The sequence below is a fragment of the Melopsittacus undulatus genome, chromosome 7, assembly GCF_012275295.1.
Source record: "Melopsittacus undulatus isolate bMelUnd1 chromosome 7, bMelUnd1.mat.Z, whole genome shotgun sequence".
NCBI lineage: Eukaryota > Metazoa > Chordata > Aves > Psittaciformes > Psittaculidae > Melopsittacus > Melopsittacus undulatus.
This window is the reverse complement of record NC_047533.1, coordinates 40,193,647-40,482,004: the sequence shown is the minus strand read 5'-3', so window position 1 is coordinate 40,482,004 and position 288,358 is coordinate 40,193,647. Positions and strand designations below refer to the sequence as shown.

The 288,358-nt window shown below is 37.9% G+C and overlaps 2 protein-coding genes across 3 annotated transcripts; both read left to right on the top strand.

Moving 5' to 3' along the window:
* The first annotated feature begins 70,605 nt into the window (after nucleotides 1–70,605).
* On the top strand, nucleotides 70,606–264,906 carry ANXA10 (annexin A10). The gene is made up of 12 exons (XM_034064426.1): nucleotides 70,606–70,725; nucleotides 249,541–249,625; nucleotides 252,272–252,366; nucleotides 256,363–256,476; nucleotides 257,778–257,868; nucleotides 258,472–258,551; nucleotides 259,990–260,043; nucleotides 260,152–260,245; nucleotides 261,542–261,637; nucleotides 262,338–262,396; nucleotides 263,780–263,902; nucleotides 264,810–264,906. The coding sequence occupies exons 1-12, from the start codon at nucleotides 70,606–70,608 to the stop codon at nucleotides 264,876–264,878; spliced, it is 1,080 nt and encodes a 359-aa protein (XP_033920317.1). The 3' UTR covers nucleotides 264,879–264,906.
* Nucleotides 264,907–267,379: 2,473 nt separating this feature from the next.
* Nucleotides 267,380–278,731, top strand: LOC101876823 (uncharacterized). 2 transcript variants are annotated; one of them, XM_031045789.2, is made up of 8 exons: nucleotides 267,380–268,169; nucleotides 269,570–269,656; nucleotides 269,881–270,114; nucleotides 271,808–271,830; nucleotides 272,651–272,796; nucleotides 273,704–273,804; nucleotides 273,990–274,091; nucleotides 275,005–278,731. In XM_031045789.2, the coding sequence occupies exons 1-8, from the start codon at nucleotides 267,633–267,635 to the stop codon at nucleotides 276,706–276,708; spliced, it is 2,934 nt and encodes a 977-aa protein (XP_030901649.1). In that variant the 5' UTR covers nucleotides 267,380–267,632; the 3' UTR covers nucleotides 276,709–278,731. The 2 variants fall into 2 exon arrangements, with proteins under 2 accessions (XP_030901649.1, XP_030901650.1); XM_031045790.2 differs by lacking the exon at nucleotides 273,990–274,091.
* Nucleotides 278,732–288,358: the final 9,627 nt, after the last annotated feature.

Sequence of the window (288,358 nt, the reverse complement as noted above, 5' to 3'; positions counted from 1 at the left end):
AAAAAGGAAAAAATGACAGCTTGCAAAATTATGTCAGCTCAGAGGCTCTGCTATTTCATTTTTCATGATTACTCATTTCATCTTTCATCATTCCCTCTCTCTTCTTTGCCATTGGCTTGCTTACTTTTTTTTCCTCTTAGAAACTCTCATTTGAAGATAAAAGAATTCCAATTCTGACCCCCCCCTTTCATAGATAGTCCCAATCATGTCATTGCTTGAGATAATGGAACCATCTGTAAGACGAGGACAATGCAAGTTATCTTCTTTAACAGACAGCTGAGCAGAGATGGAAGAAGGAAAATCTGAAAGTTGCCAGCAGAAATAAGGTATCTTATTCTTTCCTACTGTAACTAGGAAAAGTTTAACTTTGTCACATGGTGACAGAGATTGGAATAGTATTACACTCTACAATTACTATTATTTAAATTTAATGACAATTTTTATTATGTGGGGTTTTTTTTGTACAGTGGTTGGAAACACTTAAAGCTAGTATAAACATGGTCAACCAGATCAATTTCCTAGTTTGGTAAAATTTCCTTCTTCAGTATTTCAAAACATGGCATCTATATTAAAAGTATGAAAACTGACCGCATAATCAAAGCACAGTTTTAGAGGTTTCAAATTTGTTACTCTCTATGAAGTCAATAATGTACATACAGAATATGCATATTATTAAAAAGATGCTCAGACTTTCCAGATAAAAACAATGCTACTAAAATTCATGCTGCATACTTTCCCCTGTCAAAATAGACCTAAAAAATATAGTTTGAGCATAACATCAGTGGAATTTCAAAATACAGAAATTAGTCTTTTTTGTTTTTTTTCATAATACCATAACACTTCTTAATCTTTTTTAATCAAATACTTGCATCTCTGTTTCACAAAGAATTTTATCACATCAGGTAGAACTAAAAAAGGTCTAGCTTATGGTTGAGAACAAGGCATACATTTTCTTATTCACAAACTGATAAACACAATGTATGATAAAAGGTGGAAAATGTAATTATATGGTTTGGCCATTCATTCAACCTGTTGTATGATTAAAGGACACTTCATGAACTCTGCTAGATCAGTTGAACTCTTCAGGGTTTTTTGTTATTGTTCCAGTTGTAGTGAGATGTTTATGTATGGGAGCAGTTACTTTTATAAGTACAGCAGCTGGAAAGCTCAGAGTTCATTTCCATGGTAACAATCACCCTTCCCCTGGAAATGCCAGTTTGAGGAGTAACATATATCTGTTTTCTCCTTCAGTGATTTTCCACATACATGTAATTAAGATGGAGGTATGAAATCACATAGTGATTTATATAATTATTAGAGTGATATTACAGTGATATGGAATTAATGTACAACAATATTTTGAAAGACAATTAGTAGGCGAGAGTAGCAGTAATTTAAATCTAAATGCTATTACAAAGGCTATTTAATTTCTCACCAAGCTAATTATTACTAAAGGACACTTTCATGGCAATAGTTTTTTTGTGATTATTATTTCTTCTGTAAAGACTTGAACATTACTGTATTTAGTACTGGGAAAATTAATCAAATATTTCCCCAGTTAGTGGTCTATATTGATGGATAATTCATGTGCAAACTATCAAAATTATATATTTTATTTTCTTTTTAGTTTCTTTAGAATCTAGGATTTTAAATTAAAAATCCTTTATAAAATACTTCTAAAACCTATATTAATCTCTAAGTATGTGTTAACCCTCTTGCAAGGCTCATGTTTTTAATAGAACATTCTATATGTTTTTTCTTTTAAGCCAGATTATCTTATTAGCCACAGTATTTCACTTCCTTTATCCTTTTATTTGATGTTTTACAGAGGCAGAAGCTGTCAGTGGGCAACACAACATCTCTTCATGGACAGGTAGACCAAGGCAAACTAAGTATTGAGTTTCAGTACTCTATCCACTGCATGCACATCACCTCTCCTATTCAAATTATGAATAGGACTTTTTATTGTGACTTTAGTGGGCATCTTGGGAACTGATTAACTGCCAGTTAAAGGATATTCATTCAAGGCAGTTTTCTCAGCTGATACTTTAAACTACCTTAAATACATTTATTTTGCATTCTGTTATTTAAGTCTTTCAGTAATCTTACAATAGATTAAAGTCATCAAACAACCTCCTGCACTTAATGTACTTCATAAATCCTATACATTTTTAAAGTGCACCTGTGCAAAGCAAAATAGTTTTAATTTTCATTATGTCTTTTAGAGCACTTTTTTTGTAAAAACAGTTTAATGTTAACAAATCTAAATTTTTCCTTCAAAAGCTTGTAGAAAAAATATCTGTCTCTAAATGAAAGTCTTTTCCACTGACTTCAATCATCTCTGGCTATCACCTTGCATTCCTGAAACATATTTGTAAAACTACTTGAGTCAGTTCCAAAGTAAAATATTTGTTTAGCATTAATTTCACCTGTTCCTTTTAATACAATATATGTCTTCTGACACTCAGTGTTTATATACACTCCACTGGGACTTATAAAAAGCCTGTGAAAGCCAAAATAAGAATTATTCTAGGATCCTGTGTCAACTCAGAAGATATAATAAAGTAGAAAGGCAGGACATAATCCAGAGTTAAAACTTAGCCACTAAAATGACAGAAACCTAATTAGAATGACAAAAAACCCAACCACCACCACAAGACCAAGTGAAAGGATCCCAAGCAGTCACAAGAACTACAAAGAGAAATTGAGTACTTTAGTTTGTCAGTCTTAAAATATCATTTGTTAGCAAAAATGAATATATAAAATACTAGTGCAAGAAAATCACCAAAGAAGGAAATACGTCATTCATAAGTCAAAAAGAAATAAACAGAAGTTTAATCAATATTTTTTCCCCTGCAATAGACTCCTTGAAAAGTTTATTGCATGTTGAGAATTTGAAGAAACTAATAAAACGTTCAGAATGTGCACAACATCAAAGGAGGTAGCCTTCCCTATAACAAAACCAAACTGGAGAGAGAGGTGAAAGTATTTCTCTGTAAATGAGCAAACAAATACTGTTATCTGATGCAGAACTGGAAAACTGATTTCTAGAAAGCTCTTGGAATACCTAGTGAGTAGGTTATAGTCTCTGAAAGTCTGAAGGAGAAAGCATGTGGAATTTTTCATCAAGGCAAACAAACATTAAGTTCAGCCAAACAGAACAAACTAGCAGTTAGATCAGTAAATCATTCTGAATTGGTCTACTCAAGATGTGGAGGTAGGCTAGATCCAAAGCAATTTACTTTCCTTCCAGGAACTAGAAGTCAACTAGGGAAATAACTATGATTTGCAGAGTAAATAGTCCCATCTTTCACTATTCATAATATAATTTAAGCTAATAATTTGTTCCTAAAGGTTTTGTTTAAAAAATAGTTGTGGAATGATGTTCTATACAAGGATGTTTATAACAAGGTTTGAAAATGCAGTACTGAAAAGAAATATTGTGTGGCACTTTCCCATATGGACAGCTACCTGTTCATCTGCATCATCTCTTTATAAGCTATGATATTCTGACTTTATTTGCTCTCTCCTTTTGTACAGCTTCTTTGCTTTAGTTCCTTTCTCACAACAGACCAATGAAAAGACAATAGTGGTGTTTAATATGATTGTCTTTTATTTACTACTTCTCTTTTTCCTTTTCTTGGTCTACTTGTGCCTTCTCATTCACTTCAGTGGAAAAAAAAGAAACCTTCCCAAGAGTGCAAAAGGCAACACTTAACTCACAATTCTAATTTCCATACACTACTGTAAATCTAAGGAGAAGTGACTCCAAATGAATCAGTGCCTGAAATTAGCAAAACCATCTCTTAGTCCATGATCTAACAGCATCTAATGCATAGCACTGATGATGAAGTTCCATAATCATAGATTACCCATACACAATTAATATCCATGCTTTAAGCCAGTTAACCATCTTTTTGATACAAATCTTCAATGGAAGGCTACACTGATGGGGGGAAGGCTAGTTTCAGGAAGCAAAAAAAAAATCTATATTTAATATAGTGAAATTAAACTTCTAAATGACTGTTCATAAGCTCAAGGATGGCCAATTAGATACATCTGAAAATTTAATGTTCCTCCCTGACATAACAATTATCTATAAAAATGCTATAGCAGTGACCTTGTTTGTGAAAGATAATGTATTCTATATTTTTAAAAGTTCTTAAGACACTGATATTTTTTAAATTCACATGAGTTTTATCTGAAGTCCCTAACAGCTGTTCACTAACTTCATTAGATAGCTGTATACAAATGAAATTGTCCAGAATTTCATGTTACATACACATCACTGCGTCATGTCTGAAAGTGAAAATCCAAAATTTAGAGTGAAAAAATTACAATACTCGTTAGGCTTATGCATTTTGTTCTATCCTTTTGACTGGGACATTTGTTTCACATGCTTTGTCATTTAGTGTAATTTTGGGGGCATTTATTTTCCTCATGGTCTTTCCCTATTTTAAAAGAGTGTTCAAATTCCTCATTTAACAGTTGAAACCCTTTTTTCTTTTTTTCTTTTTTTTTTTTTCTCTTTTAATGACAAGCATCTCTAGAAGCAAGTATAAGTACAGGAACCGCAGGCAGAGCTGATGTATCAGCGAAAGCAGCACAGGCCCTTCAAACACCAGGAACTGTTCTTATGATGTGCTGATATTTCCCTTTTCTGGCATCTGATCTGACATGATTCTTTGGTTGGTTGTTTTTCTCCCCTCCTCTCATCATGGCAAAACTGGATTTTTCTCCTCTCTGGTGGTTTCTGTGACTAACTGCTGTTAACTGAGCCTTTGCACAGAAGGATGTGCATAAGACATCAATAACGCTGTTTAGTCTTCTGCTCCAAATGAATCAAATAATTTCTTGCTATTGTGTATGTTAGAAGGAGATAAGGGAGAGTCTTGGATGATCTGGAAACAAGATACAGAAGTTTTTACTGTTGCCAGATGTTTCTGGAGGTAGTGAGGAAATCCAAGAGAAGAGGAAGAGGTTTAAAGTAATCATGTATAAATGAATGATTCTAGAGTAAATGCCATACATTTTAATTAAGAGATAATTTAAAGGAGTGGGTGTGGAGTGTTTTACCCATTAGACTATGCCATGATTAGGAAAAGTACCTGATTTGAAATCTGAAGCCTGTGACCTCATGAGTGTCAGTCTCACTGTCAACATCAAAGGAAGCCTTTTCCTTTCTTCTTTTCATCTAGAAGAAACTGAAAAGAGCAAGAAGGATACATACGGACCTACATAAAATAACTGCTAGCTTAGATGTTATAGTGATGTTGGTATCTGGAGCACTGGCCCTTAGCACTGATCACTGTCAGAATAATGTCAAAATAATAGTCCTGATTATTTTGATTTCTTCTGTTGGAAAGGAAAACATCTAAGAAATTCATGTGTCACCAATAACAATGGGCAGCTTTCAAAATGAAAGGGTTTATGTATTCCCATTCAAATATCAGGCTGGAATGTGTATGTATATGTATGTAATCAATGCTAAAAGCACAAGTCTAGTGGTGCCATTTCAAAGGAGTATCTGATTCACAATAAATACTAACCAACTGCTGAAAAGACAAGTTATTAAAGCAAAAAAAAAGACGATCTGGAAGTCCATTCTGAAAATGTAATTCTAAAATTTAATCTGTGCATTTCTCAGGCATCACATGGTGGGAGAGTAATGCTGAAAAATTTTTACTTGCCTGCAAAAAAGTTTCAAAGCATCAGAGTTTGAGCACAGGAATACAGTTGACAGAGTAGAGCTCACTGTATTAGAATAGTTTGAGAAGTTTTTAGAGATATTAAATCCAGACCAACAGATCATCTGAAAGGTATCTTCCAAGTGGAAATTATCCTCAATGCTTCCTTGTATTTGAGACACTTCATCTTTTGTATTTGCTTTAGCAAGACTGTTGTGGAGCAAAGACACTGCAGATGAGGGAGAGAATGCCACACAACTGTAATGGGTTGGACTGTTTAGAGACAAATGAAATAAATCTATAAGCCTATGAGTTTTCCATTAATTTTAGAGAATTTCCTAGAAATGATACTGTAACTGTGCAATGAATGGAAACTGAAAAAAACAAAGCACGTTTAAGGAATGGGCAGGTAACACATTCCTATTCAAGTTCTTTGAAGAAGTAACTGTTACAGATAAGGGGAACTAAGAAAAATAGGTATTTGAAATATTCAGATAGCCTTTAACCATCTCATTCTACATCAAAAGGAAAAATAGTTGAAGTAGAGTCACTGTGACTAATATCTAACAGTCACTGGGATGAAAGATGAGCCGAAGTTGCAAAGGTGAATTTCTGGTAGTTTCACACTTACAGTTGAAACCTGACATATTTTTATGCTTATCCAAGCATCAAACTTTTTTTTTTTTTAATTCAGACATGTTAAGTCAGGATCAAAATATAACATTAAGTTTGTTAACCAGTTATTTCACTCAAAATAGTTGAACTGGTAGACAGCAATCTTGTTGCCCTGGGTCCCGGAAGATCTATGTAATTAGATTATATCCCATTAGGAAATGGCCTATGAGAATCATAGACTCTATGAATAGTTAGGGTTGGAAAGGACCTCAAGATCATCTAGCTCCAACACCCCTACCATGGGCAGGGACACCTCACACTAAACCATTTCACCCAAGGCTCTGTCCAACCTGGCCTTGAACACCGCCAGGGATGGGGCAACCACAGCTTCTCTGGGCAACCCATTCCAGTGCCTCACCACCCTAACAGTAAAGAATTTCTTCCTTATTTGTAAACTGAACTTCACCTGTTTCAGTTTAAACCTGTTACCCCTTATCCTATAGCTACAGACCCTAATGAACAGTCCCTCCCCAGCATCCCTATAGCCCCCTTCAGATACTGGAAGGCTGCTATGAGGTCTCCACGCAGCCTTCTCTTCTCCAGGCTGAACAGCCCCAACTTTCTCAGCCTGTCTTCATACAGTAGGTGCTCCAGTCCCCCGATCATCCTCGTGGCCCTCCTCTGGACTTGTTCCAACAGTTCCATGTCCTTTTTATGTTGAGGACACCAGAACTGCACACAATACTTCAAGTGAGGTCTCACGAGAGCAGAGTAGAGGGGCAGGATCACCTCCTTTGACCTGCTGGTCACGCTCCTTTTGATGCAGCCCAGGATATGGTTGGCTTTCTGGGCTGTGAGCACACACTGAAGCTGGCTCATGTTCATTTTCTCATTAACTTACACCCCCAAGTCCTTCTCCGCAGGACTACCATGAATTTCTTTTTTGCCCAACCTGTAGCTGTGCCTGGGATTGCTCCGACCCAGGTGCAGGGCCTTGCACTTCACCATGTTGACCTTCATATGGTTGATATTGGCCCACCTTTCAAGAATGAGGCAACTCACCATACTTGCGAGCAACACAGTGACTTCCTTGTCCTGCATCCATGCAAACCTGAGAGCTCCATATCCAAATCCAACTAATATTTCACATGATTCTGATACTGAAGTTTTTCATAGCCCTACTCAAAAGATCCTGATCAGAGTCAGTATCTGGTATTGCTAGCCACTCACCATCATAACATGGTAGTGTTGTAATACTGTGCACTATTTCTGTCACTCTGCTGAAGTGGCTTATCCTGCCATTTAAAACTTAGAAGACACTGATGCTTTTTTTTTTTTAGTTAAAACTGTATACAGCTCTCCATCTAGGTTTATATTATCTGCAGAGAATTTATTCCAGAAGTTACCATAAAATTTGTTTTATCTTGCTTGACATTTTCCGTCACTAAAAGGAAAGGTTCTGAAACATAAACCGGAAATATGAGCTTTCCCTCACTTCCTCAAGGATTTTGTTACTTAATTCTCCAATTATTTTAAATTTTATTTTAAAATTCTTCAACCATTTACCCAACAAGTGGTTGTTCTACCCAAATTATTCTTACTATTTTATTTTTACATAGTTAGAGAGTGACTTGTGTTTACTACATTAATTACTTAGGTTAAGAGATTGTACTCTTTTACCAATGATGATCAGGCATTCACAGGCAGGTAAAAGTCTTAACACTAGATTGGATTGCACTGGATTAGATTCAGTCTTGAATTTCTAAATTCTACAAGAATTTTTGGACCTCTGGTTTTATTCTAGATATTTGTTATATAAAGACATGAAAGATAACCTCTGGATATAGAGGCTATCAAGTTTCTTTCAGTAATATCCACACATCTCCCAAATGCTGAAGAATAAAATATGCTGGTGAGCGTACCCCTGTCTCTCTCATCTTCATGCATACTCACACACCAACTATTGACCTTGCTTACATATCTCTTATGCACTTAAAGTGCTCATCTAACTTTCTTCCCATACATTTTCTCTGAAGGGGCTTAATAGCTTTATTCCATGGAGGAAGGAGGGTCAGGGGGTGGGATGTAGGAATCTATTTTTATTTGTCAAAAGAGTTAAAGAAACTCCATTGACCCTCATACACAAAACCAACCAACTTCAAGTCTCCTCACTTTTCCAGCTTCCATATGCAAATCATTCATGTCAAGTACTATACTCCTCTTACCTACTGCAGTTCTTTGGGGAGTTGTTCATACATCATTCACTCCCATTTAGCAATATGCTATTCTCCAGAGAAAGATCCCTTCTCATTTAACCTATTCCACCTGCTGGAGAGGCTGGAAAACACTGTATAACCCCTATGAAGGTTATATGGTGGAAAGACCTACTGTTTAATGCAACATGGTTAAGTATCCTGAAGTACTAAAGCAACTAAAAGGTAATAGGAAGAAGGAATATAAATGAATGGAGAAGACATGAAGTTCTCCCCTATCCTGCAGGTGTTAGGAATGGAAAAAGATGGTCTTTCACTTTTTATGCTGAATTTGGAAGATGTGGTTCTAAAGGAGCTGTTCTTGCTCCCTGTTGCTTTACGTAATAATAGATGGGGAAATTATAATAGCTTTACTGATGATGTCCCAAATTCATTTAGTCTCCTAGTGATCCAGCTGAATATATTTCCAAACTGTCAAGATAGCTTAAAAATAAATTTTGATATCTCTCTAAGCTCTAGCAGTGTTTGATGAGCTCTTCTTTGCTCCCCCAAACCAGATGGAAAACAGGTAAGACAGCAACCTTTCTCCCATCTGGGTAGGCAAGGAGAAATTTCTAATCTAAATGCTTTCATTCGTGGAATTTTATCTTCTTTATTTCTTGTAGCATCTGGCTAGAATTAAGTGTCACCATTTAAAAAGTGCAGGGCACGGTTCAGAGAACAAATGATGCATTCGAAAATTGCATACATACTCTTCTTCTTTTTTCTTCAGAAATTGTTATTGCACCCTTGCCAACAGTGTGGCAGCATCACTTGCAGCTATTTCATGAGTCACCAACTCTAGTAAAATGATGAAGAAAAAAATAATAATCATGCTACCTATCAAACTTAAAGCAAAAGTTACTAGTACTTCAAATGTGGAATATAATTATGGAAAAAAAAAATCAGACTTTTTTTTCTTTTTTGTTTTTTTTTTAAATGGGGTCTTTAAGATAAAGCAAAAATGAATTTTCAAGAACCCAAAGCGTAATAAAATGGCAAAAGCTTAATCTTTCCACTTTCTTCTTATGCACTTTTGCAGGACCAAAGGAGGTTTCACTTTGCTTTCGCTTAAAACTAAAGGAAAACACAAATTCTGCTATGGATACTGGAACACTAGGAAATGTATTGGTGATCAAATTGCCTATAATGTACAGGAGATACTGTTCTCTAGGTGAAAGATTCTCAAATCCAATGGCAAACCCGGCTCTCTAAAATAATAATAATAAAAAAAAAATGAAAAGATATTTTGTCTTAGTCTAGATATTTCTAATCCCAAATCTGTACCTGACATTTTTACAAATCAACCTACTAATATGCCACAGAAAGCCACAGAGAGCAAAATTTCAGAGCTGTCAAACTCTTCTGACGATTAGTACCCTTACAGAGCTCTAAACTCTCTTAGATTACATCTCCAGAGGTCTTGCTACATGCAATTTTGGTATAAATGGCTGGTTTCTTCAAAATTATTTGCTGGATTATCTAGGCACATGTTATTATATAAGCTTTAAGTCACTTGAGACATTCTCTCTGAAGAAGGAAACTTACTTTGTTCTCATAAAAGTGCCCTTGAAATATAGACCAGGGTGGATTGCTATGGTCATGCTAATATTTAAATACTCCAGTCAGCAGAACTGTTTTCATGTATAACTTCTCACATTTCATATCTGGAAATCAAAATGGAACTGTATAAAAAGACCCCATCTGTGTTTTTATAGTGCTGAACAAAACCAAGAGTTTACGGCAAAGTTTGGTAAAACTTAACCCAGAAGCTATTTTCTTCCTTTACACTTCAAAAGGTATCTCCTTGCCATGATTGTTACACTGCACCATTGATAAGTTTCCTTGCTGAGCAAAGAAATCTTTATCAGGCTTGATGAAAAGTAACAGTTATTATTCTGAACTGCATTTATTGTCATATTCATTTTAAACTTCCTGGTTTTCTTTGTCATGGCCCATTTTCTTTAAAGCCTCCTGTTGCTGCGCATTTCCTCCCTTTGCTGCAGAACCCCATTTCTAGGCAGGGAACATTGCAGGTATAAAAACCTCAAGAGACTGTTGAACTGCTAAGCTTCCCCTTTTGCAGAGCAAAATCCTGAAATCACCATGCATAAAATAAAGCAGGCACTCTCCTCTTCGTTTCAGGCCACATGTACTACCTGTATTATGCACTGAGCAAATTCAATGAGATCATGCCAGGGAAAAACAACATATTAATTTTCTTTGTATATCCAAGAGGAACACTGAAAAACAACTTACTGACTCTTTTCCTATATTTAATTTGGATCCTACAGTGAGAGTATTGCTTTGCAGAACACTGAGAAAAAACAAACTAAACCAAAAAAGCAATAAACAAATAAAAAAACAATCCAAAAAGCAGAGTGCAAACCCTCATCCTGACTGTATTCTTGCGAAGGGTGGATATGTCCCTGAGTAATGAATTTGTACTTACATATTTTTCCTGCACTACAGATAGGTTTTAGACATATTTCAAGTGAATCAGTCATTAACCAAGATGCCTCGAGTAAACAAGGATACCACAAGGTATCAAGATACCACCAGAGGAGGATGGATCACAAAGATGCTCCCTGGTAGGAACTGGCATGCCAGTTAAAGCTCAGAGCTGACCCATTATCCAACCCTAGCCTGGACTCTAGCTAAGCTTTCTGTACAGTTTTCCTCCAGCCAGGCTCGCCCATCTGAAGTCTGTCTCTAAAGGTCTAGCTTTATACAATTTACTAGTTTCTCCAAGTAACATGATAAAGTCACATAATAAGAACACATCTTGGTTGCTATGAAAACACCAATTAAAAGTGTGAAAATGAAAAAAAATCTTGCATTAATAATTGTTGATGGTTGATTGTTTTGGTTCCATTTGTGATTTGCGAGGTTTTTTATGTTTATTTTTAGAACAATGGGTTGATATTGCTAAAAAGTAATTTGTTGTTGCTATTGTAAATCAGAATTTGAAATAATGATGGAGTTTCATATACAGACTTCACTTATATGACTATCAATATGAAAAAGCCCGATTTAATGAATTAGCCCAGAGTCTCACTAATTGCAGAACTGAACCTCACCCTCCACAGCTAAAAGGTTCTTTTATATGGTACATTGTACTTGCTTCCAGTAGTATTGTCGAATACATCTTAAAATAGTTCCTAAGGAAACTGAATTAAGTATATTATGCAACAATTAACTATAATCACTTTTTTTCCAACTTCTCATACAGTGTTTTTATTGTTGAAGTCTCAGGTACATATCCATCAACAGGAAACACCAAGATATTTTAAAAGCTTTGCATGTGATTGCCTTTCTATACCATTATGCACACTTTGCTTAAACAGTGTAATTCTTTTTTCCCTGATCTACTCTAAACACCATGAAATGAAAAAAAAAATTGTAAAACACAATTTCTCATATGAATTATCACATTTCTTGTGATTAAATTTTGGGTAGTTATATTGTTACCTGTTTCTTTTGACAAGTACAATTACTGTTGGCATGTGCACCTAAATTGTATTTCATTTTCTGAAGAAGCAGCTCATTACTATCAGTGTAGTTTCTAGTAAAAGGCGGGCATAGAAGTACTTTATAAATATTGACTCACTCTTAGTACCTGTCAGCAAACATACAAATGGCCACAAATCACAGCTGCAAAAGAAATACAATAAAGCCCAGAAACAGATACTATATACACTGGCAAAGTTAAAGTGATATCCAGACTCCCATATGTCTGAACTGGAAATACTTAGACTAAACAAAACAATGATGCTCCAGATGGAAATTTTGGCCTACGCTGATATAGATACATTATCTCTATATATGCATTCTGTATCATTATAGGATACAATATTTCTTCTTAATGTTGGTTATACAAGATGGCTCAAAACCAACACATGGTTCATAGTTGTCCTATTCTGTTCCTTGCCTGGCCTGGTATATTAGACTTAACATATTTGAACACGGTATCTATCTATATTGTCTTGTCAGTATCTATCTGTATTATCTACATACATCTCACTCCCTCAAATATATCAAAGTTTGACTGAAGGACAAACAACATATGAAACTAATACCAGAATGCACATTTTATCAAATCAATAGCAAAAAACAGTGCAAGAAGACGGCCAATGGTAACAGTAAGAAATACAGGTAAATTATCTAGGTGTTCATTTTCCCTGTTAGATACTTGAGTGGTCCAGGCTTTGATTGTCTTCAAATGATAAGGACTAACATCCACATTAACTTGCGTCCACATTACATATGGTCAGGAGTACACAATGACACCATAATTATCCTGTATCATTTTTTCCTTCAAAACATATATAGCTATGGCATGCAGTGTGTGCTATGCTCACATCCCTTCTGTCCTGGGCAACTAATACATAAGTTTTATTTATGTTGCCACACCATAAATAGGTCAGCCTTTTTAGATCCCTCATGACCAACGATGCACTTTGGTTTCTGGTCTAGAACACTCCTGCTGTTGCTGCTTGTCAAGAAGCAAGAACTGCAGCGATGATGCTGAGCAGTTGGTTAGCAAGTGGATCCTGCCTCTTGAAGAAACAATGTTCCTGGACCTTCAGAGGGCTGCATACCAAATGTCTTGTTTTCCTGAAGTCTTAGAAATGCACTAACTGTTCCAGCAAGAAGAGTGGTAATGAGGAATAGAATTTCTCTGTGGTTACTGTGGAAGCAAGTTCTTTTTAAATGGAAATTTGAGTTTATTTACCACTATACTATCCTTATGGTCACTACAAAAGACAGTTTGCCTACATATATGTAATACCCATTCACTGCTGCATTCCCTTCCTACAGAGTAAAACTATTTTTTTTAACACTTATTGTGATCTCAGTGCAACTAGTTGCAATATCTTAGTACAGTTTGTACTGATTTTTCCATTCAGCTCCATATGTAAACCCAGGATAATTAGGAATGGCTCCTGGCTCCTCAGGTGAAACCCTGGCTCTCTCCAAGTCAGTGAAAGTTTAGCACTTCACTAAGATCAGGTATTTTCTGCCCTTGTTAAGTCTCTATTTGATATGCTTTGGACTTGTGTAACTGATCAGCCAAAGCAAGCTGCAGGAAGACACATTCTGTACAACAGTGTTCTCTGGTATACATAATAGTAATTTCCATAGAAATCCCTGAGTTAATTTATGATTCAAGTCTCAAGATGGTTCATTGTTTTGTTTCTGTTATGTGGTTGTTGTTTGTTTGTTTTGCTTTTTCCTTGTTAGCTTTGTTTGGTGGTTGTTTTAAACCGACACTGATACAAAATTAAGTGGTTCACAGATGTGTCATGTAGAAAAGGAAAAGAATACAAAATACTACTTGATTGCTTTGCCTTCTGCCTCTAGAGCACAGGAGCCAACTTTGTATACATTACTGACACAAAACAATTATGGTTCATCATTGCAGAAGCATAGACATTAAAAACAGACCTCAGATATTATTTAGTGAAGTCATTTGTGCTTTCTCTACAGAGAATACAAGCCTTGATATTCAAGTGTTACACAGACAGCAAAGACTGTCTTGCCTTTTTACCTCAATGAAGACATTTAGAAAACACCAATCAAAAAAGAAAAAATTTCCATACACTTCACATATCTCACTCCCTCAAATATATCAAAGGTTGATTAAGAACAACATACATAGAACTAATACCAGCATGTACATTTTATCAAATCGATAGCAAAAAGCAGTGCATGAAGATGGCCAATGTAATGGTAAAGAATGGCAGATGGTAAGAAGTACAGGAAAGTTATCTAGGTGTTTATTTTCCCTGTTAGATGAATCATGTATGCTGCTTTAAATCTGTATAACAGCAGGGAAGGTTTCGTGAGACCTGTGAGAAATGCAGAGGTAATGTTTGTGAGAAGAACTGCAGCTCTGGAACATGGAATATCTACAAGAAGCTGATCCTCCTCCTAAATAAATCAGAAGGATTTCTACCATTGGCTTTAGAAGGAAGCTGACCGATCCTTTTGATTCCTGACAAGACAATGTGGGAAAAGACTATCCATGAACTTATATGCCAAATGAGAAAAAGTAAAGCCAGTGAATTTGATATTAGGGAACACTTACCTAAAGCATTCTCATTCAATGTAAACACCTAGGAGTGTAAGTACTGTCACAAGAAACAAAGCCATTTTCTTTTAATATAAGCAGCTTTGAAAGAATGAAAAATACTCTAAGGAAATGTAATCAAAATTCAACAGTGCTAAAGAAATCCAGTAAAGGAGAGCACAAAAGGAATAAGAGATAACTGAAATTCATCCAGGCTGAAGCTAAAAAGAAACAGGGTAGCAAAGACTAATTTTATCACACAGGACTGAGTAATCAAGAACAATAGAAGCAATGAGAATATTTTTTAAAATTGAATGGCCTGAAAAAATGCAAAGGAATTTGAGCTCCCTAGATGAATCACTATCAAATTAAAGAGTAGGAAAGGGGCTGTTCCTCTGTTATAGGCCAGGAGAAAAGGGAGATATACACACACAGCAATCTCTACTACACTAAATTCTTTGCTTACAGTTTGCATATCTAGTTCTCTAAAAAGAAATTAACTGGATGTGGCAATCCCACCTTTCAAGCAGAAATTCTGTCAAGAATCTGGATTAAGTGTTGTAAATACTTTTTTAAGACCTACAGTCTTAAGACCTGTATTTGCTCTGTACAGAATACAGTTCCGTCTCTTGCTGTGCTTGTTTGTCAACATTCAAATATTTTCTCAAAGATCCAAGGTAGCCCTCCCTTTGTATTAGACTACAAGCCACAGGAAGCTTGTTTTGTGTCATATACTTGCTATTTAGTCCATTTTATGTCTGATAAAGTTTACCCTTTGAGATTCCTTGAAGATTCTTTGAAGACTGGAGCTGTGTGTTGTACCATTGTGCTTATTTTCTCAAAATTGCTTATTCCTCTTGCTTTGGCACTCAGTTCAAAATAAATGAGGGACTTCATATCACTCCTGGATCTTGATGTAGGTTATAGTAGTAGCAAGCAGCAGAATATTTTGTCAGTTCTATGCAAGTCCTCTTGTGCTTTTAATACTTTCTGGGTATTTATTTAAGCTAAATAATTAAATATCAGGTATAAGTTTTCATTTATTTATGTTCATTAACTCCATATATTAACTTCAGGCAATCAATGGCTTGATTTGGTGGGCTTTCTAGTTTGCTTTTTTCTACTTATTGCTATGTATTTATTCTAGCAAAGGTATAGTTTAAGGAGAGGAGAAGCTCTCAAGGTTTGTGTTTATCCAAAGTCCCAGTTTCATCCATGGTCTCAAGCACAGCCTCAAGAGTTGTACTATTATTAGAAATGAGGTTTAATTCTATATGGGAAGGTGCATCATGCCAGTTTTCCAAAATTGGCTTTATGCAACGATTTCTTAAGATCTTTTACATATATGAGGACCCATGTTACGGAGTTCCCTCAAGATGAAGACATGGAGCTTGAATTTGCTTTGATATCCTTACATAAGCCTAGGGAGTAGGAGGGGTAGGATGGGTCAAATATGTTCACAAACAGCTGTTTTGCTGATGAGATATGCTTTAGGAGTCCACAGCAGTTCATGCTTCCTAAATGCTGAAAATGCTCACTATCAGATCTGAAGATCTGCTCAACAGGAACTCCAGTTCAGAAATTGCAAGAGGTACAGATAAGCAAGATCAGTAATAAATGCTTTCCAACAAATCCTCCCTATCACATAGCTCAGACAGCAAGTTCAGAAGGTAAACAACAGTAGAAAATTAAACTTCAGTTACATAATGAAGTATTCTCAAGCTACCTTTATGATCACAGAATAAGGTGTAAAACAGAAGTATAATTAACAAATGAGCTGAAAGTGGTTTTCCTTTGTTTTTTTTAGCTAGAGCTTCTAGATTTCTTCATGGCAAACAATTCTTGCTAATATACATAAATAACTGGAATCACTAATATTTTTAGTTACTTTCAGATCTGCTAACAGTCTACTACTATAGCAGAAAAGTAATGACAGGTGAACCTGAGGCAAATCAAGAAGACACTATTCATCCCAGGTGCCAAAGACAAGTTCTGCAAGGGTTAGAGCTATGCATGATGTTAACAATTCCATCAAGATTTAGTACCCATTATTAATAAAAAAATATTAATTCCCCATAGAATCCTATTGCTTTCTCTACTATAAAAGTTAGCTATCGTCCTATCTTGGTTAGATGACCAGCCAGCCCTAAAGATAAAACTACTAAAAATGCAAATGGGGAATTGGAGACTGAGATAAAGAAATGGCAGATTTATTAAGCAATTACTATATATTTTCTGTCTTTAGATGAAGAAAGAGGATTGATGGACTGCTGCATACCATATTCCATAGTATAATAGTTAGCAATTGTAGTGCACAGATAGCAATGGAAATGGGTTTGAAAAGATTAGTCATATATTAAAAAAGACAAAGTACTATGTCTAGTGATACATCGCTAAGAGACTGAAAGGAAATGAAGATGGAAAATTTTAGAACATTACAACTATTCAGAAAATAGCCATAGGAAAGACTCCACTCACTTTACCCAGTCTTACACAGAACTATCATGACACGATTCACAGCTAAGTAAAAGAAAAAAAATCTGGTTTTGAGAATAAGTCTCCTTGCACTGCCTGAAATAGGACAATGGATGTGCACTTGCAATATACCTGATAAAGGAGTGCAAAAATCAGAAGCTTCCTGTGTTACCATGGCATAGGCTAACATCCTGCTACTCAGCTAGGTTTTGGTGCATCCTCTGATGCATAGCCTACGGCAACAAAACTTGAAAGTCCTGTGAGTGTAGAGCAGACACAACCAAACCATAGCTTGGCTTAAAGCAAAAGCAGAACAAGGAAAACTCTGAAGTTAAGATTTTCTTTTGCCTTGAACCTTCAGTTCTCATTTCTCTGTGCTATTACTTTGACTGTGAGGTAAATGGAGGTTTGGGGTATTTAACAGCAGAAGCTCACATCATCTATGCTAAAATTTTCTTTTTGTGAAAAATAATGCCTCTTTCCTGTAAGTGGCAGAAGATGCAGTTTTAAGAAAGTGTTCTTAGAAGGACAATGTCATTTTCACCATACCCAAACAGGTCCAGTATTTATAAAACAGCGGAGCACTACTGAAGAAGGCTGGGCAGAGTTATGGACAAGTTAGTTAAATATCAGCTTTTCAGCATAGAAGATATCTGAAAAACATTTCACAGTAACCAAGGCTCATGGAAAATATTTGTTTTGACAGAGGCCCAACATAGAATTAAGAGATGAAAGTCATAAGTAGTTTGCTGGATATCTTTTAAGAACTTCCCACTGTGGCTGACATATGGAAATATTAAATACTTTGGTTTTTCAGAAGTAACAGATAACAGCATACCCTGAAGATCACCTAAACAGAACTTAAGGCAAGAATCAAGCATAACAACTGAGCCCAGCACAAGTACATACTTGCGGGGCAACAGCAGAAGCAAACTGAACCCAGTGACAGTTGTAGGCTGAGTTATATGTCCTTGTGTGGGATCAAAGATGGTCTGCTGATCTGAACTCTTCCATGTGGGGAATGCCAGATTTTCTGTACTCCAAGGAAAGGGCTTCTGCAACAGAGTATCACTTTTGCTCCCAGACAGGGAGGTGAAGGATGAGCTGACATGAAGAAGGTAGATGTAAGATACCCCATGAATAAGAAGGATAGAATTTACTTCCCCTCTGATGCTAAGCAATAACTGAGTTGTGACACAGAATCCCAGTCTGATCCCTGCTGTGCACCAGGGCTGCGCATTTTCCTCTCCTCCAATGAGTTGTCAGAGTTCTGAACAGAGTTGCACCAGAAATGCCCAAGATAGGTGTATATCAATAAATTTATTGAAGGATGGGGGGAACCAAACCCCAAACCAAGATAGAGCTTAATGCTTGTGCTATAATTGTTTAAAAAGTATGTTAAAATGGTTTTTAGAGTAAGGAAATCTGTATTTCAAAATGCATTGGAAAGGTCTAACCTTCTGTATCCTTTCAGAGAAACATTCGTGGATTTGGCAGTGGGGGTAACTGCTGGGCACGAGGCAGGACCACATAACGCATATACAGAGAAGACAATGTGAGCAAGATGACATTGTCACAGTAAGCAACAAAACTGATTTTGGCAGGAAGAGGATTAGAGTAAGGAATAAATCAGGCAAGGGGTATCAGAATTTGCCAGAAGCACATTTTCCTCTAGAAACCCCACTGAATAAAGTTAAGCTTTTCAAATCAAGAATCTTGCAGAAATGCATGAAAGTAAAATCCTCCAACACCTTAGTTTTCCCCACATGGTGTTAGATATTCAGTTGGACCTGTTGTCTATCATATATTGTTTCAGACCATATATTGTTTCAGGGGTTAGAATATGCACAGTGAATAAAGACAAGGGCTTTCACAAAGACAGAAGCTACTCCTATGAACAAGGGACTTAAACAGCGTCATGCAGAGCTGGCTTCTACTGCTGCATCTGATACTGTGCTGGATCCACTCAGGCTAAATAAAGCAGTTCCTTATTACCCAAAGTTGGAATGAAATAATGCAGATCTGCTGGTCTCAGTATTTAAGCAAGCAGAAGCAGAAGTGTAACTGTACAGCAAGACATTAATGTGAAATGTAATAGAATCATAGAATTGTTTATGTTGGAAAAAACCTTTAAGATCACCAACTTCAATGATTAACTTAGCACTGCCAAGTCCACCAATAAACCATGTCCCTAATTACCACATCTACACATCTGTTAAATATCTCCAAGGATAGTGACTCCACCACTTCCCTGGGGAGCCAGTTCCAGTGCTTTACAACCCTCTTGGTGAAGAAATTTTTCCTAATATCTAATTTTAACTTCCCCTGGCACAACTTGAGGCCATCTCCTCTTGCTCAGTCGCTTGCTACTTGGGAGAAGAGACCAACACCCACCTCACACCACCCACCTCCTTTCAGGTAGTTGTAGAGAGTGATAAGGTCTCCCCTCCACCTCCTTGTCTCCAGACTAAATGACCCCAGCTCCCTCAGCTGCTTCTCATAAGATTTGTACTCCAGACCCTTCACCAGCTTCTTTTGCTCTTCTTTGGACACACTCCAGTATCTCAATGTCTTTTTGTAGTGAGGGGCCCAGAACTGAACACAGTATTTGAGGTGCAGTACCAGTATCAAGTACAGGGGGGTGATCACTGCCCTAGTCCTTCTGATACATTCTGATGTGAATAGTCATTGAAATTAAACTCCACAGTTGATTACCAATATACATTATACTTGTAAACACTCGAGAGTATGGAATCTGAGTCAAAGAAGAGTCACGACTCTGTCTAAAGCTGACTAGAATCATGTTTTCAAAGCAAATTCGCAATGCTAGCTATTGCAAAGAAGAAAGACAGAAGCTGCTCCAGCATTAATGCTATTTAGTGTCCCAGGTCTTCTGTCTGGGAAATGGAGCTAATGGAAAAATATCCTTTTTTTCAGTCTCATAAAATTAGTTTAAGCACTTTAATAGGATAATAAAGATTTAAAGAAAAGCCAATGAGGAAAAAATATATTTTTAGTAGGGTTATAACAATGAACAGTAGATAAAGTTGAGCACCATATACTGAGAAATAAGATTAAAAGGTAGTAAATAATGGATGTGATTATGACACATTCTGCACACTGAATAAGCCAGGGGTCTGGCAGGGTAAGAGCAGTATGTGACCATGTTAAGATTGTTGCAACTCACATGCTCAAAATGGCAATACTGATATAATCCTAACATTAACCACTTTTGAGTATTAGACTCTGCATTTCTTATAATACTGATAAATTCTTTAAGAAGGCTCCAAGTTAGGCCTTAACTAGTGCAGAGAAACCTGTCTGCTTCTTTATACATTTTTATGATGTTCTTTTCCTCTTCTTCTGCCCTTGCATTTTCGCCAAAGGGCAGTGATTTCCCCTCAAGTCCAAAATATGCAAATAACCCAAATGCAACACTTGCACCTCCCAAACATACAAAGGTCTAAAAAAACATAAATGCATCACAGAGCCAGTGCAGTAGCAGATTTATGGCTAACAGGAAAGGAAAACAAGGCTTGTATCAGGGTAAGATAGATGCACAGATCTTATTTTAAGGTCTCTTTTTGCTTTGTCTCCATCCAACCCCAATGCAAAAAAAGGTGAATCTACTGCTGTTCATGGTGATAACAAAACATATCATTAGTACTCTGCTCCCTGTCCCCCACAACGCTGCCATGGGCTCCCCCTTCCAGTCAAAGCCATAAAGCAAAGAAAGAGGCTCTGATACTATGTCAGATCTGGCTTCCACATGAACTAGCCCTGAGGTGATTCTACTACAGCTGCTTGAAAAAACAGTCATAGTAGTACAAGCACAACTCGTGTATGCTTGGGAGCACATTAAAAAGACAAATCAATTTCTATCAAACTTTCAGTCCAATAGATTTTTATTATGAACAGATAATAATGCAATTATACCATGACAATCAGATGAGTTTATGACCATCACTCAACTGTAATGTCAGGCTAGCCTCACTCACTGACAGATGACACTGCTTTTACAATCAGATTAATCACAAGAAAATTATAATCTCATCACCCATCAGTTTCAATTGTGCATAATGTCAGATCAGTTTGAAAAAATAATTACTTTCTGTACTGGAATCCCCCAGGTAGAGCATATTATCACACATACACATATTTTTCATTTAAACACAAGCTATGTAAAACCACAAACATACGGGAGCAGAACTAAAGTGTCCAAAGATTCAGAAATAAGTGAGCAGCTTTATATACAGAGATTTATTTATATACCCTCCTGACAACCTGTCACAGAAAAAACACATTTCCTCCTCATTATTTCATAGGAATTTTACCAAAGAGCATTTAACACAAGCATTACTTTCATTTTTTTTTCAGGGGAAGCATCTGTATTATCTGCTAAAGTTTGTCTCAGGATATGTAATCTTCATAGATCTGTGTGTGGTTTGTGGGAACACAGATAAAGTTAGGCTCCTAGGCACACCTCCAGATGCACAGGGAAGCCATCTTTTAATGTTGCAAGATGTTGATGGTCTTCCCAGTCCTCCATTTAAAAGCTCAAAATGTTGCCTTGGCAAACAAATAGCTTTTCAGCACAATAACATACTGTTTTGTGTGCTTAAATGTAGGATTTAGATGTGCTGTTAATGAACCAATATTTATTCTTAAACACCTTCTATCTTATTGCAATCTTACAGATGAGGCATTTAAAACCACCTAAAAATCAAAGTTCAGGACCAAGTATTTTGCTGGTATAAATCAATAAGGCAGCGTAAATTAATTGATGTAAATTAATTTTTTCAGGTTTTTTTGGATGAAGGAATAGATTCCTGTATTGTGAACTAGCACCAAATAATAGGTTTTATTTACTGCATTTCTTTTTTTGGACCTTTTAGAAAGAGTTAAGGGAAATCTGAAGGGCCCATAGATGGCTGGTTGTAAGTCACTGTTGTAGCAACCCTCCCTTTGTTCTTTCTCTGTTACAAGCCAGAGGAGGTGTCTTGTACCCTGAGGTGCTTACTCCCAAAGGCAGCTCAGCTGTTTGAAAGCGAAAAAATCTGTTTTACCTCCTACATAAAAATGTTACTGTACTTAAAAAAGAATAAAAGTGCAAGGTTGTTATGCATAGCTAGTGTTTGAGTGAATGAAAGGGGAGACACGGCTTGGAGAGAGTCTCCAAGAGCACAGATACTCTGTGTAGAGGAGTATGTGGGCTCTACAGTTCAGCAGACTTTGGGAAAAAATAATAATCTACTTGCTGGAAAAAAGATCACAAGCTGTGCTAGAGAGGAAAAATGAGAGTTTGTCATTGGGCCGTCTGTAAAATTTTCAAACAATCCTTTCAAGTTGTAAATTCTAAATCCTATTTCCAGAAGAATTAAATCCAATACAGGTTTTCAGAAGGGTTCAACTTCTAAGTGAAGGGTCCCTAGATCAGAATCCAGATGGAGATATCCATCCAGATCTTCAAAGGAGTATCTTGTTATTTAGGTGACTGATGTAAATAGCAAGGAACACCACCATCTTTTCATCTGCATCCTATCATGAATGGAGAAGGGTCACCACAGTCAACATTTTGAGGGTCATCCCCAGAGCAGAAGTGCAGAAAGGGCCCTCTGAAGGGCTTCAACATGACTTGACCTAACTTCTAGACCTTTGCAGAGCTTAGGTAAGAGTCAGCCAGTCAGACTGGGGCAACTGTGTGGCTATATGGAGCAAAAACCTATGGAAATGCCAAATCAGGTAAGGAGGAAATACTGGTCAATTTAGGTAGTTTTAGAAGGTTACTGCTGAATGTGGCTTTTTGAACAGACTGATGGGCTTGAAGTGTGTTTAAATTACATTTTTATGTTCAATATCCTTCTGTATGACTTGCTAAGACTTTTAGACGCCCATGTATTATTGAAAGTCAATGAGAAGGAAGTCCTGAGTCACTAAAGTACTTTTTTCTTTATTGTTCTTTCCATTAGTCAGTGTGATGTAATTATTTATGTCAAATACCACAGAGAGATTTTTACAGCAGAGGGATCCAAGACTTTTATATTGATATTATGTGAGTAAAAATACACTGTTATGTGAGTTTAATAATTCTAGTAGAAAGAGTAGTTAAGTATTCTTCTGGACCCTTGCAGCCATCTAAGCTAAATGAGAATATTAAATTCAGTGATTAGTCTGCAGTGTCTCTTACTTTTTCTCTGTGTACATAATTATTTTCTGAAAGCAACAGAAGTGATTTTTTTAGATTATTTTTCACTATGCATCTTTCGTTCATTATTATTTGGCTGTACTTAGGAAAAAAGGATTTGTAAACCACAGTCATTCTTTGAAGTACATCCAAGTTAATTACACATGCAACAATATAAAAAAAACATAATTCAAGTGATTTTTAACACATTCATTAGTTTTCTCTTTATAGAAACTTTTATGGAAACTTTATTTGTATTCTAAGGACATAACAGCAGTCCCTTTTCTCCTACAGACCTTATCTTCAATGTAAGTGTTGGAAGTACATACTTTAGAATGCAAACCAAGATGTACACCTAGCAACTGACAGCACAGAGTGATTCCTGTTCTGTGCAATCTCCTCCACTGGTCAGAGATGCCACTAAGCACTCTAATTCTGTTGCTGCTAAATGCAGCAGTGCAGACCATTAAGCTTGGAGCCACTGCACTTCGATATTTATTTTTTAATCTTTTCTACCCTAGTTGTCTACTGGAGGAGAGCCACAGCTTTGAAATACTAATTCTAAGGCAGACGGAAAAAGTAAAACGCACATTGCAATAAGTATTACACATTTGTTAGTTTAGTGGCAGCCAGTGGAACTAAAGAAGAGTTTTCAGACCCTCTTCCTGAAACTGAACCTACAACAGAGGTAAACTATACCCTGCAATCGTCCACAGACTTTGAGAGTCAGCAAGCAAGAGGTTCATCTGCAGAATCAGGAAACACAAAGGACCTAGCACAGTGAGGTTTTGAGCATGGTACAGGAACAGAAGAAAAGGTCTGCTTCATGAAAAGCTATTAGATATGAGTGTATGGGCATAACAGAAAAGGAAGATAGACAACGTGCCCACATGAGTTAGCCAATTCAAATATCTCAATCTATTTCTCTGTGTGAACCCAGCCAGTGCACGTACGATTTACCACTTATTTTGCATTTCACATAGAAAACAGATACTCTGTTTTTCCACTACAAGTACTTCACAGCCCATAAGATCACTTGTATCAGGTGATGCCACCACCCTAATTTTCAAGAAGACACCCACTCAGAAGCCTTTTCCTTGGAGGTTGCTTTTCCCCAGCAGCAAATTTCTACCAAAACTACACGAGCCATATATCAGCTCATCAAGCACACTAGTCCAACACTCTGCGCTGCTTGTGCTTGCCAGCACAGTCTGCTACCTTGTTCTCATGTCCTGAAACCTGACCTCACATTAAAGCCTCCTACATCAGCATTCAGGTAACCTGACAAGTCTGCCAGGGACACATTTACTAAGAGCACTGTATTCAGCTCTCCAATGTACAGCAGAAATTAATGGATGAGTTACATGGTCACATTTGCAGCATGATCACCACTGCCTTAGACATCAACACATATGTTCTTTGCTAATTTTGTTGTAACTTGCATTGAGTAAACAGTACCATGTATCTCACTTTGTCCCTGTTACCAATCACAATAAGAAGTAATCACAAATTAATATACTTTCAGGAAGAGGTCATCAGGTACAGTGTATTTCTGCAGCACAAAAAAGGAGACAACAGCTGAGATTTGCAAAGTACAGCATACAAACATAGGGCTAGCTAGGAAATCAGGATGGCTTGGACATACAGAAAGATTTGGCAGAACCTTCACATATTAAAGCAGATCCCAGTGCTGACCTGCAGAAACGAAGCTATTGCTATTCTACTGCAACAGTGGGTATTGCAGAGATGACAACCTTTGCCAGTTTTCTGTGCGCTCTGCTTGTTACGCGGCTGTGGCTTCCCTAGCAGTGCGGAGGGAGCTTGACAGCATAATAGACAAGTCAAGCTGAGAGATGAAGAGCAGTACATCCTCCACTAATGCATTAAGTATATCCTAAGGCTTAATGCACTTAATTTAGAGACTCTACAGGTGCTCCAGCACCTACCACAGCTGCCAGGTGATGGCAGAAATTGCTGGGCAGTTCTTCTGCCCCAAGCATACTAGATGTCAAAGGTGGGGAACTTCCATTCTATGACTTCTTTAAGCAAAGTCCTTAGAAAGAAGGAAGCAAATTCACTTTCCAGTTGCAGGAAATTTTAAATGGGTGTCTACCACTGAGAATAAATTGTATTTAAAAGTGCCTGGAGGTCAATAGGTTTCTTCTGTTTATAATTGTTTATTTTTTGTTCTATATCACCCATTTTTAAGCTTCCGTTTAATTTATTCTCTTGAACAGATTTTTCTTAGCATCTGGCTTTGAATTTTTGCCACTATTGTCCTCATTACATAAACTATAGTCTTTGATAATTTAAAGAGCCTGAAACTAGAAAATAAAATACTTTGAAACAGAGCAGGTTACCTTTCAATACTGTGCATCATAGTCACACATACAAAGACTAGCATGTCCACTTAAGCATCTAATTATGTCGGTCAATGCCCTCGTCCATTTAAAGATATGTATCCAGCATGAGGTCTTTTATTAAGGTATGCAATTATCAACTATTTTTTCTTAAACCTTCATGACCATGAACTGCATGCAATATTTCTTTCCACTTTCCTATTTTCTTAACTACCTCTATTAATATTTCTGCTTTCCCAAGTATCAGGTATGGAGATCTCTTAAATGCAGAGAATAATTCAGTGATCACAATAACCCAGGCAAATATGCAGGTCCGGATATCTTTTTAATTTAATATTTCTAACTAACATGCATTATGTTTATAAATTGTTGGTCTGATAAGGAATTACTTTGCTGGTATACATCTACCTCTAATGCCATTTTTAGCTGGCTCTGAAGAAGAGATGGATGACTAAAGCATGACAAATTCCAGAATGCATAGCTGCATATAGATCAAGAAGAAAGCAAACCAACCACTGTTTCATCTTAATTTTGCAAAATGACAGGAAATTATGGCAAGTAAAATTTACATGGCCTGTATGTATGCTGAAGGTTTAGAGGCTTAAGATTTGGTTTTGTGGTTTGTTGGTTTTTTTTTTGTGGGTTTGTTTGGTGTTTTGTTGTGTGACTATTTTGGGTTTTTTTAGGCTGGTTTTTTTTGTTTGTTTTTATGTGATTTCACCTGACTCTATAGACACTTCTTATTTCAAGAAGTGATATTTGTTGGATAGAAACTTCAAAACAGATCTCTATTTTATTAATTTTAAAGTATAAAAATCTGCTAACCAACATTATTCCAAAATACTTTGACCTCCTGAAATAAGATATCTTACATATAGAGGATAACACCTGATTATATGAATCTGAATACACTTCACTTAACTACCTTTACTGCAGCTTAACAGTTTCAGAAGGGATCCATTCTATGTTTTACATGCAAAAATTAAATTTTACATCACTCAAGCCAAAATATATGGACAATCCACAGCACAGTTAATCTCAGCAGTTTTAGTGGTTCCTAAATATTTAAATAAAAGAAAACCAAGTATTGTGATAACCTCAAATATTGAGCTAGCAATATTAAATTACTGATCATAAACTGATCACAAGTCAGTCACTTAGGAAGTATTACCTACTACAAGCTTAAAATGAATTGTCACACAACAGACTTCAGGATTCTGTTTTAACCTGGTAAAACTCCATATTTTGTGAGAAGGTGTTTTACTACAGTCAACAGGTTCTATTGATGTATAAAAAATATCATTTCAAATCCTTGCTTGGCATAGCAATCCTCAGGAAAAATCCACATGATTAAATTCCTACAAGAACCATGTATACATACTCCAAAAGAAAGCAATATAGACATGTAGGATCCTAACTCTATGGAATACCGTATATATGCATTTAGATGACTCTATGCAAAAGGACAATACATGAGAAACAATGCTAGTCATTCATTTAAAAAGAAGTAGTTCAACACAGCCTTCTCTGAAGACACATTAAATATGATAGGCAGAAGTGGCAGGGTGCTAATTACTTAGTGATGTGATCCATTTTCTAAATAGTGAGAACATCAATAATTCATCAGAAGTGGCTCTTAAAAAATTTAATGTCTGACAATCCAAGCCTGGCAAATAGGAAGATAATCTTTTGTGTCTACTACTTGGCATTCAGAGGCTTTCTTTTCATTATAAAATATAAATGCATTGTTCCTACTTGAGGCGGTTTAGATTATGAAAGATGGCAAATGTATAATGTGCCTAGTTTTGATTGTTTCAGGTAGGAAGGCAGAAACCAGTAGAGAAATGCAGATGTCACATATTTAATGAAAATGAGTTTTACAAATACGTTTAATAAAGTCTGAATGGTTTCTGCTAATAGTAGCAGCCCAATTACATGGAATTGAGTATAGCTACATAAACATAAAAATATGGAGTAATCAGATGGTTCTGCTAGCTGAATATTGCAGTGTCAGTTAAGAAAGATCCTTTGCTTATTCAGAAGAGTTTAATTTGGCTGTTAATGTTGGAATCAACATTTCATGAAGAGAGCGTTAATGCCTACAAAGTCAAAGTACACTGCAGAAATGGACTGTACAAGTGTTATCTTTGTTTACTTGAATGTCTAGCTTTTGTATTTCTACAGCAATGTAGACGAAAATAACAAATAATAATAAAAGCTTTTCTGTTTAGCCCTGGCAGAGCATGATTTACAGATATGCATTGTTTGAATAGGAAAGGTGTAAAGGGTGTTGCTGTGTCTCCCAAAGAATTAGAACACAAGTACCTCTATAAACCATAGCTCCAAAGAAAAGCAGTACAGCTCAGCTATTCAGAGGTATTTGGGCACTTAACTCCCATTCTGGAGAGTACCTTTTCCCAAAATCGGTGACAATTAGGTGTTCAAATAAGAATTTAGTTCTCAAATGGCTTTGTAGATATAGGCACATGTCCCAGACTGAAACAGGTTAAAGCTTCAATTAGAATATAAGTGGCCCATAATCTAATAGTCCAATAACAAGAAAATGGGTTTAGCTATGCTATTTCTCTCCTTAACTTATCAAACAAATATTTAATGAAGGTCTTATAAAACAATCTCACCATACACAAACTGCTTAAACCCTCAAATCCTTGAATCATCAGTATTCCAGTCCTTAAGATTTTCCTCACCATAGACCAACAGAGAGAGCTTTATGCTGTTTCATAAGTCCCAGATGTAATCTTTCATTAAAATTTAGATTGATCCTCAAAGAAAACACTTCAGACTTTCTTGCCTCTGAAAACTGATAATTGAATTTTGTCAATTATAGGTGGTAGATGCTGAGAGTATGCTTGAACTACTTGCCACATAATGCAATGCATGCGGCATCTTCACTTGCTTTCTAGAATTTCTGTGACAGTTGCAACTCTTCATTTCTGCTATCTCAAGGTAATATATTTCATGTTAGCATCAGATGAATTCCTCTCACATCACAATGCAAGCTTCCCATAAGCAAAAAGCAGCATTAGCCCAGGACTAACTAGTACCTACAGATACTAGTGATCTTAAATGATTTTGGTTTAGGCTCTTGAAAGTAAACTTGTTTTCTCTTATTTACTTACCCAGACCACTTGCAGGGCAATTCAAGGTGAAATCCAAGATGTCACACAAGTAGTCACTTCTCAAAACTTTGGAAAAAAATGGAAATTATTTATTATTCTGAGAATGGGTCCAAGCAAATCCAAAAATATCTTCTCCAAACTTAGCTCAGAACATATTACGTGAAACAATGGGTGATCTTGTAACACAGATCCACTGCAGAGCCAGTTTTCTGAGCATCAGAACAATTGTATCGATGAACTCTGCTGGAAGAATGGCTCTCAAGGAACTGTAAACTGGCAGAAAATTATGCCAGCAGAACTGTAGAAAAGACCATTCCAGACTTAGCTTGTGTAAGCGATAGGAAAAACCCCACAAAACAACCTACAAAACCCAGTAAAATTAATCTACCTAAATCAGTCTAAGCAAACAATTCTTAAAATCTTACAGCAGATCTTATGTATTCAAAGAAATGTATACACACCATATGTGCAGAGATGACACTTTGCATGAACTCCTGCTGGAAATGACCACAGTTTAACTAAAGGCTGACATGAATGCTTTATATTCTGTCTAGAACATTCAAGGTTTATTAAATAGTGTGGTTAATAGTTAACCCACTTTTACAACTGCTTTTCTCCCCCCAAAAAAAAAATTTTTTTTTTCCCACTCACTAAATCAATGTCTGGGGAAAATAAAGATGCATTTTCATGACTTTATATTTATCATTTATTTTTATTCTTGATAGCCATGGGCATCCTCCCCACATACTGTTTTGCAAATGCCTCAGTTCCTAAGTATTAGAGAATACTTTGTGAAGGCCAAATCTTTATGCCTATATGGTAAAAAAAAAACAGGCACAGAAACTCTAGAGATTATTTTATAAAAGCAAAGACACAAAGAGATCCATTGAGACATGTGCTGTGACCCCACCACTGCTGACAGCATAAACAAAGTCATGAAAGGAGAGGTTGCCCAAAAACGCTGGTAGTTCAGCATGTGGTATCTTTTGAGACTTTATTTATGGCTCATCATTACAAAATTAATCAATGTCCCCAGATAGGGTTGAGAGAATTAATTTCTGGAGCTACAAACTTTTTCACGGAATAAAAACCCCCAAGTTCAGACTGCAGCTGGTTTAAGCACTGGATTTTTAGGAAGTCCAGTATTTCAGAAGAAAAGATGAAAAATAGCTAATAGTGTAATTCAGTAGAATTAACTTAAAATAGAATTAAATTTCATAACAAAGTGACAGATTTATGCTGCATGTTATGTGGATATATTATGTGGAATTATATTGATATGCCTGCACAATATTACCTATGCCTAAATAGAATTAGATTTTAGGAGACAATATAACATCCTTAAAATGAAATATTTTATCCCCTTGAAAAATGATACTGATATAGACTCAAAACTCAGTAATATTAAGAACAGAATATTAGGAATGCCAAACTCTATTCTGCACAGTATTTTATAGAAGACTCCTGTAAACATGGCTTCCCATTATGACTTAACCTGGAACAATTTTCATGAGGCATTTGCTAGCTTGCATTAGCCCAAAGCACCATCACCTAATGTGCTTCCAGCTGCTGTCCTGAGGCTACTCTAGCACAGATTCCTTTTGTCTATACTGCAGTCATTACTTTGCACCTCTTACCAAAGTCCTAGTAATTTTTTCTTTAATATATAGTAAAGTTACTTTAATGTTGTTCTTTTCTCATGTTGCAGATGAAAAGCTGTGTGTGCCTGTTCCAAACCCTGTATATCTGCTATTTCTGAGGTATTCCTTCCTGTTGTTACTACCTACTGCATACAAATATAAAATGTAACAAGTTAACTTTGAAGAAGTTCCTAGTGCCTATTGCACCAGTTGAAGCCATACCTAAAGCATTTTTAATTCTTTTTCCCTGCAGTAGTTAAAACATTTGCTGTGTAAATATCTGCCTTTTATTCCTCTGCAGGTGGTTAAAGCTTCACTTTTGTGATAACTCTAAAGGTCATCTTCATCAGGCAGCATTAAAGGCAATAATCTTTCACAGATGTTTGTTTCCTAGCAGACTACAGAGAAGCTATTAGAATGTTACTGTGATTTTGTTACCTTTGGGGAGCGTTTATTATTTAGCTGTCATCATTAAAAATTCAAAGCAGTGGATTGGCGAGGCAAGCTTCAACAGACTTTTACAGCTAAACAATTATGAGCAGAGGAATTTAAAATTAAAGAAATTAAGAGAGGGTAGGTTGCCCTTATAAACAGTAACTTCAGGCACTCTAACAGCAGCAAAACTTGATTAAAAAGGCCACAGATTACAGCAATTTTGTTCCCAGAAACTTTACCCAACATAAACCTAGGTAATTATAAGAAACATCGTAGTGATTTGAAGAGCATATCAATTTGAACAGCAGCACTGAGATTTGGGGATGACTAGGCCCTTCTGTTTTTTTATTTAAAAGTTATGTATCATGTACCATTAAGACACATCAAACTCTTTGCATTGGTGTTTCTCTTCTGTGTGGCATCAGGTAACATATTTGATATGACCAAACCTTTCATTTTGGCTATGTAATTTCCGTAGGAATAGGTTAGGGGTTTCAGAGTAATGTCATTGGCTTGGAAGTGAGACCATGTTCTGGATATACACAGAATATGACCTACTATATCTGTCCTTTTGTCAATATCCACAGCTGCTCAAGGAGGCTGAGAGGTGAGAGAACAAGGTGGCTGAGAACCATTGTTCCATCATTATCACATTACCAGAAGGGCCTCCACAGCCCTGCCCATGAGCTCCATGGAGGTCACTTTTAAAATTGTTTTTGATGTTGTTGTTGTTGGTTTTTGTTTGTTTTTTACTCAGAGCTGAATTTTATTTCCTATAGCCTACAAATTTTTAGTAAGAAATGGTGCAGTTCTAAAGTGGATAGTGAAATGTTAGAAAGAGGGATGTACCTGAAATCTTAACCTTTCTCTGGTTTAGACATTGATTTATAGGATTTAGAAAGGGCCCTTTTGTGAGATCAGGCCTGTCAGCACGCATCTTTCATTATGGTTTTGTAGCAGTATTCCTTATTAAGAAAAGTAAAATAATGCAAACAAGACAAAATATAAACCAATCAGCTCTGTTCACCTACCTGTTTTTCATTCAATGGTTAAAGAATTCACAGAGAAAGCAAGAAATCTAAATTGAGCAAAAAAAAAGACTGAAACCTGCTGCTGGGGGTCTTAGCCCAAACTATAAAGCATAGGGACATTCCTCCTACTGAACCCATAATACAGCACAAGAAACAGTTTAAGGTCTGTAAATTTAAATTAGTCATACCTAATAACCAATTAGCAACTAGTTATTAATTTCCAACCCACATCTAATTAAGTCTCTCAAGCTGAGTGTAGCCACCCAGGCTCCTTCTGTCATCAAAAGACCATAAATAGCACCTGCTACTACAGGAGTCACTCCCTGAGGGCCTCTCTCTGCATCATATTAAGGTGCTGCGGGAGCAGAGGACAAGTTCTCTCTCAACCTCTCTGTTAGATATATAAAGTTTGTATAGTTTGTATATGTGAAACTGAGCTACACGATTACTAGACATACAGAAAGACAAAGTTTTATCTGGTTGGCTGAGTCAAAACTACTATTTGTCTCATATTATCTAGAAATGTGCCAACACAGCAGGGTGTTACATCCCTTCCTAAGGAATTTGATGGTGTAGCTGAATTTCCCTGACAGAAAATTCAGGTATTCAAGCATCTAGTGAAAAGTAGTGAATGGCCTAATATATATGCGTATGACATAAATCTTTCATTGACTTATTGTTGTAATGCACTTGCCAGTCATGTACAGTATATTATAAACCCCAGACATCTCAAAAACATTCTTCATGTGAACAGGAAAGGACAGCACCACAATCTATATCTGTCTCAGAGCTTATCAACAAGCATGAAACCTATAAAAAATTCTTACCTAAATTTGAGGATAGAATCAATTCCCAGGTCATTGACAAAGAAATTATTCTGCATATTCAAAGGGGAAGTGTGATGTTTGAAGGCTTGAGATCTGTTTTTTTGCTTTTGTTCTGCTCTATATATAGTGTTAAAATCTTGGAGCTGCTAATTAGCAAATTCTATTTCAGAGCCAGGAAATGCTCCCTCTTAGACTGTGACAAAATAGAAGAGATGGAACCTTAATTTTTTCATTTCAAATGGATAACCGATGGTCAGCTTGACAGGTAGAAAATGGGGCCTCTTTTACAGACTGTATCATGTGCTTTATTTCTAAAGTCATTCCATTTTCCACACCATTATTGAACACCTTGATACATGCTTTTTCTCAGTTCAGCAGTCATGAGAGAAACACATTATTCTAACTAATACTGCTTTCCACCTCTGAAGTTTTGATCCCCCTTCCCCTTTAATTCTTCAGTCACGTCTGCTGAGGGCTTATGTTGAGATGTTGTGAAGTTAACCAGGTTTCATGCAGGTGTCCCAAAAGGCACCAATAATATGTTACTTACCATGTGAGCATGTTTATAGGCACATGAGGAAATGGTGTGGCAATGAAGCCTTACATATATATGCAAATGTAATGCCTCTCATTATAACAGAGGCTGTAATTTCTCCTTCCCACTTCTAGGCTCTTGACAACTTCACCTCAATTTGGAGACTGTTCATGACTCCAATCATCTGCCAAGAGAAAGGGAGGGAAAAAAGTGACACAGTTTGCCTAGGATCACAAATACCTTCTGAAGGTGTTTATTTTATCTCTCTTTTCTCTCTAGACACAGAGATTAGATCAACTCCTAATTTACGCAGCCCAGCCAAGTGCTTAACATTAACTCTGCAACAATAAGTCACATTAATTATCCTCATTGCTTTTCAAGTCATTATGAACTACAACCATATATATTTGCTGTGGGAGCAATGGTCACACCTCACAGATTGCCTCAAAACAAAAATGTCCAAAGTAATGGCTCTACAGAGCACTGCTATTTGAGCTAATTACACTGTTTTATTCCAGTAATGCCATTTTTAAACAAATACTGGAACATCAGTTTAAACATATCTGTATTTTTCTGTTCCTTCTTCTGGTTGCACATGTTGTCATCACTGTCTGGTAATATCTTCAGTAAACTACAGAGCACGGGAAGATTAACTATTATTGCCTGACAAGTTTTGATAAGGGAAAACTGAGCCTTTTATAGACACACACTTAAAATCTCTGACATTATGACCTTCCATGTGAAATATGTAGAAGAAAATAACACGGTTAAAAATTTAAATCCTCTTTTATTGCTAAACATACTCCCGGTAAGTACTTCCAAACACATGAAGCACAAGAAAGTGATTTGGAATAGTCAGCATAGATTCAAGAAAGGGAAATCATGCTTGACCAACCTTTGACAGTGTCTCTCATGTGACCAGGGCCACAAGGTCCTGTTGGAGGCAAGATATGAATGTTGTGTCCCCGGAATACTTTGATGATAACTTCCTTCTCCAAGTGTTAGAGGAGCCAGTGAGCAGAGGTGCCATGGAGGACCTTGTTCTCACTAATAAGGAGGGGCTGGTGAAGCTTGGAAGCCTTGTCTGCAGTGACTATGAAATGGAGGAGTTCAAGATCCTTATGGTGGCAAGAAGGGTGCACAGTAAACTCACTACCCCAGACTTTAGAAGAGCAGACTGGTCTCTTGACGGATCTGCTTGGTAGAGTACCATGGGATAAACCCTGAAGGGACGAGGGGTCCAAGAAAGCTGGTTAATGTTTAGGGATCACCTCCTTCAAGCTCAGGAATGATGCATCCCAACAAAGAGGAAGGTGGACACAAACACCAGGAAGCCCACATGGATGAACAAGCTGTTCTTGGACAAAGTCCCAGCATAAAAATGAAGCCTACAGAGGGTAGAAGCAAGGACAGGTAGCCCGGGAGGAATACAGAAACATTGCCTGAGCAGCCAGGGATCAGGTAAGGAAAGCTAAAGACCTGATAGAATTAAATCTGGCCAGGGACATAAAGAGCATTAAGAAAAGCTTCTTGGTATGTCAATAAGGTGTGATCAACACACTGGAGGAAAGGGATGCCCTCCAGAGGGACTTTGCCAGGCTGCCCCTCTGAACCTCAAGAAGTTTAACAAGGCCAAGTGCAAGGTCCTGCACCTGGGTCAGGGCAATCCCAAGCACAAATACAAAAGATGAATGACCAGCAAGTTGCAGGAGGTGTTTCTCCCCCTGTACTCAGCTCTCATGGGACCTCACCTGGAGTTACTACAGCTGAGCAAGTTGGAGTTGTTCAACCTGGAGAAAAAAAGGCCCTGGGGAGACCTTACAGCAGTCTACAAGAAATCTGGAGAGAGACATTTTACAAGGGCGTGTAGTGACAGGACAATTGGGAATGACTTTAAACTGAAAAGGGGAGATTTAGATTAGATTTTAGGAAGAAATTCTTTACTATGAGGGTGGTGAGACACTGGAACAGTGCCCAGAGAAGCTGTGGCTGCCCCATCCCTGGAAGTGCTCAAGGCCAGATTGGATGGGGCTTTAAGCAACATGGTCTAGTGGGAGGTGTCCCTGCCCATGGCAGACAGGTTGGAACCAGATGATTTTTGAAGGTCCCTTCCAACCCAAAGCATTCTATTATTCTATAATTCAAAATATATTAATAATAAATGCTTAACTATTTGTAATAATAAATGCTTAACTTATATGTAAGATTTTTTACCTAACAGAGTAAAACATGTATCTCCAGACAAAAATCAACAAGCAAAAATGAAGCACTCCCCAAGCAGGTGAGAACTGGGGCTTTTGCTAGTGTAGTTCAAAAGGGGAGAGACAAAACCAGCAGGAATATACAGCTGATAAATGGGATAAATTCCCTTAAGTCGGAATGAATCTTTTAAGCTATTTAGCAAAGCAGTTTCTTTCTCCAAATCTTGCATTAAAAATATGTAAGACCTATTGCCTCCAAGACACTCTTAAAAAATTCTTTACCTTATGTCCATCCCTGGCTGTGTTCAAGGCCAGGTTGGATGAAGCCTTGGGTGACATGGTTTAGTGTGAGGTGTCCCTGCCCATGGCAGGGGGGTTGGAACTAGATGATCTTAAGGTCCTTTCCAACCCTAACTATTCTGTGATTCTATGATTCTTATCCTTGTAAGAGTGTAGTTAATCCATTCCCACCAACTTCAGCATTGCATCTGTCCCCTTGTATGGGTCCTCATTTCTCTGCCTCAGCTTCTCATTTGTTCCGTGGGTAAAATCACATTTTCAAACTTGACAGGAATGTTGCTACTACAACATATTAAAGGTTGAAGCTTTTAAGTATTATACTGATGCAGACTGTAACTATGATAAGTACTTCTATCATCTGTATTTATAAACACAGTAATGGAAATAATCATACAATTATCTTAAAATTCCACTTTCAGAAAACTGTGGTGGTATCTGTAATTTGTTCACGTTATTCCCACAGGAAAAAAAATGGCATCTGTAGTGCAAAGTATAAGACAATAAGCTAAAATGTTAGCTTTCCTGTTGCTTTCTCATTTCTCTCCTGTCTGCTCATATGCTGTATCTTTAAAATCCATTCATCCCATTTGCATTCTTTCAAATTAATCTTCATCCTGCAAAGTTCTCCAGTTCCATGCTTTTGTTTTTAAATAAATACTGGAAAATGAGGGGTTTTGGGGTTGAGGGAACTGGAGGCTTCTTCCCTCTGGCTGATATCATAGCCCTGTATTAGCATGTGTTCTCAAAAATGTAGTAGCATGACTAAAAGACTCTAAATGTTCTCCTAAAAAAGATGCATCTAAAGCTGCAGCCATCTGGAGCAAGAGCAATGCCTGCCATGAACTTACATACCTCAAACTCTGAAAGGTTTTCAAGCTGAATGAATTCGCATCTGTCAGAGAAACCGGCACACTTTTATGCAATGGAATGCAACATGGCAATTAGATACAATTAAAATTACAATTATAGAGCCGTATCCAGTGTGCTCCCAATAATGTGGCATAATTCGTCTTCAGTACAGACAGAAACAAAGGCCCAGTCTAGAGCAGAGATTGATCTACTGTCTGCTGGTAGCTTCCCTTGGGTAACTTGTCCCTTCCCCAGGAACGGCTCTTCCGGCCTGGCACAACCCCAGGCATGGCCAGGTGCTGTTGTTCCCACAAAGCTATTTATGTTTTTGAAGCCCAAGAGCAATCATTTTGAGTTCTTGGCTATATATCTGTACCAAATAAGGTTACCTGCTTTCCTCTTAATATGCAGTTTATATAAAAGGCAAGATGCATACTGGTCATGAATGCTGATACCCATTGGAGACCCAAGTCAGCCATGTACTCCATGCCTGCTTGCTTTGATTGAGAGTATACGTGGATACCACAGGCAGTGTAACCAAAACTTCAGTCTAGGACTCTGAGCCGAGATCTCACAGGAGTGAGGCAAAACTACCCAGCGCGTGTCTATTCAGCATGCACACAGATTTATCAGGGGAGAGATGAGGAGAAAGCAGCATCAGTTGGCATGCTGATCTCTCACTAATGAGACAGGGGACTGCATGGCCATCACTGTTACAGGGGCTGCATACCCTGTATGCTGGCTCCATGCCCAAATATCCTCAGTGAAGAACTACATTGGGTTTAGTATATTTTACCATCTATTATAGTCTCTGCTGTCTCTTCCTCAGAATTGTGATTTGCTGCACTAAATCTGCAGATTTAACACATATATGAAAATGAATATGGTATAAAGTTCAAAGACTAAAAAGCAGCTGAAAAGGCGTATTTTATGTCTTTTCACAGTAAGGAAAATTATGTTTATTTATAACAATCTGAAAGAAAGTAACAGGGAAAGTATTCAACACTTTATGAGCTGTTAGAAGTCATAACAATTGTGTTTCTGGAGTTTAGATATTTAATTAAGGAGTCATTTAGTATTTCAAAAAACCTGATCAAATGTACCCACTTGCAAGAGACCTAATATTTTTATGAAAGCTTTGACTTTACAGATATGTATGACATTATAGAAGAGCATGGCACAGCCTTACTCATCTTGACAAGTTCAAGGCAATGATGGATGTTTTCTGAGAGAAAAATCTGTCACTGTGGTTTGTATAGTACTAAAGGGAAATGCCAGTAAATAAACCACTGAATAAGTGTTCAGAAACACAGGGGTATTGTTTGCATGTGTTCTATAAATTAATTTTTAATAACTGCTGTAGAAGAACTCTAAGCTCATCAGCTGTTGCAATAGAATGACTGTTACACACAAAGGTGTAGACTTTAAAGCCGAGATTTTAAAACTAGATATTAAAGCTGAGTCTTCAATAGCTGAAAAGACAGGAAATTAGAAGCAAAGATCTCTTGTGGATTCTCTTTTAGTTCCCAGGCAGACCCACATGAAATAATTGCATGACAATTCAGTCAGGATGCTACAGAACACCTCTAACAGTTTAGCAAGAAACCAATCCATTACCAGCATGTTTAAATGGATTTTTAAGTGTTACATGAAGATTTCTGTGACCTAGTATTTTAGTTATCTGACCAGGAAGACTGAGATTCTATTATGGAAGGCAAATATGAGGGAATAGAGTCCATACCAAAGGAATACTCTCTGAACATGTTTTTTTTTGTTAACAGAAAACTGCCAGAATGGTCCACTGGCTTGAATGACAAGTGCCCCCAAGCTGAGTGGGAATATTGGTGTATGTCTTCTGAGCTTCTCCCCTAGCCTCCAAACTGGGAAGTAAAATACAGTAGCTGAGACTTCCTTAGCTTGGATTTCAGATCTCTGGCTTCCCTCTGCAGTTGGGTTAGGCTATGAAGATCTGTTCCAGCTGTTTCTGTACCCTAGCTGACAGACAGGACCTTGTCAGACAGCAGTAACACACCTGAGATCTATCACAGGCTTGTACCCTGTGTCACACTCAGGTTTGCTTTTAGCTCGTGTATCATGTCTGCTGCAGTCAGAGAGCCCAAACTTCATGTGACATTGCACTCAATGGCAAGTGTAAATTAGCTGATGACAACTGTGTCCTTTAGCTGGGGTCACAGACAGCTACAGCTTACTTTGAAACCCATAATATTTTTCAGTTAAGGATGATCTTATACAATAGTGTCTGTGGTTTATTATTTTCAATGAACACAAGGCAAATTAAGAAGTTCAGAATGGTTATTGTTTTATGATAAATTTGCTTGAGTGAATAGCTGGTACACTACTGTCATCACGAAGAACAGCAGGATTTTCAAAAGCATCTTTGGCAGTGACTCCATTAAGAACATGTGATGCTTTCAATCCATTAGCTCCTTAATTCTAATATGAATTCCTGACTGCTTGAAGCTAGTGGCAGAAACTCCAAACACTTCACACAGGCCACAGTCTCGCTCTTGACATGAGAAAGCTTTTCCAGTTCTAATAACAATACAAACATTTACTACTTACATGCTGTATTTTTTCTGCATTTCTTTCCTTGTGTCATCACAAGAGTTTAAATCAGTTATTACACAGCAAATGTGGATTTTACATCTCTATTTCAGAAATACCATCTTTCAGCTGAGCATTCTGTCCATGGCAAAGAACCCAGTACCAATCTGAATTATGCATGCACAAGTGCAAAGACAATGATACCAGAGCCGAAAGAGATACTGAAAAGCTGAAAATGTATTGCAAAATAAATTGACTTAATGATAAACGTAATTCACCATAAATGGTGGTTTTTAAAAAGTCACAGATTGATTTACAAGATAGGCCTAATGATGAGACACCTCAAATCAAAGATAATTATCAGATCAAATTTAAAGTGGCTGTAAAGTGTATTTTAGAATGCAATGTCCAACTCACCATAATAAAGCCTCAAAATGGTTCTTTTCACTGATGTGCAGCTAAATCAGGATAAAATTCCAATTCTGCTTTGAGCAACTCTCTCCAGATGCATCAGAGAGATTGCACTAAAGCAGTTATGCCCAGTTACTGCTGGTTTTCAACATTACCATTTAAATAAGCCACAGTATATTGTGGTCTTGAAAAGTCACTTAAAAACTGTTTGAGTCCAGTTGCATACACCCTCTTCTTCAGAATACTACTCAGGTCATCTGTTACTCCTCTCCCAAAAACAATAGGTACTATTGCCATATTGTTTCACTATATTAAAAATTATATAAATGGGGGTGGATGGGGCATAGACATCTCAGGAGTCTGGAAGATAAATCTGGAAATGCACCTTTTGCATTGTTTTATTTAATATCACTGTATCACTGTGCTCTCTGATCCATGCTAATGGCCAAAATATCTCCCACAGACATGCTTGGAAAAAAACTGAACTATGACTCTGCTATCAGGAAAAAATTCACTAACAGACATATATGTGTTTTTATATCTAGTTCATACAAATTTAAAGACCAAAGCTTTTCTTCAGTGTAAGCAAGGGGATAATTTGGCCAAAGGCTATAAAACTCATGTATTAACAATAAAAATGTGACTGTCAGTATCACATCTTTGTTATGTTTCTGGAACATGGGGAAGGTTGTACCAGCTGAAAGAAAACAATCATCAAAAAGGTCAAAAAATGCATGGGAAAAAAAACTAATATTGCGGAAAAGGAACCTACATCTAAAAAGCTTTTAGAAAATACTATACAGATTTACTTTAAATGTATAATATATGTATTTGTCCATATAATAACCATATTCAAAATACAGGTATGGTGAATGGTGCACACATACTAAAATCAGGTACACAAGACATCTGCATTCATTGAAGTCCCATCTCAGTAAGCCCTTACTTCTTTCGTCTGCCAATGAGTCTGCATGGTTTACAGCAGCCACCAATAGATCCTTGACTTGTCAACTCCACACAAAGTGGCCTGTGAAACAAATCAGGGATGCAAGCTGAGAATCTACAGTCGAGTGCAGCAAGCCTTCCAAAATAGAGCTCAAAGTCTGCAACAACCAGTGAGATGAAATGCTTTAAAGACACGAGAGAGGTTATCTTACTCTGCTACCCCGAATCATTGGTTATGCACAAGAGTCTAAGGCAGGAGCAAAGAATGTTTGTATATTTTAAGTTATAAAAACTTACAAAGGCAGGTGTTTGAGATGAAAGAAGACCAGACTACATATTGCAGCACCGGCTCCAGGGATCTCCTTCTTCCCTTCTGTCTCAAGCTGACAAACTCCTTGGGATTCATGTTGTATAGGTAAAGCATTCGTCCCAAAGCACAGCCAGCTTTTTAAAAGTACATTTTATGGAAAGGAAATGTTAGGACCATGAAGTTCTTACAGTCAACTCTTCTAATTTTTTGCTCCTCTTCAGTCCAAATGTCATCAGGAAGAAATTAGACCTTTATTTTTACAAAATGATTGTGCAGTGCTTGGCTAAATCCTAAGGAGATTCTTAGCCCATTTAGAAGATGAACAGAATTTCTCACCTTCTACTAGACAGTAGTCTAGTCCTAAGAGGAAGCCTTCACATAACATGCTACCAGCTTTTTACTGAGCTCAGACATGATGGTAACTAGAAAATTGGAGATGATTATGGGCTCAAAAAACAAACAAACAAACCAAAATAGAACAGATGGCTAGTTAGAAAAGATCACCTTTTGAAATACTTGCTTCACTATCCAGCTAAGCTAGTTTTACTGATCCTTTTCCCTGCAATTTAAGAGGGTTGCAGTATTATCATTCCCCAGTGATTCCATTAAAATAGACAGATCTTGCCTTTCAGGTAAAAAAGGAGGCCCAACAGAATAAATAAAGCATGCAACTTCTTTTTTACCAACTTTCTCACAATAGTTCAGTACTGCCTTTAATCTTTTCTGTATGACCATGAAAGACAGAAGCATTGACAAGTTTTATGAAGCCCTATAGGTCAACATACCTTCAGAAAACAGCTCCATAACCCATGCTCAAAGTTACCCACACATTCCAGTGAGAGAATGTGATCTCTAAGCTTTAACCACAGTGTTACCAGTTAAAATCCTCTGAAGAAAAAAGAAACACAGTTAGAAATTACTCCTGTATCCATTTAAGTTGTCAGTGTTAACAGGCACCGCTCTTTGGACATCAGACACCTCATGGTCTGCTTGTTCATTTCCTAATGAAGCTGTCTGCAAGTGTCTGAAAAGTGATGTCCTTGAGAGTAGCAGCTGCAGTGTGAACAAATAAGTCTTACTGATTTTTTCACACTGCCATTGCAGTGGATTTTTTTTTGAAGGAACAGCACAGAATTACTGCATGACCTTTGCTAGTGCTTTGTAGACATCCTGGTGTGCATTTCCCATTTCCTCAAACTACAAACCTTTATTTCTACTTTGTAATGTGTGTCCCTATATCAAGATCAGGGTTATTTAGCTATTCAACAGCATTCTGAACATTTTCTATAGCCTTTGTATAAGCTTCTCAATATATCATGAGTAAATACAAAAGGATGCTTTATCATATGTTTGAGGATGCTATGTTATTATTTAGTGTTTTTTATTTTCTTTTTATAATAAAAATATTTTACAACAGTATTTCCATGGTTATTTTACTTCCCATGTTCCTAAGCTGCAATTCCATTTTACTGTAAAGTTGCTGTTGCCAGAAACCAGTTGAATAGTATTACTGTGAACTTCTTCAGTACAGGAAATTTGTTAAATTAAATGTTTGGAGGGAAACACTAAGAGCTTCTGCAACAAATAATAAATAATATTTTTACTGTTCCTATTGGTAGATTCCTATGGAGATTCTCAGAGGCTAAATAGGTCCTACTGCGTCAAGTGTTTTAGAAAAAGCACTTAGTAGGAAGCAGCTGTTGCAGTGCTAAGTTTAGTGAAATCACAAAATGGTTTGGAAGAGAAAAAAATAGATTCAGTAATTATCCTATGCATAAAGCATATTGTTGGGTACCATCAGAATAAAACACAGCTAAAATGTGAGGAAAACAGTATAACTAGAAGTAACACAATACTATCAGTACCAATAGAAAACGTTTCATGCACTAAGCAAGCTGAAGAGCTACCTCATAGTTTGTGTCAGCACCATGAAACATTGCTGGAGCAGCAGTTTCCTTGATACAGATGTCTTCCTTTGACCTTATTAATTTGTTTTTTGCGAAGACACAGCTGTCAAATTCACAGCAAAGTTGGGAAGAGTGTTGATCTATCGTATTATTCACTAGTGCAGGGTCTTCCTTTCTTACTTTTTGTCTATGTCAGCACTATCTTATATCGAATTAATCATTTGGTATGATTTGCAAAACAACAAAAGAGTTATTGCAGGGAGTAAAATCAATGCAATAATGTAACTTAACATGACGACTTGAAAAACTCTAGCCTTTAATTCAATATTGAACTATGCTGTTTTCCTCATTCCCACTTGTTTTACAATATTCCAGAATTATTTCACATGTATTTTTGTTTTATTTAGTTTTCAGTAATACAGTGTTCCAAACACCTTGTTTTTACCTGAACTTAACCAAAGGAACACTAACAATTGCTATTAATAGTAATTATGAAGTGAGTTGATCCACAGATAGATAAAAGAAATTTCTAAAAGGACTATTATGCTCTTGAAGAGAGACTCAAATTTGGCATGTAAGGACTGGGGGGGGAGTGCAGTGAGCCAGCATTCTCACATTTTGTTTTTTCATCTTCTTTAGCAAATTTTACATCTCTGTATTAGTATACTCACAGACTCTTTCCTAGTTATCACCAGCTATTGCTCTAAACAGATAACTTTTGAATCATTAACACTTCTTCAGGAATAAAGTTTTAATCATGTTGCTTGATGGTCTAAATTCACTTGTCCACATCCAGTGTAGACATTTTGATTAAGATTAAATTATTCAATCTTCTATGACACGTCCTCAGGAGACAATGACCCACATGGAGTTGGTGAACAGGGCAGAGGGGACCCACACTGTTCTGCAGTGGTGGCTGGAGGGCAGGCAGGATGCCTTTATATGTCTAAGTTGTCACCAGATGCCAATGCTTAGGGCAACCAAACTTCACCTTTAATAATGAAAGTAAAGATAGAAGAATAAAGGAACCTGACCTGCTCACTCACCTTTTAAAATGACCTTTTCTAAATGAGGTTAAGGAAGACAGAGTACCACGTCCCTACTATGACAAATAGAAACCTTTGCTGCACATCTCTGGCAATAGTTGATAATAAGCAAGAAATAGCCTGTGAGTATCTAGAGGCAGATGTGCATCAAGGACATGCATAAGACAGTGGTAAAAAAGAATTATTGTGATGCAGGCACTGTAATCAAATGCTATTAAGACAGGAGATAATTAGAAACTATATTAGAAATATCTTCCTGACATCTATATAAATCAAGTTGTCAAATAGCCTTTCAAAAGCTGTCTTTGATACCTACTGCTTGAGACTCTTGACTAGACAGAACATGGATTTTTAACAAATGTGTTATGGAGAACAAACCCTCTCTAGAAGAACAGAGATTTCCCTACTGGATAGACATTTTCCCATTTATACCCATTGTGTTACATACAAGAACATCCACAGTCATATTTTTTCCAACACTATACTTCATTAAAAATGTATTTCATGTCACCTTCTGTTTAAATTGTTTCATTCGTAGTTATTAAGACCAATGGGGTATACATAAGGAGATGCTACTTTTTGAGGAGAAAGACCCAGGGAGTGAAAGCAATGAAAGCACATTCCATTTGGAAGGGATTTTGTACATTCTTCAGTACTCATGCAAAAAGTTGGTGGGGAGAACAGTATCGCACAGGACTGTTAGTTAATCAGTATCTTCTTGACAGATAAACTGATTCATTAATGTACTCTGAACTTACTAAAATTGTAACACATATAGACAGGCCAAGCAGTGAATTCTGCTTCTCCCATTCACCTCAGCTTGTCATTCAGCAACCTGTACAAGCTGATATGGTTCAGCTCCTCATACAAGGCCAACCTGACTATAAATCAATAGATTTTAGTAAGACACTTACCTGCCTACAACAGTCTGATCCATAGACCATGCAGGAACCCTTGCACGCAAAAGTTGATGTGTGGATGGATGACCCCTTCTTCCAGTGCCTTGTGATGGCTCGTAACTCTTTCCGAATTCCTGTAGGAAGCATGGAGCTGCTGCCACTGATGTAAGTAATCATCCATCACATACTTGCCTCCAAAACCAGTGGCAACGTATGGCTCTAAAAATTACTATATTCATAACTATTAAACTACACCGTGTTGGAGCATATAGTGGCTGGTTATTTTGCTGGTTAATTGCTAACATGTTCCATCACACAGCTTGGCTTCTTCGGTGTAAAACTCATACCAGCAATGCTCACATGAGATAACAACGGCTTCCTCTTGGCAGAGTAGGCAAAAGCACCTTGCTTTGGAGGAAAGGCAGGTTCCCCATAAAGACGTAGGCCATGCTGTACTACTTCCCCTTAACTACTTCTATTAACTAATCCACATAACTGACAAGATTAAAAGGAGCTGAATACACATTAAAGTTGTGCATCAGTCTTCTGATGCTCAGTAGTGACACTTTGGTATCTTCCACTTGAAATACTCCTAGAGGATGGCAATTTATTCTGTCACTGTAAGTGATCTACAGGCTTAAAGCATGAAGATTTCATCCTGAGTAACAATAAACCTTGGGCTAACAAGGTTAAGATATTTAATTAGGGGAGAATTGTAATTTAGATATGCCAGAAGACTAAAACTGAAAAGCGGAAGCTTATCTCTAAAGCTAATAATTTAGTTATATTTTTTTCCTGCTGTGACCTTCCTATGAAATGCTTCCAGTAGATATTGTACCTTCACTATAAGAGCATGACAATCACCTGATAGAAACACTCTTCTCTAGCAGAATTGAAACAGGAATTAATTAGTATAAAAATCAATACATTAATCTTGCTTAATTATCATAAATAACCAGGGCAAGTCATGGATAGGGAAGGTCTCTTCCTATTTGGACATAGGTGAATCTTTCTTGATTTAACATAGATAAAAATCACTGGGGATTCATTTTTGTGTGTTTGTGTCACATTCTATTTGGCATAAAATTGGAAATTTCACAGTAGTGGCAAAATATATCAACACTTAAAAAATACTACTACTAAAAATGAAAAATTTCAGGGGAAAATTCTGAGAAAGAGGGGCAGAATGAGAAAAGAAAAAGAAAATTGCAGTAATAAATATCAAATATTTAGGAATGAGGAGAGACAAATGTAAATTCATGTAAGTTCACCGTTTTACATGACTCTTATGGCTGTTCACTCAACTCCTGCTCAAGTTTTGGCCTAAAACAATAGTCACGCTAAGGCATGACAGTTGTTGGGAGCAGCACCAGAAAAGGTTGATTCACTGAGTATGTTGAACTGTAAATTTGAGAAATCCAAATGATTAAATAGTCAAAGTGAGCAAGAAATGTGTATGAGCATGGTAGTTAAGAATAGATTGAAAAATGTGAACAACTAGTTCAAAGATGTAAGTATATCAGGTATTCATAATCCTCTATGGGTTATGTACCATAATCAGGTCTTCAAATCCTCAGTGTGTTGCAAATGAAAACTATTTATACTTCTGGGAATTATACCTATGTGCTTGGTCCATTTGAGATTTAAAACAGTCTGTGTTTGTGCTACCTACACTAAAGAAAACTTAACTCTGCCTGCAAGAACAAGAAAAAAAATGTTAAAATAACAGAAAATGTATTTTATTTAATCTATTTATATCTTTAATCTTAGACATTTATCTATTTAACCAAATATAAGTCAGAAAAAGATATCGTGCATCTAACTATATCCCACTTATGCATCTAAAGATTTGTGGCTATGTAATCTGTCTTATTTTGCCAGCTGTGAATTAGAAAGCCTTTTCCTAATTTTTAGAATTGAACAGATTTACTACCTATTTTTTCCCTTTCATGTAAATTCTCATAATGGTTAAAGAAATATTTGCACCACAAAAAAAAAAAATCCAGATATTTCAAGCATGTATCTTCTTTAATCTGGATATAATTTTGCCTAGAAGAACACTTAAGTCTTCTGGCAGGAAGAAAGTAGAACATGCTCAGGACTCCTTACAGAAAAGTCAGTAGGAGTTTGCTGCAATATTAGAAATGGTTCTTACCCAGTTTTGCACCTTCTCTTTTAACAGGAATTTGTATTAAAAAGTTTCATACCATAGCAATAACCCACTCTATTAGGAAAAAAAAAAGTGGCTGTACAAGTAGAAGGTTGCAGATATACAGACATTCCTAGGAAGGCTTTGAATCATATCATGTAAACAAAACCACCTCATTTCTATAAATAATAGTAGAAGTACTAATACAACACCATTTTCTTTCTCCCAGTTGTCTACTAACACCAGTTAAGGTGAAACATCTCACCTGTGAACTGAAGAAATGGACTGTCATGTTCTGGAGACAGAGTGATGGCTTGCAGACAGCTGTAAGCATAGTAAATAATGCAGTTTCCATGAATGATCTTTATTAAAGTTTGCAGGTTTGTGTCTGAGGTTTGAACCTGATCCCACCTCAGAGGGTATATGAACAGCTAGAGCCAAGTAAAGCTGAAATTAGAATCTGGCATTCCATCATTGGGATATTTTAACTTAGTGGCTTCATAGTAATTTTCATTGGACATTACAAAATTCTCAAAATGAATGCTAAACTTTGTAGAGCAGTACTGAATCTCATGCTCTGGAGTTTACTTTATTATAAACCCAGTATGGAAGGGTAATTAGCTTTGTGTACCAAGTCCTAATGCTTTTGTCTGAAGCATTGGTGCTGGCCTGGACAATTGATTGATTGTCTGTTTCCAATTTAAGTATTCGCTTTTCCAGAAGGACACTTCCCAAATTAAACTACTTGATACAATTTCAAGTGGAGTCCACTGTTCAGTATAACCATGATTTAAAACTGGAATTAATCTGAAACTATGATATGCCACTTCTGTAGCAGCCAGCCTTTAAATGATTCAATATAAAAGCACTTACTGTATAGCCAGGTAATTAACTGTATGAACAACAAAGCAATTTTCCAGTTATAGTTTAATTTGTGAAAACATTTTAATCACCTTTAAGTTGGTAGCCCCCATGCAAATATCATTTGTGTACTGTGAATTTTCAATTTCCTTTTCTTAATTTGCATCTTTTCTATTTGTCTCATCTTAATGCACGTATTCTCTTTCATTAAAAATGGCTTGAGTAATAATGTAGGAATTATATTCTTCAGGGTCTTTTTATTTTCAGTTCTAGTCACCTGTGAATTATATCTTCTTTAATACTTGAGTGAAGACCTGCCATTAGGAAGACCATAATAAATGTGACTCGTTATCAGAATACAAATGAAAAATAAACCTATACTTCAAAAATTACTAGACCTCTGGGAAGAGTTAGACCTTGATTTATATTAGGTCCCTGAAGACTAAGTCTGTGACACACAGTTCTCATTACCTATGCTCTGAATTTTATCTATCGCAGACTTCAGGCAGACATTTACAATATGCTTATTACAAAACAAGAAAAGTAGTTAAAATTCTAATAAATATTTACACAAACTTATCCATATTTGAGTAAGAGCTTGTATGGGCTGACTTTTTATAACAATTATCATGTTAATTTACAAAAGTGCTGATAGTATTTGATTGGAAGAATATCACTGCTGATATCCCTTAGGGCAAACAGGCTCTCTCCCAGGCACCTCCAATTTGGGATGAAGCTGAGTGAAATGACTGGGTCTTAGAATTTTCTCACCTGAAAATATAAATTTAACACAACTAGGGCTGTTTGCTGTATTTTGTCACAATCCCCAACTATTTAATCACTTTCTAAAAGCAAATGTTTTAGAAGCCAGGGAATCAAGAAGAGCAATACATGTGAAAAGCTGCTGTTAAAGGAAGACGGTGGTCAGGTACAGCGAGAATCACGAGCAGTGTTTCCAAAAGGCTGAGGAGAGCTGTCCTCCACTGAGGTTTCAGCAGCTCCAGCAGACAATGACTCGAATGAGAAAAGGAAACTGAATTAATAAGAAAAGACCTAACTGTGGGCTCATAGGAACATTTCATTCACTGCCTGAGACGCCCCATGTATTTTCCCTGTGTGGAAAGAACTTCAGAGCAGATCATCATTCACCCCCAAATCTCACCCTTTTCTGAAGCATTTTCCCAGACTGTGAGGAGGCAGAGTGGTTTGAAAAGGCTTGAATGTACTATGCTGTTTTAGGTAGACACTGTTTTCTCTGTCTCTACATCAGAAGAAGTTGTATCTTAGGGGGATTTTCCTGAGCTGTGCAATAAACTCCCATTGTGTTTCTCTTTTTTCTTTTATTCTCTGCTATTTTTTCTAATATTTTACTATCCAATACAGGATAAGAATAGTGGAAAGGTAGAACTGGAGGAAAATCCTGCCAATTCCAAATCCAGTAAGGTGCTGAGCAGTTAGTACAGCTGAGTGTGTCTTTGATTCAACACAAGGTGACAGTTGTTAATTTACTTAAATATCTCACAGAAAGAAATACTGAATCTCTGAGCAACACCCAAGTCATGTGAATTTCCATGAGTTCTGTATGCAGATCATACAGAATGTATTTCTACAGAAAGGGCAAGAAATTAAGAGCATTATCTTTTTCGTATGAGTGATGCACACTTTCATTTCTAATGAAAAAATACTCAAGCATTTTGTTATTATTCTTCCTTCCCTCTTTATCAGAATACTGCATGACAACCTGTCCAGAAAACACTTCTTAGTCTCAAAAATCAGTTTTTTTCCACTTACCTTTTCAATAGAAATCCATTCTCATGGGACCATTTTGCTCTTACTGAGCTACATCTCAATCAGTAGACAATTTACTGAGAAGACTTGGTTTGAATTCTTGCTTCATCTAGTCACACTCAATTGAACATAGATGCTGGTGATCATTACAGGCCATGACCTTCTTCTGGCAGTATTGTGGAAAACATCCAAAATACACACATTGTCTGAATTTCCTATTCCCCTGAAATTAGAAGCGCACACTGCATGGTGACATGACATCCTCCTATTGCTCTACCCCCAGTGCACTCACACTTTGACATTCTTATACTTACATCAGAAATAATCAGGACAATATGACCAGCATAATAAATGTAATAGCAAAAGTTGTAGCAACCACTGGATGCTCATATACAGTAGACGTAGACCATCTCCCTAGCTTGCCATGCTACAAAGATTGAAATGATGTAGACATCTGACAATTTCAGAACTATCTTTCCAAAATGATAACTTACTGAATCCATTAAATAAAGAACCACCTCTTACACAGCCCCTGTTTAGGACTCCTAAATGCTACAGATATATACAGGGGCAAATGTTTTGTGCCTGGAGGAAAGCAGAGAAGCTGCCTGTTGCTGCTGTTCTTTAGTATGGCTAGGAAGCCAGCCAAAGCCAATGAAACAACTTCTCTTCCAACTGGTTATGAAAAAGACCAAGCAATTCTTAAACAAACAAAAACAACCAAAGAAAGAAAGAAACAAAACACCAGCCCTCCTTGAGTAACTCCTCAAAAAATTCTCCAGCCTGTTTCCTAACTTACCCTTGTCTTACCACTGCAACTGGGAGAGAAAAAAACAAGGTCAATATAATGATTACATCTTTTCCTGCCAGCTGCTTGCAGCTGGTTCCTGTATATGCTGCACCTACGGCTTATGTCACACCTGGTGGCTGTGCCTGTACACTTGCACATACCTGCTGGCTTCATGTGAGCTGTGTAAACAGGGGGCTTGTTCTTACCATAGATTCCTTGATTTATGAACTGAGACCTACAGACTCTATATCCTGTCAGGGTACCTGTTACCTCACCTTCCTAGCAGCACAAGAGAGACACCACCAGGACTCACCAGGTCAGAGGCTGAAACGTCCAAAGTGGATGTAGGTGAATTTTCCCCTCAGTGAGTTTTCATCATAACTTTTAAAGATGGTCCATCCAGGATGAAAATTATGTATGCCTGCATGCCTGGGACCTATTAATATAAATGCTTCCTTTGTGTCTTGGTGCATTTTCAAAAGGCCTCAACCATTTCTCTCATCCATAACTTTAAACCAGCCTTAGAACATCTCCATCAATGCAAAGAAAAAAATTGCTTCGAATAGGTCAAAGTCATTACATAAAGCTCCAAGATATTGCACAATCTCATCTTTGAAATGGATATTACAAAAAGGCAGGAGAGCTCAAAACTATCATTTACATGTAAAAAATATTCAAACACTGTTTTCTGATCTCACTTTAGCAAAAATAATATTAATTTAATAATGGTACAACAGAAGAAAGTTCCAAATACTGTGGAAGTTAAGTAAAATAATTTCTGTAAGGGAATGGCAGAAGTATATTGGAGGTTGGTTGTCATGTTCACCTCAAAGAAAGAGCTAGAAATGTTTTATACAGAAAAATGGAAGCAGAATAATAAAGCAGTTATTTCTGTTCTTTCTAGTGATGCCAACAAAAGTAGTTCATAGACATTAAAAATAGAAAATATTCACTGGGTCATGTGTACCATCTCCTTACCAGGCCAAGATATTTTTACTTACCTGCAAGTCACTTGGAAAAAATCACATTTTTCATGCTTAATAGTATAACTTGTTTAAATAGCTTTCAAGTAAAAGCAGTGTTAAGACATATGGTAATAAAGCCCATACCTTCATTATTCTATTGTTCAGCTGATGGAGATTTTCCGCAAAGGCAGTTTATGTAGAAAGTGGTACATCTGCTCACGTTATGAATACTGGTTTTGCAATGCAGGAAGCCTGTTTATTTATTTATAAGTGACAGCCTGGATTCTAACAGCTGCAGTACTTTCAGGCAGTGACAACCAGCTGACAGAGACACTGGGGCCAAAGCTCGCCCTCGAAGAAAATCCTGCCTGCACAACCTATGGCCACGACAGAAATCAGGTTGAATCCAACCCTTACAGTAGCAGATGAGATTTTAACATGCACCTTTTTGGTAAAGCCTTCTTCCAGAATCACTGTTCTTAAAATACATCCACAGACAGTTTTCTTCCTTTTGGCATTAAAAGGATGGAGTGCTATGTTTATAGCATTTTGCTCTGGGTTTTTTTAATCTCTAAGGCTCTTACTGAGGATTTTACCCTCAGGCACTTGTTACCAATCTTTAATGTAAACAGCCAAGCCTGATAATAGGACTTACCCTAGTGTACAGTGAGATAATAAGATGTGAGTTCACAGTGCATTACACAGCAAAAAAGCCTGCCTACATTATGCTTGCCCTCCTCTCTGTTCCATAGTGGCTGTTGAGGGATGTAAAATCTCAACATCACAAATAAAACGTACACAAAACTGAAGCAATCAGATAAAGTATTCTGTGCACTTTCAGACTTCATAAACAACCATTACGGCAGACAGCATATTTTCATCCTTGTGGATATCAGCAGATATTTTAATTCATAAGAAACAGAACTAATTAGCGGCAACTTATGGAAGTAAACAAGTAGGTTATTAAATCTGCTTATGACAGTACCTAATAATCCTCATATAGGTAATGTATCCAAATAGCGTCTCTCAGCTTATAATTTGCTCTCCCATTTTTATTATGTACACTTAATAACGTTTACTTCCAGCAGAGCAAACAAACCTTCCACATCCCAAATCAACAACTATCATTCTGTGAACTAGGCAAAATAAAAAATGCATGAAGCCCTAGAATCATGGAATGAATTCTAATAAATAACATGTCAGTTTTGTTGTAGAATTATAGGACATGTGAAAAATATTTATTATCCTTTGTATAATGCTCAAATGGCGTAATCTGTATAGACTGAGACTGTGGAACTGTACAGAATATGCCATTTGTATCTGTAGCTATTCTATTCACAGAACAGTGTAATTTTTTTCACAGATTATTTATACAGTACACAGAGAAGAATTTGAAGTGATTGAAGAGGCTGCCAAACACCATACTCTGCCTTCAGGATACAGATGATACCTTTAAAATGGGTGAAAGGCTAATTAATCTTGAACTGTTCATGGATGATATATAAGATAATACACCTTTGCCTGACAGCATTTGGGGAAAGCAGACAATTCCAAATGAGCCCTGATTTTCTTGGCAAGACAGCACACACACAAAAATAAGACAAGAGATTTCCATATACAGGTGCATGAGAATTTAAATGCGTCTTGAAATACAACTTGAAACTCATTTGTCTCTGCAAACATTATATGTAGCTACAGGGTAGACAGGTTGAGTTTGACAGAATCCACAACTTCAGGCCCTTGAACAAATATTTTACTAGGGGAAAAGGGTCATATATGGTTTTATTGTAGTATCATTTTCTAGTAATGAATAATCTGCTACATTCTAACAGATGCAACTTTCATAGCAAATTATTATTATATTCTTCCATTTTCTCAAAGAGAGCCATCACGATGCATACAACCCATAATAGAACAACAGTATTTTTTTCTGTTTCATTTCATCCTTGTTCAATATATGTACACACCTATCATTATTTGTTTTTATTTCTTATAATGTCTAAAATTAGATGACAAAATTCCTAAACCAAAGGCTGTGTCAATCGCAGATAAGACCGTATCCAGAGTGAAACAGAGAATTTAAAGATCTCATGTTAGAGTAGTCCAAACTCAGAAGGAGGAGCATCCAGCCACAGAGCTCCAGCATGGAGCACAGTAAACACTAAATTACTCTGCTTCCCAGATGAATTTTGCAGTTTTCCCTGTACTTAATGGCTAGATTGCTTCCTGTACCTGAGCTAAGAGGTTTCAAGTGATTGACAATAATCAAGCATTTTTATTCTACAAAAGTATCTGGTAACTTTTGGACTTTCAGGAGCAAGAGATAGCAGTTACAATGGGTTAGATTTTGAGCTCTTATTATGCATACTGCTAGGTTCTTCAACCCTCTTTTAAGTACTGAACTCTAAGACATCTGCAAGACATAATGAATTAATGATGTAAGCATCTGACTTTTTCTAACTGCCTTGATAGAAGTGCATTGCATCTGAGTATATCAAAACTTGTCTGCTAGAAATTATAACATCTGTCCTGGAATGTGGGGGAGGGCAATACAGAGACAACAGGGTTTAACTACCCAAGACAGCAGGCTTGTTTAACTTACCACTACAAAGAATTCACCTCTTCAATTTTTTTTTTGTCACATTCCTCTGGCTTGTGCTATTTCATGCTGTAAGTGATACAACTTTAAGTGCAATCAAAAGCAAGGTTGTATTTGCATTGACATTTGGAAGAAGTATTTTCTCTTCTGCACATGATATTAAGAATGCTGCCCAGCTTCTAGTTAACCCACTGGAAATTTGATTACTTGCAACCATATGAATGGGTGGTTGCAGTTAGCAGACGCCTCATGTGGCTCACACATTTTTAGCATACATCCGTAAATGGAAGTCTTCACCCTTGCTTACATTACTAAAGGTATCTTTTTCAATTATTTGTTTAATTATAGCTTCTTTTGAAAACAACTAGCATAATGCTTACTTGCACACTAGAGAAAAGACCTACTCTCAACAAGTCGGTTTTGGTTTCAAATCTGTGCGTTTTGTTTTGTTGGGGTTTTTTTAATCCAAATTTATGGAAGTATGACATCATGTCCCTATCACATTTTCAGCTGCTCAGCATGACAGCAAGCAGCAAGGACACATGCTGCTAAGCCAGACAAAAACTTTTCATTTATCATTCACAAATCACCAGTTTCAGTACCACTCAAGTTAACATACTTCTCGTAGAGATTATTTCACACTTAAGTGTTCAAAGGACTTAAAATGAATGCAGACACCAGGTACTTCTCAAGGCAATTCACCACTGTTGAATAAATCACTGATTTCTGCAGTTCTTACTTGTACCATTTTTATACTTATTTATCTAGATTCTGGGATCTATATGACATGGTTTTACAACCAATATTTCTGGGGCACAAAACCAGAATTAAGCAAGGGTTTAATTCTCGAAATGCCCACCTAGGACAAATTAATACAGCTCATCCAATGATGCAAAGAGACACCAGATGCGACATCACTCTTCTATTACTCCCAGCTTTAAAAAAAATCTGGTTTAATTTCCTGACTTTTTCAGCCACATAGCTTATTCTAGGGATTGTAAATAACTCTAAAACTGAGATAAAGATATAAAGAGTGAACTCTACAAATTAAGCCTGTGGAAACCTCCCATTCCTGTAGAATGCAATAGCATTTCTCTAATATTTTGAAGCAAAGCCGTACCAAAGTTTTTTCACAGAACCTGACTGTGAATATACAATTGCATAAAATAGTACAATACATTAAAAATAGGACTATTTTGTTGCCTTCTAGTGAGTGGAAACAGAATTCTTCACTTGTAGAATTAGAGAAGGATTCTTTCTGCAGTTCTGTCATTGATTTGATAGGTACCTTAGTACGAGTTCAATAAGGCACTGAATTAGTGTGAGTTTAATTACTGCTGGTGGAATATTTAGCAGTTTCTGAGCAGAAAAGACTATATAATGTTCTAAGTGTTTGGGATTAATTCACCCTGGAATTGATATACAAATAGCACATAATCCCAAATTTAATCAAGGTGACCAGGTCCTGCTCTAATAGAAAAAGCTGACACTTTATAAATTCAGAAGAAAGTCTGTCAGTTTTAACACTTGAGGAAATTGAAATTTGGAAAAGGTACAACAAAAGAAGAAAACATACCCAAACTGATGTTTGGCAAAGAAGAAAAAGAGACCTTGTTGATCACAGATTCGTTAATCAGAAAAAGCAAAAAGATGAGAACTGGAAGGTCCCTCAAGAGTCATCAAACTCAGATTCCTGCCACCACAAACAATACAGATAATTAACTGCTTTTGTAAATGCAACAAAAGAGCAATTAGTTTGGGGGGCTTGCTTCTCCACCTCTCCAGTTTCAAGGCTGCTCCAGAATATAACTCCTACACTATTTATAGGGCTTTTTTCATCTTAGAATTGCCATTTAAATTTACCCAGGCCCATTACTATTATTTTTAAAAAAGTTTGCTTTACCTTTTACCTTATGCAGTTGTGGTTTAATGCCAGCTGGCAAGTAAGTACCTACCATGCAGCTGCTCATTCCCTCCTCCACTTAATAATGAAAAAGAAAGTAACTAAAAATAGAGAAAAATAAAAATAAAAAAAAAAACCAGCAAATAACAGTGATGCACAATACAACTGCTCACGACCTGCTGATTGATTCCCAGCCCAACCCAAGCAGCAATCGGTCCTTTTTTGGGGTAACACCCCCTAACTTATACACTGGGAATTACATGCCAAGGTGGATTCCATGAATTACGTGGAATAGCCCTTTGGCTAGTTTGGGTCAGCTGTCCTGTCTCTGCTCCCTCCCAGTTTCTTCTGCCTCTCCTCACTGGCAGAACATGAGAGACTGAAAAGTCCTTGATCAGGATAAGTGCTACTGAACAACAACTAAAACACCGGTGTGTTATCAGCATTGTTCTCAGACTAAAGCTAAAACGCAGCACTGCACCACCTGCCAGGAAGAAAATTAACTCTATTACAACCAAAACCAGGACAGTAGTAACTTTCTATGTCAAACTACTTACCCTACTAAAGACATCACTGGGATTTCTAGGGAAAGCAATCCTACCCTCCTGTGGACTCAAGTTCTGTAAGCTAAGCAGAATTCTTTCAAGTCTTCCACCATAAGATATGTCCTCTGTTATCCTGGTAATCCCATGACGTCTTTTGTATAACTGTTTCATTTTAAAAGCACACTTAAAAAAATCTATAGCCTGTGATTAATGTCAATTAGAAGCACATTTAAAAGAGCAAATTATATAAAATCAAAGATGGAACTGGATCAGGAGTATTTGTAGGTGTAAAGGGTCAGGGCTGTAAAAAACTTAGGGGAGAGAAGCACCTGCAGTAAAGAAAGAAGGATCTCAAGCCACCAGGCTGTTATTTAATGTCTTCTTTTGAGATCAGACATGTGGTTGATCATGCTTGTGAATTACAAGGAAGGGCTTTATTCTTGCTGGGCTTTGTATTTTTCTTAAACAAGATAATTCTCAAGTTCATGCCTGAAAGTATGCTTGTAGTTTTGGAATATGGGTGATATGGTTTAGTGTGGGGTGTCCCTACCCATGGCAGGGGGGTTGGAACCAGATGATCTTGAGGTCCTTTACAATCCTAACTATTCTATGATTCTATGATTACTTCACCAAGACCTTTTAGAAAGCAAAAAATATTTAAATATTATAGAAAGGCTTCTGTCTTTTTCAGAGCTGTATCACATAATTATTCTATGATTAACTGTGCCTCTGTCTTAATCACTCATGTTCAATTTGCAGTATACGACCTATTAGTACTTCTGAAGTACCTGACCTTGTACTAGAACATGTCACTCAAATTCTATTAATGCTGTTTTAAGGTCACCCTGATCTTCCTATGTAGTATTCTCATCTTCCTGTGAATTCTCTGTGTATCTCAACCTTGACTGATTAACAGATTTTTCTACCTGGCCCATGACATTTCAGTAGTATTTGATTATTTCACATTGTTTAGGATGATATAGACTACTGGGAAACAGTGAAAAGAATGGATGGATGCAGTATATGAAGCTGGTGAGAAACTCTGATTTCTCTTAGGCACAAAGAGAAGCAGATGGAGCACCACAGCTGTAGATGGCCTTCATATTCATATCCATATCACTTCATTTTCAACACTTGAAGGAAATCTGTTATTACTTCTTATACTATCCATGATTTTCAAATGATGCAACTTTCAAACATGATTCAGCCCACTGAAGATCTAAACCACTGTTAGAACACAACTTACTAATTTAGAATCCTAACAGAACTATGACAGCCAGGTTCCCACACTTAAATGGAATTATCCCAAACTTTCATGACTAGTTTCTAAATAATACAAGCAACTTCAGCCAAACTTTCCTCCACACAGCGTCATTTTAAAACATGAAAATGAAAAAGTAAGTTTGATATACTCATTGACACTTTGGAATTTTTTCTTTGGATTCTCCTATAGATTTCTTTCTAGCATATTTGGTACTTTGAATTTTTAAGTGAACATCCTTGAAACCTGTAATAAAATAATAAATTAGTGTGTATATGTAAATTAGTATGTCATGGGTGCATGACACTACATCAAGCAATACATACAAATGACATACATGTATTGTATATACACAAGCAATGGCGTTTGTTATCAAGGTACTTTACATACAAATCTGCTGTCAGTCACAGATTAGGACTCTTCTCTTTTGGTCTGGATTAATACTCTCTATATCAGTCTTAGTCACATTTTATCAACAATAACATATCTTCTGTCTTAAAAGAAACATTTTGGATCTAACTTTATTTATCCCTATTTCTGTTAAAAACATTTTTCATTAAAAATATCTTGTCAAGTTGCTCTGGGTCCAAACACATGTGTAATATTGTGTATAACTGCTGTTCTCCATTCTTCTTGTGGCAGAAAGAATCATATCATCTCAGGATCACAAGCCTTTCTGCTCCTCTAGCAGATCCTGGTTCCAAGCATCATCCTCATCTGTAAGTCACAACACTCTGCTCCCACATTGCAACTATCAGCTTGTAAAGGGGACATTCAGACTGTGGTAAAGAAAAAAAAAAAAAGGTTCATTTTATTAAACCACCCAAACAGATATCAGCAGGTACAATGTGGGATGTCACAATCAAAATTCTATTTCTGGTCTACATTCTACTTTAGGACCACAAACACTTTCAAAAGCTTTCAAAGATTAAGTAGGCTATTAAAGAATGAAAAGTGATGTGAGGCTGAGGCAGGAGCTAAGGGACAAAATGCACTCTTAAAAACTGTAGGGGTACAACACAGATACGCAGCATCTCACAGCTCCCAGTGACACCAGGAGATAACAGAAGCGTGTGTTGCAAGACAGCCAGGGAGAAGGGCAGTGGGAGCTGGGTACTGTTTGTATTGAGGGAGTCAGAGACAGACTAGTGGAACCTCCAAGATGAGAAATGCAGCATGCAACCACAGAAAGGAGAGGTCTTCCCTTCTGAGAAGCAGTCCTTCTTTCTGCAAACAGATAACACAGCTTGGAAGGTTATAAGCACTTTCTATGGAACCAGGCTCTCTGTTTCTCCATCCGTAGTTGTCAGATACCATTACTGTTTTCAAGGCCAATCCAACATTGCTCAACACAAATATATTTCCCTGTTATGCATCTCTCTGTGTAAAAGAGATGAACAACATCCTTCAAGAAAAAGCTTAAAGCAGAATCTCACAGGCAATAGACTTAAACAAGAAATATAGTATTTTCCTTCCATGAGAAAATGAAAGCAACCACTCTTCCATGGAACACCCACAGAATCAGCTGAACATTAATCAGCTGAACAAGCAAAAGGGAATATATACCAGATCCTTTGCCTGCTTTATTGGCTCTGCCTTCCCATGAATGGCACAAGATATAAATATTATTGTTAGCCTTAGGGCTCTCTTCAAAAATGCTTGTCTGTATGAACTCATATTGTGAAAAAGTGTCAGTAGCTGTGTTAAACCACTGCAGGCTGAAGCTGAAAAATGGCACAATAATTTTTCCAACCAGTGCATGCAAGATCAAAGCTTTTAAGAGGGGGTGACAGGTGGCATAAATGTCCCAAGGCCCTGACTCACTAGAGGCATAACAGCATCCACTATAACTCTAACAAAATAGTTCCAGTAAAAGTACCGTAAAACGCAGCAAGTAGCTTGTTAGATCTTTGACCTTGGGGTCACTCCACCAACAGATCATCTGGCAGCCCAGTAAGAAAAGTGCAACTGTATTTTATTTCCACACACGAGGCTAAAAGTGTCATATATTAAAATATCAGAAAGTGGTTTTAAAAGACATATTTTTATTGATTGCAACAATCAAATCAATGCCAAAGGACAATCTCTTTATAGATATTCATCTTCAAAGAAATTGCAGTTTTACGTGACTCTGGTTTTGTTCTGTAAACTAACGATTTTTTGTAATAATGTTCTGGTGCTCAGGCTTGTAGCTGTTACTTAAAAAAATAATTTCCTTTGGTTATAGTTAGTAGTTAATGAAGACTTTAATGCATAAGCTATTTGTGATGACTAATAATACTTCACAGGAGACAGTACAACATGTCAAAGCTATATTTAGTCTTTCATAAATGTTATGAAAATTAAATAAATATTGGGGGGGTTCCCCTATATTCTGTTATGGGGGGGTGTAATTTTTTTTTGTTTTGTTACACACCTACAACCATGTTTGAAAGAAACCCACCAAACCTAACAAGTTTTATACAGTTAGAACTCCTTGCTGCACCTTGAAATACATATCAAAGTAGATAGACCAGTGGTAGTCAGATGTCTACTTTGGAAAGAAATAGAAATGAGAGAAATTAAGAGAAGAAAGGATGTCATCAACAGCACTACGCAGACTAGATTTAGGTGTTAGTTCTTCAGGCTGGAGAAAAACAACTTGTCTTTTCCAACACAGTACATAAAATGTAGCAGCATTCACTGTGATAATAATCTGAAAGCCTTAAGAGGCACACAAAAAATGCAAAGTTCAGAAAGGAAAAAATAAGGCTAAAGCATTATTTATGGGGATGTGCTTGGGCCCTTAACCTGTAAATAAATCATACTGAGATTCTTCATGTGAAAAAAGCCTCAGATTCATTCCTCCAGAGAAAGACATGAAAGCCTGCAATATTTTGTGAAGTAGACCTGGTACAACAGTAGCTTAGAAGCTGAAGAGAATTTGAATGTTATTTAAGCACCAGCTCTGCAGAGTTTAAAGTGATCTCACATCAGCCTGCAGAGAGCTCCAAACTGCAGCCCAGATAAGCTTTGAGGAAAAGATGTAAGCAGAGCTGCAGGGGAAAGGGCTGTGCGCTGTAGGAAACAAGACCATGTGCTCCCAAACCAGGCTGTGAAATCCTAGTTGCTCATAACAGGAAGGTAAAATGGCCACTGATTAATGGGAATTTTCAGACATACAAAGTGTATAGTAAATGGTTGTGTGTTGTTTTAGATGTAGAACAGATTACTGCCCAAGTCACTGATACCACACAAGTTCAAGTAGTACTCATTGAGTACGACCAGTTGTGCACCTTGATTTGGATGAAGTTGTTTTGCACCACACAACAGCTCAGGTTTACCACTACACTTTGCTTATCGCAGTCAAGGAGACCCACTTCCAAGTCATGGTGAAGAGCCCATGCTGGGGCTGCTGGGTCACCTGTCTGCAAGGTCAGACACACAGCCAGGGCAAAGCCCCTCTCTGTCATCACCCAACCAACAAACTACCCAGACATCCTTCTTGCATGAATTTCATTGTGCTCAGCATAAGCACCTACTCTTGTGCTCTTTATGCTGTACTTAAATAGGCCAATTGGTTATATTATTTAAGAACACAACCATTTTATAAACTCAAAATCTTCAACTATTTCACATCATAACCCCGGATGGACACAATTGAGTCCTAAGTGAGAAAGGTAAAGATAATGTCTGCATGAGAAAAAAGAAAAAGTCCCCAGGCATTCCCCAGCCTAATCATAAAATATGTTTTGAAAATCCTAATGTCGTCTGAATAAAACAGCAAGCCTCAAATACGGCACAGACCAAACAAGCTTTAAGTCTCAGCATAAGAATGGTTACCACACTCAAGCTGAATTGACAAACACTTCCAGTGTCTTAAAATGGATGTCTCTGTCTTGTGCTGGTGAATGCTTCATAATCACAAGCAGCAAAAGAAAGGACAAGAAAAAAGCCAAAAAGTGATTTGATTTTTCAATGTCAGCTTACAGTGTTTATTTAATTGCCAGTTATACCCATTGTTTTTCTAGCAAACAAACAAACATGAGCATTTCCAATGCTCTTCCTTCTCTTTTCCTTTTATAGTTAAGTGATTATGAAGCTAAAAGATCAGACAAGGAGAAGGCAGCAAATCTACTTTCCTTAAATGAGCAGTCATTATGGACTGTCAGCATGGTAGTTCATGTAAAGCAAGAAGTACTTGCCCCCAAAATAATATGCTGGTAGAAAGACAGTGTGTCAGTACAGAAGCACACAGTACCTAATGTGAAGAAAATCATAAGTTTTAAAAATGAATCAGGAATGCCATGTGCTTTACAGGTGTAAAGATTGTGTAATCCCAATAAGCGGTGTCAGAACATGCCCTACCTGCTGCGTACAGTATGTGCTGATCAGGATTCTCAAGAGCAGATGTAACTTCAGTATTTGATTTCTAAGAATTCTCTATCACAGAGATTACTATAATTTTCTGTCTTTTGATAGATGTGATTATTTTCCTGCTTTCCACCCTTTTATGTAATACTGCTGTTTGTTCTGTACCAAATGCCTGCCTGAAAAGGTGAATGCTAATGTCAAATGATTTACAAAAAGAGAAAAACAAAGACTTTTTTTTTGTAATTGTTGGCATAGAGCAATTTGCTTTTTGAAGCAGTAAGATTCATTGGTGACAATATTGTTACAACATATTTAAATTAGTAAAGCATTGATCCTACAGAGGAGCATAATTAGCTCTGCAGAAATATATGGGGGGACTAAAAAACCTTGTTGTGACTTGAATTATAATTAAGTTGTATTGCTATTTTTGCTATAGAGCTATAGAATGCTATAGGCATTCAGCTAGATGGAATAAAGGAGAAGGGCATGAGCTACAAAGACTTCTTCCTTAATAAACAGTTTGTTTTACAGGTATTTCCTTTACTAATCTTCCGGGGGGGGCTTTAAAAAGAGTACTGAGGGATGCAGCCTTGCATGCTGGTTACATGCAGTGCAGCTCAGGAATCCCCCCTGCTATGTAGCCCTCAGTCTCATAGAGTAAAAGATTGAAGAGGACAGCACAGGAACTGCAGCATAAGGGGTGAATGAGCAGCTAAGCCGGGAAAGACTAGGGAGCAGCAGCTGTGATGCTGATGGAGGGAGGAGGAACAGGCTCATGTGATAGAGAGTGAGAAGGGAGTTGCTTGTATCCTTACTGCTGGCCATGGTATGAGTGTGTCAGGGAGGAGGAGAGGCTAACACTGTCCATGGAGAAAGTGTTCAAGCAGAGGCACAAAGAAGAAGGCAAGATCTAATTTTTTAATTTAAAAATCAGGACTTAAACCAGATGATGCAGTGCTTCTGTGACACTAATTACAGCTCAAATCAAAGGAGTCAGAAAACAGATGGGCTGTGGCTATGTTATAAAGTAACACTTGGAGCTCCTAAAGACAAGAGTCTTCGGGTTTGGAAAAGCATCCTGACAAGGCAATAAGGAGGGGTTCCCAAAGCACTCAGCACAGCCATGTGATAATAGAGCACAGGCTGGAAGAGCACTGGGGGATATGCACACAGATAGGGGCCCACAGAGTTTATACACGTCAGGGATGGCCCCACACACCATACAAGTGAGGTAAGATGGGATGCTAGCACTCTGGAGAGCTGCCAGGAGGTGACCAGAAGCTATTTCATCACCTAGAAAGGTTATGGGTTTCCCCAATTTGTGAGTGAGAATGGAAAACAGTGATAGAAAGTCAAGCTGTTTTGACAGCAAGCCTTTAAAGAAAACAAATGCTAGTACAGCTATGTTAATACTTTGACATTAATGACTCTGCCAATGCAAAATTGACATAAATGTTAATGAGTGACCTATGTAGATTTGGACATTCTAGTATGAAGGGCAGTGCTGATGGACAACATCTCAGCCTCCAAATCTCACATTAAAAGAATGCTTCCTCACGTCTGAGTTCCTGCTCATGTAAAACTGGGGCTCTGTGCATTAAAAGAACCCATGAGCAAACTAACATAATGTGTGTTGGATAAGTTCTGTACAATTTAATTCTACTCTGACAACTTAGACAGCTTTCTTGTTATGTATTAATGATTAATAGTTTATAATTAATTCATAATTAATTGTTCTAATACTTTCTTTAATTTTAAGCAATGACGGTGACAAAATTGCCTAATTGAAATCAGCAATACTGTCAGATTCAAGATTCTTAAGCAGAATGTTTGCATTAATATGAAAAACATTCTGAGTAGCCATACCTAAACATTAGGGAAAGCTGGTTAATTAACATATGTCACTATGACACAAGCTGAAGTATAAACTGAAGTGGACTGAATCCTATGATCATCGATATGGCCAGGAAGTCTGGTAACTAAGCTTGTCAGCTGTATAAATTATACTGTACAAGATCTCTAACCAGAGCTGGCAGCACATCAGAGAAGAGATGTAAGACTGAGTGAAAAGGAAAAAAAAAAAAAAAGAGTTGAAATATCTCATAGCTGTCATATCTGTTTCTCCAGACAGACATTTTTATCCCCAAATCTAACTAAAAATCCTGGGAAAGGAAAAGCATCACCACCACTACCACAGTCTCAGTGAAGTCAGTGAAGAGTTATGACCTACCAGCTCACACCAGTGTTTGTTTTGCTACTACAAACACTGGGACTGCCATAAGTGTAACTATTTTTGTTCTCTGTTATTCTGCTAAACTTCAAAACCTAGCCTTGTGCTACACAAATAATAGAGAAGAAGTTGTGGTCTGCCATGCCAATTTACAGTGGTGATAGCAGCAAATAACCCAAGGTAACAAAAGAAAGCAAGTTGGAGTTAAGGAGTTTGTCTCTTCACTGTTTGCCTAAGAGCACTCATACCAGTGAAGTGTTAGAGAAAGTGGATGGAAACACTTTTAAGAAGAAATCTGGGCATAAAGTGGGTGGCCATTGTTCTCAATTGGATTAAAATGACCATGAGGTATAGAAAGCATTATGGAAAGAAATGGAAGTCAGTATTAAGCCTTGAGATTCAGAAAAGTCAGAGAGTATTTCTGAGGTAAAATTGTCCATTAAATGGGCTTTGAGGCTGGGAAAAAAATTCTCCTTACCTTTGTGAATTAGGAACCTATTTGGAATGAATCAGGAAGGTAGTCATGATTCATTCCAAATGGGGTATTTTTGGACAAAGGGCTACCTTCGTCCTTACCTTTATTATTTCAAGTTTAAACAATCAATTTTTGCATTGTTTCTGCAGAGGTTCTTGAACCAAACTCAGACCTGCGAGCTGCCCTAAAGTCAATTAAACTAACCCCAACTCGCATGCTTGCAGCAAAAATAACCTGAAATTTAGCTGTGTACTGAACTGCTCTGATAGATTTGATTTTGTACAAACTGGGTGAGCTCATGCTAATGCAACACAATTCCTACAGCACCTACTTACAAAAAGCTTTTATTGAAATCTAAATGACAAGTCAGGTAAGTGCAGACCTTTTAAAGGAGGAGGAGAGTATCTTTAGGTCTGCAAATTTTTAATTATCCTCTTAAAAATAATCTGAAAGACACATTACAATACATTATTAAATGAGTGCGCGCTGCACAGATGAGAGAAACTTCTGTTCACACAAAGCTTTCAACTTTCATTTATTAACTTACTACACAGCACACATCAAACTTTAATACTGTCACATAGTCTCAGACCAAAGACTAATTTGTCTGGTTATTCATTCTTTACTAACTATCTGGATAAACAATTACTTCCTTCAGGCCTAATGCTGCTTCTTACAGCTCACAGTCACTATTGCTAAGGTTACCACAGTATCATCTGGAGATAAGAGAAAGTGCTTTCAGAGATCTCGAGCGATCCTCTTTCCTGCAAGCACTCAGGTTTTATCTTGGAGAACAGCAGCATCCCCTCCTTCCCTCCTCTCTCCCTCAAATTAGATCAGGTAGCTGGGACCAAAGATGAGACCTCCAATTTCCACAGAAGTGCCCTGTCAGTGTGGTGTAGGGCACTTCCTCCCTCCTCAGCTTCATTAAGGTTTCACTGAGATTGACAAAAAGCCACAGCACTGGAAAAATAACTGGTTTGCTCCATTTCCATTTAAAATGCAGACAAACCAGCTTGCCTGAAGTGAGAGGCTTTCACAGTTACCCGCTAGCTACCCATGGGAAATGCAGCATTGCTGGCACATTTATTGAGTGCTTTAAACTTACTTCTGCCTTTAAATTAAAGCTGCAGATAAATGTAATGTTTCACACATTGCTTGAGAGAGTAGTGTGGGAATTAGAGACTTAATGTCATTACAACACCAAGTGCCTTTCTCTGCCCCACTTGCAAATACAGATATATAGATGCATTTGACAGTTTATGAGGAGGCTGTGCAAAATTGATTCTGAGGAACTTCATCATGCACTGAATGCTGTTGCCTCTGGAGCTTTTTTATGTCAGTATCAGATGCTTTTCAAAACTTAATAGATTTAATATGGTCTCCCCTTCCCTGACCAATTTGCATCTTTGAAATTTTGTGTAATTAAATTTCACCTGACTTCTTACACTTCAATGATGATGAGTTATGAACTGCAGAATCCAGAGGCATGGATTAAAAAATAATAATAAATGCCTTGAGACCAGCATCAGTATCTGAATGAGAATACCTCTTAGATAGTTCCATCATTCCTCTCCTGATGGCAAGCAGAATTTTCAGAGAAAAATTGCTACTGGATAATAAATGTGATGCCTGATGGTCCTACAACACTACATTATAATACCAAGCTCAATTAAGGTCACCTTGATATAAAATTGATATCACAGGAATGGAGAAAGGAAAGTAAAAGGAGCACTGAATGATGCATAAAGCAGGGGAATACAGTTATACAGAAGGGCTGATGAACCTAGGCTTCTTTAAAAATGGAGAAACAATAACTGTAAACAACTACAATGAACTAAAATTAAATTATACTAATCATTTAATTTAACCACTGCCTTCTTACGAACACCCAGCCTAGCACAATGAACAGCAGTAGGATAGCATGAAACCCAGAAGCCACTGCTGTCCCACCCAAAGCCTTACTAACCCAGCAGGCACAGGGGTCAGCTGTGACCTAGAGCATGAAGGCAACTAAGGTGGCACCATGGCTCTGCAAGTTTAAGCACTGCCTGAGCAGCACATGCAGCTCCCACAAAGTGGAAGAGCAGAAAGAAGGGAAGGTGAAGCTGCCTGGAAAAGGAGACGTTACTAGAGAAGCTGACATTGCAGAGAGCTCCCTCAAAAACCTCTGCCTCATTTTCCTCTTCTCCAGAATGAGTCCCATATCCCATTTGCATCCTTCTGTGTCATCCTCCTGTGCTAACTCAGAGCTATTTACCACCTAGAGGAATAGAACATAAAATCAGAATTTTCTCTGTTCACTCTCTATTAAGTAAAGATTCTAAAGTTACACCAAGGCAGAACAGAAATGTACAGACAAAAACTTCACATCCTGGAATTTTCTGTTTCCTTTAAAATTTATGATTTTTCTGTAATTCCAGCATTTACTTGATCAGAATGCAATGGGATGAGAGCAGCTGCAATGTGATACAGTATCATAATCTAAAAGAATGAAAAATTAATAGATGAAAATACACATCTCCACCTGAATGCATAATCTATAACATTAGGCAAACAGTTTTATCTAAAAATAACATTATATATATGCTTGTCCACAGTTTCGGTTATTACTGCCTGATAGATTCTAAAGAACTTCAAGAAAATGTCTCATTTCTCTACTACAGGTTTTTTTTTTCTTCTTTTTTGGTGGGGAGGGGGCAAGATACAGTGTCTTGGTGATGCCAAATTTATTTAGGATTTTTAAGATTGATGGTAAACAATAGATTTTATGTTCAGGGAAGGCAATCCAGAGTGTTTATTCTCTGTGCTGTGAGAGTGACTAGCTGCTTGTAACCTTGGATTATTTCTGCAGCCCATGTAAGACCTGAAATAAAAACAGGATGTACAAGAAGACAGAAAAGGGTTCAGGCTTTGTCATTAAATCAAATGTCCAACAGAGTACCATTAACCTGGAAGAGAGTTGAAGCATTTTACACAAGGATGGTTCCTTTGAGGTAACAGTTCTCACAGCAGGCTCAGTCTTCAGTGTTAAAAACCTATCACCTTACTACCAGAAAATGGAATAACAATACCCTATCTTGTGTGTATACAATAATTATATATAGTGGCAAAGAGTGAACAGTCCAGAATGGATTATATTCTGCTATAATAGCAACATGGATGAGACAATTTTCATTTCGGAAGTTCAGGCACGATGAATAAAAAACTTGAGGATTGTTTTTCTAGTTTATTTATGAGCTCTCAATGCAAGGATCTAACACAATATCATTCTTTTTTAATCTAAAAATCTTAAATTTAGTGCTTAAGAAGGATTTTTCCTTCCTGCTGCCTAGGCCAATGTGGGAGAGGAATTTTCTTCCGTACCTCTGTCTCAGCAAACTGGTAAGTGAACATCTGAGCATGACTGCAGGAGCTGCCTGCATCCAGCCCACAAACACACCTATGGGGCATGAAACCTAGTGACATTGAGGCAAACTGCCAAGTTTAAATATCTATGTAAGTTTCACCTATCAGTGATTTACTGATAATTCATTACCTTGCCCTAAAATCCCTTCTGCTGTGTCACACCAAAATTTTTTTCCATCAGCTTTTCTCTTTTTGTATTAGCAGGAAAAGACTGAATTCCTCTCTGCAATCCACTCCTGCCCCCAGCTAGTTTTACATTGTGTTAATACAGTTCTGTTTAAGCTGCTGTCATGAGATGTCTCATAGACTTAGCAGTTTGTCCTTTAAAGCTTGTGTCAGATCTTTCACCTCCCTGAACCTGTGAGTTCCCCAAAGAAGAAAAAGAAGAAAGTGCTCCTTCACTTCTGCTTACAATGTACCTCCCCAATTTCATGCATGGCTGGCTGAAATATATAGTGTGATGCATGTCTTAGAGAGGAATTACACTGCGGTCTTGCATGCATATTTTAACTTTTTTCCCTTTCTCCTTTTGTTACTTCCTAAAATGCAAAGTAAAAGCTGTTAATACGGCAAGTGTATTGTTTCTCTGTTTGTAGGGCAAATAACAGTAACAACACTAATATCTTACTCTTCGACTTCTTTGCCATTTGAAAATCTCAAGCTGTTCTCTATTTACTCCTCACCACATGGTTTACAGACCTTTGTCCCTGAGAATCTCTTAGTGATTTAGTGTATCCAGCCATGCAACCCCTGTGAGACAAGGAAGCATTACAATCATTTTATAAATGTGAAGTTACACCAGAGAGAGATTACAGGCTAAAACTATGCAAGTGCCTAGGTATCCTCCACAGTACATGACAAAAGACAGGCTTGTCACATGGGATACACAAAAAGGCAAGCAATCGTATTGCATTTTCAGCTAATTAACCAAGAGAAAATGTTGAGGACATCACCTCCATAGGTAGGTCCTCTAGCATACATAGTGCAAAAAAAAACCCTCTAAAAAACTGGTGCTTTCAAGTTTTCACAGTAACTGTAGAGACATTCATGCCATTTAAAAATAGTAAGGTTGTGCTATCTAGTGAAATACAGCTTCTTCTGTTATGTCCTCCCATCTAGAAACAGTGAAGGGAAGAGATGAAACTGTGGTTCTGAGATAAGACACCAAGAAGGAGGTTACTGTTAATAAAACTGGAGGCAGACTGAGAATGAAAGAATGTTGCCCTTGCAAGTCTGTCTTTCTAGACATCACATAAATGCTATTGCATGGAGCTTTCCAGGGAAATTAGGTGAAAAATGACCTACTTCTAGTCCCCAGGTGGAATCAAAGTTACAGTAGTCCAACCAAACATGTGCATGACTTTCAAAAGGGAAACACAAAAACCAGTCATCTTACCTTTGATCTCTCAGTCCTAAACCTTAAGGGAGACATACAAAACATCTTCAGAAGGTAACTGCAGTGCAATTTATAACTCTCTTGGCCACCAGGTATCAGGGATCCAATACAGGTGCTGGTTTTGTGACAAATCATAATCTCTCTCCCCATTAACCTCTTCATGTTTCAGTCTGGAAACAAGATTACCTTCCCTGCAATGAAAGGATCATCACTTTAATATGTTTCTCCCTGGTAATCTTCCATCTATCCCACAGACCTTATATCTGTTCTCTCAGTCAGGCTAATTGATAGGTATCTAATGATTTGCATCTGTCTCAGTCTTTATATAGCTTTGAAGCTTGCTGCTTCTATTTCATGCTGGAAGAAAGGCACATGTGCACAGAAGCTTTTTGATGTTTCTTTTTCCAGCTGTGCTTGGAAATAATAAAGTTGATCTAATAAAAAGTAAAAAACAACTTCGACAAATCTGACCTTGCCAAGTCTATCAAGACTGCAACAACACTTCTGCAGAGAACTTTGTATCTGGCCTTGTCAAATACAGGTCATATTAAATTAGCATTTAACAAGCATAGAATTGGAGAGACAACCACCAATATAATCAGCACTTCTTTACCTTTTACTATAGACCCAGAGTAACTCGGGAATGAGTCTGAGGCTTGCAGTGAGTGGGCACACATAAAAAGAGTATTCTAGGGACCTTACTACATGAGATGTCTACCATATGGTTCTTCTCCATGTGAGAAGCCTGACTGAATGATTCAGGCTTCCTCTGCCAATTCTCTGTTAGCAGGCCTATGTCAAGTCACAAAAAACCCTGAAGACAGAAATACAGTAAAATTAAGAACTCAATTTAAGTCCCCTCAGTTAGTACAACTACTGTACCTTTCCTTCTCTTTAATGATATAATTAAATATTTAAAGTGATTAACTCAACCACTTCTTTTTTAATTAAGAGATTACAGCTATTTTGGGGGGACATTTCCTGGGAAGAACATAGGGTTAATTAAGTTTGCTTACTTTCTATGTAAACTAGACAAAAGGGTCTTATTTGAATATCTTGTTATAAGCGGCCAGCAATTACCTCTCATATGTCAGTCTTGATGAAAGCAATATTTCAGTCCTCCCCTTTTCAGGTTGCAGTCCTGTGGCCATCACCAGCTTGGCAGAGCCTGGAAATGCTGTAATTGGGCAGCGTGATGGAGACGAAGCAGATAGGCACCTACGCTTTGGGTACTGTAGGAGCTGGTGTGTTGGAACTGGAGAGTATTGAGAACTTTTGGCCTTTCTCTGTAACCTGCCCAATCAAGGATGCTGCTGTATGTCAGGTTACCAGTTCCTCATCAGTCTGCATGGGGAGTATGGTTTAGCTGAATGGGGAAAAGAAAAATAACAACCTGGACAGAAACACCCCAGGCTGTTTGGCCAGACCAGGAGCATGGAGATCAAAAAGGCTGGACACATTTCACAGGTCATCCAGACCTTTCAAAACATTATCCTTCAGGAATGATCCAGCAGTTAAATCAATACTGACCATTAAGTTACTTTTCCATGCTTTCTGGGCAGAGCAACTCTTGACTGAGCTTGCTGCTTCTGAATCTGGAGCCTGAAGTCAAAAAGAGATCAAGAGCTTTGAACTTCTGTGCTCTGTTTGTAATGGTTATTAGGTCCTTGTAAGATGAAGGGGAAATCCATATTCTTGTTGCTGTAAAGAGAAGGGAGGTTTTCTTGGTGTGACCTGGGAAATAGGGCTGCATTTGTTCAGTGTTACATACTAAACATCACCAGACATGGAACTCTAGGGAAGTTTTAGGCAGCTCAGCACACTTTAAGTAACAAAAAAAACCTTAGTTGTTAACTGTACTTACTACACATTTCTATAAGCATAGCAAGTATAACACTTGTTATGCTAAATGCATCTTAATAACTCTTGAGCTTCAAACTTTTGACTAACAAAGCACTGTAACGAAAATTTTCAAAAGCCACCTCAGGTGTCTTCTGTGCCACTTGACCACGGTATGCTGACAGGGTGCAGTGGGAAGGAGAAGCACCTGCCTGAAGCAGTGACTGATGTCAGTGACTCTGAAGAGTACAAAACACTTTCTTCATTGCTCCTGAGAAGCTGCTTGCAGCTGCAGGCCGGCCTACGAGGAGGACTTTAATAGGAGCAAAGCATCTTTCATCAGAAAATAGCCTGTATCACTATGCAAAAGTGGCAGAAAAGCGTATCTTAATGCAGAAGAATGATTGTAAAGAAACTCCCATTATTTTTCAACTCAAGAGCACCGCTTTCTCTGAATTTTCCACTGCAACCCATTTGAAGGGTGAGAAAAGCAACTATATGGGACAGCTTCTGCACCAGCTATAAACATGTCCTGGTTTCAGTTGGAACAGTTATTTTTCTTCCTAGTAGCTGGTATCGTGCTGTGTTTTGGCTTTACTCTGAGAATAACGATGAGAAGGCTGCATGGTACTTAGTTATGGCTGAGTTTAAATTACAACAAAACACGTAAAAGTGAGGTGCCTTCTAAAGTGTCCTTAAATTAAATACATTTGATTCCCTACTTGTCCCTACTCAACTAAACATATTTTTCCTATAATTCCCAGACCTCCTTTCATTTCTAATCACAGAAATACTTGTGCTGTCTCCAGGCCAGTATTAATCTGCAGGTCACAAACAGACCATGTCACTGAGCAGTGAGGATGTTAATAAAGCAGTGGAGCAATGAACTTTATTTTCTGAGCTTCCATCACCACAGGCAAAAAAAAAGAAAAAACTCAACTGTATTCTAAGTAACTTTTTGGACAAGATATTGTAACAATCTATATATCACTATAGAGGAAAGGGAGTCAAAACCCTCTGTGAAAATTATTGACTTATAACTGATAAACCTGAAAGACTTTATTTACTCTAATTTTATGTTCATTATATGAATATTTTTAGTTTGCAGGAGAGACACAAAGCTGTCATTTACTCACCACTCTTTCAGTTGGTAGTAAGAGGACTATTTAGGATAAGGTAATTTTGGAAATAATATTTGATAACTGCTTGGACATAGAATAATAAAGCAATTTAGCACATATGAGTCTGCACAAGCTGCTACTCAAGCATTTTAAATCAGCTTAGTTCTACTTAGATGGTTAGGAAATTAGACAACAGGAAAAAACAAGAGATCTGAGCAACAAGTGGATTTGCGAGAAAAAGACCTTTCCACAGGCAAAAACCAGACAAAAGAGACTGCTCGTGAAGTAGCCTGTACTTGCAAGTCTAAAATAACTCGGATTAAAATAAAATGGTAACATCTTCTATGATTCTGTTCTATGATTACCAGATGAGATTAAGATTACTGTCTCATTATAAGACAGTAAAATCAGGATGCAGCACCAGGATGCTGTTCCCTAGTGCTGAATATGTGTCCATGCAAAGATTTCTATCTGCAGCCTCTAAAAGCTCCTTTAAACACAGATTAAATACAGATTTTCTGCCCTAATAAGTAAACTGCATATTAAATGTATGCAAAATAATCTAAACTATTGTATTTAAAAAAAAACCAACTTCTCTGTTTTCATTATTATATGTTCACCAACTGCATATGTTATGCATTAGTGCATCATGGATTTTCTGTGTCATATCTGAATTGCTTTTCTTAAATTACTCATGTTATAGACTGTTTAATTTTTCAAGTAAAACTATTTCTTGTTTATTGTTGTGAGAATCTGGTCTCTTCGGGTTCATTTCTACTTCCTTATTTCCCATCTAGTATCTAGTAATCTACAGAGAGCTACAAATTTGTGGCCCTGAATTAATAAATTGTATTTCTAGAGAAGTCCTATTCATAACACCTATACTAAACCACTCAAAATTAACTCTAAGAATGGAAAGTGCCTTGACCTGTTCCCTTCATCAATGGTCCAGGCTCCAAGACTTCCTAAATGTTCAGTGCTTAGAAGCCAGAATACTTGATTTTCAACAGTGACAGGAGAAAGGCGACTCTCTAAATGGTGTTATGAAGCCCCTACCCACCCAACATAATAATTTATCTTGTTTTTAAATGCAAACTTCTTTTCATGCTGATACATGGAGCACTGAAGCTTCCAAAGGAGAAAAAAAAAATATATATATATATAGTTATTAGAAATACAGCTACTGGCCTTAATCTCATTCTCAAAGAGAGATGGGGGGGGGGGGGGGCAGTGAAAAAAATCCTATAGCAGATCTCAGCAGAAAAGGTTAGAATTTGATAAGTTTATCAGGTGCCGAAAGTATTCTGAGATACAATAAAATGACAAATTCAGCGGTGGAAAGGAATATCAACTCTCCTTTTAACCATGTTTCCCCCTAACCCTCAGCTAGGGAGTGCCCTTGCCAGGCTCTTCAGCAAAAACTCCCAAGCAGCATGTTTGACTAATTAAGGTTACATTACAGCACCACCTATCAAAAAAGCATTGTGCTCTTTTGTTTGTAGAACATGTTATCTCCACGAACACTCTGTCTGGCAGAAGTGCCTTGAGAGTGCGTGGCACAGAGAGATACTAATTCCAGAAACTTGCTAGCAAACATGCTAGAAACTTGCTAGCATCGGTGTCAGGTAACTTGTGGTTACAGAGTGGCTCAGAATGAGGATTCAGCTGTGTAGGAGGTTGGCATATATAAAATTGATAACACAGATTCATAGATTTTAGGGCTGGAAAGGACTCTTCTGATATTATTTAGTTCAGCCTGCTGTGTACCACAGTTCTCTCTGCAGGAGGACCTGTAATTTGTGCTTAGCTAGAGTGTATCTTCCAGGAAGACATTCTGAGCTGATCTGAGGACAACAAGCAATAAAAAAATCCAGCTCTTCTCAAGAAAGTTTCTTCCAAAGATTAATAATCCCCAGCATTAAAAAAAAAACCCATGATGTATATCACCAATTTAAATTTGTCTAATTATCTTCCAGTCACGAGTTTACATCATACCTTGTGCCAAGTATGGTAAAAAGCTTCTTAGAGCATAAAAATATTCTTGAAGATTGTTATTCCCAATAACCGAGCTTTAAAAACAAACAAACAAACACCACCCCCCACACACACTTTACAGATCCAGGTGGCTGTCTCTTGCTCTAAGATACCTTTTTTAATCAGCTTCATAATTCATGATTGCATGTTTATAACCCTTTGAAACTGTGGATACTAGAACTGTGTCCAATATCCTGGTCACATAAGGGTAAATAAATCCATACCTATTGGCAAAATTATCTCTTATCCTACAGACCATGTTTACACACCAAAGAGCTCATCAACCCTTTTTGCTATCATGACACACAGATTTCTTATGCAGCTGCATGCCTACACTGCACAGTTTTCTGGCAATAGTACTTTGGACTGTATCTAACCTGGTATCTCCAACGAGATGCTCCACAAAACTAAATAAAGGATAATGGGATGATCGGGAAACAGGTTTCAAAAGCACATTCTTCATCTGAACTAAGGTATCAACACAGGTACTCTATGAATCCTAGGTGCTTTCAAAGTCACTGCTTTCATGGACCTGTATTTGGTTCCAGTAAAATCCCCAGTCACAAATTCACATTAACCACCTGCTTCTTTTAATTATTTTCCATAATTTTTTGTGTCTTTCATGAGCTTTATCAGTAAACACTCTGGAATTATTTTTTAATTATTGATGCAAATCATGAATAACATCAAGCTGACTACTAATTCTGTCAAGAATATACTTTCAATATTCCCAAGAAAGGAGAACACAAAACATGCTGTACTTCAAATGCAACATCTTTTATGTTGAGTGACCATGACCACTCACAGAAGGGTGCTGCAGTTTGCTCAGTCTGCTTGGTTCCATCCAGCAGGCTCCTAAAACAGCCTTGAGGGATGAGACCAACCTGACATGACAGAGCAGAAGAGGTGGCAGGATCATCAGGGAGTTAATTATAGTCATCTTAATGTAAGGAAATACTGAGTTGCCTAAAGACAGAACCATGATATTTCAGCTTGCAGTGGTCTCTGAGGAGAAATGGCAGACCTCTGCTTTGGCTTTTTTCCCCCCGGCTGCTCACGTAAAATTGGCAAGGATAGAGAGTGACAGAAGAACCCACACAGCTGAGGAACAGATGTTGTAAAAAATGTCTTCACCGTGGAATAAAACTCAGTAAGGCAAAGAAGTCATCATCCTTACTTCACATGTGCATTATGAAGGAGCTTTAAAGGAACAGATAATGTATTCAGATGAGCAAACACATTTATTCTCTCAAAGAATGAAAGAATAGCTAATTTGCCTTCACACCTTATGAAACACCAGATTTCTATCAGGGATTCCAAACTCTTTGAAAAATAAAGAGTGTCCTGTTCAAATTAATTCTACAGATATTTACAGGTTTGACCTCAACCCATGAATATCTGGTGGTACGTATGTCCTTTGAGCCCTGCAGTTAGTTAACTACTCCATCCCTCCTGAAAGATTCAACCCACATGACTTTCCAGGCATCAGAATCAAAGACTTTTATGGCAGAGAGCCCAGCTGCCAGACTCTGTCAGCAGGAATAAATGGCTGTGATCAGCCGTGTGACGAGGACAACTTAAAGGGGCACAAAGCAGGAGGAAATGTGTGCAAACTGCTGCTCAGTAAAAAGGATCTGTGAGAATGCAGCAGCAGCAGCAGGGTGAAACAGTGGCAGACGAAATAGAAATTCAAAGGAAGGAGTTGCATGAATTCCGCTGGTACCAGAATGCTTTCCTACACCACAAGCAGGCAGGCATCTTCCTTAAAAAGATTGACATGCAGCACAGACTCAAAACCTATCAAAAACTTGTGGAATCACTTGGCTCCTTCCTGCACTTACTCAATGTACAGTCGATACTAATTTATTTTAAATATCATTCTCAGTCTTTTCGCAAAAATACTTCTGTGTTTCCTGGGGCCACCTTGCTAAGATACATCACTCATCAAATAAGAATTTTTAAGGAAATGACACCTAGAGAAGATAGAAAACAACTGATGCTGACAAACTGCAGTGGGAGTTTAAAAGCTCTGAAAAAGGCAGTGCCTTCTAAAACTGCTTTTCACCTTAGCAGCAGCCAAGGAAACAACTTGAGGTTCAGATTAATTCCTTCCACTGCCTCTGCTGGGAAGGAAAAGTAAGGGCTCCAAATATTTTGCATAGTGAAACAGCATGCACATGTTATGGCCCAAGACTAGGACCTTAACACAAAACAGCTCTTATCTGACCACTGGGAGAGTGGATTATCAGAATCTGTTGGTCAATTTCTCTGTCAGATGTGGGCTATAAAAATCAGTTATCAAGGCAAACACTCATTTAGAACTGATCCCAAAATAGATATATTTGCTATGGCCAGTTTTTTCTATAATTCCATTTTATTTAAAATTAAATTTAGTTCAATTGTTTGCAAGTGCATTCTGAAAGCAGGCAGTATTTTGCATAAACCACAAAGAAAGATAGCACATGTACTTCTTGTTTGCAAAGCCTCCTGTATAGCAGGGGGTGTGCATCTAAAACAGTGTTCTTTCCTCTCTCCTCTTTGGTAGCTCTGTTTCACATCTTCATGGTGCCTATAGCTTGTGAATTACTGTTTTTCCTTTGTTTAAAATAATAAAGTTGGGTTATCAGGTGAAAGCAGATGCTGAAACTAGATTCTCTAATTATCACAGAAAATGGATCCATACATATTTATGACTTTATCAGGTAATAACAGGTACTGAATATTTATCCCCCCAGCCACAATGTCTACACATTACAAATTTATGACTGCATGGTATCTACTGTGCAGCCATCTTCCAACAGTCTCAAATGGACAAGTCTCACTTACCTCTCCTGGGCTTGTGATGTTTCTTTTGTTTTCACCACCTTGAGCTTGTGTAACCACAACTGACCATGCCATTGTGATGCCCTCCAAAAACACATAAGTATTAATACCCACCAAATTTCAGGTTTTGCTGCCAAAGACCTGTGTATGTCAGGAGGTTAATAAACACACTAACTCAAAGCATTAAACAGGCAAATGATGGTTCCAAATCAAATGGAGACATTTTCCAGGTTATCTTGAGATATAGCACTCCAAGCATCTCATGAATTCCCCATGATGATGGCCTGAGATGAAATCCCCATAGCACACTATGAAATCCAAAGCTTTCTGTCTCTGGATAAGTATAGGATTATTTATGTTTCAGCGAATGTAAAAATAGTTTTGTCCTTCCTTACTGAAAGGAGAAACCTCACAATATGAAACATTGTGCAGGTATGTAAGCTAACACTTTATAAACAACTGGAAGTATGCTATGCACATACATTCTTGCTTAATCATAATCATAGAGTACAACACATGTAATACGCAACAGCTTAAGTTTCTGTTACCATGATTTCACATAGCACACTGCCTTTGCTAACACACAACATATATGAGGTCACTGAAAAAAACTGATCCCAAAATTCCAAGTCAGGAAATTGCTTATGTAGGAGGTTGATGGGGCAAAGAAGACAGAAAGCATTTAAGGTAAAGTATTTGACATTTGACATCCTGCTCTTGACACCTTCATAGTCTCACTGCCTTTCAACCCAAACCAACACCAAGGGTCTTCTGACAATTTCAGCCCTGTGTCACAAATGGATAAACTGTTCTGAGTGCAGTGACTCTATTAAAGCCTAGATTGCTATGTCTTTGTGCCCTTTGATCCTTTATTGCTTGCCTTTTGCTTCCTTTTTTTTCCCCTCTACCTCTTCATGTCACTTCAGTGGGGACGAACTAGCACATTCTGCAGCTGGGAGCTGTAAATCTGCGGAGTAACTGACATATCTGTGCTGATTAGCCAGCTGGCTACCACGAGACAACAAACAGTCAAGCTTTGTGTGCCTTCCTTTTGTTGCAATGCTTCTGTTCCCATTTGTTACCAGTAGCTTCAGTTTTACCAAACAAGCATTCAGGCTGAAATTCTCTTGAAAGTGAAACTGTCTGTGTTCCTGTTTTGATGTTGCACCTGTACAGCTCCATCTGAAGGTACAGGAGCTGGGCTTTCAGCTTCCCCAAAACATTTAGCACTTGTTAAACTGTTCAGCCACAATTTTGATGTATCCTTATAACTGAATTGTTTCAGAAATGTAAAATGGGAAAATGTATCACTTCACAAGATGTTGTGTAAATAAATTCTTTGTGTGTGTGAGAAGGACAGTCTAGTGATGGAAAAAGTAAGAAATACCTGGTTTTGTCTTCAAAGCATAGTTTGAACAAGCCTAATAAATCAGGAAAGAGTCATTCACAGAACTATGAGATAAGAAGAAGGTTGGGGCTGCTCAGCCTGGAGAAGAGAAGGCTGCGTGGAGACCTCATAGCAGCCTTCAAGTATCTGAAGGGGGCCCACAGGGATGCTGGGCAAGGACTCCTCATTAGGGACTGTAGTGACAGGACAAGGGGTAACAGGTTCAAACTTAAAACAGGGGAAGTTTAGATTGAATATAAGGAAGAAGTTCTTTACTGTAAGGGTGGTGAGGTACTAGAATGGGTTGCCCAGAGAAGCTGTGGTTGCCCCATTCCTGGCGGTGTTCAAGGCCAGGTTGGACAGAGCCTTGGTTGAAATGGTTTAGTGTGAGGTGTCCCTGCCCATGGCAGGGGGGTTGGAACTAGATGATCTTAAGGTCCTTTCCAACCCTAACTGTTCTATGATTCTATGATTCTATTTTTGTTCTTGTAAGCCAGGAGTCTTTGGAAAAATAAAATGAGTAAATGAGTAAATAATTAAAGACTAAATTATGTTAGCATGGAGTATTTGTTTCCTGTTCCTAATGGAAACATTTTCCACATCATTTCAGCAAAGGCTGGCAATATCTGAAAACGGGCAAGCTAAACTGGCAGGCAACAAATAGCCTCAGCCACCAGAGAGAAACAAAGGGAAATCATTAACACAGCCACCTTTAGAATTTTTTTAAATGCATTCATTCTCACTTGGCACCATGAGCTGTCTTTCCTATTGTAAAGAAAAGGTGAGTTCCTATTGAGAGTGAAAAACTCACTCATAGTCAAAAATGAATGACAGCTTTCTATCCCTATGCTCTGGTTGCAAAAATAAAGCCCTCAGTTAATTAAATAGCATAAAAGCTTCCACAAAAAGCCTTCTTTGCACAGTATCCATTCCTCTAAAACCCCATGTTCTTTCTTTTCTCTAGAAAGTAAGAAAAAAATTAAACCAGCTTTAAAGTGTCTAGAAAAACATAGAAATATGCTCAAAATGCAACCATATAGCCAGTCATTTCTCTGTCTCAGGGCTTTCACTTGTCCTTTAGTCCAGGAGACAGTATTCCAGGTTTTCTAAATCAGGATTTTTCAGTAGTGGATTAGGATTTTCCCTTCAGAAAATTAAAAGGGCATTCTCGTCTAAAGAGCATTTATTGATTCTCACCTGTTATCCTAATCTCTGTTCAAAATCCATTCTCTTGCATTATGTTACAGTACAGAAATCCTTGGTTTTCCCCCAGTAATATAGCATCTCAGCTTTTGGAAAATTCACAAAGTGATTATGTGTGCATACTTAATTGTGAAGATCATCAGCCTTACAGAGATTACCAGTGCTACAGTATTCCGAACTCCACACTGGGATTAACAAGACATCTTTTTGAACTGAACAAGGCAACCCTGTGAATCAGCTCAGCGTCCTTCTGCAGTCTACCACTTTCAAAATACCAAACCATCTGCTTCTTCTAGACTTATAAATTGTATTTAGCAAAGAGAAATGTGACATTTTTTGCAGTGCATTAGATATCATGAAAAGGCAATTACAATAGACTTTTTAATTATTCAGGACACAAGCACTCTTGAATGCAGGTATAGAGAAAGAGAACTCTACTGTGAAATGACAGCATTATAAAACCAAAGGTAAAAATGGCAAGCCCAGTTGTTTTCATACTTACACAATGGGCATTGATGGCTTTTCCTCTTTTAAATCTGATTAAAATGTCTCATTTCCATAAAGAAAAATGGACAAATGTTAGAAAACATATGACTGTCCCACCAACAGATACATGCAGTTCTTTTTGATTTCACATGGCTATTCCTGTCCTATAGTACAAAACAGGTTGCTAATAAAGAGAATAAAGTTTGTTCATATTTGAATAATAGAACTTTAAGCTTTGAAGCAAAATGGAGAGATCGACCTTTTGTTGTTGAATGTCAAAGTTATTTGCTCAAATCGAAGCTGATACATAAATGTCATCTTCATAATATGACAGCAGCAAACAAGCTGATATAATAAATTAGAGTTGTCTTATTATCATCAGTAACAATAGTTATTTTATTCAAGCTAGTGTAGAGCTGCTCTAAAAATGTGTTCAATGTAAAAGGGGATGAGGCTTGTTTCAGTCAATGGGTGCTCAATCTTTTCTTACAAAGACAGCTTGGGGAGCGTAATGTTTTCATTTTATGCATAACAACCTCCTATTAGAGCAAGCAGAAAGTCACAGAACTGCATCCGGGACTAATTTCAGACCGAAAGGTACAGATGTGGCCGAAATCTCTAAAAGCAATATTCCCCAAAGCTGAACACTAATTTTCAGAAAGTCAGATCTTGAGGGCCACAGAAGATAAGAATGATTTTACCCTCTACCAACAGGTGATGTTCTGAGGAGTACATTCTGTTTCACAGATTGCATGTTTTTCAATAAGGAGTCATTTCATAAAATATGTAACGACATGACAGTCAGGGTAACATTTAGGAAGAGCTTTATGATTTCCATACCCTGTCCTAATGCTGTAAATTGCAATACATAAAAGTGCACCATCATGTCATGCACCGTTTAAAATTCTGCAGTAATATTTTTCTTATTCATGTACATAACCCAGTGTTTTTATTATTAATGGCCATGTTAAAATGCTAATAACTAAAGCTTAGAGATTAAATATGCATGTTGGTACATGAAGATATCATTAAAACCAATCCACTTATAAGATGTCATATAACTTGTGGCTTCGTGTTTTATACAAGCTCTTGGCAGAGTAATTAAAGAACAATCAAGCCTTTCTCACTAATTAACATTGTCAGCATGTCTGTATGATATGTAAAATATGATAATGAGCTGAGAACTTTCAGCATTTGGGATGACTTTTGTTTTTTCTCTCTCCTGGAAGGGATTTAAAAAAGAAACATCTGAAAGCAGAGTCATCATTATAGTTACTGGAGATCAAAGAACGATAATGACTGGAACAAGAGGTTAGAAATCAAGAGGCATTAATTTATCTTCCTCATTATGTTAAGTGAATCCATTTTGTCAAAGAAAAACGATGATTTTGAGCATCAATGTAAAATTTTTCAACCTAGTTTGAAATTATGAACTCTGAACATCTGTATTTACTTCTCTGCTCTGATACATTTATGGCAATAGCCTGTCTTTTCACATCTTTTTAACTTAATTCGGACTGAAAGCCCAGAGAGCCGTTAATATGGGCTAAGTATCTTTAATCAAGACACTTGAGTACTTTCCAGTAAAGATTTTTTTTTTCCATACAATTAAGATGTATCAGCAAAGACCTTCTAATGAGAACATGAAGCTTTGGTAAACTTTTGTTAAGTCACAAACGGGTTTCCATCAGACACTATCTTAAGTTTTTACAATCTTCCCATGCATTATCCAGGTTCCCAGATTTGGTCTATTATTCTGAAATAACTTCAGGAGGCAAACTAACCCATTATTGGAAATCTACAGGCTTTCAAGTTGCCTCCTCCCAAAGAAGGGCAGATCAAGGGAAGCGAACAGCAGTTGGGATCCCAAGACTACCAACATTTTGAAGACTTTCTGTGCAGTCTGCCTGGCTGTCTGGCACAGCATCAGAAGTCTATGTCCTGTTTCAGCTTCAAACAGAACTTGGCTTCCAGCTTTTCAGATGCTTATGTATCTAAGTATCTGAGGTTTACCAAACCTCAAGATCAGAGCCCCAAGCCAGGAACTCCTTGAAATAAAGAAACAAGCAATTCAGGAAAAGAACAGAGAGATGGATGAATATGAAATATGCCTCTAGCAACCTCTTATGTTCTGACATGTTTCATTTCAGTTTCCAGTGCAAAGGGAAGTATAAACACTGTTCTTTCCTGACATGACCAGAGAATGAACGCTGCCATGTGGGAAAGAAGAAAATGGAAAACCATGATCCCTCCTCCCTATGGTGTCTGAAAACTAAAATGACACCAAATATTTGCATCTCATCAAGAGCAACAAACAATATCTCCACTGTCACTGGGCACTTTTGGAAGCTACTGCATTTCAAGAAAACACTTGTGTGTGAGTGGTAAAACTCAACATATAAATTGCAACACTTTGGCCTTCAGTATATCACAGAGGTAACACAGGTCCATAATTTTAATGGCAGTGCACTGCGGCAGCACAAGTAACACAGAGAGTCTTAAAATAATTAGCAATTTGCCATTATGAAGGCAGATTTACTCTCAAAAGTCTCTCCTTTTATTATATTTAGCTGTGAGAAAAGGTTTTACATTCTTCACGCATTCTTTCCTGTGGTTTACATTATTATTTTCTAGATGCATAACGCTTTATTTACTCTACTTTATAGCCCAGAGGCCTTTTTGCAGTTTCTTCTTTCAATGTACTTTGCAGAAAAGCCACTAGGATAGATCTATGGGGCTTTTTTCCAGACAATTAACACTGATTGTACTACCTTTGAAGATAAACAACTTTTCTTTTATGTTTAAATCATGTTCTTTACCACAGACACAAACAACTGTAAAACCAGATAATCAAACATTCCTCCACTAGGGTTATAATTTTGCTTTACTCAGGAGGGTAAGCTCTGGGGTTTTCTTCTAATATTTGGACTGCACATGCAACCTAATTTGGGTAACTGAGTGAGTTGTAACTCTAATTATGTATCTCTAAGAACTACTAGGCTATGAAATCATGTTACAGAAGCATAGATATATGAAATGTAGTGCATTTCCTGAAGCGATATTCTAGAATTAGTTGCATCCAAATTAAACACATGGGACATTTTGTCTATTATTCTCTAAAGAATGTGAATGACTAATCAACAAGCTAAATAACAAATGGATGTACAGCAAGATCAGAACAAGCCCTGCTAAAATTACTGTGTGATAGTAGTCATAAATTATCTCTCAAAGTGGCAGGTAAGTCTCAGTGTAGGACCCACTGCCAATTCACTGAACTCAGTAGTGTTTCTTAGGGAGTAGTTTTGAGACAAACTGTACTGCACTTCCAGATTCAGAAAGCTTCTGTGGTAAGCTTAAAACATCAAATATCTACAAGGAGAAAGGGAAGTGGGGGACAAAAAAGACCATATGGCAAGTAAAGTTCGTGTAACTCAGGAACTCTCAAGCATCTTCAATCCATCATGTCTTGACTGCTGGGTACCATCACACATACTTCATAATAGTTCTTGTCATACTGCAGTCCCTTATTTCACAATGTTGAGTATCTGAAACTGTCATAAAAAGCAATACAGATCTTTCTATTCCCTGTGCTAGAATACCCAGACTGTTAAAAGCAAAAGATCTCCTAACAATTGGCCATATTACAATACTATGGCCAATTTACAATAATAGGTAAATGTGAGTCATATTTTTCCTTAGACAGATAGAGGACTGTGAGGGCAATTCATGGTTTACTGCACTGCTACTACACACATTTGCTGAGGGCCTTGTGAAAATGTTAGAAATTGCAGCTGAAGAAGGGCAGGGTATTGTTTTTTTGCAGGATTAGTTCTTCCAGTCCTAGGATTTAGGCAGGTAGGACCAAATTTTCAAGCCTGTCAAAACTTTTATTATGTCAAAACAAATGCCTAGTATAAAAATCTTTTAAGTTCCTGAATTTTTGTTAATTTTAAAATAAACTAAGAATGTAGGAAAGCAGTAGATGCAATGTGGAAAGTTCCTGACATTTTTTTGGAGAAGAAGTATAGTATCTACTGAATGAGGCAAGCATCCAAAGAAGTTGAGACTGGATAATGTGGAGGGAATAAGAAATGAAGCTTCACAGAAAACACATTACATATAAAGAACTGAGCAGATGTCTTTAACAAATGCTTGTCATCTAGCCTTCAGTGTAAGAAAGGCAAGGGTCTTTTTACAAACAAAAGCAAGTAGCTAAGCCTTTACAGGTAAACATCAGTGTCAATTCAATTTAGATCACTGATGACACATCTAACTCACAGCATTGCTTCACTGTGACACGCAGGGAGGAAAACGAGCTTGCAGAGGCAAAGTTCACTTTCTGAATTCTTTTCATACTGCTAATTTGCTTTAAAAATTGATTCGCACTTCAATTGTTAGTGTCCTGTGTCCTATTTGTATACAAATCTTGTGAGACCCTACTTGACACAATATTAATTTTCCTCACAATACTACATTCATTTCCATTTAGGCTTCTGAAGAGCTTTCATCTTCTACATGGGCAGCATTCCCCAAAGTGCAAATGTTGTAATAGCTACAAAAAAAGCAGCAACTCTTACCTACCTGTCAAAAACCTGGCACCAGGACTGGTAGTTACTAATTTGCAAGGTCTAAACATTATTCCCAAGAGCACCTTTACTACCTGCCCAGAGAACATATTAAAGCCTTGAAAAATTCAACTATCCATCAAAACCTGCAGCTTGACAAGTTTGAAATCTGAACACACACTACTTTGCATAGCTGGATGACAAGATAAAATGAATTTTTCCTTTTCACTGTCATTAGTATATACAAATGCAAGTACTGAAAAGGAGTACTTAAAATGGAAAAGTAACAAATCCCTGCAAAATCTGCCATCCTAAAAAGCCATGGCACTAATTCTATTCTGTCTGCGTTCCATAAGAGTAAATGCCTGAATAGGTGCTGTTGAATTCCTTTTTCTAAATGAATATAGCAAATCATCTAAAGACTCCAGGGTTTGTTTTTTCCATTATTAAAGAGTCAGATAGATACATAGGCAATTTAATTATGTCAGTAAAAGGAGTGTGCATTTTCAAGCATAAAGAGAAAAATTTAGATCATTATCTTTTCAAATCACTTTCTTGTTTCAGAAATGCTTCTAAATGCCAAATATAAGCCCATATTGTTCTAATCAGTTGCTTTAAGTTGATTATATGGTCAAATATTACTTACTTAAATGAGATAATGGCTATGAGATTAATCTAAAGCGAAGCAAAATAGCATACATCAGAAAACAAAGGGCTGTGACATGACTGCATGTCACCAGGGCAATAAAATCAAGAGGAAAAAAACATGTATCACTAGAGGTTTGCCAATGGGAGTGAAAGTTAAATTAGAGATAATTTAATGAAATATTTATTACTAACTGCAAGATATGGCTTTTGTATTTTCCAATATGAGGCTCTTTTGAAAGGTGTATTGATTAAACCATGTGCATTATCACACTCACATTCATTGCAAACTCAACTAGCTTACTGAAGTTTTTATACAGTTATAAAGACCTTACATTTTTTTATAGTTATGGTACTGAAGGGGGCCTACAAGGATGCTGGGGAGGGACTCTTCGTTAGGGACTGTAGTGATAGGACAAGGGGTAATGGGTTCAAACTTAAAAAGGGGAAGTTTAGATTGGATACAAGGAGGAAGTTCTTTACTATAAGGCTGGTGAGGTACTGGAATGGGTTGCCCAAGGAAGTTGTGAATGCTACGTCTCTGGTGGTGTCCAACACAGGTTGGACAGAGCTTTGGGTGACATGGTTTAGTGTGAGATGTCCCTGCCCATGGCAGGAACTAGATGATCTTAAAGTCCTTTCCAACCCTAACTATTCTGTGATTCTGTGATACACCCTTGAATGTGTTTTATTTATAAATGTGAAGCTTTAGTGCCTTACATGCAAAAAATGTCACCAAGGAAAGGAAAACATACCAAAGCATATTGCCAACATTTACAGTAGAGTTTAGTTTAGTACAAATGAAGTGTTTGGCAAGTAGTATTTTATGTGTATTTTATATGTAATAAGAGTTATATTGATTCAGTAGCTGGTGTAAATGCCTTTTATTTTAGCAAAGCTCATGTTCGCTTCCCCAAGATCCCCATAGACTGTTTTCCATCACACACAAGAGCCAGCTTCTGACATTTTTTCTATTTACATACTTCTACAAACAGGGGTGGATTTGTTAAAGACATGAGAAGGACACAGGCGTATTAAGACCCTCATCACTGCAGTATCTAAGCACCATACCAGCTGAATGTATTTATGCTTAAAGGACATTTGTGCTGCTCTTCAGCATTTAAATGTGACCTGAGACACAGTGAGCTGAATAAATGCCTCTTTCCAATTTGCATTGCTGCTACATATTTTTTTTTAGGAATAATACAAATCAAGGATATATTGGAATCCATTTTTTTTTGCTTCTCAATATAAAATACCCCTCTGTGTTTAAGATGGAAAGCCTCAAAATGTGGTAATAAGCTGGGCTGTGATCAGAATGGGTTCTCAGTAAACTAAAAAAAATTGAAAGTTTTCTCAACAAGAATTTATTTTAAACTTTGCCTCACTTCAAGTTTTAGGCTGCCTGACTTCAATATGCAGGTCAGGGCACCCATTCACTTCTGTTTACAGCTCACTCGTCTGTACAAACCGGTAATGTTTTTTTCCCAAACCAGAGCACAATAATGCCTATCTGCTTGGCAGCACATGGGTGACTAAAAGACCTTTCTTTATGACCAGTACATGACTCTGCAAACTAGCTGCTACATGATTTGATGGAGACCAAAGCCCTGGGGTTGCCCCTTTGTTTATATCAAACATAAATCAGAATCCAAACCCTCCTTCTTTAGGCAGACCAGCTATAGATGTACGTTTACTTTTGCTTGGTCTTTCTGGTAAATTTTTCCACACTCTGACAGCCAGCCCAACATGCGGTAGTTTCTGGAATTCAGGTTTGGATTCACATATTTGAAGTCTAAAGAGGATCTTCAGTTCCTCTTTTCAGATCTGGATGCCTAAATATTTTACTTTTTTTGTCCTCAGTGACATAGCAAAGAACACAATGAACATGTGGAGTGAATTTGGAGGTACAGGTAGTAATTACCGCATCTTAGCCTTGCCTTTAACATGCGGTCATTTTCCTGCTTTTACATTGAACTCTGACCATCTCACTGCCTTGTGTAGGCTTTTCTTCTTTTGTTTTGGTTTTGGCTTTTTTTTTTCCTAATGAACTACTGTACAGCTCAATTAAGGTGAGTATAATCAAGTACTTGCTGGCAAAATTAATAGTTTGTGGCCTGATTTTATAAACAGCCACAAAGGGAGGTCTCAGGTTAGAACGCTGTTGTTGATATAAAAGTGTTCTATTAATAAAGCATTAAATAAAATGAGCTCATGTTTAAACAACTATATATTCCTGAATAAGTCAGCAATAACCGACAACAACATTGGTCTGGGAACCTTTCCGAGTAAATCCCTCAAGAAATATCACCTAGATTAGTTATTTTTACTCATGAATAGCAGTAAAAAATTAGGACACCTCATCGGGCAATGAAGATGCAGTGTTTTAATCACTTTCACCCATGACAAAGCATGACAAATTCCCTAGTGTTGCTTGCATTTAAAGAGATATCTGTTGATGGGTATGAATCCATACTCTTTCACCATATTAGCACTGTTTGTATGGTAAAGTTAATTATCCTAATATCTGATAACATTGGGCACTGAAGAAACATGGAAACTGTCTATAAGACAGTATATAAAGAACAACAAAATTGGAAACAGCTGGGCTCTGCCTAACATGTACTGCAGAGATTGGGGAAGCAGGGGGGACACATGTAGATGTTTATGTGAAATCTTCAGGGAGCTCCTCCAAAGTGGGAAAGCAGTGCAGGAAAACTGCCACAGTGCTTGTTTGAAAATTTGGCAAGCAGATGATGGATGGATGATAAAAAGAAAACTTCTATGCAGAACAAGAGAAAACACTAAGAGCTGCAAAACTTAAATAATCAACTTGTGTTTGAGGCGACAAAGAACCAGACAAATGCATTGGGAAAGAGGTCAGAGGTTTGGAGGACACTGAACACAATCTAGCTGAAGGTTGGAGTCCAGGCCTGTAGCAGAATTCTTCACGAATATTGCTGTGGCAAAAACACATTCACCAAAACTGAAGAAAATATATGAGTGATGAGGTCCAGGAGACTTGAAACCTTGTGGATATCTTGGAAAGGGGATAACCTAAGGTACATCTCTACAATATTTTGCAAGCAGAAAAGAATGATCCATGCTGTCATTAATGAGGAACAAGTTTGAGAATACTTCTGCAAACCAGACATAGGAATCCATTGGCCTGATGAGTTGCTCTCACAAGGCCTTTAGGAGATGATGTCACTGCAAAGCTACTCTCAATTACCTTTGAGTAATCAAGGCATTTGGGAGAGATGCTGAAGGACAGGAGGAGTTCCATCTTCAAAAAGGGGCAAGAAGGAGAACCCAGAGGACTACAGGCTGGTCAGATTTACCTCAGTCCCTAGGAGCAACTAGAAACCAGAGGTCTCTTTCAACCTCAACTGTTCTGTGAGTCTGTGAAGTCAAAAGAATTTCACGAAAGAACAGGTATATTATCTGAGGCATAGCACTACACTTCTAAGACATGATCAACTCAACTTCGATTCAGATAAAACTGAAAACAGCTGCCTGAAAAATACTGTATAGGTTACACTGAAAAAGTTGTGAGGTTAAGTATAACCTCAGTACCAAAAATATACCACACATACCTCTACACTTTAAAAATGTCATGTGACAGCATAATAACATATAACAAATATTCTAAAATAAAGGCACATTTTGCTGAATTCATTTTTCTTCTCTTTCTAGCATATTTAGAAGTGTGCTCCTGGAAAATATTATTAAAATCAAACTGAATTCATTACATTCCGGGTGGTGTGTAAGACAATATGATTAAATGAAACCTCTGTACTAATTACCTCCTGAATGCATTCTGCTACGTACCATGTTTCATCAGGTTTGAAAGGCTTTAGTCTAGAACTCTGAATGTCATTTGGAAAGGCGAAATTTTAACTTTATCTATTTGTAAGTTCATTTATTCAGCCTACATTCCCAATTGTGCTAATTAATACACCAAGGCAAAAAAAATTGTTTTTGTGTCTTACACAAATGCCTGAGGTAATGAAAAAGTTTCTCAGCACAAACAAGAACAAAAAGATCTATTAATTTTCTTCTACAGCCTTTAAAAAAATATTCAGCTGTAACAAGAAGTATAATTTTTAATTACATTTCCTGAAGTTTTTTAGTATTTCTAAATAGCTCCAAAGATCCAACAAATTATAATACTTATCTATATACTTGCATCTTAACCTTTTTTGCCACATTTCTGCTGCTTTCTTGGCATCTCAGGGCATTAATCAACAAATTTTCTCACTGAAAATGTCTGTCATGCATAGTTGCTTGCTTTTCTCATCTTGACCCATTCTTTGCATAATTTTAAATGTCTTCTGATGTGCTCCAGTATAGGTTCAAAATCTGTATTCATTTACAGAATATAATTTTATTATATTTCTGCTTCACAGTGAATACCTGCAGAGCGATAGGACTAGGTTAAAGATGAAACACTACTTGGTTTTTTAAAACATCATTGTTCAGGGAGGAATATAAACCCAAGGTTCTTTACAAAGACAGAATAAGAGAAGACTTTGAATTTGTGAAGTACCACTGTATTATGGAACTGAAACACAGATTTATAATGTAATTGTATTAACAGATGGGGTTCAGTGATCTGGATCTGTGTGTTGCTGATCTTCAAATTTCGAAACTCTCTGCTACTTCTTAGATACAAACATTGTCTTCCAAAAGCTAGGTTTCATAGATATCATGCTACCTACTCTACATTTTGCTGTAAAACTTCCACTTAGCTGTAAAGGTTTAACAGATCTTTAATAGAAGTTATGTGGCACAGAGCCTAGCAGGTGAACAGCAGTGACTCAAGAGTGCTAGTATCCTCTCGTGCTGGATTCATAATGAGTTATAATATAACCTATTCATGTTCATAACATCCTCACAGTATTCTTTTTTTACTAAGGCTCATTACTTATTGGCCAACATCCTCTTTTTTTTTCCCCCCCCAGACTCAGGATACAGTGATTTTGGTATAACCATCTGTTTTCTTTATTTTGAAATATGCTCCCATCTGGATACTTCTTGCTTCTTGTGCTGGAGATGTTTAATTCTATTTCTCAGGTATTATTTATCTTTTCTTTGGTATTTCTCATTGTGCAAGGGTGGCATGGCTGGCAAAAGAGCCTTGAGCAGCATTTGCCTTGCATTTGGTTTACGTTCATGTGGCACTATCAGGCAGTATGGACTGAACAGGTAAGACCAGGCCAATCCAGCTTCCTGACATCTATGGAAAAATTAGTAGGCAATGCAGCAAAACAGAGGTATCTACCTATTCACACTCAGCTAGTGGGAATAAGCAAGAGCAGGAGACTGAGAAAGACCCCAGTCACTGGTTTCACCATTGTATTATTACTGGTACAGTGTACAGAGGCAGATATAAGGAGATTACAAGATTCAGAGAAAAAGTTGTAATTGAGAGATATAACCTCTGAGGCATGATGTCTCCTATGGTTACTCAGATTTTCCTTGTTAAATGTGACTTTTTACTCATGCTCATATTGAAAATCTAAATCTAGTCCTAAAACCCCTATATTTGTTCTTGTATACTTGGTATTTTAACCTTTGACTTATCTCCAAATGTGGTTTGATGTGGATGAACAAATGGGATCTCTGATCACAGCTTAATCTACCTCCTTGAATTTGTACATTCTTTTGCCTCCAACCTATTGACAGAAGAACTGGATCAGAATCAGGAGTCTGCTGCTCACTGCACCATCACCCAAGAGACTACTGTGACCTGGTTCTTCTTTCATCCCATAATATCCCCAGGCTGGAAGGACGACATCACACCTCTCTGAAGTGGTGATGGTGTAATCCCATAGGGAGAAAATACTCCATCACTTAGTTTTCAGAACAGTATCAGTGGAACTGCTGACTTCCCACAGCCAAGTGTTCCAGAGGAACCCCTCTCAAACAGCTAGACTAGTCATCTCTGGACTGATTTAGTTCCTGGGTTTAGCCTCTTCTAAGCAAGGTATATAATAGCAAGACTACCAGCTAAGACAGAGACATTATTACCATCCATACCCAAACTGAATAGTTGACTTTCTGGTGATCTGAAGATTGGCTTTTGGGAAAATCATCAAGGAGGTGGCCCCATGTAATACCCAGTATTCAGGTAAGTAGCCTACATAATCCAAAATCGAACTTCAGACCCTTCAGGACCACCACACAATGCCATTTCAGCCAGCCCAAGCCTTCAGTCGTACTGCCCTCACCCTAAGTCAGTGCGCATATCAACAGTTCTCACAGCTGGGTGATCAGCACCAAGACACTGGTTCTGGGCCATAGTATTCCTGTTGTAATTCTCAGACGATGGCATGGCTGTGCTTGAGGAAGTGGAACAGATCTTCCATAACCTCCAGCATGGAAGAGAGGAGTTATCACACTTTGGGCTAATGTAGCAATGTAAAGGGATAACCTTTTCTAGCTAGGGCCATCCTGTTCCAGACCAGAAATTTACCTCCCATCTGTTGTTGCTGACACATATTGGCCTTATCAGTTTATGAGGCCTTCTTTGCAAATAAGCTTTGATAGACATCCTTTTTTTTTTTTTTTTCCCCTCAGCAAGTCTGCATATTCCTCCTTGGGAACTCAACCTACTCACAGACTGGATTTTTCCAGAGCTTTCTCCTCTTCCTAGTCTTCTGCCAGTACTTTAATCTGCAGAAGGGTCCCTCTACAGCTTTAGATTTCTTATTGCTGCCAGAGTTTTCTTCCCTGCTATACAGGGCTTATAGATCCATCACTCCACAAAATTGTAATTTTACTGTAGACTGCATTAATCTACTTTGCTTATGAAGATGTCAAGATCTATAACATCTATTATTTTTCTCTCTTTTACTAGACCAATTATTATGTCAATGAAGAAAAACAGATGGATTTTTCAAGAACAAATCAATGCTGGCTTTTACTTACTTTCCAGATATTTGTACATTTCTTTATAATTTGTTCAAGTATCTTTTAAGTTAACAAAAAAGGAAGACTGGTTCATAATTTCCAGAAACCTCTAACATTCGCTCCATCTGACCCCCAAGATCAGAGAGAAGTTCTACACAACAGCTTAGTTTTTTCAGATGTCACCTACTCTCCACCAGCTCCCCAGAATAATTACTAGAGGTTTTGGCAAGTTCTTTAAGTACACCAGAGTGAATTTCATAAGGCTTTGCTAACTTGACGTCATTTTATCTAAATGGTCTTTCCCTGTTGGAGCCTACACTCCTCCTCGTTGAAACGATCATACTAATCTGCAGATCACTATTAGCCTTATTTTAATCCATCCAGACAGGTGCATTAAAAAAAATAATAAAAAATCATTGAATACTACAGTCTTTCTTCTGCACTTCATTTTTCATTCTCTTTCCTTTTTAACTAATGGGCATCCCCTTTGCACTCATATAGACTTCTTGCCTTTCTTAATAGCTGTAATCTGTATATTACCTACTTCCATAGGCTACTCCTTTAAATTCACACCTTAATTACACATTAATGTTTATTTAATAATTTTATTCTTCGTATATATACATTACTGATTAGCTGCAGATACCATAGGGAATATTTAGATATGGTTTTCAGCTTAATGGAAAGATTAATTCCTTAAGAAGATGGGCAAAAGCTTTGAATCTTTTCTTAGACCTCACTGTCTTCTATCACCCCAGATCTGTGTGTGTTAATACACTCCAGGAAAAGGGCCCATACTGAGAATTACTAGATAAACACTTCCTTTTTCATCCACAGTGAAACAGCTTATATTTCAAACCTGATTGATAATGTCGGGTTTTTTATATATATCTTGGTTCTTTTGATAATTACACCCTGCATTCCTGAGCTGCTTTCTTATCTCCCTTAATATTTATTCCCTAAAGGTCCTGCACAACAATTTCCTAAATAATTAATGCATTCTACAGTCCTTATTCCTTGATCTTCCTTCCTTGTGAAGACTGAGCTGCTTCTAAGAGATGTTTTTAGATAAAGAGAAAATTAAGATACTTCATCCCAGCTTATAAGGATACATTGGATACCCAATACTAAAGCACAATATTGCATCCTTCAGACACTTAACAGCACTTAGCTTTTTAGAGAAAAAAAAAACAAACAAAACAGTAGTAGTAGTGCAGTAAATATTTGTTGTAGAGAACCATGGAGAGTATAAGCATTCTAAAGATACCTTCAAACTGTTGGAGACCAACTTCTAATAAAAAAGCATTTTCCACCTTTCAAGAGGGTCCTTCAAGCAGTCCTACTCATCTATCCATTACTGTCTTTGAAGACCATGACCCCTTTAGGATGCAATAAAAAAGACCAAAATTAAGTATTTCCATTGAAGAAATTGTGCAATTATACGTTGTGAAATGTTATCTATATTCTTATTTACATTGATAGACATTGTCTGGTTTTAAATGTTCTATTAGTTTCCTTCCCATGTTATAAATACATAAAAACCTCCTTCAGCATAGTTTCAGATGGTGCTGCAGAACTGGTAAACATCACAACTCATGTGGTTTTAAAGAGGTTTGTCTGCATTAAGATCATTTCCCTTCCTTGCCTCAAAGCTTTTTATTATCAAATCTCTGAAAATGTTAATAATAGCTTAATAATAATATGTTTAAAATAATAAACTGGATATTACTCTAGGAAATAGCAATGAACAGTAGTTTGTGGTGTTAGTGGGTTTGTCTTAGTGAAATCTACAACTTCCACAGGCTTCACAGATTTTGGAGGTTTGTTTCTTGGCAATTTTAGTAGATGGTATATTTAAAAAAACTTTTAATATTCATTTGCTGTTATGGATCAAGTGACTTTCCTTTATAGAAACACATCTTCATAAACACATATATCTGGCATGTTCTTAACATGGTAAAAAATATGTTGTGAGAACTGTGTGCTTTCAGGTACATGTACTTAAAACAACTCCTGCACTGCAGCAGTGGAAAACTTCAACAGTTAGAAGTACCTCTTGTTTTGGCTCAGCATCAGTGAATGTTTTTTGTTGGTTATAGAACAATTTTATCATCCTTGGCAATGGAAGTTGTTGCATTGCCTTGATTAGCACTAGTGAAGCTATCTTTGAGGAAAACAGAAGTAATTTGGTGCTGATTGCATTTCAAGTGGGAATACAGATGGAAGTTTCTTTCAGCATAAATAGCACTGCTTTATAACTTTCTTTCCTTTGTTGTCACATAAAACTAAGCCACAATTGGGGTGAGCAAAGGATTTAAGACTGGTTCATTAGGATTCAGCATGTCTTCTATTGGAACTATTTAATTGATGAAAACATCAGAGAAGAGAGGGCTATAGTCACCTGCTTAGGACTGCCTGAAGAAACAATTCTCTGGTTTTTATCAGTATATTTTTATGGCAAGATATTGTACCTTAGTCAGCAACTTCAGTATCAAATCATCAGAATCAGTTTGTAGCTGCTTCAGGTGCTAGAAGTTTTATGTTCTTTGGCATCTTCACTACTAATACTACTGAGAACACCGGAAGTAATCTTTGATAACGTTACTTCCAGCACAGACACAAATGACTGAAGATATGAACGTACCACCTTAGTTTAAAAAAATGCAGCCCACAGGTACCCTTTTCGTTTATGTGGCAAAACACATTACAGTAAGCCCCAGAAAACAGACTTCGCTTTGGGAGTGTTTCAAAATAACCTCAGGGCAGATCTGCTTTTAGCTTTTATGCACTTGACCTGAAAAAGTAAACCACAAGATATATGAATCCAGTCCATCTAGACCACACAAGTCTACAAAGAAAGAATGAGAAAATAGAGAAAAAGAAGCAAACAGAAATCTGCTAGAACAGTAAAGTCATAAACACTTAAGAAATCTAACTCTTTGCTATTTTTTTTAGCCATTTGTTTCTGTACTATTCTGGAACTTCTCAAGCAAGAATAACCGCAGCACACCTTGGTATTTAAACTGACTATGCAGCTTTGCTGTGTGTACTAAGCTGTATCTTCCCTCATGGTCCTACCAAGCTGGCAGAGCAGTATGTGAGTATAGTAGGTTAGCTATTATTCCAGATGAACTAACACATTACCTGACTCATAAAAAGCTTCTGAAGCAAGAATAAAAAGAAACATAAATGTATTGTCAATATCACAGCATATATCTGAATTTATTCATGTGCAGAAACATTTTCTGCTCCGGTAAGTTGGTCCTGTCATTTGTATGATCCAGTAGTCATAATCCACCAGTAGGTTGGTGCTGGGAACTCCAGCTGTTTTCAGCATCAGTTCACCTCTATTAAAGTCCAGGACTGTGCTTGTTCAACAGAGCTTTAGTAGGTCAAGACCTTTGATCAAAGGAAGAAAACATGGAAAAATAAAGATGTGACCATGTACACTGTCACTTTAAAGTCCTGATTCAGACGTTACTAAATCTATCAGGCAGATAGGTTTTGCTGAACTGACTGCTATATCTGGAATAAACCAGGCTCCCAGCTGTGCCTACACATTTGCAGAAAGGCAGCCACAAGGAGCTGGGCATGCAGACTGCACTAGCAGCATATGGGACTGCACGGCTGGGCTTCCAAGCAGAGCTTACCCAGTGCTGTTCACCGAGCCTCTCATTCACATCAACTCTATGAAGCTGTCTGGTTATGTTTCGGACAGCTGTTGCTTTAATGAGGTGTAAGCAGACTGCAGGATTGGTCCCGACTATAATCTTAACAGTGGGATTGAGTGCACCCTCAGCAAGTTTGCTGATGACACCAAGCTGTGTGGTTCGGTTGATATACTAAAGGGAAGGAATGCCATTCAGAGGGACCTTGACACACTTGTGAGGTGGGCTGATGCCAACCTCATGAAGTTTAACCATGACAAGTGCAAGGTCCTACACCTAGGTCGGAGCAATCCCAGGCACAGCTACAGCTTGGGCAGAGAAGAGATTCAGAGCAGCCCTGTGGAGAAGGACTTGGGGGTGTTGGTCGATAAGAAAATGAACATGAGCCGGCTTCAGTGTGTGCTTACAGCCCAGAAAACCAACTGTATCCTGGTCTGCATCAAAAGGAGCGTGACCAGCAGGTCAAAGGAGGTGATCCTGCTCTTCTACTCTGCTCTTCTACTCTCGTGAGACCTCACTTGAAGTATTGTGTGCAGTTCTGGTGTTCTCAACATAAAAAGGACATGGAACTGTTGGAACAAGTCCAGAGGAGGGCCACGAGGATGATCAGGGGACTGGAGCACCTCCCATATGAAGACAGGCTGAGAAAGTTGGGGCTGTTCAGCCTGGAGAAGAGAAGGCTGCGTGGAGACCTCATAGCAGCCTTCCAGTATCTGAAGGGAGCTTATAAGGATGCTGGGGAGGGACTATTCATTAGGGACTGTGGTGGCAGGACAAGAGGTAACAGGTGAAAACTTAGGTGAAATTCAGATTGGGTATAAGGAGGAAGTTCTTTACTGTGAGGGTGGTAAGGCACTGGAATGAGTTGCCCAAGGAATTTGTGAATGCTCCATCCGTGGCAGTGTTCAAGTCCAGGCTGGACAGAGCCTTAGGTGATATGTGTTAGTGCAAGTTGTCCCTGCCCATGGCAGGGGGGTTGGAACTAGATGATCATAAGGTCCTTTCCAACCCTAACTATTCTATGATTCTATGATTCTAGTTCTATACTTATGATGAAATATATATTTTAATGCCTTTTTTGACAGGGTTATAAAGCTCTATACATTGTAGGACTAAGCCCCAGTCCCAGGATATTGGTTTTCAAACACATTTTGCACATTCTGAAGAATCCAATAATAATGCGCTATGCTAGTGACACTAGATATGTATCATTATTTCTCTTTCAACCTTATTTCATAAAAACACTTTATGAAACTCATTCTTCTAACCCCACAACTACAAGTCACATTTAATGTCTTTACTGTTGTGAAATAGGAAAAAAATGGTTTAGGATCTGGAGAAATATCAGTTTTATAAAAGTTATACAGGGATAGTTCTTAAAAAATTTGCTTCTAAAGGTTCACTGAAATGAATAAAATACCCAAATTCTTGCCAGTGCTTTAAATGAGGGGTTTAATTCCAGTCTAAACAGTTTGCCCAAACTACCTGACAGCCAGCTTCCTACATGATAACTATAAAACAGATAAAGGAGTTTTGTTTTCTTTTTCTCAAGGAAATGCACCAGTGAAGAGCCTACACCTATATACACTACATGCACTGTGAATAAATAACCTCCATGTTCTCTAAGCTCATAGAGAAACACAGGTTAATTCATTAACTATGTAAGTTAACATAACGCCTCCACTGGTTGTGAAGATGAGGAACGCACACCATGCACAGACCAATATTCATATATATATAAAATTAAGATCTGCTCAAAAACTGCATGAAAGGGGATTTTTTAACAGAAAAATGAAATCAGCTCATTCCATGTATAATAACTAATACACAGAGATGACCATATTTCATATCAAATGAAGTCTTAATTTCAGTACTGTGGTAAATAATGTCTTGGAAAAACAGATCTATGTATTAAAAATGTGAAACACCTTTTATCAAGAGTCATTCATATTTTTAAAGAGAAAATATTTCCACCTATTTGTTTGGGAAACATAATCAATTGTTTGGCATGTTTTTAACACCATTTTTATGGCTTTCATTCTAAATTATTTTAACAAAAGCTACCAGGGTTTGCTTTGTAAATAGCGTTATATGAAATACATTAAAAACTGAAAGTATAAAACACCAGAATAGCTTTTAGTGTTGTTGTTTTTAAGAGCATGTTTTCTCGTTAAATGGTACATTTGTAAGAGAGTGAACATTTAGCCATCTTAATCCATTTGCATTCTGTTGAGATAAGTTATCAGTAGTTCAGTAATTGAATTTCTTTCTAATTCATACAGAGTCTGCCTGCAGGGGACACATTAACTGCTAGGCCCAAAATTACATAAACTTTAAAACATTCTGCTAGAAGTCAAATACCAGAAAGCCAAAACAAACACACACAAAAGCTCTGAGACAACCGAATTTTAAAGTGTTTTCAGGATGGGGGAAGGAGGCATCTGGCAAGTTTATTCTTGAGATTCAACTCACCAGGTTTACCAAACTGTGATAAATGCTGTTTAAAATCTGTTTTAGCGTTAGTATAGACATGATGTTGAGAGTATTCTAAATCAGAGGTAATTACTCTGTAGACCAGCACAACACAACTACTTTAATGGAACAGTGGGTCTGGAATACCACCCCTTCCCCTGTGGTTAGTCTGCCTAATGGCCAATAAAAGTGAGTCATCTAACAGCTTGTGTGGGGAATGAGTATATAAAAGGACAGGTACCTACACAGACACAGTTCCAAAGAAAATGCAGATTTCTACAGTACTACAGCCTAAGGCCACCATTTCTTCAGTGTAGCTATGTAAAACAGCTTAATTAAGATAACAAATTATAGACAAACCATGTCAGACTCTCAGCTGTATTGAACAGTGATTACATGTCTCTCACCAGTACGATTGCATCAGTTAATGCCATTTGTGGATCCTGCCCTTTGAGGAAACCATCAGTGGAATTTTAACAGAAAATATGAATCCAAAATTTAAAAAAAAATATGAATTTTAAAAATATTATTTTTAATTAATTTTTTTAAATATGAATTTTAGAAGAAAACATTAATCTCTTCTCCTCCACTCCACACCCACATCCAGGATTCCATCTACAGTATGCTGTCATGTTAACATGTATATCTAAAACCTACTACTTCCAGCTTAATTGTGTGATCATCACTTATCCTTGCACTACAACAGACTCAACTGAATTTATTCCTCCAGTGATGGCAATTCAATTTGTTTGACACTGGGCACAAGATGTTATTGCTGCTGATTTCGAACCCATGATAATGTATACGAAAGGTTGTTGTCTGTGAAACTGATCATATTCAGATGGCATCCAACAGTTTACAAAGCTGACTTGGACCCACACTGTGGCAGGGTGGGTAACTACTGATGGCTTTTTTCTGGTATTTGGGGGTTTAAGATTTAGTGATAAAATACCACATTTAGGTTCATCAACCTGGAACTAGGAGTGACTACTGGGAAAATTTAGAAGCTACTGATGAAAGTGTTTTCCAATCTAAACAGTAGAAGAGAAAGGAGAGGGGTTATTTCTGGCTTTGACACCTCCTTCAAACCCACTGAGTGCCAGAAAGAAGGGGTGGAGAAATTGTGACCTTAACACATCTCCCAAGTGAAATTTGACTGGACCTGATCAGTACTTTCACAGCAGTGAGCTTTATTGCTTCTGGTAGGACAAAGCAGCTTTGCTTAAATATATGGTATTGTCAGTATTTAAATGCTACAGATCAGAGATGTGATAAGTCACCCTACGATCATCACGACCATTCGTCTACTTCAGTTTTTCTCATTAGCAGTCTGTTGAGAAATACAGGCTCCCACTCTACTATTGTCTGAAAATCCCTAGCTGAGGTATCTGGAAGTCACTCTTACCCTATGCTGCTGATGAATAGCACTGTGATGCAGAGTGTTCACATCCATGCATGGGCTGCAAAAAGGCTTAGGGATTTATAACCACTAATATTTTTCTCCTTACTTCCTTTGGAATCCCAAACACCTCACACATAACAAAAGCAGGTTTCTTTACCTCTTGTAAAAAAGTATCAAGCCCTAACGTATAACATCTGATTTTATTTTTTTTATACCAGTAAATATTTGCAAGTAGAAATGTGAGTGATTCTTTACTTTCTTCAAATAAAACCAGGTGGCAATCAGGGGCGCTCTGCATGTCAAAAGCTGGTTTTCCTAAAGGGCTGCTACTGCTCAATCCCACAGCATCTTGAACAAATACTACTCAATGGACAAGTCACAGATTCAGTAAGAATAAACTGCAAAGGGAAGCAGAGGGGATAGGGAATGCTCCAACAGTACTGAACGTAGCACACTAAAGATAAATGCTTTTGAAACTGTGTGTGGTTCATGTGAACAACTTTTTTTGAATGTAAAACTCTGTTGTTTTCCCACTTCTCCTGAAAAATCAAGCTGGAGCACAGTGAACCTGAAGTTTCTAAGACAACACTGTTATCTGTCCCTGAACCTAGACTGAAAACAAATGCTTCTCTAGAATGATTATGTCCATAGCTTATACAGAGTAAATAGGCTGATTCACATTTTATATTCTTAAGAATAAACATTAAAGATGAATCATATATTGTATTTCATAATACAAACATTATATATTAAAATAATGTAGTATTATAATATTATTATAAATATTATAGAGATTCTGTAGAAATATTATATAAATATTGTACTTGCAATATTTTAACTATATATTTAACATTTATGGTTTAATTTCTCCATCTCACTGTAACCCAAACTAACCAGTACATTAAAAAATGAAAGGTGAAAGGTATCCTTCAGAGTAACAAAGGTTACATAAGAGCCTCAGCACTAATCACTGTAGCACAGCAACATGAGATAAATGTGAGTTAGTGTAAGGGATAGAGAAGCCTACTGAGATACAACGACTCAGTAAACCAAATTAAAGCTGTTAACTAGATATTGATGAGCTGGTTTGTCCATTATTGTTGAAGGATTGTGGGTGAAGAATCATTAAATAAGTTGCTATATCTGAGAATGGGAAAAATGAAGCTTGTTATTTTTTATTGCTAGTGTTACAAATTTAGTTGTTTACCACTGATACGTTACTCTTATTTTTTTCTTTATATTTTCCTTAATGGCAAAGTCTGTCACTCAGAATGATTAATTTTAATGGATGGATTTTACATAACTACAAAGGACCTTATTTTTTTTTAGACTGATAGCCTGAGCATTATTTATTATACTTGTTTGTTCAGTGTGGCTTTGTTTTTCACATCACTTGAATCACCATTTACTTAGATTGCTGCTAATCTACTGCACCTAGCAGGTTGCGGGTCCATTTGAAATAATTACTCATCTATTTCTAGCCCTGCTATTTTCCTCTGAATTCCATAAAAAAAAGAGATTGGGGTAAGGGCAGAGAAACAGAGATCATAATTTCAGGTCAGTTGTTTAGTCTGAATAAAGTTAGATCAAGATGATAGTGACTGGACTGTAAGTACTGATTTCCTTCTTGTTTACATTGACAAAACCAATATAGACTGTGCAAAAGTGGCAAGAGAAAAGCCTCAAAATCTTAATTTCATAAATTTCTGAGAATATCTCTAGAGAAGTTAAAGGACAGGGATGGACCTAAGGAGCAGTGGGAACCAGGCAAAACAATGCCCATAAGAAAGCAGAACTGGCAAAGATACCCAAATCATTCTGAGTGAGAAACTATTAATATAACATATGGCTGTACAATATATGTACAGCTTTTATGGTTTGAAGCTTACTCTTCAGTAGTGTGGTGGGTCACCCCAAAGAGAACTATGTGCACACCACAATTTTGCAAGAAATTATATAGAAAGTTCTCTCCAGTTTAAAATATCTGCATAATTCTATGGTAGAGATTAAACAGCACAATACAAACCATGAAAATTATGCAATTGTGTCATGGTTTAAAACCCCACCTCAGTCTCCCACAGTACCACACACTCCTTTTCCCCCCCACCTCCCCACTCCCGGAGGGATGGGGAGGAGAACCGGAGGAATATAACTCCCACGGATTGAGATAAAACCAATCCAGCAATTAAGGTATAACACAAATCACTACTGCTACCACTAATAAATCAATGTTAGAGGAAATAAACAAGGAGAGAGAATACCATACCACCCGCCGGAACGAGCCCAACCCGGAAGAGAGCTAACTCCCCCCCTTCCGGCCAACTTCCAGTTACCTCCCTGAGCATGACGTGCTGTGGTATGGAATACATCTTTGGCTAGCCTAGGTCAGATGTCCTATCTCTCCTTCCTCCTGGCTTCCCCTCCTCCCTGGCAGACCATGAGCTCAGAACAGGCCTTGGACAAAACCAAACATTTGAGCAGTAACTCAAAACATACTTGCTATCAGCAACCGTTCTCAGCCCGAAAGTCAAAACACAGCACTGCACCAGCTACCAAGAAGGAGAAAAAATGATTGCTACTGCTGAACCCATGACAAATTGGCAGGCTTTGGCTTGGAAAGTATTACTGAATTATTAGAAAACGATGCAAAGAAAAAGCAAAAAACCTGATCTCATGTGTACATACAGTCTCAATGAGAAAAAGATGCATTTTATGCAGATCTTGAAAATGGACACTTCTGAAATAAAATTCTCAAAAGCATGCCATCGAAGTTGCCTGTATGGACTTTACTGATGACAGAGAAAAGGAAGATATATTGAAATGAACAATAGGTATTGAATGTTTTCACAGTGCGACTAGCAACAGCAAAATTAGATTAATTAATTTCATCATATATGAAGACTCCAAGCATTATGTATTTTCATAACAACATTAACAGGCATAATTGGATATTTATATCCAAGTTTACCAGTCAGCTTAGCCATATTCTCATTAGTTCAAGACAAATGAGTTATGTCCAAAATTCTCATACTGTCAAAATGTAGGGAGACTCACAGTTAGAATTCATATTCTGTAAGAGCAACAGTATGTCTATGTGTTTCTGCAAGTCCTGTTATATTATAGAACAGAGTGAAACAGGCAAACCAAAGTTAGAATATAAAATTTCAAAGGAATTAAAAATCTAGTCAGAAATAACAGTAATTAGAAATAGATTTGAAAGCACAGAAGACTGTTCTTCAGTACTCAGGGAGAAAGTCAATACCAAGTGGAGATGATCAGATATATGGCAAAGGTGAGACAATCTCAATAGCTCAGGGTACAAACAACTAGACATTCTTGATTTTAGGAAAACAAGAAGGAGTAAACTTGCAAAAGGACAGTGCGCCATCCACACCAAGCCTTTTGTTCAAGAACAAACTTTGAAGAAATCCAAACCCCCCTCTCAACACCCAGGATCCAAAAAGCAGGTACAGACAATTTTATTCAGGGAATTATTAAAAGGGGTAGAAATAAAACAAAATCTCTACAGATTACTTTCTCTAATTTAGAGCTTCAGAAAAATTCCTGAATTCATGACAGAACAAAGCCTCGCTGCTGTTTTTGAAAAAAAAAGGAAGAAAAGACAAATGTAAGCATAGCAAAGTGTCCCATCTCATTTTACTCTAGAGAGTTTCAACCCTTCAATTTTTACAGACTTATGCCCTCCTCAGCAAGTTTAGGAGAATATCAATTGGATTCCACACAGAAAGCCCATCTGGGATCACATGCTTTCAGTTCCACAATTACCTGATAGAAGATGGGAAGATATGTAAAGTACATTTTCTTAATACTTAAAAATAAATAGCTTACAATAATAGATCATAAGATGGTCTACCAGGGTGAAATGGCACAATTTTAAACCATACTAAAATTACCAGGAACATCTGAATGTCAATACAGAACTAAATCTCCTCCACTTCCCCTTCTGTAATTTTGGATTAAGCACAGTGTCGGTGCTTTTCTTCATATATCCTCACACAGATATGGAAAACTATCAATATCAGCTTGTTAGACTGTATAAATACTAAGAAGTCTTAATTTCTGATGACTTTGATAAGAGAAGAAAGCAAAAACTGAATATAAATCAATTTTTACTTACTTTGTACACAGAAGTTACTTTCTCTGATGATTATTATTTATCTAGAGCCCTGAGAAGATTATAAAAAGTATTCTGGTTTACGCTGGCAGAAAATGGGAAAATAATTAAAAGGGAAGAAAAAGCACGTAAAAAAGTCTTATGAAAATAAAATATTAAGAGGAATTTTGTTGTAAAAAAATAAAATTGTATGTGGACAAGAAAGGCATATTACAAATACAAGTGAGAGAATTTCAGTAGGACAGGTATGTACTTACAATACTAAGTGATAAGGGAAAGACATTTTATACAAAACATGACCTAATAGCTCTGAATGTGAACTGGTGTAAACAACGGGGGAAATCATATTAAAATAAACTAAGAAAAGTTAGCCACAGTATTTCCTGTTAAGATTATCAACATGCAACTACTACAAAATGACAAACAAACCTCTAGATAGCAAGGTTACACATTCTTTAAGATGTCTCCATGGTCGTTAAAAAATAACTGAATTTCACTGAAAAATACTAAAAGTAAACTAAAAATAATATATTCCAGTGTCAAAAAATGTATTATAACCAAGGGGAAAACATTTTTCAAGGTTCCTTCATTGTACGTAACATTACTATTATTAGACAGACACTAACAGCATGTAGTCAAGGTAGTAATGTACATATACACATCTAAGAAATAATTTCTGTGTCAAATGAACTACCAGTGACCCTAAAATAAGAAAATGCATAGAGTGAATGATTGCAGAATGGTAACAGCAGCCTTGGAAGAACAAAGCACAAGCACATGTTGAAACCAGAGGGGACAGAAATATGAACACAGATGGTCACTTACTTATCAGTCTGAATGCAGCCTGGAAAGACTCTGGGTTTAGAGGACAACTGAATCTATGACTATGGATTAACTGTGCTGATTAAGTCATTAACATGCTCTCAAAAATGTGTGTCTCCTGAACAGTGGTGACAGGAAACAGGAATCTCTACCTGAGTGGGACTTTATGGTTTGAAGAATGGTGAGGGAAATCAGGAACTTTCTCTTAAGTTCTTTGTCAGCAACTGTCCAGCAATCACATAACTTAATCATAGCTGTAACTGTGTATCAGCCTATGAAAACTGCCCATAACTGATCATCTGTACAAGTCTGCAGCAAAACCCACTGCTTCTGTTGGCTCCATACTTCAGAATCAGGAATCTAGAGCAGATGATTGTTAATCTGTAGCATATGTGTTATCTTATTATCATCAAAGGGAATCGCGTTTTTACATTTGGTCTAAGGTCTTGCTGATAGTGCTTGACTTGCCTGGTCACACTTCTGAGGACTGGCTGTTAAATGTGGATGCCAGGCTGTAATTTTTCTTTCTAGTTTTAAGATGCTAGCTCTCAGTGCTCCAATAAACTGAAGGTATTGCAAGATTGAAAAGCCCAACCTGTTATTTCTCTGGAAATAAGAAATTACTATACAACACTGGTAAAAATTGCATTAAGACAATATATGAGTAATTTCCAAGACTAACGTTGAAGTGTGTACTGTATTATAAGCTCAACTGTACTTTCTGCTTAAAACTCTCATTAAAAAGGTTACTTCTACTTCAGATATTGCCTCCATGAACCATGACAGCAAAATTTATTTTACCTCCATTTAAAGTGGTTTGGAAAAGCTATTTTGATCCAGAGGCCTCAAGAAAAAGTGCTGCTCATCTTGTTAAAAATGTCCTCTAAAACATTTCTGACCTGATCTATCTCAAAAGCAGCTCATCTTAATAACTGAAAGTGAAGGTTATTTGAAAAATATGATGACATTTACCATACAGGGCCATTCTTCAGAGGGAGGAAAGTTTGCAGGAATTATTTACTAGTAAACCAGAAATGCCGGAATAAAGTATCAGACACCTAGACAGCATAACAGCATTTGAACTGCTAAATTCAAAGCAAAATCCCATATATGCAGAGCAATGCCTTAGCTCTCACTGTCAGCTATGTCTAATCCTGCTGGCATTTTAGAAAGCTGATTACCTGGATTACATACACATCTTACACGAGGAGATGGTGGTTCATTATGATCTCATTAAGAAAGGCACTCAGGCCTTGTAGCAAAGTATTCCTTAAAATACCATTTATTGGAGCTAAAACTATAAAGAAATAAAGAAATAAAATAGACAATCCTGTAAGTATTCACCTGCTGAAAACCCTGAGCTGGACAGCACTGAACAGATGTCCAACCAGCATGGCTTGCTGTGCAGACTCCAGCAACAGTAAGGCAAACTCATTTTGGTCTTAGTTCTTACAGGATTTTCTTAACAGAAAATCATACTAGTTGTCATTTCTATTGTCAAATAAAAAGCATTTCACATGATAACTAGTTGCTTCACTTTAAGATAAAGGCAACGACATGCAGGTGGTGTAATTACTGGTATTGGGTGGGAGCTGCCTGCAGACTAAGTTTATCCTGTGTCCAAAGGACATGCACAACACAGCACTGGCCAGGGTGTCGTGCATGCAGCACAGCGCAGAGCAGGACAGCATCTGAATGGACTCACTGCTATGGGGATCACTCAATCCACAGTAGTCCTCTGGTCAAGATCACAGCAACACAAATTTTTCACTGAGAATGAAAAAGGAGAAACAACCTTTTTGAACGTGTGGTCTTCGCTGACTTGCACAAAATTAGACTTTGAAACGCCCAAATGTAGAAAGCCAGTTGCTTGAATTCTGTTTTACAATTATATAGCAGAAATAGCATATTTTGCACTTACTTGATCAACAGAGTTATGTGATATTTAACAAGTAAAATTGTATATTCACATGTGTGTAAAAAGCTACAAAAATCTTTGTCCTGGAAAGCAAGCCCTAGAGTGCTTGGATTACCATTTTTTGCCATGTTACCTTACTCAACTAGATTAATGCTTAGTTAATGGTACTTAATAGCAACAGAGATATGTTCTGCTGGGCAGATACCAGCAGAACATTCCTCTTTTCATTTATTTCACTACTATCTGATAATTAAAAAAAAAAAGCAAACAAATAAAAATTGTAAAAGCCATTTTATTACAACTTTGTACTTCGCTGATGTAAAAATCAGGCTTTTTAGTGGTAGGCTATCTGCTTGGGAAGTTGGGAATTTGTGGTTCTGGGTTGGTTTTCTTAATTCAGTAAGTCACAAAATACTGAATAATTCTCTATAAGCTGGCATGGCTCAAATCCATGACTTAAAATTGAAGACACTCTTCAGCTGTGCCACATAGACATGAAAAGTGTCTTCTTGGTTTTCTTGCTGACACATATTTGCGGTAGAAAGACTTTATACAGCTCTGCAGTTTATGAATTACTGCACTGTTTCTATGGATACTTCTCAATACAGACACAAGTAGTATCTTTAAAGTTAAAGTTGAAACTCCCCAACAATATCACAACTAGACAGTTTCATCCTCTGGTGAGGATGACTAAATTTGAATAAGCTACTTGAAATGGAAAGGAAGTTTCCACACTTGAAGTAGGCAAAAAAGGTTACCCTTCTCCCCACCTCCAAAAAAAACATTTTGCTCTAGCTTAAGGTCTGTGGCAGTCTTTAAATCATGGTTCTAAATAGGAAAGATGATTTGCTAAGGCAGCACTGTGCTATTGTGCCTCTGTGAGTTTTTGTTATCTACCTGATCAAAGTACTTTGTACCATTTGGCATTAGTTACATAATTGCATACACACTGAGCAGTGGAACTGAACATTATTCCCTAGTTTGGAATAATTCTTGCCGCTATAAAATTTTCTTCATCACTTCTCTCTAAAGCCATTGGTGCTGAGAAGAAGAGCAGACAGTAGACCTTTAAGGAAAACATGACACAATCTGTTGATCTCTGACATGGCAAAGCAGTTTTGACTGATGACATTTAGGGTGGCCCTTCAAAGCTGTTGAGGGTATAAACATCTCAGACTTCCCTGCTTCCCAACAGAAGCTATGCACAAACGAGAAGGATGTCCCATGTGTATAAGTGTGCGTAGGAAGGGGGCTGATTTTGTCTTCGAGCTGCCAGTCCCGCACACCCACTGCACACTCCGAAAGTCAGTTAGTTCTTAATTCTTCCAGTGCCTACATTTTGCAGCCCACATTTTGCAGCCAGCCACATGTACACAGACCGTGTATTGTCGTGATACCTGAATACCTCTGTTGTCAGAAGCAAGCTTTGATGGAGGAAAGAGGTTGGAATACAATGAAGAATTTGAACCACACATTAATGCAACAATGAGCTGGCTTGAAAAAATATGCATCGCAAGTGTTACAACTGAAGTGATAGGTGCTTAAGAGGATGCTTGATGAAATGCTAGATAATAGACTAATGAGCAACATGTTATTATCTGGGAGTGAATTACCAAGGATCCACATAAGGCCACCAGTCATACTGCACAATGAGGGTGTGCATGCTGAATAACATTATTTATATAGCATTTGAAGACATCTTTAATTAACTGAATGCCATAGTGCTGCTACCACCAAGAGGCTAAATATCTGTTTGACTTTTAGCTAAATCAATTAGTAAGTCAATAAAAGCAAAAAATTTTCATGGTGGAAAACAGGGTTTAGGAAATAAATGGTACAGCACATAACTTAACTGAGTAGAGATGCATAGGATAGATGCAAGGAACCCATGGGTTCTTTGAGCTTGGTCTGCTGGACTTTGCCAAATATTCTTTTGTTACTGGTATTGCAGAGCTTTGCTTTTATTTACTATTACTGCCTACAAAAAGATGCCTGCATATAAAACTCAACCTTGAGTTGTAGTCCCTATGATTCCCAGGTATAACTACAAATTCGGAGAGAGACAAGATCTGTTTGGAATACTGCAACACATTTCAGAGGAAAATACTGAATACTTTTCAAAGGAAAACTGTACAGTGAAATGTATTTTTGTTTTTTAATTGGGATTTCATCTTTGGTTTTGCATCTTTTTGTTCTCTTCCTTATCAACTGAGCTGGATAAAGACTCCAAATCTCTGATTAGACTGACAAAAAAGCAAATATTTCTCTTCACTGCTGACTTGACACATCAGCCTTGCATTCTGTTTCTTTCAAGTGCCTTTAAACTGAATGCAGACTGACTCCCTTCTTCCCTGAGCATGAGGTAATGCCAGTCTTCAGGCACTTACCCTTGCATATGCTAGCTCAGACATTCATCAAACTGCCTAGCTATACTGAATTCCATAGCACCGTACGGACCTACCTTAACCCCATACATGGTCACACTGCATTGCTGGAGATAAGTACATAAACTTTATTCTCCAAGGGGTCAGTTAAAGGCATGAAACTAAAAAAATCTGTTTGAACTGCCCTCTTCTAGTAAGCACACAATTGATATTCTGCCTGACCATAATTTTTAATCCCTACTGGTACATCAGCTCCCTACAACTTACAGAACTCTGTAACTTTCAATGACAAGACATAGTCAAAGACATGGCTCCGTGCCCTGGGATAAATGAGATGTTGCTGAATCATACACAGCATTTGAGAGAGGTGACTCTCTTTTCCTTGAGAAAAGTATCATAGAATCATAGAATAGTTAGGATTGGAAAGGACCTCAAGATCATCTAGTTCCAACCCCCCTGCCATGGGCAGGGACACCTCACACTAAACCATATCACCCAAGGCTTCATCCAACCTGGTCTTGAACACTGCCACGGATGGAGCATTCACAACCTTCCTGGGCAACCTATTCCAGTGCCTCATCACCCTAACAGTAAAGAATTTCTTCCTTATATCCAGTCTAAACCCCTGCTGTTTAAGTTTCAACCCATTACCCCTTGTCCTGTCACCACAGTCCCTAATGAATAGTCCCTCACCAGCATCCCCGCAGGCCCCCTTCAGATACTGGAAGGCTGCTATGAGGTCTTCACTCAGCCTTCTCTTCTCCAGGCTGAACAGCCCCAACTTTCTCAGCCTGTCTTCATACAGTAGGTGCTCCAGTCCCCTGGTCAACCTCGTGGCCCTCCTCTGGATATGTTCTAACAGTTCCATGTCCTTTTTATGTTGAGGACACCAGAACTGCACACAATACTCCAAGTGAGGTCTCACAAGAGCAGAGTAGAGGGGCAGGATCACCTCCTTTGACCTGCTGGTCACGCTCCTCTTGATGCAGCCCAGGATACGGTTGGCTTTCTGGGCTGTGAATGCACACTGCTGGCTCATGTTCATTTTCTCATTGACTAACACCCCCAAGTCCTTCTCCGCAGGACTACCATGAATTTCCTTTTTGCCCAACCTGTAGCTGTGCTTGGGATTGCTCCAACCCAGGTGTAGGACCTTGCACTTGGCATGGTTAAACTTCATGAGGTTGGCATCAGCCCACCTCACAAGTGTGTCAAGGTCCCTCTGGATGGCATTCCTTCCCTTCAGTGTATCAACTGAACCACACAGCTTGGTGTCATTGGCAAACTTGCTGAGGGTGCACTCGATTCCATTGTCCATGTCAGCGACAAAGATATTAAACAAGACCGGTCCCAACACCGATCCCTGAGGGACACCACTCGTTACTGGTCTCCAGCTGGACACTGAACCGTTGACCACAACTCTTTGAGTGTGGCCATCCAGACAGTTCTTTATCCACCGAGTGGTCCACCTATCACATTGATGACACTCCAATTTAGAGACAAGGATGTCATGTGGGACAGTGTCGAACACTTTGCACAAGTCCAGGGAGATGACATGAACTGCTCCACCCCTGTCCATCACTTTTGTAGCCCCGTCATAGAAGGCCACCAAATTGGTCAGGCAGGATTTTTCCCTAGTAAAGCCATGCTGGCTGTCACCAAGCACATTTCTCTTTTTCATGTGCCCTAGCATGTCTTCTAGGAGAATCTGCTCCCAGATTTTGCCAGGCACAGAGGTGAGACTGACTGGTCTGTAATTCCCTGGGTCATCCATTTTCCCCTTCTTGAAAATGGGAGTTATATTTCCCTTTTTCCAGTCATCAGGAACTTCACCTGTCTGCCATGATTTTTCAAATATGATGGCCAGTGGCTTTGCAACATCATTTGCTGGCTCCTTCAGGACCCGCAAATGGATTTCATCAGGTCCCATGGACCTGTGCATGTTCAGGTTCTTAAGATGGTCTCGAACCAGATCCTCATGTACAGTGGGCCCAAGGTCTAGGTTTTCACAGTCCCTGCGTCCGCCTTCCAAGACTCGGGTCTTGGAAGTATAAAGAACCTTAGGGGGAAAAAATTCCCAAAGAATACCATGTTGTTTCACTCTATTTTCCCCTTTTCAATAACAGATTAAAATCTTGACTATCTCTTTAAAGGCACTCCCAATTCCATCTTCACAATACGTCCTGTAACTTCTAATGCAATTTTACATACCTTTCTCTTCTAGGCTTGTTTTTTGTTTGTACTTTTTTCCCTTGCACTGTCATAGTTTATCACTTTTTTAGATCCTTCATATCCAAGGCTAAAGCCTGCTCAAGTACCTATTGAACATCTCCCCCCTCCCACAAGCCAGGTTTAAAGCTGTTCTGCTCTCAGGTGTTTTCAATGCTATGCAATTTATCAGTTATAAACCCAAAGACAAGCTATTCTAAAATGAGTTAGCACAAAGAAAAGGACTCAATACACAGCCAGAAGCTCTGAGAACATGCCCTTTTCTCTCACTCAGACTTCTGTCAGTTTCTGGGAGAAAAGTAAAGCTTTGAAAAATGAAATTTGAAAAGAAGTCATACAAGAAGCAGTTATAGATTAGTTTCGCGTAAAATGCCATTGGCAAGTATTTGCTTTGTTACTTTGTTATATACTTATGTCACCGGTATCATGACTTAGCATTATGAGTTGAAGATGATTTCACTTGAGGTTCCAGAGTGCTCAATTGCTTTTTATCCAAATATGTTACATTTCTATATACTCCATCTCTTTGTGTGCATCTGTATATGAGAGCTGTTGAAAGTTTCTTTTCTTGAGATCTACAGAAAACTTGATCATCTGCTGCAACACTGGTGACTTTGTTACAGGCTTTAACAGACTGTCATTCACAAGGTATAAGCCTTACAGCCAGATGACTGTAGAAAGCCAGGTTTACCTATTCCTCCCTTTAATAAAGTGCAAACAGTATGTGATGTAACATAAAATCAAATCTCTCAGTAAATGAATCCACAAAACAGAAATTGTTTAACCTCCTGAAATGATAGAACTCAAAAGCCTCACAGGTGGTAGGATTATTCTTCTGCTTAACAATTATCTTCCAGACACTGCTAGGATCTTGTCTTCAGGTCAGTCCCATGTGACGAATACCCCTTTCTAAAGAAATAACCCATATGCAGCTCTCAAACACACAGATTTCAAAATGCCAAAATGCTGAATACGGACCATGGTTCTCATGGAATCCTCTATAGATTTGGATCCTGTGTAGAATGAAGTACAATGTAGATTCAAGTGCCTTTTTGGAGTTCAAGAAAATCTCACCCTGCACACTCAAGAAAGACTTCTAGGAAGCCTTTTAACAGCTTCATTTGACTGTGATCCCACTCTTCCCCATCAGGGTTCATGGAAAACAAAGCAAGGGCCAATGTCAGCTCTCAGAAACTTGAAGGAACTGTAATTAATAGCAGTAATGCTCCCATGATTTTAATAATTCAGAAAGGCTGAATTTACAGTGTTTACTCCAGCTTTGTTATAATCACGACATCTGTAAATAATAATTAGGCACTGAGTTTAGATCTGAATTTATTTGCAACTAAACTATTTATATCATATTTATTTGCAACTAAACTGTGCAATTATATTCTAGTATATGTATTATATTCAAATTGTGTTCTAATTAAGAGGATCCTTATACATTTGATAAAGTGATGAGGAATACAATCCTCTCCACTAAGCCACCTGTTGGTCTTTTAACGAAGAGATCTGAAAGCATTAAGCCTTCTCAACTATGGACATTACAAACCCAGATTTCTTTCCTTTATCCAAACTTCATCTTAGAGGTTAGACTTCTGTTTCAGCTAAATTGAATGTTTTTTCGCTGCCATCAGCAGCATCATTTTTCCAGATATTATTAATGGGTCCAAGAAAATGTTCCATATAGTCTTATTCCTTTAGAATACGATGTTTCCAAGGTAACTGTACCCAGAAGATCTACTAATAGCGAAAAGTGGAAAATAATGTAACTTCTATTTTAAAATTACTTTTCTAAGGGGAAGAGGAATTGCATTCCCAGAAACTTTTTCCTTCGTAACTCTGTCAGTCTCTTTAACAAAATCAAAGAATTCAAAATTTAACGCTCAGGCTTTATATATAATCATGCTGGCAACAGACTGAGAGGATGCATTGGGATGTATTGTATTATAGTGCTAAGAGTTAGCTCAAAAGGAAGAAATTGGGTAAAACTTAGTTACGTTTTATCGAAGGTCAAAATGTTCCAGATAAAATAAGATCCAGCAAAAACTTCTGTCCAACTGTCAAACCAAACCTGCATGCACATTTTTTTTTACAAACTTTAGTTTTTAATTTTTTTTATAAATGCTTTTAAAAGTCCTAGAGAATATTTCAGTGAAAAACTGAAAACCATGCTGGAAAATAAAACATTATTTAGAATTCTATCACTCAGCCTTACGAAAGTTCGTGTTAGACTGCCTCATGAGAGCTTAAGACCGTTGCATTGGCCAAGATTTCCAGCAGGATTAACTCTCCTATGATAACTAAAGGCACATACAAACAACTGCAAATGCAATTACTTATGCAAACATTTACTCAACTGCTTTAGGGAAACATGGCTTTTTATGCACACAATGACACTGCTCGTCTTATACTACAAGTCTTTAAATACAGCCTACTGCAAATTCTTTGGTTTTGGCAAAATGACAAAAGTCAGATTACAGGGTTTGGGAGATCCATGCTACTAAGCACCTTAACTTAATGGTTAAAAATGGTAATGTTTTTTAGGGATATACTAACAGAGAATTAAAATATACAAAATGTATATGCATGTTCTGTATGTAAAACATACAAAATAGGAGGGCTTTTAGTAGTTTTTATGCCAATGATTGAGAAGGAAAAGGAAAGGGAAAGAAAAGGGGAAAAAAGGAAAAGGGAAAAAGAGCGAAAAGGGAAAAGAGGGAAAAGAATGAAAAGGGAAAAGAGGGAAAAGTGAAAAGGAAAAAAATGAGAAAGGATGCCTACCATCTGCAAAAGGAAAGCAGAAGAAACCCAACAGCTGTATCCCTAGAAGTGCACTAGACTAAAATTTTTGCACATATTATAATAAGGCCTATGGGCAGTAAATGAACTTTGGCAGAAGGAAGAAAATGGTCTACTGATCATTTATTTACTTGATTTGTCTGATTCTCTGATAGACAAATATGCAGATATATTAAAACCATGATATTTTATTTGCTAGATATTCACACATTTGCTGTTTGAAATATCAATCTTCTGAAGCTGGTAACAGAATAAACTGGATTCAGATTTATGTTTCACCCAGAAACATGGAAACATAGCCCTAGATCTGTAGGAGCTCCACATACTTATCAAGGTGATCAGACATGCAGTCATTTGCAATGTTAGCTGTTCTTTGTTGTGGTCTGTAGAGACAGTCATACAATTTACATTAACATCATAAGCTAGCAGAATTAAACTCTTCCTTAAAGAACTTAAAAGGCACAAATAACAAAAGATGGTAAAAAAGGCATGAATCAGTTGGTAACCTGAGATTTTAGGCTTAAGGCAAAAACAAATCTGAAGACAGAGGGCAGAAGGGAAAAAGGAAGTGGGAGAGACAGGAAGGACTAAGTGATTTGAGGTTTGAGCTATAACATTAGATACCCATCCACCAAACCTGGATGTTCATGCATAGGCAGTGATGTGTGCCAAATAATGAATACAGACTAGTGTCTCAAAATTCCTCAGAGCATTTCTCACCAGTGATGCTGAGTCTCCACGATCAGGATGTCAGCTGATTGCAGCTAGCAATCAACTCCACAGGTAACTAACCCATCATAAAAACTTCACAGCCACTTTCAAGTGTGCAGCCATTATTCTAATTCTCGGACTAGGAAAAATAGAGCTCTTGCGGTACACCTATAAGTCACAAGTTAAGCACACTTTAAAACCAGCTGTTTTGTAAAAAAGAAGGACTATGATGTACAAATAATATTAATGTATAAAAACAACTGATTCACTGTGTAACTGAACATGATCCTATAGTTCTGCAAAGAGTCTTCAGTAAAAACAGAAAACAAACAGCAATGCATTTCACTCTTCTTTAAGCACTTTAAAATGTAGTTTTTCCACACTCTAAGGTTAATGCAAATCACTTACTCTGATGAAAGTAGCTCTTGCAAACTGGTCCTTAATCCAAAAACTAAACTCCAAAACTTTAGAAGAGTAACCCAGAAAGCATACAAACATTCTACTTGCACTCAAAAACTGAAAAGAGCAAAGGTCTCCTGCAGGGATACTTGTCCAGAATCATCAAAATAGAGTTAACAGGGTCTTCAAGGGGTGTTGTGGTTTAAAACAAGCGTACAACTCGTTCACTCACTCCCCCCCTTGCTCCCCCAACTCCCGAAGAGTTGGGGAGGAGAATCCAAAGAATGTAGCCCCCACGGGTTGAGATAAGAACAGTTTAATAACTAAGGAATAACACAAATCACTACTGCCACCACTAATAATAATGAGAAAGGAAATAAAAAGTTAAGAGAATACAATGTCTCACCAGCTACCAACCCATAACTCACCTCACCCTGCCCGACCGAGCACCGACCGATACCTCCTCCAAACCCCAGAGTCCTAGTCCTTCCAGGTAACTCTCGATTACATCCTGGGTATGACGTGCTATGGTATGGAATACCTCTTTGGCTAGCCTGGGTCAGGTGCCCTGCCTCTCCTTCCTCCCAGCCTCCCCTCCTCCTTCATGGCAGAGCATGAGGCTCAGAAAGTCCTTGGCCAGAGTAAACATTTGAGCAGTAACTACAAACATAGGTACTATCAGTGCCATTCCCAGCCCGAAAGTCAAAACACAGCACTGCACCAGCTACCAAGGAGAAAACATGACTGCTATTGCTGAACCCAGGACAAAGGGGCCATCTAGTTTGTCCAGTTGCTCCTTTTGTTTTGCAGATGTCTTCCCTATGCTCTGAACTCTCCCCTTGTGTTTGTTCATTCTCTTTTAATGTTCGTTTTGGTTTGCTTTTTTTCCTTGGTTAAATCACTCCAGATCTTTCACTCTGTGCACAAAGTCTGTCCACTGTTTATTCTCTCTTCTCTCCCTGCATGCCCTATGGTGTGCTGCCTCAAACTGGATGCTTCACTCTTACTGGTATCTCACCAAGCTGAGTAGAGAAGAAAACAACTTCCTTTGTCACAAACATTCCCTTGGTAGTGCCTGTTGCTTATTGCAATGGCAGGGTACTGTTGAATTACAGTCACAAAACTTACCAGTTGTTCTCCAAAAAGAACTTGTGCAGTTGACTGCTGCACTTAACAGAAGATTGCACTTATCCATATTAAATTAATTCATTATCATATGATTTTTCGATAATATTTCAAATTCAAGTTCTAACCCCTAACGTGTTTACATCCTTAACAAGCATATTCTTTATTCTGTTATTTATTTCTTTCTTAGGGACCTGAAAATAACCCTCCCAGAATGCAATGGATTTTTTTAACAGTGTATCACTGATAAGACCCTTTTGAGTACCGTTAATCAATGAGTTTTACATTTACTTTCTAATAGTTTCATCTAGAATTTATTTCCCCCCAACTTATTTATGAAGATGTCAAAAGAGACAGATATCTCTTACTACATTCAAGATGAATAATTTCTGTGGCTTTGTAACTCACAACAAGGCCTGTTAATCTGCCAAAAGGAAATAGGATGGTTTTTGACAAATCCATGTTGACTGGTACTGATTTTTTTGCAGCCTTCCAGGTGCTTGCAAACAGTCTTAGTATTTTAGAAACAGAGGTTGAGCGGTGTTCTGGGTTCAGCAGTAGCAGTCATTTTTCTCCTTCTTAGCAGCTGGTGCAGTGCTGTGTTTTTAACTTTCAGCCTGCGAACAGCGATGATAACACCAATGTTTTTACTTGCTGCTCAGGAATGTTTACTCTGACCAAGGACTTTCTGAGTCTCATGCTCTGCCAGGGAGGAGAGGAAGCTGGGAGGAAGCAGAGACAGGACACATGACCCAAACTAGCCAAAAGGGTATTCCATACCACAGCATGTCATGCCCAGTATATAAACTGGGGGCAGTTACCCAGAAGGGTTAGATCATTGCTTGGGTCGGCTGGGTATCGGTCGACAGGTGGTGTGCAGTTGTATTCTCTTCCCTTGTTATTCCCCTTATCATTATTATTATTGGTGGTAGCAGTAGTGGTTTGTGATTTACCTTAGTTACTGGACTGTTCTTACCTCGGCCTGTGGGAGTTACATTCTTTTGATTTTCCTCCTCATCCCTCTGGGAGCAGGCGGAGGAAGGGGGGGAGTGAGCAAGTGGCTGCATGGTTTTTCTGGGTTGCCAACTGGGCTTAAACCACAACAAGTGGCTTGATCTAAAATTTCTTACCTTGGCTCTCCCTTAACACTCCTATATTTCCCTACTATATTTCAGTAATTCTACTTTATCAAGATAAAAATCCCCAAAGATAACAGCTTACGGTTCTGAGATGGCATTAGTCTTTTCTTTCAGTTGATCATGCCCAATATATAACATGTCATAAGCCTTTCTACTGTGTGGGATTTGTCATGCCTCATACTTTGATAACAGTTGCTACCATAAAAAAATAGAGATACTTTTGAAGTTATTCACATTTTTAAACTCTGAATCCAACCATAACATTTCATAATGAATTCTTCATTTTGCAAAATGGAACAAAGTTGTGTCATTCTTTGAAATAAAACCTTCTCTATTCAAAATTAATTAATCCCTTACTGTCTTCATGTCTATGTAAAAAACAGGTACTCGGAGACACTAAGTATTAGGTACAGGAGGCTTAATTTTCTAATCTTCAGGTCAATTTAGGGTCACATGAGATACTGAGATTTTTAACTTTTTTTTTGTACAATGAAAAAACTTTACTGAAGTAGTTTCCTCCTTTGCTGGGATAAAAGGCTGATGTAAAAAGGATGTCAACAGGCCCCTGGGGTGAAGCACAGACAGAAAGGCAGAACTATCCAAGCAGAGTATTTGCACGTGATATGTGAAATGTAATTCTGGGATTGACAGGGACCTTCCTGATTCCCCAAGTAAGGGAGACCAGCCCATGCACCTCCCACCACCACGACCATCACCACCACAACCTCTGATTCTTAGTTTTCCACAGTAATGAGTCCTACATACACAGGAAGGAAACAACTCCTGGCATGGCTGGATGGTTAATAAAGCACAATCATGAGAGGATGCACTATGGAGACACTTGCACCAAAGCTTAAACCTAGACTGTTGGCCCTTGCAGTTAAGGTTATGTGGCCTGAGATACATCAGTGACATTTACACAGATTTACTTAAAAGAAAAATATCATCTAGAAAATTCATGAAAAAGGACAAAGCTGTTACTGTGCAGTAGTATCAGAAAATTTATATACATGGAAAATTCAAAGGGCATGCTTATAATTTAGGTTTCATTATCAGTGAATACCAATTTGAAGTGGTCTGCAAAGTAATCACTGAGACTACAGGAATAATTATGCAAAAAACTACAACACCCATTTTTTCTTTTGTATTTATTATATCTCTGGATGCATTCATCATATGCAAACATGCAATTTATGATTTACTCAAAGACTTAGTTAAACTCTCTGTGTTTACTGTTCATCCTTGATATTTGATGCTTGTTGATTACGCTGTGCAGGTGGCCTTTAAGCCACATGGATTTTCGTCTCTAATTGTATGGCTGAAACTTGTAAACAGAATCTTCTAACATAAATAGAATACTCTACTTTTTTTTTTTTTCTTAAGACAAAAAATAACTGGACACAAATATAGATTGTTCTTGGATTTTTTGCTATTGCTGCAATTCAAAACCAAACTGTAGCTTACCTGCATTAATACAAATAAGTAGAAAGCAGAGAAACCCCTGTTTTCTGGAATGCTTATTAGTTTGAAAAAAAGCCTGCGTCTTTTACTAAGTTACTTGTCTGGCTCTAGTAGCACACTCCCAACACACCTAAGAGATGAAGGAATATATATTCTGGCATTACATTTATACAGAATTCATGAATATAGTTCGAAATTTCAGACAGCAAGTTTCAAAAGCAGAAGGGTAAACAATCAAATAAAAAAGTACAGTCTGTGCTTCTTACATATCAGATTATACCTTGATTGCTATTAAGACTGAGTACTTAATCCACAGGAGAATTTAACCCAACCAGAGATCTCATGTATCTCATTATTCTTTCAGAACTATACAGAAATATGAATGACACTGCCTTTCTCATGCTTAAAATGGTTTATAAAAGATGTTTTCAAAAGATTATTTTTAATAAAACCAGGGGGGAAAAACTTACTGAGTTTTCTACATCACTGTTACAACTATCTTCCTGTTATATCTTCTTTCAATACCGTATAAAATAAGAGCCCTGTAATTTCAACATTTCCACGTGTAGACTGCAGGAAGTAATTTCAACTTTTACACACATGTTCAGATATTCAGCACCAGTGAAGTTAAAATTATTTATTCCTGCTAATATTCTTGTTTAATACATTATTATATACATAACATAAAGTCAAACACCATTAACATGACTGCTGAAGGGACTGGATTGAAGGTGGCATCCTTCCTATAACAATCAGGAGTTATAGAAAAGGCTGAGTGTGACAATAAAGTAGGAAATGAAAAGAGAAAAAAAAGATCAACTAGGGAAAGGGAACATTATTATTATTGCAAGATCTGGAGAATGCTGTAAATTTTGGAAGATGCTTTCTAGGATCTGTTAAACCCTTTCAATAAAGTGAGAAGGGCATACTTGTTAACCTGTTAGCTAAGCATATTATTGTGGCAAAGAAGTGTGAAGCAACAATAAATGAAATTTGTCTGAATTATTCTTTCAGACCCCACTGAGGAACAAATAGCCACAGAGGTAATACAGAGTATTGTAAAGATGGTTTACAGCAGTATATTGCAGTTACAGATCATGCCACTGTCATTTAAAATGAAAGCCTTAAAAATCTATACTTTTAAATGCTACACTGCCTGTAAAATACAGTAGTTGTCTCTTGTACAGACAGCACAGATAGCTCTCATTCTTACAATACATAGCTCTGGCCTCACACAGGTTAATTACAACTTCTGAAGGCAGACAGAAAACATTTCTTTTAAAATACTACAGTAATCTTTTCTCCTTGCCATAGAGCTTATCCATCGGCTGCAAAGCTGTTTTATTTTCTAAGGAACTCATTCAACCCATATTGAAGTCGAAGTCAGAATGGCAATGGGAACTAGCTTGGGGTCTTAATAACTTTTTGACCCTTGCCACCATCCCAGTTGATGATGGGCTTCAAGGATCTATTCTTAACACTGACTCCATTTTCCCCTTCTTTGAAAGAAGTAGGTAGGTGAAAGGGGTTTTTTTTGACATGTTTGTCTGAAGCATAAAGACTATGGCTGACAGCTCAATTCCTCAAGCACAGTGGCACATCTTAACTGCAGGAATAAAGCCTACTTGTGCATGACTTATTTTGAGCCAGCCTGAAACTAAGGAGTGAACTTCTACAAGCACCAAGAGGTGACTCTAATCTTGCCAGCCTCAGTCTCTCCAGAGAAAGACATTCTTCTAGATCCTTGCTCTGGGAACATGTGCTTTCAGAAATGCATACATTAAAAAAACAGGCCTCTGTCAAAACAAAAAATTACTTCAAAAACGAAGGTGCCCCATCTGCCCCCTGCCATCCGGCTGAAGATAGGAGAGTAGAAATTAGCAGAGAACATCAGATTCATCCCTTATTAAGACTAAATTACATTTACCTTCTTGAAAGGTAGAGGTCAGGAAGTGGGAGAGAAGCAGAATATGCAGTTGAGGAGCAGAGAGCAATGGGAAAAGGGGCCCAAGGGCTGTGTCTTGTTTGGGAGATACGGGGTAAGTAGATGGAGAGTGTGGGAGGAAAAAAATGCAGAGCTGAGGAAGAGACGGATGAGAGTGAAGGACACAGGCAGAAGGAATGAAAAACTATTTTAGCATCAATTAGAGCTGCACCTATAAGCCCAAGATGAACCTTGCCCAACTACCCTGCATCTCCTTACGTAATGTCCTGATTTGGAACCTGGAGAGCTACAGGGAGTAAGTCCAATAACTGCACATGGACTTTGCTTCAAGAAGTGAAAAGTACACATGATTTCAGCTTAAAAATGTCATCCCAGTGCAGTACTGAATGTGGAAGTTCTTTAATTAAACCTTTTCTTTTCTTGATAAGTGGCTAGCAAATTCAAGACCCTCAAATGACAAAAAACTAACAGCAAATAAACATACAGTGCATCAGAAAACTATTTTTAGAACTCCAACACTGAGAGGTTGTGCAGTGGTATAACAGGATTCTTTAGGTAAGCGGCGTAAGTTTGGAATAGGGTTGCTACAAAAAACCTTGTAAGGCAACTTATCTTCGGTGTGGATTTAGTGATTTACGTTAAAGAAAAAGATGACACTGCGTGTACAGCATGCAGACTATTGCTAAACTGCAACAACACAGAAGTTGAAAAAGTAACTGAAAAGAGCTGAAAAGAAGAAATCATAATTGAACTTCAAGTAACAACTTCAAAGATGAAAAATATACAAGATCCCAAATTCCCTTAACTGTTTACATAAGTGATATCATAACCATATGCTAAGTCAATCTGCAAGTATGTATCTATCTCAATGAATAGTCTGGAAAGCTTGCACAGCACATACAATGTCTATCAGATTTAAGGAGTCTGCCCCTTCTTTACACATCAAACCACTGGAAAGGTGAAAATGTCTGGGATCTCATAAGAGAAAATGAAATGAATCAGAGATTATGAAATCAAATACAGTATTTTTTAGAAGTTCTTGGAGAGTGATTCAAAACATATCAAATACCAACCAGTACATATGAAACAGTCCTCAGACTAGAAATTCAGACAGCTTGTAAAGAACAAGAAAGCAAGGGTAAAAATCCCTAACAATACCAAAACAGCTATCATGTCCTTTCCTCTTTCCCATTAAATTGCTGTGATAAATGTATGTTCTGTAGAGCTGTTTCTTAGGGTAGAATTTTTGAAAGATGTTTCATTTTCATTCACAAAAATGCCACTTTCACAAAAAGGTGAGGGTCATTTGCTTCTTGAATTGAATGACATTTCTTTAAACATGGAACATACCTTAGTATCACTTACCCATTTTCTTCCTCCAAAATACGTGCTAAACTGTTGTATATATCAAATGTGTAAACACAAAACAGTTAAAAGGCTAATTCATACCCAGTCATATCAGCTTGTCAGAATGCAATTCTCTTATCACTTGTGTCTGCAAACAAAGAAAAAGTAGAATCCTTCCTTTTTGTCTCAATTGAGAAGAGGTCTCTGGGAGGAATGAAAAGACTTCTGAATGAGAGAAGAATGAGGGTTTGTTTATTTTTTTAACTAGCATTAAATAAAACAAATTATCTTCACTGAGATCTATTCAAAGATGAAAAGAACTCCTTCACAAATTGTTAGCACTTCCCTCTCAAGTGTCATTTCCACACAGTAACCAAAATATTCCATGCAAACCAGCAGGAAGTATCACATAATTGGAAACATTTCCTCTCATTACAAGCTGGATGAGCTCAACAGTGAGACTCATGAGCTTAATTTAATAATGCAAAACATTTTTATATTTGTCCAAAGAGTATCGAAATTTATGGAAAGAGACACTGGACTTCTACTGAGTGCAAGGAAATACCACAAGCAAATACATTCAGACACTAAACCAGAATACGTGCAGATTGCATACGAAGAGCAACACAACTGAAGTCTGTGTGTTAGTAAATATAGATAGGCTCTTGTTCCAAAAACTGCTAAGTATTTATGTATGACATTCACTAATGTCAGGAAAGGTTTGGGTTTTTTTAATGCTTTCAGTTGGGTAGAATATGCAGGCACTGCAAAATGTACTAATTCCCATTCTAATTTCCTAATTTTGCATATAAATTATTTCCATGTGGCATTAACAGAAGAACCAAACTCCCAACCTCTTCAAACAGAAGAAAGAATACATTTTTAAATCAGCATAAAGGATTTTGACCAATTACAGCTTATTATAACTGATCTGTTAAATCTGGAATATGATGCATGATCAAATATACACAAAATTTAGGCCTGTTCAAGTCAAATATTTCCCTCTGGTCTACCTCCGAAAGAAAGATGAGGAACAAACTGATTTGGAAAAGTATGAACCTTTTGGAATCTTCACCTACTTTCAGGAATGAGATTCAATGCAAACAGTTTTGAAGAGGTGAAAAGTGCTTCTTACTGTTCATTCCTTGCCCATCCAAAACCTGCCAAAACACCAGGAAGTGGCTGTTTTCAAAATATGTTCATGTTTCCAAACTTGAAAGAAAAAAAACCCAAGAAAATGAAACCCACAGAAATTTTCATTTAGTAAACTTTTCTCAAGAACACTGTGCCAGACTTGTCCTGGAAATACACAACATTCATGCACCTCAGGTGCATATTCAAATTCCTCAGCATTCATCTCAACTCATAAAGCCCAAATACTGCACCAGTCTGATCAGTGTCACTGATGTCACCCAGCAAGTGAAACTATCACAGGTTTCATTTCAACACCAGCTACACGGAACTGGCCAGAGCTACTAAAAACTGTGAATCAAGAAAGCGAAGGTAAATATGAACAGGTCCATGTGAGAAACAGCAGTTGCAAAAGCAGAGGAGATCAGAGCCAACAAGAATGTTTTAAAATGCAGCACTGAGTTGTTCAGTGCAATAATCTCAAAGTGCATTATTAAGAAGAACTAATACTTCTTCTATATCGCTTCCCTTGCAGACAATTATAAGTATTCTCAATTTCTAAATAAGAACTAGAATAGTAATAAGCCAGATCCAAAGCCTACCAAAGTCAGTAAAGCTCTCTGTCAGGATATGTCTATGACTCCAGACTGAGGAAAAGAAGCTGCCTCTCTAACGATCATGGATGTAATTTTTATGTCTGCAACAGAGAAACACAAGGCCTTACATTAAAGAGTGTCTGTGCAACAGATTGTGGTGACGCCATGAGGCATCACTTCTGCTAGTAACAGCTACATGAAGACCTAACAGACTGCCTATTTTTAACATAAAAGTCTGAAATGTGAAAAACCAAAAATTAAATCTTTATGTGATGGTTTTTCCATCTAATCCTAGATACAGTCAGTTTAAGCATAAAAATTATGAAAGCAGCAATTCAAGCTACGTAGTCTAATAATAGCTTATCTATTAAATCCAAGCGAATACACTTTCATCATTAAACCACAAAGGTTTATCCCTGAAATTGTTTCAGAGAAATCATTCAGAGATCTATTGGATGTAACACAGTGAGTTCAAATTACGTTCTTAAACACTGATATGACTTGGGGACCTTACCAGAAACCTATATATATAATCTGAAATGCAGGGCATGAAAAGAAATAACCCACAGAGTGTAGTTACAGAATAAAAACACAATTATCACTAGCAGTGAGCTCCTGTCTGTCACACTTGTCTATGATTCCTGCAGGAGAGAGAATATTTGCTCGGATTCCTGTATTTATTTGCTTGCCATGCTTGTTTTGATATCCACCTGACAATCTGCACAGAATGAGTGGCACAGGCAAATGGTGAGGAGCGTCAGTGCCGAGATGAGATGAGGGTTGACTGCATTATCATTTTAAATAGTCTGCCTGTCGAGTGCTGTGATCTCATGCCTCCCTTACCTGTCACACTTCATTAACCAGCTCTCACCACAGCCCTGTGCTGCTGAGAGCCCTGCTCAGCCCTTTGCTGTGGATGACAGCTGTGGTTACTTCTTTCTACTACAGCAGATTCCCCATTTTCCTTCCCTCCCTACACCCTAAGCCAAGGGCACTTGTGCCATGTGCGTGCAAAGGTATGCATACAAGATGCACTACACTGCACAACCGAATGTGCCTGGGTTGTGGAAGGCTGATTGCTCTTTTCAGCCTGTTAAGCAAGAAAGCCTCGAGTGCTTTGAGGACCACTCCTAGGCTAGGGCGCAGGAAAGAAATACAGAAATGCTTAGTTCCTTGTGCCTTCAATGACACCTCTGAGGCAAGACAGACAGGTCACAGTACAGTACATCTAGCCTGCAGTTCACATCAGGGTTTGTTTATACACCAGACTTGCAGTAGCAAAACGCTGCCTGTAAAGGATTTCTCCCTCTCTTTATAATTTATATAATGACAGAAAAATTAAACAGTACCATCAAACAGTTAACAGGAAGACTGACAATAGTATAACAACTCCTTTCTTTCTATTTTAACATTGAGTACCTGGACTAGCTTCTCTAGGACACAAGAAATTCTCTGACATGAGAACAAAAGTACATTTTTTAAAGGCGCCACTTATGAAAACAGAAAAGTTTCATTTCTAGATGAACATTCACAAATTCTTCATCTGACTCCTTGCATAAAATAAGCCTGATCCTACAGTATACTGAGCAAGTATTAAGTTTTCCTGGTCTTGTGTGTCATAATCTTAATCTCTTGAACTCAGTGAGCTCACATCAGGTGGTCATTTGGGAAATCATGGGCAGGAGAAGTGAGGTAGTGATTTCTGAGTCACTCTCTCTCCCTGAACGTCAATAATTACATATAAATCCAGTGGTTATACCTGGCCTGGCAACTTGTTTGCAGTCCATTCCACCACAAAGTACAAAGTATTACAGTGTAAAATGTATCCTTCTCTGAAATTATTTAGGCTGAGTTTTTTACCCAACAGCGGAGAGTAGAAGGTTTTCCTCCTTTCCCCCTCCCCAGACAATACATAGACACTAAAAGTGGTAACTGGAATAACTAGTAACATTTGGAACAGCTAACTACAGCTTCAGTCCTGTAGCAGAATCTGTTTACATCTCTGTGAAAATCCCCATTTGTCAATATTTTACAGCATCCCTACATAACAATGCAGTTATACCACAGAGTATAAACAAATGCATCTGAGGAAAATGAAGAATTAGAAATTAAAACTTTTTTTTTAAATGTCAGGAAAGAATGAACAATTTTAATTTAGACAATCTCCAGTATTTCAATAATACAGCTAAAATGTAAGCAACATAAAACTGCCTGCAGCAAATCAAAAATATGGTCCAAGATGGAAGGACAAAAACATCTATTATTTTCTTTGAAATCTTTTGTTTACTAGTTACAAACAACTGAAAGTTTAAAAATTCAATGTATTAGCATTTCAGAAACCTGGCCAACTCTAAAATTGCAAGCCAGACCAATGTAACAGCAGCCAGATTGCTTTCAATTTTGCTCAAAATCAGAACAACTCATATATTGGGTAACTATGGAATATTTAATTACTAAAGAAAGTTTCCTCAATTTTCTCTCTGTCATTAACTGGGTTTTGTTCTGAAATACAAAAATCTTTATACCATTAAAAAACTTGTACAGAGTGTTATGTACTGCATAAAGGTGGATTTACATCTAATAGTTTAGGCTTTGTAATATCTTTTTTTTTAATTTATATGATTTTTCTTGTATGAAGAAAATGTAAATCAATGAGTTCCTAAAGAATCAGGGAATTAGATAAGATACATGGTTTAATAAACTGCATTTTAGAATAAGATCTTGGTTTTCCTTGAAATGAAACACTTGGGTAGAGTGCTGGATACAAGTTCAGGTGGTGGACACAGAGCTCTTTATCTGTGACCTTCCCTTGCTTGACCAGGTTTCTGGAGCTTTTAGGGTGCTGCAAAGCTATTTCAGTAAAGGAACTGACTTAAAGGACACATATTCCCTTCTTCGTTTGCCTGCCTTTGACACTATGTCCCAGGCCTCTACATGAGGATAAGGCTTTCGGGAAAATGTCAATATCAAAATGCTATTTCTCTACAGTTATGAATTTACCTTTTCTGAAGATAACCAGCATCACAAAAAATCAGGGATTCCTAAACCTATGAGGAACCTGTACTTGCTCTGTTTGGCCAGCTTTGTAACTGCTTCCTGCTAATAATCAGAAGAAAAAGCAATATTGGGTAAATCCTTTTGAATAAGCAAAAACATTTTATTTGCACTTCATTAATAAGAAGCTAAAAATTACCCACAACACTACAACATTACTCAAATATGAGTCAAACCTGTGAATAGAGCGTAGTACAAAACATGCTACAAAATATTGTAAAACAAAGCAGCATGTACACTTTAATGATAACCCAGCCAGACCTTACATAGTCTCATTTCCACACTTATGGTCTTCATTAAATCATTTGCTGCAGCTGTATATGTTTATGCAACAACACAGTCTTCCACAGGGAGCTGATTTAAGTAGGAGGAAAAGTGGACCATAATGAAAAGATACAGGTGCTTCATTCAGGCTCATGGAGTTGATATAAAATTCAGAGATACCGCTTGATACAGTGCCATGAATATCCACTGTAATGGCTCTGCATAATGATGGTCCCTTTGATAAATATGAGATGCCCTGTAACATTTACACCATAAAGAATGTTTTAGCCCTGGCCTTTCTATAGTTTATGATTGCCATCCTTTAAGATCAAGTAACAGTTACTGACTGAATGGATTAAGATTTAAGCTTTTTTTTTTTTTCCAATACGCATGGTGAAAGGCTCACTTTTTTCTTACACAGTGAAATGTTAAAATGCTGGTAAAAGCATAAGTTGTATTAAAATGGAACATTCTGTGAATAACTTCAGAGCATCACAAAAAGGCAAGAAAATAATGCATTCATTTTCTCATTCACTTGTAAAATCTATAAACTACAGACCCCTTCATGGAGCATTAGATATCATTTACAGTATGAAAAGGAATGGCTTTCAGATAAGGAAATTAATCAGCATGAGTTCTGTGAACTACAGATAATAGTTACTGAATGGTTTTTAGGCCCTGAAATCAATAACCTGCGGCCGTTCTCCCTTTGTGACCTCTCCAGACATTGTAAGACATAGCAGGGCTCTCTTTAATTAGAATTCAGGTCATTGGAAAAAGTGACACTCCAAAGAGCTGTTTGAAAAGCTTGAACTTACACTTCACTACCAAATTTGAATCAATTCTAATTAACATGTATTTTAAAAACCCTATCCCTCATGAAAACAAAAGAACAACCTCTGCAAGCTTCCAGTGTCTGCATCTATTCAATCAAATGTATATTCTTATCACCATTAGCCCTAACAACAGGGTATCAATATTACGGGTCAGCTTTCAGGCACTAGCACAATTGCCAGGTGCATGCAGACATTCCTTGCTCATCTAAGCTGAGGCTGGGAATCCTACAGTCAGCAGGATCTCTGAGTGGACTGACTGCAGAGATCAGCACCACGTCCTCATGTCCTCAGCATCAGGTCATGCATTTCACAGAGCTGACACTGGACCCTTCAACTTCTAGGTCTCAAGCCCAGAAGATGAAAGCAGGATACCAGACTTTCTGCCATCTCTGTTTCAGAGCCAGACCCAGAAAGTTTCTACTTTGAGATCACATTTTCTAGCATCTCTGGCTACAGGACTAACACAGAGGACACTCTTGAATTCTACCATCTCAATATTGAACCAGTAACTCAGGCTGTGGTCTCATGCACTTAATTCAGAGTGATCTTACCCATTTTTATTCTCTAAATGATTCACTTTTCACGCAGATATACTGTTCTGTCACTACAGTGGCTTAAAGTTCTTTATTATCCCTAGAACTGGAATTATAAAATACAGTAATTTACCCTAAGGAATAAAATCCATAGCACTTTAAGCAAAAAAGAGATCCATTCCCCTCATTTTGCATTTCTTTCACGTATTATGTTCTACATTGGGCCTTGGCAGGATGAGATATGTGCTGCTGGAGATGCTGTCTTTCAGATATGAGACATAAGGCCAAAACTGTCGCTTACGTCACTAAAATACCTCATAGCACCTCTTCAGATGCTTTTCCAGGACATAACAAGATAGAATAAAGAATGATACCACACAGAAAAAAGAAAAAACAAATAGTCCTTAAACTGTAAAAGCATTCCTAGTAGCCTGTAGGAGGGGAAAACAACAAAGATCATATAATCATTAACTTGGATAACTCAACCAAATATAAGGCTCTGAAATAAAACTGAGGAAAAGAATTTCCATTTTCAGAGGTTTCCCACAGCAACAACAGTGAAGAGAATTAGTGTAACTTTTCACTAATTTCTCAAAGGGAAGGCAATCTCTCTTGGGTTAGCCAAATAGATCCCTTGGTATGCTCTGATTTAAAAACTAACAGAAGATTCAGAATGAGTACTAGAGATAGGTTTAATGAAGTTAGGTGTTGAGCTAACTTGTTAAGGTTTCCAAACAGATGAAATATTAACTGGTAAAATATTTTCTAGAAATGATCATAGATTAAAGAAGTGCCAACAAAAAAGTACAGTGACAGAGAAAGACAGAGAATGACTGCTGCACATTATTTCTGTCCCTTACAGATCTGAATCTACTTTAGAAGCTTTATTGATATGGGAGAGCTTTGCCTGCAACTGCCGGAAAGTTATCATCACCCCACAACATCAGGAATTAAGTGCTCCAGCTGCACAATCTTTCTCAATGCTAACTATATAGTCTCCCATCACAGAATTTGCCTAGTATGACTGCCCACAGGGACAGGAGTCTTGTGGACAGAGAAGGTCTCTCTTTTCTCCACTTAATGAGCCCCTAGCATGTGGCAATATCAGACTGTCATTCCAGACAGAGAGAGATCACCTGACAGTGCAATACAGGCAAAAATAAGCAGTAACACAACAGGATTTTCACAAAAGGACACTAGCCTATACAGAAAAGGCATTGAGAAGACTGCATGCCCTCTGATGTAAAAAAACCCACTCATGCTCCTACTCTCTGTAGCTTTTTTACATTTGTTATAACTGCAGATTATGACAATGCATTAATCTTGATTCTATTGTTTATTCACATTGCCTTCTAATAGGAGCAATCCTCCTCTTCAGTCCAAAAAAAGTATACCAAGCACTTGAATCGGTGAAAGCACAAAGTCTTAACAATGGTTAATCACACAAACAAGTCAAGCATTACATGACTGAATTAATACAAAATGATGAACACAAATATTTCTAAGTATTCCCTTAGATGCACTGAGAGCCTGGCAGGTTCCTCTGAACAATTTGTGATGCTACTAGAAATGCCTTCTTGACAAGACTATAAAAAACACAATCATGTAAGTACATATTACAGTGACTACCTCCATGAAATCATCAGTTGCTGTAAACCAGTAAGACTTCACCGAGTTCCTGCAAGGTTACATTAAAATACAACATCTGAAGTACCAGATCTGTGAGATTTCTGTTACATTTATGATAGCAAATCCTGATGGAAATTTTGGGGTTTTGTGATAGACTGTGCAAGCTAAGGGAAGCAAGTATGAAGTCTTTAGATAGAAGATCTGAACCTCTACAGATTTAACACAGAAAAGACATGTTGCAGTATTCTCTCCATTTTCTAGAACATCCATGCTTGAAAATGGTAATTCACAGAATGCTTGCTGTGCTTCTACATCAGACAGGCAGCTCACAGAGCAGAGATGAGCTTCTACAGAAAAAGACCTACATTTAAATTCGCAGATACATATGAGAAAACTTAGGACATTTTGCCCATGTGGAAAAAATTATTATTCCTAATGGCTACTGTTTTCCTGTGAAACCACAATGTCTCTTGCTGTCCCAAGCACTGCACACTCACAAGGAGTAAAAGTAGTTTCATATAAAATAATCCTCTGTCAGAAGGTCCTGTCTAGGAAAGCAGACTTCCTGATGGCTTGATTAACTAGCATATGCTAAAAGCAACTGCACAGTAAGGTCAAGCATAATACTGACAACCCCATCTACACAGAAAGTACAGACATACATGCACAGTCTATAAATGTATTCGGAAAGGCTTCTGAAAACACATACTCTCAAATCATTGTGGAAAGCCTGCAGGCTTTAGATTTGCAGCTATTTGTGCCATTCACAGTTAGTGAATTAATATCTGAGAGTACACCCTTTTAATTTGGCTATTAATTCTGGTCATTTTTACAGTGAAGAATCCTCATCCACAAAAAAAGGCAAGGCACCTGAAATGTCTGGTTGATAGGAGTGATGGAGACATTAGTAGATATTGCTAATTAAACAAACTGGGATCATGAAGATCCAGATTATGCACAGATGCACTGGCATTATCTTCGGCACATCTAAGCCTCTTCTATCCATGGTGTTCATTGAAGATGTGCTGCAGCTGGTGCACATGGAACTGGAAATCACATGTGTGTCACTGACACTTGCTGAGAGACTTTGCTATCTTATCTCTCAAAAGGCAAACACTGATGATGTGGGAAATGAAACGAAGACTGAACATAAAATTAGCATTGCAGTGACAAAGGAACACGTCAAAAATATTTCAGAAGTCACTGAAGTTGCTAATTTGTGCTAACATATCTCCTTTTGCTATTCTACTGGAATAAATACAGGATTAATATTTGTAAGTTCACATTTGATTGGGAAAGGAGAAGTATGAACTGTCAGCTTAGTATTTATGTATCTTAGCTGATAGATCTGAGTGAAATATGTATATGACAAAGTTGTCATTTCCTTGAACCTTATGAAAGTGTATTTTGTGCAATTTATCATCTTTGCAGATAGTTATTTCTTGCTGTTTCACTCACTCTTCCTCCACCATCATTGCTACATATTTCTGAAAATACATACAATGTCCAGTTAATAGGTGGTTTTCTAGTGAAGATAAGCAGCTCTACTAAAAGTTCGATAGAATGTAGGAAATTCAAAGCAAACCCTTTCTACACTGTTACCTAATGACAAAGTTCAGGCATGACCTTTTCTGCTCATCAGTCTTCATTGTTTAGAAGATCCATCAGAGTCACTTAGGACTACATACGAAATGAAAGGAAGACAGAATCTATCCAAGGGAAGAAGTGGGAAAAGGAACACTTTTCTGAAGCTTACTCCATCACCAATCTCAACAGAAGTAACTGTCAAATCTGATAAAACTGGGGGAGCCATTTTATTGCAGGAACAGGCAGCACATAGCAGATGGTAAGGTATACGAGTGTCTTTTGGTGAGAGACAGTGGCTGAGCATGGACAGATTCTGCGACTGAATGTGCTGTGAGGAACAGCCGGCTTGAGCAGTCAGCATGAAGGAAGTCTGCTGTTTTGCTTGCTGAAAGGGTCTAATAGCCTTTTTAAATTTTTTTCCTTTTTTTTTTTTTTTGGTATGTATCTCCACCAAATCAAAGATCTGAAGTGTTATTCAGGACAAGCAGGAATAGCCTGAATAGCTGATCCATCATGGAAAACACTGGGTCTGTAAATCATTTAACTGCTACTGAAAAATTATTAGCCTTCCCAGGCCTGTCCCTTAGGTGACAAAACATACTTAGCAGCAGCAGTGAAGCTGTAATCATTTGACACAAGTGAACACATGGATTTTTTTCACCTGGGGAACAAATAACTCTTTTTTGATATCAGTTAATAGCACAGAGCCCCCTACAACAGGGAAAGATTACATCAATAGGCAAAGAGTACATCATATTCACCACCAAGTGTCATTAATCTTTTAAATCTTCAGCATGTAGAAAGGTTAGTATTTTTGTTTAAAATGTTTTAGCTATATGAATAGCAAGAGCCCTCCAGGTCACACCTTCCCTTCGACTGAATACCCAGAAAGATTATGGCCTGTGTTTTACATCAGGGCTTCATTTTAATCAGATGGTCACCATCTTCCACAGACAGCAGGTTTTGCAAATTATGATTACACTTGTAGATACATCACTTCAGTGAAAGAATCCTCTTACCATACCGTGCAGTCACCAGGCCTTCATGAATGGAACTGATGATGGATTCACTGAAATACATAGTGAGTGTTCTCACAACCCTCACTAAGCTGTGCCAAAGCTTGCTAGCTACTCTGTGAGTAACCAGAACTTAGCTGAAACCTCCAGCAGCAAGAAATTTATTTTCAATAGAAGGATGAACACTAAGCATAACTCATGAACTATAAATCTACAGATCATTACAGTCTTTACTTAACCTGATCTTTCAAAGCATCATCTGTGAGAATGCTCAAAAGGTGAAGGACCAACTGCAGACTTAAATGCCTTGTCAAGACACATATGTACAGTCGGAACTGATACTGTTCATCATAGTGGAAACAATTTTGTCATACGTCTGCATTCTCTCATATATAAAATATACCTCAAGTTGTATAAAATCTGAGTAATCAGTTTAACTTCACATCTTTTTCTTATCTTTGGTTTGCATTCTGTGATTAAATGTTTTTGCCATTCTAGCAAATATGTGACTACTATTAAGTTCAAAATTGCCAGAATTTCTCCCCACAGTCCTGGTTTGTCAAAATTCCCAGAAATTTCAGAGGAATCCTGATTAAATATAGATTACAGAACATGTATAAACTTACAGAAATTTGGCCACTTACCATTTCTTGCAGCATTTACAAAGCATTTTGTTAAATAGTATATTTTCGGATTCTTAATTAAATGATTTGCTAACTTTTTTGAGCTTCAAACATTTTAGCCTAAATGAATATAAATGTATAAATATTTTTGCAGGTGTGACACAAAAATATATTTCATGTGAAATTCAGGCAAAAAAATACGGCTCTCTTGATAAACATACTTTGCATGTGCCTCTGCCTCTCAAAATGTTATATACTGTAAAAAACCCAAAGTGACACCAAATGGTTTCCTACTATGAAAAACTACATCCTCAGAGCAACAGAACTGATTATTCCTATTTTGTGTCAGGAAATACACATATACTTGGAATTACCAATGCTATTTCACTATGACAGAGTCAAATATCAGTATCAGAATAATCCAACTGGTGCATACCATCACAGGTCTCACCATTTTTCCCTACCCCTACTTTTTTTCTTTAAGAGTCTAGTGCTAACAGAGGAAGTCAGAGCCTATCCAATTTTTCACACATCCTTCACGTTATTCAGTAGAGTTTTCTTCTCCCACAGTTTCTTTGTTGGTTTTTTCTTTAGCTATGCTGTTAACCATGCAACAGATTAATTTGCTCATTCTTATGATCTTTCATAAAATGCCTTTAGGGTCCTGCAGAGGTCAAAAGTCTGTTTAAAGCTTCAAACATCCTTTCCTTGTTCAGTGCAAGCCATGGTTTTGGCCTTAGCTCCTTGTAATCAGGAGTTTCAAATAGCCTGAAGATGCATGTTTCAGCTTTTGTACCCAGGTCATATTCCCAAAACTATCAGCAGTGGAGAGAGGAATCATCTTTCTCACCAAGGCTGGCATTCTGCATGCAGACAAGGGTAAAGCCGGATCCATACCCATAACCAGAAAGCAGCTGAATGGATCTATCAAGCACTGCCCCCTCTTAGTCCTCTGTTAATTTACTGATAATTCACAGAAGAATATCTATTAAATTATATACTACTTTATCAAAGACAGCAAAATTATTCTGAATATAAAAAGAATTCATTACAACATATCACTTACCATAGAGTTTTTTTCCCTTTTTCGTAACAGACATAAAACTGAAATAAAAATGCTACCTTTCTTCACAATACTTTGTAATTAAAAATGAATTGTAAATGTGATAGAATTTAATATATTGTCACAAATTGCACTTTAAATATTTTAATATTACCTAATCATGGCTGAATGTCATGATTACATACATTTCTCACCTACAAAATGCATACATTTATTCAGCATTTATCCCTTAACACTAATATAGAAGTGAATATATTTGCCTGGCTATCTAACCATTCACTTTTATTTACCTCCTGGTTTGAAATGATTGATTCAAGTAAAAAACAAATATAGGACATTGGAAGAATGTTTCCAAAGGGCATAAATGATTCAGAAGCCAATGCCCTATTTTCAGAGTTTAAAGCCAGAACTTCAGAGATGCTTCCCTTCCTACTTCAAGTATCTTTGCAAAATGGGCATAAGGATAAGGGAAACAATATTCCCTTTGCAAAATGCTTGGAAATTCATATTAGCATGAAGAGTACCACCACGTTTAACAAAATTAAAGTTTTAGTGGGTACAAGCAGATGTTCAGGTAATCACATACAGTAAACATGTAATAAACATGCAAACATTAAAGGAATGTAGACAATCATAGCAAGAGAAATCACAGCCATTATGCATACTGCTGTATAATCATAGCACAATATATTCCCCATGTCTTAAATGAGCTGCTGAAAATACACCCTTAGTTTAAAAGTAATCTATTGCATTTTAATAGCCCTGTACAGTAATTAATTTTGTACACTATATGCAAGTCTGTATGAAAACTGATCTTTGTTCTGTGTTTATGAATCAGATTGCAATTTCTGTCAACACCCACTGAAAATTATGATGTTACACTTTAAGTTTCATTCAAAACTCATCTTCACTGGAATACACATGTAAAAATACTAGCAGAAAAATAGAAGGAAAAAGGTTATCTGATACATGTGTGTCCTGGTTTCAGCTGGGATAGAGTTAATTTTCTTCCTAGTAGCTGGTACAGTGCCATGTTTTGACTTTAATTTGAGAACAGTAATGATTACTCCAACCAAGGACTTTTCAAGTCTCAATGCTCTGCCAGTGAGGAAGTGCATGGGAAGATGGGGGGAAGCAGAGACAGGACACGTGACCCAGACTAGCCAAAGAGGTATTCCATACCACAGCACGTCATGCCCAGTATATAAACTGGGGGGAGTCACCAAAAAGGAACCTATCGCTGCTCAGGTCAGGCTGGGTATCAGTCGGCAGGTGGTGACAATTGTATTGCGCATCACTTGTGTTTATTGTTTATTCCTATCTCTTTGTTTTATTTCACTATATTATTATTACTGTTATTGTTATGTTTTACTTAATTTCAATTATTAAACTGTTCTTAATCTGTGGGGTTTACTTTTTTTCTGACTCTCCCCCCCCCCATTCCACTGTGAGGCAGGGAGTGAGCGATCAGCTGCATGACACTTGGTTGCCAGCTGGGCTAAAACCATGACAATCTGATAAAAGAAAATTATTCAGAATGAACTTTTCTTCCTGGTTTCATGTGGTGTTGTTATATAAAATGATAAGCTGTAAACACAGTCCCTGTACACAGCATGCATGACTATCTCTCCTGACACAAAACAGGCTGTCAGGAGGAACAGGGCAGAAAGGTTCTCTTTTGCTCATGCAGAACTTGGCTTATGAATAAGTAATTAATTTCAATGCATGTCCAAAAGTAAATATGCATGTACGTATGACAGCATAAACACATAGTGAATCTTGATCACCTTCCATAGTTTAGTAGCATCTGTAACTCAAACCTCTTGAGGTCAGCATATGCAAATGGCTAATTTGAGCAGTCTGGCTTTTGAACTTGCGGGAATTTGTCTTGGTTTGACTGAATATTCCTGGTAAAGGAGCCATACACATCAGTACAATAATAAGCATGTAATCTTAAATATTTGAATAGTACCATTAGGGCTCCTCACTGATTAAACTTAGCAGATTAATACCTCATCATTCTGAATGCTGATCTATCACACAGTCTTTACGCTGATGTCGAGAATGCTGAGGTAAATTCAGAAGTTTTATGTGTTGTACTTTCAGAAAAAAGTTGTATTTTACATTCCCTTGTATAAAGATAGGTGCAGAGAGCACCATTCAGAGCATCTGCCTTACAAATGTATTTACTACGACAGCAGAACTAAGCTTACTAATGTTCTGGGTTTACAACTTTCATCAGAACACTACTGCATAAATAACAAAATGTGATGTTGAACAGTGTGCCAGAATTAAAACCATATAATAGCAAGTAAATTAATTACCTCCTCGTGCATGTATATACATGTAAATAAGTGCACATTGTTTATACTGCTCTAAAGATCAATAACAAATTTAGCACACATGAACTGTAGAATATGTATGTAATAATAGCAGTGTCAAAGGGAAATAATTGATTGCATCTGTAGACATAGAAATGCAAGGACAATCTTTCAAAATATCACAGAATGATAAGGGCATCCTGAGGTCTTTTCTGGTCTGCATGTAAGTCAAATAAAATATCAAAAGTAATACTCTCAATGGACTAAATGTAGCACTGCGAGTCCAGAAAAGTTAAAGCAATTTAAATAGATGCACTATTAAAGCTAACCTTTCAAAAAAAAAAAAAAAAGGAAAGAAAAAAGATAGATTTTCTATTTCTTTACATTATCATACTGGTTAAATGCTAACTCTATAACCCCTAGTAAGAATTTTAGGTGGAGTTAGACCAGGTTTGCAAGGTTTCCTGGCATCCTTCCTTCCATGCTTCCCTCCCTACTTGGCCATGTCATTAGGCTGACAATGCCAACACTCCCTGCTACTCCCCTTCCAAGGAACAGTGGCATTTAACCCTTCCAACCTAATCACTTCCTGTTATGTCATTAACTTACACATTTCTTTTGTTATAAACCTAGCACACTTTTTACTTTCTCATTTTACCTCTGACTCCACTGCAAAAATTCAGACAATGGTTTCCTTGCAGCTTAACAGAAACTCAGGTGCAACCTTGTGAGAAAGGATTGATTACATATTGCTGTAAGCAGTGGCACCTCTATATCAAACACTACCCTGGATGCAGTGAGCTCACTGTCCAAAGCAGAGAACAAGTCCCAGAGACAAGTGCAGAGCCTTACTTATATCCTACCAGCACTATGAAACAAGACAGGATTTCATCTTACAAATTTTAAAACATTCCACACAAAGTATCTATGGAAGATTCCAGTTTCAAATTGAGGCATTTTATTTATTTAGTATATTAGAGTTATTTCTACTAATTTCCATTTGTTTTGCATTCTTATTTACAATATAGCCTCTAAATGAAAAGACAGTCAGATAGGAAACTACCATAAAACCATCTCCACCCTAATGAAAGCCTATTGTGCCTTCAGACGCTCATGATCTTTTCCTCAAGTGCATATTGAGTAATCTGAGGTAAAAAGTAAGTAAATAATCAGCAATACTTAAATAATGTGTAAGACTAGTTAACATATTCATTATTTAAAAAAAATTCTATAAATATTTGAGTGATATATAATGTAGCAGACCCGTCCCACAATTCTTCATGGGAAATTCCTCTTTAATTTAAAAAATCCAGTTCAAGTTTACATTCACTTTAATGGTTTCATCAATTTCCCTTTTCATAATGATTCTGCACATTTGTGAAGGAGCATATCATCACCCTAATTGTCCTAACATCTCAACAGATCTGTTGTTGAATTCATAACGATGATGAACCCTCTCAGCCAGCACATCACTGGCTCACATCTTCAGCTGAATCACTGGCAGTCCTTTTGTCTAGCATATTCAGGCTATATAAACCACAGTGACGTTCTCTTGGAAAATAACTCCCTAATTATCTGTGTGCCAACATGTCCCAAGGCATCAGCGTGGATAGATTATTTGCTTATTCTGTCAGCTTAGAAGTCTGAGGAGATGAAAACAGATTAACTGTTAGTAGACTACTTTGACTTCATATTTCCGACATTGGGTTTGGAGGAATTTTAGTCCAATTGTTTTCTTTAAAGAAAGAGAAATCTATCTTTCATTCTGTTTCAGAATAAGAATCACATTTAGCCAAATACTCTGTTGGCATGGTTTAAATATAGCGGCATAGGAAAACGAATGAGTAGGGTAAATAAATAAAAAAAAAAAACAAAAGAATTAGGGCTGGGATAGGTAACACAAGCAGGTAGGTTTGGGGCTTTTTTGGGGGGGAGAGTGGTGGTTTTGTTGTTTGGCTTTTTTGGTTTGGGTTGCCTTTTATTAACTATATATACTTGATGTATGAATATTCTATCTTAAATTTTGCAAGGTATCTTTTAGTGTTGGAAAGAGAAGGGTATAGTGAAGTAGTTAGAAGAGGCTGTAAGCGTAAAAGAGAAAATTGGGAAAAGGCTGGGAGAGGCATAAAAGAGAAAAAAGAAGGGTAAAAACTCCATATAGAATATGGCTATTAAAGAAACATAGTAAACATTCAGCCTGAAAAAATAGCATCCACCAACAAAAGGTCAACAGCTAAATTTCCAGTCGTTAAATCAAGTTAAAATCCCACTTAGTGTTGCAAATCCAGCTTGGATTCCTCTGTAATTGCTGTAAATGCTTGAAGAACATAGCAAAAGGATAGTAACTATCACAGAAGTAAGGCATGTCCAGATCTTCTTTCTAAGCAATTAAGCACACCCAGAAGTGTGCAAGAAGGGGAGCCTATTCATTCTGGCCTGCACAGATGACAAGTGCAGCAGGTTCTTCTCTGTCAGACATGCTGACATCTGGTGGTTTCTCTCTCCACAAGAATACAGGGCTTTGCAAGTAAGAAAGGCTGGAAAGAAGGAAACCCCTATAGTGATTCCACACTCTCCCTCCTCCTTTAAACTCCCTGAACAAGGAATGTGCCACATCAGTTTAGCTTCCAGCTAAACAGCCTGCAATAGCACTTGCGGCTTGTTCTGTCTGCAGCATAAAACCTGCATTCAAGGAGGAGTTTTAGAGGCTGTAGAAGCCTGGCAAGAGTTTAGACTTTTGTTCAGAAAAGCACTTGAGCACATATTAATTCTTCCTGCATTCAGCAGTACCTAAGCTTGTGCTGAGCCTTTAATGAGCAGAGTGTGGTTCCGAATAGGACACAATCTTAAATTTGAGGCCAAGTAAACCACTGAAATGAGAACTTATTTGTGGTGAAATGTTTCTGTTTAGTTTGGGTGCTCTCTGCATGCAAGTAGTTTTCAACTAGACACTGCAATAAATAATCCTACGTGCATTCAAGAAATGCCAACAATCCCTAGAACATGTTTACTCAGAATATTAAAGGATTTCATAGTAACAGATTTAAAAAGAAATCTGTATGAATTATTTATTTCTGTTATTAAACTATTTATAAGCTACTGGAGTCACCCACCTAAGCAGTAAGCATTCTCTATGTAAATAATTTACATTTTAGAAATTGTTACAAAATGTTCAATGACTTGTTTATGTAAAACTTGATGGGGGGGCAGTGTTAGGATGGCATAACTGAAAGTCATTACCTGAAGGGTAAACCAGCTATCTAGCCAGTTTCACACACTTACAAGCTAGAAAGTTCAATTAATGTTTCCACAAAACAAACACACAGAGGCTTGTTTATATAACTGTCTGCATACATGTGAAAGTGCACATCTGTAGCTACAAATAAGCACATTTATATAACTGTGCAGGGAGGCTGTCTTGCCTAGTAGCACATTTTGACATGATTGATATTCTGAATCACTGTTAATATTGTCCTCCTTCATACAAGACTCAGTCAGATATTTAATCTCTTGCCTGCTTTTTCCTTTAATTTTTAAAACATATCTCTCCAGAATCGCTTCAGGATGTACTTTTGAACTTCCTCTTTAAATGTGGAAAGAACTTCAAAGTTCTGTTAGTAATTTATGTATAGCATGATGGACTGGGGTCAGTTCACAACTGAATTCCCAAGGCAAGAAAATCAGATGATGGAAAAGACAATTTAATATAAAATGCCTCCTTGCTCAAAAAGTTCACACAGAGGCAGGCCCTTCATGCCTTGTTCATGCAGGCAGTCCCCTTTGAAACCAGAGCCCTCACTGCCTTGTGATTTTTACAGTTGTTCACACCAAGGTGGATAAATGTTAAAGATGCTAGACCTCTAACCTAGCAGCAATTTATCACACTGCATTCTCTGAACCCCCAATGAGACATGGTTCAATGGAGACAGTTTCCAGTTATAATTAGATGGCAGTGTAAGAGTAGTCCCAGTGCCAAGCTGGCCAGCTGCCTGTGTGACACACCTCCTGAAGCATTCTTCACCATTTAGGTCCAGGATGATGCAGTAGCTGATGCACCACAGGGAGTGCCCTGCATGCAGGAGCTGATTTATCTGCCCTGCATGTCTGGCTTAACTACTCGATCCTGTCCGCCTTTGCAGCCAAACCACAGGACAGACCACTGAGAGAACAAGACAGAATAGTCTCCTTTGCAAATGGTCCTGTTGTTGTCCGAGGGAAGTGCAGAAAAGGATTGCAGGCATGGTGAATTCAGGCTGTCTATAAACAATGAGGTTCGGTCTCTGTAACATTCCCATCTGCTAGTCACTGCAGGAACCATCCATCTCAGGGCAAGTGTAGGTTTTGCCCATGCATAAATAATGGCATCAAGATTTTCTTTTGTTAAATCTTTTGCTTTTGCACTTTGAAACCTAAACACAGATTTCAGGTATAGCATATTTGTGGATTAAATTTGACCTGGGATGTCACAGCTGATCCATGTGGCTCAAAATCCTGTACTGATCAAAACATAACACTCAGGAGTAATTGCCCCTGCAATCACCTTTTTCTTCCCCAACAATATTTTTTGGAGCTATACAAAAATATTAATGAAGCTTTCAATTACATTTGTAAACCTATAATATGATTTCTAAATCAGCTTGACAGAGCTGAAAATCAGGCCACCTATTTAAAGTGTTAAATAAGTTATTCAGAGGGAACATCTTCAACATTGTAATCTATTCCTACCTCCTATCTCTTGTTTTTAAGTATTCTTCCTACCAGTGTTTTGACTCTTTTTACATCTTTATGTTTTTTAAACACCTAACCAGTATTAACATCAAATAATAACACCATACAATACATCTATTCTGCAATAATATGTTTTGTATCAATTATATATGAAGTGTGTGCTCAGGGGTAAGCAATACATACACATTTTGACACTGGTTCACACAAGCTAGTGAATTAGCTAAATAAAATGAAAGATGCTAAATGCAGGCAAAGAAGCAGGTATGTGCACTTGTCTATACAAAGCAGCTGTTGTCCACTTGAGAATTTGGCAAAGGGCCTGATTCTGGCCAAAAGAAAGTTTTGATAAACAGTTTTTTTAAATGAAAGTTATGCTTCTATCAAAGTGGTGATTTAATAATAACATAAAACTCAGTATTAATGCTGTAATTACTTCTTTCTCTGTGTACTGATAAGCAGATATTCACCATGGAAGGCTTACAACTACATGTCAGCCTCTCATGCCATAAAACAAGCGATGGAAATACCTATATATAAAAGAACCTTACAGGGAGAATTATTAAAACTCATCCATAAATGTCATGGCTTTTCTGAGCTTAAGACCTATCCTCTTACATTAACATAGTTCCCTCTGATCTGCGCTGCTTTTAACTGAAAGTCTCCAGCTTATTATTCAAAAGAGGTATTTGTGACTGGAAAGCACAATTACAAAACAGCTGCTGTTTAGCATATGCCCTAAAACTTCAGGATTCCTAGTAGGTGTTCTTTAGAAAAAGTCAATTAGTAATTTAGAACAGAACAGAGCTCATCACAATTTTGTGTTCTCAGTAGCACTAGGGGAGCCCTCCTTTGATTAGAATACTTGCAGTGAGGCTTCCTTTGTATCCTTCATAATGGAATTTGCGTTATAAAGGCTTTAAACAAAAAAAAAAAAAGCACCAAGAAAAAATCAAAACAAAAAGCAAAAAGCCAACACTACAGAACTCAGAATGCCAACAGACAGCCCTGTGCCTCTAATCTTTATCTCAAAAGACATGCATAGTCTGTTGTCAAATTAGTCAGTAAAGAGGAAGGATAATCCCTAGCAGAGACGCTTTTAGGAAGATCAAGGATGAAAGAGTATCTAAACACAGGGATCACCTATGTAATTAACTGCACTCATGCAGAAGTGCTGAACCAATAGTGCAGTCCCCCCAGCCTAGGATATTGATCTCCAGGAAGCAATCTATATCCTGCCTGGCAACTGCCCAGAGATTACTTCTTAATTTCACAGCTGGGCATACAGAGAAGCAGAAAAGCACAGTAAGTATATACTGAATATATCCATAGTCACTGCAAATAGTAGTTCCGCTAGTACCAAACCCAATCAGCAAGCACTAGGATCAGGTGCAAAAGGGCTGCCACTTTCTTTCAGGTGAGATGTATTCAAAGGCATTCATCATCTCCCATGTTCTGCTCCTGCTTTGTCAGAAACCTTTCTTAGAGTAAAACTTTCTGATTATGCACTGTTGCTTGAGCAGCCAAGTATAGCAATGCAACAACATGAAATCTGACACATGTAGGCTCTGTATTAATAAGTAAAAGAATCAGACTTGTAGGCAAAAGATACTAGGCACACTGCACTCTACATTAGAAGCTTCTAGGAAGCAATGCTGATTACAGATATTTACAAATAAATTGATCATATCAGTCAATTAAAAGGGCTTCTCCAGTACATTTCACAGGCTAGAGACTTTTTTCACTGATAACAAGTACAGTCAAGAGATACAGTTCTATCTGCTTTTAACATTCTTTTTTGTTTAACTATGTTCCAAGGTATGACAGATTATATCTAACACACACTAAAGCAGTGACAGCATGCGATCATATTCAGCATTTTTGTACCATCCCACCACACAAGACACTCCAGTTTTTAAAGATACTTAAATTCCCAACAGTTGGTCTCACCAAACTATTCTTGACTGCAAGTTGTGATCTAAATCTTCCCATGGTTTCCTGTTTCAGCTTTATATTTAAGCTGGTGAATAGCAATGCAGAACAGGACTGAGGCCATCTGCAAAGTTCAGAGGTTACCGTACACTTAAGGACACAAGTTGTAGAGGAGATTTACCACCTCTCTGGCTACCTTTCCCGGGTATCAAGTAGAGAGGATGCTCTGCTGGTGGCTGCAGGAGAGCGCTTGTGGATTCCACAAATGCCTTACACCTCTTTGTTGATCTTCTGCCATACCAATTTTTAAATCTTCTATATGGCTCCTGGAAAGGATGAGAGGAGTCATTCTAAGCTAACTTCTTCTCTTGTCTTGGCAAATCCAGTAGAGGTTTGCTTTCAGTGCTTGATCATCTTCTTTGAGACACGCAGTGTCCCACTGAGCTTATTTCAATGTTTTTGTGTTTCCTGTTCAACACATATGCAAGGCTGCAAGAGAACATCATGAACTGACTTGGTGTGCAATTAAATAGCAGCTTCAGTGCAATACATAGAGTGTTTCTTTCCCAGAAGTTATGTTACAGAGAATCTGACATGAATTTTTATTTGAGCATTGGGGTTTTTCTATAGAGATGATGAAGAATCAATAATTTGCTGTTGAACTACTTTACTTGCAAACAAATTCATTTCTTATCATATATAAAGGGATATCACAGAATCACAGAATCCCAAGGGTTGGAAGGGACCTCGAAAGATCATCTAGTCCCACCCCCCTGCAAGAGCAAGGTACCCTAGAGTACATCACACAGGAACTTGTCCAGGCGGGCCTTGAATATCTCCAACATAGGAGACTCCACAACCCCCTTATATATAGGATATAGGGATATCCTACAGATTTCTCATTCGTTAGCTGAGCAAGACTCACACACAAGCAGAAATGTAACTGAAAAACAGACAGTTAAATAGTAATGTTCTTTTATTTATTTACTCAGCACTTACTATCTGTGCCTGTGATTTAATTTGCAAGGATATAATGGGCCACATACAAATACTAAGCAGCAGCTCTTCAGGAGATTGTCTAATATGAATTGATAGTGTAAGGAGTTAATGATATCTGTCCACAGGATTGTTAAGGCATAGTGAACCATGAATGTTTCCCTTCATTTGTAGCCTGAAGCTCCAACCTATGTGAAACTTTTTCAGTGCTTAATTAGTGCATTAGTGCTTAATCAGGCATCAATACAACCTCAGTCTAATCGAGGGGATGGGACAGCTCTCCAGATTGGCAGCTATTGCCAAAGGCAGAACAACACATTTCTCTAATATTCAGCAATTCATCTTTATTTTCTTGTTATTTTTTCCTGGTGTTTTTCTATAAGCTTTGGTAAACAAATCATCAAATCAAGTGTTATAAACTGAATAAAACAACAGTTTAATAGTCTGTGAAACTGGGTATGAAGAGCTAGTAAGGTATCTGTAGCAAACAACATCTTAGAAAGCACTTTATATATTGCTACATAAAAATATAACACTTTGAAAGTATTTCTATGTCACAGGACAATATTGTTTTGTGAGATTTACTTCCTGAAGATTAAAAGGCATCATACTAATATCAGAAATGCACGGATGTGGATTTTAGGAAAATGAGCTTGCCATGATTTTTTAAGTTCTCAGATTTAGGTTGTTTTCTGAGATCTCAACTGTGTTTTCCTCAGCCAAGATATAATTTTGCTTGTGAAGGAAATTAAAAGGAGAAGTATGAATAGGAGGGACTATGCTTTTAGCCCTTATGTAACTTCAGCTCCTTGTCAATGCACTGTCTTACTTCCGCAGTTGGAGAAAGATAACACCATAGCAGGAAGCCTAGCTTTAAGTGAAAAGAATCTACATAGTGAAGAAAACTCACCAGCACTTCATGAAGTATAATGATGCTCTAATGAGGTATAATTTCTTCCTCTGTCACAGCTACTAGACCTGCTTAACATGCAAAAGCTAAACATGGTAGAACAAGCTGAAAAAAACACATGCATCTTCAGGCAGAAACAGCCACCACAGAAGCAACCCAGTGAGATCTACAGCCATAAAACCCCAGCATGAGACTGAATGAAACCCTTGGAGTGTAACATGCTATAAATTCATCTTCAGTCACACAGCATATTCAAAACACACTAAATATATTATTCCAAAAAGTGTGGGTTTGTTTTTTTTCTAAAGCAAACAGAAGATTTTTGTGTCATGGTTCTTGCATCCAGAAACCTTATACTGTTATCAGTTCAAAAGTACTTTAGTAAGCAAGAGTGTGGGGGCTACAGTAATTGCAGATTTCTTACAATACAAAACATAAACCAGGTGATTTAAAGGAAATTACAAAGCAAGCTTTTAATAACTCAGAAACCTTACATACTCTGACTAGAAAAACAATTATAAACACTTTGTATTTTATAAATTCTTCTTATCCTCACTGAAAAAACTTTGCAGTGTTTCAAGACGGACTAGAAATGCCTATAGAGAATTGCTTCATTGGACTATTTAAAAAAATTATTGCAGCAATGCCACATGAGAAATTTCCACAGATTAAGAAAGCTTTATGGAGGCATAACCAGAGAAAAAACCGTGCGTGAGCTCTAATCATAAATACTGTCAGGACTGACAATCACCTCTCAGCTGGTTAAGTAAAATACCATATATTTTTCATATAGACTACTATATGCTAATCAAAGCTTTATGTGTCTCACTCAACACCCTTTCACAGGTACAATTGTCAAAATGTTGAATTTCTGTTCTGTCTAAAGTCCTTCTTTCCTTTCTTTGTTCTGAATATTTGTTTGGGTTCTTTTTTATTTGCTTGTTTGTTTTTTCAAGGGGTAGAGGAGGGTGGGAAAGGGGGCACAGAGGTTTTCTTTGCAATAACAGAAGAGTTAGTCAGTTTCCCCCCATCTGAATAGGAAAAAAGAAAATCTGAAAGAACCTTGACTATTTCACATTGTCATTCTTTCAAGTGGTTAACAACAGGGTTTTATCTCCTTTCTTGCTTAAAATCAATCACACAAAGGAAAATCTTCCAAGAAACAGTCCAGTACCAGAAGGTTTCTGGCTTTGAAAACATATTATGTTATATAGTACAATTTTATGCTATGAAGAATCTGGGCTGTGAATAATCGATGCAGAAAAAGTATTTCTAGTAAATATCTCTAGCAAATGGGGCAATTCTACTCTAAAATGTTATTTGTTTCGCATCATTTTATCTTTGTGATGCATCTCACAGCTGCTTCTGTTTTATTATGTCACTTTCAGATTTTGCTGCTGTGTATTGACGTGCGATTTGATATTAAGTACCGTAAAAGAGTAGGCTGTAAAGTAAATAGCATCAGTATCAAACAAGACATTACAAAATGCATTTATGGTCTCATCATGTGCTATAATACAGCAGAGAAGTACACTCAGCACTGATGCTTGTCCTGCTTACTTTTGGATATGCTTCTAAGCAAGCTTCTATTAACATGACTTTTTTGCAGTAGCCAAATGTTCATTACTTCTCAACCACCTGTGAAACTGCTTTTCTTAATGCATCACATTAAAATCACATAAAACCAGATGTACTCCCTCTTTAAGTTAAAAAGTCCCCATTTAAGGCATGGGTTTTCAAGTAGGATCTACAGCCCATCATTCCACCGAAAAAGGCTCTCAAAAATAAGATCAAGTTTTCAATTTACCTGAGTACAAAATGCACAAAGATACTTAGGTCACTGTTTTCAGTCTCTCTTGGCCCAACATAAATGAATCCTCTGAAATGAAAAAACTTTCTGGCAGTATTATTGTTCAACTTGCTTGCTGCACAAGCTTGAAACTGGGCCTATGACCATCAACTGCATCAGCACCCTGCTCTGAAATATTACTGCAGACAGACAGTCTTAATTAAGGGACTTAGATGAGCGAACCAGCATGTATCCCATATTCACGGGGGTGGTGGAATGTACATTAGCACCTTCTGTAATGCAAAGAATAGGAACTCCTGGCTTCTGCAGCCTCCTGCCTCAGGCACTATACACTCCAGGCTGTGTAGCTACAGATCACCTACAGTATGGCTAACACAAAAAAGGATCAAGCAGCTTGCAAGCTGACTTAAAAACCCCTGGCTGTTATGTACAATAACCAGATCTTTGAAGGCCATGACTTCATATGAAAAACGCATGAAGAACAAACTGAGAAGGAACATGCGCAAAGAAACTGCTCGCCTAGTTAAAACATCTTTGAATTAGCTTAAAATGGTTATGACCTTAATTTGTTCTGCGACCTCTTTCTTTAGTTTCCGTAGCTCTGAAAGTGGGATAATGTAATTTTCCCACAATTTGGTTATTTAAGGCCAGCTTCAGTGTCCAGGTAAGAAAGTAAGTAGTAATAAAAACCTGCTTTTATTGGGAGAGGGTTGTAAACATGTACAATTTTGGGAGAATGATTGTCCCATCAGCAAGAAGGCCAAAAAGCTTCACTGTTCCTATAGACATGTGGTTAGTCATTATAATCTTGAATCTACATGGAAACAAGGAGAGTATGACTTTCTGCAACAAAGCGCCAACCTCTAGATATTCAGTCGAGTACAGTCATCTAGACTTAGGCTTCAGGTTTTATAAAAGTATGAAGATGACAAGGTGCTGTAACAGTCCTAGAGGTAAACAGAAGACAGAAAATACGTATTTTCAGAAAGATAAATCCTTTATTACAATTGATTGTATTTTTATGTTAAAATGTCGCATCCAACTTCCCTGGTAAAGTTTCATAAGATCCTTCAGACTCCTCCTTTCTGTCATGCCCATACTTCAGAAAGAAAGAGGGAGGTGTTTGTTGCTGGGATAGTTTTTGACCTTTAATTTATTTTTTTTAAGTGAGAGAAAAGAACTATTAATATGGAGGTGTGGGAAGTAGAATGTAAGTACCTAATGAGTACATTCCCAGGTGTAGGCTATTCATGCCAATTCTGGTCCTTTCTTGGAGACTCTCTCAAATGCATTCAAAGACCAAGTAGTCAAAAGGATAAAATGCACTTCTACCTTTATCAGTTCATAAGCAATAAACACTACAAAAGCTAAATTCAGAAGCCAAGTACTTATCTAAAACAACAAATAACATTGTAAACAAAGCAGTCCTTGAAGAGATGGAAGATGTATGTGCTGAGATGTTGAAAGAAAACACAAAAACACAGCACTAGATTTGTCTCTCCAAGAGCCAAATCGCCAGTGTTTTGCTGGAGTTCATATAAAGAATAAATAAATACAAGTTTTGTTACACTCGAGCAAGTAAACTTGTAAAACTGAGATGGGAAAATAAGCAATGAAAGAAGGAACAGATTATTCAAAAGCTGAAATTTCTGTTCAGCTTGCCTTTCCCACATCTATTGCTTTTTCTCATTCTCTAGCTCAGATACAGTGAAAAGTTGCTCAGATGACTAGGCATGAATTGCTTAGACACAGAGCATAGATTAAAATGGGAAACTGCCACATTCTTCAGCACAGAGGCATAGTACTATAATCCTACCAGGCCTAAATTGAATCCAAGGCAAGTTTATTGGATAACATAGCTGTAGAAAAGGGGTGAAACCAAAATTTTTTTGTCCACTCAGCTTATGCATTGTGCCAAGAGCTAGGAGTTGTCTTCCTAGGATCAAAGGTCTGGCCTTCATACAAAGCTGTACACATCTGGAAATGTGTGGAGAGACACCTTCTGATGCAGTGGTGACAGACCTGCTATCCTTTACCATCCTGACAGGATCCCCATTGGACCTCATCTCTTCACCCCCTCTTCATCTATAGATACAGAACAGCATCCTTTTAATCCTGATGCTGTTAAAAGAGTAAACATTGCTTGCCCTGGCCAATCCAGCCTGTATTGTTACCACAGAGGATAATTTTTTCTTCAAATCAGTATCTTCTAGGCCAGTTTATATGACGACTAATAAAAGAATCTCTCATGAATCTCTAAGAAACAAACAGAGCTAGCTTCCCTTCTAACAGCAGGAGTGCACCAATGAGTTTCAATAAATCAGTACGTCTGGGGTCAAAATTCAACAATTTTAGTGGTAACTCAAACACCAATACACATTAAAGCTCCACTGCTTACCCATGTCTGCAATAAAAGAGAGAAATGTCATAATTATGAAAGTCTACACTACCTTTCTTCAAGTATTTCTCTGCTGTGAATAAAAGACTACTAGAAATGGTGTACAGAAGAAATATACATGAGACTATAATGTCTGATAAAGACCAGATTGCTGAAACTGATGTTGTTTTCTAGAAGACCTACCTTTAAAACAGGTTTTGGAAACACTATGATAGTCTTTAAGTAAGGTGAGTGAACTCATCTCAAAGGCATATATTGGTAGAGTGTATTGGGAGAGAAATCAGACTGCTAGTCATCTTTGAGCCATTACTGAGGATGGAAAATTGCTTACAAGTATTTGCAATAAATGTTTGGTTTTTCCCACACTAAATGTCATCTCTTGATAGAATGAAGTGTCTGCTGCTTCATAGAAAACATTTCACTGGAATAATTCTGTTCAGACTTATAAATCTTGTGCAATTTACCCTCTACACACATACAGATTATAGTCCAAACATCAATAGTACTAGATGTGGGAAATATGGACTTGAGGTTTTAATTTTATAAGAAAAAAGCCAGTGGTGGAATTACATGACTTCTTGTTTCTTAACTGACTACATAATTAACAGGTTTCTGAATAAGATGACATATACTTGTTCAGTACAAGTCTGATGCAGTCCAGACCAGGTCTCAACCAAGTTTGAGTATTAACTGGCACTTAAGCATGTGTCATGGTTTAAGCTAAACCCAGCTGTGGCATTTCAAAGACTTCAAATTTGATTTATGCTGCATACTAGCAGCATAGGAATCTGGTGTTAGACAGCAGATGATGAGGTAATTAGAGATTTCAATACCGGCTAAACGTGTTTTCTTCTAATGTGCATGATCCTTGAATAATGGGTCACTCAATGACTAAACAGGGTCTCAGGGATTCAACCACTGCAATAAAATTGCATGCCTGAAGTGGCAAAATACAGTCCATAATTAATAGTTAAAAACCTACTTTTTGAGCAGTTTTAATTTTAAACAGGTACATATGTACCTGTCTCATTTACATTGTGGAACTAAAAATTTCCTGACATTACAGTCTTTGTAAAAGAGAATCACAGAATCACAGGGTTTGGGTTGGAAAGGACCTTAAGATCATTTAGTTCCAACCCCCTGCCATGGGCAGAGACACGTCACACAAAACCATGTCACCCAAGGCTCTGTTCAACCAAGCCTTGAACATGACCAGGGATGGAGCATTCACAACTTCCTTAGGCAACTCATTCCAGTGCCTCACCACCCTCACAGTAAAGAACTTCCTCCTTGTATCCAATCTAAACTTCCCCTGTATAAGTTTGAACCCATTACCCCTTGTCCTATCACTACAGTCCCTAATGAACTCCCCAGCATCCCTATAGTCCCCCTTCAGATACTGGAAGGCTGCTATGAAGTCTCCACACAGCCTTCTCTTCTCCAGGCTGAACAGCCCCAACTTTCTCAGCCTCTCTTCATACAGGAGGTGCTCCAGTCCCCTGATCATCCTCGTGGCCCTCCTCTGGACTTGTTCCAACAGTTCCATGTCCTTTTTATGTTGATGACACCAGAACTGCACACAATACTCCAAGTGATGTCTCACAAGAACAGAGTTAGAGGGTCAGGATCATCTCCTTTGACCTGCTGGTCACACTCCCATTGATGCAGCCCAGGATATGATTGGCTTTCTGGGCAGTGAGCGCACACTGAAGCCAGTTCATGTTCATTTTCTCATCAACCAACACCCCCAAGTCCTTCTCTGCAGGGCTGCTCTGAATCTCTTCTCTGCCCAAGCTGTAGCTGTGCCTGGGATTGCTCCCACCCAGGTGTAGGACCTTGCACTTGGCATGGTTAAACTTCATGAGGTTGGCATCAGCCCACCTCACAAGCGTGTCAAGGTCCCTCTGGATGGCATTCCTTCCCTCCAGCATATCAACCGAACCACACAGCTTGGTGTCATCAGCAAATTTGCTGAGGGGACACTCAATCCCACTGTCCATGTCACAGACAAAGATGTTGAACAAGAGTGGTCCCAACACTGATCCCTGAGGGACACCACTCATTAATTGGTCTCCAGCTGGACATTGAGCCATTGACCACAACTCTTTACATATTGCCATCCAGCCAGTTCTTTATCCACTGAGTGTCCACCTATCAAACTGATGTCTCTCCAATTTAGAGACAAGGATGCCATGTGGGACAGTGCCTTGCACAAGTCCAGGTAGATGACATCAACTGCTCTACCCCTGCCCATCACTTTTGTAGTCCCATCATAGAGGGCCACCAAATTGGTCAGGCAGGATTTCCCCTAGTAAAGCCATGCTGGCTGTCACCAAGCACCTTGCTGTTTTTCATGTGCCTTTGCATGCATTCCAGGAGAATCTGCTCCAGGATTTTGCCAGGCACAGAGGTGAGACTGACTGGTCTGTAATTCCCTGGGTCATCCATTTTCCCCTTCTTGAAAATGGGGGTTATATTTCCCTTTTTCCAGTCATTGGGAACTTCACCTGACTGCCATGATTTTTCAAATATGATGTCCCGTGGCTTAGCAACGTCATTTGCCGGCTCCTTCAGGACCTGCAAATGGATTTCATCAGGTCCCAATGGACCTGTGCATGTTCAGGTTCTTAAGATGGTTTTGAACCAGATCCTCTCCTATGGTGGGCCCAAGGTGTTAATTCTCACAGTCCCTAGGTCTGCCTTCCAAGACTTGGGTGGTGTGATCAGACTTCCTCTCTTTTTATTTACATTTCTTTTTATTCATCATCTCAGCCTGCTTCTTAGCATAGGAAGGATCTTTTCCTTTTTAGAGAGACCCTTCATCGTTTGGGATGGACTTTATGCCTCTGTTTTGTTTCCAGAGAAGGTCTTCCCCTCCAAAGCTGTGCAGGAAATGGATAAGGGTTATTATTTGCTTTTTTAATTTTTGCCACAACCAAACTAGTGACAAATGTTTCTCTGTCCATTTCCTGAAGCTTCAATGAAGTGTCTGAAGCTTATTTTTTCTTGCTTGCCATAGTGATCAAATTAGCTGGTTATAGCAAAGCACATGAAAGTTTCATATTCTGAGAACGTAAGTGCCACATTAATCCATTCATCTAGGCCAGAAAGAAATAAAGGACTCATCACTAGCCTCGTTTTCAGGATTCATTTCAAGGCAGTAGGGACCAGTGGAGCTGGCAAAGCTCTAGGCTCTGGCTATGCTTTCTAACCTCAACCCTAGGACTTTATGCTACACACAGGCATGCGTGAAACAGTTGCAGGAAAGTCCTGTGATCAGATCCTCTCTGAGAGTGGTCTAACCTCTTCCTCGTGTGCATCCCTTCAACAGGCATCACAATAGCTCTCTTCCTTCCACCTACACTAGCTAAAATAGTTTAACTGCTGGTAGTGTTAAGAGCTGAAAAGTTCAACAGCATGGTGATCTCCATGCTGAGAATACAATACGAAATCCCCAGGATGGATATATTTGATCTGTAAATTACCACAGCTCAAGCTGCCTCTGCCTTTTTCAATACATATCTCAATTCCATGCACAAAACAACCTGCTAGAGTTATGTAATTGATCCAGATATTATGCCATCATGAAGGCATAATGAGACCATATTCAGTGCATGCTTTCGAAATCACATTTGGTCAAACTAAAGCAGAGACACTGCTTAGAACTGCCTGTATTGTGAAGCTGTGGTCAGACAAGTAGTAGTTAAAAAAAAATTATTAACTTATCTTTACATATCATTAATTCTTCCACATTCACCACTCACTCTTCCTTCTCCTCCTGTGCCTTAGGTCTTGTATTGAAGTAAATGAAAGAAAAGTGGTACACAGTGTTTAAGGTCTGGAGAACAAGACTTATGAAGAGTGGTTGAGGGAAATGGGGTTGTTTAACCTGGGAAAGGAAGCTCAGGGGAGACTTTCTGCTCTCAACAACTACCTGAAAGAAGGTAGTAGCAAGGTGGGTGCTGGTCCCTACTCCCAAGTAACAAGTGATTGGATGAGAGGAAATGGCCTCAAGTTGTGCCAAGGGAGGTTTAGATTGGATATTAGGAAAACAATTCTTCACTGAAAGGGTTACAAAGAACCAGAGCAGGCAGTCCAGGGAATTTTAGTTTAACTAAATCCCTGGAGGTCTTTAAAAGACATGTAAGATGTGGCACTTGGGGATGTAGCTTAGTGATGGACTTGGTAATGTTAACTTTACAGTTGGACTCAGCAATCTGACGGGTCTTGAAGGCAGCAGGTATGGGCACCACAAATCTATGCTTCTCCCTGAGCTCCAGCATTACATATGTATGTCAAAGTATGAATGTGCACATGGACAGCTCCAAAACTTGACTTCTACTTCACAGAAAATCACAGGAAAGCTTAGGTTCTGGAGACCACAAACTGAGCAACTCAGCAGTTTAACAGTTTGCACAGGATTTTACCAGGTCAAGTACTGAAAATCCTCAGAGACAGATATTCCACAATCTGTTGGACAACCTATGTCAGGGCTTAACCCTTATGGTGAGATGATGTTCATTGTTACAAAGATTCAGAAATGAATATATGTGAAAAACAGTTGGACACTTCATCTGTGCCTACAACTATGTTGATCTCAGCCACAATATGGCTGCAACATTATATATTATATCTACAGTAGCTAACATAATGCCATAAAAATAGGAAGCCAGTTCTGAAAAATCATTTTTGTCACATCCCATATTCTCTGCATGATGTTTTAAACACAAAATTTCCTAGAGAAGAGGATACTCATTCTCTGCTAACCCCTTCTGATCTCTTGACTAGGTAGAGCACTGTATACCCAGTAGTAGAATGATTCTGAAGACTCCAGATAAAAAATCATTTTTCTTAACATTTTTCTGAAATACACTGTAAAATGTGTTTGCAGAAGCTGGTATTAGCCAGAGAGGCTTTTGAGACCCCTTTCACAAGTTAATATTCTGAAGACAATCAACATTATAAATAAAATAACGTACACTTATCCCTAGATACAAGGGTTTGTGCCTAAACGCTGTTCTTTTTGCATGGCAGCTCTTAATTACAGAGAGCAGTTCATGGAACTGATTGACATTTTTTAGACAGTCTGCTGTTCTCTCTGCTAAAGGTAGTAGGGTTGGGCCTTATGTGTTTATTTTTGCACTTTTTCCAAATTGGATAATAAAATTCCTTCTGGCATTTCACTTTTCATTAACTGTATTTTTTTTACATTTGCACATTCTGGTTATTCTGGTACAACAGAAAACTGCTATAATGACAGAGCTAAAAATACTGGAGAATATAAATGTCCTTTCCTATCAGGATCTAATATTTATTATTTGTAATATAACAAGACTGAATAGCCTTAATACAGGCTTGCAAATGCATTACAGACCCCATATTCAGAAAATGATGTTTGTCCCAAAGAACAAGTCTAATAATGTTTAACATGCTTTAAGACTAAAATATTTTAAAGCAAAACCTAAAATGTAAAGCCATATTTAGCAGATTTTTTAAAAAAAGCTCAATTGAATATAAATAGCCATTCCAAAACTTTTAAAGTATGTAGTTTTGTTCTGTTAGAAATTACCATGTTATTTTTTTATCATCTCCTCCTATTGAAAAGTTAATTATTGTCTTATTATTACTGCATATTCTCTGAGCCCTTATCATGGACAACGATCCTATTGGATCAGGTTTTGTAGTAATATTAAGCAGTTAGTCACAAATGCATTCATTACTAACTTTCGTTCATAAAAGTAACGTCATCAACCAATTCCCATCACAAGATTTCACAAGAAGTCCATCCCATACCCATTATTTTTCAAAGTTGTCCCTATTATGTCCTTAAGAGGCACAATGAGGATGCAGATTTTGGACTGAGGAGTCCAAGTTTCTTACAGCTTCAGAGACTTTCAGATGTCAGTCAAGTGCAATTACAACCCTTCTCCTCCTGTATCTATTCCCACATGAATATTTTAATTCAGTGCCACAGCTGCCCTCACTCCAGCCTACCTGGTTAGAAATATGAGGATAAATTATGTAACACTCATTTAATCTTCGTCCTCTTAGTATTAGGGACGATCCATTTGCACACCAAAGTTCAGACTTCACTTCCCATTATCAAAAAGATAAATATGTTCACAAGAGTCTCCCCACATTTCAGTGAATGATCACTATGATTTCACGAGGTGACCCCACACTTCATAAGACTTTTTTCTTGTTGGCTGTAAAACTCCCTCTTAATATCACACGTCTTAAGCTTTCAGGTTTGGTGGGAACACAAAAACCCAAAAACCAGAAGACTACAGACAAACACTGCTGCAAATCAAAAAGTAAAGAAAATAAAACAGAAAACAAAACAGAAAATAAAACAAAATATAAAGATAGGATATAATATGATGCTGTGGACCGAGTATCTTTGATGCCTAAGTACTACATAGCAGTCTACCCTTTACAACTTAATAGAGAATTGAGAACCAAATTCTGTAGATTTTCTGAACACATTATTGAAGATTTAATATGTTGCTCTAGAGACTTAACCCTGCCTAAGTACTTGAAAGTTTGCAGAATGTCCCATAATCTTTAGAGGTTTTGATTTATTTTTGGGGTGAAGAAAGCTAATGATTTCATGTTGCACAATCACACAGAAAACATTCAAGTACTGGTTCAGTAACAGAGAAGCATTTTGTTATTTGTTGTTTACATTACCATTAATACTTACATCAATACTGAATACCCATCTTCCATTGAGATGAACAACAAAAAGATGCACCTTAGTTAAAAGCAGGATGGACTGATGTAAAAACTGTGGGCTTTCAGTTGTTACTGTGGAGGGATGTGAACTGCACTCATTGAAATAAGATGCTGTTAAAGACATGCTATAAATCTGAAAACGGGTTGCCCCAAGATCCACAGTGGATTTGAGAAAGAATTTTGCATGTAAAGCAAAGAACTGACAATAAAAGCAGTGACAGTGTTGCTTTTCACAGGAGATGTTTCTTTAGAAAGCAAAAGAGAAAAGCTGTCTTCTTTACATCATATATATATATGCCGAGATTTAAAAATTCCTGCATTTCAAAGGTTATCAGAGAAAGCAAGTATCAAATGGTTAATATAGTTTTATTATAGCATGAATATGGCAAGAAAGAAAAGGACCAAAGCAATTGCTGAGAATATCAAATATAATTCTACTACTTTCACAAACAGCTCTTGCTGTATTTGAAAATTAAGTAGTTTGTGCTCATCTTGTATGAAACATAGGTTCACAATGAAAACTTATTGCAGACCCACTTATTAGGCATTCCTTTCTTGATTTGGCATTATGTGGCACTATCAGAGAGCTGTAAAGCAGAGTCTCTTTCAGAAGTTCTTCCTCAACGTGAGAGTAAAGTGATGAGGGAACAATCTAGTATTATATAGGAAGCCATCAGAGACCTAACCAAGATGGAAAAGAGGACAAGCCTCTCTGCCTGTACACAACAGAGGGCTGTAGAGCTATTACTGCAGGGTGGCTTCAGAGCAGGTTTTGCTGGGAAAAACAAAGCTTCAGAAACTCTGTAATGTAAAAGTGGGAAGAGGGGAGGGGCAGAATTGGAGGCATAACTTTAAGAAGAAAGAAAAAGGGCAGAACTGAAAGTAGAGCAAAGAAGGCCATAACAAAAAGGAATATGGTATCCAGATGAGCAATTTTGCTGTCAGCAGCAGAGATGGGAGGCAAGCACTGAAAAGAAGAGGGAGGGAGAATCCAATTAGAATGCTGGTTTTGACAAAAGATTCCAGCATCTTAAAGGCTGTATTTCTCTCTCTAAAAAGTCTTTGCTTTTTTGCACAGCCTCACAACTGAAGAAGAAAATGAGGAGGAACATAAAATACATTCAGTAAGAGGAACAGGAAACACCGGATAAAACAAAACTGCACCTACATCTGCTGCACTCACATTTAAATCTTTTAAGAATAATTAATAGAATCAATAGTTATTTTAATAGCCTTCATAACTACTAATCACATAACTTAAAGAATTCTAGTAATGATACTGATAGTAATTGCAGTAGCATTAGGGACAGACATAATGGAGAGGATGTCTTCACTGATTCTATTGTAATGCAAAATAACACCTGCAATTTCTGCTTAGCAGAATCAATTCCATTGGAGATTATTTGTTCTTCTGAGCAGAATATAATATAGTCATAATCATTTTACAAACACTAAATATCAAAGCATATTATTAAAAAACCTCACCAGCTTCTGCAAAACCACTGAAGATGTAGTCCAGCAAGGATGAAATAGTACTATCCCTTTGCCACCATATTACTTGATCAAGCTGCTCCATCCTGGATCATTCTAATGTTTTGACTATTTAAACACATGGTAATTTTTGATGCAAAGAATGTTTTCTTTTCCTCCAAATTTGGCAGTAATATTACTGTGACTTTTAAAAATAGCCCAAACGGCTATTTGGCTAAGTAATTGCTGCTTTGAAATACAGGCAAACACCAGAGATGCACAGTAGAAGAATGACCCAATTATTGCACTTCAGAACACACAACCAAAACTGCACAATCATTGCTTTTAGAGATTTTCATGGTTACCCCTGTTCACAATGTGGCCATTGTAAATATTTCTGCTCTACTGTTACTCAGGTTTTCCCTTCTAATAGAGTTTGGAAATATATTCATGATGAATAAAGAATGAGAAAATTTCTTGTTACCATTATAAGAATCAAGGTAACTCAAGTGTTACAAGTTATACAGATACCATATTTTGGAACAATTAACATGGGGTATCATAAACTCTTTGGTTGGTTGCCTCTCCCCAGGATTAGGGTTTGTATTACTTTTCTCCTGCTCTAGAGAGCTTTTTCTCAAAGCAGTACAGTTTTAAGTTCTACAAATGTACTTCATATTTCTTAAAGAAATACACAGCTTAAACATAATTAAAGAGACAGACATAAAACACTCTTAGTGGACAAAAGATTCTCACTCTGCTCAGCAGCACAAAGAGAAAAGAGACCATATATAACACCAATTATAAAATATGATATTCTAACAAACAAATAATTCAATCAAGCAATATAAAATACTTATTACTGCTCCATTTTCATTTGCATGTTTCCTTGAGAAAAAGGCTACTAATTTTTTCAGTGCCTCAAATTTCTGTGTGCTTAAAAACGTATCCCACCTTGTTAACATGCACATTCCTTCATCCAGTTTTACCCTACTTGTAGCTGAATGCTGAGCACACCTTTCCCTGCAGTGCTGAGCTTGGCAAAAAGTACATGCGTTAACCTGATGACTAGGAATATTTGCAATTGTTTTTTGTTTCTGTTGACAGCTTCTTATCAGTTTTACTGTCAAGGATCTTTGTAAAGTACTGTTTGTTATTCTCAGTTTTGATTCCTCCTTTAAACTCTAGTATTATTGCTTTCCTGACAGCTAACCTCCATCTCCCTTTAAGCACAAAGATCTATCCTTTTGATGTCAGAGCATTCTGCTCCACAGCTCCCCATTTAGCATCTCCTAACCTACACACCAAAATCTGAATTATACTCTTTTAGTATCTACGCCTTGGATGATTTGTTTTACAGAGCAGTGCTCAAAAGCCAGTGTGGATATCTGGCTGACTCCTTGATCCAGCAACTCAGTCAGCACTGACCCAGTACCTAATGCATAGCCTGCAAACTAAAAAGGGGAACAAACATCCTTCCGTGTACTGGGGACACCAAACATTTGCAAGCTGCAAGTCAGACAGAACCAGACTAGGAATAAGAAGCAAACTTCTTGAACTCCAGTGCACTTTTCTAACTACCAGCAAACATTTCTCCTTTACTTTTTTCTCTACTGAAATCACAGAATCCCAAGGGTTGGAAGGGAGCTCGAAATATCATCTAGTCCAACCCCCATGCAAGAGCAGGGTAACCTAGAGTACATCACACAGGAACTTGTCCAGGTGGGCCTTGAATATCTCCAACGTAGGAGAATCCACAACCCCCCTGGGCAACCTGTTCCAGTGCTCTGTCACTCTTACAGTAAAGTTCTTCCTGATGTTAACGCGGAACCTCCTATGCTCCAGTTTACACCCATTGCCCCTTGTCCTGTCACTGGATATCACTGAAAAAAGCCTAGTTCCATCATCCTGACACCCACCCTTTACATATTTGTAAACACTGATGAGGTCACCCCTCAGTCTCCTCCAAGCTAAAGAGACCCAGCTCCTTCAGCCTCTCCTAAGGGAGGTGTTCCACTCCCTTCATCATCTTTGTGGCTCTGCACTGAACTCTTTCAAGCAATTCCCTGTCCTTCTTGAACTGAGGGGCCCAGAACTGGATGCAATATTCCAGATGCGGCCTCACCAAGGCAGAGTAGAGGGGGAGGAGAACATCTCTTGCCCTACTAACAGCACCCTTTCTAATGCACCCTAGGATGCCATTGGCCTTCTTGGCCACAAGGGCACATTGCTGGCTCATGGTCATCCTCCTGTCCACCAGGACCCCCAGGTCCCTTTCCCCTTAACTACTTTCTAGCAGGTCAATCCCCAACCTGTACTGGTCCATGGGGCTGTTCTTCCCCAGATGCAAGACTCTACACTTGCTCTTGTTGAATTTCATCAAGTTTCTCCCCACCCAACTCTCCAACCTGTCCTGGTCTCACTGAATGGCAACACAGCCTTCTGGTGTGTCAGCCACTCCTCCCAGTTTAGTGTCACCAGCGAACTTGCTGAGGGTACACTCAGTTCCCTTATCCAGATCGTTGATGAAAATATTAACCAGCACTGCTCCCAACACCGACCCCTGAGGGACTCCACTCGTCACAGACCTCCAGCTAGATTCTGCCGCATTGATCACAACTCTCTGCTTTCTCCCTTTCAACCAGTTCTTGATCCACCTCACTACCTGATCATCAAGCCCACACTTCCTTAGCTTATCTATGAGGATGCTGTGGGAGACAGTATCAAATGCCTTACTGAAATCAAGAAGAACCACATCTACCACTCTACCATCATCCCTCCACCTAGTTACTTCCTGTAAGTCTGTAAGGTTGGTCAAACATGACTCCCCCCTGGTAAAACCATGTTGGCTGTTCTTAATGACCCCCTCATCCTTGATATGTCTAGAGATGGCGTCAAGAATATTCAAGTCCTCCCGTGCAGAACCCCAAGAAATGACTCAGAAATAGTAACTGTTTCTGTTTCACTGCTCTGATAGAAGAATGGGCACAAAGAAGATATTCTTGAAGGGGTGAGATCTGAACAATCGTAATTTGCATTTACTGTGAAACAATACAACATTATGAATGTTCTTTCAGTAGCACATCAGGCCATTTGCTGACTCTTGATTGCCTGTGAGTCTCTCTGTGCTTGTTAAAATCACAGCACTGAGCTTAGTACACTGTGCTTTTACCATCTGGCACTGTAGCAGGAAGGCTACATTAGCATAACCTGTCTTGCCATTGATTTTAGGGGGCATGCTGATTTCTTTAAAACAAATAATGTCTGTCTTCTGTCACCCATTTTGTATCTTATACTTCTAACAGCTCAGAAAACTTGATACTTGGTATCTTTGTTGATATTTTCATCTGTATTAAGCTCAGGTTGTCCCACCTTTGTAGGCAAAATAATAAATTATCACAAATTTTCTGTGGTTTTGGGCCAATGATACACAAAGACAGTGATATAGATGGCTTATCTGGCAAAACCATATGGTTTGCTTATTATTATTGCTATTTGGTTATAACTTCCTTGTTTTAAAGACACTTTTCTTACCTTGTATTTTAAACAATTATTTCATTACACACCTGTTAATGCAAGAATAAGCATGGAATATTAACATTAACAATACTTTGTGCTGAAGTTTCCATAGTAACTTCCTTCCACCCATTGCATTGTGTGCTCATGGCTTTAATTTATTCATTCTTACCAACCTCTCTCTGCTATTTTATCTACCAACAGCAAGTAAATAAAAAGAGAAAAAAAATCATTATTTTTATATTCAGACTCTCAGAAATGTGGTAGGAAAGCTGAACACACATATCTTGAGATAAAAAATATCTCTCACTACTATCATACATATTCAGTATGCAACATTAAAATAAACTGTTTTGCCAAAAGCCAGATTAAGACAATGGTTTCTGTTACTGCTGTCTTATTGCAATTCTAGATTCTTAGAGTAGCGAATATTTCCTCTTATCAGCCTTCAGCAGAGCTGAGCTGTTGCACTGCAGGGGACATGCTACACTTTCTGAGAAACAGGAGGTTAAAAGGACAAGATGATATAGTTCAGCATGCATGAAGAGACATGGGCAAGGCTTCTTGGGGCTTTCAGACTTCTTTGGAATCCAAGGAAGGGCCAGCAAGGTTTTATCCCACAAGAATATCTAAGACTTCAGAAACATAACTGTTTGCTAGTTCCAGGTCAAAAGCAAACTTAAGCACATGGGTAACTTCAATGGGATTAATCTAGAGCTAGTAAGATGCATGAAACACTGAAAGACTAAGGTTCTAGTGTAAAGGAAGAATTATTTCAGCATGTGCTTATGCAGTTTTCTTCAGTTTGTAAAATAACTGAAATACTAAATAAACACTAATAGAAATACTACAAATAATCTTTAATAAAATTTATTTATTCATCATGATAATGGTGAATGTAGCAGAGCTTTCACTTCACCTTCTGTCTCATCAGCAAACTGGGTAATGCTTTATCAGCTCCATCAGTGAAGTCTGCTCCTTCTATATGAATCTACAGGGGACAAGTAGTGGAAGAGGTATCCTCTTTGAAAGGTATTTCTTTTTTCTCTCCATCTGCTGTCTTCTCCCATAGTGTGTAGGAGCAGATTTTTTGTTTAAACTTATTGTCCAGTATTAATTAAAAGTCTGATCAGAGAGACAGCATCAATGAACAGATGACTGAAATAAATTATGGCAATGGACAAGATGGAAATTAGAGACAGAAATGGAAAACAATTCAACAGTGCACAGTGAAAGGGTTTCATATCTATATTATTTGATGGAAAATGATGGGTTTGAGAGGCAAAAGGAGAAAGATTATACACTATGAGGAATTTATTAAAAATTATTCACATTCCTGGTAAAGATAAACAAGTATTGATGTTGTTATATCACCGAGATCTTCCCAAACATGCCATGCTATGGGTCCAATTATCTACGTTCCATTAACACAAATCAACAACTGCCAGGATGGAGGTAGAGGGGCTAATATTTTTTTCTAGTTAGTCATGGTAGTAAACCACCAAATTCTTAGAAGAGCTCTTTAAACACAAAGGCAAAGGTGATGACCACATGGCTATGAATTAATTATAAATAAGGCTGTGCTTGAAACTAGAAAAAAAATATATAAACCTTTGGAGACTGAAGCTCTACAACAAAATTTCAAAAGGAGCCCTTGTTACTTTACATGATGTCAGCCGCACAGTAAGCAACACTTACTGAGTCCTATTTTTGTATTTTAAGAAAGAAGAAAGAAGGGGTGTAATTAAAAATAACAACAAAATTACACTTTATGGATAGAGGGTGAAATATTTTTCTAAAAAAAAATAGAAAAAACTCCTAATCAAACAGCTGTTTAATATTAAGACAACCATTAACAATTATGTTCCTTTGATCATCTATAGAAAGGAACCAAAGAAAAAAGGACTGTCTACCCTATAGGATTAAGTATTCTGAATCCAACATGCTGAACAGAAAAATCAGGAGTAGTAAGATGATTTGGTTTAGTAAAAGCAGCATTTAAAATTCAAAGTTGATTTATTAAATGTACTTTTTTCTCATTTCAGTAAATGTGGCTCAATTTTCAAAACATTCTGGGCATACAAAAATCATGTATCACAACTACCTCAAAGGAATGAGTGACTACCTCAAAGAGAATTACTTCAAAGGGAAACCAGAGCATTTCAGTAACGGCATTTCCATCGCTGTGGCCCATAAACAGAGACTAAGGACTATGACTGCAATTTGAGAATATTAATGTGGAAATCACTGGAGTTGTAAGAAGTTTACAATGGTGACTATATGGCTGATTACACAGCCTGATCTACCCTGATAGAAAACCTGATGATGTTGAAGAGCTCTCATCTTCTTACACTGTTAAAAGATTTCTTAACAGATGTAGAGCAGATTATGAAATAGTAGTGCTAATTGTCCCCAGATGATATGCTGGAATAACACTGTATCGAACAGAAACAGCCTAAATACAACGAGCTGCTGAAAGTGTACAATAATCTTGTACCAGGTACACAAGCAGTTCAAGAAAAATATATGTTTGCTTAGCCCTTATCCCACTGTATTAAATCTGTCCTAGAAAATGTCTGGAAGTTCCTAAAGACTTGCAAAAATAAGTCAAATACCGTTTATATGCCTTTTCATTCTCTGAGAGTTGTTTTGTACTTGGCATCAGCAGAAAAGTTGCCGTGATGGTATATTACATTATTGTAAATTAAATGATCATAGACTAGAATGATAAAAGTCCTACAAACTTTCAGGTATGTTCAAAAGTATTTACTAATCATTATCACAGCTGCTAAAAGATCAGCTTAAACACTTCATCTTTACTTTACAGGCCTTCATGAATGTATTACACATGAAGGTCTTATCCTGCATCCTTTTAGTTAGCTATAAAGCTTTCATTTATTTAAGTGGCATGCTTTGTGAATTCCTCTATGCTAACCAGGGCATGAAAGGTGTACTTGTCTATTTGTCAGGGGGATTTAGGTGACTTTTGCACCTCAGTGAAAATTTCATTTTCAAAATACCTTTGGGGGGGGAGGAAGAGGGGAAGGAGAGTCTGAACACTCTGAAGCACACGGAGCTCATTTCCTCAACCAGAACTGTTCTCTCAAGAAAACAACTGGAAAGGAAAAAAAAAAAATAAAAAAGAAGAAAAAAAAGAAAAAAATAAAATTTAAATTTTGAGAATTGTACCAGTGAACTAAATTTAGCTGACAATCCAATTGTGTATTTCTTTAATGACAATGTTCCATTAGTGCAGTTACAGCACTGGAGCATAAGTGGAAAAAATGAATCTTAGTTATAGTATATCGTATGTGCCTATATGACATACTCAGGTCGTCTTTATTTCTACCAAGGTACACTTGAACAGCCTGTGCTTTATTATAAAAAACTGTTGAATTCACAAGATCTGGATCGACTCAATCTGAATTCTACTCTCTGGAAAAACACTGGGAAGAGCAATAATTTGATTTTTAATGGTATAATCAAGATCTGCAACAAGAAAAGCATGCTCCTTCATACTCTTTTGAATTGCATAGTTGATACACAGCCAAATCTTCAATCAAAAGGATGTTGATTCTGTAGAGGGGTACACAGATGAGTTCATGAGTGAAGAGTTATCAGACACCATTTTCAATCAAGCAGTGATGAGGGCAACCCAGCCTGCAAACTTCCTATAAACTTTGTGTAACTTTTAGGACCATCCTCTGGAAAATGAATATCTCATCATTAAGGATGTGCTTCATAGCAGGTGCATTATCAGGAAGGAATTATGTTTCCCGTTCAGATTATGACAGGCGTGATGACACACGCAGCTGTGTATCATTGATGAAGGAAGGCAAAAGTAACAAGGCCCAGATAAAGAACACCCCTTAGGCAAAGTGAAACTGCAAATTTTGACATTAATAAATTACTTATGTCAGGAAATTTACTTCAGAAAAAAGAACCTTAAAAGGTAGTGATATATTATTTTCATGCCTGCTTTTAATAAATCGATAGCGAATGAATTTGAAAAGACTACAATCCAGGAGAACTTCAGTTAAAAAGGTTATCTCTAAGTTTTGACATTTTACATTTTAACACTAATGAAATAAAATTGTATTTTCTTAACAGAAAGAGTGGTCTGGTCACAGTACACAGGGATTCACTGCGTGACCTCATATGTTTTCCAAAGTATTTCTTTAAGAACATTTTTTAAAGGGCCTACTGTTTGGAGAAGCATCTTCTGGCACAAATCACTGCAGCACAAGTGTTTGTCAAAACTGAAAAGGTGAGCATTTCCAAAACATCCATGCATTTGGTAAATAAGTAGATGTTGAATTTACACACAAAAATACTGATACCAGTTTGCTTTTTGTTTGGTTCCGAAAAGTCATAACTTGCACAACAAAGAAGCAGAGAGAAAGAGATTCAGAAAAAAAGGGGGAGGGGGAGAAACAAACTATTTTCCTCATGCCAATGTCAGAGGTTGTACACATTTTTTGCTGATCATTATCTCCCAGACAGCTGATCCAATGAAAGCATCTTTCCTCCTGCCAAGCATTTTCATCCTTCAGAACTGTCACCTGATTTTGTGCTCCATTCAAAGCACTCAACTGTTATTTGCTGAACTCCCCCACAACTTTCTGCCTCTACACTGATCATACAGCCATCATTTTCTTCCCGTAACCCCACAGAGGCAGCCAACATATAGTTTCTAAATAAATGTCATCTTATTGAACAAATTCCAGTCTTTTCCACCTGATGACGCTAAAGTCTGCATGCCAAGCATTCACAGCTAAGTATCAGAGGTAATAAAATAAGCTCTTCTGATGTACATGAGCTGCTTGGTTTTAAGTATAAACCCCTTTAAAAAAATGTAATAAAACTCTTACGAAGATTTATTGCATGCAAACTATAGTATTCACAGACAAAATGCAACACATTCAGCTGGAGACCTACTAGTATATATCTATTCCTGAATGAGTACTTGTGAACGTATTTTCTATTTTTTACCTGATTAAAAGCGTATGATGAAAGAAACTATAATTTAGCCATAAATCAGTATGTTTTAACCCTGAATGTGACCTTAAACATGTGCCTTCCTTTTACATAATATATAAAAATCTAAATTATAAACACTAATATTCTAATACAAATATTATATACACATTTGAATTCACTTGTACTTTTCTTTATCTCATGACAGACAGAAAGCGGACAGAACGAAGAGACAGAACAACTTGTCATGTTTGCCCACACCTTATTTTGAAGCAGCATTTGTAAAGAGCTTACAGAAGTTAAATGAAGCCTTAATCGTTGAAAGTTCAAACACTGCGGTTTGTAGCATAATCTATTATGTCAATAAGTTTTTTGCAAATAGAGGTATTTTTATAAAAGGACAATCAGAATATCATTACAGAACATGGGATCAAATTGATATGCCTTAAATGCTTTCTCAGGATAAAATTAGTCCTATTTGTTTCTTGTAGTTATCTGACTCCTCTGTGTGCATACTGTAAAGCCAGCCACACAATTATTTCATCTGTGAAAAGGTTTCAATGTAGAACAAAGTATAATCCTGCAGAAAGATCCAAATTTCAGAAGATCTGCATAGCTACATTAGCCTGGCATTCTGCCTGGGTTTCTCAGCAATACAAGCAGCCCAGGAGAAATGCTGCTACACTGTTATTACTGCTCAAATTACTCATTCTTAATTAATATACATTAACCATTTCAGAACATTATAAATGTACTCCCCAACATAAAGCAGCAATGAACACACCAGATGACAGTATAATACCACCACATTTCTGAATGACTGTTGCAGGGATGGGTAGGAAATCAACGTGCTCTATAGTACCACTTGCTCTTCATGTTGTTCTTCATCTGACAGCACCCACTTCTTAAAAATTACCAAGCCATTGTTGCTTTCAGTCTATGAAAGGTCACAGGCCTACCCATATGTTACCTTTCACAGATGTAACATATGGTAAGCAATATAAATAAACCCTACCTGCAGCTCTGCCACAAAGCACCCAGAACAGCAGACTTTTCTGATTTATCCTGAATATGTGGTTAGGGCTTTTTGGGGGTTTGGGTTACTTTGTTTCTGTGGTTTTAAGCAATATTCTTTATAGGTTACCTACTGTAGATGCGGGAGATAAGTCTTTTGCTTTCTTTCTTTAAAAGTACATTTCAGCTTAGCCTGAACTGCATGAAGATGATTTGAGTCATTCCTCACCCAGAGCATGGGTTAAATCTGTAAACTGCAGTGCTGAGATTTCAAGAAATGCAGGTCCACAACAGATTCCCCAGCAAATGCTGAGGACAGCACAGAGTAGCGGAAAGCTTTTATCACAGCAGTCAGGTGAGGGAGATGTGTTCTCAGACAGAGAAGAAAAAAACCAAACTCATTCTTGAAAAGAGAGCCCTCAGGGAACTTGCCACAATGCTACCAGTCTTTTATCCCTTTCCATAGCAAGAAAACACAGAAAGAACAAATTATGTTTGTAAGCTAGTGAACTAATGAAATGAAAAGACATGAGGAAAGAGTGTTGGAAAATTACTTTGGCAGCAAGCTGACTCCTTCAGAGCTCTCTTTTGTGCTGCACTGAGTCTAAAGAGACAACTCGTTGATTTGTTGTGAGATTTTATTCTGTGAACACTAGCAGTTTATGCATATTTTAGAGGCCCCCAGGGGAAAGTTATCTGCCAGTTCCAAAAGCATTTCTAATTAATGAAAAAGCTTTTGTTTCTATTTCACATTGCCTTTTCATGCTAAGGCTTCTTGAATTATATTTAAAAGCCATTAATCACAAGAAGTTTTGAAAGTCCTCATCAACACAAGACTCCCAAGTTTAGGTGCTGTTGTCTCCCTTTAGTCAGCCAAACACCTAACTTAATTTTAAGAAACACTGAGCATCAAAGCATCTGAAATTACTTCCTTGGGACTGCCTTACTAAAAGGCCTATCTAACCCCGCAACCTGTTGCTCATAGCAACAAGGAGCAGATGGAGAGGAAACCAGAAGTGATGCACAGCACAAGCATACAGGGATACTGCAATACCTACCTGAATGCCCTGGAAGTATCCAGCAACTGCAGCTCCAGGAAATTCAGGAAACAAATTCCCCCCTCTCTCCCCCACCCCCCCCCCCCCCCCCCCGAGAACTGGAAAAGTAGATGTCCATTTTTACTGTCTCAAAGGGATAAAAGAATGTTTACAGTTAAGGCTTTCATAAATGCATCTCTTCTAACATTACATGCACACCCTCTTTTTTTCAGCTTTCTTAAAGGTTTAGTTTCAGTTTAGAAACATTGTACCAAATCTTTTCTTTTTCCACTTACTAAAGTGGTTGAATAGCACATCTTTCTTTTAACTGCCTCCATAGCATTTCAGCCCTGCCTAACCTATGAAATAACATAAATAATGAAAGTCCCATCAAATTATGACAGTGAAAGTTACATTACATAACATCAATGATGTATAGTCCAGAAACATATATGTAAGCACATTGACATGAACAATAAATCCACCCAAACAGTAATTCTAAAAAGAGCGAACATCTACATTGCAGAAATAAGGGAGTATAGCCATGACCATGATAAAATGGCAACCTGTGCTATTAGCAATATAAATACTGTAAGAGGAAACTACTACAAGTCAAGAGAATTGTAAGAAGGAACTGACAGGGAGAGAGGATTCATACTTCATGTTTCTACTCACATAGCTTCCCAAATAGTGTACAATGCAAGAAAAATGTAATAAAAGAGGGAAGCAGGAGGCTGGTGTTAAGTCTATGGTTTCTGTAGTAACTTATTTCTCTTTCACTCCCCTTCCCTGCCTCCTCCAAAATAATCTGTTATCTTCAAAGCAGCCGAAATGCTAAAAAGCTAAAAATGCAACTCTCTGGAGCTATTCCCTGACTACATGCACTTTCATTTACTTCAATGAAAACATAATCTACAAAATAGAATAGGTATTATTTTACTATGTGCAACAATCTGGATCAAGAAGCAAAGTCAGAAATCTTTGTAGATCTCCATGATTCAGGCTCACTGTAGCTTGAAAAACATTCACAAGTCTCATGCGTATTTTTATAATGCTGTAAAGATTAAAGCACGGTTTAGAATGAAGGCTGATTAGTCCTGAATCTGTATTAGCAAACCTAAGGAAGGATTACATAGCACAGACCACTGTGGCACACATGTAAGGCCTACTTCAGGAAGAGCCCCTTGCATTAACTTCAGTCAGTTTTCTTTTGTCCTAACAAATTTGCTGTCTAAAAGAACAGCTCTAAATTCATTCCATTGAGAATTTTTCAATCACTGGGAAAAAAAAAAAAAAAAAAAAAGAAAAAAGCCTACTTTCAGGAATGCAGTATAATACCATCACAGTAGGACAGTAATAAATATAAATGAGCAAAGCTTGTTTTCTTTCTCACAACATCCACCCAACAGTACTGCATAGTAGTTTCTACCCTGAAGTTACAAGCACTCAAGATACCTTTTCTTATCCTACCCAGATTAATCATCATGTTAAGTATTTTCACTTTTCTGAAACAAGTTTGGTCACTAGCCTGAAGATAGCTATGCTTGTCCCTTGATCAAAAAGTCTGGGTAGCCGCTTTTACTGCTTTAAATGCTTGAATTGGTCTTCTCAGTTTAGTTACATGTTCACAAGTGTATTACAATAAAGATGCTAGAAGACCTGAGTTTGTGTCCATAGTAAACATTTTTCTTTAATCTATTAAAAAAAAAACTTAACTATTCTAGTGAAATACTAAGAGAGCTCATTCAAAACCTAAAATCCCAGTTCTGAAAGTGACATTATATTGCCTCATTTTAATGGTAGTAATGCCTCATGCTTCTTGATGTCACTTTCATGAAACACCCTGTGTTCAAACATCATGCTATTCTCCTCTTGAAAGGTCAAACAGTAATATGCATGTAAGTTCAAGGTTGCTAAGTTTCATATGAGAGGAAATCCATTGAGGGGAGCTTCTTCTATCAAAGATAGCAAGAATATTCACAACTAACACTACTTTTGAGGCACCTGGATGTTTTATGAGAATAAAATATGTTTCAGGTAGCAAGCTTTCGTTTATGGAACCTCTTACTTACCAAAATGTGTAATACAAACTTAAAAAAGCTACTTTTTTTTTCTGCAGATATCAACTGTTTTCCATTAAAACCCTTCAGAAACCAACTGCTTCCACTGTACCTAATCTAGAGTTACATTTGACTATAGGGAACATCTTGGCACAATGATCAAGGCCGCAGAGCTCAAATGCAAGCTTCTCTCACTCCAGTTACAACCATTTAAATAGCTCAGCCTTTGCAGAATAAAGCGATCAAAATTCCACACATTCATTTTGAATGAATACCAAGACATGTCACATAGAGATATTTCACAAAAACTTCTTAGATATTTCTTTTGCAAAAATCTCACTTTGTTGAAATCAAACTTTTTCCAATTATTTTTGAGAACCTAAATTCTTTAGTAAAATCTTTTTTCAAAATAAAATTTAAATGACAGAAAAATTCTCTATTCTCTCTACAGCTGGGAACACATGCAAGATGCTTTGGTGACTTTAAAGCTAGCACAACATATCTGGCTATATAGCACAAGCTAGAGGTCTGTGCTTCTAGTTCTGTATTACTCTATTATATTTTATCTTTATCTGAAGTCCAGAGGATTAAAATCAGGATGGAACGTAGGTTACTTGTTTTTCTTTTCAATTAAACTTATTCACCCAGAAGTCTTAGAATACATTGCAAAGGAATATGCAACTTATACATAATGTAAGGCAGGCAGGTATCAGTATCTCTATTAAAAATTAAGGGAGCTGAGAGAAGATATCTCAAGAGACTCTCAAGGTCACACACAGTCAGAAATTACCTCTAAGTAGATTACCTACCAAGACAAGACAGACAGACAATACAGAGACATACATACATATCCATACCTCTATGTAAGTTTTTTTAAAAAATTATATATTTCTTTTATTTCCAGAGCAATCCAGTATTAGCATCCATCACATGGAAACTCAATAACAGGTTTACAGGCTGATGACTGAGATGGGTTAGAATGCTGAACTCATTTGAAGACCTGGGAGATGTGCACAAACCACCCTATACAGGTGAACTGCCACTAAAAATTGGAGTTTGATGACCCGCACAACATGAACCATAGGTACTGACGCTGAAAAAGGAAGAACATTTTTACTCTACCACTATCTCCCCTAGAGCTAAATAATCAGAGATGATATCTTTAACTTTCCATCATCTATTTCTGACTTTTAACAGCTTTTGAAGGAAGTTTGCAAGTATATTACATATTTTTTACAAACAAGCAAGGAAGAAGGATGACTTCTTTAATGGAGGGCATAGTACAAGTTAATGTTAATTATTAATAGAAAAGCATATTTTTTTAGGCACAAGATATGATTGAGGTTATACATTACAATGATTAATGACTGCTTTCCAGAAAGCATCCTTTGTGCTTGTAAAATTATGTTCATCTAGGAATTAATTAATCTAAAAGCTTTACAAAAACATAAAAGGACAATAATAGGGAAACCAGGTTAGCAGTTTGCTCTATTTGTAAAAAGAAAATTTGTATAATTGATTAGTCTGCGAGCAATTACAGAGCTGGCAAAGCCTTCCAACAAGAACCAACCTAAGAATGGCGTATTTGTAATTGGTTTGCATTCATCTTTCTAGCACACTTATTGCTAAATAGCTAAAATTGCTGTTCCATTTTCTCGTATATGAAGGAAACAATATTATGCATGTGCAAAAATATGTGCTCTGAACACACCCTAGAATCAGTGCAGGCTGTCAGTGACTAATACTAACAGATTACTTCAACTACATCAGTTAAACAGATGTGCATTCCAGTCTGGTTTATAGGCAGTCTGAAAAAGGCCTCAGACAATATTCTGCATCAAACTCTCGCTTATGTTTCAGAAATCATCTGCTTTTTTGTTCTGTGATCTTCAGAGGTGTCATTCACAGGATTCTGATGGCGGTTTTTTCCCTTCAGAAGTTGTAGTGATGGCCAGGGGTCATCAGAGTGAATACTTGTGAGGAGCAAGCCTTCTACATCATCTACAATTAAATTCACAGTAGTATTCATACCAATATACTGTCTTCTACATGTGGGAGGCTTGACAGAAAATCTGTCTGTAATACTACAGAAAATACCTGACGGGCCACATCTGGCCTGCAGCATCTCAGATGTGAATTTACCCAGCAATACAGGGCTCAGAGCAGCATGTGAGAAAGAACATTAAAGGGACTTTTGCCACACTCAGGGATATCTCTAGCCACGGAAGTTTGATGTTCCCAGCTTGTACAACTTGGCCACAGCTGCACATGACACTTTCTATCCTACTGAAGGTGAAAAAGCCCTGATCTGCTAAACAGTCTTGAAACAGTAATGTCTTAATGACACAATAAATTCAGTCTTGCTAATTAGCATCATCCAGCCACTAACCATATCCACTCCCCATACAACAGAACATCTTCCACTGACCTTGTGACCTTGTTATCTCAGTCCCTCCATCTTACATAATCTCTGACATTTTTTTTTAACCTAGAAATGGAACAATCCCTAATGTATACATGAGGTTAGTATGCTGTAAATCACCAAAATGGAAAGCAATGCAAACATAAACCATCCCAGGTCTTTCTATATCCTCATAATAGACAGCTGAATTTGCATCCAAGAAAATGCTGTGGAAGCCAACAGGATCCTCAACAGGATCTTCCTTTGCAACATCAGCACAGAATTGTTGTTATACATTACTCCGCACTCAGGCAATTTAAAATTGAGAATGTTTCTTAAGAGTGACTGCTTAATTTTAAGTGCTTATTTCACCTTTGTGTGACAGTTACAGAGCAAAACCAGAGTGAGATTTGGGGATGAAGATACTGTGAATAACTAAAACCAGGAAATACTGTAATTAGAGACTCATGTTGTTTTTTAGAGGTTACTGCTACGACAGAGCACAATATGCTATAGCAGAAAATCCAGAATATCAAAAGCACCAAAAGCAGAGTTGTTCATGTATAATCCTTTTGTATCAGCAAACTTTGTAACTGAAAATGACAGAGTGCTGATATAAAAGGAAAGTGACGCTGACCAGTAACATAAGAATATTATTTGAGAACTTGCTGAATCAGGAAAGTTCAGAGTTAGCTCTAAATGCGTGCTTCAAGATCTTCTGGCTTTCAGTACAGGCTTAAATTTTAGCTGGTACATACAGAATTTTTCCTCAATCAGGAGTTCTTATATCAGAAATAAGCAAATGTAGGTGAAGAAAGGAAAACATTTATTGGGGAGGGACACTATGAGCAATTGGAGTAAAAGTGGAATGTTTTTCCTCCAGACAAATGAAAGTTAAGATTTTTCAAATATATAGATAGCTGTAGTATACCAGCATTAAAATAATTATGGACTTTTATCAGCCTAAGCAGAATTGCAGGAGAAAGCCCATTAGCAGAAACTTCACTAGGCTACTGCATATGTAGAGCACACCTTACAAGCATAAAGCAAAGCCTTCAGAAGGAGGAGCTTTCAAATGTAAAGTTGGAGTCTTCTACTACATTGACTGGTTCTGCATAGGTGCATTATGGCATTATCCTAAATAAAGGCATTTAAAGGATGGGCAAATACAAATTCATAATACTTCAACAATTCTTCTAGTTACTTTTTAACTAAATCTGGGATTGTAATTCTGCAGGCTCTGTAAGCAACGATCAGCAGTGGAAAACTCTCATACATACAGCCTAAGTATCAATAAATTCAGACTTTCCTATGTCCTGGATACACCATGTCTCCCACATTCTTGAACAAAAGCCCAGGTTTTATTCCAATTCCTAGCTCCCTAGCATGATGCTGCAGCATTGCCCTCCAGTTCCCAACCCAGGCAAGACCAAGTCAGAGTCTGCCTGACAGAGGGGAAGCCAAGGTACTGCTGTTTCAATACCCAGACACCTATGACAGCAGCCGCACACAGACAACTAGGACCTATATGCAAACAGGTTTTTATGTCATTACTCCATCAGCTGTACACAGGACAATTATGTTCAAAAATGCAGGTAAACACTTTCCAAGAAACACTATTCTGAGTATAAAATTGGCTTATTTTGATATATGCTTATAAGAACATAAAATACAGGCACTGTATGCCCTACCAGTTGCCCAAGGAAGCCATAGAATAGAATCTACAGAAATGCAAGACACTGTCTACCAAAGTAGAAGAGGTCTTTATTAGCTTGCTAATTATTCTCCAAATAGAGTGAATATTCTTACATTTAAAAAACAAAGTTATTTCATCTGTTTTCATATCATTTATGCATCCACTTTCAACAAATAATGAGTTCTGGATGAAAATGTAGGCAAAAACGACAGGAGATGAAATACATATTTGACAAACAGAAGGTAATGCATAATAAACTAAGTAATATGAACTACTGAGTCATGCTACTTGAATTTAAATGTACTACATCAAACTAAGGAAAAAAAACCAAACAAAACAAAACAAGGCTTCAGTGTAGACAACCAAGAAGGGTGTCAAGGTCAATGAAGACAGCAAAGACTGGAAGCATGCAGAGTTAATGAAAACACCAATAAATGTGTTAGGGCTTTATATATATGTATATATATACATTCAGATGGACCATTATTCTGGGCAGTATACCTCAGAATTAGTTTTATAAACAACAAAATATTTCAGTAGTAAAGACATCATCCAAACCAAATCTGTGAATAGGAAAACAATTCAAGAGGAAATAAATAGATATGCTGCTAAGAAGAAATAAGCAGATACATGTCCATGGTGGGTAAGGATAGAAGAAAGCTGTCCTGGGTCTGCCTGAGATGGAGTTAATTTTCTTCTTAGGAGCCAAAGTGGTACTGTGTTTTCTATGTGTTACTAAATCAGCATTGGTAAGCTACTGCTTACTGCTATTGCTGAGTAACACTTGTACAACTCAAGGCTTTCTCAGTTCCTTATTCAGCTCCTACCAGCAAGTACACTAGGGGTACTTAGCAGGCAAGAAGTCAGGAGGGGACACAGCCAGGACAGCTGCCTCAAATTGGCCAAAGGGATATTTCATGCCATGTCATATAATATCATGTTCAAAAATAAAACCTGGGGTTTTGGGTTTGTTTTTTTTTTTTTTATTCCAAAGTAGCAATTGCTCAGCCAAAAACACATAACCCCAAACAAACACAAAAAAAGGCAAATAAAAAACCCCACCAAACTTCTAGTGACATACATTTCTGTCCGCCCCACTATAGTAAATGTGGAACATTTATTACAAGGAAATATGACTTCAAATTTTTAAGACCACTTTTATTAGATGACCAGTTTTAGTTAGCATAGCTGTTGAAAACTAGGGCTAAACTTTGTTGTATACAAAAATAAACAGTACAAAAATACTGACAGCATTACAATATAATACATATGAACAGTTATATATATATATCACGTATAATACATACATATACACACAATATACCAATGCATGTGCACTTATAAGTTTTGCAAGATAAGGTTTTCAGCTGCTTTTTATGTAATCGGGTCTATTGATACTGATATATGTAGTTCAACAGAAGTGATCCTTTCTTTTTAAAAATCAAAAGGATACAGTACATTTAAGTATTAGTCATTAGACAAAATTTAAAAGTCAAATCATTCTTAAAAGTAGGATGGCTACAAGTCAGAGAGCCTGCAAAAACCACAAGCCTCAGCTTGGGAAAGCATGTCTTAAACTGGAAACTGCTATAAGGAACCAATTTTCTCACGCCATGACAATATGCTTGTTGTTTTGGGTTTTTTTTAACAGTGTTAGCACAAAATACAACTCACTTGCAAACTTATGAAGTTTGCATACTTTATGCATACTTTCACTTTAAAAAAACAATAAATATTTATTTCTTTTTTACCACTTGCTGTCTCGCACCAAGTTATTAACATTACATATTATTTCCAAAGATCAACATTCCATTAGTCAGAGGCAGGGTATATCATCTTCCCTCCCCCCCATTTGCAAACATTGGTCTATCATGCCATGCTATAGAATCGCTACAGGTCAGACCCAATGTAAGTCTGTGAGAAAATAAAAAATGTATTCACTTCAAGAGGCTTTAGAACAGACTACAGTTTTGATTAGCAGTTGGAAATACAAGTTTTAAGATGCACTTGATTCTTCTCTCAGCCTAACACTCACATGATTTTGGTCTGGTAAAACAAATTAAGTAACTCATGAGAGTCAGTAACAGGCTACACCTGTAAGTTTGATGATATATTAGCAGATATTTTGAGTAGCATTACCATGCAACCAGGAGCTGGGAAATATGTGTATAAATACACATACAAGTGTCCAGGGGCTGGGAGAATCACTCAAGTGTACATATGTATATTTATACGCATGTATGGATTTGAACATTGCAAAGAAAAGTAATTTAACCCATTGTGTTTTTAGTGTTGCATTTCCTTACTTCAACACAGGCACATAAGCAAATACAAAACTTAGCTTTTCTTTTCTTCCAGAGATATTTAGAACAATTTTTTTAGTCATTCGTGGCTTTGTTATTATCCAGAATAAAGTGTCCATAGGAGTATATATATGATTTTTCCAAACCTTAAGGTTAAACTCAACTGCTCAGGCTTCAGCCCAGCCACTCCTGTTAAAACAGCATTGCAGTCACTACAGTTCAGACTAAATTTCACCCACCATACTAAGAACTGCTGTATAACTCCAACTGTAAAAAAAAGACTACTTGTAAATGACTTTGTGAGTCAGACTCTATGCCCAGATGCACCTGGATACTGCCATTAAGAACACAAGGTCAGAATACACTGATGATGTCAACAGTCTCCCCTTTGGGAGTTTGGTTGTTTGGGTTTTCGGCATTCATTTCACCCAGTGGCAAGAAATCAGGAAAGCATTACCTTAAGGACAACCTTAGGGATTCCAACCATTTAAAGAATCAATGTCAATTTTCCATCAGCTTACTGTGCTACATTTGAGATCCATGTTTCTTCTTGCTTACCCTCTATCAGTTTCATGAATAAATCACTACAATGTTTAAACTTTTCAACCTGATTAAGAATAGTTTCCTTACATTACCTCTCATACAGTATGTTATCAGATTCTAATTTACACTCTTCCATGATCTTACAATTTATCAGTCATTTATCTTATTAATTACTTCCCTGAGTAGCTTCATGGGAACTTAAAAGATAAAATTACTGCTTTTCTAGGTGATTTCCTACATCAACTCTCTAACAAACAGTTTACTCGGAATGATCTCCTGAAGCATTGGCTGTTCTTCCACATATGAGGAAACCATGAATAATGGAAAACTACATTCAGGATTTTTCAGAACAGTTTTCTCCATTGATACCAAAATTAGCCTTTATTAGGGCTGGTGGAAAATAGCAAGATTTGGCATGCAGGAAACTCTTCCTCCTTTTCAGTTTGCTTGGATACAGGAATTTATGAACTGATGCCACATGATAAGGTGAAGAAACAGATCTTCTTCAGTACCTATTACAACAGGCAGGAACGTACGATTTGTATTTAAAAAACATCTTAATCTATGTACCTGTTCATTTTGCAACTAAATCATCAACACTAAGTAAAAAAAGACAGCCCCAAATATTGCCTCTAAATCATACCAGCACTGCTAAAATTTTAGCTTTTCCATGTCAGAGTCTTCCTAGCAAATATTTTCTACACAAGCCAATCCTAGTTTAAGAATCAAACCTTGTCAATCAAGATTTTAATTTACCAGTGACTGAGATGGTGGGAGGAGAAGAGCCCGTCTGCAAGAGAAATGGTGCTAGAATAACTGTGCAACACAATGTCTGAGTAAAGAGAAACATCAAAGAAAAGCAGGCCAATATCTCAGGACAAAGAAAAAGGAAAGGGGGAGAGGGATGAGTTATCCATTATTTTACAAACACGACAGATGTTTTCTCTCAACACTGGCAACTGTGCTCAACACATTCACACTAAATAACAGAAAAGAAGATATGGCAAAGCCTGACAATGCTGAGTAATATTCTGGATGATTCATTCTTTTGCTTCTCATTCATTATTAATAATAAAACAATGACATTCTGTAGCAGTGCCAGCCTATAAAACTGTAAGTTTTCCACAGTTAAATTCACTGGGGCTGAAGAGACATTCTGTGATCCAGCCAAGCTTTGATTATTATTATTATTGTACTGGTTCTGAACTGGTTTTCAGAACCCCAAAATTCAAGGGAACTCACAGCTACTTTTTTGCTTACAACTTTTGGCAATTCCAAGATGAGTTCTGCACCATGTACACTGCAACTCTTCCCACCTTTCTGCGGGTCACTTGCTTACAGTCTGTGCTAATGCATACAATATACATATTGTGAGTTTTATTATTAAGGCCTCTGTAAGTAAATCTTTTCAAAAGCCACACTTGTTTCATACTTCATTTACTGTACTGGCAAATGCACTTAGCGTAACCAATACAATTTGTTTCATATTTTGTCAGGTTGCTTAGTTGTTTTGGGGAGGGGGATGGGCTGGTTTTTTGGTTTAGGGTTCTTTTTTGGGGGTGAGAGGAGTAATTGGGGGAGTTAATAAGAAAATCTGATTATTTGTTCTTCTGAACTAGTATCTCTTGGGTTGTATCTAGTCAAATTGAATTTCTGAAACTGAAACTCCTGGGGAAATAAATAAATAAATAAATAAAAACCTTTTCCATTTGAGATCAGTTCTTAGGTAATTCTTTGTAATTCTGAACAACACATTAAGATGAGAGAAAGGAAACACATTTTTACATTAAACACACCAGATAACATGCATAACTTTCATGTTTTATCTTATTTATCACCACTCCATAAATATTAAAGCATGTATTTTCAGATACTCTCCAAGAAAGATACATGTTCATTATTGTATAGATAAGAAAATGACATTAAGTCTGGGTTACAAACAAGACTTTCTCATCAGAAGTTTTGTGACAGAACGTAAAGAACTTAAAACTATGAAATTAAAGCTGCCTAACTACTCATCTGTCAGGTTTTGCTCTGAGGACTTGTTATAACACTGCATTTGACTATGCATTTTTGTATGCCAGAATCTAGTAAACAAATTCTATCAGGTTTCCATAGATGAAAGAGATTGAGATGAAACAGCTTCTCACACACAATTTGGTCTCTTTGATTACATTTACAGGCCCTTCAGTCACTCCAAAACCCCACCAGTCTTTTACTATATCTTTCAAGCTGTGACAATTTAGATAAGTGAAATGTTAAATAGCTCATTATAAGTCCACTTCTGCGCCATAGGAATTGATGGCAGCATTGCCACAGACTTCAATGGGAGCTGGATTACAGCTTGAAACACATCACGTACACATTCATCAGAAAAAACTTAAAATTCGGAGACTTTCAAAACTTCTTCAAATCAGTTTATACTGAACCAGCCTTACTATAAATCAGGAAGAGGTGGCAGGCCAGTTTTACAGAATGCTACAAAAAGCTATTGAAATGCAGCTTTACTCACTCTACCATTTTCATCCAAATCTCCTGCTATAGCTTATGTGACAAGCAATCATCAGGGAGTGAAAAAGCTATTTCCAACAAACATAATGTAATAGAATAAAGAGAGCAGGGGACAACAACTTTCAAAATTGTCTTTTGAGACAGGCAAAATATTTATCTCCTAGAAACTGATCCTACTATGAACTAGCAACCAGAATGCACACAATTTAAGTTTTCAGCTTAAAAGAAATCATACAGGCCAAGAGCTTTAGTAATTCAGTGTATAACGTAATAGTCCTGTGTAGTTAGAATAATGCATATTCCAAGGGGATATGCATTTCATTCTCTCCTACATGAAACTAAAAAGACAAAGGGTAACCAGCCTCCCAAATTCTGTATTTCACAGACTACTTCTGTTGTCCCGGCAACAAGAAACTGCTAATAAATCTCCCTGTGATAAAAAAAAAATAAGTACCAGTAATACTAAATATCTATAAAAATATTCAGAGATGAGATTACCTTTATCTTCATTCATTGTCTATGAAAAACAAACAAACCAATCTACCCACTCAGCATGGTCTTTTTCAGGCAGGGAAGGAAAGTCCAAAGCTTTAGTAACCTTCCCACAAGTCTTGCTGGCATCATTTTCAGGATTCATTAAGTTTAAAGCCCCTTCAAGAAGGCAGGAATAAAATACCATACCAGCAGAATGGGAATACAGCTCCTTTTCTCAACATTCCCACAGGGCATGGAGCAATGCAGACATGATGCAAGGCAGCAGACAATTCCTCAGTAACCCAGATAAAGAGGAAAGTTGATGACTCTCTTCCTTGAAAATGCTGTCCTTTACAGAAAAAAAAAGTACTCAGGAAACTCCCTGCAGAGAATTACATGAGCAAGGATTAGAGGCCTTTTAACTCTTCTTCTAAAAATGCAGCAGTGAAGACCAGGCATTAGGAATGCATGCATTTCTGCCATTCAGAGAAGATTTCAAACTTCTTCCTTCTTTTACCACTCTACCACTTTGCTGTTGTGTTGACAGAGGTATCACCATAGACATGGTTACGATTTTGTAGATGACTGGTTCTTACACTTTATTACTGTAACTTAGTCATCTTTTCTTCAAAACTACTTCTTGTACACGCTAGAGGGTATTTAGGTGGCTGAAAATTAATGGTTTGGGACTGCATAATTATTCCTTCTTTGATTGTTCACTTTTTTGTATCCACTTTTTTTTTTTTTTCACTTTTCCAGGCAAGACATTCAGGAGGGTAGTTTACTACATTCAGCAGATTATCTCCATTTAACACTCCCCAAGTGATAGCTGGAGCTCATGTACCGTATCATCTTAGAGGTACAATTCCTCATAGATGACAAAAAGGAGCTACAACAAAATAACATGCCTAGAGTGCTGAAAATTGCAGCCATATCTTAACATCACTATGAGGAACAGTACAATATTTTTAAGAAACTGCGTATCAGCCAACTGAGGTCTTAATACCTTCTTTTGCTCTACTTAGGAAAATTCTCATTTAGAGCTCATTTGTTTGAGCACACATAATAGAGGGTTCTTTTAGTGCTACACGACAGTGATTAAATGGTCACTTTAAATGTTGGCTTTCTTTTAAGATGTATAGCCTTAATAAATGAAACATCAGCTGTTTCTTTTCAATTATATTTTTTAAGTTCCATATTAATAATGCAGCACTCCCCTCACTACACTGAGTAGATCTTATGTAAATCAAGCAAATTAGCCTAGTAAACTCCTGTACATCATTGGCATCAGCAACCATTCAATCAACATCAAGTCTCAATATAAGTTTCTGAATTCAACATTGCAAGTGTGCAGGAACAGTAGCCAGTGTCCCACAAATGTTTGCAGATAACATGCAGAATACCTTCAGCACTGGACTTGCTCATGTTACTTTGATTACCTAAAAGGAATTAAGGTTGAATGCTCCTGACTATAACTCCAGGTCTTTTCTTTGGATTTAAGTATTATATTACAATACAGTTCAACATTTTTTGTTCAGCTGTGTTTTAGCCTAGCAAGAAAGCAGACTAAACATAGAAGTACATTGTGCACTTAGAATTCTGACTGGTAGCCTGAAAAATATTCCATTTCTTGACTGAAATACGGCCAGCAAACTCAGATTAAGAGTACCAACCCTGTGTCGAGCCTATAAGACCATGAGTCATCAATGTTTGGTTCTTGGTTTCCAGCTACTGTTTTCATTCTGCTGATGACCTTGAGCTGTGGTGTTGCTAAGAACTATTCATCAGTAATTCCAGGTACCAGAGCAGAAGTAGACATTAACATTTGGATGGACAATATTCAAAGACTGTTTCTAAGGAAACCTGATTTCTGGGAAGCCAAAAAAAAAATAATTGGGTATCTTCACAATTAGGTTGATTATATTTTAAATATAGCAGACCTCCATTAAACAACTGCTGTTCTGTTTCAAACTTTCATTTAATTATGCAGGATATTATTTTATATTACGTTTGCTCATGAAAGCTTTGCACATAATATTTTCAGGGGTTACAGCCTGGAGGTGGAAGGGAATTAAACCCACACTCACAGCTGCCTGCGCTTACAAGAAACAGAAGGGTTTACTAGTACATGCTATTTTACACAAACATTTAGAATCCAATATGTTTTCTTTTCCAGAAGATTACTAAACACACACTGCATTTTTTTATCTGAGATCTAATCAGCTACTCTTCTCAGGAACAGAGAGGCTAATTTTTTTCTCAGGTCAGAAACAACTGTTAGGGTTTCCAAGCCAGAAATTACTATTTCCTCTCAGTCAAAATAGCCCTAGAACACCAAAGTAGGTGATACTTCTTCTAAATACTAATTCAAATTATCTTCATAATTTGAATATACTTCATCATCAGTGAGTAGGTGGGAAATTCTGACATTTGTTTTTCATCTCCTGCCTCATGTGGGACTAAATGCTAAGTTTACAGGTTGATTAGGTTGGACTTAATAATCTTCAAGGTCTTTTACAACCTAGCTGATTCTGTGCCTATCAAACAGCAATAATCAGGATTAGGAATTATTATTCCTTTTCAGTTTAATATCTTGAAAGTGATGGTAGGGCATTCTTTGGAATAAACTTTAAGATACTAATTAAAATAGCCATCAAATGAAACTATACAGGAAAACTTGACTTTAGGTTTTCAAAGGAAGGTACCATCATCTTCAACAGTAACCTATTGTCAGATATAATTTATCTGTCATTCATGGGTTTATATTTAAAATTTAAACCTCAAATGCAACACTATCTAACAAGAATCTATAGTCGTGCTTCATGGCTCTGGGACTTTTCAGAACTGCAGAGCATCAAAAAGCTCAAACCTTGGTGTAATTTGCTTTCACCATATAATGTTATCGCCCTCTAGTTACTAGCCAGTGTTCAAGTTGCAATAAAGCCAAGGGCCAAATCTAGAAATTAAGAAGATAAACGTGAAAAACATACGGTGCCACTGCTTTTAACTCATACTATAAAGACCGTGTTTACACTGAAAAAAAAAATACTTCAAGAGGTACAAACCCAGTAGACAATCAGTCTGTGCTTGTAAATGGTAGACTTGAAACAACTCTGTGCTTTCTACTTACAGATGCCCTCAAAAATAGAGTACAGGGCCAATCCTACTCCAAAACCACTCATGGGGGTTAACTCACACTAAATTCACTCTAGAATCTTCTTGATGTTGAAGTTGTCATGCCTCTATTCCTGGTCACAAAGGTTATGTATAATGTTCACTTGTAAAACAAAGACTAAACCTGGGAATAACCATATACCCACAACCTGAAACTTTTAAAGGCAATACCTCAGGCAGCACAGGCCTCACTGCAGCTCTAAAATTTGGCCTCTTGTGCAAGTTTAAATAAAGCACCAGAATGTTCTCAGCTGATTTGAGGCAGAGTAAGAAGTCTTGGGACAATCTATGGAACTGGTGACTACAACCGTCACTCTCCTGAGACTGGTAATCATCCATAATATTCTCCAGAAGACAAAAACTTGCAACTGCAATTGTTTCCACTAGGTCTGTCAGAACAGATTTGCATTAACTCACACTTCTTGCTACTGCAAAAGCAGACTCTGAGCACCCAGAGGTTTGCATATCACTGTCATTTTCCATAAGTGAACCTGGTTCTATCCAGAAGTGCCAATCTGCAGCACCACACCCCTGCATTCTACTTGCAGACTTTTACATCCTTTCAAGACACTGGTGGCTCTGAATTGCTGTTGCTTTCTCTGTCTTCACGTGAATGCGATCACTGCTACTTTGATATTTAGGGTCTTGCCTTAATGTATTTAAAAATATGAACACAATAGATACACAGATTCAAGAAAAACAAAACTCTTCCAAAAAGAAGTCTCTCCATCTCTTTGCATTCACAACAGCTCTTCTACCTGCAAAGAAGAGGGCTACTATATACGAAAAGGACCTTAAGTCCAGATACCTTCTGTTATACCCTAATGCTACCATTCTACGTATATAAGGAACATGTCCAAATTTTTTAGGGGAGGTAATATTGTGTCATTGCCAAATATGAAACAAAAGCCACTGTAAAGTTCAGAAAAAATAGGAAAAGCTTGTAAAAAATAAAATGCCATCACTTTCCCTAGTTTATTTATAAGCCCTGCTTAAGACAAGGAAACTGACCCAAATTCCTCGAGAAATCTGGGAAAGAGAAGTTTTACAGAAGTTTCCCCCAGGCGTGCCAACTTCTATTTGAACATTTTTATTAAGTGAGCTGGAATCACTTCTTTAAAACAATTTAACAGCTCAGATAAGAGCACTAGGAGATCAAGCAGTAGAAGGAATACAGTTTCAAGACAAAGAATTCCACATATGTACTTTCTTTTGTCACGGAACTGTAAGGAAATGGCCAATATTAGAGTCCCCAGTGAGACATGGTCACTTTGTTGTTTAAATAAAATACAATATTATAGTTTTTCTGTTTTCTGAAATATCTGCTATCTATTCAAAGGCTTTTCTATTTTTTTTATGACAAATATTCAGCGTTGACCCTCAGACATTATTTGTAAGGTCCGTCAAACAATACATTTGCTCTTGTAGAAGAAATATGCACTATGTTGGAGCTCAGAATTTTACTGGCTACATCGCAGCCCCAGTAATGCAGCATGTACGCCGACAATGGTCCAGCTGTATGCCGGGGTAAGATACAAATGGGTGCTTTAGTTCCCTACAGCAGAAAATCCAGACCTGGAAAAGCAACAAGTTTCTGTGCACTTCCCTGTAGTGTTCCCTTTCCAGGGAAGGCAGACTAGGCATTACTGGGCAAACTGTACCTGCCCATATGGAGGTAATTTCCTTCAAACTGCCTAATGCAAAGTCAGAGAAAGCAACACTGCTACAAACTACATTTAGAACAGTTCAAAACTGAATCAGCAACTGACGCAACATAAGTTGATGAATGAGAAGCACACAGGTTTAGGCAGGTACAGGTTTAAGTTCCTGGCTCAATTTTAGGCAAAAATTCCAAGATAAGTTAAAGAATAGACATTTTGAAAACCTGCAGAAGACATCTGGCCTTGAACTGTTACTTATGTCCTGCTTATATAGCTCCTGGTTTAAGGTCTCGTTTTGAAATTAATTTAGTTCAAACAACACTTTTGGTAAAGTGACTGACACAACATCTTATTGCTTATAGATTCTCAGGCAGCATACTTCACTGGAAAGACAAAAGTGCATTATTAGGTATCATACCTTCTGATACAAACCCCTTTCAGGCAGTACAAATGCCAATTCATAACAGCAGACAAAACCAGATTATGTTCAGGTTTACGTACGTGTGTGTATACGTATACAGAGACACTTATAAAGAGACTGTAATCAATTTAGAGCCAAGCTTTAAGGCACTTTGTTACATTCAAATTTTAGTTTACTACTTTCAAGGTTGAAGATTTTCATGTTTCACTCTCAAATAAGCTCTAGGGACTTGAGTCTCATTTTGCACAGCCTTGGCTGTATTTGAAGTACTCTGTGTATTAACGCTGCAGTTAACTCTAGAGTGCGTCAATGGCAGAAGGACAAAGCAATCAGTTCAAAGTTCAATTTAGATGATGATGTAAATTTGCACAACAGCATAACTCTAAGGCTGATCAAGCCATTACAGCCATTTTAAGATGATGCAAGTTCACCAGTTTACTCTGAAGTCAATAGAAGCAGATTCAGGCACCTTGTACTGGATAATATAAGGCACTGTTGCAGGAATGCCACATGGCTGTTCCAGAATCATCCCATTATGTCAAGCCTGTGAAGTCAAAGCAGTAAAAAAGGTTCGAATCCCACACACACCAGCACCCCCACCAAATATCATAATCTTCTTTGACTATGAGACCATATGCCATTAGGCATATTGCTATAAATGGCAATGAACCGTGTCCATAGAGATTCAATCTTTCCAAAGCCCCCAAAATATATTCAAAGCTTGAAAGATGATTATGATATTAAACAATATATCAAATTGAAATGCAGTCACCTATGGGCTGAACAGCAATATTAATGTTTTCTCCTGTAAATGCATGACTACTCCTTAGAGACTAGTATTATCTGATCCGACCTCAGCTATAAAATTGCTTTGAGATGCTTTTCAACAGCTCAAAACATTTCTCCTAATTTATGGTAGCTAAAAACAAAGGTATAAAGCTTGCTCTCAGACCGAGTGTTTGCCCTGGAGGTAGTACAGGTTTTCATCATAGCATGATACAGCACTAAGAATGCAGCTTGGTACCTGGTGTCTGGAAGATGAGATCCTATCAATCACAATGCTGCTAACCAGTGTCATCCGATCTCATGAAAACTTTTTCTAACCTGGTTGATTGACCTTCTATAATTTATAATTCATTGCCTCCTTTTCGCAATAAGATGATGACTTCTTGCTGTAGAGACTACAGTCAAGCTTTTCTTCGCTGCCTTTTATTTTAAAAATGAATAAAACCCATCCCAATTGCATGCAGTTTTTACCCTCTTGTGAAGTTTAAAGCAGTTATGTAGGCAACAGGGAAGAAGTTTCATTGGTCAGTTTCTTACTATATAAAAACAAACAAAAAAATAATCTATTTCTTCTAGGAGTTCTTCACAGTATAAAGCATTCCTTCCAGCATGTTACTTTCCAAAAAGAGATGTACCTCACCACACACAAAGCCCAATAGTCAAAGGGACTTCACACTATATATAAAAAGAGTAAAGTAAATCTTGATAATATCCTAGATCATTCTCCAATATAAGACCTAAATGCAGTAGAACATCAAAGCTAACAACAGTTCACTGAAACATTTGTGCACTTTGCTCATTGTAACTTATGGGCAGTCACCTTAACACTCAAACATGAGAGAACAAATTATGTGGAGAACATTGCTGCTTTCTCTCAGCAGACATCACTTGCTGCATCTCTTTTGCCCCAGGAGTCCCATTATTAACTCAAGTTTTAAAACAATTCAACTACAAGTTTGAGAATTAGACTTTTTTATCACCTTACTACTATCAGCTACAGTCTGTTGAAAAGCAAAATTGCTGTCATAATGCAATGAAACCATTTAACAGATGTGCCTCCAAGGTGCAATCAGGGTTAGTGCTAGATGCTGCACAGGAATGACTAAAATTACATGCTACTTCCCATAAAGGGCACAAGTCATCACTTCCTTTTTCTCTACTAACAAAAGTTTGCTATGATTTACTAATAACTATATGCAATTAATTATGCTCTTGCTATGCCCAAAACACTTAATATTCTGAATATTTCGATGCTTTCTTTACATTGCAATTTTCCACAAATTAATATGTCAATGCAAGCAAAATACACTGCACATACTGACACATCCCTGCATATTGAATAACAACAGAAATAAAAAGTCCAGCTCATCTCTCTCCTCATATGTGTTATTCATTGCTCAAAACTAGGTAATTGCCAAGTTCAGGACTAGATTTTATCTGAATCAGATTCATTTGATCTAAAAATAAAACTCCATTTCCTGAAAACATTCCAACTAGTACAGGCATCCCATCAAGCCCATAAAATTAGAATGATAGGAGCATCAGAGATATGAAAATATGAACATAGAAATGGAAGACTGAAAGGATTCACATTGCTTGGTTTCAGGTTATAAATTATACAAATGTAATTCCAACTGCTTACTTTACAGCAATGTTACTGCAGAGGATATCCCTCCTTAGAAATAGTTTTCATTCAACTTTAGTGGGAACATTAATGCTGTAATTTCTTACCTCTTTGCAGCTTTGAAGCATGACAGAAATGAAATACAGAGGCAATTATTTTAGTTTCTACTGAAATACCAGTTTTCTTTAATGTGCATTTTAAAAATTCTAGTCTGATATATCCAGAAGTTTCTTCTAAATTCTTGTTATAGTGCCAAGACTAATCATGCACTTCCTGGTGATGGCTTTTTTTTCTGCAACTGATATGGCCTACCTATTCTGCCAATGAAGCTACCTACCAAATCCTCAAGTTTGCCTCTCCTCCATATAAGCTCTAAATGTCCCATTTCATTCCCATTCTCTTCTAATCCATTCTATACAATAGGAGTCACTCTACGACAGGGAGGAAGAGCTGTTGGGTGGTGAGAGCATATACCTCAGACAGTTCAGGTATAGGTTCCCCTTCCTTCCACCAGCTTCCTCTGCTCCCTGGGTTGAATCCCTTCCTACTTCTTCATCTGTAAAAGCTTAATTACTAATGAGAAATGCTAGTAAGGAGATTGTGGATTTAAGATACTGGGAACTGCTCAGATAAGCCAGCCAAACAAAACTGACTAGGCAGAAGTCAGCTAATACCATACTACCCTCCCTAAGGGACTGCATGATACCACTTCCTCCAGAAATGCTGTCTGCAAAGGTCCAGCTATCTACTGCAGTCTTCTCTCTTTTCAACATTTATACTATGTAATTTGCACAGGTGAGAGATGCCAAAATGCCAGCTGTGTGGGATTGCAGGATGGCAACAAGCTCTATTTTATAAAACAAACAACATCAAGGGCTTCCAACCTTACCATCTTACATCATTATCTGAACCAACAGCACTTGAACAAACCAGAAGAGCAGTTGGATTTGTGCTGATGGGAACAAAAAAAATTTATAAACTCCACTTATACTGTAATCCATTGGTGCTGCAATGATATAAATAACTATGACTGACTATATCTTTTCTGCTTTAGGCTTCTTCTGGCAAGCCACAACAGTAACAGCTGCTCAAATCAGAAGCAAAAAAAAAAAAGCAGCACATCTTCACATATTATTAGCATGATGGTCTGTTTCACTGTAAGGGATCCAGAATTAAACATTAAACAGCTTATGATATTAATTTGACCCAAAAATAAAACCACACGGTCAGAAAATACTGTTTTGTTTGGGGTTTTTTTGTGTGCATGTTTTTGTCACTGCAACACTGGTTTTTGCAGCAAGCCTTCTGGAAGCTCCTTTGCAGAGCACCTAAACAAAACCTAGATCTGAGAGCTACAGGAGTTATCCCATCTCTTGGAAGGCAACCATAACTTCAAAAGTAACTGTATCTTCCTTTGATATAACGAGGAAGGAAATATACATACGATCTTTACCATATGAGACAGGAAACATCAGCTCCAAAACTTAAAATCTTTTTCCACACTTAGCTCCAATTTCTCTAGGTAAGGTGCTACTTTTTTCCCTCCCTCTACTGATAAGGAACTGCACATGATGAAGAAAGCATTCTCGATAAAGGTCACTAGCTGTGTATTATCTATAATTTCCTTTCTAAATATACCCACTGCTTTAATCTTACCATACTTGATAGGAAATGATTCAGTGACACACACCCCACTCAGAAAGATAATCATTTGAGGGTCTGGTACGTCAATACCTATTAGGTCAAGAACTGTCCAATTTTTCTGTTCCACTTCCACATGTTTTTCTGCTTCCCACATTTACTTCTCAGGTTATTCATTATCAGTTTTATTTGGTGGGTTTTTTTTTGCTGTCTCACCAGAGTTTGTTCTTTAGCTTCTCATTAGCTACTTTTTGAAACATAGGTAATAACTAGAAACCATCACCACCCCAATTGCCTTCCCCCTCTTCATGCTAGAGTTATTCCCATTTTAATGGCATCTTTAGAAAATGATAAGTAGTTACTGAAGTGTAGATGCGTTTGTACATAAGCAATGCAATTTCAAGGTGGGGAGGAGGGGAAATAAGAAGAGAACATCTGCTTAGTCACCAAGGATCTGCATAAATCAACCTGTCAGCAATACACGCCTCACTTAATGAAGAAACTGCATTGAACCAGACATCATCTATGCACGAGACAAGTATTTTTTGCCTCCTCTGGAAGTATATGAAAACCTTTTGGTGCAACAATTACAAGTAAAGGGAGTAAACCAGTGGAGCACAGGGTCTACTTACACTGTCGCTTTTAGTGTCAAAGCTGATTGAAACCAAAAGCCAAGTAGGGACAAGGCAGCACAAGTCTCCCTGCCCCATCTAAGTTGAATACAGAGATGCCAATGCCCATACTTTGCTTTAGCAAGATAGAAGAGACAGAAGAGACACCACTTTCTTCACTGCTTCCCCAGTTAATGCTTAGTCTGAAAAGCTGTGCATAGCTCCTCCAATACTTACTGAATCATTTCTTTACCGAGGTATTGCTATGTTACCTTCCAAGGGCTAACAAACTGGCAGGGGAAAGAAAGGAAATAAATACAGGATTAGGATGGGTATTTTTGTTTGTTTCAATGGAGTGATGAAATTTCCACTCTATGAACAGAAAACACTATAGCTGGGTCTCTCAGACACAGGCTGATAAGGTTTGAAAGTCATAATCTACTTGTTTGCTCTTGAATACTTCAGGAAGTCTAAGAAGAATGAGCACCCTTCACACTTACTGGGTTTTCTTAGGGACTTCATCACAGTTAAAGTAAGCAACATGCAGTTTGGGCGTTTCTGAAATAAGTAATAAAGTAGTCTCACTTTTTGGTAAAGATAAATGAAAAAATAAGTAATAAATCAAAAATCTACCCGAGAAGTCATGCCAACATTTCCTTATTGTTCAGATTTCTTCAGGTTTCTACATGCACAAAGTCCTTCTCTTGTCAGCTTTTTTCACCTTGTCTTTTCTCTCACTTCTAACATGACTTAGAAAAAAAAAAGCCTCGCTTTATTGACTCCAAATCTTGGTCCCATGACTGAAAGAAAATGTTATTTGCAAAGATGTATTACAGCAGACATCGTGTTGTCTTCTGTTCAATTCACTGATTCTACTGACATTATGTCACAGTACCATTTGTGATGAACAGTTTTAAGGAACAGTAATGTTACTGTAAAATTATCAAAACCAGCATCTATGTCCCTCTTCCTCACCTGCTAAGTAAACTACAGATTGTTATTTAAGCTGCTAAAAACCAGAAGCATTAAGGAAATGTTACAGGTCACAAAGCATTAGTCACCAAGCATTATGCTGTAGAAATAGTTTCCATTTCCTGAATTTTGGCCATAGCAATCTGTCATTCGTGTGTCCTTCTGAAACAGTCTAAGCCAGGCGGGTGACTATGAACCACACCTCTCAAGCACAGAACCTTCAGGAACAACTGCCAACCTAGAATATAGGAATGGAAATTGATGGAGCAGCACTGAGCAAGGTCTGTTCTGATTCTACAGGTATTTTCTGAAACTCTAAAAGCTGACATGAGAAGAACAGCACAAAGAAGTACAAAAACAGTGCAAAAAAGCCAAGTCACAGAATCCCATTAGATAAGTCATACTTCAGAAAATCCCTACACTGTTTTCATCACTTATCCCCAGCGAGATAGAAACATACAGCAGAATCCTGTGCAGGCAAAACTCCTTCAGCTTTGAAAGAAGGATCAGACTACAGATTTTGTACCTAGACAGGCTTATTGGAAGGTTAACATAAGATCTATGCATCCAATGATATCATTACACTAATGATCACCCTAATGGTGAGGATTGTTTTAGATCAGATAGTCAGTTTTTCCCTTGAGGATTCAGTTCCTTTCTTCTGTGCTCCTAGATGCCATGCAGACCAGTGTCACAGTAAAGCATTCTACACCTACCAGTAAGTGCATTTCAAAATGGGGCATATTCCCATTTTAAACACCCCATGACATCTGATCACAGACATCTATCCGTCTGAGCGTGATAGTCTGTACCATGTTCCAAATAACCACCCTTATGAGGAAAAAAACGGGGTGTGGGCCAGGTCTTGAAACGTCTTTCATGGTGTACTACAGGGAAGCTATCTGCATTCTGTTTAAAATGACTTCTACATTGTGACACAGACTGTAGTTTTCAAGTACAGCAAATGCAATGGAGACTGCACAAATAAGCTACTTGATGCCAAACATCTAACAGACTATCCTACTTAAGGTTGGTGGTAAGTGCAACTACTAATTCAAAAGTATATCAAGACCTTCTTCCACACTGTCAACAAATGGCTTAGGAGCATTTCAGGATGCCCTTGTCTGTGTAGAAGTCTCCAGCAGCATGCATAGATTGACTAGAACTTAAACTGCCCAGATACCTTGCTTCTGGATCTAAATCTATCACATTTAAAATGCTGTCAGGAATCCACCAGTGCCCACCATAAATCATAACCACAAGCAGTTGAGTATGTCTGAACTCTGACATCTAATTGACCTTGAAACACTAAAGCCCACTCTTGGGATGCACTCATGGCCAATTATTAACAATTCTCCAGTACCAGGTCAATCCACACTTACAATTTTGAATCACAATTTAGAATCACTGATAACTGGCCATTTCTTTGGGTTCATACTCACTTGGTATAAAAAGCCCAAAACCATGCTACAAATTGTCTCCTATGTCTGTGCCTAGAGACAACTGAAGGAAAGCTACATCACAGATGTATCCCACAGGTCTCTTTCCAAGGAAGCTGACTGCAAGGCTCTCTATTTCACTGTGCCCTTGAGACCAGAACAGAGGCTGAAATGCTTCCCAGTGTGTTTGTACTTAAATGCTGTCTACTTCCAGATGCTGGCCATTTTACTTATGTTCAGCTTTGTTGATTTCACATCCTTGCACAATACCTTGGAGTTTAATTAAGATCAATAGTAAATTATATCGCACGTTGCAGTTATTTTACAGAAGGCAAGTTGAAAAAGCTTGAGAAAAACCCACAGAAATTAAAAAGCAGCTTGTTTCGGTTCCCTTGCTTTGACAGTACCTCCAGCATTTGCAGGTTTAATTTCTCTTTCAAGATAGAGGCATAAAGCAAAATGCTAAAGAAAAATATTTTGTCCAACCTCAGCTAGTAATTTTGAGGTAATTACAGTGCTGAATGTTCAGCCTGAAGTTTTCCAGATAATTAGGGGTTTGGGTTAGCTGCCTTTCTTTAGTAAGTATTCCATTTCCAACTCATCTCTGTTAAAATAAACCCCAAAGCACACAGAAAACAAAATTCCCTGGGTTAGGGTAAACAGACTTTGTCACTTGATTCATACACGTATACCTTTCCTAGAAATCTAGGTAAATACACTAGTTCTTCTGAGTTAGAGGATGGCTGTGTGTGATAAAGCATGACATTAAAGTATTCCTGAGACCACAGGAATCAGTCTGTTTCAAATATGACACCACCACCAAAGGGGCAGCCACAGTCTTATGAGGTGCTTCTACATGAAGAATTACATGAAGGTATGGTGCACAGAGAAAACAGCCACGGTTAATTTTGCTGTGATAAGTTACACTCCTAGGCTCTATCACATTACTGTTAACCAGCAGTCAGGTTTGCATCACCTACTAGTCTCAGGTCTTAGGTCACAGACAGTAGTGCACAGAAAGAGCAGTCACTGGAGAACCTGGCACCCCCTTCCACATAGGGTACATGAAACCACTGCATCATTTCAGATTTGGCTTCAAATAAAGCACCCCACTGCTGCACTTGTGTGCATGCTGTGTGAGTCCAGGTACAAAGGCCAGGCAACATTGTTCCTAAAAAAATGCTTTCCAAAACACTGAATAACTCAAGCGTGTGTTCACTGTGGTTGCTAGCAAGCCAACATCTAGTATCATTTCAGAATGAAAGGCCAGGTTGGACGGATTAATTTTGGAATGCTATTTATCACTTTCATATAGCACTTAAAACAAGGAATGTGGCTTAAAGGATGAAGCTTTACACTTTTTCTAAATACTGAACTCACTATCAAAGTATTACCATCATGATCAGTAGAGGAGGCTACAAAAAGGCAGCAGTACAGCAGCTACCTAGCTGTAAGTCTCTTTTTATCGAATTAAGAGCCCAGTGGTGCACCACTGATTTAATGAATACTTTCATCTGTTAATGCTAATGACATCTTTTCAACTCTCTGAAGAAACAACAATATATTATGGATTCATAATCAAGAAATGCTTTATGACTACAAATTCTATTTTATATATCCCTCTGTATATAATTAAGAATTAAATTCCTTGCACTGTATTTGAGCTATAAGCAACCCTCTAAGGGTTTTTAAATGAGCTTTAATGATCACTCCACATGAGGAATTTGAATACTAACATTATCAATAAAAATGGCCCTATAAAATATACCAGCTCTGCAGATCTGTTTCTCGTATTATAATGTTACTGGTATCCTTGTGAAGAGCTAAATCATCCTATGGGCAGAGGTAGGTAGGATATTACCCATTACAAAAAGCAAACGTTATATTGAAAACAAAATTGCAAAGCTTGTATTTCCTGCTGATACACCACAAGGGCTGGAGTCTAGCAGCCCTTTCCTTGTTGACTTTGTCTTAAAAACATTCAGCTGAAGAGATGCATATCAAATATCAATGGTCATCCAAGTAGCATACTAGTACTGTAGTCTGCCCATGCTAAGAACAGCTACTCCCTTTCCACCTATTGGCATATCCCCCACAAGAATTGTTCCTTATAGCAGTAACACCTTGTGTTGGTTGGGCATCAGCATCCACAGTTCCTTACCACTGCAGCTTCAGTAACAGTGCTCCCTCTCTCATAAACAATCCCAAAACACAATGAAGAACCCCAAACCCTTCCATAGTGGCTGTAACACTACCAGCTATCTGAATATTCTTGATTATCTGAATATTCTTGATTATTCTCCATGCTAGTTTTTATAATACCGTATTACTTTCAGTCTACTTTTTTCAAAATACAACTATTTCTTTTAAGTGAATGTTTGTGAAAAGAGAAAATGGATGCACACTGGAATAGTTTATTTACTTCACAATGATATTTATATCAATTTAGCTTTAACCTTGGCTCCACTCCAAGGGGCAGCCAACAGTCGTGGGCAGAGCTACCACCAGAGGGCCCCAGGCTGAGGAGAATGTTATGGAGTTCAACAAGGGTAAATGCAATTCCCTACACCTGGAAAGGAAGAGCAAGACAAGCTAGTCACAACCAGGCTGTGTATCAGCTCTGTGGAGAAGTCCCTGGGGGCTGCCAGGCCTCCCAGACCAGCTGGGCATAGCCAGACAGCGATACTCTTCCCCTTCTTTCCCTCATAAGAATTTACAACAGAATTAAGTAATACGAGTAAGAGTTTCCGTAGCCTGGTACTTTGAACCTTAGCCTCAAGACCACAAGTGATAAAACAAATCTGCTTGATATAAACACAACATCCAAAGGCATGCAGTTTCCTAAAACTATTTTTATAAAACATAAGGAAAATATAAGTGTGTTAGTTTGACTAAAGCATATTCTCATACATTTAAGGTACTACAGAACTTGCCTATTAAAGAATAATTTACTTAAAACATATTGAAGTCTTGGTTTAAAAACAAAGTGCCTAATAAAATATGCAACCATATATTATAAAGAAGGCTTTTCTTCACTAGAAAAGGAGATTATTCCCTGAAAGCACAATGGAGGCCAAAGATTATGTCATCACATCAATTTAAATTGTGCTCCTCACAAGCTCTGCACCTCTAAAAGACCATTTTCCTTTATTGCAATGCTTCTGTTGTTAGCTTCTATACAGTGGGTATCTAACACATTACAAACATAGAAAAGAAAAAGGAAATGTGGAGCCTTGAGTTGATTTTAAAATCAAGAGGCCTTTGAAATCAGTGAAGGTAACACCCCCAGAAAGAGCGACCCCTGTATCTTCAATTTTTCTAACAAGATTCCTAATTAATTTTGCTTTTGGTCAGTGCTGACACGTTCCAGACACCAAGTGACATGCTTGGCAGCAAGACAGCACAACCTGAAGAACCACTGCTGCCACAGTGTCCTGCACACCAGAGAGGCAGGACTAAGACACAGCACAGCAGCAGCCAATTCTGGGGACCTGGTTATACTGGAAACCCTGAAACACACACAGTATCTGAAACTCTCTCTGAAATGACACACTCTACCCCTGGGTAAATAAAAAAGAAATAAACTCTATACCATTTATTCCTTTTTATGAAAAAAAAGCAGGTTTTCTTCTGAGGGCACCTGCATCCAAACAGGAGTACAATTTTCACATAATCCAAGTTGAAATGTAGTGAATACAGCACTCCCACAAAACCCAATACTCAGTCACCAGGATTTTTAGCTTTACATTGGGTTGAAGGCAATATGAGCTGGGAAAAACTGCACATCTCACAAGTTTGAAAGAATATATTTATAGGTCAGATGAGTTCAGAACAGACTCAATGAACTCGAACGTATTTAACAAAACTAATACTACTTTGACTAAATCAGTACTCTCAAGTGTTTTAGACAGAAAGCATTCTTTATTTAGAAGGAAATACATTTTTAAGGTTTTTCTTCACACTTTACATTATACTAATATAAACATATTTGTGCTCATGAGCAAGTGCATAGAGGGACTCTTTTGCTTCAGCTTATTCCAGAAAAGGTCTTCTCAAAGGCATCTGAATTCCCCAATTAGTTATTTTACAGCATAACAGACATAAAATCCAACCTCAAGGATCCAGTCTGAGAAAGAATGTCTAGAGTCATAATACTTGTTCTTTTCATTCACCACCCCAACAGTGATCTTCAATTCTGTGCACTGAAACATGCATAAATTCCAGACTGTGTTCCTGTCTGCTCAGGAGGGTGCAGTCTCCAGTAGTGGGGGAAATAGGAATGCTTAACTAGCATTCAAAGCAGTACCAAAAAGATATTCTGGGTAATTAAACTGATGCTAGCCTCCTCTATACTCAGAAATATTAGTATTCCTTGCAGGGTGGGAAGGTGCAACTTCAGAGAGAAATTAATGGGATTTACAAAATCTGCATGTGCATTACACAATATATTGTTTCCTGTGAGGAAGTAGCTAGCAAGATGTACACAATCTCATTAAAATAAAAAGTTCTTTCCAATCATTACCATCATATTTTTCTCGACTTTCTTCTCTATGACAACTGGCTGAAAGTTTTAATTTATTTTATTAAAATCACTAATATATCAGAAAAGTGATGCTACAGCTACCAGCAGTAAAGCTACTGAATATATTTTTCATTCCGAATATTCCTTCTGGCACAGAGGATACTAAGATTAATTTTGTTTCCCCATGGTGGATGGAAAGGATCTCATTTACACAAACTGATAAATGTAGCACTTGTTACACAAGAATTTACAAATATTCCTTTCAACAGTATTATGTTCTTTTGCTGTAAAGCTAAAGCCAAGTAGATCACATAACTGCAAGACAGTTCTACTAACGAAGAGAAAGACTAGAAGAGGCCTCCTGGATCACAGACATAATTTGCCTGCTGCAGAAGTCAATTATAATAAGCTCTAGATTTATGAAGGCTCCTCTCTGAAAACAAGATTTCCTCCCCAGCCCCCATCAAAGTATGAACAATAATCACTTTCCACTTACAACTAGATTTTGTATCCTAATTTGTAGCCCACATGAGTCCATTGTCTGCTTAGACAAATTTGTCCTCACTAATTCCCTCTTTCTTTTCTGTTTATTTATCCCTGCTGTGCCATAGCAAAGAGCAATGGTGTGCCTCTACAGGCTTCATTTTGCTAGGATAAACAAAATCCAAAATCTCTGAGTCCTGAGATCACTTCAGAAATGGGGGGTGAAAAATAGCTTTGAGTTTGTAATTTTGACTGCATACACATTACCTCAAAGACTTCACCTTTTGTGCCAGCATAGTATTTCAACATCTCCTGCCACATTTCCCACTCAACACACCTCAGGATCAGTTGCTCTTTTGCAATCAGAAGTACATACTTTTCCTACAATTTACCAGTGGTGACAAGCCACATCTCACAGTAAAAAGTTTTAGTCTTGAGGGAAAAGCCTTGCACTCTATACTGCAAAGTTTCACTTGGCTCCAGTAATACAGTCCTTTTTCTAAACACCAGTGCTCTGTAAAGCCAAAGGCTGTTCTGGAGACTGACAGCTTCATGCCAGTAGTAAACACACTCCAACCTATCCCACTTCTCAGCCAAGGTCATCTATAAAGACAGGAAAGATCCAAAACCACTACAAGAATAGTGTGGCAGATCAGATACCATTTTAGACCTTCCTAGAGCATCATTCCATATGAGCTTACCTAGGGGATCTATCATGTTTGTCAAAAACTGGACTGAAACATTTAGCATTTCCCAGCACTACCAAATTTTAATTAGCAATCCAGGACTGATGCTTTGGTTTGTTGAGGTACTTTGGGTTGGAGAAGGTTTTTTGCTTGTGACTTGGGTTTTTGTTTGTGAGTGTGGCTTTGGGGTTTTGTTTGTAGTTAGCGTGAGTTTAACTCTGTAAGTTTCATGTTTGAGAACAATACATGAGCTGGATTTCTCCTGTAAGAGTTACTACTCTCATGGAAGAGGGGAAATCACTAACAGGAGTGACAGGAACATAACTGATCCAGTCCAAACATCAAATACACCTATTTGGGAATACTGGGGATGAGGAGGTTGCCAGCACAAAGCCCAGCAGTTAACCTCACACAACTTCTTCATTTGTCATCTGGTAAGAGTGGAAGTTGAAAGTAAACATGAAATTTAGGTATTGCTAATGTATTAGTTATGCTACTTACTGCACCTGTCTAAAGCAAAGTGTGTTTTATTTGAAACGTCTTCAGCCAGAACCAAAACGCTACATACTGCTTCCCCCTATACTGTAAAAGTAAGCATGTGGATCAGGGGTTAAACCAGACGAGCTCAAAGGCCCCTGCCAACCTAAACCGAGCACTATTTATCACCAGTGATGAAAGACAGATCTGTTAGCAGCTCACCCCCAAAAGGTGGTTTCAGCAGCACACATTTCAGTTCACACACAGTTTAAAAAAAAAAATCACCAAACAAACCACTAAATCCCCAAAAAACTCTGACACCTGGGAATCATTCCTGTTCAAAGCAACTACTGTCCCAGGTTACATAGGAATTTTGTGCATTCAGTCAGAGTTGCTCACAATCAATAGCTTTAACTCCAGAACGTTATTACCTTCTACTGCTTTTTAAGGTGATCCAGTGTTCCAGAAGGGTATTTTGAATGCAAGGAGGTGCTACCCTTCTGAGCCCCTTAGGTGTCTCACCTGCCAATGAAGCCATTTCAGATTGTTAGGAGCCACATTTTACTATTCACATGCTGCAGCACAATTAGTCAAACAAAGAGCATAAACTTAAATCATGGGTTTTGCTTCAAATTCTTTCTAAAACTTGCAGTCTGAACCAACTGATGTCAGTCTTCAAGCAGCTTGCAGTCTGTGCTCTGGGAATTATAGGTGTACAGGACATTACAGAAGGATTGAATGAGAAAAGAATTGTGCTGCCAGCCATTGGGACTGGCTCACATGAGTAAATCATCATCCCACATGCCTCCAAGAGCTCTTTCTTCACTGTGACTGTCAGGGTTGATGCACAGTGTGGTATCTCTTGTTGAAGAGGGGATTTGGAGCAACTTGTTTTAAATACACAGAAAAGCATGCAGTTCTGTGTCTCACACCTAAACATCCACAGGCTTACGTGATTTATCACTGACGATAAATCATGCTGTACCTTCCCCAACCGAAATAACAGCTGGCACTTTTCCTGTATATCTTGCTGTAGTTGCTATTTTTTCCATACCTTCATCTTTGTGGAATAACAAATTGTTCCCTGATGTCTCAGACATATCTGAAAGAAGCAAGTATTTGCTACATAACTATGAACACATAAGAACAACCAAAGAGCATCACAGTTCATCTGGTAGCTGTCCTGGCTATTTCCATTTCATGCACATTTAAAATAGTTCTATTTACCATAAGCACAAGGAGTGGTGTGAAAAACAGAAATGTTGTGCAACCCACCTTGTTCCTTTCACCAGTTTTAGAAGCTATGCTCACCATAGTAAGTCTATTCTACAATTATTCAGAGGTGGTAGCATTCCAGGCTTACATTCCCTCCCCTTCCCAAACATGTATGTACAGAATAACATATAACAATGGCTGACATTTATGCACAGGACACTGAAACACAGAAGAGCTTTTTGTTCTTAAGATGACACTACTTAACACTGCTACTTCCAGAAGCAGCAAGAAAGCAATTTTCCAAGTCTCTGTCTTGCTTTCATTGACATGAAAGATACTGAGTCTGAGGCCAGAGGGTTACCCAAACTCAGTGAAGAGCTCGGGGATGGGCAACTTTTAAAGTCCTTGAATCCTGAGGACAGCTGTGTCAGCCAACCTGCAACTCAGGCTTGTCAGTATTCATTATGCTCTTCTCACAGCAGAAAAGAGCTTAAATGCTCGTTAAGCCTGGAACTCTTCCAGACATTAAAGCAGTATGCTGACTTATCTAGCTTTTCAGATATGCCAGCATCATACCACCCTCTGGTTTTTATATCACCTCCTACACCGAGAAGCCCCACATCTAGGCCACTTCTTTAATTTTACAAAAATAAATAACATCTGCTATGCTGTTACTACTTATGGTTAGTCACACACAAATATATGGTGAATATTATAAGAATTAAGCAACCTTTATGATAGCACTGCTTGATCATTTAAACACAGATGTTCTCCAATGACAGTTCCTCATACCAACTGATCTTATAATACTAGCTCATAATAATTTCCAGCAGCTAAATTGCAAGGGAAGACAGGTAAAATTCATTCAATACTTCCTCAATATTCCTTAGCTATATAAGCAATTGCTGCTTTACTCTAGCCACCCAGCGTGGTAGTAAATGAAAGGAGATTGCAGTTGGATTCTCCAATCTGCTCCTGCCGTGCCACATCAATACACTATGACATACGCCTCAGCATAGTGCTGAGGCAGGCCACAGTTCTAACTAACATTGCTCCCCATCAGTTTAGAGGCTGCTTTTCGCTGAATGAATTCCTGCACTGTATAAAGAAAAACAATACCTTGCATTTTATCTTATTCAGGGCCCATATTCTTAGAACAGCACAACAAAACCCACCAACAATAACTGTCAGTGCTTTATGTTATTCTTGACAGACATCATTTACAAATGAACAGACAAGCAACTAAACCCAAAGAGCAGACACAGGTTTCCTAAATCAATATTTAATTGCTGAACTAGAACAAATGACAAAACTTACAGTACTCATAGGAGCAGCACTCAGTGACTTAGTCTGAGTTAGTAGCTTACAGGCATGGAAAGGTGTTACAAAGCTCCAAGTGAAGCTCTTATCAAGAGAGATTCCTCTTAACAAGAGAGGAATGCATAATGGGGGGAAATCTCTGCAACAAAACGCAGACTGTGAAATAAAATTAAAAACCTTACCTACATAGCAGCTCCGTTAAATCACAAGCACCATCGTGCCAGCTGAAACAGTCATGAAGAACCACCAGGAAAAAAAGAAAACAAAATATCCCTATTTTCTCCTAAAGCAGTCATAAAACTATGAGAAGATCTCTCTTCTTCACTCAATTAAACACAATGCAACAAAAACACAACCCCCATACCACACCCCCTTCTCCTCCCCACTATTTCAAACATGAGAGCCACCTGGTAGTCAGCTGAGATAACAATTCTTACTGCCACCTCCTTGTGCCTTGCAATATCTTCACCTGTTCCCTTTAACCTTCCCTGCAACACCTGGTACAGTCTGTCCTGGAGACTAACCCTTTCTTTTCCATGTCCTTGATTTGTGCTATACGACCTTGAACTGCATTCTGAATTGGCAAAAGAAAATGCAGCTATTTCAAAGTGATGATTCCAAGCTCAAGCTGGGTGAGGCCGCATCTGGAATATTGCGTCCAGTTCTGGGACCCTCAGTTCAAGAAGGACAGGGAATTGCTTGAAAGAGTCCAGCGCAGAGCCACAAAGATGATGAAGGGAGTGGAACACCTCCCTTATGAGGAGAGGCTGAAGGAGCTGGGTCTTTTTAGCTTGGAGGACACTGAGGGGTGACCTCATCAGTGTTTACAAATATGTAAAGGGTGGGTGTCAGGATGATGGAGCTAGGCTTTTTTCAGTGATATCCAGTGACAGGATAAGGGGCAATGGGTGTAAACTGGAGCACAGGAGGTTTCACGTTAACATCAGGAAGAACTTCTTTACTGTAAGAGTGACAGAGCACTGGAACAGGTTGCCCAGGGGGGTTGTGGATTCTCCTACGTTGGAGATATTCAAGGCCCGCCTGGACAAGTTCCTGTGTGATGTACTCTAGGTTACCCTGCTCTTGCATGGGGGTTGGACTAGATGAGCTTTCGAGCTCCCTTCCAACCCTTGGGATTCTGTGATTCTGTGATATGGACAACATCCTTATCTTGGGTAAGGACGCTGGACAAAATATAGTGCGTTGTGCAGCCAAGTTCTGTCTAGAGTGCATCTGGCCAGGAAGGTGGCTGAGCTAGAAACAGCAGCTCAGTCAGGTTAATATATGATACAAACCTGAAGACCCCCCTCAGCCTTCCCTTTGCAAATTAAGCTTTAACCCACAGAAATATTCATACATATGTGCCACTGCACATAGAAAGTAAACTTCATAATCTTCACAACCTGTTTTAAAAGCAGAAGGCTACTTCAGAAAATAAAGGTAGTGGAGAACGTCAGAGTAGCAGCAAACACAATTAGCTATGGAAGACTGCAGGGTCAAAACTAAAAGATGTAGAGCTAAAATAAACTAAAATAGATTTCTTCTGTTATAAAACTCCATACAACTTAGAGGAGCCATAACAAACAAAATAAGAAATGGCAGCCAACAGAACTCACAGTTAAATGAAACAGAAATAAATTGCCAGGATTTATATGTCACAAACTACAGCAGCCTGACAGAAGTTTGCATATGGTATTTGTTGTTTTCCTTATGCTTTCCTACTTATTTCTTTACCTTTTTCATCTCTTCTATAATGCCATTACAAATTTTACTTGTGCTGGTTAGTCTGCTCTTAAAAATGGGATTCATTTGTGCAAACAAATCACAAGTTAAACAGACATCGTGCAACATCTATTCAAGTGGATCAGCAAAATCAAAGCTTGTGCCACTGCACCGCATTGCATGGCTTTACAGAAAAGATTCTTCATCACTGGTAGGCAAAGGACCCAAAACTGAGGGGGAGCCACAGAGCTCCATTTCCCTGTGTGAAATGGAAATCGATCCATGCCCAGCTGCCCAGTGGCATGCTGTATGTTTTCCTGTAAGAATCGCAAAAGCTCGATACAAACATGTTCAAGGGTCAGCATCATAAAATGTTCCTCAGCCACAGGCGCTCAGGAGGCATATGAATTCCAGCAATTGTGTATCAGACAATTCACCTCCCAGACATCTCCTACTCTTCTCCTAAACACTCAGTGTTTATGTTGCATAGTAGGTTTCACACTAATCACATTTATAAAAGCATGCTTCTATAGTGCATGGGTTCATCCCCGTGAGCTCTTTTACCAGTGACCAGCTGACATCCTGCTTTTTTCATTTTGTGACTAGCAACAAACTAACTCATTTGTCAGCATTGTCTTAAGATTATTGCTTACCCTGATATACTTTTACAGTAAAAAAAATGAGCCTAGAGAATTCCATACTTGGGAACTGGATCCCTGTGCAAGCTATTAAATAAACACTGTGCCTTCCCTGTGCCACTGCAGAGGAGGGTGCTGGCCTGTTGAGCATTTAGAGACCAAAAGTTGTACCACAAAAGCAGAAAAACAGCCTTTCAGATACATGGTTTCTCTTCATACTGCAACTGTTCTGCTAGTGGCAAAATAACTTCCAACAACTATACCTAGACCACTGGCAGACAACCTGTTTCATTTGAGCAATTCACACAGAGGGAAAGGGCAATATTTACTAAAAGGAAAAGTGTAACCAATTCCTATTATGTTTGGGGAACTATTCATCAGAAGTCATAGGTCACAGGATGTAGCTAGAGACAGTGATGACTTTCAGATATCTCTATAGCAACTACATTTATTAAGAAAAAGAACTAAAAGCTTTCTGCATCATATAAATAGTGGTATTTATCTTGTGGAGTTTAGAAGGGATTTTTGTGTTGACTGCTGCATGCATATCACTGCTGCTTACTTAAAACCAGCACTTGCACATTCCACCTACTAAGGAAACCAGTATTTGGCTACAGAGGCAAACTAAGTTTTTGCACTGGTCTCTATACATTAGTAATGTTTCTGTTAGGTGCAAGGAGAAAGGTAATTTAAATATATTTTATAAAACATGATTGGTTTATAAATTAGAAAACATGACTGTTTTCTAAAAAATCTTCATTGGTCAACAGCAGACATCTGCATAAATGCAACAGCACTCAAGTGAGTCAAACTCTGATTCTCTTCCTTCCCTCACTGACCGAATAGTGCAGTATTTCTTTTCTCACCTGAAACTTTATTTTTTACAACCAAACCTTTACTTTAATAGTGTTAAGTATTTCCTAATTCACACAAACCTAAATTTGTGCACATTTTCATGGAGGCTAACTGGCAGGAAATTACATTTATGCTAATATAAATAATATGAATAATATGCCGCTTTCATAGGTCCATACTGCTGTAGACAGGATGTTTCCAGAGCTCAACCTCACTTAAAGACCACCTTGTCAAGCAGTGACTCCAGAAATTGCAAAGATGGAAGTTATAAAATGTAGGCTGCTCTGCAGGCTGCATCGCCTGGGAAGTGTAGCACCAGTGTTAAGCAGGAGGCAAAGCACTAACTAAACTGAGCAACAGTCATGGCAGATCGATATACTGTGCCAACCTGCCGATCAAAAACTGTTTTCCCTCCATGTCAGCTCTCAGTAGTAACCTTTGATCAGAACCAGAAAAAGGGAGTACAACTGCTATTAAAGCTGTGAGAGAGAAACAAAAGGGATTTCAATCATTGGAGATTCAGGGCCAGCTGTTCCAACCAAGCTGTATTCATGAGCACAGGTGGCTCACAGAAGAAAAGGGCACATTTTTTAAAAAAGCATAGTTTTTAAGAAGTCTGGATCTCACAGTTATGTTTACTGCAGAATTCTGAGCAGACTGGGCTCTCCTGCATGGGCTTTCTAAGCCCTGAAGCCGACGTTGACTGAAACTAGAGATTACTGCCAGTGGCAGTAAGTAACTTAATGTCCTCTGACCCATTTTTCTGATTTGGAGTGCAAAAGTGTTTTCAAAAGGACCTCTGATGAGGGAATTCCCACCCCACCCATCACTCCCAAGCTCTTTTTTGGTTTTGGGTGGGTTTTTTTTTCATTCATGTATCAATTTTAAAAGATATATCCACCTTGAAGCTCTTTTTTCAGCTATTTTAATCATCCCAGAGTACCATGTCATTTCACTCTGGCAAACAAGGAGGAATGTGATCCAGGACAGAAGATAATCTATTTCAATGGGTATTCATTAATACCGACCTTTAGTAAGTTTTAGAAGTGATACAAAAGAAGTCATTTCTGACACTTCCAACATATATAATTACTTTGTCCTAAGTGAATAAAAACAAATTTGCTTAGAGGTCTGCAATACAGAAACATTCAGTAACTTAACAGATTTCAAATAGACCCACCCAGAGTATTAAACAAATTCATCTACAGCTTGTGAAGTATCTGCATTGGTTAAGAGCTCATCACAGCTTCATAACTCAAAGTTTATTCAGCCTCTGTTACTTTTGAAGGCTGTTCTGATATTAGCTAGTTAAAATAGGTCTGTATGAGCCTAGCTTAGAAGGAATTTTGCCTCTAACAGCTATCTCGCCCTGTAAAGAGCTGGAATAAAAAGCACAAATAGATTTGTTGAGGTTGACTTGTATTGCTGTACAAGATTTCAGAGATACAGATGTATTTGAATGAACTATTGGGTAATGAAACTAGATGGCTGTTCAATTCATTGATCAAAGTGCTGGTAGCTCACATTCTGAATCAAGCAAAGTAGTAAAATGGTAACTATTGAACAAATAAATTTAATCTGTCAAATTCCCACAAACCACTTAGCAACTTAATTTCTTGAAAAAACGTAGTTTTAAAAAAAAAGTTTAAAGATTTTGTCACTTGTGATTGTAAAGAGCAGAATGTTGTTACATATTCTTGGAGCTGCAAGATATACAGAAGGAATGCAGGTAGGCTCTTCACAGATCAAGCAGAACAAGACAAAAAGAAACTGTGCATTAATAGCCTGCATTCAGACAAGTATTTCTTTAACTTGACAATAAAACAGTCCCAAGAATTCTTGTTTGAAGGATGACTGACTATCCTTATTTGTTTTCATCTCCCCTACTTCTGGGAGGTTGAGCATCCCTGGGTGGGGGGGAGGTGTTGGTGTGGGGTTTTTCCTGTTTATTTTTCTTGTTGTGTTTGTTTCTACACACTTTCACACAGAGTATGTTGTTTCTCAGCACAAGGCATTTCTGTTTAGCAAGACAGTGTGCTTGTGAGGGGTAATCTATACAACTTCTTTAAACCACACCAAAAGCTCTTTTCAGACCTCAGACTGACGTTTCCACAGTTATTTAAGTCTAATAAATACCTATTCGGCATTATTCCTTATGTGGCCCTGAAAGCAGCAAAGACTAGAAAGCAGCAAAAGATAAAAATTATCGGAACCAAAAAGTCATTTAACAAATTAGATACTGGAAGCTGTAAGCCAGTGAACACTGACATTGACCAGGAGTTCTGGGTTTTTCTTAGGAGCATGACAGTAGAAGGACAGGAAATAACCAATTAGGCTCCTAAAGGCACTACAATTTTTCTTCTATTTATTAAAAAAATGTGTGGGTTTGTAGAGGGAAACTAGTTCCAGCACTTATTTTCTTTCACAGCTGGTATTCCTATTCCATGCAGTCTCTTCAGATTGCTTCCTTTATGGACTCCAGGCACAAAAAATATTACAGAGCAACAGAAGTCCATTTCTCAAGAAAAATTATGGGCAGAAAACCTAATTTATCATTTCATCATATAATAACTTTTATACCAGTCTAGTTATTTTTTGCCAAAATCACTAGAAATCTGCGGCTCCAGTCTATAGTTATTTTGAAAAAATCCAGTCACAACTCTTCAAGAAATCTTTTTACAGCTATTTCCTGAACCTATAGCATGTACTGCCCCCGCAATAAGATGTATGTTTAACTACAGATTACTTTGCCTACTGTGTGTAGTTTAATGCTTTCCTATACCTTGCAGATTAAGACCAAGAATCAATAATAGGTAAAGAGAAAATGTTCATTGTTTTGGTAGTTTAGCAATCACCAGCTATTAAGTCTATGATAGCTATCAGAAAGACCATATAGGATAAGATAATCAGTGTGTCTTTCCAAGGAATTCAAGCAACTGAAAAACAAAACAAACTCATTTAATCATTGTCTTTACCTCATCTTGGTGAACTTTCTAAAAACATAGATAAAGGGAGCAAAAAGTATTTTCCTCCTTTAAATATTGGTAGTTTCTCAAAAATCATAACACTGGCCCTACCTGAGCCACATGGTTTGTCAAACAGGTTGTCTGGAACACACCTCACCTGAAGTTACTCTTACAGCTCCTGGGAACTGTGCTCTAGCATGGTGCCTCTGGCCAGAACCCTGCTTCCAGCTCCTGCTTCTCCAGGGTACATTTGTACATACACAGCTTTACGCACTGCTCATGAATCACAGCCAGTTTTCCACTTCTCCACCACCTCAAAAATCATTTAATCACATGCCATAGACTATCATCTGAGCTCCACAGGTTTATGTTGCTGACTTAAGCTTCCACTAATTTACTGATTACTGAACAAAAGATCATTTAACTCCTTTAGCCTGAAGGGGAGAAGAGCTGTTACAAGGAGTTCAGACCCAAGCCATACTTGTCCTCAGCACAGAAGCAATTCAACTTTGTGAGTTTAGAAATGAAGATGGTAGGAAGCAGTAAAGCACAAGAGTAAATAATGCAACTTACTTGTACGACTGTTTCAGCACCGTGCTGGTTTCTCCCTTCCCCTGACACATATACCCATTTCAAGTGAACTGAAAACATGATATATTGCAGAATTTTTCAATATTGCAATGTGACTGCATATGCACAACAGGTGTGCACACAGGCAAAATATTCAAAAGTGGAAGGATCACATTCATCTCTCACAGGAACTAAAATATATTATGTGATTTATGTAGCTCATCTGAGCTAGTTCAGCTTAAAATATTCATTCAAACTCTCCCCAGACAGTTCAAAATATGGAAACATTTACAGAAATATTTTGTTAAGAACTCCAAATACTAAATGGATGAAGAGGTGGCAAGATTCATAAAATAATATACTGTTTACTAGCTATTTTGTTACAGGCAATGGCAACTCAGATGACCATGTAAGATATGCCCACTGCTTGTACCCTTTCTTCCCCACAGTTTTATTAGCCTTCCTTTCCCCTGTGTTTCTGCATTCCTGAAAGCAATACTTGATCTCCACCAAGGAGATCTTAATGGTGGTTCTACAGAGTTGGATTTTCATACAGATTGTCCAACTAATCCTATCTGTCTGCCACTTAGGCAATAGCAAGCAGTATAATGGAAATACATATAAACACAAATCCCACTTATTGGCAATTCTTTTCAAATAGTGAGCTTTATTGTTTCTTTTAATAATGGCCATGTAGGTTCACAAAGGCAAATATAACAAAAAATAATTTGTGAACATGTTTTCAAGTAAATATTGATTGCATTACTTGTTTATGAAGCTTTTTTCTGTGCAAGAATATTTTACTTCAAACAAGTGCTAAAAATATCGTACAAATTTGTATAGCATGGAGGAAAATCCTAATGAAAAAGTACCACTGCCATCCAGAATAACAGTAATAATTTTCTAGTACATATATATTTCATATAAAACTATGTGCTGCAGTCTTTCTACTTTTTAGGTCAAAAATTTGTCTTATAACCTTACTATACTATTGCACATAGTGCCACAATTAAGACTCCTCATACTATATACAATGTTTTCTATGATAAATTACATAGCTATGTTTTACATAGCTATAAATTAGAAAATAGTAGGCAGTGAAATAATACAACATCATTTTCTTACTTTTCAGATCTTTGTGCTAGCTAATCTCTTTGATCAAGTTCTACCTGTCAACAGCCTGTTTGGAAAGAAAAGGATAATGTATGCTTCTCCTTCATTACTGTTTTTTCTCATTAAATGCCCAAATCCTTACAAGGAATAAACTTCAAGAGAACAGTGACAATTCATTTTACACCCTATTCCTTGTCTGCTGTGTAATTTCATTAATATTTCATCCCAAGTTGCCTTTTTTGCACAGCAACAGCCTCCTCCCAAAGATCTCTTACAATATTTTCACTGCCAGAAACTGAAGACAGATGATTTATTCCATAACCCCTTTTTTAAGAAATACCTGGTGTCAGCATTTTTTTAAATGGGGGTGTTTGCATACTATTCACACATTCAATTACTCTTCCTTGGTATGGAACAGTCTTTTACATTATTTTATTTTGCAGTTTCAAGTTCGCTTCCTGCTGATTTTTGCTTTGCCTGACATCTTTTGATGATGTGTCAGCAGGTCTCATCATGGAGGCAGCAAACAGTCAAGAAGTAAAAAGCAGCTTCAGTTTACACTTTGAATCAAGTTAAGATGCAGACTTCTTGTTTTCCTGCCAAGAATAAATTCTTCTAGTAGCAGATGAAATGGAAGTGACTTGTCCCTCACTTTACACTCCACCTGTTGGTGACTCTAGATATTGTCCCACCCCCTTTATCTGACCTGGGAAAAAGCAAATCATAAAGACAATACACATTTGTTCCATAGTTTTAGAAAATATGCTGTCCTGGAACCCATGAAAGAAACTTTTCATCATTAAATGTACTTATAGCCCGTATTTTTGGCCTGGTTGGTTCTTGGCACCTACAGCTCTCACTGATTTGAGCAAGAGCTGTCAGCATCTCACATTCTTCCCAGCAGCACAGCTGTATCATGCTTGGCAGATATTTGCCACCATCTTCTACCTGAGCACCCTTTGTGAAGTGTGATTTCTAGCACCCCTTCTCCCAAGCTCATGCTCCTCACAGCCACATCCCTTCAAGCTCCCATGTTAATCTGCCTGCCTCCAACCACTAACCTATCCTTCAACAGATATGCATGCTTAGTGTTTTGGGGTGTTTGAAGATTAGCTTAGCATCCCTTCAACAGCTGAAACTACATCATTCCTGCACAGCACAGCTGCAAACAGAGCTAAGAATAAGCAGATAAACAGTTTGTGAGTAAATACAGGGTGACAGGCAGACACTGATACACACAGCTAGGTATTATTAATCAATCCCAAAATAAGATTAAGAATGTAGCATGCTTGTGCACATCCCAGAGGTGATTAATTCAGCCAACATCTATATCTGAATAAAAGATGTCACTCAGGAAACTGAAATACTCATAAGCCACGAATCACTATTATCCTAAGATAATATGAAACAATCACTGTGAATAATCACTCAGTTTTGATAACAGGTGTTTCTCATACTGTCTAAAAATAACACAACACTGACTTCATGTTTACATCAGGCCTAAGCATTTTAGCCCCTAAGCAATTCAACACTGTTTGCAGTTATACTTAGACCTGCTTTCAAGAACCCTAAGTGTACTCTCACCTTCCATCACCACCTCAGATATCAAGCTCCCACACCTCTCTGACAAAAGAGTGACTTCCACTGGAGTATAAATCCTTCTCTACGATTGCCACTTCTGCTGGACACATCTTCTCACAGTACAAGCTGCATTTCTCTCTCGTTTCTTATTTCTCAGGCTGGACTATTTCTAGTCTCACTTTACCTGGCTACAAGAACTTATGAGTACAAATTGTCCTGTGCAAGAGTTCAGGTGCCCTGGAAGCACTGACTCGCACCAGGTTTTCTCATCAACGACCTGTTGCTCAGTGATGTTAGTCCCTTCTTCAGGAGAAAATGTTCTGCTCTAAAGAAAACTGGTGATGTTACACACTTAACTGAACTCCTCCAACACCACATGCCATCCATTGCTTACCATGCTGGTGGAAATAGGAGTTTCACTTCTTAAAACTGTTTGATAAACAGAAAGGGAGGCACTGTTATTCTGTACCTTGCTAAGAGAAAACGGCTCTTTCACAGATGCCATGGCCCAGTAAGCATATGTCCCCCTACCACTGCTTTGGGAGAACTTCACAAAAGGTGAGTTTCTTCTTTCTAAAGGTTGATAGAGGACAAAAAAAAACCAAAATCCAAGAAATGCATCAAGAAGCAAAACAATATAATGGTAAAGGACCATCACAAAGGATGTAGAAGCAATTTAGCAGAGCTGTTCCCAGGTAAAGAAGAATGGAAAGTTGAAGATGCTGTTATTTGTGTAGTTAAGTGTATGAGTTTTGGAATTCTATAACAAAATGGAAAAAAAGGCTTTATGTTGAAGTGCATTGAGGGAAAGCCTCTGAAAGTCTTCACTCAATCTGCCTCTGCAAAACAGTTTGTAGATCTTGTCTGTTACTTCCTAATGCTGTTGTGAATCTAGGCTTAAGTGATTTTCTCCTCCCTAAACAGGTGATTTTTGAGGATGGCTGCAGAGTGCAAAGAGAGAGGCATCAAAATCCTGGACATTAAGATAGCCAGAGAAATTTCTTTGTGAAGCTGATCACATCTGTAGCTTCACACTGCTTCTAGCTCATCATATAAAGACACAGTTCCATTTTTCTGATGGTTGTTAAAGGTGACAAATAAAATTACTTTTGGCAGTTGCTCTCAGCTCTCCATGGAACTAGAGTCAAACTCAGAATACATGCAATAAAAAAATGCTGTATAAATATGCTACAGAGTCTGACAGGTTGAAACAATCTCATTAGGATAGCAAGGACAGACTGAAACAAACCAGGACTCAGAAAGGTGTCCACGCTGTTTGGGGTTTACATTATTCAAGTGGCAGAAGTAATGGAAAATTAACACACTGCTTCTTCGTAGAAAAAAAAAAAAAATTTAATTTTGGTTATCATGCCTGCATCTCTCCACCCCAGTTTCTGAGCTAATGACAGCTTGTGTAAAGACTTTGTTGTAGCGTGAAATCATATGCTCAGGGTAAAGATGGTGTAACTGCATTGCCCTGTAATAATGGGCTGTATACTGAAGCTGTGTACTGAATTTGCACAGCTTCAGAACTGTCCAGCTTGGTCTGTCTGACCCTGTCTGTCTTGACCTGCCTGCAAACTCCTTTTACTTTGGTTAGTTGTAACAGCAAATTTTCCTAATTGACCAGGTTCTAGGGCTGATCTGGTTTACCTGTGTTTATCTTCTATAGTACAATCATAGTTTTCATACAGATAGCAATAACAAGAAGCTATTCCATGTAGAATTAGACATTTATGGATAACAGAGAAATAGATACAGAGAAAAAGAATAATCAAATCACAGAATAGTTTGACTTCGAAGGGACCCTCCAATCTCTTTGCAATACAGGCTTAGTGCAATAGCAGAGGCTTGAGAAGTGGAGAAACAGAATGGAGCAGAGAGGAGTACAGGCATGAGAAAATAAAAGACAGGGCACAGACCTGGTACTGGAAAACCTGCAGCTATAAACAACTCACCAGTATTCACTAAAAGAAAAGTGGACCTGGAACTAGACGGAAGGTCTTACGTCTAACAAAGAGCAAAGAAGTCAAGTCCAACACATGTGAAAGGCACAAAATTTGGATGTTAAATGGCACTGCAAACGAATGAAGAATGATGACCAATGAAAAAAACCAGAAAGGCATAAAAGAGTGTTAGCAAACACAAAAATGGCTCCAAGCAGATCCCAAGTGAGGGAGAAGAAACCAACAACATGTACATAATGTTATCCCAGCAAAGGAATGCGTACACTGACAAACCGCTCTAACACTCTCACCACCACCAGAATGAAACCACTGACTTCATGTCACAGAACTGTAGCAGAAGAGAAAGCAGAACAGTTTCTGACCCTTTTCATCATAAGGAGTAACAATTGTAACTCTGTTTTCATTATTATTAATTTTTTTCTACACAGATGTATTCTCTTTTTTTGTAATAATTACATTTGGACCAGTAATGATTTTTGGATTAGACTACTGAGATTTCAGTTATGTTAGCAATAAATTCTTGGATTTACATGAGGTGTGTTTCAGTTTTGCCTATGAACAAGAGTTTGAATACAACAATAGTTGGCAGTTCCAACTACACAGGAGTTTTAAAATACCTGAAACTTGGATTTGCTAACAAAAGGTCATCTTTTGCAGAGTAGTTGTATTTCTGTATATAATTTCATTATCCAGTAATAAGTAATAAAAAAGGGGAAAGGGATTATTCAAATGTTTTGCTTACTCTCCCAAATACTTCTGGAACATTTTTGTGCTCAAATTGGACTGTATCTCTAATTTTGAGAACATTGTATTCTGTTCTCCTCCATAGCATACTCTTCTATTGTTGAACAAGTTAATAAAACCATAAGATTAGAAAGACCTTGGAATCCAGAACGTTAGTCATTAGTGTGTCAGAAAACCTACTACTACTGTTATTATTGCTATTCCAATTAGCTGTTATTTTGCTTAAATATATTTATGCACTATTTGTACTTACTTGTTCCTGTGCCAACACTATTCATTACCCAAAAATGATTTTCATTGCCCATGTTTATCATTCTAAAATACTCAGGGATTGTCATCTTACTTCTCAGGTTTTTTTGCCAAGCTCATTTTGCCAAACTAAGAAGCTTTTTTTAATTGTCCCATTGAGACAAACTCTTTATTGCCCTGTAATAGCATTAACCCTTCTTTCTACCCATTCCAATTAAACACCATATCCCCTGAACATGAATAAACAGAACTGACAGTCTTAGTACTAATCCTTACTTTACTAATCCTTCAGTGTTTGCCTCATGCTTTGTACTGCCAGATTTATTGTTGAATTACATCACACTTAGGCTCCTTTTGTTTTTAGTGCTGTGCAGCTTCTTCTGTTCTTGTTCACATTTTCTTGAGGGTCTGTCAACACACTGCAAATGTACATTGAGAAGTACATTTAAAAAGTGCACTTCTAGTGCCTCAATCACTTATGAAATTATTAAAGATGATGAGTCCCAAACCCAAGCTCAGAGAAACACCACTTGAAACCTCCTTTTATTTTAGTATTTCCTCTGTCAGTATAACTGATTTTCTGCTTAATCTGTTGCACACATAACTCCCACATTTTATCTCAGTCTCCATCTTAATTTACATACTTCTTTCCCATGTGGCACCATATCAGATGCTTTATTGAAATCTATACAGATTACATGTTTTCAGTTTCTTTTGACTGGTCAATCATCCCTCCAGTCAAAGAAGGAGGTCAGCTGGCACTATAAAAAAAAAACTGTAGCTTGGACTTCTATGGTAGCTTGTTTACCAGCTCCTTCCATGAATTCAAAAGAATTAACTTCCTGCAGCTGAAGATCTTGAATTCTACTGACTACAAAGACTATTTCAAAGGAAAATATTTGACTTGTCTTCCTATATTTTTACATGCTGAATGAAAAATGGTCACAGTTTGTATGTTGAGATTTGTAAAGGAGGATCTACACAGTTCTCTACCAAATCTCCAGCCTGTTCAAATTCATTAATAGTGATAAAGTGGAATTTAATTTCCTTCTGAACTGAGGGACACAAGCCACTGACACTATGTGTTGTGTGAATATCCTCATTGCCAGAGGGAGCCACAAGCTGAGTCTGCATTAGCAAGTAGAGCAGCCAAGCAAAAGGAGATCTATCAGGCAAAACAGTTGGTGCTGAGGACCTAACATCTACACTGGAAATATCTCAGAACATTTTCCCTTTGTGTTAACTGTAGTCCAACTCTGTTGTGACCAGAGTGCACTAGATGCATTCCTGGAACATATTTTTGAGCTAAGCTTTGCCTGAAATCAGCTGACCTCACACTCTGAGAAACTGTGTTGCAATGCAAACTGAAGCTCAGTAAGAAGACACATACAGGAGACTTCCTTCAAAAGTTCATTTTCCATCTGAATTAAAACATGAGACTGTTTTCACTACAGCACTACCAGCCTTAAGCTACACACAGCTTGAGATGGACAAAATCTTACCTTTCTGAAGGCCCAGTTACCATCCCTGGAGTTCATCTACAGCAGTTAAGATTTCAGCAGATGCTCCCAACCCTGCCTTTGCCATGAGGAAAACATCTTGCTCATTCCCCCCTCCACTGATGGCAAGAGAGCACTATTCAGTATAATCAAACCCAAAGGTGAAACACATCCTCTATTAACAGGCATCACTGTGTCTTATTTTGTCACCTTTCTACCTTTCCCTATGCTATTAAATATAAGCGTAAGAAAGGAAGTTTCAAGGACATGCTGAAACCATTTGTAAGTGTTTTCTGGTCTGGGTTTGCTTTTCTTTTTCCCCTCCTTTCCTATAGACCATCAATAAAACATTAGTTGTGAATGGCTGATTTGTTCCAGTTCCAGCAGGTGTGCTCCAGGCTTACTGCAAGGCTTTTCATTTTGAAAACATTTTTGATATAACTTTGCAATACTACCATCTGCCTGAGTGACAAATCCCAGATAAACAGCTTTATTGGGACACTTTCTGTCCCTTAACACACAATCTGTGCTAAACATCCAGGGGCAGTTTCAAATATCTTAAGACCAAAAGCAAACACTACAACTTTCATTATGGGGAATATATTGAAAGGTTATACTAGTATATACAGTATGAGAGGCCCACACAGAGAAAGGCAAGTGAAAAACAGATAGTGTTTATTAATTATTAAGAATGAGAAAAAACAAAGCAGTCTCCAATCCCAGCCATGCTGTTTTTCCATCTCATGATGGATGTCATAATGAGCTGCAAGGAAGAAACAGGAATAGAAGACGGGAGTTCTTTCCCTTGGAAGTGGGCTACGAGTCTGAAAGCTTTCTGTAGTCCACAGTATCTGCTGAAAGAGCAAAGGTCCATTACTGCCATCACCTGGAATAAATGAAAGCAGAAAAAGAAACTTCCTCTTCAGTCAATACAGACAAAACTCTAAGTTGTGTGCGGTTATGCAAATGCAACAACAACATAAGACTTAGTTCCTCACGAGAGTAGTCAGTCAGGCAGTGAAATCAGAAAATGCTGTCTCTCAAGAGAAACAAATATATCTTCACTCAACATTTGAACAATGAAACCAAGCATGATCTCTGCAAAACACTGATACCTTTCTACCTCAGCAGGGCCAGGGCTTCCACAGCTGGTATGCTCCTAGAAGGACCTATAGAATTAAACCTGCAGTTATCAAGGTGTTAACAAAAGACTCCAGAAGATTTAGAAGAAAATGTAAGAGTGTTAAGCAGAATCATCAGGAGCATCAGACAGAAAGGCAGCGGGGCTCTCAAATCTCCATGTGTTGATTATGGTCAAATTTAGCTAAATATTATATAGTTCCTTTGTGTTGCACACTGACACCAAAATATATGTTTGGAGAGAAACATACACAGAACAATGTTCTAATCCACACTTAAATCATTTGTCTGCTTTTCAGTATATCCCATATGGGTATATGTTGCAGCTTAATGTGACAGACCCTACTACAGCTGAAACCAACAAAGGAACACAAGAGATAATGACCACTGAATGCCATTCATCCTTCACAGCATAATCATTGGAAATATTCTGATCTGCTGAAGACAGAAGAACTCCTACACTGAGAAACTATTAAGAGCTTCCCTACCCAAACAGGCACTTCAAAGCCTTCTTTAGGTCAAAAATAAAGATTAATCCAGTAGCTCTGAATCACTTCTCAGAGATTTTTGTATCCACTTTTTAAACACACTGCAGTGATTCATCTCAAAAAAAATACTCAGATGGTATGTGGTGCAGCTCTATGTTATCTGCTGCTCACACAGCTCATTAAGGAGTTTCAAGACTCTCAAAATAACACAGGAAAAAGTGTCCACAGTTCTGTGAATGAACTCTGTGCTGTCGGGGTAAAAGCCTTCCACAAGCTTTATGTTTATTTAATTGTCTTTTCTTTTTCAAAAAGACAAAGAAGAGTGCCACTAAAAATGCTGATGCTGCATTTCAAATCTGATTTCAGAAATGGTGCAAATTCAAAGAGCAGAAAATTCAGAATATTGGTGTAGTACCTTTCTCCATTTCCCTAAGTTTATGTTAACAAGGGGGAAAAAATGCACAACAACTGGCACTTTGATGATTCTCCAACACCTAGCAAAAGCTGTCAGCTGTCACTTTTATTTGGAGAAGCAGCAAACAGATTAGCAGTCAGTATTCACCTAAGCTTTGTGGATGCAACACTAGTTAAAAACCTAGGCATAAAATTCCTCAGCTGGTACAGATATTCATGGCTCATTCATATGACATGTCTGTTCTTAATGTTTTATTATGTCCTTTATCAAATGAAGCCAGAAAGAGAAATAGAGTGAAGACTGAAAAGGTAGAGAGAGTGAAGGTCAAAAAGTAACGGGCATCGCAGACTGAAAACTTAGCATGTTAAATATATCACATGAGGGAAATGAGAATAGGAAGCATAAGAATAGAAAAGCAGCTCTGTAGGGCTGGAGTGCAAAGAGTACATGTGCTACAAGAAGAAGCTGGCTTGTGATAGCACACCCAGAATTAGTCTTGTGAGGAGGTATGCTATTACTACAAACTTGCTGCTTCTGCACAGAAACACTTTCAAATGTACTTTTCAAAGGCACTTACCTTGATAAAAGCCATTTAACCTTTTTTCCATGACCAACTATGAAAAACAGGAATACCAGCAAAAGCATGGTGAAAACCAGCAAAAACCATAAGCATAACCGTTAAATCAGAGTTTTGCAGACATGTCTTTAGCTTAAGTAAGATGCAAAACACTAAGGAAAGAATTTCAAAATCTGTTAAAGACTTCAGAAGCCCATATCCCACTGCAAGTCACAAATTTAAAGGAGATTATTATGCTATTAATATAGTGTTTATTTGTTCAAGGTCCTGTTAGACCAGCAGGATTGAACTGTACCTCCTGCTTTTGCCACACATATGGAGAAGCAAAGAATAAGGCTAAAATGCAGATTGGAGGATACCTTTAGAAATCACCTAGTCCAAGCCCCAGCAAAAAACAGGGTCACTTCTGAAGTTAGAGCATGTTGCTCAATGCCTCATCCCACCAAGTTTTGGAAAGTTCCAAGGAAGAGTATTCTTGTTTCAGCTTTGGCAGGCCATTCAAACAATCTGACTCACAACCTGCAAGTAAGGACACACCTTACTCCAAGCAGTTGTATGGGAGTAAAATTATTGCCTGTGATACAAGTTTACCTTGATTAGGACAACTTATAAATGACATCTCTAATTCCCATGCATGTGAGTATCTCTGCTAATATTTAAGGAGTTGGAAATGTAATTTTAAAAGGTCATGGGTATCAAATACTTCCGGAAGGCAGTTCTGATTTAAAGATGTATTTTGGAATAATTCTAAATAGTGTGATATTCTTAAGAGAAAATGGAATCACTTCCGTTACGAAGCTCTGTAATAGTTTTTTTTATTGTTGTTTTGGTTGGCTTTGTAAGATAATAAAGCTTCTTGAGAGGAACTGTCCACTACCTTGTTTTTTGCACAGCACACTGCAGAACAAACCTTCCAATTTTCCTGCCTTATCACCATTTTAGTTCAGGCCTTTTAGAGCCGCTATAAACCAAAATTGTAATAGTACCTTTTAATAAACCAATTCAGACTTTATAGGTAATTGCTTTTGCCATTGAGTGACCCTCCCTCAATTCAGGCACAGCTGCAGAGTGCCAAGCAACAACAAGTTCAGTTTAAAACATTTCCTGAGAAATTTTCTTCGGATGAAGTTAATAGTCCTGTGTCCCTGCCTCAGGCCATTAACCCCCTCAATCAGTCATTAATCCCCAGAAATTGCCCAGAGCCTCAACTGCTATTGCTTAAACATACTAAATTAGGGTTTTGACAAACAGAGCAAATGAAGGTCAATATCAGGGAACAGAATTAAGTGAAAATTAAAGAAAATTCTGAGAAGTATATAATAGGTCTGAATCAGTTCAACAGATACAAGGACTTGCTCACAAGGTCTTCTGTGGTTGCTGAGGACAAGGCCAGAAGAACAGGGAGTTCACCTCTAACTTCAGTGGGATTTAGGTCAGACATTTAATGCTCTAAACTCTCATTTCTGGCACACAATCACATCATAAAAGGTGCCTGTAATGTCAAAAGACTAAGAACGTGTTATAGTTCCACAATATTTTTAGTTATTTCAAGTACACTCTTTCACATAGGACTGTACAGATACTTGAAATACTTCTTTCTGGACTTCCCAGAAAGTATTTGGGAGCTACCTTTAGGATGGATTTCATTTGCACGCACACACAGAAAAAGCATACTGCTCTTCAACATTATAAATTATGTGCATGCTTCCTTGTAGAATTTGTTGTTTCCCCTCTTCATTCCTCATGCTCCATTACATTTGTTATTACTATTGTTAGTAAGCATTAAGAACCAATTTTCCTAACCAAGAAACAAAATGTTTAGTATATTCTTGGCCTTCTTTTACACTTTTTTCCAAGTACATGCTATTGGCCATTCTCAGAGTCAGGAAACTGTCTTAGATACACAATTGGTCTGACATGCTTTTACTGTCATGGTCAAAACAAGCCATTGTTTATGAAAATCTATAAAGCCACTCATCTTTCATAAACAGTTTTTTTTCTCTGTTCTTCTTTTGCTTGACAGTGTAAGAATTACTAATCCTGTACATTTGACTTCCAAAGTAGTTGTCATGGAAATTAAGGTGATCTTGCAAACTGTAAACATGACTTCCCTCTAAGAGCAGAGAGAGGCAGAAACAAGAGGTCTTGTTTGGAAGTGAAACAACAAATTCTGGTTTGAGCTGGACAGTCACATTTCACTCAATGGTAGAGCATCTAAGTCATGAGCCAGCAGAAACCATCATATCTTTACTATAGAATTTATCCAAATTTACCTGGCTGACTACATTCTCCCTCCCTCCCTGTCCAAATATTTTATAACAATCTTAGTATAGTTTGAAATTGCATCAGTAATTATTCAAAGACATTAATTGCTGCTTATTTCAAAAGTGTTGTGGCAAATAGAAATGGACTTAACCTCACCGATCACTTATTCCAGAACTGGAGTGAGAAATGAGGAATTTCAGTATTAATCAAGTTAGAACTAAGCAAGTGACAAAACAAATTTAAAAACTATTTATAATTCCAGTGCAGACAGTTTCTGGCACAAGATTTCTTTCAAAACAATGTTGCCCTCAGTAATGTACTGCAGCAAAATACACTGATCTACTTAGAGCAGTTTTCATTCACTTTTTCCTATGTGGCACCCCCTTCTTCAATGTTTGCATAGATCTGGATTTTATGAAGTTATAACATGACTACTTTGCTGTCTGGTCTCAATCACAGCACTTAAAATACTAATATTATTTAAAATAAACAAACAAAATAAAACAACTCTCATGCTTTTTCTTTGGAAGTTGCAAGAGAAAAAAAATGCACCCTGAACCCATGTTCTCTTTGCCAAGAACAAGTCAGGGCCTCCCAGCATCACCTCTTCAAAGGCAGGTTCTCTTCTCCATATTTCTGAACTGGCTCTGAGCTTTGCCTTTTCTTTAGGCCCAGATAAAAAAAGTAGCTGTTGCCTAAAAAAACTTGCGCAGAAGATCTCAGTTCTCTCGATTGTGTTCTCTTGCAAAACTTTCTACCAGTCTGAAGGCTCCCACTATTTTGTAGTTCTTCCACTCCAGAAAATTCCTCAAACTGAAAACCTCCAAATAAAAACACTGCAAGGGCAGCCGCTGTATCTATGTGCATGATGGGATTTATACCTCATTACTCAATATAGTTTTATATTCAGCTTGTGAATAGAGATATATACCCACTTGGCTCTGTATTTATTGAATAGTCGTTCTTCAAACTCTTGATTAGCTAGAGGCGTCAAGAAGATTGTTACTGTTTCATTACTGCTCAGACGAGAGGCTAATTCTACCTACTACATCTATAGCAGCTCCATTTAACATTTTATCTACTTAAGATTATTTATTGTTAGATTCTCAGCTCTACGGCATCTCATCACACTTGTAAGATATTTCTGTCTTACAAAAGTTCAGCTCATACTTCATATATGTTATAGAAAACAAAAGCTATTTCTTTCAAAAATTACTGGTTTTTATTTGTTTCTGTTTATTGAAAACCTGCTAGTTAGAGACTCAAATCTGCAGTCATTTGCAGCATTAAGTTTTTTGGTTGGTTCTATTTGGCTTTGTTTTTTAAACAAGTCATTAACTGCTGGTAGCCAAGTTTCAAAAAGAGGAGAGGTTTGTCTCCATTTCTGCATAGATGCCACTGCCAAGATTTGAAGGCAGATACCAGAAGTGGAGCCATTCTGAAAATCAGGACACCTAATTAGCCATGAAAATGGAACTAAATTTCATATATTTTAGTTCTGAAATCTTGAAACAAACTTCACTAGTACATCAACAAACCCACTTCGCATCAAGGTTCTGCTGTCATGATAACATGGTACTTGTAATATTTCCAGGAAATTATTTGCTTGAGAACCATAAATAAGAACAGGACAAAAAAGAGCATGGGATTTTAAGTTTTCAATTGCATCCATATGTTGAACTGCTACCACCTCAAAATTTTACAACATTAATACCTAGAACTATAGCTTAGCTTATCAGGCAAGATTTCAAGTGACATACCTCTATATGGAAAAGGAGTACATATGCAATGGATGCTGGAATGTGTTGCTATTTCTTCATCTATGCACAGCATTTGAAATGCTTATGACTGTAAAACAGTATTTTGGCCCCTGGGCTTTTCCTCTCCAGCCTAGCCAGACAGTACAGAAGCATGAGGAAAACACAGCAAAGAGAGGAGGCCTGACAGCACAGTGCATTCGGCTCCACTTGTGTGCTGGTTGATGATCTGAATCTGGAATTTTTCCCCAAAAATCTCATGGAAACTGTACTTCACCCAAGGAAAATACCATTTGTTCTGCTGGATTTTTCATTTGCTTCCTTTCCAGCTATACCTATACAACTAAAGAAATAATATTTGGAAATACACAAAATTTGGAAAGAAACAATAAATTATCTGCCAACCCCCTAGAGCAATTTTCTTCCTTTCTTTCCCTTCCCTTCTTTTCAGTACTGGAAATACTCAAATTGCAGCCTGTAGTTGTAGCCAAGGACTCAGTCATGGGAGTTTAATTACAAGTGTCTAGTGTCATTTTCCTTAAATATAAATAATAAAACATTTGGTGCAGTTGCCTACACTTTTCTCTTTTCCTGTACTAAATAGAAGTGGGATGTTGACAGAACGGTGAAGTAGCTTTATCCTCCTTTCCAATACACAGTGTTCATAATTACATAGCTGTGGGAGGACTGAGACAATACTTGTCACAAGTTCTACTTCATCCTTTAAAGATTCAGCAGCTTCTATTTACCCTTTCTGAATGCACAAGCATTGCCAGAAAAGTCCCAAAGCACTATTGCATATTAACTAGCAAAATGTGTGCAGTTACCTACAAAACAGACTGACGGATCATTTTCGGTAATTTTCTTCTAAAGCACTGCCCAGATCATCAAAAAGCGCAAATGATTATAAAAGCAGTGTGACTTCACATACAGTGTAAACCACTTTAAAAATTTAGGCAGATTTTCATAGCATTATTAATGGAGATTAACAGCATTAACTGCAAGTCCAAACCATACGCTCTTAGCACTCTGCGGAACTGCACACAATACAGCATTTGTTTCTACACAGCTGCAGAGCTGCACTGGTTTGGAAGCTACTACTGTGCAAGTACATGCTAGTCAGGTGTTTACTTTTCCAAAGAGTTCTGCTCCAAAGCCAGCTAAGTTGTATCCTTCCTGCAGCTAAACAAATTAAAGCTAATTCATATTCATCAGAAGCAGGCTGGCACAAGTTGAAAATGGTTTTTATTAAAAAAAAAAAAAAGGAAGTAAAACTATAGGATGGATATGTTAAACATGCTGCTTCCCTGAGCACTGTGCTTGGTAAAACCTAAAGGGAAATTCTTTTACCAGGAAAGTCCCACTTAATGAAGAATGTTTAAGCATATTAAAGTATTGTATTTTCCTAATGTCTGATAACTTATCAAATTCTCCTGAACTGTAGCTTATTAAATGTTGTTCTTACATGATCGAGGTGTTAGTACCTGCATAACCGAGAGTCTCATACTGAAGATCAAGTCATAATTTTTCTAGGCCTATTTTCCCCAAAACTGTAAGAACCCTTTCACTGTAGAAGAAACCGGGTATCACTATGTAATTGTGAACTTTAAAGGAAAATACACAGATTCCCTCAATTATTCTGCCACTATTCTAAATCCTACCCAGCTGTTTCAAGGTGTTTCAAGACAGAAAAATTAACAAAAGGACATAAGTGGTAATATCAATCCTCACAAATTATTTCAAAACTGTATCTCTGAACCATTTACTGTGTATTAGGCCCTGTAAGGAGCTCTCATAGTGAGTCTGTCAGCAGCATAGACCCTGATACTAGCTACAGAATCAGTAGATAAGGAAGAGGAGGACAGTCCTTCACGAAAGAAATTTAATTTCAGTATGTGCCATGCTCTTTCTGCACTCATGAAACAACGCTGATGGGGGACTGGGCTTGGGCTGAGTTGGCACTGCACTCCTGGGACAATCAGTAGCAGGTGAAGTTTTGGGATGATAGGGGAGGTCTGCATTAAGATCAGAGTGCAGCACCTGAACCATCCTGTGTTAGGAAGAATGAGCTATCAACACTGCCAGCTGCTAACGCTCAGTAGCTAACTAGTATGTTGCAGATGGTGGCTGTGGTCCACTGGAAAAGGCACTGGGCAACTTACTTTAACTGGAACAGGTCTCATTTCCTTTAAAAGGGTTTCAGGGCTCTTAAATCTTCATCCACCTCCTGTGATTAAGAAGATCCTAGTGGTTAATGATCTGCAGAAGGCACAAAGACAATTGCTAGATGGTAATGCCCAGTAATGGGCATTTATTCCTACAGCAGGGTTCTCAGGACCACAGTGAAGTTAATTGTACATGTGTGCCAACATCATCTTTTCCGATTTAATTATCTGTGGTAACATATCTGGTTCATTTAAGAAGCTTACAGAAGAATAACTGAGTCAAGTGAGGTGATTATGAAGATGCTATTCTATCTCCAGAGAGCTGTGACAGAAGAAGCCAGCTAATTGAGACACAAAAGAAGAGGTAATGAAGAAGATTTCATGAGGAGGGGAGGAACAACTGAACAGTAAACTTCTATTATTCTGTGATTTTCCACTGCCTAATTCTTTACATGACTGGAAATGAAGCTCATGTTTTCCAGACTGACCAAGAAATAGCAGGAGTCACAAAGCTATTTTTTTCTCTGTATTTCTCACACCCTGCCATGTAAAGGGAGTGGAGGAGGCAGAAAGTGCTTTGGCAACAGAAGCAGGGAGGATGAGGAGAATTTCACAGGTGATGTCAGCCTTGAGGTACAACAGTGCATTTAGGCTGTCATACTCCTGAAGAGAAAAACACTGAAGCAAATAAACAACTAAAACCAAACTAAAGCAAACAAATATATTTGGAAAATATATTCTGACATGTGGTTGTGTGTACTCTCCTTCCATGCCCATTTTCATCACAGAAATGTCTTCATCCTTACATGAGTAGGATAAAATAAACCCATTATTTCATGGTTAAACCTTGTAATAATTTACTCTCAGTGATCTGATTAATAGACAATATGCTACTTCTCAAACAGTGTTAGACACACTGGATGGCTCTTCAAGCATCCTACATTCAGACTAGGCTGAGGGCATACAAGGGTGTGTGCTGTAACCCTTGCCCTGCAATCCTTGGTGCCAGCTCCCCATCACCTCTCAACCTGGACACTAGCTGCTCAACAAGTTTCAAGGCCCAGCTCTGACAAAACACAGCTGCATCACCTTGATTCAGGCTGCTTTAAACTTTTGAGCTATATATATGACACAAATGTCAAAATGCAGCAACCTGAGTTAGGGCCAGAGAAACAAAGGAAACACATGTAATCGCAGTTTTGAGTAGTTAAAGTTCAAAGATAAATAGCTGTCATGAGTGTAAACACAAGGCTCTACTCAAATTATAGCCTCTTCTATGAAATTTCAGGCAATCAGTCAGTGGTGAGGGAAATGTCAGAGCATGATACTGAATCAAGAACATAGTCTACAGTATTCAAGGGAAATGGCTGCAACATTTACATGAGTCATCTATACAACATTTCTAAGCAGTTTGCAACAGAAAAGAGCAAAAAGCAGAACACAGAAAATAGATTCACTGGCTACAGTTTGGATGACAGATTTTGCAGAAACGGGACTGAATCCTACTGAGGGTACTGATGGGAACATTATTAGAGATTCTGCACAACAAAAAAAATGCAAAGACTGTTACTGGGTAGGTCTCTTATTGATAGGTACACAAAAGGAAATTATTAAAAGACTGATTAAAAATACTGATTAAAAACATCTGAAAAATGGCTTTCACAGCATCATGCACTAATGTCTACTCTGTGGAGAAGTGTTCATCTGAGTATCTAAATACTGCAGGAACATATAAGCTGTTTTGGTAAATGTAATGAGATTGGAAAGAATGAGAAGGAAGTGTAATCCAAGTTGCATCAGTTTCTACACAATAAAAACTCTGTATGGTTATATACATCTTCAGGCTTAAAATAAGATTCTACGTGCAGAGGACAATGAAAATTTTGCTTGGATGTACACAAATTCTGCAGAATGGAGGCTATCTTGCCTTTGAATGCACATGACAATTAATGGTGATCTTTCAATATGGAGATCAGACCAATCATAAAAAGTTTTCATTTTCCTATCAACATTAAAAGAAACAGAACTCATCTTCCTTGCCATGGAGATACTGGAAGCTGAGTTCATAGTGTTTATTTTCAGCCTAATGTGGTCTTTCCTGCCTCCTGCTTTGTAAGTTGTTTATACTCACAGGATATCACACACAAGACAAAGCCATATGTGCATATGTGTTCTTACTTACCGCTTTTCATAAATAGCATCTAAGTAACTTTACAAAAGATACCACCATATGCACTTACAGAGGGAAGATGGAGGAACAGACAGGTGAGTTAACTTTCCCATTGGGTCTCAGCCCATTGATCGCATATCTAAGAACACAAACCATGCATCCCAAAGCACATTTTGTAGTTCTATCAATTCTTTCTCACAAAACTGAAAATAATGACCAAAATATAGAAATCATACCCTCAAATTATCACAACAAAAAGCCATATTCTCCACATGGGGGGGGGGGGGGTAAGATTATTCATACTTTTTATGGCCAACTTTGGAAAGTCAGACTTATATGATTGGTAATGCCACCAAGCTTTCTGCCTTAGGCATATTAGACATAAATAATATTATTTTTTTCAGTTGCTAGTGTCAACCTTACTCCAGTTACTAGGGCAACAAGAAAACGCACACACACAAAATGCACAAGCCAGATAAAATCAACACCTGTTTATGCATGCCTATCAGTTGTGACTATCAGTATTGGCAGAGATTTTAAAAACCAGACAACTGGCATTAGGCTATTAAAGAAGCAGCATTAATTTTACTCCTTCTTCTGCTGCATGCACCACATTTCATGTATGTCCTTTTCACTCCACTCCCAAGCAGAAAATTGTTCTACCTTAAGTATGGCAGTTATCATTCCTCCCTTCAGATGCAAGCACCCAAGTAAATGAGATTTCAACAGTGCTTAGCTTCAAGCAGCTTCTAGGCTCAAAGGCTAGTGGAACTGCTCAGGATTAAAAGAGGTAAGAACAGGCTTAACAGTCTGGAAAAATGCAGGCAAAATATCATATAACTTTTATGTGAAGTAATTTGACAGTGAAGCAATAATATTGAGCTTCACATTGACCTAATCAAGACTAAGTTATAGCATCATATCAAACCTTTATTATCATCTTTGGAAAACAATTCTCACAGAAGTTGATTCACTCTATCAATAACACTTTAGTCACAGCAGTTGCAGCTCTGCTGTAAACAACTTGCTAATTATATTTCTCAGTCTTTATGGCAGGAGATTGCTAATCGATTTAAGCATGTCATTGCGACAGAGAAGTTCCTTGCAAGAAACAAAAGCTCACAAATAAGCTACGTTCTCCAGACGAATTGTACTTGTCCCACAAACACACCCACAGCCCCTACGCTTCTTTCTGAGAGCTCATGGGAGATGAGCAACATCCATTGTCAGCACAAGCATGCAAGAGAGAAATGTTCCGCCCTCTGCAAGATCAAGTGCTTGCATAATGGAAGCAGCACTGTAATTTGACAGCTTAGCATACAAGAAATCACACATTCATTATGTTTTCTACAAGCACCTGTGTAAATCAGTGGTCTACAAACACTGATTCATTGTATATGCTGATTTTGGTATAACTTACAACACATGACAACTTATAATATTTAAAGCAGGCATCAATGTAGAAAGTTACAGCTACATCTTCTAAACACAACTAGGCTTAACAAATTGTCTAAATTCACAATATTCAATATTTTGCATTTTATTTATATACATATATAAAAAAGTGTAATGTGCTGTCTATAGGAGCACAGTGAGCATTTCATTGTGTAAAGTAAAACTTAAATGTTCTTTGCAAAATGTATCATATCCTTGAAATGCTTGCAGCAAATTCTGTATGTGTAATTCTGATTTACTTTAAAACTGTGTCGTGGTTTAAACCAAGTCCCCCAACTCCCGGAGAGTTAGGAAGGAAAATCCAAAGAATGTAGCCCCCACGGATTGAGATAAGAACGGTTTAATAGCTAAGGCATAACACAGAATCACCACTGCCATTACCACTACAAATAATAATGATACAGCAAACAACAAGTGAAGAGAATACAACACCCCACCAGCCACCGACCCATAACTCACTCCACCCTGCCTGGCTGAGCACCGCGTGCTCCCTCCTCCATTTTCCTCCAGAGCTCCCCCCTCCAGCCCTCTCTTTCCCAGGATCCATCCTGGGCATCACGTGCTATGGTATGGAATACCTCATTGACTAGCCTGGGTCAGGTGTCCTGTCTCTCCTTCCTCCCGGACTCTCCTCCTCCATCTGGCTGGAAAAAACCTTGAACAAAAAACACCCTTAAAACATGCTCAAACCATGACATTATCCACCCCTTATTCCATACCATTCACGCCATGCCCAGATCCCACATTTTCAATACACCATCACTCTTAAGTCCACCCCTCAATCATGAGACATCTCTATGTTGCATCTCTGGACTGATAGCCTGAAGTATCTGGGCCCACCAGGCTCAAAATCATTCACCGTCCCCTTCAGCCATTCTACAGCCTGCTGCTGGGGACTCCATACAGCAGCCTTCCACCTCCAATGCTTCCAAAGCACTGGAGGGGCCCAGTGGATCAGATACCTGGCCATACTGTCCCACATGCCCTGCCACTCATGACTGTCCAGCCTTGGGGACAGTCTCCTGGTGCTCCTATATCCTTGTCTAACCCTAGACAAGACCCAAACCTGACTCTGCTTAACTTTTGGGATCAGACAAAATGATTGTGGATAGAACACACTCTGTGTGTGTGCCACCATGCTGATCCCTATCACAATCAGCAGGCAGATCCCAAGGGCACCCAAAAGCCATTCATAACCGTCAGAACTCTCAGGTGCTGCTGCTACACTTGTCACTGGGGCTGATGTAGCTGCCCTGCTTGCCAGTTCTCCCACCACCAGCTTCTCTTCTCCTGAGTCCGGATCTTCCTTCTCTGCCTTGCTGGGAAATGCTGCGTGGTCTCCTGTATCCTGCTGGGGCTCAGCGGGTGACTTCCGGGGAACACTCTCGGACGCTGCGGGGTTCGGAATGGCGGCGGGACTCGGTTCCTCCACTGCCTTGCTGGGAAGTGCTGCGTGGTCTCCTGCATCCTGCTGGGGGTCGGCGGGCGACTTCCGGGGGACACTCCCGGCCGTCGGAGGGTCGGGAACAGCCGCGGGACTCACCTCCCCCACTGCCTGATCCTGCTGCTCAGCTACCGCCCTGCTCCGCTCCTCCCCCGCCTGCTCCCGCTGCTCTGCCACAGCCGTTTGGCTCCCCGTGCCGCTCTCCCTGGCAGCCACAGCTGCCGGCAGCTCCCGGGGCCGCTCCTTCCTGGCTTCACGCAGCTCCACGCAGACGACGACGAGGATAAGGACAAGGACGCTGAAGAGCAGCGGGACGGCCTGGTACAAGTCCAAGTCCACGGCCACGTCCATCCCCCCCTGCTGCTGGAGCCCCACCGTATTACAAGCCTCCGACACAAAGTACAGTGAAACAAAAACTTTAGCTCAAGCCCCATGATTGACAAACACAAACACATCCAATCCATACACAAAGTACCTGGCAAAATCCCGAAACCACGAGATCCAGAGAAAAACCTCTAAGAGCCAATAAATCAGCATTGTGACAAGAGACCATAAATCCGCTCAGATCTGTTCTTATCTCAAACCCTCGGGCCCCACGTTGGGCGCCAAAAATGTTGTGGTTTAAACCAAGTCCCCCTACTCCCGGAGAGTTAGGAAGGAAAATCCAAAGAATGTAGCCCCCACGGATTGAGATAAGAACGGTTTAATAGCTAAGGCATAACACAAAACCCCTACTGCCATTACCACTACAAATAATAATGATACAGCAAACAAGTGAAGAGAATACAACACCCCACCAGCCACCAACCCATAACTCACTCCACCCTGCCTGGCCGAGCACCGCGTGCTCCCTCCTCCATTTTCCTCCAGAGCTCCCGCCTCCAGCCCTCTCTTTCCCAGGATCCATCCTGGGCATCACGTGCTATGGTATGGAATACCTCATTGACTAGCCTGGGTCAGGTGTCCTGTCTCTCCTTCCTCCCGGCCTCCCCTCCTCCACCTGGCTGGAAAAAACCTTGAACAAAAAACACCCTTAAAACATGCTCAAACCATGACAAACTGTTACCAGATAAATTACATGTCTATATGATTTATCTGCCATGAAACCAAAAAAAAACTAGTAATAAAATATTGTGTTAATCAAAACCAAGAGTTCATCCTTATATAGCTGCATTGCCAGAGAACAGTATTAATTTTAAACTGGAACACCAATGGACCAAGAATGCTATGAAACATTGCTGCCATCTACACAAATTAGTAGTGAAGAAATCTGGTGACTATTTCCTTTTCATTTTGCAATAGGCAGCAGCTTTAGGACTCTTACTCCTGGGTTAATTATGTGGTTTATGGCACTTCCTAATTTTTTATCCTTTCTGTGTATATTTTCTCAAACGAATACCTTTTTCCTCTTACGGCATTTTAGCAAAAATGGATTTTGTTTAAATTAATAAAAGAAGCATTTTTGAACACTTGCAGAACATTCAGAAGAATGTTCTAAGTAGTATTCAGAGCAATTCTGCTTAAGCATAAGGGACCAACTCATAGGAGGACTCATTTCCACTCACCTGTATTTCCACTACCTCACCACATAACTTCTTGAATATACCACAGATCCACTATATTCTGTAAGTTTACATTTTCCCCAGGCATAAATTAATTTTCTCCACAAAATACCCTAATTCTCCTGTCCAACCACCTTTGAACAGTCTGACATTCTTTTACAAAAAGCCAAAATAAAGAAACAGTTCATACAGTGCTGGACAACAGCCAGCTTTTCTAGGTCAGTAGAAATCTGTCTGAGTTGATACAAATACTTCCTTCCTATGGGGACCATATTTAAAGCTTAGGGTTTTTTTCTTGCAAATGCTAATTGCTTTAGCTTTCTGAGCTATCAAAGAGAAATGACTGGAGGGAAATTGCTAAGAGAAGAACTCCTAGGGCAAAGTTAAAAGAAAGCATTTTCATACATTTTAAGGGTGAAAGGAGCACACACATGCCTTTTTCTATAAGGACCCTTGCAAAGGCCCCTTATGCCTCAAAGTACAGCTCTGTTTCCTAAACTTCTTTCTAAATTCCTATACAAGTGCTTTCATCTGCTATTTTACAATATAGCTCATTTCAATTTCCATGGCAATCATACTTTTGAGAACTCTACATGTATTCTGCAGTTTACATTAGTATGCATGAAGTGTAATTGAGAGAGATGCCAGCATCGGGACTTATGTGTAGACATGGGCACACCTATTCAAATGGACAGTAGACAATTATTTGAACTACAGCTAGACAAGAAAAAAGCAAGAAAGCTGAGCTTATCACACAGTAGAGCATGGCACAGAAATCCTCAATGTAGCACATACCCAAAGTGGGTGTGTACGGGAATGTTTGGGTATGTAGCATATACCCAAAGTAGGAATGGCTTTAAACTGAAAGAGAGTAGATTTAGATTAGATATAAAGAAGTTAATGACTGTGAGAGTGATGAGACACTGGAACAGGTTGCCTAGAGAAGCTGTGGATGTGTCCCTGTTCATGGCAGAGGAGTTGGGACTACATGATCTTTAAGGTCCTTACCAACCCAAATCATTCTGTGATTCTATGTATAACCTCATGTCCTAAAAGCAGTACAGAGCTGTTGGCACTGTTTTCAGCCTGAGTTAATAAGCCTTCTCACTCAAGCAAATCAAAGCTAGAACAGTTTACACCAACCAGACTATGTGGTATTTATGTCTGATTGTTAGTCCTCCAATACTGGTTTGTGATATAGGCATAGACTGCTTTTACTAGACCAGCATTTCTACAAGTCTTCCTGTAAATGGGTATCTGTGCTAACAGTAGAAGAGCTGTTTCCACTAAAAGATCTGAAAGCTCTGACACCTGCTACCAGCTCTACTACTGCTTCCTAGGTGACACTTTATCACCATTTTCTTCATTTGGAAAATATGTGAAAAATACTAGTTATCTGGGGACAGCATGCAATAAATCAAAATATTAAACATCATAATTGAGTACAAGGTGCTACAGATATGAACGGTTAGCAGGTAATTCCTTGAAGCAAGATACTGATACAAAAAATGGAATTAAGAAGTTAATCACAGTTTTTATTCAAGCAAATGATCCTTTAAGGAGAATATTCAACAAAGCCTGAAGTTGATAAAAACTTCCCCAAATTTCAGGATAATTTACTAAGCATTGGCAAAATATACAGAACACAGCTCAGCAGGAGATACAACCCATAAATAACTATGGCTGTGGAAAGACCTGGCCTTTATTTTGCTCCGTTGAAAGTCTACTCTTTTCACTCATTAAGCTTTTGCCCAGATTTACTGTAATCTGGAGAAATACAGTAGTTAAGAGATAAACAAAGGAAATAGGATTGGACATAAACTATGAAACAAAAAAAAACCCAACAAAACAACTTCCAAAGAAAAGAATAATAAATTAAGCAAAGTAGAACGACTTGATTGTATACTCAGCGCCTGAGGCAATATAAGTGCTATGTATTTGTTTGACAAATATGTATTGTATTTAAAGTCATAAAAACAATTACAATATTTCCCTCCATCAGTGTTGCACAGTTTACCTTGCTATTCACGCCTAAACATTTTAAACTAACTTCTGTAAACAAAATATCTTCTAGTATAAAGGATAAAAATCAGTTCAGTTTAGAAGTGAAGTAATTCTTCACACCAATTACCAGTTGCCATGGTAATAATGGAGATTCAAGAAATATGCATTTTGCCCATTTGGCATAGACACTCTATTTCCCAAAAAGGCACACAGAGGAAGTTAAATGTCTGTAGGAAGACCATACCAAGGTCAGATATTCATTGTACTGGCATTTACACATTGCCATTAAAGTTACATTCTAACACTATTAATTATGCTCGGTTAACTCCCTTTCCTCTTTTTTTAAGTAAGTAATTGGGAAGTTTTATTATAGTGAAAAATTCCTTCCATGGTAGTTAGAGAAAAATACTTAGAAATAATGTGATTTTCCTTGCAGTATTAGGTTAGCCACTGTCATTGGTATTTTTTTCGCCTTCATTCTAATTTTATATTTAAACTGTGAAACTTCTTTTAAAATTGCGTCCATGGTTATTCAAATACAACTATTCCAAAAATGACAGGAATGCTGCTGAAACACTTTTATACAGCCTTCATAGGTTTTAAATTAAAAGTTTTTCTTGGCTGGAAATATAGTTATTTTTCATTTAGCTACCAAGCTTTGAGAATGGGGTATTTTGTGAGGCAGTAGAGCTAGAGGGGGATGTCATCCATGAGACCTGCAATCTACTGCACAGAGACTGCCAGAATCTGCCAGTCCTTTCATTGCACTCAAAAAATTTTAACTGCTTCTCACAGAAACAAATTATTTTGTATGTGTGTGAAATTTTTTTAAATTATTATACTTCACTGATTTTAGTACTTTCTCTTAAATCAGGGATCTGTGCTTTTGACATGCTGAACGACCGGGGTTTTTTAGATGAACTATGCTTGTCCCAAGAAAAGTCACCCAGATCCTGTCTGGGTTTACAGGCCATAAAAATCTGGAGACTCTTTTCAGCTCCTTAACTTTCCTTCAGTTCCTTTCCCATCAGGAAAACATCAGTGCAAGCTTAGTATAATTCCACAGTATTCAAACCAGTGACACGCAGGACTGAGAAGTGCTCTGTAGGCCCAGGGCTTTTTTTACTTCCTTCTTCTGATAAACCACCAGAAACTGCAGTTCTAAATTCTACTGACACAATGTTAAAAGCATATTTTACATTCCCTAAGTAATAACAATTCGGCTGTTTCTAGAAAGCTACACACACTCTAACTTTCATTACTCACTGTCTCGCTCAACCCTAAACTCCTCTTTAAAAGCCCGCATCGCTTCATGTGGTCAGCCTTCTGTTGCTTGCTACATCCCAAATTACAGCTGACAGTCACCCTTCCTGGGCTCAGATTACCAGCTCCACAGTGTTCACTGTATTTGATTTTGCCTCCTGCGTATACATATGCTCAAAAAGAGGGCAGAATTTTGCCCTGGCAACCATAAGGGCAAACTGACAGATAGGTAAGTGTTCAAAATTATTTTGTAATATAAATACAGACTTAGGAGTTGAGAAAGTTAAATTTGACTCATAGATCTAACAGTGATTCATTGTATTTATCACCAAATACTTTGTTTAATCATGGTAAGATTAGTCCACATGATTGTAACCTCCTACAGTGAGTATAATTCCCGTTGTCACATTTTTCAAATGCCCAAGCCTATTACTATTAAACTAGAGCCAGAGATTTACCTTTCCACTACTTCTTGACCTCTGTTGTGTGCTTATGCATTGTCTACTCTGGTGAGGGCTAACAATTCCACCAGCTCCAGTTATATTCAGGGTTTTTTCCGACCACATAAACCATATGCTCATCAGCACAGATTAAAAAGTCCCATGCTTTTAACACATTATTGCTTGGCACTGCAGTAACAATAGACATAACCAGCAGTATAGATGTATTTGTTAGCATCCACATTTTGATTATCTGAAGAGACTCCAGAGCAATATCTGAAGCTTATTATATCGATAACATGAAGTTTTAATTCATATGCAACTGACATGCTAGAACCTAATTTTCAGGGGAAACAAACATAATAATTTTATATTAAATCATTTTTACTTTTCACTTTAATTAAACTATTCTGGATTAGGAGTATATGTATCTCTAATTAGAAATTAATTATGTCTCATTATTTTTACTCAGGGTTTCCATTAGAATGACATGGAAATTATAAGTTGAAATATCTAAGGCTAAGCACATCAGTGAGCAGAACAGAGGAAGTTTGAGGAAGAACTTTTAGCACGGGTGAAAAATCCCATTTCCTGGGAGGACGTGAAGAGCAACTGAACCCTCGTCACTTCCACAGAAAAGAATTATGTCTCTCCAAAAAGGTAGAACAGATAACAAAGTGAGAGAGGAGAAAATTAAGAAGGAACAGAAACAGGAACCTTTTTGCCAAGAAAGAGGAAGAAAAGCAACCCTGTGCCCAGAACAGTAATAAAAATCTCACCCTATAACTGGGTGAGAATTGCAAAGATTAGATGGAGGAGGAAACAGAAAAATGCCTTTCATCTGTCCATTCCACTATGAACAAGAGAACAATTTATTTTTTTTTTCACTTCCCCTTGCAACAGCTTTTATTTTCTTGAACTGTTAAGGTCTCCATCACTATTCTTTAGTCTAAACAAACCTAGTGATTCCTGTCTCCCTGTGTAAGTAAGTAATTATTTCTCCTCTCTTCTGCAGTTTCTCCAAGTAGTCCACATCTTTTTTAAATGTGAGATTGCCGAAACCACTTACAACAAAACTTCTTTGGTTTTCTACTTAAGGACAGGATAAGGTCCTCCGCTTAGTCATACCTCTGACCTACCAAGTCTTGAAAGAAATGTAAAGGTAAGATTAGGTTCAGCATGTTCACTCTGGAACACAAATATTGGATCCATTCTTTTGAGCATTACATGGACAAGTAGGTTATGCATTTCCTTGTCATAAGCCCTGCCTTGAAGGGGAGATGACAGGAAAGGGCAGACAAAGGACACTCACAGGGAAAAAGAAAGAGGTTGAAACCTCCCCTTCTGTTGAACACATTCTCTGCCATTTTTCTAGACTCTCTCACAGCTCTTCTCAGAAAGATTCATTAAATCCAGAATTTACCTCAACAATCAGTTAAGTGTTTTCCTCATATTATATGCCAGGTATTAGTATTTCACAGTAAGTTCTGTTTATAATATTGTTCACGATATTAAGTTTTGCCTACTTATTTATACCACATGCTTCCTGACCACTGAGAGTTTTGACACAAGCAAACTAAAACATTATTGTAATCCTGTAAACTTAATCCATTTTGTCTGTACTGAAGATTAACTATATTACATTTTAATCACGGCAAGGAAATGCATGTAAAACTAGAGTCTGAAAAAGAGAGGCTTAAAATGTTCTCTTATTCTTATCACTACTATAAAATATGTATGGCCAGGAGACTGGTTCCTACTCAAGGCACCACCTTAAGCATGTGCCATCTTCCATATGATCAGGCTGGATTCTTTATGGAACATTTTGCTTAGCTGTACAGTGGGACTATATTCCCCAGCCATCCTCAAAGAGCGCTTGAGATACAGAGATGAAAGTCAGTGCTTGGTATAAAACTAATAAAGAAAAGTATCTACCACATCCCTCATGAAAAAAAGAGAAAGCAAAGACACACCAGTCTGAATCACATGTTTTACAGGCATATGTGAAACGCTTCCAACTATTTCTAGGTACATACATGTAGTCCCTATACATAAGACAGGCTGACATGCAAAAGCTTGTACTAAAGTCAATACCACTGAGTTCACAAAAGCCCAGAGAGTTTTTAATGATTAGAAGACTTGCTAAGATATTAAAGTTACAAACTATTTTTTATTCTTTCCAAAGTCTTCCTAAATCGTAAGAAAAAATTAAAAAAACCCCACCAACTTTTAGTAAGTGCTACAAAACATGATGCATACATTAAGAAAATAAAAAAAAAAAAAACCTCAAGTAATTTAACTCAGATTTTGAGCTACTATTCCTGTCCAACCATTGCAGAAAAATTACCTCTTTATACTGGTACCATATCAGGATAATGGTAGCGCATGCATTCCATTCATATTGTACTACAGGATATGCAAGCTGATTCTGCACCTTTTTATTGTATATTCTGTATTTTCTTAATGGTTTATCGCAGTAATAAATAACAGAAAAATACATGTTATTAGCTATGAAAAACACTGGTTTGCTGTCAGTTGGATAGCCCAGATTCTGTGTACGTCTTTGAGCAGATCAGTGTTATGGGATTTTTAATCAGCTCTTTGAAGGATTTAAGAAATTGTAATTTGCATGAAAAGACCCTCATCTGCATGGTTCCACTGGGGCCCATGGGTCTGCCCTCATCACTCTAGGTAACACATGAGGGCTATAAAATATCTTCCTATGTGTGCCAGGTAACAAACAGTCATAGGAAAAAGTGATGAGCTGAGCAATTTCAGCACAAGGAAAAAAGGAACTAGAGCAGACCCAATCTGAAAAGTAAATCATTAACACAAGCACTTTCTATAGGTGAGCGTTTCGTTCTGTGACTAGCTGAATTCTGATTCTTAAAATCAACACAGCAGAACAGAGGGTGTCGTGCTAATGACTCTGTTTACTTACGTTATAATCATACTTACTCACATATGATTAATGACTAAGTACACAGTGAACCTACAGAACCCAAGGACGTACAGTACTAAGCTGTGATCCTGCTTCATTGTTACCTTGGGGCCTAAAGTACTTGGTATCAGTTTGATTGGATGGTTTCTCTCAATTCTTCAAAACAGAATAAGAGCTAACTACAACAATTCAATCTACTGAACTGTTAGTTTAATTCTAGGAAATCTACTATTTTCATATCAACAGAACTTGAAGACTTGCATAAGAATGTATTGTGGAGATTATGTGAGTATAATGATCTGTTCTCCGAAATCTTTCAAAACTTTCATTGCTCTTGAGTCGCTGTCACACAGGTTGGGATCTATTTCACTCCACTTGTAGAAATTAATCTCAGTTAGAGTGAATTTATTTGTGATTTGGGTCTAACTCTGGGGTTATTTGTAGTATATATGAAGTGTCAAAAATTAAGATTAAAACATAAAGAATCTCATAATTTTAGATCTTTCAAGACAAAATAATTTGTCTTTTATATCCTTCTGAGACTGAGAGTTTTCTATACTTGTACCTAGCTGCTACATAAGACACAAAAGTGCATACTACCACCTAACTGTTAAACATAAAAATATGAGTTATTCAGAAGTTACTGGTTCATAGTACAATTTTAATGGGTTTATATTTTCACAATATAGTCTATAACTGCATAGAGTGACTTTATAATTTATAAACATTTGGTTTTGTTCACAAGGTGAAAAGTATTCCTAAGCAAAGAAACGCTACTCTACAAAGCAGAATAACACAGGAAAGCTGCCAATTATTGCTCCTCATCAATAAAATGTAGCAGTATTTTAAATAGTTTCATTAGCAGTCTGCAAGAAAACAACAGATCATTCTGCAATTTTAAATCTCCATTCTGAAAGCTGCTATAATTATTAGTTTATGACAGCAAAACGTGAAATTGCTTTTGCACCTAGCTTACTGATAACTATTTTCACTAAGGACTTTCTTTTAATTACTATTAATAGGAATAACGATTCACTCCTCTCAAATGCTTTTTGCATTCCCAATAAATTTACAGATCAATACAGAATTTTCTGGAGGATAAACATTTTTTTTCTTTCCTTATTTGAAAATATAACTGCACTAAATATTCCAATCTCACCCATACAGTATTTCTTGCCATAAAATTATATTGCATATATGTAAGTAATACTTATTGAATGGGTTTTACTAATGTGTTTGGTCTTCTGCAATTTGGGATCTTGTACTGTTTACTAGACCACTTAAGAATTGAAAAGGGATTTTCTTCTTTGTTTCTTACTTTTTCTTTTAATTACTATGCAACTAATCTATTCCTTATAATTAAAGGAAGACAGAAAGATCTCCATCTGACAACACAGGTAGATCCATTTCAGTTGGAGAAGTCAGGAAGTTCAGTTTCCTCTCTTCTACTGATTTACTGAGATCAAGTGTATATAAATAATCAACATTGTATCTGCATATATTATGTTGCCTGATACTACTGGTAACACATTATCAAATAATGTATAGAAGAAATTATTTTGCTTTAAAGTCATTAAAATTGGTATTTACTTACGATTTGCAATAATATCGCAATAGTCTGACATTATTATAAAAAATCTAATAGATCACACACTAATTCTTAACTCTGTGAGATATTTAGACCAGCTATTTTAGGATTAATTAACGTAATAATTATGCATTAGTCAGCTTCTCAGACCACTTGAGCAGAGAAAGAACTTAAGTTCCTAATTTTAGTCTTCTGATGTGTACCAAAATACTCCAAGATAAATGGTGTGAATAACATTTCTCTATAAAGACACACTGATTAGCCTTTTTTTGTTTTGTTTTTTGTAATCACAGAAGTAAGAGAGCAAGAAGCAACTGTAGACAACAGGGTTTATTACTGGTCTCAGGAAAGCCATCAAAACCACATTACAGGCTTTCTCTGAAAAGTATTGTGATGGATTCTCAGTTTGGGTAAATGTTTATTCTTTATTCTCATTTCCACGTGTTGTGGGATGGGAATGGAGAAAAATAGGCAGTTTGTATGAATTAGCTCACTAGGTCCTACCTAACCAGTGGAGGAGACTTCCCTGCTGAGGAATACAGACAAAACAGGACATGTAGTGCAGAGCCCATGCAAGTGTTCTTCCTGGATGTCTGCTGGTTCTTCAACACAAAGTCAGTCATGGAGCAGTGGCAGCTTTCTCAGTGAGACTCAGCAACAAAACAGAAAAATCATTTGTAGCAGACAGCAAGCAAGAAAGCAGGGCTTACACAAGACTGATTGGTGAGGCTGTCACATTAATTTCTTGTCTACTCTTCATAAAGAAAACCTTAGATTGAGAAAAGTCTTAACAGCACACTTTGGACTTAAGTATATTTGCAAAGAATCCCAAACATGAATATATCATTATTCAGAAGCATAAGAAACATGAAAAAAAGAAATGGAAGTATTACTTTCAAAATTTACTTGGTTCTTTAAGATTATCTCCTTAATATTTTATGTTACCCTTATTAGTAATTACATATGTTATATATGAACAACTGGATAGTACGGAGTCCCCCAAGATCGAGAATGAGATGTACAAAATGTGAACAGCAGCAGTTCTGCCAGATGCAGCAATGCAGGATGACATTATAACAGATTACATACAGAAAATGGCTCCCCACAGTACCACAGAGGTAAAACTACCAAAAATTAGAAAATATTACATCTGTGACCTCTCTAAAATCCATATACAGGGAAAGATGGGAGGCTCTGAAGAAAGAATTTTCTATATTTGCAAGTACCCTTTCCATTACTGTGTCATATATTATTCAAATGACGTGTAACACATACAATAAACTCACAGTAAATCAAAATACTCATGAAATTTTTATTTAATAAAGTTGCACCCAAAGAATATTATTGCAAAAGTAGAGCCAGCTTATACCATGCAGTTAGCTAATAAAGCAAGCATTTTATTTTAGTGGTTATTCCCTATGGGGAACATTCTGACTAAGGAGTCTGACTGTGACTTTGGTTATCAGCAGAACGACTTACTGAACAAATATTATTAAAAGGCTGTTCATACTTTAGATTGCTTTTTCCATCACAAGACTGAATTGCCTGAACTTTACACATAATTGGATAAAAGCAGCCTCAGCTTTTACTGATACTTTTGTTGAATTGCTTATGGCTTTAGTCAGGAAAAGCTGCAGCTTTCTTGCTCTTGCACATAAGGAAGATAGAGTGCGAGCATCATTTCTCAGTCTCTTTCCAATCTCTTGTTGTTTTGTTTCATTCCACTAACACCACACAAGCCTGTTCTTTCTGCATGGCTGTTTTGGAATCAGTTCCTTTCAGAAGAGTTAAATGCACATGTGGAGAAACATAGATACATATATGAAGAGCCCACCTGGACCACCACTCTTGGAAAAGATCTGTTTTTTTTAGATGAGGGTATATTGACGTCAAAAAGAGGATTAAAATCACTGAAGTCAAGAATCCCTGAATCACCTCTGGAGATCTATCTGCCTCACCTTTAGGTGCTTGGATACTTTATGAGAAAAAAAGCAAAATATTGTTGATTTTCTTCCTCCTAAATATTAAATATCCTTTTCTTTAGGATGCTGCAGAAGAAAGACAGTATGAAAACCATTTCGCCATGCTCCCATACAGCATCTGGTCCACATTAACCCATAAAAAGGCCAAACTGCTCTCAAAAATAACTTTCCTCACCTGCTCTTTAAACACATTTTCTTTGTGATGCAAAAAGTCCTGCCATACTGAATACTATGCTTGCAAAGAGTGCTCCAGCAGAATGGTGTGCCTGTGATGAGGGATGCTAGAATTCAGATACCAAAATTAAAAGTCTTTTAAGTTGTGGAATTCTTCTCTCAATGACCATACCAGGCATTCACCTTGTGATTCTTCAGAAAATTTGGCTGCATATTTGTTCATCCATCTGCCCCTACCAGCAACTGAACTTAATAGTGAATTTCTATCATATTTGGCAGAGGAATGGCAATCTCTTCTTAAGTTTTCTGAAACCACTTCTCAGTGGAGGTGAGGAGGAATACAAATTCTTTTTACAGTTAAAAAAACACAGCAGTTTAAACTCAACAGTCACATATTCTATTTGCCTAGCACTAATTAGGCAAGCAGTACATGCATACTTTGGACTCAGTCACATCTTTTACCTAGCCAGTAGCTTACTCGGAAAGGACCTGATGCATTTTGAGTGTAGATAATTATTCAAGGAACAAGAAGGGAAAATTAAGTGCTTTTGTGGTTGGAGGAAGTAGGAATAGAGAGTCAAAACAATCTGTTAGAAACCAGATGTTACTAGCCACAGTACTCACAGAACAACTTGTATCACAAACCAACATATTTCAAAACAACACAACATCCTAATATCCACAAAATCCACATTCTTGCACCCAAACTGAGTAACTGAATGGGACATTGTTTGGTCAGCAAAACGCTTACATATGCACTTCTGAGGAGGAATATTTGTGAGCGCGGACAACTTGAAGGAAAACTTTTTTGTATTCTGTCCACTGTATCTAATTAATATATCTACATATATGCAGATCTGGGAAAAGCCAGAGAAGAATGCATGTGTTTCCACAAGGTTCATTATGAAGACTGTGGGAACATGCAGTGTATTAGTAATGAGGATATATGAAGGATATCTGTGCAAGAAAGGAGTTAGGACATTATCTAAGTTTAACCATTATCTTGTGTTAAACAGAGCTTTACTGACAAAGTTCCATACGTTTACACCAACAGAATTTCCTTAAGGCAAGACTTAGATATTCCCTCTTCTTTTTTTTTTTTTTAATGACTATATAACCATGGAAGAGCTGAAATGACCTATCTGCACTGACTCTACTCTGGTTCCAGATGCTTTGAAGTTCAGGTCTGCGACTGCAATGGATGCTAACATCCCCTTGTGAAGTAACTACATTCCAAAACTGGTGGAATAGTGAACACCTCACTTACCATGGGATCTGCTCTAGATTATTATAAATCAAACCCACTTAGGAAAGACATCTTTTTAACATGATTAATTTCTGACTGGCAAAGATAAACTGTCTTGCTGTAGCTTCCATACAGATATTTTAGCTAGGCTCACTTAATATCCATAAACAACAATTTTATTTTCTGTGCAGCTATCAAAGTCTGTCACTCCTAATAGTCAAACCTCGTAGGCTCTATGATCATTATACCTTCACTAGTTTCTCTTTTGGAAAATGAAAATGCATAAGTAAATTGCTCATAAAGTTCATAGTGGTTTTATACTGACAAAGTACACAATGCTTACCAGAATAACTCAAATAGTTACATTACATACAGTGGGCATCAGTGATCACAGACACAAATGTTCAGCTTTGTACCTGATCCTGCAAAAAGTTCATAGTTCTTCAAAGTGTATGTCTGGAATTGGTGTACACCCTACAAGATGGGATGGGTCCCCAGAGCATAATGCAAGTTTCTGGATCACTCAATCCCGTGCCACTGAGACCAGGAGGTGTTTGATAATGTTTAGTTATTTTAAAAATGTTATTGGCAAAATTCCTGTTAATTTTTTACCTTGAAAGAAATTATAGAATTATTAGATTGAATGGAGGGCTGGTAGGTCATCTAGCCCAGCCTCCTTATCAAAACAGGCTCAACACTGCTTTCAGAACAAGGTGGTAGAGATTTGCCCAGTTCTGTTAATAAAACCTCTGAGGATGGAGGCTCCACAAATTCTTCAGACAACTTCTTCTACTGCTTGGTTATCCTCACAGTAAAAAAATATATTCTTCACATCCAGCTAAAACATTCTCTGGTTTGTTTTATGACTGTTGCCTTTCATTTATCATGTACCTCAGTAAAAAGCCTGGCTTTGATGCTCTTCACAGAGGTACTGCAGAGCACCTGTTGGGTCTCCCCAAAGCCGTCTCTTCTCTAGGCTAAGTCCAGTTCTCTCCTCACATGGCAAGTGCTCGTGCTACAGCCTTTTGACCACAGTGGAGACTCTTCCCTGTCCACCAACAAGCTCTCCTTGCTTTATTCAGCAAAGGAAAAAGAGTTTTGCTCATTAAGGGCACGACCCAAAGCTCCCTGAAATCAATAAAAAAGACTTCTACTGACATTAACCATGAGGCTTGGATAAAGTTCTAGGACTGTTACGTGATCCAGAAATGTCTTCCTGCTCTTCTCAATTTTCACAGATTTCTGTTTACTTCTGAATCATAGTTTTGTTCTACTTATGTAGGTGGGTTGGACAGCACTGTATGTACAGAAATTATATTCAGTGATCGTACCCCTAAATCTTCCTCTGACATTACCAAGACAACTGGTAACACAACTTTCATTGCTTTGCCATAAAGTGTAATTTCTGCTCATTGCAAACAGCAACATAATGCTCATTTTAAGTGTGAAATTCAGGATCACAAAGTTGCTGTGAGCATGAATCTTAGTTTTTTTCTTCCACACTCCCACCAAATCTCACAATCTTTCAGACTTTAGCAGTTTGTATTTCAGCAACCACGTCAATTAGTTATTTTGTACTGCAGCAAACCTCTGAATCACTTTTATTTGAAGAAAACAGACACAGAGCATACTTGGCTTCAGTCTGGAGAGATAGTTCTGCCTTGAATTTTATTATTAAGTATACAGCAGCTGGTTACAGCTAAGTAATTATAATGGGACTTTCCTACAGAGGGAAACATATATTAAGCCCAGGGTCACAGAAGACAATAAGAGCCTGCCTTCCCTACAGATAATGGAAATAGTTCCAGCCTCTTTAATATAAGCATGCGTGGGACTTAGAATAGCTTAATGACTAAGGACATATACAGAAATTGGGGTATTTTAGGAGATTTTCTCCTATTAAAAACTTTCACTCATAAAGCAAATTTCAGCAGACTACCGCTGAATTAACATTTAGAATTCTGATCAGAAAAGCTTAACTTTCAAAGAGCCTGCTTTTCTATAAATCAAAGAAACTTAGTCTTTAGACAAAATGCTGGAATTTAATTCTAACATTATAACCTAGAAGTGCTGAACTACAATTAAACAATAATGACTTCAATTGTCAAATTATTCCTTAAGAAAGGAAGGAATTATGTCGGTGCAATCCTAGCCTTTCTTCCCCTCCCTAAGCCACTGTTCTGCTGATCCTATTCTTCTGAATTCTTTTGTCTTTATTCTATAGCAGTCTACTGCTCAAGGTGCAGAACATGCTCCATACTGATTTTTCTCATAATTTACTACTGCTCTCGCTGGGCACAACGACTGTTTTTTATGCTGTTTCCATCTAGGATGGCTTCTGATAAAAGCATGAATTGGGTGCATTGACACACCTCCACCCCTTTTTTTTTTTTCGAGATGATCATCAGGGTAATTCTCAATGGTCTGTCTCATAGCAGTTGCCACCTCATGTTTTCTATTCTGCAGAGGAAGCTGTAGTGATTCTGCAGGCTTTTATTCACTTTGATTTATGATATGCTCTCTGGTCCTGTGAAATATTTTCAACTAATCTTCAGAAGGAGCTATTGTAATGTGCTTGCTGCCTCAAAGCTGTTGGAATCTGGTGATGGTACAAGTGCTTTGGCCTTCCTAATAATTCATCCTGATCGATGGGGAGCTGTTGCTTGAATTACTCAGAACCCAGTTGGACATTTCATTCACTGGAGGGTGTTTAAAAGTTTATGTGCTCTCTATGTAGGTAACTTTTTTCTTTCACATACATTTTATTTGATGTTCAGCATCTTCTGGTGGATATTTGGAATACTTAAATTTATTTTTAAAACTAAACATTAAATAAGAAAAATCTCAATAGGAGAATGACTTAGCATCCCTGCAGCGACCATCTTGATGGATGTGGAAGAAAAGTCACAAGATCATACTATCAATTTCCCTATGCTTTTTCGAGTTTAAGGGAGAAAAAGATGTGTGATGAAAACAAAATGGCCATAGACTCAAACCTGGCCATCCTACTGTCAAGAGTCCAATATTCTCTCACCAGGTTCTTTTACATATTCTATTCATAGAGGTTTTATTGCAGAATATCAAATTTACTTGTTTCATGATAAGTGATTTTACTCAGGATTTTCAATCTAGCAGAGAAGTACAAAATGTACTGAAAATACAATACAAACGTAATACTGATGAGATCCCCATTACTTTCTTTATGATATGCTCACTGCTACAGTGTTAGACATCTCCAGTGACTGGAAAGCTAGCTCGAACCCATTGCTCTCTCCCGAATTATTTTGCCAGTTCTTGGGTATATACACTGTGTTGGGCTGAGACACACAAGTATTGATTCCCCTCATGCTGGTCTGGTTAACTCAAGGAGACATTCACACCCTTTTAATGAACTCAGGTATAAACATTCACACCACCACTTCATCCACTCAACTCTTGATAGCTGTTTTACCTAAAACAAAGGCCACCCCCAGTCCCCTTTGTGTTGAGATAAAATCAGCTTTCCTCACAACAGCTGTGGTCAGTCATATCCTGCATTATTCCAGGAGCTTCATGGACACACTGCCCTTACCCAGCTCCTCTGAGCCTTGTTCCATTACAGGAGCTTCTTGGTCAGTCACAGCTGACTTCAGGGGAAATGAATGAAGTAGCAGTACGTGTAACTATGCTCAGGTGTTCAATCAACCCTAAAAATGACCTGCTTCTAAACAGGGCAGTAGGAATCCTCTAATCAAAGATAATGGAAGGGAACAACCTATTCCCATGTAGCTGCTTGCTCTCTGATCAAAATTCAATCTCTTGTAATTTCATTCAGTTACTCCTCTGCTCCCTCAGTTTGTGCAGTCATGAACCCTGCTGCTATGTATGCATTTCCTAGACATGCAAACCCTGTATAATTTTGGGGGGAAACATGATTTTGCACCCTGGGCCATACATCCTGGAAGTAGAGCCCCAGCTTTCCCAAGATGACTGCTGTTCTGATGTATTTCCTTGTTTTCCTGAGGAATGTCAAACAGAAGAATGTTGTGACCACAGATGTTTCTAAAATGACAAGACTGTAGCAAATCTTTGAAAAACAAATTCCTGCCACAACCTCTAAGTTTATCTCTCATATATTATTGTAATTATTGTACAGGAAATTATTGTAAGCATTCAGTCTTGCTCCACAACTTAAAATTACACCATCTCTTTCATGCTTTTGCTCTGCCCATAAAACTACATCCAAGGGCAGTAGGGTAGTCACTTGCTCAGAAAATCAACCTCTTGGTTTGTGCACTGGTTCTGCAGCAATTTTTTCTTTCTCACCTGCTGTGTAGCAACCTGTCACCATAGGACAGTAGTGCCACTTGCCACCATGGCCCTAAGGCCTTGTCCTCTGTGACAGGTGTATAGATTGTCCACCCCGGATTTACTTCAAAGGGGCACAGACAATACTGCAGCATCCAAGAATCAATCCCTGTCTCCACTGAACTGTCTACCAGTAAATCTCCTTGGCTTTTCTTTCCACAGTAAATATAACACAGCACTCTTAAATTATTTGCTACTGGACACAGAAAAAAAGGCACCACACAGCAAATGGTAGGCTATCGCTGTGTAATCACACTGAACTCACACCAGCAACGGCTGTGACAGGTTCAGAGAGCACTCATATGGAATGCCAGATAAGCTCCTGCTTTCTACCTTTTGTTTAAAAGTGAAGGCTCAAATGCTCTGAATCTCGTATCTGTTACTTTCATCCATTTGCATCCTACTATTGTTTATTATTATTCCCATCAAAATGTCTTCTGTTTTGGAAACCTTAACATAATATTTGATAATGTATTGGGTTTTTAGTTGTTCTGTTTTTTCCCTCAAGCCTAATGAGCATTTTTGTCTCAAATACTTTGGGGAGCATAAGTAAGAAAGACAATTTTTTTTTTCCTAACTCAGAACATGTATCAATATATATTTTTGATTCTGCATTCTAATAGTTTCTTCTAGCACTTCTTTCCACTGGCATTTTGTTTATTAGTAAGCTTTGAGCTGGTTTGTTCAATTCACCAGGCACAGAACTCAAGCATTTCTATCTCCTGAGCTGTAGAGAGTGATGGCTGAATAATGTCAAATAATGCTAAGAACAGCATTATTTGACATGCTAACAGGGGGGAGGAAATGGAGCCCCACATACCACCTAGCCAAACAGCACTCCTACTCTGTACGGTTGCAAATGGCATGTGCCTAGGAAAATTCTGGTGAGCAAGATCTGAAGTATGCGTACTGTCAGTAACTACGATGTCATGAGGATACAAAATCTCAATTTCTGAGGCTAGTATCTGCAGGGCCCTACCCTAGAGATACGCTAAGTGATAAGTGAAACCCAGGGTACAGAAACAATTCCCACGCTGACAAAGGAGGATGGGATGGCTCATATATCTTAAGGATGAGTCTGCAATTCATTTTAGATATGACAACATATATCAACCTATAAAAATTGGCATGGTCTCATTGTCTTCTCTATGGCCAGTATTTATCTCTGTATCTTCAAAAGATTATTCTTTTTTCCTCATTATTTTCCTGATTGTTTTAATGAGTAAAAAGGCACTGTTTATTTTATGTTCAGTTGTAAAAGTAGGTCCTTGTATTTAAATAATAAGTAAAAGGCAGGAGAATATTTCTCTTCTAGTGAGTACTTTCTTCCTTTTGTAAAGGCATGTTGCCTTGTTAGTACTTTTTCAAGCAACTTCTTTAAAAATCTTAAATTTCGGACCATATGTTCTTTTCCTCACTTAGCCACTGACAATTTGTTGCCCTTACATTAGCTTGGGGGGTTCTAAAGTAATGACCAAATATATTAAGAAATTATGTTTTCATTCTAATTTAAAATACTGACTTCTTGCTTGGTGCTTTTTAATTCCTTTGCTAAAATTGGAAGCCAGAGAAGCCTTGATTAGAGGCCATACACGAAATCTGTACATGTATGTCATTACTACAGAAGACATAACGTATAAAAGGCTTTGAAGAGTATATAAAGAGAGCAAATAAATTAATTAGTGTAACTATTGTAAGTCCTTATTCTAGGAGGTATTTAAAGACATAAAATACCTAATTTGTATTTATAAAACATATCCCATTTTTCCTTGAAATGTACATGTCAACAGTGTCATTTTAATCATGTACTGACTGAGACAAGAAGTCATTATAAAAGATAATCTTTATAGTTGGTGCATCTGGAAAAGCAGGTAGAACTCCGAGAAGAACTAATGAGGTTAACCAGGGGACAATATAAAGTGACTTTCAACCTCAGTTATTTTCTTCTGTATACGTGTGGGCCTGTGATTCTATTCAAATGAATACATCAGTTCTGTTTATTATTCACAGATTTCTTAAAAATGAAATAAAGTATCACTGAGAATGAACTGACTGTAATTTAATGAGTTACAAAGCAACTAGAAAAAAAATGCTGCCTTCTACATGGAATATCAGAAAGCTACCCGACATTTTGCAGTAACATCATTTATTTAAAAAAACACCATATTACACAGAGATTATGTATTATATATGTAGTTAAAAATCACCTATACATTCAATTCATCATTTTCTCACTAGTCCTTTCAAATTAGAAATACCATGAGAAATAGATATTGAAGACTGTCAGGAAAATCATGGATTAACTTTGAAAGATAAAATACAATTTTCAGGAAAAGGCTGGAAGAGAGGAACAAAAATATGATTACATTTTAATGCAAAAAGTTATTTAGAATTAGTTTGGGGGTTTTTTTCATGCCTAACTCATGCTAGGGGTGACTTCCTCAAATATCGTCTGTCTTTCCAGGACTTACTACAAGTTTAGGTTCTGTTTCATAAATTCAAAAATTTCTGCGTCCTGTTCCCCATGAAGCAAAGACAATTTAATGTTATGATTGTTGGTTTTCAACAGAATCACATATGAAGTGTTACAGATGTAAAACACCTTAGTTAAAGGCTGCTTTCTCCTTTAGCTGACACAAGGAACCATTTTTCCTGCTCCAAATTTTAACCCTGTTATGGATGCCCAGTTGCTAGGAGGAGCCCTACAGGGAATCAGTGAGTATCATGACTAATCCTAACATTTTGTTGGTGGTGTTGGGGGGACGGGGGTGTTAGAAAGTTCTCAGAAAGTAAAAAGCACTAGGCAAAATAAAAGTTCATAAAATTAAAAATGTCACCAAATATCTGTTGATTCTTCAAGGTCACAATAAGATACTGGTGATGTCCGAACAAATAACGTATTTTCATTTACAGAAATTAAGAGGTGATTAAGATTAAACTAAAATCTGTACAAACACTCACAGTAATAAATGCTTTGCTTGGGAAAATAAGAAAAAGAAAACAGAATTATGTGTTATGTCAGTACAGTGAAGGCCAAAAAAAAGGAAAGATTTGTAATTGTAACTTCAATAATTAATTATTACCAGAGACTGTTAAGTCTTTTAATCAGTCACCAAGAAATAAAAATAAATGGAGTAGAAAGTTACAGTATTATATTTCACTCAGGAGTAATTTTTGCTTTCAGTCTACATACCAAGCAAAAAAAATTGTTCAGCAAAGCATTGTTCTCTTTTTAGATCTTTGTGTTTTCCTGCTGAACACTGTTGGTATTGCTGAGGGTCGGAATATTGATTTCTTTTTTTTTTTTACTACCTGAAACATTTTCTTCACATTAAAATTGGTTTCTGTATCAGAATTTTTATATCCCTTGGGGTTTTCACGAGGTTGTACAGCACCAAATCTTGCACTCTGTTCTCAGTTTCTTTAATGGAAATGTAAGGACTCAGACTTAAAGTCAAATGAAGCACAATGAGAATTATTGATCAAGGGGAATCTGAAGTATCTTTCTGATTAAGTTGGCTACAGATGAAAAGTTTTAAACATTTTGCTAAACTTCAAACAGTACTTTAAATGCCATTCCGCTTACATGACAATGCAGAAATGATTGTCTTCATTTAATACTGTGAATACATGCACGTTAACCTCACTTTTCATTTACCTAACAAAGTCCTTGGAACAATGCTATAATTTAAAGGACCCCAGGCAAAATAAAAAGTTCAGCTTCAGAGAAGTTCAAGTCTCTATAGCCTTTACAGGAACTGACAACCTGATCCTGAATCTTGCACATGACATTCATTCTTTTGAGAATGTTCAGTCACATACTGTCCCACTGATACCACTGGTACTACACAAAACAATAAAGTTATTTAGGCTTTTAAATCTTTCCTGAATTATTCTTGTCTTTTACTGTAGAGATGATATAAACTATACAGATTCCTAGTGATCATTCTTTTCTAAAACACGTAGTAAGAAATCCTTTGTACGGTTGCAGCAATACTTCCATTTTGTGAGACTGACGGAAATGAATCAGACTGATGTTAAATCAAGTCTTACTAAAAAGCTGATGTAATTGTGGCTAGATGATCCAGAAGAAAGAGAACTCAACCTGCTGCATAATGAGCAAATAGAGACTTCCTCTGCCAGCTTAAAAAATACATATATATTCAATGCCCAATTACATTTGTGTCAAAATGAAGCCTGTCAGTTATAGATCATATAATAAAACCTAAAGAAGCTGTAATAGGAACAGAATGTGTATCTGTAACACATACGTATATGCCTATATAACAATGACTAGTAGAAACTTGAGAGTCTACTGTACTCCATTCAGATGCTAGCTGATCCCCGTGCTTTCCAGCCTAATTCATCTCTGCTGCAAATATGATAAAGTCAATTGATTTATACCCGGAGATCCATTTATGCTGGATTTCATTAAAATACTCAGGCATCTGAAATTTTCAAGAGCCAACTTTTGGGATGAAAGAAAATTTTTAAGTTATACAATGGTTTTCAGAGTATGTTCTTTTTCATAAGCAGCAAATACTAATTTGTTAGAGAAGTTCAGCAGTATTCTCTAGCTATCAAGCAAAAGATCATAGGTAAACTTCAATAATATGCCCTTGGAAATGGGTGAAAATATTATATTTTTTTAAAACTTCATAACTTATACAGTTAATTTGAAAATATGTGTCTTTCAGTTTTTCAAATGTTCTGACCATAATTTTTCATCCCCATAAGAGATCTCTAATCCTGAAACAATTTATTCAATATCAATAAGGCATACAAGTATGACTTCCCAGGCTCAGCCACAAACTCTGCTAATGTGCCTTATTCTGAATAGATGAAAACCTCTATTTGTTTTATTGATGCTTTCAAATCCATTGAACTGATGGTGATGCATCTGATAATAACAGGCTACTTCACTTTTTTGCTAACATTACACCAGCAAAAGAAAGGTATATAAACACTGTAAATATAGAATCACAGAATCATAGAATAGTTATGGTTGGAAAGGACCTTAATGTCATCTAGTTCCAACCCCCATGCTATGGGAAGGGACACCTCACACTAAACCATATCACCCAAGGCTTCATCCAACCTGGCCTTGAACACTGCCAGGGATGGAGCATTCAATACCTCCCTGGACAACCCATTCCAGTGCCTCACCACACTAACAGTAAAGAATTTCTTCGTTATATCCTTATATCACTGATGTTAGTAAATACCAGCAGGATATTAATCCATTTATCTGTTTTTTCAAGAAATAACTTTAATTTTCTTGAACAAAACATGAATAATCACAAATATAAGTATGTAACAACACTTTGTTAATTTAGAGTCTGTTTTGTGTTTCCATTACAGGTTGTGAAAAAGATGTGTTGATTGATATCCTCACGCAGCGCTGCAATTCACAGCGGCTTATGATTGCTGAGGCATATAGAGACATGTACGGCAGGGTATGACACAGCGCTTTGTACTTTCATTACTTCTGTCTCTCCTGTATCTAATGCAGTTGCTCAGCCCTTCTCTCAGGTCAATCACTGGAACCAAAAGACTGTCAGGCAGCTGGCTGGCACCATCAGACTGGCACACAACTTTGCTCATGTTAACTACTGATACCTCTGAAAGTTTCATATTGTCATTTATATAACAGCAGAAGTACATTTGCCACTCACAAAGTTACATAAAGGGGACATGAACAGTTCCTGGTTCATTCTCCTCTACTGACCAAAGCAGAATTTCTGGACAGACTTGTTTGTCTCTGTGCTTTTAGGAGGTTCTGCATTACTTCTTTAAAGATTTTTGGAATACACAGTAAAGTAGTATTGCATTTGGATTGAAACACGAATGAGAAACACCATACCAGCAATTACAAGTAGTTGTATCTGATGCACTGGTTTATATTCTCATCTCAAGCACCAACATCTTCAGACCTCATACCATGTAATTCCATTCATTAAGCATAACACTTGCCTGAGCTGCTTAATGCTAAATTTATGAATCTCTGAAAGGTGTTTCAAAAAATTCAGAATCATAGAATGGATAGGGTTGGAAAGGACCTTGAGATCATCTACTTCCAACCCCCCTGCCATGGGCAGGGACATCTTGCACTAAACCATGTCACCCAAGGCTCTGTCCAACCTGGCCTTCAGCACCACCAAGGATGGAGCATTCACAGCTTCCCTGGGCAAGCCATTCCAGTGCCTCACCACCCTCACAGTAAAGAATTGCTTCCTTATATCTAACTTCTCCTGTTTCAGTTCAAACCCATTACCCCTTGTCCTATCACTACAGTCCCTAGTGAAGAGTCCCTCCCCAGCATCCTTGTAGGCCCCCTTCAGATACTGGGAGGCTGCTATGAGGTCTCCACGCAGCCTTCTCTTCTCCAGGCTGAACAGCCCCAACTTTCTCAGCCTCTCTTCATACAGGAGGTGCTCCAGTCCCCTGATCAACCTCGTGGCCCTCCTCTGGACTTGTTCCAACAGTTCCATGTCCTTTTTATGTTGAGGACACCAGAACTGCACACAATACTCCAAGTGAGGTCTCACGAGAGCAGAGAGGGGCAGGATCACCTCCTTCGACCTGCTGGTCATGTTCCTTTTGATGCAGCCCAGGATACAGCTGGCTTTCTGGGCTGCAAGCGCACACTTCCATCTCATGTTCATTTTCTTATCAACCAACACCCCCAAGTCCTTCTCCACAGGGCTGCTCTGAATCTCTTCTCTGCCCAACCTGTACCTGTGCCTGGGATTGCTCCCACCCAGGTGTAGGACCTTGCACTTGGCATGGTTAAACTTCATGAGGTTGGCATCAGCCCACCTCACAAGTGTGTCAAGGTTCCTCTGGATGGCATTCCTTCCCTCCAGCATATCAACTGAACCACACAGCTTGGTGTCATCAGCAAACTTGCTGAGGGCACATTGAATCTCACTGTCCATGTCATCAACAAAGATGTCATCAACCAACCACTGAGGGACACCAGTTATTACTGGTCAATTAATGGGTATTGAGCCATTGATCACAACTCTTTGCATGAGGGCATCCTGACCAGACTCAATTCTAACTAGGCCTTAGCTTTCCTGACCTGATCCCTAGCTTTCCATACAATGTCCCTGTATTCTTCCCAGCTTGTCTGTCCTCACTTCCACCTTCCATAAACTTCTTTCAAGACATAAAAAGACAGCTTTTATTTTTTTAAAAAGAACCAAAACAAACAACAAAACCCAAAACAAAATTACCCATATTTACTATATAAAAAACATACACAGAGATAGTTATCCTCATTCTATTTTAGATCTACTATTGCTAACTAAATGAATTTGGGAAAGTTAAAATGCCTGCATTATCCTCAGTTACCTCAGCTATATATAAGGACAAAATAAGTATATAAGGACAAAAACAACAGCAACACATTTTGTAAAATCCCTGTGAAATCTAGTGATGAAAAGTGCTGTATTGGAAAGGTAAAGAAAAATGCTCTGATTAAACTGACCAGACATGCCCTTCCCCTCACAGAAGACAGCCAAAATTAAAAAAAAAAATCCAACCTTTTTCTTCTCCTGAAAACTGAAAAACTAATGGCTCACTGGAAAATGCTTTGAAGGTCAGTGTATGGTTGCCATTGAATCCATCAGTGTGAGTGAGGACAGAGTTTGCAGAAATACTACCATACAGCCATCAGCCTTAGAGTTAACTAGAAATGGATCATTCACAAGCTCCACAGTTAACTGCTGATGTGGTAGCGTGTTACACCGTTTGTCTGTTCACCAGTAGAACAGTGTATTTTCTTTTCTGGATAGCTGAGCAGCTTTCTAGGATGGGATGTGTCTTGCCCTGAATTGCTGCAGTTTATACGTCAGAAGGCACTTCAACACACACTGGTGATAGCATTTCACTGGCTGTAATCCATATTACAGGACATACTTCATTGGGCAAATGTGACATTTGGCAGTCCCAGCTTATGAGTGGCAAACTGCACAACAGAGAAGACACAGCTAGGCAGTAACACTTTTTAGCCTTTGCAGTTTCATCTATGGGAAACCTGTCAGTCCTATCCTAAACCCTCTTAATTTCAATTAAGTCTGCCCAATATGGCTGCTACTGTTCTCATTCATTTGACAAATGTAAAGCGTGACACATCAGAAGTAGAAATAAATATAAAAAAGAAAGAAAAACCCTGAACTGGCCGTAAGATTTCTTCTTACAATTAGCCTTCCAGGCTCTCTACAGCAGAGATGATTAGGAAATGTTACTAATGACAACTTAGTTGTCTTTTCTCATTTTTCAGTACTTCCCTTAGTTCTGATTGGGGGAGTAATTTTTAACTATTACTAATCCATTTTCCCACAGGCACATAGTCAGGAGTAAAGTCTTAATGGATTAATTTCTATTTCATGTGTGATTTAGTGGCTGTCAAATGTATCCAATGTGCTTTCACAGAAGACTGTGTATGTTTCTTCATTATCAATTCAATTTTTAATGGGTATATGTCCCCATGCATTGCTGCTCTAGCTACTAATTTAATTATATTCAGATATGTATCAAAACCAAATTACAGGCTTGAAAAAGCTGCAGCTCCGAAAACAATAGTTTCTATCGTGGGAACTGATTCTGGTACTCCTTTAAATTCAGACTTAGGTCAGAAAATATCTCACAGCTGCCTAGTACCATATGTAAGATATATAAAAAAATAAGTGCACAAGTATCCTCTTAATCAGAAACTGTAACAGTGTAACTAACAAGCTTTGGCATTTGCACTGTTTTGAAGGATGCTATTGGGAAAGGGGAGAGTGAGAAGGAAACTCCCATCCATTACTTAGGTACCTGGCAAGCAAGTACCGAGATGCATGCGGGGGAAGAAGAGGGTTCCTTTTTATTAATTCAGCATCTGTCAAAAGTTGTGAATTCACTTTGAGTGTAATATACACTCAAACTGCAGCACATAACCAGTAACCCAAAGCAGGTATTTTTATGTATTAGAAGCAATGTGGGTGATTTAAATTATTCACATAGTAGGCAACACTGAAAAAGGCACAAGAAACTGCCTGTGTTCATGGGATTTGAATTCCAAAGGTGCTTTGCTCCCACAGATTCACACAGGGAATGCGCCAAGGGAGCTGCAGATGCTTTGCAATGGTATTCAAGCTGATAAGCCTTTAAGTAGTAGTAGCACTTAAAGCCCTGAATTTTCTTCTGTCTTCTAATGAACCAAAAATCAACAATCCTATATGGTCTGCCTGCTTGTGTATCTATCGTCACCTCATCCAGACTATTAGAAGAGGCAGGTACTATTTAAAAGAATATTTTTCTTACTTAATTTTAGCCAGACTTAATCTTCAATAGTTCATCTTTATTCATTTGCAAAGAAAATTATAAATACATTTTTACAGTTGTCCTAATCAAGTGTGACTACTGAAATAATCCTGTCTATGCCTTTCCTATTTATTTTTAAGGATCTGATAACGGACCTAAAGCAGAATCTCTCTCATCACTTGAAAGAAGTCATGGTTGGCTTGATGTATCCGCCTGCTTCCTATGATGCCCACGAGCTCTGGCATGCCTTGAAGGTACCTGTCTAATTCAGCATTTCTTAAGTCTCAGTCACTAATTACAGCCCTGAGCATGTTAAATTGATTTTTTTTTTACATTCGAACAGTTGATAAACAGCTGGAATACACTGGATAGTGTACACTACATAGTACTCTAGGTCATCAGAAATACAGTGCTATATGAAGTTTATTCAATGATATGCTAAAACCATCATCAACAATACCCTTGTCATGTAATAAATACAACCCATTTAATACCCATGGTAAACTCAGTAACTGAAGAAATATTTATACATGGAAAAGGCCCTGATCCTGCAATCATGTATGTATGTCACAAACAAAATTAATTGGAGAAACACCTCAAAAAAAGAAAAAAATATAAACAGGTTTTTTTCTTGTCCTTCAGACACTTAAACCAACGCATTTTTTAGAACTACTGCTTCATTTTTAATTGTGGTTGGCACTAAAGAATTGTGAAATATCACTTGTAGCACTGCAGGCATAATTTTTGTTAAAACTATTGACAAGATTGCTAAAGTTATATTTTTTCTAAATGTAGCTCAAATTTAAACTTTCTTATTTTGATTTTAACTTTCTATCTTGGCCTGGATTTATACAGGCAAAGTGAAAAACAGGCCATGTGTGTCTCCAGGCTCAGGCCCAATGTCATGTTCTCCCCATTATCCTAAATGCAGAATACTCACCAACACCACACTTGTGCATATCAGAAGCAGCATATCTTGTGTCAGTTCAAGCTTATAAAATTAACTCAAATTCTGTGAGAAAATACAGTGATTTGCAACTCTGCATACATGACCATACTGCTTACCTTAAATAACAAGTTCTGCAGTAGACATTAGAGTCCATTAATATTCCTAAATAAATAAAAATTTAAAAAAAAAGAAAAAAAAGCAGCAAAATGTAACAGCTGTGCTCATATCTACTTCAGATTGCCTGAACACTTGCTTGCTGGGGATATATACTCAATCTTTGCCTCTGATTTCTTTCAAATTCTTACTAAAACTCTGAAATTCTGCCCATTATGTTTCTGTCAACACCAGTCTTGCTTCATTCCCCTCTTGTTAATGTACATAATGAAATTCAGATCAAGTGTGAATATATTTGAAACACAGGGCTCTATTATTCATCTGAAGTAATTTTCTATTTAAACAGGTAGACTATGCAAAAAGTACACTCTCCTTTTCTCCAACAGAAACTGCTTTTCATTCTTTTGTTAATTCTGATAAGCACAGTACTGCTGTTTTCTAAAAGCTGTGGTTTCTACTAACAACTTTTCATACTTAATTCTTTCCACACAGGGAGTAGACACAGAAGAAAAATGCCTAATTGATATATTAGCCTCAAGAACAAATATGGAGATCTTCCAGATGAAAGAAGCCTACTTAATGCGTAAAGTGTTTTACAAGTGCAAAGTAGCAACTATACTATGTGTTCTCCCAAAGTATTAGCACATATGAAGGAACTAAACTACAAAAATGATTTCTCAGTACTAACTTGCTCCCTTCCCCCTATAACTATATTCAGAAGGCTGGAGCAGAATGTTTTAATTTGAAAATACACCACAGTATTTTGAGATGTATTGCTGCCTACGACATTTGAAATACTCGACACATTTGGGGCTTTTCAAGACTTCTGCATACTTTATTCAAAAAAAGTACAGTAGCTGTTTTCCTTCCAGAAGTCCTTACTCAGGCTGGATGCTCACTCATCTGCCTTGATGAGACATTTGAGTATCCTGCCACCACACAGCATCCATGGGTGGGTGGAGAGGTGAGGCAGTGCACAGGCTAAGGCCCCCCAGCAGGCAGAAGCACCTGGCAGGGCCCAGACAGACCTAGCTCCATGTAGAACCTGCTCTGGGTTACTGTGGAACAATCACCACAGAAAATGGACAAGTATTTGCACCCTATTTATTTTTCCTTTGTTTGCTAGATTAGTGCTATTCAGAATACGTTCGTTTGTGATTTAGATATGTTTTTTTATTTACCCTAGAATACAATAATGATCTTCAACAAGATATCGATTCTGAGACTTCAGGCCACTTCAGAGATACACTCATGAACCTTGCTCAGGTAGCGTAAGAACAAGTAATATACTTGCATTTCTAAAAAACTCAGAATAACTTTTGATAATATTTAAGAAGTCTTAAATTTTAAGGTGACTGTGGTTACAGCTAGTTCAATAGGGCTATGCTTTTGAACAAAAGAGTGGAAAGCAAAAGAAGAACTTGAATTCCTTCATCTACTTTGACTTTTGCTTTCAGAGGGAGGCAAAGGTCAACAGGCTATTTTATTGAGTAAGTCCCTGGCTATTCAACTGCTGGCCCTCTGCTCAACCTGTCTCATCTCAAAAGTAGCCTGTGTGTGCATGTACAAATGAGCTTTTCATTTTTAAAGATCTCTTTTCTCCATTGTTAGGATATACAGTTCATAATTCAGCCTAGGCATTATGTAAAAAAGGAGATATATACACATTTGACTATGAAAGAAAGCATTAAATAGTTCTCTATTTAAAACATTATGTTCTTTGTGCTACTGCATATGCTAAATCACAATACTTTTGCATGCAGGCAAATTCTCACTACCTCACATCAACTCTAGCAGTTATCAACTTGGAGTTTTATACTACAGTGTTGGTCACCTTTGTCAGATAGAGTTCACATTCTCACTGTAGTCACTGTGCTCATTATATTAAAAGTCCTTTTTAAACAAAAGTAACAAATAATGACAAAAAAACCTGCCAGAAGATAACAGTATACACAAGGTATAGCATAATATATATGCTGTACATACATCAATACAGCATATATAAGACGTATCTGTATTTTTATATATGTGTGTCTGGGGAAAACATTCTTGTAAGACCTGAAATAGCAGCAGACTTCATTGAGATACAGAGATAAAGAGCAAATGTTTCAAATGTAGAAGCTATAAACAGGAAGTATTTTTTTTCTAATGCTGGATGTTTTTTTCCCTCTAATAATGAAAATCGATCCCTGCTTAAATGAAGAGCTACAGGTTAAGCAACCTAACCTCTCATCAATGTTAAATGAATGAGACACTTTATCCATCAAAGGAACAAATTTAAAATAAATTATCTGGGACTACATTATTAGTCCTTATTTTCTTAAAGCACAAATATTGATAAAGAGGTCTGGGGCAATACTGATAAGAAATAAGCAGTGAATGGCAAATGTTACTCTTACCCTTGTTTTCCCCTCACAGTTACATATTACAGTAAACAATGTAACATCAATAATACTGGAAATGGTGATGGGATGGGGGTGGTGAAGTAAAAGCTGATTTAAAATGGGACTAAAAAAGGGGTAGGCTTACCCACTTCCTCCATTTCTTCTACTCACAAGACCATGGGTTATTCCAGAGTTCCTTTTTTTGGAGGAAGTGAAGATACAACACAACAACTTGAAGGTATTTTCTATAGTTGCAAATTCAACCACTGAATATACTGATCCAATCTAAAAGCCCATATGTGTATCTTTTTTCCCCCCAGGGAACAAGGATGGAAGGTTATGCAGATCCTTCTACAGCTGCTCAGGATGCAATGGTAAACATGTGCTCCTCTCAAAAATAAAAAAAAAAAATATGAATGCTGAAAAGTGATGTAGGACTTACTTAAAATCTGCATTTTTTTTTCCTTTTTCTGATATGTTAGATTCTATGGGAAGCATGTCAGCGAAAAACAGGCGAACATAAAAACATGCTGCAAATGATTCTCTGCAACAAGAGTTACCAGCAGTTGTGGATGGGTAATCCAGCAGTTCAGCTGTTTGAACAAAATCTCACTTTCTAGTAAAACCATGGTTTATACACTAAGAAGCTCAGTGTGCAGCAGGGTATTAGCCTGAAACCTAAGTGCGAACTGTTGGAATTCCCAAACTCCCACTGATACTAATGGCATTTTGGAAGTAATGCAAAATTTTGAAACTCAGCCTGATGACTACAGACATCTGTAGATAGGACAGACATCGGGATGCCCAGTAACAGAGAGAAGAATGCATGACCAAAGAAAAGCATACATTATGCCTGCGCTGAGTTTACACACAGCACAATGAGGCAAATTTTTCCTAATTATGTTCTTCATAAGTAACTCTGTTATGAAGGAAAACTTGGGAGAAGCAGTTGGAGTATTTTCAACAAATATCTGTATGTGAAAACACATTACTGTGTCATAGCTTTTCCCTGGAAGTTTCAAAGAAGTTTCTGATGGGAGCACTTCAGGGTCCACATCTGCTCTCTTGTAACAAACATACACACAGAAACAGAACCATAATGGAACATTTTTATTTAAAATAAGTAATTAGACATAATTACAGATTGCAAGAAATTTATGTGAGATCATCCAGATCATCCGCTGTAGAAAAGAAACCTGTTTTATCTGGTTGGTGGCAAAAAGTCTTTTGCTCTGCAGTGGAAAGATAGTCTGGTTCTCACTATGCAGCCAGATCTATTTCTTATGTCAACTTCTAAAAGTAGCTTAGAACTACTTTGCCGTCATGGATCAACAACTTAATTCTTCTATCACAATCTGCTCTCTTTCTGCAACAGTGATTTGAGGGCTCTGCATGTAACATAATCCTCCCTAAGTTTTCTAGTAAACAGTGAGTTGAAAATTTTCCCCCTTTCCTAAAGGAGAAAGCAAGCCCTGTGTGTTTGTGTGTCTGGATACCTGCATTGTACCAATTTTAGCCAACCTGAGCAAGGAAGTTGTCTTAATGACATGACACTCTTACAAGTTTCATAAACAGAGGCTGCTAGATAGAGAATTTATTAAAGCCCCCAGAGAAACAGAGGCTTTGGCACGCATTCATTTTTGCATACTGGAGAACCCAGAGAGAGAATGTCCTGGAAGGCGGGTTTCAGGCTATTAATTTAGATTGCCTCACCTGGGGAATATAAGCCTAATGAAATACTGAGAATAAATGGGGGTGGGGGGGGGGAAATAACTCCATAGTTATAGTACCAGGGGTAAGAATGAAAACAAAAGCAAGTTGATCATTACTAATAAACTAGAATAAAGCAACATTTTTTTCTTTCCCACCAAGTTTTCCAGGAGTTCCAAAGTATCTCTGGGCAAGACATCGTAGATGCCATTAATGAATGTTATGATGGATACTTTCAAGAATTACTGGTTGCAATAGGTAATGTAAAAATATTATTTTACACCAGCAATAATCTCTTAAAATCTAATATGGTATCTATAATGTATTAAATATATTTTTTCTGATCTTTTTATTCGCTTTACTCTCCTATATTGTGTAACTGGATTTCCAGAGATCATTAGAAAGGAATATGTGAACTACTTTTCCATGTTCACGAAAGGACTGAGCAGAACTGGTATCTGTTATTTGATTACAAATTCTGTGTGACTGATCATAAGTGCATAACCAACTGAATCTACACATTAAATAACTGGCAAAGTTTTCAGGACTTCAGTGGCATGTAAAAAAGTTCCAAGCTTTATGTACCTTTGATTTCCATTTACAGAATAATGACAACATTTCTACAAAGAAATCATGTGAGTATATTCACTGATACTTAGTAAGTCACTTGATGCAACAGCAATGGGCACCCACCCAAAATAAATACCAGAGTTTTAAAATTATAAATGTAGTTATGTTTGTGAAGACAGGTAAATGATTTTAAGGTGGATCATGGACAACCCTACCTAGCTGTGTACTGACTATTATTAATGAACTAGAATAAAGTATGATTTTCTTTTTCCCCAAGTTTTCCAGGAATTACAGAATATCTCTGGACAAGACATCATAAATGCCCAAAGCAAACAGAAATTGTTTTATAATAATCTCATGTTTACTTGTTGCAACTCTTCTCTCCTAGTTCTCTGTGCTCGTGACAAGCCTGCCTACTTTGCTTACAGGCTTCATAATGCAATTCATGTAAGTAGTCTTTCTTCTTCACCTATCACACAAATTAGCTTCCCTATCTTTATGTCTGGTTGATTATTCTTAAGAACTCATACATCAGACCAATCAATCTTTAAGGTGTGATTGTGTGCTTTAAAACTATTGTTGCACACATAAATTTCAAAGCAGCAGTGCCTAAACAACAGTTAGAATGTAACAGTAACAACAGAAGTTTAAATATTTAGATTCCTTAAAAAGGTGCCTGTCTGGTAACTTTGTCCTCTTTTTTTTTTTTTTTGACTCGAAAACCTTTCTTTTCTATGGATTTTATCTCCCCCTGCTGTGCAGAACTCAATGTGCATTTTTATTACTATGCAATTTTTGTCTCTAGTTTTCAAAAGTATCACTAAAAATCAAATCATAAATTAATGTTACATAAACAAAACTGGTCATACTATCTTCTGGGACTCAAGGTATATATACAGGTTCTTTTTGTGTGTACATGCTAACATACTAAAACAAATAAGAGAGAAGAAGAAATGTGGGTAAATGCAAAGAAACACCTACAAATTCTTATTAAAGACCACGGAAGACATTTTCTTTTTTTTTGTTGTTGTGTTTTGTTTTTTTTTTCTTACTCACTAGTGAAAATTATGAGGCATTATTTTATGTAAAATTAAAGTATACTCTGTGAAGGCTAATCTTTTAAGTGTATGGGCCATAAAGATTTAATATAAACATCAAGCATGTATTAAATTCTCTATATATAGCTTTTTAACACAACTCTTTTTTTCTTTTTTTTTTTTTGAGAACAAGATTTCAGAATCAATGGCTGTTGATAAAATGATTTAGCTTTAACGATCCAAACCGTTCGTCAGTTGCCCAAACCCTGAATCTGTTCTTATGACTTTTATTGTCACTAGATGTCCCCATTTTCCACAGTTACACTATGAAAACTTATTTGGACACAGTTTATACATAGCTGAATACAAGCCATGTAATTTTTAAATCAGTGGTTTAAAGTCTCTGCATTCACATTTGGCAGCAGTTGTGAGCTAGATTACCGGCTTCAGTATAGTTTGAATGGACTGCACAACGACAGTCACAACAGCTGCCTACAAAGTACCTAAGACTACTGACAACAATTCATCAGGTGTTTCTATTCAAAAGTTTTAATTCATGGTCAAAACACTGATATGTGGTGAATCTCTGTTATCCAGTAACATGCATTATATTATTTCAGCATGTGAAAACTCTGTAGGATAAAACCTTTGAATGCTTAGACTCTTTCTTGGATCACTTTATGGATAGCCTAACTAACTGGCTTACGTATTAGCTATTAATATGGACATATATAGATAGGCAAATACATATTGTCCAATTGCCAAGTATGCTCTCATCTTCTTTTCTTTCTAGGATTTTGGGTTTCACAATAAAACAGTTATAAGGATTCTTATTGCCAGGAGTGAGATTGACCTGATGACCATAAGACAACGATACAAAGAGAGATATGGGAAATCACTCTTCCATGATATTAAAGTAAGTTTCTACACACTTTTGCCTATATTCAGCAATGGCACCACACAGGCTGTGTCAAGCCCTACCACAAAAATACAGAGGGTTAATCTCCCTTCAGTCACTCAGATTACAACAACAAAATTTAAAAAAAAAAGAGCAATATGTAAAAACAATCGTATATCTTAGAATCATAGAATAGTTAGGGTTGGAAAGGACCTTAAGACCATCTAGTTCCAACCCCCTGCCATGGGGAGGGACACCTCACACTAAACCATGTCACCCATCCTCTCCGTGCCTGAAGCCGACTTCAATCAGGGAACAGTGAATTCTCAACTCACTCTCATTCTGTGTGATTTTGTCCCTTGCCAATGGCAAGAGGAGGATACAAACAGGATGGGAGAGTATATGGTGAGGAGTAGTTTACATTAATAGTTTCTACACTACTTGGTACCACCTTCTTTCACACAGTCTGGAAAAGTTTGGCTGATACCATTTTTGTGCAAAACTGAGATAAAAATCTGCATTTATGTAGTCTCAATCTTTAGAAGAATTATTACTCTTGTACTCTTGCTATGACACTGTTTAATTGTACAAAAACGACCCTTGCTAAGACATTTTACCTTTTTTATGTTGCTCTAGTCCAACTGTAAGCATGCAGTAACTCTAAGAAATTGCTTGTGATCTTTTGGTATTGAACTCAAGAAGTGCCAAACAGATATGCTCCTACCTTTCAGAGGCAGAACGCCTCTAGGTGGCCAAGCAGACGAAGCCCACGGTATGTGAAATTAAAAGAATCTTAGCCTGGAATTCTTGGGAAAACAGTGCCGTATTTTACAAAACCTCACATCATCAGTCTAGTCCTTGTCACACACCAAGAGAAAGAAAATTAAGAAAACATACAGAAATGTTCTTTCTTTTTTTCTTGCAGCATTTTGCTTCAGGGCATTATGAGAGTGCTTTACTTGCCGTATGTGCTGGTGATGCTGAAGATTACTAAAGAAGATGAACTCTGAAGACTGTATAAATCTATTCTAAATAGAAACTGAAGCTATACATAACACACTAACTATAAGAGATACCTATTCTGTTTCTAAAAAATGAGAACAGAGTAGTTCTGATTTTTTTAAACAGAAAAATCACTGCTATACATTTGCTAATATTAGATCTTTCTTGAGATAGGAAAAACTGTTGACAGGAACATGATTGTTATCTCTGGTTCTAATGAATAATTCTGTTCCTATGATTAATGTAAATTAATGAAGCAAAAAGTAAAATAACTGCATGTAAGTGTATGTTTATCATTTAGTCTCACAACTTCCCAAACTTTATATGACAATAGTTTCTGGAAGAATCTACTCATTTCCACACTGGAGATAAAAAAAGCTTTGTTTTACTTACTTTTAGCAGCACAATTTCTCCCTTTAAGTAAGTTCTTTCACGCTTCTTATACTTCATGGTTTATGCTCTTAAATATTTAGTTACTACCAAACTAAAAATCTACCCCATTCTATTGAGAGTGCTTCTGTATTCACATACTTACTAACACTCCCTTCTTTCCATTTGCAACGAAAGAAAATATTGAAATCAAGTATGCCAAACAATTCATTATTTAGTGCCACACTCTGGAAACCCCTGGAAGAGGAAGCATTATACAGCTTTGAGAAAATTCTAGGAAGATTAAACATTTGAACTCCATTTGCATTTCTCTCGTTTTAATAATTAACTGAATATTAACCTTCAGAGCACTGAGATATTTCCAAGATGCCCCAGATGGTACAATTAAAGAGCCAAATAGTAATAGGTAACACAGCTCCAAATGAGATTGTTCAGTGTGGAGAAGAGAGTGATGCGTGGATAGTCTCCATAACTAGTTAAAGTTGTAAAGTAGGTATGCTTTTATTCAGCACTGAGGTGCATGGGGATAGCTCCTCCACAGTATGCACACCTCAGGGTTGTTTTCCCTTTATTCTCTTAAGGTACACATATGCATTAGGTTAGTTGATATGCCTATACATATTTATTATCTATCCCTGCTTCTTATTATAATGAGCTAGAAGATCCTTTGTGCCTGCGCAGTGCGCCCCCTCCCCCCGGACCATGGGCGAAGGTCTCAGGATGAAGTAAATGAGTCTTCCTCTTGTGGGCAGGGGTCTTCAAGATGAAGTAAGCAGTCTTCCTCACAGTGTACTTTTCACCTTTAACACAGTTGGACGCCCCAGTAATCACACAATTAGCTGAAGCCAGCTATATCTGAATTACTTTTGATCAACTAGCGAGGATTTAAGACAGCACGACCTTCCTGCAAAATTGCGGGATTGGCAAACAAGGAGTATCCCAAGCTTGCAGATGTCTGGGAGGCTCTGTGCCTAAAGTAACAAACTAACTGGTAAGCTGAAGGATGGTGTGAAGTAATTCATGTTTATTGGAGTCACTAAGTCCTGTTATCTCAACACAGACTTACAACACAGACATTGTTCTTTAAAGCTAAGTATACTTTCGAAGGTCAGTGTGAAACAATTAGTGGGGCCACCAATTTCCACAGACTCACAAGATAACTCTGTTTTTCTGGCACTAGCTTTCCTTATATCAAGCCCCTTGTGCATTAATTGGACCCCCCCTCCTGTGCTACCCCCCTGTACATTGGCTAAATCCCCCTGTATCAAAAGGACTCTGCAAAAAGCTTGTTGTGGCCATTCAATAAATAAAAGGCATTTAAGAAAGATGGGGAGAGCCTTTTTATCAAAGCCTGTAGTGACATGACAAGAGTCAATGGTTTACAACTGAAAGAGGGGAGATTTAGATTGGACATAAGGAAGAAACTGTTTATGAGGGTTCTGAGACACTGGAATAGGTTTCCTAGTAGTGGAAGATGTGGATGCTCCGTTATCAGAAGCGTTCAAGGTCTGATGGGTGTCTGAAAAACCTTATCTAATGAAGTATGTGCCTGCCCACAACTATGAAGTTAAGATAAGGTGATATTTAAAGGTCCCTTCCAACCAACACCCTTGGATGAGTTTGTACGTCTATGCCAATGCTCAGCATTAACAAAACCCCAAGCTTAAATTACACTGCGATTTTGCAGCTGTAGTCACAGGTAGCTAACACCAGCCGTACCTCAGCACTATGGAGTTACCTGGCTCTAGCTCTGCGCACTCACCCATCTCTCAACCATCACCACCGCCGTGTTCGCGCCGCGCTTCCACAGAGCGAGGCCCGAGGTCGCCTCAAAGCGCTCGGGACACGCACTCCGCGCAGTGACTGTCACAACATGGCGGCAGCGGCGCCAGGGCCCGGCACATGGCCCTCCCACGCCGAGCAGAGGGCGGGCCCCAGTACTCTCCACCCCGCCCGGGGCAGCGGTCACACGCGGACAACCCCGCCCCGCGCCACGCCCCCACGGTGCCTCACGGACCCGGCTGTTCTCACTGGACAGCAGCGGTGTCAATCTCGCCTTTCCCCCAATCGCCACTGCGCCTCTGCTCGCCCCTGGCCCCGCGGCTGGGTTTCACTTCCCGGAAAGTTGGCGGTTAGAAGCGGCGGTTGGAGTTGGACGCTGGAGGGGTATTCGGGTCCCTCTCCGGGGCTTACCGCCGCCACGCTGGAGGCGGCGGGACGGAGCGACGAACCGGGGGCAGCCTGCGAGCCGGGCTCGGTGCAGCGGGGCGAGTCGAGACCGCCCAGTCGGGCCGCCTGCGAGCCCCGGCAGCAGGAGTGGCGGCCCCGTTCTCGGCCGCCCACCTACTTGTTGCAGATGGAGGCCAGCCTGACGTGCGCTGTGTGCCTGTCTCTCTTCGAGGAGCCGGTGACGCTGCCCCTTTGCTCGCACAACTTCTGCCGGGACTGCGTGCTGGAGTGCCTGGCTTCAGCCGAGGCCCCCCGCCTGCAGCAGCAGCGGGGTCAGGGGCAGTCCCGCCACTCTCGGGTGGGTTCGGGTACTGGCGGCGACGTGGCCGGCGCCCGGGTGTCGTGCCCGCTGTGCAGGAAGCTGTGCCCGCTGCCCCGGGGCGGTGCCGCCGCGCTGCCTGTCAACACCACCCTGGCGGAGCTGGTCAGGCTCTACCGATCCAGCACGGCAGGGACCGCCAAGGCCGAAGAGGCGGAGCAGGGGCCGGGGTCTCCACTCTCCCTGCAGGCTCTCGGGGGAACCTGCCAGAAGCATTCGGGACGGCTGGTGCAGCTCTACTGCCGGATGTGCCGCCAGGCGGGGTGCGGGCTGTGCGTCTCTAAGGAGCACCAAGGCATCTTCCACTCCGTCAACCTCATAGATGCTGTGTACCAGGAAGAGAAAGTAAGCGCGGCGCTTCCTCTCCGCGCCAGTTCTCTGGCCTGGGAGGTTGGGCTCTCCTATAGAGTATCCTTCCTTGCCCGAGGTTGCTTTTACTCAGAAATGCAGGGGAAAACGCTGTGTAGTGGGCAGGCGGGAGGCAGTGAGGGATTGTGCCTCTTTGAACCAGGTGGTCGGATTTGCTTGTGGAGTCCCGAGGTGTGCAGTCACATCTCATCCACCACATACAGGGGACCAGGTGATTTTACAGTGCCAACAGATCTGAACCCAACTTAAAAAGCATCTGAAAAGTGGGGGGGGGGGGGGGGAGGAGAATGAAGGAGGGAGTGTCTTGTTTTAATATATAGACCTGCATTCTTTGCTGATAAAGCACACTGATGCTGAGAGTTTATTGCATGTCCAGATCCAGTTTTTCCAAGTTCAAAACAAAAGCCCCACCCACCGATACTTTGTTTATAGGCTGTCTAAGCTGGTTTAGGTAATTTGGGTCACAGATAATTACATATTTAGAAACAGATGGGTTAGGTAAGTAATAATAAATGTAGAACCAAAATGCACTCCTGTATGAATGAATGAAGAAAGCAACTGCCTTGCCTAATGTTTGGTTGGCTGATTGTAGTGACAAGTGGTTGTGCTTTTTGCCAAAATTGCGTAGAATGAGCTTTTCGTGCCCTATGCAAATGAGGTGCAGGGTTGTGAGGCATGCATCGGTTCTGCTATGCTGTAATGGAAGCTGCTGTAATGGAAGCTGCTGCATGAAGAGTATAGGCATAAAGGTTTAAGTACACTACTGACTATTCTTTAAGCCAGGAGCTGCTTTTGCACTGATTTCTTTCCCTCCTGTCCTATCATCAGTTACACTTAACTCTGGAAACCCAGGGAAAATAGTCTTTGCACTGGGCTTCTTACCTAAACCTTTATGACACTGTAGTGAGGTAAAGGAAGAAAACACAGTGATAATGTTAGTTCAAAACCAAACAATAACTGGGTTATGCACAGCTTTCTGTTTTATCAGCTTGAAGCATAAAAACCTGTGAATATCATGTAGTTGCTTGTCAAACTGGAGTAACAGTGTTAAAACTTGCATTGGGATAGATGCATGTATGAGGGGAGAAGTGGAGAACAAAGGCTGAGGAAACCAATGTTTTAACTATAAAAGTAACCCTGTAGCAAGTCTAGCAATATTTATTGTAGGTGAGCATTACTTGGAGAGAGAAATAGCCAAAGGAAGTTTGTGTACTGAACAAGGAAAGCACTAAATGCTATTAAGAGATCTTTTGAATCACAGGCTTTCTTTAATGTGTTGTACAGAGCATGCCATAATAAGATTGTAGATAACCACTGAGATGTATTTGCTTTATGGAGCAGATAAAACAACAATAAGTGTTTCAATTGTCTTGCAGTTAACCTTCTTCAGCAGTCTGAAAAAAATGAGAACGATAAATGAGAAGCTGACGAATGAAATCTCAAATCAACTGAATGATATGGATGTGAGTTACAGATGCTGGATATTACATATATGTGTGTGTCTTTGTGTCTTTTCTCATGGTAGGTTAATCACAACATGGAGCATACTGGTGCTTCTTTGTGGCATAAATGCGCTCTGAGTTTCCTCAGGGAAGTAACTCCTAGTGACTCCTCCCTCCTGACTATGGAAGTATCTAAAGACATTATTACTGTGTTTTCATCTGGTTTTATGTTCTGATGCTTGTAGATGACACTGAACAAAGATGCTGACATGATTGCACTGGAATTTGGAGAAATCTTCAAGACTTTGGAAATGAAGAAACAGCAATTGCTAGAAGATGTTGAAAATCAAAGAAGTAAAAAAGAAAAGGAATTTGCAATTTGGAAGAAAATGAAGGAAGCTCACAAGAAGACCATTGAAAATTTTCTGAAGGATTGTGAAGAGCTTGTCCATGAGTGTGATCCTCAGCGTTTCCTAGAGGTGATGGCCTTTTTCTTATTCTTTAGTATCAGTTGCATAATGAACCTAAAATATAGCCTCCTGTATTGTAGGTTATGATTATGAAAATTACTCGATCAGGGAAAACAAATTCAGCAAATGAAAAATACAGACTAAAATTATTTAACACTTAATATTTTTTATAATGAGTTTCAGTAGGCTCTTCACTGAAAACTACTTACATTGACTGTAAAGCTGCTGCTGTAACACTTGCTATATTGTATTAGCAGCTGTGAAAGTTTAATGCAGGTAGGGAGTAATTTTCTAGTACTGCCTTCAAAATTCTCCCATTTATTTGCTTTTTAATATTTATTTTCAAGTGTTTTGCTTATTAAGCACTTCTGTTGCATCTTTCAACTTTAAGACACTAAAAATACTGTTTGGGGAAAGATTGGTGGCAGATCTGGTAACTTGTCAGTGTTGTACAGCAGGGTATCATGTTGGGATACCCAAACTAAGGCAATTATAGTGATTCTACAACCTGTGAACTTTGCACAGATGTTTGCAGTGGAGATAACTCGGCCTGTTTAATGCCAGCTTTGGTACGTCTGACATACACTGTATTACATAGCATACACGCTTCTGTATAAGTGACCCTGAAAGTCTCCCTCATAATGTTCAAGGGAACTGCAGAAAAAAAACATGCAATCTGATTTTGAGATGAATGCTAGAGGAACCCAAGACACAAGCTTTATCTTCACTGTTACCTAAGCTAGCAGACATCTTTTCGTAACATTGTATCCAACACTGGCTGAAGTTGTACAGAGTTTAAGCAGATGGTAGATATGGAGCAAAATACTTTAATAGCTACTGAATTTTATGTTCAGTTTCAAGGCTTGTGCGTTCCTAAGAAACCACAGCATATTCTTTCCTGCAGTGAATCTTTTTGCTGCTTTCAGATAAATGAGAAGCTAAGAAAGTACTTAGTTTTCCCAAGTTTCTGGTAACAACTTACAGAGGAAAAATTTGCTTTTACCCAAAGTAAAAGCGACTTCCACTTTTGGAAGGAATATTCTGACTCCAATGAGTAGTATACTTTAAATTCACTACCTTCTGCCTGCCCCCCATAACAGCACACAACTCAATGAGGTGGGGTTTTGTTATTTAAGTACAGTGAGATCACCAGGATTTTAGGGGGAAGCAGTCTATAATCCACTCAGTTTTCTATGTTTTATTGCCCATTCTTTGGGAAGCGTCATTTGACTGCAATGCAGTGCACTTCATACTGCCCTTATCTGGCTGATTTCAAATTAAAGACAGCTTTTTTTTTAAATCTTGGTGTAACAGCACAGTGAGAGCAGGTAGCAGATGCTTCCCTCACCAAGAAATACAAAGTAGTCTTTCATTTGAAAGTTTACAAATACCTGAGTATCCAAAATGAGTAAGAACCATATGGGTCATGACTCATTATCTGAACACCTTCATTTGGCTCTGAAGTAGTGCTTTTTGTCTTTAACACAAAATATTACAAAGTATATCATTGACCCAGACACACTTTTATTTTTACATTTGGATGCTCTCTTTTTTGACTCTTAAATGTTAACAGGTTTATTTCCTATAGTTCCGTGAAATAAAAATATGAGTTTAGACTCTGAAGTATTTTGATAAAACAATAATCTTTTGAGAGCTTGAGGAAAATTAATTTGTATCTTACAAATTCTCATTTTATTTATAGGTGGCCTGTGGCTTGAATGCAAGGTATATATATTTTTTCATGCTTTGTTAGTTTTAACATTAATAACTAAGAAAATAGTTACTTTGGATATGGTCAGATATAGTGACTTGAAATGAAAGTAATATTTAGTAATTAAGACATTAGAATGATTTCAGATTTTTGGATGCTCCGTATTGCAAAGTTTAGGAAATGTGTCAAGAATTTTAGTGATATGCTATCTAGGATTAGAGATACACTTTTGAACTGCATCCTGCAGAAAACCGAGTCTAGGAATTCTTTATACACAGTGACTGAATATTTTTTAGATATCTTATTTAAACTCAGGAACACTGAAGCATCCCTGCAGATTTAACCAAAATCCTTGAGTTTAAGAGCATGTATGGAGATCCTGCAGTGTATTCATTTTCATCTGCAGTGCAAATACCCTTTATATTCCTAAAGATTCTAGAGTTTAAGAAAGAATACTGGAAAAGGAGTTCTTTAAAATATGTCATGATTCAGACTAGCATTAGCAATGCCTTCTGAAGAAAGAGCATAATTTAGATTCGGGTATAGCATGCTAAGAAAAACAGGTGGAGGGAATGTTAATCTGTACTTAGCTTCAGGCACTACATCTTGCAACTTTGATTGCGTATGAAACCTAATTCAAGTGAATTGTCAGTAAGTTTTAAGAAAAAAGATCTAGGAAACTGGACACTTTATTGAAGACTTTCTGATTTCTTCTCGCCCTTTGTGGTTTCTTTTCAAACTATTTCTTCTATTAGACAGGTGTAATTTAGTTGTTGGCATGTGAACCTTAAGAAAACTGTTTAAGTTCTGTGTTGGTTTTTCTTTCTTTTCCAGAATGAAAACTCAGCTTGATCTGATGAACATAGCATCCAGCTACGAAAAAACACCAGAGTGTACTCAAAAGAAGATGGATATCACACCTGTGGTTAATAAAATCTTGGCTTTGAAGTTAATGCCTGTTAACGAAGGCACTGATAAAGGTAGGGAAGAAGGACCTAATACAGGACAAGATTTGGGAAGTCATCATAGCAGCCTTCCAGTATCTGAAGGGGGCCTATAAGGATGCTGAAGAGGCACTCTTCATTAAGGACTGTAGTGATAGGACAAGAGGTTAACAGGTTTGAACATAAACAAGGGAAGTTCAGATTGGATATAAAGTTCTTTACTGTAAGGGTGGTGAGGCTCTGGAATGGGTTGCCCAAGGAAGTTGTGAATGCTCAGTCCCTGGCAGTGTTCAAGGCCAGGTTGGACAGAGCATTGGGTGATATGGTTTAGTGTGAGGTGTCCCTGCCTGTGGCAGAGGGGTTGGAACTAGATGATCTTAAGGTCCATTCCCACCCTAACTATTCTGTGATAGGAAGCTGCAACTTGTGGAGCCAATTGCTAATAAACCATCTGCATAGCAAAACCATGGAAGTCATTAAAAAGCATCTGAGCAAATTAGTGGATGATGAATTAATCAAGGGCTTTTAAATATATTTTATGAATGTGCTTTATTTAGAAAGTCCCTAAGTTACATTTTTGGAACCTGGGGGAAGTATCATACTTATCCTATATAACCAGCATTGCCTCTATAAGGATCATGTTGCTGAACTGATGGATGTCTGTTGTAGTATAATTTGATGTTAACTATGTTCTGATTAAATGCTTTTACCTCATAGGAGGGAACAATAGGTTTTGTATCAGAGCACACATCTCTAGGCATTTAGAATGCCTTATACAGGCCTCTGGCTTTATATCAAAAGTTTGACAAGTACTGAGGTCTCACTTCATGCAATGTACTTTTAGTACTTCTTAATTGGAATCTGTGTTTTAGATGCACAGGAACCTTTCCGTATTTTCTACACTTAATATGCTCTCCATCACTCTTTTTTTTCTTTGTACTAGATCTGCCTTCTGGGGGAAATGAGGACTCAACAAAAAAGAGTCTGTTTAAAAATAACATAAAGCAATGGCCGGACCAGAAGAACACACCCAACATGTTTCTTGTAAGTTATTGACTATGGGGCTACAAGACTGTACTAATTCGTCAGAACCTTGGGCAATATCATCTAGGGTGAGGTGTCCCTAGCCATGGCAAGGGGGTTGGAACTAGGTCATCTTAAAGTCCTTTCCAACTCAAGCCGTTCTATGCTTCTATGAATTCTAATGTCTGCTGCAAAACATTTTTCAGCCTGTAGCAGGACAGAAGGAAGCACTGGCAGATGGCAGCAGGATTTGTACTCACCTAATGTCGGTATCGGAAATGTCCACGTCTCAAAACATGAGCCATGAGGTACAATTGAACATCTATTATAAATATGGCCAAGTTGCTATTTGTTACGACACAACTTATATATGTTTGTCTAGCCATTCTCTGTAGAAAGAGGTCATCTGCCTGTGTTCTATTTTCTGAAGGTAATAGAATTCATTCTTCTATGAGTACCTAAATTCCTACTAATTTGAAACGAAACTGAATGCAGTTTCTTTTGGTTTCGTTTCCAATGATCTGGTTGTACAACTGCATTTTTTTCACTTAGCAGTTCCGTGTGGGTGGCTGAGTGACTTTTTGTCTGTACAGAGCGATTCTAGTTACAGTTGGTAAAGCTTGGCTGGCAGTGCATCACATGATGCATGTTCCAAGAACACCAGTGGCAGGTGATTAAATGGGGAAGTTGCTTTAGTCCTTTAAAGACAGAATTATTTTTCTGTTGCATTTCTTTTCTGTGCTCCTTGAGAATGCCAGTTATATACTTATTGTATCTAGGGGGAAGAAAACCCACAGACCCCCACCCAAAAAAACTCCATCACAAAACTACCAGAAAACTGCCAAACACCACAAACCCAAAACACCACCTACATTTGTTTCAGGTGGTTATTTTTCATGACAATTTGAGAATGTGCCACTTAATGTCTAAGGTGGTATTTTTTAGCTATTTTTTGTTTTGTTGGTGACTAAATACGGTTTTCTGTAGTCTCCTGTTTCAAAACTACTTTCATCATGGTTCCATGTGCATCTTGTTCAGTCGTTTTAAAAGAAGGTTTTCCCATTGTGACTCATGCTCTGTTGCCTTCCAGCAGCAATGGAAACATACCTCATAGGTGCTATAGAAATATGAAAACTTTTCTTCAGTCTTCTGTGAGTTTTACAATGCCTGAATCCACAAATGCCATTTTTTATTTAATGGGATTCTTTGCTGTGATTGTAGGAGTTACGTTACAAATTCTATATGGAACATCAGAAGCTCACCAGTGAGGTCAAGAAACAAACTCTATCTGGAAATAAAAAGTATAAATTTGGAAGCACTGGGGCTTTGAAGGCTAGGTCCTCAGGAACTCCTTTTGCATCTTCACCTACCAAAGCAAACAACCCAGATAAAGTGAAAACTGGAATCCTGCAAAGAGCAGATGGCTTTGAGAAAAGCTTTTCTGGAGCCACTCATCACAGCATCCCATCCACAAATACGAATTCTGAAACAAGTGGTGACTTAAAATCATTTCTTGAGAGAAGTTCCCAGGAAACAGCCACTCCAGCCTTAGAAAACTCGACAGACTTGGGACCTAAAGAAAAATTGCCCATGCAGGAATCAGCGGTTAGTGTTTCCAATGAAATGGACACAAATTCTAGCACTTCATTTGGCTTAAACCCAGCAGCATCAGCAGCTGCTACTGTTTCAAAGTCAGAATGTCTAGATGTTTCTACAGAGGGACCTTCTACTTCACCTTTTACTTTTGGTGCATGTAGCAACTCAGTACCCACATATACTAAAGATGCAGGTACATTTTCCTTTAATATCAAAGACACAAAATATGTTTTCTCTCAGTTTTACCCTGGAAAATGTGATCATGCAGATAAAACCAACCACCAGGATGAACGCAGATTTAGAAAGCATGGTCCTGTAGCCAGACCCACAGTTTCTGACGCTTCATCTGGTCCTGATTTAGACTCAGCAGAAAGCAAGAAGCCAGGTTTTTCATTTCCCTTTGGCAATTCAGTAAAAGGTGGTTCTGCAGGATCGGGAGTCAGCAATTCGTTTAAGGTTTTACCACTACCCCCATTTTTTAGCCAATCTGAGAAGCCATCTGACAAAAATACATCATCTCACGTGAGAGAAATAACACTTTCTGCAAAGGAAACTGCAGGATATGGAACACAGAAACCATCTGTCTCAGGGGAACAAAAAGCCAAAACCTCAGAATCTGCCACAACTGTAACTTGTAATACTTCAGAGACTAAGACTGCAGCTGGGGTGAATGTCACCCAGTCTCCCATCCTCCCTGCTAATTTTGTATTTTCATTCAAAAATACCTGTTTCTCATCGCCCTCACCAGCGTTTTCATTTGGAAATACTGCCAGAAATACCTCTGGCTCACTGACTTCCTCTGTGTTTCTGCCTGGAAATGGTATTGAAGAAGAGAAGAGGAATCCTGACAAAACACCTCTGAATGCAGGGAAGCCTGTATCTCCAGAATGTGTGGAGCCTGCTTGTAGACAGAGTCAATCAAATTGTGAAGGTTCACTCTTTCCTATGAACTCATCTAAGAAGACTGAAAGTGCAGGAACACTTCCTGATGGTAGTAATTCTTGTAGTCAGCCTTTGTCTTCAGCTATCCTTCCTGATAGATATGAGAACGCATCTTCCACTCAACTCCCTACAGCAACAAAACCAGAAACAAAGGTAAAAGAGGAAGAAAGTGAAAGTGTTGCTGGAAACAGCTGTTGCTGTCCTAGAAGGGAAGATGAGCCTGAGTCTGTACCATGTCAGAATGCAGCTTGTTCTGGTCTTGGTGCATGCGATGATCCATCTTCAGGAGGTTCTGTGTTCATGGTAAAAAAGATAGGAGGACTGCCAAGTGACAGCGATTCTGACACAGAACAGCTAAGTAAAGACCAAAGCTTCATCTACCTTTGACTGGCAAAATGTGCGTTTGTATTTCAGTGCGCAGGCTGGAAGGTATTTTCTCCCAAAGAGACTGGCTAGAATGAGCACTAGCTTTTCCAGGACATTCTCTGAAAAAACAGTTGAACCTGTGTCAGAACAGAAAAGTTTTGGATTAAATATGAAAGTGGAAAAGGAAAAAAAAAAAGTAATTTTTAAGGAAAAACCAAACAAAACCCAATAACTCCTATTCAGGAGTTCTCTTCCCAGCTGCCATTGTCATGACAGAGGTTATGTTGGCTAAAGATCAACTCACTACATACAAAAATCTGTGCTATAACTAAGCAATTAGAAGTATGTACAAATAAATACTGTATTCTTGTATGTTCATATCCTGCAGCGCATCTCAGTGCACAGAGTGGATTTGACTCATGTAATGAGACATTAGTAGTACTTAATTTTTTTTAATCTGTTGGTATTCAGAGTGGTCATCCACCTTCTTGTCTATAAGACATTCAAATACTACTCTGGAGTCCCAGTTATTGATTTTTCTACATATAGCATTCTTTCTTACCCTACTGGAATGTTTCACAAACAATACATTTAGGTTCATGATACCAACATTGCCATATGTATGAGAAATATGAGCACATGCTGAGTGTGTAGGGACAGAGGCCAAGGATATGAGGATGAAGGCTAGGCAAGCGAAAGATGGTAGCAGCAATGAGGCACCAGAAAATTTCAGAACCACTGGGGTTAGAGAGCCCGCCACAGACTACAATTAAAATGCAGAGACTATTATTTACCTTTAATTGGCTGGCACTATTTGTGGAATAAATCTTTCACAAGAAAGCTCACTAAAACGAAATTTGAAGGTTCGTGATAGCGCAAGTCCAGCAAATCCTATGGGTTTACCTTCTTGATACAAGTAGCCCTATTGAATTTAAAAGCAAAACACAACTTAGTTGTGAAGGGTGACCTTCGATATGACAGAAATATAGAATGGTGGCATTCAAAAGAATAGCCCTTCAACCTAGTGCATGGGTACCTATTGAGAACATGCAATTTCCAATGAAAGGCAAAAATTGGTCCTTCCTAAAAAACAAGTCACCAATTTGTCCCACTGCCAGTACTCCTCAGCTGGAAGTCAAATGGAGTCATACATAAAAATTTTCCAAAATGGTATCCATCAAAAGTTAAAGTATTATTATGGAGAGATACACCAGTAATTTACAGTCTTCTCTAAATTTTTGTTACAGATGTAATTTCTTTCAACATTATGGAAATCGTGTCATCCTTAGTATGCTTTAAACCCTTGCCGTTTCACATGCATGCATCTTTATATACAAGAGAAACACACAGCTCTTACTTGCCTAATCAATCTATAACTATATAAACCACACCACAATACTTTTCCTGTTGAGTTTATTTCATAAGTAGCTCAGAATTAACCTCAAATATAAAGCACTCTAATTTTATCCATTTTCTTAAATTTCTAAAAAGAAATGGCCTATTGCTATGAAATATAAAGTATATGGGTCTTCAAATAAAAGCATACTAACAGAAATAAGAATCTGTAGATTTAAGAGCTCTCCTTTATGAAAATGAGTCAAAACCAACCTCTTTGATCAGAAACTGCAAGGAAAACATAAAATAGATTTTTAGTATTTGATCGTATCTTTCTTTTCTGAATGACATCAGCGAGTGCTTCAACACTGACAATGCCTGGTCAAACAAACATAAGAAGATAATTTAGAAATCCAAGGAAATGCAGATACTGTAACAAGCAAAGAAATACAATATCCAGCTTTTATCTTTGCTTCAATACTTGGTTTTCAGGGTAAAAATGCTGGGTGGGGTTATGGGGTTGTAGTTTTATGCAAATTGAATGCTTAACTCCTGGAAATGCTTGTGAAAAAAGTCCATCTTCTGTGAAACGTGTGCTCATTTTCTACATTTATGCTAAGGTTTGTGAAGTTAATTATGTGGAATTCATATAGAGATCTAAAAGACAAGGATTTAAGTATCATTAAACTAAACCCAGGAAGTTTTTAAATTAGTCCTTACACTTTAATATCACTTTAATATTTTAACACAGAAGTTTACCAGTTTACTTTGTTATCTTAAGACCTATGTCTGTATTTATTCAGTAAGTCCCTGAAAATAGATGTCTAAAGTGGATATAAAAAACCAAATCGTCTGGAGGCACGAGTTCCTTAATAATTACAAGAGGAGATCTCTGACCAATTTGTAATCATGGTCATGGGTTGCCTACTTATATCACTGCATTAAAAGACAAGAATAAGAATTTTTTGTTTCCAAACAGTTAGTAATAAGTGAGTTAGATTTAAGCAAGTGAGCAACACATCGAATTTTCTCATTGCTTCAATTGAGATAGCATTTCATAGCTCCCCCTTTCCCTATGGAAGTGTATGCTCACACTTTTTCCTCACATAAAACTGAAATTTTAAGTATTGGAAGGCTTCCTGAATCTCCAAGTTACCGCAACTGTTGCGCAGAACAACAGTTACTGTCAGGAAAGTATTTTTACTAAAATAAATACCTACCTGACAGTAGCATTCTGATGTTATGATGATAATATCTGTTGCAAAGAATAAATGCATAAAAATGGACAACACAATACTGTGGAAAAAAGATGGCACAGATACTAGAAGCAGTATAGCAGACTATGCAACTTCATTTGGAGGCAGATTGCTTACTTCTGAAGTATATAACTTTCTGCTCATGTTAAGGAGACATTTCATTAAATTACTAGTAAGAAAAAAAAACAACATTAAACCTTTGCTTGGCATCTTCTTTGTCATCAGCCTTCGCAGCCAACAGCATCAGTCTCAATATTAAGGAAATAGTCAGAGGAAGCTGGCCTTTCAACTCAGGTATGTTGGATTTGATAAGTCAACTTTAGGCATTGGGATATCATAGAAGAACACATTTCCAATCATATCCCCGTCTTCCAGCACGTCCTGACATCTAAGAATAAAATAATTAATAAATATAACAATATTATTAATTTTAAAATAAAATATAGCTACATTTCCCTGCTCCTGCAGGGGGGTTGGACTAGATCTTTTGAGGTCCCTTACAACCCTTGGGATTCTGTGATTCTGTGATTGTGTGATTGTGCGATTGTGCAGGCTGATACCATCTATACAGTCTTAAAGCATTTATGCAGAATTATTAAAATAATGTGCATAAAATATGCTGTACCTCAAATACAGCTGGTTTAGACAAATGTGGTGGTTTACTTCTTAAAATATTTGACCTAAATAGAAGACCTAAACACTGGTCTGGATACTTACATTCTCTCACATATCTTTTCAATATTCATATTTCTCCAAGGTAAGTTTTAACTTTGTACCTACACACCAGTTTTGTTTTTAAGTTACATTTAGCTCTGAATTATTTCTGGGTAGATTTGTGGCAAAGGGTAGTCCCAGTATGAATAAAGAGCAGAGAATATGAAAAAGAAGTACAGAGGAGCTTCCTAAGGAAGTAGTCCCTTGCCTGGATCAATAGTTGTTGGACAGGTCCATTGTGGAGACTTGCCCTTGTACGAGATGATGTTACAGAGCTGAAGTTATATAATTTATGTACAGAAGGGAGGTCTGGCTACTGCACAGACCCACTCACACTGACTCAGAGCTACCTGCCATCAGCCACCTGAACCATAGGCAAACTAACAATACTTCATGAAAATGCAGGATTGCAAAGTAGTACAAGAGCAGGAATTGAGAACTAACTGAAGAGGTTAGAGACTCTCAACCCACCCAGTAACTTGTGGCATGACTGGAGACATTCTGCTTTATTGCATTTGCAACCTCATCTACATGCTGCTGTGCTCATTGTGTGGAGTGCCACTTCCCAGATGGAAAGAACTCAAATGTACTTAATTAATCCAGTCAACAATCTTTCCTTCCCTCATTAAAGCCCCACTGCATGTTCTTATAGTGTATTTTTCACGCATTTGTAAAACTCTGGCTAGAGCAAAACAGCTTTTGTCTTTCTGGCTCCCACAACTGAAAGCTGAACCTATTTCTTTAATCCACTGGGCAACTGTAATACTTTAATTGTTGAAATAGGTCTTCAGACTACATCCATTATTTGTGGGCTGGCATTTCTGAAACATTAGTTAAATCACCAAAATGAACATCTGCAGCTCAGAACACACCCAGCAGCATGTGTAGAAGATGTTTTTTCTGAATTTGTGTGTGATGGCAGCTACATTTGTACTGTTCCTGTAGTAAAACGTAGGTGTTCTATTTCCATACCTGTCTGTAATTTAGGGCATCTAAAAAGACAGAATCTTCAGCAAAGACAACAGATTTACATGGCATGTTGATTCCTAGAGCAAGCGATGAAGTAGCTGTGACTACCTGTAAGATATCAAACATGAGCATTTATATTAGAAATGGCAATATCCATTTAAATAGAAAACAAAACTACCTGTGTTAGCCAAGTTATATCAACAGGAATTCTACTATTATTTTTTATATAGGTAAACATTAATCTGACAAATTTAACATAGTGATGAACATACATGAATTTGACTCTTTAGTATAGTTCATACAGCTATTCTAAATGCATATCAAACTTTTGTATCCTGAAAGTTTATACCACATCTTTCATGGAATACAAATTGAGATATTGAAACTGAGCAGAAAATCAAATATTCCATGAAATCAGTACAAAATACTATAATCCTATAGAGTGCGTTTAATACATTCAGTTAGATGCTGCAGTAAAAGACAGTAAAAAATGTTTCTATAATTACATTAACAACAAAAGGAAGGCTAAAGAGAATCTCCATCCTTTACTGGATATAGGGTGAAAACATTGTGACAAAAGATGAGGAAAAGGCTAATGTACTTAATGATTTCTATACCTCAGCCTTTCATAGTAAGACCTGTTGTCCTCTGGGTATCCAACACCCTTAGCTGGAAGCCAGGGAGGGGGAGCAGAATGAAGCCCCCATAATGGGCAAAAGGAAATTCAGTGCAGCCCTCCAGAGAAGGACTTAGGGGTGTTGGCTGATGAGAAAATGAACATGTCATAATTAGGAATGCCACATCTTCTTTGTGTGATGGGAGTAACCACTGTTTGGTATCAACCCCACTTTTTTAATTAATTTTCTATTATCCCCCTCTCCCTCCTGCCAAAGGTAGAATTCTCTCAAATCTTGAGTAACTGACCTGTAATGGTTAGCATAACACCCCACCTTACAAGGTCAGTAAGTTCCTTTGAGAAAAATAAAAAGCAGCTTGGAATACCCTACACAGTCCCTACCACATCAGATCAGTTCTTATCAACTCCAGCTTTCCCTAGTTTCTGTTCAAGTAATGGCCTCATGCAGTATTCATTGTTGTAGCATCTCCCATTGCAATATTCATATGCCACAGATATGTTTATTCTTCTTTTTCCTGAAACCATAAAAAGCCTATTCAGATGTCTTTTTTAGACATCTAAAATGACCTCTTTAAAAACTAACAAAAGAAACTAAAGTGCAACCTGTTTTTCAGATTTCAGGAACTCAAAACTAAGTTGCAATTTTCTTTCTGATTGTCACCTTGTCTTAAGCCCCTATCAAATAAAATTACATAGAAACATAAGCATTTTCATTATCTATTTGCAAAATACTGTAAAGTGTGCTATACTAGTGATGTGCTTAACATAACTTTACAGTTTTCACACAATGTAACTATATACATACAGCTGCATAAAACCACCTTTTGTTTACCTGCCTATGTACTTTTTGTCAAGGCAGCAACAGACCCGAGCCTTTTCTTCACTTTCTTATCTAAATTGAAAAAGATACATCAAATGCTTGAGAACACCATTCTGGGATGAACTGTCCATTTCTACATGCTGAAATTGTCACTTACCTAGGAAATGGCCACTACTACTTTAGTAATCTCCTAAGAAAGTGTGACTTTCCATATCTGAAAACGTAAAGTCAAAAGTTTTTAAAACAAAACTGCATCTGTCAAAGAAAAAAGGGAGGGAAAAAAAAAAAGAAAAGGCTTAAATACGTAGCCACATTCCTGCTTTTCTGTGCTAACATCTCGACACCTGGGGCTACAGTGTGGGCAGAGGCAACCAGGTGGCCTTGACATCCTGCCAGGATCCTCCACCCTGAAGGGTGCTCCCTTGCTGCCCACAAAGTCCCCCCTACATGCTCTCCAGCCACCTCTCTAGCCCTAAACCAACTGCAGCCCCAATGCAAACCCCAGCTCCAGCACCAAGCCTAAACCAGAGCAAATAATCCTCCCCAAAACAAAACCCAACTCCAGCCCTAATCAGAATCCCAGTCTCAGCCCCAAACCCCAGCCTAAAGGTAATCTAACCACAACTTCTAACAGAGCCTGCCGGGGACAGTACTTGCTGCCACTGCCCACTCCGTGGCCCGGTCGGGTTCCACCACCACCTGCCTTTAAGGCGTCGCCGGCGGGCGGCCCCGGAGCAAGGCCCTGCAGCCCGTCCCACCAGCTTTCAGCTTCCATTCCTGGTGCAGTGAGGCCGCCAAGTTCAGGTTTTGTTTCCCGGCGCTGGAAGAACTGCATGGCTGAACACGATACTGCAGCGTATTGCCAGTATTTCCTTGCTTCCACCAAAACATGCTTTTCAGTCACAGCAGCTTCAGCTGATGGTCCAAAGCTACTAAGCCTGTGTTGCTTTAAGAGAAAATACTAATTCCTATTTCTATTCCTTTATTCATCACAACCTATTCTTCTGCATCCAGTTCTGGGCCCCTCAGTTCAAGGACAGGGAATTGCTTGAAAGAGTCCACCGCAGAGCCACAAAGGTGATTAAAGGAGTGGAACACCTCCCTTATGAGGAGAGGCTGAGGGAGCTGGGTCTCTTTAGCTTGGAGAAGAGGAGACTGAGGGGTGATGTCATCAGTGTTTACAAATATGTAAAGGGTGGGTGTCAGGATGATGGAGCTAGGCTTTTTTCAGTGATATCCAGTGACAGGACAAGGAGCAATGGGTGTAAACTGGAGCATAGGAGTTTCCACGTTAACATCAGGAAGAACTTCTTTATTGTAAGAGTGACAGAGCACTGGAACAGGTTGCCCAGGGAGGTTGTGGAGTCTCCTACGTTGGAGATATTCAAGGCTCGCCTGGACAAGTTCCTGTGTGATGTACTCTAAGTTACCCTGCTCTTGCAGGGGGGTTGGACTGGATGATCTTTCGAGGTCCCTTCCAACTCTCGGGATTCTGTGATTCTGTGATTCTATCAGCCTGCTTCCTTAAAGTAGGAAATTCCTTATAGAAAGAAACCAAGAGATACACTTCCCAGTGCTGTTTAGCATTTGCAGCAAAACCTTTAGCGGGAGCAGTACTGGACCTCTATCATTCAGTTTAAAATTGCAAACACTCAATTCGCAAGGGAACCTGGGTACCCCCATACTGCTGAAACAACATTCAGGAAACTGGAGTTTACATATCAGATTGTCTTGGCAAAAAGTGATCAGCCCTGCTCCTCTTCAGCTCAGATACTAGTACAGGATATAGTACAGAAAACTGCTGGGGTTACCCATGTAAGTAGTCTCAGGGATGCAGGTAAGTTTTTGACAGCCAGCAGACAACTGGCACGTAACACTTGTCACATAGGAGATCAGAGGTCTTTTCCATATGCTGCATTTCCTTTGACACCTGTACAGATTCCAGAAACACTGTCATTTACAGTTAGTGCACCCACAGTGCTCCAGCATATCAGAATTATTTTGTTTAGCTAGCCAAGATAAGCCCCTACTCACTCCTCTCAACACACCTTCTCTTTCTGTGGTAGGTAACAATCCAGGAAACAATTTGAACCCTTTATTTTCTTTTCTCAAATTAAATGGGAGACAATCTTTAGCCCAGAGCTTCAAGAGGTTATTAACATAACTTCAGTTGGGTCCTAAAGACAGATGTTTAGATTCCATTCTCTCTCCCTCTGGATAATGCATTTTGGTTCAGAAAAGTGTATTTTAGGTCTGCTATTCACCTGACTAAAAGGCAGATAAAACGCTTTCCTGAGGAACCTGGTGCCACTTCCATGAAAATCTATTTAAGATCGAACAAACTAAAATACCACTCAGGCAGAGGTGTGATGAGGAGGTGGGGGGGGGCAAAGTGAGAACACCAGTGCAAACATGTGCCCCCTCTGCTACCCCCGGAGGACCCTATGCTGGAACAGGTGGACATGTCCTAAAAGAACCACAGTCTGCGGAAAGCCTACATTGGAGCAGGTTTATCCTGAAGGACTGCAGCCTATGGAAAGGACTCGCACTAAAGAAAGGATAAAGCATCAAGAAAAACTGTTAGTCAGGTGTCTGACTAACACCTGCAACTCTCATCCCCCCTGTACCACTTAGGGGACAAGGAAGGACAGAGGAGTCAAGAGTGAAGGAATGAAGTTGACTTGCAAAGGGGAGGGTGAGAGTGGGAAGGTGTTGGTTCAAGTTTTATTTTTTGTTTCTCAACACCAAAACCTATTTTAATTGGAAATAAATTAAATTACTTTTCCCCAGGTAGAGTTTGGTTTGCCTGTGACAGTGACTGGTAAGCAGTCTCCCTGTCTATGTGTTGACACAGAAGCTTTTTGATCCTATTTTCTCACTCCTCCTGTTGATCACAGGCAACTGACCCCACACATTCTTTCAGCTCTCTCTACATAATGTATGAGGCAAAGAGAGAAGGGGTACAGATAGATGTTGAGATGAGGATCCGAGACAGCCATTTTTTCAAGCATCAGAGTACCTAAAATCATCAAGCATTTAGTAAAGAAAAACAGCTGCAGAAATTTTAACTTGATATACCTTATGAAGGGGAAATTACATTTTTAACTGCTCAGCAACAGTAACTGGAGACAGAGGAATGACCTTGTCCTGGCAGTGGGAAAGCCCAACCCTGGAACCAGGTTAAACAACAGAAACAGGAAGGCCAGAGGTGGAACAAATCTATATAAGGGAGAACCAATTCCTTCGGTGATAAGCTAAGAAATGTGACAGTATTGATTTGTAATGACTAGTGCTGGCGCACACAGGTACAAGGAATCAGCTCATGCTACATCTTTGCAAACTCCCTGTAGAACCACTTACAACAGTACAACTCTGTCCAACGCTTTGTCCGTTAAATCACTTTATACTTAGGCAGAAATGTGTATTTAATTCACCTCAAGGGGTACAATAAAATTTCCCCAACACTTACTTGAAGCTGCCAGGAATCACCTACCCTAAGCTAAGACCTCTCCTTTAAAAATAATTGCTTAAATTAAAATTTTGCATAAGTTGTGCCTCAATTGGTTCTGTAATCTAGCCCTAAATTCAATACAGATAGTGGTAAAACTAGTACATGTCTGAATGGGAAAAATTGTGGACCCAAAGATTAAGCTATACATTCAAATGTTTTAATTTCTTTCATTAACCTTACTGTACCAACACAAAGTACAGAAAATACTGATAAAAAAATCTGGTAATGCTCTGATTACTTTTCAAACAGTAATAAGTGCAAAGGCCATGCCATACGGAACCCTCTGCTGAACTTTCACCACATTCCTCAGAAGCCTCTTAAAGAAACAGTGGAAAATTAAAGGAGAAAAGTAAAAATGCACATGCTTTGATGTAGAAAAAAAATATCTTTACTTATTGTTAAGACAGAGTTACTATGAACAAGCTAAAGTTCTGGAATTGTAGAATAGTTTTGGTTGGAAGGGACTATCAAAGGCCATCTAGTCCAACCCCCCTGCAATGAGCAGAGACACCTTCAACTAGACCAGGTTGCTCAGAAGCCCATCAGCCTGGTTTTAAATGTCTCCAGGGATGGCGCATCCACCACCTCTCTGCACAACCTGCTCCAGTATTCTACCACCCTCATTGCACAGAATGTTTTCTTCGTGCTCAGCCTTAATCTCCCCACTTTTAGTTTTAAACAATCACCTATTGCAACAAGCCCTGCTAAAAAGTCTTTCCCCATCTTTCTCATAGGCGCCTTTTAAGAACTGAAAGGCTACAATAAGGTCTCCCTTAAGTCTTCTACAGGTTGAACAATGCCAACTCTCTCAGCTCGATTTCTTAAGATCAGCTAGATTTTGATACTTTTCAATTCAGTTTCTAGGAACAGAAATGTAAGAAACTAGGGAGATATCAGGGGCAAGGGAAGAAGGTAAAGGAGATGCCAAAAATACATGAAAAAACAGAGATTGCATGTACACAGGTTGATGGACAGAATGCTTGTCTAGTCATGCACCTGCACCTAATCAGCACTGGCTGTCTTGTCAGCTCATTAAACTCCATTTCTAATCTCCTTCCTGGATGAGATACTACCTGTTCTGTGTACAAGTGTGGGTATGGAGGTCTGAGTGCCAGCAACTGCCATCAGACCATGGATCACAGCGCTCCATGTGTCTGTGGAACCAGAACAGGAGTGAGTGAATAAGCGTATGTAAGTCAGTGTGCAGTCCCTAAGGACTATAAAGCCAGACCTGTCAGCAAGCAGGCAAAGTGGCTTGGGAGGCAGGCACACATGTCTCTAAGGGCAAGACCCCAGGAGGAGCTGTCTACCAGGGAGTCCAGATCAAATACTGGCTAGGCCATAAGGTCCCAGGCTCAACAAAGAGATCTGTTTCCATGTGCATGTGGGCCCATGTAGGAAGCAACTGGGAAAAAACGGGACCTGTGGCCAGCCACTGGACAGGTCAAGTGTACAGGCCCAACTAGGTGGGATCTGCAATGTACAGGTATATGTATTTCCACACTAAAGGGTATTCTTCCTGATCACCCAGTGAGTGCTCAGTGTTTCTCTAACTCTATTGATCTATATGGCCAGCTATATTTATATGTATGTGTGGTACATGTGTTTGTGTGTATACCTGATGGAGGCACAGGTTAAGCCCCAATTATGCTTTACAGAAGGAATAAAAAGTTAACAGAAAGTCTTATGAGTCACAGAAAGCAAACATTTATACTCTATATTCAATAGCCCAAATATTTTCTTAGCAAAAGCAATCTGAGATACAGTATCAAAATTAAGGGTATGAAATAAACTTTTCAGGTATAACATCTGTTGATCATTCCTAAATTGCATGCAGCTGTATTTATCCTTTGTATAAGAAACAAGGAATTTGACATCAAGTTGGAAAGTTGTCATAAAATAAGAATGCTAATCTCATGTAGCTGTTTTGAAACTAGATTCCCTATGTGTTTTTCAAGCACATTAATATCCTCAAAATCAGTAATAAAACTATGTATAGAATTTTATCTGCATTTTCTGAAATATATCCATCCTGGTTATGATGTCTCCTTATAACCCTTTTAATTGCATACATACTGCATTGACATTTTCTGCATAAGCTGATAATTGCTGCAGAAGCAATTACCATAATTTCCAGACAAGCATGCAAATGGCTGTTCTTCTATTATCACAACCCACTAAGATGTCACTTCACTTCTGATTCAGTACAACCCATTATCTTCTATTATCACAACCCATTAAGATGCCACTTCAGTACATTCATTACCCAAGAAGTCTAAATATAAATGAAATAAAATGTAGGTGTAACCATATTTGCACACACAATTCTTCTCTAACCTACATGAAGAGCTTCCTCATACTAGCGTTATTTAAGCACTACCTCTATAAATTTGAAGTTACAAAAGAACATCCAAAACCTTGAAGTCTTC

What these genes read in the sequence shown, in the direction of transcription:
- ANXA10 (XM_034064426.1), top strand. Translation starts at nt 70,606, where the DNA reads ATGGAGACGAAGCAGATAGGCACCTACGCTTTGGGTACTGTAGGAGCT. An exon ending in CAGCTGCTCAGGATGCAATG is followed by an intron (nt 260,044 to 260,151) that starts GTAAACATGTGC and finishes CTGATATGTTAG; the next exon opens with ATTCTATGGGAAGCATGTCA. An exon ending in GGCTTCATAATGCAATTCAT is followed by an intron (nt 262,397 to 263,779) that starts GTAAGTAGTCTT and finishes TTTTCTTTCTAG; the next exon opens with GATTTTGGGTTTCACAATAA.
- LOC101876823 (XM_031045789.2), top strand. Translation starts at nt 267,633, where the DNA reads ATGGAGGCCAGCCTGACGTGCGCTGTGTGCCTGTCTCTCTTCGAGGAG. An exon ending in CTGTGTACCAGGAAGAGAAA is followed by an intron (nt 268,170 to 269,569) that starts GTAAGCGCGGCG and finishes ATTGTCTTGCAG; the next exon opens with TTAACCTTCTTCAGCAGTCT. An exon ending in GCCTGTGGCTTGAATGCAAG is followed by an intron (nt 271,831 to 272,650) that starts GTATATATATTT and finishes TTTCTTTTCCAG; the next exon opens with AATGAAAACTCAGCTTGATC.